This window comes from Falco rusticolus, chromosome 6 (genome assembly GCF_015220075.1).
Source record: "Falco rusticolus isolate bFalRus1 chromosome 6, bFalRus1.pri, whole genome shotgun sequence".
In the NCBI taxonomy this organism is placed as follows: domain Eukaryota; kingdom Metazoa; phylum Chordata; class Aves; order Falconiformes; family Falconidae; genus Falco; species Falco rusticolus.
Window position 1 is genome coordinate 71,438,218 of NC_051192.1, and position 241,513 is coordinate 71,679,730.

The window sequence follows — 241,513 nt, forward strand, 5'->3', positions numbered from 1 at the left end:
CTGGGGAAGTACAGGCCTGTCAGCCTGACCTTGGTGCTGGGGAAGGTTATGGAGCAGATCAGCCTGACAACCACCATGTGGCACATACAGAATAACTGGGGGATCAGGCCCAATCAGTATGAGTTTATGAAAGGCAGGTCCTGCTTGATGGGCCTGATTATGACAAGACAACCCACTTAGTGCATGAGGGAAAGGCTGTAGATGTTGTTTACCCATACCTTAGTAAAGCCTTTGACCCCATCTCCCACAGCATTTGTGCAATGCTCCAGATGTATGGAATGAATGGACTATGAAGTCCCAGTAGTACAGGATTCTAGTTTTGATCATCCTTAACTGCTTTGTTTTTTCTTCTCCTCAAACTTTAAAAATTAAAATAAGGATCTACTAACATTGTCCTTGGAAGTGTCCTCTATGGATCATATGAAAATTCTGAAATTTTCTAAAATTTTAAGATAGTTCTTATACCCACTATATCCTATGAATTTTCACAATAAATTTGAATTCCACTTTCCACACCATCAGTAGCCATTTATTCTGGGATGGTAAGCAGTCAAGTCTTTTACATAAAACATGTCAGAAGTCATAAGCAAATGGACGCCTATCCTTACCAGTTAGTCTTTATTATACCTCTTAATATGAGGGAGACTGTGAGGCAGTTCAGAAATGTTCAAAGGAACTGCAAACCTCCCTGGTTATCAGCTGAACGGAGCTCTTACTATCTGTTCCTCTTACATACTCTGCTAACAAAAAAAAAATAATCCATGCACTCCCCTCTTTGGTAAATCTTAAACGAAAACATGCCATAATGGAATTACTTCTCTATCTCAGCATCCCACTTCAGCATAACATAGTCATGTTCAATTTACTGGTTTTGATGGCTAAAATTCTAGGAAATTTGCACTCTTTTGTGAGGGGAAGAAAAGGGAAAGGAAGGGAAAAAAAGGAAAGGGAAAAAAAAAAGTAAAGGAAAAAGAAGAGAGAGAAAGAAGAAAAGAAAGGCTTAGAAGTTTCCCTAAGGAAAAAAAGACAGAAAAGTAGTGAATTACATCTCCCGCTTTTACTATGAAGTGCAGTGGGTAAGTGTATTTTGAGGGTTCAGTCTCCAGTTCCCATTTCTGTAATCTTAACTTCAAAGTACATGAAAAGTAACTTCAGTGATGCCAAATATAAAATGCATGCTCAATCACAGGAGGTAGTTCAATGCTTTTGCAGCTATTGTTGACAACTTTGCAACAAGCTATTCCACTGGCAACTGTTAGGGCTGGATCAATAATTATCTTTATACTAAATGCTTTGCTTAGATGGAAGCAGAATGAAGAGTCATTCATGCTTCTTTAGTGAAGAAAACAGCTAAACAAATTGAAGGAAAACCAGAAATTTTATTAATTGTAAATATTTCTCAAGATGGTGATCACTGTCAACTGTTATAATAGTATTAAATATTCTTACTGGTGGGTTGCTGGGGTTTTGGAGCCCTGTTGATAGGGAGGAAGGTTTCACATTCCTCACCTCGAAACAACTTGCAGCCTGGCTGATCTCACTGGGGGTGCCCTGTCTCTGACAGTAAAGGAAGCTACATGAAGGAAGTTACAGAGCGAGTTGTTTATGGATCCCAGAAACACCCCCGCTCCCTGCTGCGAGCGCCAAACCACCCGTAACCTCATTAGCGGGAAAGCTCTGCTCCACCATCTCATGCTGGTGCTTTCAGTGAGGGCAGGAAGAAGAGCTGGGAAAATGGGGGGAAGAAAGGTGAAAGCACATGGCAGCTAATAAGTATTTTGCACTAAAAGAAGGTTGCTTTGGATCTGTGCAGGTAGCTCACAAGTCCACTCTTTTTACTAAAGGGGGTGCGAGTGATTTTAAGTTAGTACTTCTGCATAATTTCTTTGTGACTGCTTTGACTTGAGCTGCAAAAAGTAAAACAGAGCTCAAATGCTCATGAGCTTGAAATGTTTTGCAGCCCCCAAAGGCAATAATGGGCCTGACTGCCCCTGCTGACCTCCCCAGGGATCTCCCCCACACTCTGCCCATGGCCCAGGACACACATCAGCCCCGCGGGGCCATCAGCCCCTGCCCCAGTGACACCACAGTAGGGCCAGTCTCCAGTCTCCATCTTCCCACAGCTCTACCCTGCCTGGCCATGGTCCCTGTCGAGCCGGGCTCATCTGCAGGCCCGTGTGCTGGTCCAGCCTCAGCCCAGCCTTATCGCCAGGGAGGTGCCCCGTGCCTGAGGCTGGGGTTACCCCGGTGCCCTCAGCTGCCCCGCTCCTGCCTGGGTGGTGGGACGGGGCCCGGCTGCTGGGCCCTGCCTGTCCTGATCAGGTCTCCACTGAGTCCAAAGGAAACTTAGACCATTAGCTTACATGTATGTAGACACCTACATTGCAGACACATAAATACAGATGTCTTAATATGAAACTAACTCCCATCCCTGGAGGTTATTCCAAGAAAATGTCTAGTATGAGGTTTCCTGGGAAAAAGGTAGCTCTGACTTTGACTAATGTGAAGTTTTCATTGCTGATAAGGAACTTGATCTTGCACAGTACTACTTCATAAAACCCTCCTGTTTTCTTCTGGGTGAAATACCCAGGCTTCTGGAATCATTCAGCAAGATGAGTAATGACCCTGTCAATCAGCTTGATATCTTTTAAAAATCCATAGAAGTTTATTAAACTTGTGAAAGGCAATAGCTGCTCTCTAATTCTAGGAGAGCCTTTGTTGCTCTGAAGTGACCAGCAAGAATACTGGAGCAGAGGTATCTTAGAGATACAGCTGAAGTAATAAATGGATAATGATGACTTTTGCATGATCTCCCACGTTTTCCAACAAGTTTCTGCAACGTTCTTCTTTAAGACTGTATGAGCTCTGTATTTCAGTTGATACTGTTTGTGTTCCTTTGCATGGAATTGTTTTATAAACTAAAGATCTTACTTGAGTACCACAGTCTGCTCTCAAAATGAATTGACTCTTGGGCAGAAATAGACCTAACATATATTCTACAGTTTGATTGACAAGGGCTTTGCTAGCATTTTATTAGGAACAGGTAAAAGACAACATTGACAATTTTCAGTCTGACATGTCACCTTTTTTCTTGTGTAGGAGAATAGTAATTGTACCACTATAATCAACTGGTGTGATCTCATATTCCCAAATGGATACAAATCACAGTTTACGCCTGTGAATAAAAGCTGCAGCACCATAATTAAGAGGAGCAAGAGGCAATGCCTTCATGGTCTGGTGAGTGGTGACTTGAGCTGATGTACAGCTTTTTGATTTCTTCAGAAGATGGTGGTGCTGCTAGCACTTCAATTTTTTCTGCTTGTGGGGTTTTTTTTTTCTCAATTGCCCTCTGTAGAAGGTTAATAGTAGGTTTACAATGCCAAAGTTTTCTAGCCAGTGAATCACAATTTCAGATTTGTCAGTTAGTGATGTGAAACCAGCTGCTATTTTAAGTGGAACACTTACACTTCCCCCCTTCAAACCCCCCGTCCCCCCCCCTGCCTCGGCCTCGCTCCACAGATGCTCTTCAGTTGTATGAAGAAATTGATCATTTTGTCTCTTCTGCAAGTCTTCAGAATGTCACTAATTTCTTATTTACCATGAATTTTTCATTTTGTGTAAGTTACACTGTAGAAGCATTACAGCTATCCTATATGCTCTGCACTGATCTCACAGCTGGATAATGAAAGAATGAATGATATCCAGCACAGAATTAAAATTCATAAGTATGGAACTTGTCATAAACATGAAACTGCATCCTGTCTGTAAATATCTTGTAATGATGCTGTGATTTAGTATACTTAAGTTATTTCCAGGTTAAAAATTCATTACTCCTGCTATGAAGAACAATTTACAGACAGATTAGTAAAACCAAGCTGATTTTACAATTATTATTTTCTTCTGACAGTCATGCTATTTACGTTTTGTGTTTCCCTCGACCTAGACAACTTTTATTACCAAATGTCAGCCCGAAGCAGCTGCACAGAGTCAGCAGCTCAGATCTGCACTGGTTTCCTTACATCTTCTGGGGTTTTTCTGCTCTCTGCTGCACATTACAAATATTAGCATAAGGGAGAAAGATGAAGTTTTAGAATTTTGATCATCCTCAGGAGGAGTCACTGTCAACAGAATTTGGCCAAAACCTTTCTATTCTCAGACCAAAGAGGGAAAAGCCTGTCACTACAGAATACTGACATTTTTAAGCCTGCTTGCTCATCTTTCTTTTTTTTTCACTCCTATCATTATGATACTACATCATACATGCTTCTCTGATCTCCAGCCTCCCTCTGCTCACAGATCATCCTACATTCAGCTTTTGACAGGTCATTGCAAGTGTGGAACATGGCCATAGTTCAGCAACTACAAAAGTGTCATTTTTATAAGTAATGGAAACACAGCTACTTTAAAATAAGATCTGACTCCACAAAAAGAGCTATGATTTAACTCATTAATTAAGGAAAATGTGAAAACGCGTTCCCAAAATTCTAATTAAAAAACTGTGGCTTTAAGTTAGCTTCTTCATGCTTCAGGAAGAACATTATAACCAGTTAATAAGCTTGAAATATGTCTCTGCACTGTGTCAGGAAAAAAACATCTCATAAGTGGTGAGATCCATGTACTCTGTTTCCAGTGTTGCTACCTCTTACCTTGTGTTCCAAACTGAGTATCAGTAGCAAGTAGTTGAAGCCCATCAGTTTAGATATTTTAAAGTATCTTTCAAAATACAGGCCAGATTTCAAGGATCCACTGCCAATGCCCTGCAAATCAATAGAAGAGCTAGGGAATATACATTTCTATCTTATATCCATCACTGTGGTACCTAATATCATAGTTAAAATTTCTAATTCAACCTGAAGACACCTTCGCTAAATTTTAAATGCTTAACACCACCATATAATAATATAAAATAACACGGAATTAAGCTTCTCCCCCTTTCAGGCAAAATTAACTCTAATAAAGACTAGTTAAAAAATAATCAAACTAGTATTAGCTACTTCCCACTGTATATTTATATATTCTGTTTATGAAGACTGACACATCTTTGAGCTCTGGATAAAATTTTATTGAGACATAATATTAGCACAGGAATACAAATTGCCCCAGTTAAAGACCATTTTCTAGAGAAAGAGTTAAGCTAGTCATTCCATGAAGCTTGAGAATTTCCCAAGAAGTCCTACATACTTTTTAAGAGTAGACAGAACCACCAGATATATCATAGTTGTCCTGGCTTCAGCTGGCATAGAGTTAATTTTCTTCTCAGTAACTGGTACAGTGCTGTCTTTGGGATTTAGTATGAGAACATTGTTGATAACGCACCGATATTTGTAGTTGTTGCTAAGTAGTGTTTATACTAAGTCAAGGACTTTTCAGTTCCTCAGGTCCTGCCAGCAGAAAGGCTGGAGGGGCATAAGAAATTGAGAGGGGACACAGCCAGGACAGCTGACCCAAACTGGCCAAATGGATATTCCATACCATACAACATGGTGTGCAGCTATGAACTGGGGGAGTTGCACAGGGCCTGCTGATCACTCCTCAGGACTGGCTGGGCATCAGTCAGCAGTGGTGAGCAGTTGTATTGTGCACCACTTGTTTGTTTTTCCCTTTCCTTTGGATTTTATTCCTCTCCTTTTCTCCTTTTCATTATTATAATTATTGCTGTGTTATAGTTAATATTATTTTATTTCAATTATTAATTATTATTAACCCTTGAGTTTACCTTGTTCCTAATTCTCCTCCCTATCCTCCTGGGGGGGGATGGGGCAGTGTCCAGGGAAAGTAAGCAAGCAGCTGCATGATACTTAGTTGCTGGTTGAGGTTAAATCAGGACATAGTATTTGAGCAAAATAAAACAGTACTGATTTCTTTTTAAACCTGGCATAGACTAACTCTGTACAGGAATCATTGTCACTGGTATGGATGAAGGATAGATATCCAAAAGCCACTGGATTGATTCTTCATTTGAGTACCAGCATTTCTAGTGCTTTTTCATCATTTCTTCAGTTTCCCAGATTGGACTGGTCAGGAAGTATTATTAAAAACAGACCTTTGGAGAAAGTCTCACCTATACATCATCTTTTTTTTTTTTTTTTTCCCTTCCGCTTCCCATCTTCATAGATCCTCAAAGTACAGAAGTAGATAAAATAGCCAAGAATAAAGTTTTCTGAACCTTAAGAATGTTTTGTCTGGATTTGATTCAAGGTTAGAATTGATTCTTGTTTCACACAAATGAGTTCATTCTTCTCAATATATCATGTCTGGCAATGTAACACGCATCCTAACAGAGACATGCACTTTAAAAAATATTGAAGTTTCAAATTAGTAATATGCTTTACGGAAATAGCTGTTTGGGGAAGAGGAGCGAATATTATGCATCACCTATCAGAAGCATCTGAGATACAGTCTGAAGAACATGTGGCTGATCTGCAATGATTTATTAATACACTATATTGCCTAGCTGTGAAACGGCATAGCTGTATTAGCTTGCTAGAATGTTTAATACATGCATATGTTGATTTACTTTTATAAGAGAGCAGCTAGAAAACTGCCAAGAAGGCAAAATAAAGATTCTCAGTACCTTGCTTGTAAACATTTCAATGGCACTGTGAAATAATACCCAAATTATTAAGCTATTCCAGGGACAGACCAGGTCATTTCTTTGCTAAGAATAAAAGCAGTAAGATTAGAACAAGAGTAACATGGTAAAATAGTCATTCTAGAAGGAGCGTTGAAGCTTAATAATGCAAGATTAAACTTCAAGCTTCTGACAGTGATAAAAAGAGGGAAAATTTCTAGACAAAAACTTTCTACTAAGCATTTTAACTCCAGTGAGGATGTAACCGACTGTAATTAGCTTTTCCATGGTTAAATTAACACTGTGGAATGTGCTGAATCCTGACCTTATTTGGTATAGACACTGAAGAAAAAATATCACTTCCAAACTGCCCTTTTACAAATCAAAGCCATTTTTAAATGAAGGTCAGACACATCAGTATATGCAGACAATGGCCTTTGGAAACCATTTTGTTCTTTGTAACTTAAGTGATCAAAGACTTATGACCAGTAAAAATAAATTGCATGGCAATACGAAAGGAGACATATTTTTTCTGGGTTTGCATTGTTACTTTTTCTCCTCCCTGCTGTTTATAGTACACTCTCCAAAGCTTAAGAAGGAAAACTGCTGTCATGGATTTAATGTCTTTCCATGCTCAGACTTCCCCCTTCATGAAGCATATTGCCAAACAACATCACTGCCCTCAAACTTTGATACAATGGAACTGAATTTTATTGAGTTAGCATTCACAAGCTTTTTTTCTCAACACACAGTTCTAACAGAAGCATGGACTATAGTTAAAATACAGGGATAGGAGCCACTCAAAATCCTTTAATTAGCAGTCACAGCATCTTTGTAAACAGATAATGTCAAAGGAATCAGAGGCAAGCAAGCATGAAATAGTAAAAACAAGTGGCTTCAGTGACAAGTAATCAGCATCACAATAGGGAATATTCAGGAAACAAACAGAATTAATTTTGAAAGCTCCAGACCTTTAACCCAACAAAATAAGGCACCACTTCTGCATACGCTTATACCTACTTGTATGAGTAGCAGCAAGTTGACTAGAAAAGTGCAGAAAGTTAAAGGAAACTTGCAGACATTTCCAGGAGCTGCACTGACATTCCAGTGGCAACAAGATCAAGCAAGCATGCAAATTCTGGGAACAAAGTCTAGCACAGTTAGATGGATACACTTCAAATCACAAGGAGTCTCTATTAATTCCACAGGAACAGAAACCAGGTTCAGTACATAGTACAGTCAAAACAAAGGAAATTAAAAGACCTAATACTCTACAGTGACTTTCCGAAGTGCTGTGTAGCTCTGTCTCAGGAGGTATGCACAACCCTGCATAAAAGAACAAAAAGGCAAAAAGAGTCCCAAACCCCAAAATATTGCTCAGTAAGTTGTTTCTGGCCACAGGGCAGAAATCAAAGCTCTATGAAGGCAACCAACAAGAAAGTAGCTGATAGGTCATGAGGTGTCAAAATACATACATTAATGAAACACTTTGTAAGCTTGAGAGAAAACTGGGTATAGCAAAGATAGACCCGAAAGTCCTTTGGGGTTTTACAGGAGACTCAGTATTCTGATCTCTGTCAACATTAGTGCTGCTGGTTTTACAAGTGAACAAATAGTAGGAAACTCACATTGATGATAACTTCATGAGAGTAGGGTCTCATCACTGAGAAAGAGAGGGACTTTGCAAAAGCAGAATTATCTGAAAGCATATAAGCAAGGCAATTTAAAACTCAAAGGGAGATACCTGACTAAGCAAAGCATATCTAAAAGGTTCAGCTGAGACTGTCATGCTGTATTTCAGCAGCTTTCTATACCGTATATTGTACTGACCTGCATTAACTTTGGTTTTTACTCTGTCCTGTATGATTTCTCCTGAGGAAGCATGACACACATACAGAATAAGCAGTTGCTTCTATATGAAAAAATTGAGCAAGGTCACCCCATACTGTGTTGGAAGAGGCATTAATGGCATCTCAGTATCTTCCAATAACAAGCCCATTTATGTATGTCATCACAGTAAAGTACTAAGCAGTCACAGCGCTACAGCGAAATTAATCAATATGCAATGTATTGGACCCTGAGCAAAATTTTAGTACTGTTTTTAAAGGTACCTTGAGGTATGCTTTGGTAAATGGTTACTTACTAAAGGTAGCCTGAAACCATAACAATGGGATAAGCACGCTTGCTTAATTTTCTTTTCAAAAGACTAAAGTATAAAATAGAAAAACATATATCATGCTTTACCTAAGCAACAATATCTTTTTGCGGCTGACAAAATACATGGAAGGTGTTTCTTAAACTCAAATTGCCTGCAGTCAAATATACATAGAAAATAAATTGTCTGTAGCTTGCGCACAAAGGGAATAATTTCCATTAGGTCAGCCTAATGTGATGCCCCTGATGACTTACAGGTTATACTTTAAGCATACCTCCTATTTCTTCAACTAATTTCAGGCTCTTGAATGCAAACACATAGGGAGGGCAAGTGTGAGGACATTGACTAGAGGACACAGCAACTTTTTGCAGGAATGCCACTTTTTAGTAATACTGCATAGGATCCAAACAGGACAAGTGTTCAGGGTAGACTGAGTACTTGATCCCAGTCTGACCGTGCATGTAGATATAGTGCACATAAATACACACTACAGTGCATATAAATATATAAATATATATATATATATAGTATATATCTAAATGTCCACTATACTGCCTTTAAACATGACACCAGTACTATTAAAACCAATGGAGTTACCAGTACACCTAATGACTGTACTGTATGGGACACAGAGCAGTCCTTTTTTCCCAATAGTTGACAACCTCCTGCAATTTTCTGAGGGTCAAATGCAACATACATAGAGGTACATAGAGTTCTTCTGCCAGACTTCTGCCAGGACTTGCTTCACATTTAGCTTTGACCTATGTTTTGTATGGGTTGCTCGTGCTACAAATTTCTTTAGCAGACATGAAAAGTGTTGCACAATTCAACTTCCTTATGTCCCATTCTCCTTTTCTCTAAACACCCAGAAGAATCCTACTGGTTCTTCAATAGGTTTAAACAAGGATGTTTCAGGACACTGTTTCTGTCACACAGCCCCATGAAGTTTTTGAATGGGCATTGATAAGCATGTGTTTTACTGAAGAAGAACAGGCCTTTGCTTCAAGTTCAGTATCATACTTAGACCCTTTGAGTAAGTATGACTTAATGATTTCTTCACTGACAATTACTGATTTATTTACTGATAATTGCTCCTCATGAGTTTCTCTGCAGTAATTTTCTATCTTCCATTCTTCTTTCCCTTTTCCCTACTCCCAGGAGTTTGGTTTTCCATTCTTTCTGTATGATATCCAAAACCCTTCTCTCAGAGTCCTAGGATATCCCTGAGCCATAGGAAACACAGATGGGCAGGTATTTCTCCCAACATTAGACTGGAGAGTCAGGGCTTCAGGAGACAACTCCATCCAGACAGAATCCATGTTCTGGGATCTTCCCTGGGATTGGGTAAAGAGGCTCTTCAGTTAGGTCTCTGGCTTTAGTAATTACTATAAATAGTATGTTAGATGACACCACTGTCATCATGTCCTGGTTTCAGCTGGGATAGAGTTAATTTTCTTCTTAGTAGTTAGTACAGTGCTGTGTTTTGGCTCTGATGTGAGAACAATGTTGATAGCACACTGATGTTTTTAGTTGTTGCTGGGTGATGTTCATACTAAATCAAGGACTTTTCAGTTCCTTGGGCCCTGCCAGTGTGAGGGCTGGAGGGGCACGGGAAATGGGGAGGGGACACAGCCAGGACAGCTGACCTGAGCCAGCCAAAGGGATATTCCATACCATATGATGTCATGCTGAGTATATAAACTGGGGGGAGAAGAAGGAAGGGGGTACATCTGGCATTATGGTGTTTGTCTTCCCAAGTAACTGTTATGCGTGATGGAGCCCTGCTTTCCCGGGGATGGCTGAACACCTGCCTGCCCATGGGAAGTGGTGAATGAATTCCTTGCTTTGTTTTGCTTTGCTTGCATGCGCGGCTTTTGCTTTACCTATTAAATTGTTCTTATCTCAATCCCTGAGTTTAACACTCCTTTCTGATTTTCCTCCTCATCCCTCTGGGTGAGGGGGAGTGAGCAAGGGGCTGCATGGTGCTTGGTTGCCAGCTGGGGTTAAACCATGACACATTGAAAAACAAGCAAATAAAAAAAATTCTCTTTGAAAGAATAATGGCAGATACCTATTGATAAGGTATTGTAGTTGACAACTGGAACAGAGAGAACAGCTTGGCTTTTCTTGAACTCTGAAAAAGGACGTCAGAAAGAACTGTGCTTTCGGGAGACACTGACACCTTTGGGCAGGATGTTGGGGTGTTTTGCCCATTGCTTAGTATTCCCTGCATACTTAATTGGACACAAGAAGCCGAAGTCTGAGGCACAGGTTCCTTTCAGGAAGCCACAATAGTCTCTGAATTCTGGTACACTTAGATCTTTCACTTGATCAACTTGCTAACCTGTAGATAATATCATGAAAATTATCCAAAATAGAAAGGCAAATAACCTCTCTTGTGTCCTTGTTTATGTGAAAAGTGTGGGGGCCTTTAAATCTTACTTAATTGTATTTTATTAATTAAAAATCTGAAACAGTAGCTTTACCCTGCCAATTCATGTCATGTACACTGGACACAGCACATTTAAACACCTTCAGGGGTTTATTGGATAAAAAGAAACAATGTCAATATAGTCATGATATTCTTACAATTTAAATTCATCTAAACTTGGGAAATAAAGGCAGGCAAGTAAGACAAAATGGGAACAATTACAACAGCAGACAAACAAGCAGCAAACTCTACTTAGGGGGAGCTGCTCGGCTGCTTTCTCTCACTTTCTGCACATTCCTTTCTTCAAGGACTTACTATCTAGGCAGCTTCCCTCAATGTGTCAGCAAGCTCACTTAGCTCTTCAGGGCTTTCCATCCTCTCTTCAGCAAAATACTTACCTTTTTTTTGTTTATTTAATTTTTATTTTGTTTTGGGGTATTTTTGCTTATTAGATTTTCAAGGACTAATAACTTAAGCAGAGTTTTTCTGTTTAAACAACAGAAACTACTTAATCTGGTATGGCAGAAACTAGGTCCCCAGCTAAATTTCAAAATCTGACTAATAAAGAGATAAAGGATTCACCTTTATCAAATAAAAGGTTTGTTTGACCGTTAGGGATTAGAGAAAAAAGTTAAGAATCTAAGCTAAACGTACATAAAAGGAAGAGAAAAGATGGAAGAAAAGAAAAGGGAGGTGAGAGAAACATAACTTTGCAAATGTTCTGGCTTCTTTCTGAAGCAAACACAGTATAAAACACTGTATGCGTTTGGGCCCCATCAATTTGAATAACCCAACTGTGATCAAAATCATTATTCACAAGAATTAAGTCAAATGCACACAGAAGTGTTTGCAGCACAAGAGCTGTTGTTGCAGCAAGATGACAGAAAGTACTAGCCAGAGTCAAGAAAAGCAGAACTTCAGCAACTGTTTGAATTCTTAAAAGGAAAATTTGTACTGAAAACTTGAAACTAGTGAGGAATCAATATTTTCCTCATTGATTCTTTCCTTTGCAATTTTGCGTGTGTTATATCACCAACATTTCCTTTTAACACAATAAATGGTGCAAACTTTCAACTGTAATTTTAATGTCATTGACTCTGTCATGAGTAGGGGGGAAAGATCAAATATTAGTTCACAAAAAAATTAATAAACTTGCAGTCAAAATCATTAAAACAAATATTGGAGCCTGACAAATTCCATGAGGAAAAGATATGATGTCCTGCTCTCCCTGACAGAATAATTGCAATGGCAGGTCAGTACATGTGTCTCTGAGTAGCTTAAGAAATGTCACCAATAACTTTTAAATTTAATATTAAATTTAAAATGAAAACACTGAGGGATCTAGAGAGAAGCAGTACTGTGGTTTAGTAATTTGGAATAAATTAATAAATTGTGAGGAAGCATTTGGACTAAGAGTGCTCCTAACATCTGCATAAGCACATTCTTTGAATACGTTAAGATTAACATTGTCAGTGACTAAAACATCATCACTCTGGCAATAGAATAAAATGGTTTCTCTCCAGCAGGATTATTTAAGTGATAAACCCATCTCTTGTCAGAATATATATATTACTTAGTTTTTAAAATAAAGACATTGATCTAAAAATAATATTGATATCTTTAAGTGCACAGAGAACACTGGACTATAAAATTACATGGTTGCAGAAGGGGTTGTTGCAAGCTTGTGCCATGAGATAATTAGTTTTACTTCCATCTTGTTCAAATTCACTTTGAAATTAAGGTGTTCAGTTCTGAATTTCTGCCAAACACTGCGACAAAACATAGGCTGCAGCTGAAGCATCAGAAAAGAGAGAGAGGGAGCTGGGAGCGATCAGGAAAGAAAAGAACATCATACTGCGATGGTGAAGAACTGAAGTAGGAGACAGCATATATAAAAAGAAGAAAATATAATAGTTGTTATGCAGAACCCTGAGATGAAGCCATTCGACATCAAGCAGAATAAAAAGGAAAAAGAGAAAGGAAGAATTTGGTTAACAATCTGATGATAGTTTCAAAGATTTTAACATACCCTGGCTAAGGCTACAAACAGTTGCCAAAGTGGCAATGAAACACAGTTCAGCAGCACAGAATATTAATTATGGCACTGACTGGAAGGTCTGGCTTAAAGTAGAGATGCATAAGCCATACAATGAGAAATACAATGGGAAAAAAGATAAGTAGGACCTCCAGGACAGTATAAACAATGTCTCAGCAATGATCTGGAAATGAAAGGAATGGTCATTTTCTCTTTCTTTATTGGCATGGAAAGGATCTGTCCCATTTACAGATACAGAATGGAAAACAAGGAAGAAAGACAGCATATAACATCAGAAAAGTTAGCCTAAGGTGGCAGTACCCATTGGTATATGAGCTACGTTGACATAAATTCCTAAGGGTCATGAGGCAACATCCCAAAGTCAACACAGGAATTGTACTTACTAGTTCTTTATGCTTGTAGTCAGGGTCAGAAAAGAATGAAGGCTAAACGGACATGGAAAATTGAGCGGCCCTTTCACTCTTGCAGGCAGTGTGTGTGAAAGAAGAATGCAGCATGTGGACAAAAGCAATATGAGGAATCCAACACTCCTGTTGACTGCAAGATTCTCACTTGTGCATAACGCAGGATGGATGGTCAGGCAAGCACCCTTCAAAATACTGCTTTTTTATTATTATTTTGCAAATACATTTTAAAGGGGTTGCAAAGCACTTGATAGTAAAATTAACAAATACCCGCTACCAACACTGAAATCATCTCATCAGCAAGCAACTGAAGGGTAAGTGTGATTCTTGCCAAATCCTACTAGGAGGCAGAGAGCTGTGAGGTCCTTGAAGGAATTTTTATTCAGATCCAGCAGAGGACTTGCAGGAAGGTCGGTTAGATATCACACACATTTGCCCTGAGAACAGTACCCTGAGCCAGTAAGTGTCATGCTGGTTCCCCTATGTAGCCCACACTGAGCAGGACTCACTCTTCTGATTGTTCACTGGGGCACTTGATGGCTGCATATTTCACTTAATATAACTGTCCAAAGGCTGGGGTGCTCAACTGGGGTAGGAAACACTAAATTTGGCATCATTTTATCCGGCTGTCCTACTCTTTTAAAAAATTACTTGTTGTGTGCACATGCTCCTCCGGATTGTGAGGGCAGTCCCATCAAAAAGAAGCTAAAGCAAAACAACTGTGTGCAGTATCACTGTAGGGAATGGTTGGAGGAGAGAGAGATACTTTGTACCCTGGGGAATGAACTGCAAGATGTGGGCTTTTTCCTTTCACTTAGCAGTTTTCTGTAGGTTTTAATTTGGGCTTTTTGGATTTGGGTTTTCTTTTCCCCAAAAACAATTGGAGAAAATCCAGTTATAAGCATCCAATGATGAAAATCCTATGATAAACACTGCTGTAGGGAAATAGGACATGTGGAGTTAGTGCCACCTTCAAAGCAAGAGAAAATTAGGGGTCAGGTTAATGGGATGGAACTCTAATCACGAAGCTATCACATGAGGTAGGGGCTGCTATTCATACGCTGATAGTGCATGACATAAAGGCTTTACAAATGCCTGTCAAACCAGGTCCTTTGACAATTTTGCAACCTGTTCAACCCATTTCTGGATCCTAATCACACTTAGTGCTAAAGCATGTGCTGATCTGCTCAGCACAGTGCAGTTGTACCCATGCTCAGATGAATCATCAGTGCCTAAAGAACTACAGGTATGAGCACAGAATGCACAGTGCATTTAAAATTTTGTAGGGACTGCATCTTACAGCAAGAACAAACATACGGCAAATGCATAGTAACACAGCCCAGGTTACTATAGAATTAAATAACTCATCAGCTAGTTTGTTTTCTTTGGTTTGTTATAAATCACCCCAAAACCTTTAACATCAGCACTTCAAAAATAGTAGGCATATAAAGCAAATTTTGAGTGTCTCTTGAAGTTAAATAAAATCATCAAGCAAATGTGTGTCTTCTCTAAAAGAACATAGAAATAAATATGTTATATAGATATATAAAAACCAAAGCTGACAGCTGCACAAAAGACTGATAACAGAGTAAGACCTGCTTTAATAAGTCGTATGTTGCAGGGCATATAAACTAGAATGGAATTTAGAGGGAATGTGTTCTCCAGTTCAGGTGAAGAAACATAATAAAAATTATTTTACCTGGGTCAAAAAATGTCTGCACTTTAACATCCAGAGCAACAAGCATGGATTAAATGGAATCAGTTGTCTCTTGAAATAATATACTTGCATGTTCCCACAGATATGGTTACTATTAACAAATGGAACGGTAGGATTTCATGAGCTGTCAAAAGTATATATATCTTGTTAGAAGATCTTGAAGGTGACCTAACCAAACTTTATTCTGTACTTTTCAGCACATATAAATTAGAACAGATTCCAGAATCATATCTTTAACTAAAGAATAAAGAAAAAAATGAAGCATTTGCCTAGTCAATGCTTGTTTTACAGCACTAATGTTCATATCTTTATATTTTCATTAACAATAATAATTATTATAATAAAAATATTATTCTCATTGGGTTTGTTATTGTTATCATTATTATCACTTATTCTGAAAATGCACTGGAAAATTTGGCCTCAGAATATCCTAAATCATTGCTTGGAGAAACAGGGCTAAGACATGCATATGCTGATACCATATGAAGCATAAGCAATGCACATTCTGCAAGTAGGGTGTCTAACCTGACTGAAAGCAATAAACTTTAAAAAGGATACATCAGAGTTACAGAAGGAGTTATCCAAATGTCAAAATTTCATTTTACTACATTTTACTACTACTGATCAAAATTAAATAGAATTTAATTTGTATTTAAAATGTCTTTTGTGAAAACAAATTCTAATAAGAAACTGGGCAGCTGACTTTTAGGGTAGAATTTATTTTCTGTAAGTTTAAATAGCTACAGTGTGGACATTTACCTCTGAGCTTCTCACTCTGGCCTTCCCATATAATCGATATAGAGCAACAGGCACACTCACGGAGTCATTCATCTGCTCTATTTCCAGTGTGTACTGTAGGATAACACACATCACACCCTGGGGAGGCCTATTTCTTTGCAATGACTATAAAGGGAGCTTCAGGTGACTAATTCATGAAGTACTATAGGTATCTACTTTTTTTCAGATGAAACCCACCTTAAATGTGTTCTTAAAGAGGAATGTGATGTATCTTAAGGCAAAGAGAATTATGCAGAAAAAGAAGAACATATTGAGGAAGTAGGTTAGAAGGAGAATGTAAATTTCCAAGATCAGTTGCTAAGAAATTACCATAATCATATCTCCCAGAAGTTCTGAACTATGTCTCGCTATATTATCAAAAACCAACTTTTAAAATGAGCTTATTAGCTTACACTGGCAGCCATGACCTGGTAAAATGTATGGAGACAACATGGAATGGTGAGACAGGATCTATAAGGAGCAGCTGGAGTAACCATTGCTCATCCAGGTATGAAAAATAGACCAGAAAGGGCAGGGATACTTGCTTCTTGATTTCTATTTGAAGACTGTGTAAAGAAGGGCTTTTACATTGCTAAAGATATCAAATGCATTCCTTTGACTTTCCCTTGCTCTGTTAGGCCAGCATAAACCAATCCTGAAACTTTCAATAACATAAATGTGAATTTTACTGAAATACTTCAGGACAATGTAAATAAATTTGTTTGCCTTATTTCTTAAATCAAATGGTTCACACATACTTAGTAAAAGGTAGGCAGTGCATGAATGCTGCTGGTTAGGATCTATTCACCTGCTGTGGGTGGGATATTCAGTTAGCTGGTATGGAAAGAGGAGCTATGATGACAGCCAAGTAGTAGAGAAAGTTGCCCAGAGGAGTTGTCCTTTCTCTGGTTTTCAAGGATTTCAGGACCTGATGGGATTAAATAAGTTTCCACAGTCCCTTCCAACCTATATGATCCTGTGCAAATGTGAGTTTCTCAAATATACACAGATATATATAAAACTATTCTGATTTACAAAATGTGCCAAAATAAATGTCTGATTTTCAAGGAACAATACAAATCTTCTAAATGAAAGAGGGACAAAAATTTAATCAACTATAGGTAAATTAATATAAAAATTCTCTTTGACACTGTACCTTTCTTTTTGTCTAACACTAAAAGTGATATTGCCAAAAAGGACTAAAAAAATCACACAAACACGCTTTTGTTGCATGTCCACACACAAAGGCGAGATATAAGACTCATCTCAACTACTTACAAGCTGTGAGTAATCGTTTTGTTCATGCAAATAGACGGTCCTCAAGTCAGCATTTAATTTATAGCTACTTTTCTTGGAACTAATAACATTTTGTAAGAATTGTCCTGATTAGGTTTATTCCTCTTCTTTTCTACTTACTTCTTTTAGGTCATTGTTCTTGCCATTCTTCCAAAAGGACAGTTCAGAAAAATGCAAAGAAAAAGCTATATCAAATTTACATTAGTATACACAAATGCTACTTATTCAAAAAGTAAAAACTTGATCTTAGGCTAATTAGTCATCTGAAGACTTTAGAAAAAGGTTATGAGCCACAAATCTTGTAAGTACACTAAAAATCTGCCAGTAAATTCATTCAAGAGGAGCAATATTTTGTATCATAAAGGTTATAGATTATACATAGACAATCTCTAACACACTTGTCTATATTTAATTTGGTAGTCTAGGATTAATGAAACAATGCTTTTCTCAATTGGTAAACTTGAATATATAGTGTAAATAATGATATGAAATGACAGCAATGAAATCAAAGTACATCTTTAAACATATTTGATCAATTAAGGTTTTTTATGAGAACAGTAATAACAGTAGTAGTTTTTTGGGGTTTCTTTTTAATGTATATAATTTCATGGACCGTTGCTCTGTACTAACAAATAGTAAGCCATAAACTTCTGTAAACTCATAGAAACAAATTTGCATTTTATCATTGGAGTTGTGAATATTTTCTGTGGGATCCGATTCTGACTTCACACAAGCCACTACCGCTGTAGTTAAACTAATTTCAGTGTTATTGTACTTGATATTTTTTAGTGTGCCAACAAAATCAGCCCCTGAACTGTTGCATTCATTATGTAATGGCGGTCCATTAGTTAAATCTGACAGCCAGATTCCACTGACCATTTATCTCAAAGGTAAGTCTTTCCGAGGCAACTGGTTTAACCCCTAAAGATAATTTTGATCATTGTGGGTAGAATTCATCCACTTCATTTTAAATCTCTCAGAAGTAATCCAGGTGTCTAAACATGGGGTGTCTAGAGCCATTTGAGATCTTCTAGGGTATCTAAGCCACCTATATGGAGTTAGCAGGAATGACACAGAACCTACTTAAGACTGATATCTTTGCTGGTAATTGGAGGTGGGGATGTCTGGCACCCTTGAAATGACATTCAACACCTAAGTTTAAGCAACAGAATTCCATTTTGAAAAATATTTATTAGCATTAGTTTCAGCATTAGTATTATTGAAGTCTGAACTAGTTTCATTAGTGTCCCTTTATAGTCAATGTGAAGAACTAAACACTTCAGGATAAATTCTTATTAATTATTTTGCATATCTACACCTAGGTCAAATCATATGCCAGAAGCAGTCATTTCTTTCCAGTGAGTAGAAAGAAAACCCCAGTAATTGCCTACCCCTCTGTGCTTTCAAGCACTTACATATATTGAATATGTAAATACTGAAAACATTATCATAACTTATGATTTCTCCTATCTGAGCTAAGTGGCCAGGCCATTAGTTACTTCAGCACTGCATGATGAACACAGAGGAAGAGAGTAGAAAGAGTTAAGAGATGTCTGTTTTACACTGATAGCACACTTGAAGAGACAGAGAGAAGATTCATAACAAGGATGAAGGATGTCTTTATACTGTTTCACCATGTGTTGTGTTACACAGAAGCCTAATCACAATGATATTACCAAATTAAATACATCAACAAACATAGAGTATCTCCAGGTGCAGAATCAACATAAGAGTGTGACACATGAGACAAATGATAGTCTCAGTTGCCCCTTTCAAAAGGGGTTATTTCAGATATTCTGCTCCTAGATGAACCGTTTGTGATCACATGCTGGTTTGCAAATGGTTTACATTGAAAGATTTGTACATTGGGATTTTAATACAATACCTATTTTCCATCAAACACCTTCATTCAAATCTTGGTTTAAATAAATTGTGTTTAGTATGTCACCCTAACCCTCTGTGGATACTGACTACATCACACGTGCTAGAAAATTGACACCACTGACAATCCGATACGGGAAGTCGAGCTCTGCTGGTGAGTCAGGGATGAGGTTCGGCAAGATAAAATGAACAGTACAGGCTCAGCTCAGGTCACTGATTCCATTCTGCCATCAGATGTAGGTTATTGATCTCAGCAGTTTAAAAGAAGAGCATGTATTTGATGTAGCTGGCAGCAGCCTTCCAGTTAAATTGCTCTTCAGCTCGCAGACTATTCTATGAGCTTTGTTACAGGGCAGATCAGTAAATGCACACATTTTTTGTATTTCTCACAGTAGCTAAGACAGTGAGTAATCTGAACAACTATTTGAACATTTTCAGTGACCGCCTTAAACAGGTGTAAATGGAGCCTGCATGCATGGATCTTGCTGCTTGTCAACAACTGCTCAGGAAGGATTGATTCCCCATGCCAAGTGTGGTCTTCCATGCAGCCCAATAACATGTGCCAGAGAACACACTATAGAGAAACTCAGTGAGTCCATCACAGATTCGGGCCTAAAGTGCTTGGGAAAAAAAAGTCTTTGGTGCTAGCATATTGTTGATATGTGATATACATTGGCCCAGATGGTTCATAAATAGATTTCCACTATTAAAGATGCAGTCTTCCTTTCTTTTTCTTGTCACTCAAGAAAATTAAGGAGAAGAAAGGGGAGGAGAGAGAAGAAAGTTTTTCCTCAAAAAGCTGAAATGTAACATATTTCCAGGAAAGGATTATGAATGAGTTAGATCTCAAAAGGAAAATTCTGTGTATCTATCTGTATCTACTTCTTACAGAACCACTCCTGTCTCACATGTTGTTAATATAATACGTGTACAGAAATTAATGTATAGGCTTGTATGAAATTATCCCATTATTCCCTGCAAGAATTTCCAGCTGAGGTCTGAAGAACGAGAACACAAACAGCTAAAATCTGAGGGAAAGCTGAGAAGAGAAATACAAGGGCTATGCAGAAAAGGTAGTTGTCCAAGGAGAGACAGGGAGTGAGAAGAGGCTCAGAAGAAAAGTGACAGTTAGGAGTAGCCTCTGAGAAGGAAAAGCCCCAAAGACAGAAATAGCTCTTAGAAAACAAAATCGGAGTCTAGGAGGAGGAACAGCACTTGTACGAGCTCTCTAATGAGGGCATTCTTCAGATGTCTGTAAGAGATTTTCTTGCAGGAAGAGCTTAATGGATAGAGAAGGAATCCATTGATGGAGACAAATACAGGTAGTGTCAGATGAATCTTGCAGGCATAACACTACTGCCCCTATGAAGAACTCCCTTTGAAGTTGTAGGTGCATTTGTTAACACAAACTACATGGTTATCTGAGCAGAGACCACGTTTTATTTTGTGTATATGTAACAGCCCACACAGGGGCTTTGATCACCCAGTATCAACTCTTGGTGTTGACATGATACCAGTGATAACTAACAGGATCAAATGCAGGCAGCAAGTGAACAGCAGGAGAAAGGGGGAGAACTAGATGGCTGTGCAGACATTCTCCACCCAAGCACACCATGACAAAGAAGGACTAAATAGGAGGAGTTTTACTGTCTCCCCTTACGGCTCTTTCCTGGTCCAGGGAAGCCACACCTGAAGAACAGCAAATGTTATTGCAATAGCAGAAGAGTCTATCCTACCTGCTTCACCTGTTGTGTAGGAATTAGCACAGTGATATGCCACGTGTTTGTAAATGCTCATAAGATGATTATAAATATAAGAAAGTAAACAGCATGATTATGTGATAAATTACTGTAGTTTGCAGAAAAGGAAGCTGAACTCAGCTAACTTAGGAGTCAATTTTCATGTATGCTTATCCCTGTAAGTACATTGTGTCGCATCTTTCAACTGTTCCTGTGCAGAAGGCTGAAACCTTCGTGAGCAGGTCTAAAAGTTTGGCCTGTTCTGATTATATCGTTCCCAAATCTATTGTGCAGCCACTGCTGCTAACTGGCTGACATGATGCATGACCCCACCAGAGGATAATAGCTCAGCATGCTGCATGAAGCCCACTTGAACTGTACTGGCAAGAACAAGTGAGTCATTAATTATCCCACAGTTGAATCTATTGAAGACTTATTAACACTAATTCACAAGAAAGGGGCTTGTTTGATTCCCAGCAGGGATGGAGAAGTTGAATTAGACTGTTATTAAAATGCACCTAATACTAAGGCAGTACCTCCCGAAGTAATACAATTTTAAAGTGATATTAGTAAAATCATCTGAAATATCCTTGACTTCTCTATAAATATTACTATTGTATTACTATGCAATTACTGCTTATTGCCAAACCAAACTTCCCTTAACTATGACATTTAGGATAACCTTTAGAGCACCAAAATTTATCTGAACTTATTCCAGTTGTTCACAGCCAAAAGCTAAATCTTCCTGTTAGGATTTCTTTAATACTTATTTTAGATATTCAAACATTACCATATAGAAATCTGTCGTGAATTTATTCAGAAGGAATTAAAGAACATTTGCAAAGTAATTCAAGGAATAATCAGCTACTCTAAAAAATTACTATCACTGGTAATTTGAAAATTGCTGCCATAGGAAACCAGAAAGCAGAACTGATATTAATTACATTGATGATAGTGAAGAATTCTTCTGGATTATGAAAACCAACAGTAAATAAAAGCTCAAGGTTGAAACTGGAAAAAGAAGCTGGAAAAAATATTTTTTATTCCTTTAGGAAGTTTGAAAACCCAACAAAACACTACAAATGTAGGTTTATTTGTATATTTGCATTACAATAGCAGCTTCCATTCAAGCTGCACCAGTTTCACCTGTGTAAATCTACATGCAGACATTATTTTGCATCATAAAAACATAAAAAGCACCTTTAAATATTTTTTTCAATCAATAAAAAGGAATCAACAAGAATGATATAGCAACTTGAAAGTCTATAATGAGCTACATTTTCAATTTTTTAAAATACATCTTTAGACCATTAATTTAAAATAAATTTCAAAATATGTAATAATAAAAATAACTTAATTTTACTTTTAAAGTTAGTCATTGCTTAAACAAACTTTGTACTTTTAACTGAAATATTCCTTACCATGATTGTTTAATACAGTTTCGTGCCTGTTGGGATGGTTTGAGAAAAGCTGAAGCATCTAAAATAGTTAGCTGAAAGCTGCAGTCCTGAAAACTGTGTGGATGATGCAGAATCATAAAATTGAAAGTCCTAAAGAAACTGTTAATGCACCTCACTTTTTACTTAAAAGTTTCCCAAATCACTTTTCTGGCCGTAGTCTTTAGTATTCCAGTCTTATGAGCAGCCTGGTACAAAGCTGACACTGCCAATGAAGCATTCCTTTGCTTATATTCATTAACAAAGTATTCTCAGGGTGTCCTTAAATGTTGTTTAGGATAACAGTATCTATCTACATGCAGTGCAGGTTGGGGGTGGGGGTGGGGGGTGTTTCTTTCTCAAAATCCCAAAGGAAAAATAAAAGCCCCCAGAAGAAGATGGGATTCAGACACTTAAACTCTTTTGGTTTCTCCTAGTTCTTGTGCTCCTTCAAACAAGCTGGAAGCATTAGAATACTAAGCACACTATTTCCTGGAATCCTGTCCTGTGATGCCTAACCCCTGCCCTGCTCTGCCTCCATGTCTGACACACGGCTCTGGGGTCCACTTCAGGGAGCAGGCTAAAAGTCCGGCTCTTCAAAACTCACTGACTCAGTTCCTTTTGTTTCTAAATGAGATCGTTTGCCTGACAAAAAGAGAAAATGTTCCTTGTAGGATGAAATGACTTTGTCATTTGAATCACGGGTTTTTTTCACATCCGGATGAAAAGATTTCATAAGGCTCTTAATCATGCCAAAAATGTGGACAAACACTGCAGTTGGCAGCTGGAATGACATAATGCTGTATTATGATATGTGGAGTCAATACTCTGTAACACTCAAAGCACTATTTATACAGTGGAAGGCTGTGGTTCTTTAAGAGAGACAGAATGATCACTTTTAAAATGTGAATATATGGTTAGAGAACAACAAAGCTTTCTCTGAGCTGTTAAAAGCACCTCATAATAAAGTGATTATGTCTGGTTGTCTATTACAAAATCTTCCTGTTACTGAACCACTTTTAACATCCCACACTGAAGCTGCACGCTCAGGCTCTGCAAGCATTTCCAAAAGTGGCCATGATTTTCAAACTGATTATAGCACCCTGACAGAAACATTTTTAAAAGCTTGACCCAGCAAAGTGCTAAGCAGTTTTCTAAGGTGTTGGGCAGCCTCAAACCCAATTGGCTTTAGGGAGAGCTGTGGATACTCACTGAATTTTAGAAATACTCAGCGTTTTGCAAGATTTAACTCTGAAGATCCTAATTGAAAGTCAATGAGAGTTAGTTTCCTAAAACTTGGTGTCTCTAAAGAATTTCAGTACTTGAAATCAATGGAGCCAGCTCCCTAAGTGCCTTTGAAGCTCAGTTTTCACCTTGCAGAGCGGCAGTGCCATGATGCCTGGCTCTAACGTAAGTGCCCATAACATCTGAAGGATACACTGATGGATTTCCATGTCTGCCACCTTCTGCAACATTTTTATAAGTGCCAAGGAAACAGTAAATTTGGGGGGGGGGGGGGCGCAGCTTAGTAATAACTCCAGACAATCTTTTATGTGTGCCACTTGTAGCAGAGATGCCACAATCTTGCAGTCTTAAAGGGAAGTAGAATGGAGAAAAGGAAAAAAAAGTTGACATTGGAAGATGACAAAGGAAACCTGGTTTAGCCATCCAAGTGTGTTCGTACTCCTTCTAAAAGCAATACAGATGCATTCCAGTTATTTCATATGGAAATAGTATGCTACTGTTAAAAATCTGAGATTTACTTTGAAAAAAAACAAGCATCGCTCCAGCACTTTTTCATAGGTAATACCAGAACTGGGCATTCAGCAGATACCGATCATTGGTCCAAAAGGAGTAAGCATATGAAATCTCTGTACCATTTGGCAGTAGTCAAAACTACCCAAAAAATACCAAAAATACACCATTATCATGTTTGAAGAGCCTGATAAAGCATTCTCTGATGGTCCCAGCTTTGAGTCCCTCATCCTCCATGACTCTCCTCTTCAGCACTTTACCAAGCTGAAGCACTTTACCACTTTACAAAAGGAGAAAAGGAAGAGGCCACCATCAACACGGTATACAATACCTGGAGAAATCTGAAGTCTCTCCAAGATACAGTCTTTAAGGGTCTACTGGGCCAAGCTTTGTCCAGAAGCTTCCTCAAGAACTTCCTCCTCTACTTACACTCCCAGCAGCATAGGCTCCCCCTCACTTCTCTCAAACAAGCGAAAAGGATTCCTTTTCCAAGCATGGGTAACTCCAGCAGTTTCGCCCCCAGGAAGATCGTTATTACTGAGAATATTTTCGAAAATCCTTGTTAGCATGTGCTAATAATCCATGTCATACATGTGCCAAGCCTTAGATAAACAGTTTGTTGTTGCCCCACACTGAGGCACCAAGAGCACTAGCCTTGCTGGAGCTCCAGCGTGGTGGGGCTGCCCTCCTCAGCTTTATCCTTCTGGAGAACCTGTTCAGGAACAAGAAGCACACAGGGAAGCCAGCTGAAGTGATGAGTTTGCAATGCGTTTTTTTTTCTCTACAAAAGCAGAGTTTAGCATTACAGATTTGGACTAATTTGGGGTAGGCGTTTTGTCATGCAATTAAAATACAATTAGACTACTGTCCTCTTGCAACATTGATTTTGTTTATAATCTGCTGCTTAAGTAAAATTGTTTTAATAGGATCTCTCTCTTGACTTTTTCTTCAGATACTACTTTTTATTACCACACGTATTTTAGGAAACATTTAATCTCATTTTAAATAAAAGGAAAAGCAACTGCAATACATATAAAAGCAGGCATTAACCATTTACACGGGAAAACCAATCAAGGTACAATCAGGATGACCTCAATAGCTATATTAGGACCATATCAAGGTTTGTCCTACATGGTTAAGTGTGGTTTATTTCTGTCCCATCAATCTTAGCATCTGGACAAAAATGAAAATAGTCTATGCTCTCAGCAGATAAACCCCAGAGCACTCAAAAACAGAAGAAATACTTGGACACCCTAAGCAAAGGAGTGAAGCTATGGTTCCACCTGCCCTACCTCATCAGCCTGCAGAGCATGGGGTTCGCTGTGAAGCGTTCTGGCAGCTGTCAGTGCTCTGTTCTTTCCTTCAAGGACATTGCATTTGATTTCAGATAATGCTTCCATCAGCTGCCACAAGAGCTTCTCTTCACACGATGCATAGCAACCTGGGAAAGTTGTAAAGCTACAATTTATTACTAAGTATTTGTGAGCTTAGGTCTCAGCTGAAGATGATGAGTCAAACGAACCCTAATGGGTGAATCACACCGTTTAATAATTCCAGCCTATATCTAGGTCTGCTGCATATGCTTGGGATTCACCACAGAAGCCTCACTAGCTCAAGCCATACCTCATCTTGCAGCCTCATGTGGTTAGAAATTAGGACAAGAAAGAACTCAAATCTTCAGCCTAATTATCTGAAGTTTAATCTCAGCTAGCTTTAGTTCCCTTTCACTTTCAAAACCAGGAACAAATCTTTTCTAACTAATTTAGAGATACTGTTGAGGATTTTCCTTCTCCAGTATAAACAAATCCTGGTGGAACAGGTAGTTTTGTACTGAAGTAATATTTTTAATATGTCCACTATCTTTTTATATGCACAGTTGAAAATATTTATGTAATATAGAGACAATTTAAAAAAATCCAGTTTACCTCTGAACAATATCATCTTTAAATAAGCATACATATTTGTGCATATGCAACTAAGAAAAGCTAAATCTGAAAAGCTTACTGTTTAGGGGGATGACACAGTAATTTTTTATTGCTTTTTCGTATTTTTTGAAATGATTTGAAAAAACAGTTCTCTTGTCAGTATTTATTTACACAGTGCCCAAAACTGTGCTATCTGCTCTTCAGTTGCTTGTCAATATGTTTATTTATTTAAAAATCAATTTTTCACCATTAAATCTACTGATGATGACAGATTTTTGTACATGTAATAGTGTAGTTTGTGTTGCTTACATATTTTTCAGGAAAAAATGGCCATCTCATATTGTTGCAACCATGTTAGTGTCATCTTCTACATAAAGTATTTTTAATAAAACACATTTTAAGTATGGTTTGAATCACATGGGATCAGCAAGTAGTTCATAGTGATGTCTGTGAAGAGATAGCTAGCACACATTGATTTTAACTTCTGCAGTAATAAACATAGTAAAGATCTCGATTGTTAAAAGCCAGGGTACTACAGAAAAAAAGCAAATAAAGTTTAAAAACTATTTACAGATTTTTCAAGGGTAGAGTTCATTGCTTCTGGCATCAAACACATTTCACCATCCAAAGAAGTTTCACTCCTACTTTACTGTTAGCAAAAATCACGTCTAATAGCCTCTACAGACTGAGGTAACAAATGTAAAACTGCATTCCTAAACAAGTACAGCACATTACAGGAAGGAGTAGTGAACGTTGATTTAGCCGTGACTGAGGCTGAGGTAGGTGCAGAGAAACAGAAAGGAAAAATTCAAGGAAATAACATGCTCATCCCTCTGAAAGTGGAGGTTGGTGTTAAATGAAAGGAGAATACCTTCAGAAATGCCCTTGATAGATGGAGGCCCATGCTTTCAATAAAGCCATAAAACATATTATACAGTGAAAAGTGTTGAGGGGGCATCTGCAAGAGCAAAATATTCCCAGTGTTGCTCATGAGAAATACATTTTCAGAATTGAACACAGAAGGCTCAAAATGTTATACATGCCTTTTTGTACTGGCAAGTGATATCTGGTGTTAGATTTACCCCTATACTATGTCAAGTAATTTCACAGATTTTTGAAGGATTACCTGATAAAATCCTAATTGATAACAAAGACAAATTTTGAAGGGAGCTAGAAGTCACATAGCACAACAGTCTGAAAACCGGTCTAACAGAATATATTTATCTCGGGCATAATATGAGCTGTGGAAGCCGACAATCAGATCACCAAATTAGATGCCAGGGTTAGAGCTGCTGTCAAAGATTGCAAATATTGGCCTTTGTCTGCAGTACCACCTAGTGTCAAAATCTCTTCTCTCTGAGCTGAAAAGAACTGGATTAAACTTCACCTATTGTCCTGTATTTCCTCAGTCCAAAACACCGTCAGACTATGTAGGAAGGGTGCCCCAAGGGCTGCTTCCATGTCGGTGACCCCCAGGAAGTGTCTTTCATACCTTGCTTTATGGAAACAGAATTTGGGGACTAAAAAGGAGTACACAGTTTTGGCACATCAGCTGAAAATTCCCCCAATTCTATGCACAATTTTAAGTATGGTTAATTTTTTCCGCAGTATAAAGCAGAAATGCTGTAGGGCTTCTCTGCACTGTACATGAGAGAAACCCTACAGCGAGCTAGGCTGGGGTGGCACAGTCCACGCACTGCTGTGCATTTCTGGGCAAGCCCCAAAGTGGAATCAGAAAACTTGCAAAGAGCGGCACTCTGCCTGCACACCGGGGGAGTCCTCATGCAGAACAAAACAGAGCCAGAAGCACACTGAAAGTTCATCCTCCTGCTGTCCGCATGGTAATTGCCCTGTGTAAACTTCCTTTCAAAACCAGAATGTTCTCCCAGAGATCCAAGTTCCCAGATTGCCTCGGGAGGTGGCCATGCAAGGAGCCTGCCCATCTGGCAGGGAAGCTTGTGCAGCACAGGAGCGGGCAAGCTGGGCCACCCCAGAGCCAAAGCACCTGCCTGCCTGCAAGAACCTGCGTGCCAAAGCTGGGCACCCAGCATTCCCTCTGGAGCAGACAGCTCCCAGGCAGCTGACAGGTTGTGGGAGCAGGGCAGCCCCATGTCCCCAGAACCCTGGGGCTGGAGAAGTGGCAAGTGGAGGGAGCTAGACTTGGTGGCCACCCACTCTGGGGGCTGCCAAGGAGTTGGGCAGCTCCTGAGCCTGGCAGCTGGGAACCAGCCAGGTGGGCAAGGTGGCAGGTTGCACATTAGCCAACCTAACCAGGGCTTTTTGGATCTGTCCCCTCAAACCCTTGCTAGTGGAAAATGGTTTTGCCCCAGAATTTCTTACCTGCTCTGTTTGGGACTTGCCAAAACATGGTATCTAGAAGAAGACAAGATCATGAAGTGACTGTAGGCACAGAAAGCTCACAACGTGAATTCAAATTAAGCTAGAACAGATACAGCAAATGTGAAAGGATACACAGGAGGCACGTTTACTGAACCAGAATGGAGTATGTCGACTGTGAATTCCCTGGAGATGCAGCCAGCCTGTGTACATGGGACTCGTGACTAATGAGTAACTGCCATAGCAGCTCCATGTATAGTTTGTAGAGTTACTTATAAATTTAATACAAGAGCAGTCCAGAGAAACAAGATAAAGATTAAATATATAACAAAAATTTGTAGCAACATCAGCTAATTGCCTAGTTGAGGCAGGAGGTGTTAATTACAATTATAGATGAGCCAGCTAGTAATTCACATTAGTGAGCATAGAGCAATTATCAACCTGCTGGTTTTCTTGCTACTCATAATATACATGTTTTCCCATTTTTGATGGAACATAATTGAACAATGTAGAAGAACAGTAATGGATATAATGCCCATTTAGGTAACTACAGCTGTGATGTGCAATATTATCACAAATATATTCTGTTTCATTTGGAATAAGTCACTACTCAGAAAGCTAAGTATTTCTACTGATAGGCTTGAGTAGAAAAAATGTCATGGGTATTTCACACATGGACAGAAACACTTTGTTTCTTGCATTAAGACTTACAAATACAAATTAACCTTGACTGGACTTGAGGCAAAAGTACAGTTTAAATTATGCACCAGAAAAAAATAAATCTAAGAGTATCAGCATCAGTACATCTGTTTCTAATTGGAAGAATTTCACTAATATTTGATTTAAGAAATACAGTCTCCAAGTCTGGCAAATGTATTATTCCTATGAGCTTCCAACTGACTTGGTTTAACATGGCTCACCCAGGAAAGACCACATCATCGTCTGAGGTTAGCAGCCTCATCATATAACACATCACTGTATGGGGCACTAGAAAGAAGGCATTAAAGACAAGGTGATCTTCTCAGGAATAGGTCACTTAGTGCTTACAAATCATACCCATATTCTTCACCATGCATCAATCCCATTGTCAAGGCACTGGACACACTGTTAGTGCAGAGCTTCCCAGGGGAAGGCAGAATGTTGGTATAGCCCAAGAGTCCTATAGATAGAGGATGGGTAAAACTATCCTTTCTCCATTTACAAAGAAACAAGGCTCTGTTTTACTCTACTGAAAGTTTGTGCTTTGTTCTATGTATACACTGCAGTGAAAATCCTTTTCAGTCCAAGGGGAGTTACGCATCTGTAACTAGACTTCTTTGGGATGAACTCTGCACATTTGTACTTACAAGATGTTCCACTGGTATGTTCCTCACAATGCCTTAGACTTGATCACACAAGCCTTAAACATATGGTAAAAAAACAGTATTTGCTTCATACTGAAGCAGAATAAGTCACAATCTGAAGATATAACACTGTAATTTCACATGCTTTTCATATATTTATGCCATTAGTTCAGTCACATTGAAATTCAATACAAGGATTTCAAGCAACTGTGCAATTTTTGTCTGAAAACTAGTATCTTTCTGGGCAGATGTTTATCAATCAACAGGTACAACTGGGATATTATAACTAAGCTACACATTTTCTGCTTGTTTAACAATAATTGAAGCTGAATTGAGTATTGTATGTGCATAGAGAACAAATGAAATCCCTCCTAGGTTCATTTACAAAACAAAACTTCACAGTATTAGCAACATTATTTTCTTACTCGTCATGATTAAGTATTTGTAAACTTCAATGGAAGGAATAATGGCTGGAACCAACAAAATATTTTGAACAAATTTCATGACTATTTGCTCAAATTTTAAAAGAAATTTGTTTTGAGTTGCATCTGTACCACTTCCGTGTTTCATTTCTGGATTATATTCAGCAAAACCACCTGCCCAACAGATTTATGTATTACATAAGTCAACATAGCTGCTATTTTGAGAGCTTAGCTGAGATATAAAGGGAGCATACCCTTAATACTTTCTATGCAGCAATAAATATACCTAGAAATATGATATATCTATGTGTGCTTCTTCCTCCAAGTATATGTAAGTTATCACCCTGTCTTAATCTGGGATTTTCTGATCAGCATGACTGAAAGGAACTGACCAAATAGTTCTGACATTATGTATTGTCCTGGACTTCCTAGATCCCTGAAGGTCTGACAGTGGAATCGGGATCACATTAGTGCCATAAACTGATAAATACTTATGGACAACAGTTAAATATCCAGCAAGACTTTGACACCAAAATTTTCTGTTAACCTGAAAAATAACTGTTCATAGACACACTGTATTTTTCTTAAGAAATTTCCAGATGAGGCACTAGCATTTTCAAACCTTTGAGTCTGAATGTGATTCAAAGCATGTTTCCATCATCCCTGTGCTGAAATTCTCAGTATCTCCGTGATGGCACAGGATTTGTGTGTTGCCAGAGCAGAGGGCAGGACTACAAATGGATTATGATTTTCATCTTTACTTCTTCCTTCTCTAACACTCAGATTTAGCAATGTTTTTACTTTCTTTGTTGTTGTTGAAAGATGTTTTTCTTGACCATAACTATAACTCATACATCTCAAGCCTTTCTGATATTACACTCTTAATCCAAGGAATAATTTCAAGTGTAACCTCACTCTATCAACCCACATAAATCAAGCCCCTCTACATTACATTGCACCTCAGATGAGTGATCTGTTAGCAAATGTTAGTGAAATTCAAGTACTGTTGTTGCTAGAAATGATAAAGGCATGGAGACCCTGAGCCACTAAAGCAAAAACTCATCATTGCCTGAGAACCACTTTCACTGGAGATGGACGAAGGCAGAGGAGTTGTCTTACTCCTAGTTAACCCCAGGTATCTCAAGCTTGCAGTAAGGACAAGTCTAAAGTTTAGAGGAACGTGAGAAGTATCCTGGCTGGCCAGAAGTAAACAAGAAATTTGCCAAATGTAACAACTGCCTCAGGATAACTAAACAGATATTCAATACTCTAAAATACTGAAGAGGACTTTACAGAGTTGAAGTGTGAAGTGCTGTCCCTACACGGGTCACTAGTAAAATCTTCATTGACTTCAGTAGAAGCAATATTTTATCTTCTCTGCTCATGCTTGATATGGACATAACTACATGTCCTATAGAGGCTCATGAACAACTAAAATATAAGGGAACAGTTTCAAATTTAAAATGTCATTGAGACAGAATGAAGTTTTAAAGTAATATTTCGGGCTAGTTACTATTGACAGTCAAGCATAAGAAATGATAAAATATAGTAGAGCTTAGAGATTAGTATTGACTATAGCTCAGATGTAAGTACCTTCCTCTGTAACTAAGCATCAACACTGCCAGTCACTGGAAATCAAACCCCCATCAATATATGTAAGAAAGCAATCATTTATCACTTTTTCCTTAGTGCCTGTTCAGATAGAAGCTACAATTTCCAAGGTATTTAATAGTGAATGAGGTTAACCTTAGCATCCTTGGATGACTCCCTTGATGAAGTTTTGATGTGTATAACTATGCTAAGCTGAGTCCACTCCAGCCATGAGTTCCTTAATGACATTCCCAACAGCTTCTTGTTCCCCTGTCTTTCAGTCCTGTGTAAAATTTTGCCTCTTGTTCCCCTGAAGCTGACAGGCACTTCATATTGCTATGTTCTGTTCCCAGTTCTATTTAGTTTTGCAGACCACCAGATGGTCCTAATTCTGCCCAGCTGAGAATGTGACCCCAAATACAGCTTTTAAGACCACTGCACTCACATACTAGCAGGTACTTGGAAGGGAATAGTCCAAAAGCCATGAGATTGATACACAATTATAAAGCTATCCTAGGACAACAACTAAGTAGATCATCTAATGAGTCCTTAGTTTTGCCACGTAGCACAAAGCCTTTGAGGAACTTATGGAGCAAAAAATCAGTAATGGAGCCACTAAAGAAAAGGCAGTTGTCCAGCAATGCATAATAAACAAATTCCTAAAAGCTATCCTGTGATTCAGTTCCAGAAATTCAAGGTGTAAATTCCAGAGCAAGCGTAGATGTCATCAGAGGGTGATGCGTGAGAGGCGAGTGGTGCAGAGTCACAGGGAACTTTTCACACAGGCTCTGAGTCATAACACATAGGTATCTTTCACTTGTGAACACACATAAAAACTAGAAAAATTATTGGTGCTTTTTTAAATCAATGCTGCTTTTTGGGAGGTAAGAAGATATCCATTGTTAAGGATAGGTCCAGTGTAATTCTCACGCTGTGAATGATGGATCACCCCAACCTATGTGAGATTATAGAAACCATCTATAGAGACCAGAGAAGACATCTTTGGCATTTTGTTTTTCTGGGCACAGTAGCATTTGGCTTGGCACTGCTAAATGTTACAAAAAGCAGTCGTCCAAGGGCAAAAGCCATACTTGAGGTGATCTGAGGTAGCTGAAACACTGAGCACAACCCACTGCCAAACAGGAATTGCCTGTGTTGAGGAAGTTTTACAGTACCCCTTGAGGCAAACTAAACACATTTGTGCTTAAATATAAAAGAGAAATCTAATGAACAATGCATTGGGCAGAGTCCTACCACAACATGAAGTTCTATGTAGAGTGCAAAGATGCAACACAAGCAGATTCCTTGTATACACTTGCACAAGCACCAACCCCAAGAGTGGTTGCATGGGGCATTTCAGCTCACGTGGGTACATCCCCAGCACAGCTCTGCTACCCAAAGGTGGCCCCTGAGTTTGGGCCCCTGAGCTTTCCTATTCCAGGATGGCAACAAGATGATGGTGAGGCTATTGCTTATCACCAAGAGAAACTTCACTCCCTTTCGAGGAGTCCTATCTCTGGCATTCCTGCCTCCAGCCAGCCTAACCCCATCTTGCAGTTAGGCCTTCTTCCCGTCCATGCCAGACCATTCCTCAGACAAATTACCACTGCTGAGCAGTTACAATTACTATTTCCCCTTCACCTGAATGTGCCAGGAAAGCACATTCTGAGACACAAAGCAAAACTCTAGGTAGGTTTTAGGTAACCCCTCCTAATTCTGACTCTCTGCTTTATTTAGTTCGTTTGTACTAGCACTCAAATTTAACTTTCCCAGGAGACATCTGTAGATTGAAATCAAGCTCCATGTAAAGATAAAGCATAAAAATATCATACAAAAATTGTCTGTAAATCATCATAGTAGCATTCACTCAAAACAGAAGACCTACTGTCTTCCAAACCTAGAAGACAGAAACAAATGACAAATTAAAGCTGCCCAGAAACCTATATAGCTACAATCAGATCATGCAGAACATGCCTCTTGTTTAAGCATAAAAAGGTTTTGACGTTTTTGAATCCATGTCTTGACAAAGGCATAGTACTGCAAGCACGTATCAGGCAGCACAGCAGTTCAGTGTTGTTTAGATGAACGGAAAAAGAGGAACACAAAATGCGTTAACAGAGAAAATTAGGGCAGACTACACCTGAAAGCTTTTAAATAAATTAGTGGAAAAACCTGATCACAAAACAACAAAAGGGGTAATTTTAAGACTTATTTATACATCCTAGTTACAAAATACATCTCAAACTCAGAGTTACTTACCAGCCTTTTGAAGCCCTTGGTGGTTGAGATTACAAGTGCATCCCTGTAGTGATCCTGCCCAGAAGACCACCGTACCTTGAGGAATTAGTGATCCCACCAACAGTTAATCCAAGTGGGCACCGGCCTGTGCTGTGCTATCATGCAGGTAGAGCCTGACCTTCAGGCCTGTGCTGTGCTGCACATACCCCTTGGCCGCAGGATAACTTCATCGTAACAGGGGAGCCTGTGGGCAGCTCCCACACAGTACCAGCCATTACATCAACTGTGTGACTCTGCCTTTAAAAAGCACAGCAAAACGTTCTCATGTTAACTTTCTTTTTTTTTTCTGACAGCAGAAATGAATAATTTTATTTTTTTTTTCTTTTAAGAAAGACCTATAAGATCTCAAATGACCAAAAAGGAATGTCCTTTCCACGGATGGCATCTGCACAGTGTGCTGTGCCCTAGCTGGAGACCTGCTTGATGACGTGCAACTAGCAGGTCCCAGCATCAGAAGGGACACTGAAATTATTTACACTATCTTCTTTTCATCTGTAGTGTTAACACCAAAAAATGAGATTTTAAGTAATACTTTACAGACTCTGAGTGCCTTTCTTTCTCAGATCATAAGAAATGAGCGCCTTCTGGTGCAAAAATACCACACTCTCTTTCTATAGCCTGCAGTAGGAAAGTAGGATTGCCTTTCATTTGTTTATGGGGCTTCATTTTGCTTTATTTTCGAACCTTGTAAGATGTATCAGAAGCTAATTCCTGGAATAAGTCAGGTATTAAGGGAGACAGTGGTCCTCAGTGTTTTCTGAGCATCCAAACTTCAGTTTTGTCAGCACTAGGAAATAGAAATCTCATTTTATTTTAGCTCCTTGGCACTTATGATCTCAGCATGTCCAACTGCTGGCAGAAAGACAAGCAACTGAAAAGCCCTGACACGTTGCAGTACAGGCATCCATCATTATGTCACCTTTCACTTTCACCTTTTATTAAAAACTAAATTAGAAGACTGACTTAAATGTTATCAAATTTTGTCAAAAGCTAACCTCTGGCCACAGATCTAGCATGCAAATTTTGAAGTAGAAAGAACAATTTCTAAGGATTTCTTAGGATAGGACATGGAAGGTAGGCTTATAATGAAAAAATACCCCTCTTCAGTAAATGACAGTGGTGTGAAGCATTATTAACAGCTCTATTTATACTATGGGGAAAAAATAGACCAAAAAAAAAAGAAGATGCAGGAAGTTTCAAATAAAAGCTAACATGAGATTTGTACCTAGGATAATTCTATTTCACTCTAAAAGTTTAAAAGTTTAAGTTAAAAGTGGCTGCTAAAATAGGCATTCTTTTGATATAAGACAGGGTGAGAGAAAAGATCTGAAGTAAAACATATTTTCAGATTTTCTGGAGCTTACCATGGTATCATTTTTGCTATTAATAACTATTCAGAGATGCACAGCACAGACACAGAAGCCCTAAGCACTTGACTGAGTGTGCAGAAGAGCATAAACACCATGTCTCAAGTTATTCTCTTTCCTTCTCTCCTAGTTCATGGGAGAAAGAAAATTAGATTTACTCTGGACCATCATTGGTAGCAGACTATTAGCCCTTTATATTCTTGCTCAGCTGTTCCAGGTAGGACTTAACAGGTAGAGATAAGACTGACTTGTAAGACAGAGCCCCTGCCCCTACCACTGTGCTTACAATACTCACATAAAACTCCGTGATCATTAGCGTAAGTCCAATAGTTTGACCAGGTAGTTTTACAAAGCAGGTCTGAAAAAGCAGCAATTTCATTTTTTTATTTTATCCATTTCCTTTTAGAAAAGTCTGAGTATGACATAAAATACTCAAGAGAGGTAAAGAAACGGTTTCCTTCTATCATTAGTGTTTGATGGGGGGTGTTTTTTTCCAGGTTTTTTTAAATTATTATTTTACATTTTTCTATTTCTATTTGTATTTATAAATATATTTAAAAATATATTTATATTTAATTTTACTGGTTTTAAAAGAATTTAAAACATTAGAAATCAAAACACTTGTGCTCTTGACTCTTTTGATGCTCTGCAAAATCAGTGAGAGAGGCAGTGACAGAATGGATGCCATCACATGTCTTTGGGGTGTGTGACATCTAACTAAGGGAAGAACAAAGGATCTGCAGTCTGGTTATTTTCCTTGTACTCACGGTGTATTTACATGCTTACCTGTGTGGTTAACTATTACCTTTGACTAACATTAGTTCATCACGCTTTTACATGCAAAGTTACCTGTGCTTTGAAGTGGATTACTGGACCACAGCCTAAGATTCTGTACCTTTAAATGAAAGCAGAGTAGGGACCACATATGCCCTGGAAATGACAGCCATTACCCAGTACCAAGAAATCACTTTGGCTTGCTAGCAATATAAGTTAATAATAAAGAACAGAAAAAATATCTTTTCACTAATATGCTCCTTCCAAATAATGAAATCCACCTTCTTGGGAAAGAAAAATAATGAAATTTTATCTACAAAAATTCAGCCAAATTTTATAGGCACTTATTAGTTTTCCTTAGTCTCTGGAAGCACACAAAGTGTAAGGACCTGTGAAACATTCAGCAACAGGAAAAGTTGAAAGACGAAATCCATAGTCTTCATTACTCCCATCTCCTCAAATATAATGCACACACTTTAGGTAATACAATTAATAGTTATCTCTTCCTCCAAAGGTCCTAATGACAGCAAGAGAAAATGTGCTATTCCCAGATCTTATGTTGCTATAAGTAACTGTTCAATCACTTAAGCAACTCTAAAATCGGTCTGCTTAAAGAAACTGCTCCTAGCATTTAGTAGTATGTATTACGCACAGGTCCTGCCCCTATCTGAAATGCTACAAATCAGGAATGAGGCTGTGTGCTTTTTTTTTCTAAATTGAGCACAGAAAGCAAAAAAAGTCACTAAAGGCAATCTATATTGTCCCAGTGCTAACACAAACAGCACTTTCAAAATAACCCATTCAGAAAGCTAATGTTCCCTCTAGTACAGGGAAGAGAAAACACAATGAATTGGAACCCTATAAAAAAATCTGATAAATATCTTATTTATTAGACTACTTCAGCAGGATCAATCTTGCCAGAAATCTGAGTGCTTTCAGAATTGGCTGGAACTGCCATTACCTGGCCACCAAGCAGTGAGAAGCAGACCATGTTCGTTTAAGCATGAAGTGTCTATCGGCTTCCCTGTAGTTCACTACAAATATGACCCGAGCTTTCCAAAAGGTCTTCAACCGTTGTTTCACTAAGAAAAACGCAAGCAGATCAGTTCTTAAATGGCTGATGACACTAGTGAAGGGCCTGTTATGTGGCTTGCACTTGACCTGTAATGGGCAATAAGCAGCTGCTTCTTACAGCAGCAATGCCTCCAGATCACGTTTTAGGATAGCTTTTTCTTGCTGAAGGCTGCCCTGTTTTACAGACTCTGTACCATCATAACCATATTGGCACAACAGCATTGGAAACAGATCCCCTTCCAGAGGAGGTGATATAAAAACTATCAGGAAGTCTTTAAGACAAATAGAGGAAGACTGTAGAGTAGAGCGGTTAGTGGTAGGGACTGGATATGTGTGACTTTTGTATTAGAATTGCCTTATACCGGTTCCATAGCCTGCATGCGCCTTTGCAGCTGGACCTCATCTTCCAGGTTTTATTTCATCTAAGCCCAATTCATGTGTACTAAGGACACCCTACAGTGTGAACTGAAGAAAGTAGCTGGGGGATGCCAGGAGGTTAACTTCAGAAGTTCACTCCTGACCTGAAATAAAACACTATGTCCGTATTGTCCATAAAAACAGGTATTTTCCTGATGGTGTAAATTTACTTCCCTTTAAATGATGTAAAGGCCATTATGTTCTTTTCTGCTCAGCTGAGATTTTTCATGCTCATATTCAAAGCCAGCTTGCTTGTATTGGCAGAAGTCTAAGTTTCATAAACCTGGTACATGAGTAGCATCAAAGGCAAATCAGCACAAAGTATTTCTAAACATGAGACAAAGATTCCTTCACGTACATCACTCTTGTAAAAATTATAGATATATTCATCATGTCACAGACAAGCAGAGCTGCTGACATGCAATGCTGTTTCTGTATTTTCTGAATTTATTAACATCATGTAAAATAGAGCATCAACAATTCAATGCATAAAATTTTTATTTGTTGGACATTCAGAAGAAAAAATAGAGAAGACAAAGCCTCTATAGGTATGTGTATGTACATAATTCTTTAAACTATGGCTTGCACAGCAACTATCATTAATTTTAAAGTGATCCTGTCATATTCTTCCACAAAGCTTTAAGAGTGTAAGGGTAAACTCACATTTACACAAGAATGATAAATGTATTCCTCTGCTTCACAGATTTTATATTCACCAGTGCAGTGCCCATTATTTTTATGTAATGCAATGCACTGTAATGACTTCTAAGTAAATAAATACTTTAAAATAAAATAAATCAGAGAACTTCAGGCAATAGCTTGTTGGGATTTTTCAGTTAAACTTTTATTATTTGGGAAAGCCCATTTATCAAAGGTTTTTGTGGGATTAGCAGGAATGATACTGAGAAAGGTTTCTGGTATCTAATATGGACATGCTAAAAATACAGAAAGAATTGTGAGCAACAGAAGCATGAGCAATTGCAGGAGGTCTTTCTATCTACCAGACTCTTAAAAGCCCTTCTTTCTCATGTCTTAAAAGCCCTTCTTTCTCATGATACTTTGTGGTACTTTTCTTACATCTGCAATTAACTATTTATTAGTCCAAAAAGAAAGAAAGGCTACCACACTGTTGTGGCTTAACCCCAGCCAGCAACTACATACCACACAGCCACCAGCTCAGTGTCCCTCCTCCTGCCTCCAGTGGCATAGGGAGGAAAATCAGAAAAAGGTAAAACCCTTGGATGGACAGTAAGAAGGGTTTAATAATTGAAATATAAAAAATAAAAGTAGTAACAGCAACAGCAATAATAATTGTAGTGAAGAGGAGAGGGAGAGGAACAAAACCCAAGGGAAAAAAATAAGTGATGCACAATACAACTGCTCACCACCTGATGACAAATGCCCAGCCAGTCTCTGGTCAGCAACAGGCAACCCCCAGTCAGCTCCCCCCAGTTTATATAAAGAGCAGGACGATCTACGATATGGAATATCCCTTTGACTAGTCCAGGTCAGTTGTCCTGGGTATGCTCCCTTCAGGCTTCTTGTGCACGTCTTCACTGGCAGAGCATGGGAAATTGAAAAGTCCTTGACTTAGAGTAAGTGTGACTTAGCAACACCTAAAATATCAGTGTTTTTAAATTTAATTTAATTAATTATTTTAATACAGCAATTAACATCATACAATTTAATTAATTGGCTGTTGTCACCCAAAATCAAATTGCATTGAGGTATACATCAGGTTTCTCAGTCCTCCCACATTACCCACCAAGTGCACTCGGGTCCCTGAGCAAAAGCAATCCCACAAATGAGTTTGCCTTTGCCTGAGACAGAAATAACCCAGACTGTTTTCGCCAGCATATCTTTGATGTGCACTACAGGAACTTTAACCCCACTACAGCAGTGGTCTCCAAATTGTCTTGATTGTGCAACCTTATCAGTAAAAAAAAAATATATATATATATATATACACACACACACACCCCCAATATGTGTTTATTTAATCATTTATAGATTATATACATTTACTCCTGTACTAGTATATTACATATATTATAAAACATACACACAAATAGAAATTAAAAAGGATGAGCTAAAGATAAAATAAACATTTTTTACAAAAATATTTTACTTTCTTTATTAATAGTACAAAGTAAGTTTTTTTCCTGCACCCCAATGGGTTGTCTTGAGCACCCCTGAGGTGTGCACACACCCTACTTTGGAGACCACTGAACTAGAGTAACCACCTCGACAACATGAGTCCAGCTCCCTCATCTGAATCTAAAAGAGTGGGGACTTGGTTTCCCACAGAAACTTTTGAGGATTCTTGACTGTGCTATGACACTGAAGATGCTAGTACCACATTCCTTCTGTCCAAATTCTTCTCTCACCACTAGAAGGAACGTGCCTTGTCCTTTCAGCTGTCATGAGTCCCGATCATTTGCAAGACAACTCACTAGATTTTCAGTATTAAATAGTAATGACATGTCTATATTCAGTAAAATGCCATTTTCCAACAGGAGGACTCTAAAAGTTATCTGTCTATACTTCTGTAAGAGCATCAGAATTACTCTCAAATTATTCTTATTACCCAGCCACCATTTACACATATTCAAATAACTCTCAGACACAGATAAAGTTGAACACAAGAGCTTGTTCAGTCTTGTTTAAGCTTAGACATAATTGCTTAATACCCATTTCTAAGCCCCAAACAGAAAGTCCCCAAAAGCATACATGTATTTCTTCACTGGATGCCTGTCTCTGCTTGCTTGATTTCCTAGACGTGCCATTCAGGTTACTAATACATGTGCAGAGTGCCTTTTTCAAAGAGATATGCACCTCTTTTTTCCTTAATGGGCCACTGCTAACCTGGTTTAGTACGTGGGAACACAACCTCTGTCCATGTTATGAGAAATCTGAAAAATCAGTTGCAGCCAACAATACAATTAATTTCGTCTGCTGTGATGGTAGGTTGTACACCATTTGTATAATGACTAGCTGTTAGATGACTCAGCTAATGGTTAGAAAATAAAGCAGTCTGAGCTCATCCCAGGAGATGTGGGATTACCATCTGGCTTTCGGTTATTGTGAAGTGGAAGATATGCCATCTGCCTTCAGAACTGATCTTCTGAGAAGAGAAAATAGTCAGAAGGTGGGGTAGGCTAGGCTTGCTCTCTAATAGCTAGACAATTCATGGAACAGAAACATTTAAAGCTTTGATTATGGTCTGGACCCATGACTCAAAAGTCTCTTTTTTTTAATAACAAGTGTTCTCACTGCTACAACCAGATTTACCCCTGCTGGGTCTTCATCTGGTTCTGTGATACTTTTCACTACGCAACAGTTCAAGATGCAAGAGAAGACATGGAAAGTTCATTTATTCATATTGGAAAAGAAAATAATGTTACTTTTAGTCACTAAATTTTAAGTCACATAATACTTGAATACAAAAAACTACTGATGAGACCATAGCTATAGCTACCTCTTCAATACATAGTTGTGAAATCCCAGATATGATGCAAAGTCATAATTTAATCACGGCAGTAATAACAATTCAACACAATGAATTTTACATTGCTGGTACAAAATCGTTAATATATCTTGTCATTCCAGTGCATCAGCAAATAGTTCATTTTGCTATAGAGTCATCCTACACACCAGCTAAGAGGAAGCTCACACCAGGACTGTATTGTGCACACTGGGTTCTTGCTCCCAACAGAGAGGCTGGTTCCAGGCAGGTATTGAGTACTCTGCCTTCCTCTTAGGTATGTAAACTGTAGAGTTTTCGCTCGAAATACAGAAAAATGGTGCTATTTAGAAATTAAATTCTGCTTCACATAAGTTCACACTGTGTTTACAATTGCCTGTGCTAAACATTTGGGTAAGCAAAGCTTCATCTATACAAAGTGTCCACAGAAAGCCATTTCTGAATCCATAATATCCAGGTATCTTAGTTTGGTGCCAAAACAATAATTGTCTTAAGTAGAAATCAAAATGGAGACTGGTTATATGCTTCAGAGTGAATCAGAAACAGTAAGATAGGGTTTGGCTGACCAGTCATTGCCTGCATATGAGATTTGTGTTCATGAATTCCTAAAAGAAGAAAACACTATTTTTAGTCCTACACAAACTGATCTGATCACATGATCTTTGACCACTCTGAAATACTAAGAATTATGTTGAAAAACACTGGTACGTATAATGGATAAATCATGAACAGGCAAACTGTGCCCTCCCAATAATAAATAATCCAGAATTCACTCTCTGCCACAGAATCTTGTTTAGAATATTATTGTGCAGAAAAACCCTGGAGATATATTTTCAAAATAAGAACTATGGATCACTTTTCTCCCATACCTGACTTCCTGAAGCACCATGAAAGTAAGAGGAGACATGGCCAAAGGCCGGTTGTATCATACAGCTCTTCCAATCCAAAAGCACTTAATAAACATAAATTAATCCCTTCAGACACCATCAGAGTGTAGCAGTGACAGGCCAAAGTCTGGGGTAAGCATTTAAGTGTTTGTGTATTGTCTACCTACAATATTGCAATTAACCACAGTATATTCTTATATATGGATACTTACACAAATTTGCATATGAAGCTATTGCTTATCCTGCTTGCATTGATTCTATGTATTTATTCAATGTAACTCATTTATCATTCACTGAACACTCAGTTTCAATAAATAAAAGCTTTCTTCCACTGACACAATATGTATATATGTTTTCTTGCCACAACTGTCTCTAACTGCTTATCCCATTCACTCCATCTCTCCCATCCACATGTCCCTTGAAGCTAGACTCTGTCTCTGATCTTCCTCACGCCTGTCTCTGATCCTTTTTAAATAATTGAAGTTCTGGTTCCTTCCTACCCAAGGGTTGTGGGGCAGGTGATGAACATGGGATTTACAAATGTTGGAGGTAGAGAAGAGCAGCAAGAAGAAAATAAAAAAAAAAATAAATGCCAAGGATTTAGAAGATCGCAGGAAGGAAGACAGTCCATCAGGTAAACTGCAAAGTATCAAGGATAATCATGAGTTTATTTTCTAAGCATTCAAATTTTCAGAAATAAAAGTTATGTATTAGTTGCTTTCAGAGTGGATCTCTCAGACTATTGTTCAAAATACATATACATTCCTTTATTCAGGGCAAGAAGCACATTTGCTTTACAGTCTGTGAAGCTCAAAGAAATCCTCAGTGCTGAAAAAAATAAAAGTACCTATTGACACAATCGTGTCTAGTTGATCTCTAGGAATTACCATGACACTTGGTCTCACTGACTGCAGCAGCAGCCTTTATTGAAGAACTAAGAATTCTAAATGTAAGACAAAACCCTGGTTTGTCAAAAATGAGCATGGAGGGAACAGGGGGAAACAGAGCAGGCACAAGCAGCAGACCATTGTTTTAAAACTCTCCTGAGCACTCAGAAATACAGCTAATGACCTTGCCAGTACACACCTCAGGCCTCGACTTGAAAACATCTGAGGCCCCTGTATTGTGTCAGTGCAGATACTGGTGATGTTTTTTTGAACCTGTTCAGGGATATGTCTTCTAATATGGTCTCATCAAACTTTCATGCTTAAAATATCTCATAATACTAAAGTCAGAATATGTTACACGTTATTTCCATTTGTAATGTCACAGTTACACAATAAACCAAAATGACATTTTTCTGTTTTAAAATATTTCTCCAGTAGCAACCCACAGATCTGCAACAGTAACTGGCACTGTGATTTATTTTTAGATCCATTTGCAGAAAATTAACTATGTTTTTTATATCCACTTTTATGCTTAACATAAAGGCAGCTACATCAAAAAGTTAGTACAGCTCTGGTCCAAGCTTTCATACATTAATCTCCAGATGACAGAACCAAGCCCCACAGAAATGTTTTTAAATAAATATAAACATTTATTTAAAGTAGTTACTCACAGGACAGGTTTTTTCCCAGAAATATTACCTGCAGTCTGTTTTTGGAAGCAACATCTTTCCTTTAAGTGGTTTCTGTAGTGTTTGCAAACTCTCCAAACATACAGTCCATTGAGAATACAACTGAAACTGCATGTTGTCTCACCCTACACCAGTTTGTAATATTGCCTACAAAAGTAAAAGTCAGACCAATTATGGCTTGAACACTACCTGTGTCACACTGATAACTGACTACCCTTCTTCATTCTTGTATTTTTCTAACACCTCAAGCATAGGAAATGCTTCCCTTTCAAGCTACAGCCCATTCCCAAGCTAACAGCTCTCATTCAGTTTGACAGTGCTCTCACTCCAATTTGTTCCATGAGTTCCACTGTCCAGTTATTCAATTTTCTAACATTTTCACCTTGTCCCATGCCAAATTCATGTAGAATTTTCACTAAGCATTTGCAAAGACTTTCTCCTCCAAGTCACTTCTTGAAACTTTGAGTTACAGCTAAGATCACTGTCAATCTTACTAATATCTCACTGTGTCTTTATGCTTATCTACTTCAAGCATCCTTCCCCCTGTCCTGTGTATAGATTGTAAACTGCTTGGGAACTAAATTTTTGTACCAGGTTTCTACACTACCTGACACACAGATTATGACTAGCATTGCTATGTGCACATATGAAGATAAAATATGATAAAAAAATAGTAAATTTTGTGAGGAACATTGAGAAGATAGGCATTCATAGAAGAGCAGTACTTCATAATGTCCTACTGAGGCTTTTTATCAGTGTCTACCCAAAAAGAAGAATGCCATCACCTAAGCTGGTAATACAGATGAGTCATTAAAAGCATCCAGGAGTTTTTTAACGGTAGTCATTTGAATTGTCAGGCAAATCTATAGAAGGAGGGGGGGGGGGGGGGGGAGTTCAAGGCAGAAGACACAAAAGGGTGGAGATTTTTGTTGAAAAAAAGAATTCTTTTGTTTATCTAACGTAGAGCTACAGCATACAAATCTGAATTCTTCGACAATAGTTATTCTACATTCATATCGAATGACCTGGAACATAAAGAGCTCATTTAATAGTCACTGTTGTTTGCAGTGTTTAAAAATCCATGAGCTCACTGTATAAGCCCACTTGCCGAGATTCATGCTCAATTTTCTTCCCTGAAAACAGTGCCACAGCTGCATGAAAGAAAACTGGGTATAAACTGGGAAAAAAAGGCAAGAAAAATGATGTGCAGAACTATTTCTGTACAATATTTATGTGTCTCAACTTGCACTGAAGAAAATAATTTAATTAAATAACTATGGAGCTTATCAGAGCAATTTATTTTATAACATTAATGTATATCAGACATATGGTGATACATAAGAAGAAGCAGGATGTGCCACAATGCTTATTTCCCATGAGTCTTGGTTAGTATGTATGTTATACAGATTGTTCTGCAGAAAAAATAAAATAGATTCACTGTTTGTTTTCTTCTAAATGGAACACTCCAGATATCAAGCATTCTTTATAGAAAGCACAAAGTTAAAATAATGTTTGAGGGCAGCTCTAGAGTATAATGGTCAATGGGAAGAATAAAAGTTTTTCTCTTTTATTTGTTATTGTAGCATTTGGGGACCCCACACTTGGACAAGAAAATCATTGTACTTGGAACTGTGCAAGAATATATAAAAAAAAAAAAAAAAGAAAGAAAGAGAAGAAAACACTGTTGATCCTGTAACCCCAACTTCATCATTACTTGTTTTTTGATTTTATTAAACATAGATATACTGAGCTTTGGGCTCCACTCAGAATGCAAAGCACAGATGCACTTTGCAGTCAAGTGCAATTTTTTTGCTTTATTCAACCTATAATAGGAAAGGTCTGCTTATATGTACAAGCACTTCCAAAAGGTTCAGATAAAAGCATCTCTCTCAGGTAATTCATAATACTTTTTACACAGCAAGATGAAGATAAAAGAAGTTTGCTTCCTAAAATTGGGACAGAATATCAAGAAAGCATGTAGATTTGGTTCTACATGCAACCCAAACAATTTTTCAGTGTTAAAAGTCACTAAAATCTTTAAAATCTCTGAAACTTTCAAAATATCAGGATACCTCAACACTATTTATTTGGGACATGATAAGAAAGTCCAGCCGTGGTAGATCTTCAACTTTGTGATGACATAGCAAAAATATTGAATAAGTAATAGTATGGCACCAACCTCAATGTATTCTTGTCTATGTACAACAAACATTTTAAATACAACTAAGCCTGGGGTTTTCATGATGGCAGAAATATTTGAGAAAAGAAGAATGTAAACAAGATAAGTTCGTCATTGTGTTAGACTGAAAAAGTCCTCCAGAACTTTCATCAGGAATGCTGTTTGCTAAAACATCTGCCAAAGTGAGAATTTTCATATCCTTGGCATCCTCTATGCCTGAATGACTCCAGGAAAACAAGATTCTCTGCTTATATCTCAGATATCTCAGAATGCAGAAATCATGCAAAAAAGTTATTTTAATTACCATTCCATAAAAATTAATATTCAATTTTGTTGAGGTTTTATTCATGCTCACAATATTCTGATTGCAAATACTGCTCTATCTTACTTACCAAATGTCTCCTTGTCTGTATAAATGCTATTTTCAGTCTGGCCACAAAGAGGAACTGACATTAACTTCAGTAAATAACTTGCCACCAATAAAATAGTTGCTTTCTGGAATTTGGCAGAGCAAAACATTGAAACTATAATCCTCTGCAGTGGTCATAACCTGAATCAGAAAAATCACCATATAGATGTAAACATCCACATGAAATTTATGGCATGTATATCATTTTATTTGCATACTCAGCATAGTAAGCCATGCACTGTTATTAAGTTCCCTTCTTGTATGTGATCAGGCAAAACTATTAACCTGAACTTGTGATATTATACGTTATTTTAATGATCATGTTAACAGAGTCATGATTAGAACATTATTTAACTGAATATAATCTGTTCTACTCACTAACTGGGGGAAATGATAAAGGTAATTGTGGTGAAAAGTATCACAGATGAAGAAGAATAGAAGGCTACCTCAAAATCATGGAAGTTCCAATAGTCAAAAGTTATTGCTTCTGAGATACTGATTTCCAAAAGCAGTGTTTGTGTCGCATGATGCTGCAATACTGTCTCCTTAAGGGTTAGGAGAGCGGTAATTATTTTTCTGGTCAAATCAACCAGTCAAGACTGCAAACCAAATATTTCTTGCTGCTGGTGTCCCTTGTCACCTTATCTTGGCACATTTCCCTTTCCTTTCCTAGCCAGCAGCTATTTGAATAGCACACTATTGCAAATGCCAATGAGGGTTGTTTTAAACTTTTCCGAAGGTGTTTCTCATTTTTATTTTGCTGGTCAGACAAGTTAATTTGCAAATTTGTAATAAACTATTTAAGTAAGATGGGAGAATAACTGAAAAAGAAATCAAGTGCTAATAGCGTAATTAGCTCTGATACACAGTAATCAAGACAAACCAACTTCTTTCTTCCCACTCTGTGGGACTGATTGGACATTGAGAAGGTTAAGATACTGTTACAGCTGTCTTGTTCGCAACTCCTCCTTTGGAGCTGGTAATGATGCTCACTGATACATTCCCAACATCAGCTGGGATGGCTCCCAAGAAATCAGGAAAAAGGTTGCAACACACTCTGTGCTGGCTTCATTCCACTAACAAATGGGAGCTTCTGTCACACACCTTTCTCTCTACTATGAAACCCAAGTGAAGCTGTGCTAGCACTGCTTCTTAGCAAGGTACTTCTCTGGGGTACTGGAAAAGGAAATTTTTGCCTTACGAATGGACTATGTCATCTTTTCCAAACTGAGTTATCTAGGTTTAGCTGAGAAACCCTCCAATGTCTCCCTTATAGATGCCGTGACCCAAGGCAGGGTGAGAAGGCAGGCACATGCACAGCAGAATCCTCTTCTTACCCAGAAAGCCATCTCCAATGGCTCCCCCTTTGCACTTGCATAAAAAGAGGCAGAATGGCTGGGTCACTTATAGTTACATACTTTGACAAAATTATCCAGGCAATGAAATGCAAAAAAATGCCTCTAAGAACTGTGTGGACAACAGTGGGTAAGTTAACATTCTGGATGAATCAAAGCTATGCTTTCTCTGTAAGCTGCTCAGTGAATGCAGGCTGAACACAAGCTGAATACTCAGTAAGAACGTCAGTTAGTTAACTGATGTTTCACTTCAAATGTGTATTCCTTAACTGGTCTATCATTATCAAAGGATTTTGTGAATACTTTTCTTAAATGTCTTGTGAAAGTATCCCTTCCTCTTCTGAATTACTTCTCATCCTTGATTTACATCTTTTGTAGCTGCTAACCAAAATAACTCTGTGATGTTTTAAATATTGCAAAGATATTTTTAAGTCAGACTTACCGGTGTCTCTCTTTCCTTTCTCCTTTGTCTGTAAGACCCTTTCACTATTATGTATCAAATATCCGTTGTGACCATTTACACAAAACTTGTATTTTAAAATATTTATTAATTTAATAAATTATTTTATTATATATTATATAAAAATATAAAAATAAATTAAATATATTTCAAAATATTTTATAATATTTAAAATTTAAGGAAAAAAACATTTACAAAAAACCCCTGTACTTTATGAATTTACAAAGAAAGATGTGTTAGGCAGCAGACAAAAGCATGTATCTGGCATATCTATTTCTCTCTAGCTCATGTTAAGAGTGAAGAGCCAGGAACTCAGTGATAAGCATTAGAAGTACTGCATCTGAAATAATTTTGAAAGCAGAAAATTAAAAACTTCAGCTGGAGTTGTGAAGCTTTTAAATTGGTGTCAGAAATCAGACCAGCAGCCCTCACTCGTACTTTGTTTTGTTCTTTTTAAAGATATGCTGCTCAATCCATCTTCCCATGCACAATCACACACACAGAAAAAAAAAATACTCTGCTCCAATGATGGAGTAAATCCCATGGCTAAAAAACCCAATATACAGCTGTGAGCAAGTGCTAAAGCTACCTGCCAGCTCAGCTGTAAAGGCATGTAGGGTGGGTTTTTTTCCCTCCCTCTGGAAAAATGTGAATAGGCTTGTGATTGCTACCTGTGGAGTTTTATCACACAAAGCAAAAAGCCCATGTTGTGTTGCAACATTTCATCAGGGTCTCATCACTCTTTATTGGACATGTAATGACAGTTCAAAACTGCATGGCAACCTTCCTTTGAAATATGATGATGTCAGGAAGCCTGAAACCATGTTGATTCCCTCCCTTTGTTTAAACTGAAAACCCAGTCTGCAGATCTTTCACGGGAAAAACTCTGAATCCAAAGCAAGGGTTTTGTCAAAAAATGTTGATTCACTGAAACAAAAATATTTTGAATGAACATCTTACATTCAGCAATGCATAGCAAAAACATAGACATGCTTTTATTCACAAAAAAGTCTGGTTCTGTTATCCAATCTCTTCCTAGGTAACTTGGAAGGCAACCTTCGATCACAAGTTTAATGACTTCAAGATGTTAGTAATATGTGTGTGAAAACTGGAGATCCTAAGGTTTCCAGGCCTGGATCTGAAGAAGGCCCCATTATGTACACAGGACTGGAGTCAGAGATTATGACAATTAATTTCTATTGCAACTGGACTCCTGAAGTCAGTGAGTTCCAATTCACAGCACATAGCTCTATTTTTGTTGCTATTTATTCCGTTTGGTGTTACCAGGCAGGTTTGGATTTACAGAAGACATGTAGGGGATTATACCTGCCCACCTTCTCAGCAGTATGCAGTAAGAGCGAGGCTGCATTGTTGTGTTGATTGTTCTGTCTCATGGGCTGGTAAAGCATCAGCTCTGTCACCAATAGCCCTGATGGATCTGCAGCTTGTCACTGGCAATTATCTTGATTCCTTTTTGTACTTCTTTCAGGGCTGCTAAGGATGCCACTAGCATTAGGACTGCTACCAAGTTTAACAAATATAAAGACTTTCTCTACCCACATTTGTTTATCCACCTGCTTTACAGAATCATAGTCACATGATGCTGGAAAAATAAAGGCAAGAGATTTTACAGCACATTTAATTTTGTATTTTACAACTGTGCAGACGGATACTTTCCATATCCTTCCAGTTGACATCGTAGTATGGGATTGACTTTTACTCTATTTTCTCTCTGTGCGATACTGTTAATTTGTACTCTAGGTGCTGATTTTTAAATTTAATGTGCATTTCTTTTTGGACTGGGAAGAACACTATCTAAGTTTTATTGCCTTCACGTCCTTTTTCTATATTGCAGCCAGAAGAAGGAAAGTCTCATTCTTGCTAACCTCCTCCCTTGTAGGTATTTCCTAACTTTTTGCCTTGTTTATTTTCAACTTTCTCAGTTTCCTTTGTGACACATTTTGTACAGTGTATTGCCCATTTGTGGACTTCGGCAATACCCACCTGAGGTGAAGGGATTGCTTGGAGAAATATTGCAAGAAAACCCTGAAGAGGGATCACAGAATGATTTAGGTTGGAAAAGACCCTTAATATCATAGAGTCCGGTCATCAACCCAGCACTGCCAAGTCCACCACTAAGCCATGGATGTCCCTAAGTGCCACATCTACATGTCTTTTAAATACCTCCAGGGATGGTGACTCAACCACTTCCATGGGCAGCCTGTTCCAATGCTTGACAGCCCTTTTGGGGAAGAAATTCTTCCTAATATCCAATCTAAACCTGCCCTGGTGCAACTTGAGGCCATTTCTTCATGCCTTATTGCTTGTTCCTTGGAAGAAGAGACTGACGCCCATTTCTGTACAACCAACCACCTTTCAGGTAGTTGTAGAGAGCAATAAGGTCTCCCCTGAACCTCCTTTTCTCCAGGCTAAACAACCCCCGTTCCCTCAGCCACTCCTCGTAAGACTTGTGCTCCAGACCCTTCACCAGCTTCATTGCCCTTCTCTGGACACACTCCAGCACATCAACGTCTTTCCTGTAGTGAGGGGCCCAAAACTGAGCACATTATTCAAAGTGCGGCCTCACCAGTGCCGAGTACAGGGGGATGATCGCTTCCCTAGTCCTGCTGGCCACACTGTTTCTGACACAAGGCAGGAAGCACTTGGCCTTCTTGGCCACCTGGGCCACTGCTGGCCATCAACCAATACCCCCAGGCCCTTTTCTGCCAGGCAGCTTCCAGCAACTCTTCCCCAAACCTGTAACACTGTCACAGGTTGTGACCCAAGTGCATGCCCCAACACTCAGCCTTGTTGAACCTCATACAGTTGGCCTCAGCCCATCAATCCAGCCTGTCCAGATCCCTCTGTAGAGCTTTCTGGCCCTCAAGCAGATGAACACTCCCACCCAACTTGGTGTCATCTGCAAACTTACTGAGGGTACACTCAATCCCCTTATCCAGATCATTGATAAAGATATTAAACTGAACTGGCCCCAATACAGAGCCCTGTGGAATACCACTTGTGATCAGCTGCCAACTGCGTTTAACCCTGTTCACCTGGACTGCTCTTTGGGCCTGGACATCCAGCCAGTTTTATACTCAGCGAACAGTATGCTCATGTAAGCCATGAGCAGCCAGTTTCTCAAGGAGAATGCTGTAGGAAAATGTGTCAAAGGCTTTACTGAAGTCTAGGTAGACAACACCCACAGCCTTTTCCTCATGCACTAAGCAGGTCACCTTGAAATAGAAGGAGCTCAGGTGAGTCAAGCAGAATCTACCTTTCATAAAGCCATGCTGACTAGGACTGATCACCCGGTTGTCCTGTACATGCTGTGTGATGGCACTAAAGATGACCTGCTCCTTAACATTCCCCAGGACCAAGGTCAGGCTGACAAGCCTGTAGTTCCCCAGGTCTTCCTTCCTGCCCTTCTTGTCAACAGGCATCACATTGGCTAACCTCCAGTCAACTGGGACCTCCCCAGTTAGCCAGAACTGCTCATAAACAATTGAAAGTGCCTCGGTAAGCACTTCTGTCCGCTCCCTCAGGACCCTTGGGTTGATCCCATCCAGTCCCATGGACTTGTGTGTGTTGAGTTGGTGTAGCAGGTCACTGACCATCTCCCCTTGGATTATGGGGGCTTCATTCTGTTCCCTGTCTTCCAGCCTGGGGGGCTGAGTACCTGGAGAACAACTGGTCTTACTATTAGAGACTGAGACAAAGAAGGCATTAAGTACCTCAGCCTTTGTCTCTATGTTTCCCCCTGTGTTGCAGCACAAACAAACTAGTAGACTGCTACAAGGCTTTACCGTCAGTCAAATTCTGCTCTGTGCTGTTTCACCTTCCTCCAGAGGTCAAGCCACACTGCTCCTCATCCATACAACCCCCTCTCCAACCATCCTCAGGGCTATTTAACTACTTAGCAGGAATGAGCTACAGCTGCACATCATCCATGTCAATCAACCCACTGCCTCTGAGGCAAGGCCACAACTGTATATTATCAATGCTAATCAACTCACTGCCTTTATTCCTCTACAACCATGCATCCAATAAAGGATGGAGATTCTCCTTGGCCCTCATTTTGTTGTTCTTTATACTCTCTAGGGATATGGTTAATAATTATCAGTCATGATTGTGCAAGGATAAAGATTTTACAGGGTGGAACCTATCTAAATATAAATAATATGCTGAATTTCATCAGCACAACTGCATATAAAAGTGTACATAGGCCCCAAAGAGAGTAAAATTCATCACACAGCAGCATACCACCTTATGATGGATACAAATAAATTAATTCTTACACTGTGAATAGGTTGCTTAGCAACAGGCAAACACAAGATAGACTGAGCTGGTATATTATATCCAGTGCTTCAGAAAGGCTGATTTTACAAAGCTCAGGAAAATCTGAACACAAATAGAACTGTTTAAAAGGATTCCAAAAGAGGGTCTCACCTGTGCAGTGAACAATGGCACTAATACTCACCTTTCTCTACTGGAAATACTTTACCAGATACATTCTTGGGTTATGTGCCCTTTTCACAGTGTTGCCCTAATATCACACCCTGGCTGACCCGAATCATTCTCCTTTGTTGTTATTATCAACTGATCAGCCCCGTTTCTGGAAGAAATTCTTGTTATTTGTCCCTAAATGCATGACCTGGCACTTTTCATTATTAAATGTAATCTTATTCTATTACTGCAGTCTTTGAGGTCATCCAATTTTGTCTTTGTATTGATAATACTTCCCAAATCTTGTCAGCAAATTTCATTACCACGCTCCTACTATTGCTGCCAAGATCATCAATTAAACTATTATATGAGATCAACCTCCAAAAACAATCCTTGAGGAACTCTACAGGCAATCTCTCTCCATCACAATTCTTTCAACGAATGTGTTGTCATATTGTCTTTAGCCAGTTCTCCTGTTCTATCCATTTTCACTGTTCTTCATTTTAACTATTTTCCCAAATGATGGTGTTGAACGCTCAGATGAAGATCAGATAGCATGTATTGAATTTTCATTACTTTTCAAGTCATCTAAGAGTGATAAAGAGCTTTACATTGGTGTGACTCATAGTCAGGAGTCTTAAACTGGTTAGTTGACAAACCTAGTATGATTTACATTTGTGTAACAAACAAACAGACAGTAGGGAAATTTCAGAAGAATGGATATGTGATCATCTCAGGTAATATCTTTAAGGAAATAAATGGTTTAGACATTTGAATATCTTGGTTGTCATCAAACCCAAGTGAAATAGTGGAGAAACACACAAATTTAAGATAGGAAAACAATTAATGTCTAGAATTTTTATTTTATGGAAAACAGATCGAATGAAACAAAAGTGATTTAATTCTTTCATAAGACTTCTGGATGGTTATATACACTTTATATATACTTGGAAAGCATTTTATGCGCACTGCATTACACTGTGATTAATAAATGAGCATTGTACAGTATCAATAAAGCACATAGCAAACAGGTTAAAAGCTACCATGGATAGTATATATACTGAATCTTAGGCTGACCTTGGAGTCACCCAAAAGGATGTACACTGCCCTCCCTGGTCTGCATTATACATTGTGCTTTTTTATATATATATCATATTCCATGGACTGGAAACAGAGAGATGAAGTAGGGTGCAAAAATGCCAGAAATCATTGTTATATGGAAACTTTTAATACTCAAAGACTGCATATGCATGTGAGCTTGAAATACCTTTTGAGAATGTATGAACTTACGAAGTACGCAAAGTCAGATTCGTCGTGGAAATTCAAGACAGTCTCTGAAATGGGGTGAACCATCTCTGTGATCAAGCTAAAAGACTGACAGACAAGGCAAAGAGCTTGGCCTCAAGGGTGATATGTTGAGAATATGGTGTAAGATGCTACCTTACTGAAATACCTTCAAGAACTGTCATCACTGAAAAGTTTTCCATTGACTGGGAGTGTTTTTCAGGCACTCCCAAAGGAAGTGGTTCAAAGCCTGATTCTATTCAGCATTTTCATTAGTGAGCTAGTTAAAAATTATTACACATGACCATACAGTTAGCAGAGTAATAAATAATGACGAGGAAAAGGAATAATGCAAAACAATCTGTCTCACTTGCTAAGTCTGGCCTCTATTTAAACAGCATGTAATTTAGCAATACAAAATGCAGAGTTATATTTGTAGAAATCAAGAATAGAGTTAAAACCTACAAGTATAACAGACTGTACCCTGAAAAGCAGTTACTAAAAAGGATCTAAGAATCACAGTAGACTAGCAACCCAACATAAACGCCTGGTGCATTATCACTGTGCTGTATACAGTACTGGTGAGAGTAATCCAAGGAGATTGCATCTAGGTCTAGGAGTTATGTCTAGAAAAAGTTGTTGAAAATTCAGGAGTATAGAAAAAATACAGAATAATTTGACGATTGTAAAAATGCCTTTCAGTGATGGACAATATAGATCCCTCCAGTTTTATCAAAAAGATGAAGCTATGAGATGATTACTGAATATAAGCGCATTTGCAGGGAGAAAACACCAGGTGCTAAGGCTATTTGATTTAGCAGGAGAAAGCAAAGCAGGAACCACTGGCTTGAAGTTCAATCCACAGAAACTCATGTGAAACCTAAGGCACAAAATTTCAGTAATAAGAATGTGTAACCATTGAATTTTCCCATTACTGACAAAAAGCTTCAATTACAGAATTGATCTATTTTCAAAATATGTGCCTTTGAAAAACAATGCAAAATGCAATGACCTGTTATGAGCAAACAGATGATCTAGCAATTTTGGCCTTATATTTATGCACGCCAAGTAAATGACAATGTAATCTCTCTATCATCTGTCAGACATTCTCTGTATTTCTTAGACTTAACCATAAAAGACTATGCAAATATTTTTTGTATTTAAGAAATAATATTAGTGTCATTTTCATCTTACTCCAGCAACAAAATAAATCCTCTAATATCAGGAGTATAACTGTGCAGACTTCTAAAGAAGAGTGAAATGATCACTAACACATTGTAGAAAAGTAATAATTAAATATAACTTGATTTTTCACAAATAATATGACAAGTGCAAGGTCTGATATTTCAGCAATGACATGATTGATAGAAAGTACTGCACACATTCCATTTCCTTTCCAATGATCTGCCCTTCCAATGGTATACAGCTCCCATTTCTACACTGATGGATCACAAAATACTAGATCTTAATCCTGTCACTGGTACATTACAGAATATTGCCTATCCTGGGCTTCAGGCCATATTGAAAGAAATTCAGCATTTGTGGTGGAAGCAGAAAGAATGAAATATTTCTCTAGCAAGATTTTTATTTCCCCTGCTTTTCAAAAGAGAAAGTGCATCTTGAAACTAATCAGTAGCTTAGAATGTTAAAAGAAAACACAGCAGAACTTTATGCATAAAGTGGAGTAACAGAAATAGGTATCAGATGAATATTACAACCACAACATCATCATCTGTGGTATGTAGCAGACTTATGAAAGCATGTGTTTAGACCTTAAAAGAAAGCCTGGGGAGACATCTGAAGTGTAAATGAAGTACAGAATTACTATTGGTTGCAACATTTAGAACAGAACAGAACAGAACAGAATAGAAAAGAATAGAGTAGAATAGAATAGTTTCAGTTGGAAGGAGCCTACAATGATCATTTAGTACCACTGTCTGATTGCCTCAGGGCTGACCAAAAGTTAAAGTATATTTTTAAGGGCATCGTCCAAATGCCTCAGACTCTGACAGGCTTGGGGCATTGACCGCCTGTCTAGGAAGCTTGTTCCAGTGTCTGACCATCCTCGGTAAAGAAATGCTTCCAAATGTCCAGTCTAAACCTCCCCTGGTGCAGCTTTGAACAATTACGTGTCCTATCACTGGATACCAGGGAGAAGAGCTCAGCACCTCGCTCTCCACTTCCCCTCAGGAAGCTGCAGAGACCCATGAGGTCGTACCTCAGCCTCCTTTTCTCCAAACTAGACAAGCCCAAAGTCCTTAGCCACTCCTCACAGGACATTCTTTCCAGCTCTGTCACGGCTTTCTTGCCTTCCTGTGGATGCATTCAGGGACCTTCACATCCTTCTTAAATTGTGGGGCCCAGAACTGCACACACTATTCAAGGTGAAGCCTCACCAGTGCTGAATACAGTGGGATAATCAATTCACCTCTTTTGACTGGCTGATTACACTGTTTAATGCACCCCATCCTACTTGTTAAATGACGCAAAAAATTACACAGATTGTGTGATTTATGCTAGATGCAGGATAAAATCATACAAGTTATTTAAAAAAAAAAAAGCAACAGATTGTGATGGGATCCACTTCTGAGTGAGATGGCAAACAAACAGTACAAAGGACTGCTTTACTAATCTCTCAAAAATACTTAGGTCTGTCCTTGACACTGTGCCTGCACGGACAGATAATGTTTGGAAGCAAATGACATTAACGGTTATTTTGCAGCCACTCTAGGAAGCTAGAACTAGTTGTAGAAAGCACTTGCCACTGGTTAGAGATCTTCAGGACTCGTGTTCAAGGAATACTTTATATCAAATATTGATAGTCCACAAAAAAGCATATCGGTCTTGAGCTTGTGTTGGAATAGATTAAAGATGTTAAGACATTGTGAAAATGTATAGGTGTACTTTTATGTTTCTCATGAAAATTCCTCTTCAGTTAAATGCTTTATAATGGGTAAATTAAAGACTAATTTGATTCTTTTTCTAAAGTTAATGTTTGGGGTTTTTTTCTGACAGGTTCACATGTGCAAAGATTAGCAGGGTCTGTATGAAAGGCATATAGCAAAATTAACATCAAAAGTTACTTTTGGGGAACAATGAAAACAAAAAGAGGCACAGGTGAGGCAAAGAGGGGGAAGGGGAAGGGGAAGGGGAAGGGGAAGGGGAAGGGGAAGGGGAAGGGGAAGGGGAAGGGGAAGGGGAAGGGGAAGGGGAAGGGGAAGGGGAAGGGGAAGGGGAAGGGGAAGGGGAAGGGGAAGGGGAAGGGGAAGGGGAAGGGGAAGGGGAAGGGGAGACTCCCTAGTGGCCAACTGAGAAGTGATGGGAGTTTCCAGGCAACTGTCCTCCCCTAAGAGATGTTCAGCAGCTTGGTTGAAAGCTTACAGAGTTGCAGGCAAAAAGCAGACTATAGAAATGGGAAGAGAAGGCCCTTAGCACTACAGAGGCTAAGGGACCTAAGGCACTGTGCAATATCACCAACACATACCAATATTAAATTATAAAAAAAAAAACTCAGTAATTGTGAGGAGCAACAGAATTTGAACTCAAAGAATGATTCTTGGTTTTATCAATTAATTCAACCATTCCAGTCATGGGGGGAAACGTCTCTTTTCATTTGGCTTCTCAAGGGCTAATCAGTTCTTTAATTGTCCTTAACTGTATTGACTTGCTCCCACTATTTGTGCCATATTAATTTTGTGCCAGATTAATGAATGGCATTCTAAAGAACACAATATCACACTTGGAGAGTGAGGGATTCATGTATTATTCACTCTATATAAATATATACTGTTACCCCTTTTTGACCTAAGCAGTTAGCCAGACTTTGGGGCTGGCAGGCAGTTTGTGTGAGGAGATGCTGATGACACAATCTTGTTAATTTACATCAACATTAAAAAATATAAAAACCTTTTATTGTGAACACAGAAAGAAATAAGTCCCTTAATGTACAGCTCTGCTCTGGAGTTCTTGGTCCCAAAAGCTGCCTTTCTCAGGACCACATTCCCAAGACTTGTTCAGGCTATGCCTTGTACTTCATGGGTACTTCCTCTCTTTTCCCCTCTGAGTTTTCTGCCTTAACAACACAGCTCAAAAAACCTCACCAGCCTTTCATCTGCTTTTCTTTCATACCCAGAAATATGTACCCGGGTTTGAGACTGAGGCTTCAGTCTAGTTCTTTGAAGAACTAGCTGGTTGGTTTTTTTCCCCAGTGGTTGTGCTCCTCTCTCTTGATGCAGAAACAATACATTTGGAGGAGGTGAGGGGCTTGAGAGGTCAAAGCACAAAACATAAGAAGGAAAATGCTGTTGTGTAGACAGTGTAGGGAAGAGGACAGAAGGAGTCACTGTAATAAAGAAAAAATATATGCCTCAGGAAAATCCAGGAAAAAAAGAACATAGACTTGAAGAGATGAAACTAAAACTGGATATTCATTTGAGCACTTACTCATGTTCACAAGCCTTTTCCTCCCATGGTGCCCACAGCCAAGTGCAACAAGCTTGCGGAACACAATTCTTTCTAATATGCTATGCTGAAAAAAAAAAATTCTTAATTTTGCTTGTAGTGCTCAGAAAATGGGGAAGGATATTCTGAATTTGTGCTTTGTTCAGCAGAAGATATAAGTGCCTTTCTGTTTTCTGCAGTCCTTTGTCTAAGCTAAACTAATTTCTCCTGATCAGAGATTGAGTGATTTATTCTGGCTTCTGCCAAATGTCATGGCAGCCAACAATCTGTCAGGGCCTAGCCTCGCTTCTTCCATGCTCTGCTATTCCTATGAGGGCAGCTGGGACAGGTGCTTGGAAAAGGATATTCTGACTCTATGGAAGGAAAAGGTTGAGGTCCTTAAGTCACATTTTTTTCTGCAGCTTTAATGGTTTCATACCAAACAGGAATCTGGCTTCAGAATTATGATGGATGAGTCCTTTGTCTAACTCGCTGATCTGGACAGGAGTGAGGTAAGTGAAAACTGGTCTAGCATTTTAAACCAAGGTCTGTAAAACAAAGAAGCAATTTTTTTTCTGTTGATGTAAATTAAAAAGGTTACATGGAGACACACCAGGTACACAGAATCTTCAGTGATACACCTATAAACGTGCACAGAACGAAAACAACCCCTGCACACAGAAACAAAAAAAAAAAACAACACCATCGTCTAACCTTTATAACTCATTTAGAGCCTGTTTTGATAGATGAGGTGGGATTTGAGTGGGTACTTAAATTCGGTGCATATCCTCTCCTGAGGTCTACTCTAAAAGCGCAGTTACTCTAGTTCTGAGAAGAGTACAAGTGCCGTAACACCTTTCAAAGGCTGCCAGGTAATAATATCGTGCCAGGAGACATGTCACAAATAAAACACTGAATTGAAAGAGCACTTGTAGCATCTTGCTGTATCAAGCATTGATCCAAGTACTTCTCACAGTTTAGAAGTTTAATCCTGAACTGTATATATTTTCAGAATGTAATACTTTCAAAGGGATAAATCCTTCATCAACTGTTGCTTTATTCAAAACCTTGGACTTTTCCAAGGGTAGAAACATATCTTTGTGTGTAGCAACATGAACAGTTTATAAATCCCTCTCCAAAGCAGATATTCTATTCCTTACTATGGATTTTCCAATGTTTTAAGTGTCTTCAGATACTCTGCACCATACAGTCAAATTCCTTACAGGAATATGTCTGCTTATGTAACTTTCTGCATCAGGGTCCATATGCTTGCTATACCTCATGGAAGCAATAATGTACTATTTTAATTCTCTCTCTACTGCTTTCATCTAAAGAACAATATTTTCACCTTCTGATCCATGGCTAAATACGTAACTAGAGTTACTAAAACCTGAACAGAAGTGAAAGCCATGGGGAAGATGAGGATGTGTCCAGCAAAAAACAAGAAGCACGAGGTTCTAACACTCTGCCACTAAGTACAGCATGAGTGGGGGCCTCTATCAAGTGCCTCTACACAAACAGACACAATGTGGGAATTAGAACTGCTTGCCTATTTGCAGAGAAGTGATAACACTGGGACAGAGAAATACGGTGGGACAGCTCCCATGACTAAGTGCTGCAACAGCTTTTTGTCCAATTTTTTTGCACCAGAGGACAGACCAACTTGGGTGACATTGTGGTAGGTATCTGTTACATATAACCTGATCAGGAATACAAGAAGATGAAAGCTTCTTTAGACACATCACTTTCATATGCCCTGGGACGCATGGTGCATTGACAACAAGTTGAGTTCTTCCTGATGAAGAGGACCAACTGACTAGGGGGATGTTCTGCTGGACCTATTACTCTCGTGTAACTAAGAAATGGCCAAGGATGTGAAGGTCAAGGGCAGCCTTAGCTGCAGTGACCTTAAGGTCATGGAGTTTAAAATTCATAGGAAAGTGAGTAAAAATCACAACCCTAGACCTAAGGACAGCAAATTTCAGCTTGGCAGGAACCTGCTTGGCAGGATCCCATAGGAAATATTTTCAAACAAAACGCAAAAACTAGGGGAAGCAGCTACTTGCTTTTTTAAATACTTAAAACATTTATGCAACTTCTACTAGGCAATGTCCCTATTTTCATTATAGTGATAAAAGTACAGAGTAGAGATAGAACCATTAATCACAATCTACTCAGCTCTTCAAAAATGTGACCTGAAATTAAAGACTATGCTTGTCTAAATATGAAGATTCAGTGGTTGTTAACATTTGCGTAAGAGATGTAATATAGGCAATATAGACAATATGGATTATATAATGCATATATTTATTATAATGAACAGATATGACATATATAAAATATATATGCCATTTTTAAAAAAATCCATCTATCATACATGGGCCCTAAATGTATATACAATTGTGTATACCAAGGCAGGAAGGCTGTTAAAATTTAACACCTGTAAATGTTCATCAAAGTGAATTTTGGGTTTTCATGATTTCTGAAAGTCTAGCCCTTGTTAAAGTATAGATTAGGAAACACAATCTCAAACAACCAAGAGGGGACAGAAGGTGTGGCAGCCTATACAGAAGTCACAAGAATGTTACTTCTCTAGGCTTGTTGTATACTGTAGAGGGACAACATTTTTCCCTAGAAGTCACCTCACAGCAAACCAAACTAGGCTGCTACTCTGAAGTATTTCATAAAGGGATCTCTACCAAACATTGAGGAAGCCTAGAGAAATTAGCCTCCTGTGTCTGAAGTTAGGCATTGTAAATACCCCCTGATGTCCTGCTTTATACTGTGTCTTTATACAAAAGTAGATCAAATAATTGGACTGTCATAAAATTATGGCAAAGGTACTTGTGCAGATAAGGAAGACTTCTTTGATGTAAATTTGAATTTTGAACTTTAGGAGATGCATGATGAAATCAAACTAAATCAGAAAGAAACCCTGTGGTTGGGAAGACAAAGATAAAAGCAGAGTATGGATTTATTCTGTCTCCATTTCACTCTCTTTGACCATTAGTTGGAATCCTAAACTAATGAGTAAAGGAAAAAAACCTAATGTTAAAATATTAATTCTTTCTTACTTTAAAAAGTGGAGTCTTTTTTTCTTACTTTTATTTACCATTTAATAATTCCATTTGTGTAGGGAACATTCAGACCCTCATTCTAGGATAATTATGAAGACAAGAAATACACATTTAAAATGTGTTTGGGTGCAAACTGCAGGATCCCATTCTTTATGAGTCAGAATTTAAAGTAGAAAAAAAAATTCTGTTGGACTGTAAGACAAGTTATCCAAATGCCTAATGAAACTTGTTTACACAGCACTATAATAAAAATATAGAAGTTATGTATGTGCATACTAAGCACGTCATATCACTAGTCTAAAATACTTTATATCACCCTGAAGGTCCTTTAAACAACGGTTTGAAGCTAAATTTTTGCTTAGTCTGGGTTTTTTCTTAGGGTTTTTTTTTCCTATTTACATGCCTTGAATATGTACAAAGTCAACTTTGAAAGAGGTAATGCATTCCCTCTGTGCTTTCCATATCGGGAAAGATATTTTGGATATGGACCTGTTTTATCTTTATTTGAAAGGATTTCACAAATAGATTGTTTTATACTTCTCTTCATGATCAAAAGAGAAAAAGACCTGGATAAGCCATGATCAAAAGAAATTTAAAAACAATCCCATAATAATTCCTTTGAGCATAAATAAATAAATAAATGCAAGTCAGATAAGACTGAACAGACAAATGGCAAATAAAAATCATAAATAAGTAACAATGAACTTATGCCTGTGCATAAGACCTTTCACGCAGTACAAAGAATCTACAAAGACAAAATCAGCAGCAAATAGTGTTTTTACTTTCTCTATGTAAAATAAAATTTTCTACTTAGAATTGAAAAGATGTTTAGTAAAGATACCTTGTTTCTGCAATTTTGCATGGACTATTGCATATCTATTATAGCTTGATATGCAGAACAATTTTTACAAAGGAAAACCATCAGAATAACCAGCAACTATGTGATAGGGATGTCCTTGGATTCAAAAAAGAAAGGCAAAAAAAGAAATGTTAAAATGTCAGTATCTTTAGTGCAATATTTGGTATAAAATCATTGAAATTAAAATATTGGTAGGTGTTTAAGTTCAGCAATTGTTTCAATATTGAATACTGCTTCAAAGGCTGTGCTTTCTTTGTAGCTTTCTCTGTAGGAAGTATGACAGTGCAGTAGTTTTCAAACCTGTGAAGATTTAGGGATACTTTTTCAGTGAGTAATTGCACAGAATTCCATGGAATTTACAGGATAGAAAAGTTTATTTTACTTACTATGCATGCTCTAAGGCAATTCAATGCTGTAAATATTCTGTAACTTACCACTGGGGCAGAACAATAATTAAGACAACTAATATGAGGTAACAAACTCATTGCCCAGTATTTACTTTCTATTTTAAATAATCTCTGATATGCCCTAGAAAACCTATGATGACATAGAAATCACTCAATATCAAATAGGGATGACTTACTCATAAGAGATTAATTTAAAAACTGTGAGAAAAATCCCTATGGATTTTTTCTAAAATCAATAGAGGAAAGAAGTTCTCAAGTGAAAAAACAGAGTAGTTTAATTTGGGTCCAACTCTGAACCATCCATAGAAGGAGGCTTTCAATTAGCTGTAACAAAAGCCTAGGGAAATTAGGGAAAGACACATGTTATGCACACCGTTGTCCTTCAGTAGAAAATTGGAACCATGGCTGCTGAATGGTTATTACAGCTTAGGGTATGAAACCTTAAATTATTATTATTAATTACTATAGGTTTGAAAAAGAGAGGGAAAAAAACCCTAAGATTATATCCAAATGGATTAAAGTAGAATGGACAATGAGTGGTTACTCCTACCTTCTAGTCCCAAACTTCAAAACCATGACTAGGGAATGCCTTTCCTGGGATATCCCAAGTGATTTACAAATCATTCTTTTCCAATATTAATATTACCAGCAAACCCTGAGGCCACTGTCAGACAACATCTTCAACGGTTTAAAGACAAGGAAGACAAGTAACATTAGAGTGGGGGTGAAGAAGACTAAAGTCATATATATGTATGCTAAATTACTTATCTACATCCGGTGATCTCTTGCATTTTTATAGATAAGATTTGTGGGACTGCCTGTTGTTTGGGTTGGTTGACTTTTCCCATTACAGTATTCTGCACTTAGCTGCATATAATCTTGCAAAATTGTATTGGTTTCAAATGAAACTTTTTAATTCAGAGGCCAAACTCTTTGGGAAAATCTTTGCTAAACTGATTTAGCTCCTCCTGAGGGTCAATATAGGGTAAGTTATATTGTAAACTCAAAGGAAAAGTACTCTGAGGACTATTTGCCCTGTAAGGATCTGGCAGTCAAATGCTCTGACTTAAAGCATATTTCTAAAACTTGCCTTATCTAACTTCATGCAAATATATCTAAAATTCTCCAGGTCAGAGAACTCGGGATGATGCCATTTACACATTCTTTGTAGAAAAGAAACTTTTGATCTTAACAGGTTTGGCTTGATGTAGATGCTTTTTTTACTGGGTGAGCCTGCTTCAGCCAGTGCACAGTAATACTTTCTATGTAGCTGCCAGTTTGGGTGGCTGCAGGCCACGAGGAGTCCAGGAGCAAATTCTGGACACAGAGGAAATTCTGGACAGAAAGCAGGAGCACTCTCCTCTGCATTCACTGACCACTGAGGAACTGTGAACATTCAAAGCTGGAAAAGAAGCAAGCTGAGCCTAAACAGGTATGAGAGAGTGAATTAGTGTTAAAAAAAGAAAATGCGAGGGAAGGTAGTAAGTAATTGGAACTAGGAGTGCTGTGGGTATCCACTATTGCACAACAGAAACTAGAAAGTGAAACCACAACTGGGTTGGCAAATACACAGCAAGACAGACAGAAAAACAAGAACCAAGGAACAGGATGCAAACAAGTACAAAGAAAGAATCAGAGGGGTTAGTGTCCAAAATTAACTGGCAAGGCATTGGGGATGAGATTGGAAAGGGCATGCGTGAGGCAGTGGCACAGATCTCAGGAAGATCTGGGGTACTGCAGGGAACCAAGGCAAGGTACATACCCTGCTGTGGCTGCAGGAATGCCGGCACGGGAAGAATAGGAAGACTAATTGACAAGCAAAGACACACAGATCTTGGACTAACAAAGAAACTCGGGAACAGATAGGGTCTGACTGCACCAGAAGATTAAGAGTGGGGTGGAGAGTATAGCAGAAGTCTCGAGTGAGGGGGATAGCTGGATAATGCCCTGCTACATCCTGTCACCATGGAAAAGGCAGAGGAAGAGTTCTGGGTAAAGCCTACCTAGTCAGTTGAATAGTATCCTAGTTATTCAATAAATTACTTAATAAAGAAGTCATTTGATCACCAGGTAATGTAGTCAAGTGGGCAGAGAAGGAATGTCTGTTCTTTATGTGCTAATTTCAAAGCTCTAAGCATAATATCTCAGATCATTAACATAAAAAAATGCTGGACCCCAGTGCCAAGATAGGGCTCTATTAAGATTGAAATTAACTTTATTCTCCACATCTGGCAGTGACAAATGACCAGTATGACTAGAAAAACTTAATGTACTACTTAATCACAAATTGCTATAAACCATTACTGTGGGGTCACTAAGGAAAAGATGATAGTTTGAGTTTGATTGGTATATGAGCATGATTACTTGACATGGTCGTCAGTAAAAACAGGAAGCGCCTTAGTAGCAGCTTGAAAAATTTGCTATTTCTATCTTCTGCTTTTAGTGAATTACACAGAGCTACACTTTTCCTTTGGAAAATAACACACTTCTCAAGCACATGCAGCAATACAGTAGCATTTTCTCATTCTCCTGTTTATACTGGGGACACATTTATCTTTTGGTATGATAAATAACAAATTCTACACAACTGTGCACATTAAATGATGCCAGAGCATAAAAGTGGCAATGCTGCTTCATATTGCAAGAATATAAATAGATAAAATGTACGATACTTCAAAGTATTTTCAGGAACTTTAAATTTTATTATTGATATGTAAATAAGTGGTAAAACATGACAAAGATAAGATAGTGTTCAGTGCTATAAAATTTATACAAACTAAATTATTTTCATGTCAGTGAGAGGAGGAAAAGGCAATGCCTCACAGATCACACGCATTACCATAATTTTCTCCATGCCCTAAGATACCTACACTGACACAGTAACTTTCATTCACTTGCTCAAAACATTTCATCTTTCTGACAAAACAGCTCAGAAATGCATTCCAAATTTCTTTGCAAGATTTCCTTTCTAACCCTGCAAAATACTTTATCTTTCTACTATGAAAAAAGTGGGGTCTGTACATAACTAAGACAATAACGTGAACCTCTGGCCCTTTCTATCAGTCTTCTGCCTTCCATCAGTCTGTCTGAGTATCTCTGGTTTTCATCCAGGTGTCCTGGGGTGCATTAGGAGAAGCGTGGCCAGCAGGTGGAGGGAGGTGATCCTGCCCCTCTGCTCTGCCCTGGTGAGGCTGCATCTGGGCTGCTGTGTCCAGTGCTGGGCTGCCCAGCTCAAGAGAGACTGGGAACTGCTGGAGAGGGCCCAGCGGAGGGCTACACAGAGGATGAGGGGACTGGAGCATCTCCCTTATGAGGGAAGGCTGAGAGAGCTGGGCCTGTTTAGCCTGGAGAAGACAAGACTGAGAGGGGACCTTACCAATGTCTACAAATACCTTAAGAACAGGTGTCAAGAGGCTGGGGCCGGGCTCTTTTCAGTGGTGCCCAGAGACAGGAAAAGGGGCAACAGGCACAAACTGCATCACAAGAAGTTCCACCTGAATATGAGGAAAAATTTCTTTACTGAGGGTGACAGAGCACTGGAACAGGCTGCCCAGAGGGGCTGTAGTCTCCTCCTTTCTCTGGAGACATTCAAAACCTGACTGGATGCGATTCTGTGCAACCTGCTCTGGGTGAACCTGCTTTAGCAGGGGGTTGGGCTAGATAATCTCCAGAGGTCCCTCCCAACCCCAACCATTCTGTAATTCTGTGATTCTGTGATCTTGCCTGTTAATGTTGCCACTAAATACCATGCCTAGCGAAATCTGAGAAAGCAAGCACAACCTCCCAAGTCATAACATATATTTCACATAACATATAACCAGGAGCACATAGTAAATGTTCAGAAAATAGGGAAAAAAAGTTCTCTCATCATACAATGGCCTAGCATTTCAGGAGATACTTGGGAATTGCATAATTTTAAATTGAAATTGTGATTGTCAAGTTAATGGCATACTTTTGCATTTGCTATTTCACTAAAAGATAGTTTAAATTTGGGGCCTTATTCAGATATTGGCACTGTTGCAGGATTTCCCCCCAATTTGTGACTGTCATTGCAACAAGGATTGCTTTATTTGCTAGAACCTGTTAAAGAAAATACTTAAAAGAATGTTTTTAATGTATTTTTAAAAGGAACACTATGAAGTATTATACCTGTGTTCCAATACATATATGTGGGGAGAATTACCCTGCTAAGCACTCAATTTACAATAAGAAAAGGCTGTAACATTTTGCAAAGCAATTATTCTATCTTTGCTAAATTACAATCTTAATTGTAACTCAGCAAATGTTTCTAGGCATCTGTAACAAACATTATAAACAGGATGATTCTTATCACACATTTTTTTTCTAGAGATTATATCTTCCTTCTCTAGTTCACCTGTCTTGCAGCTCTGACAAATTCCAAAGCAGAGGAGCACCATCTAGTTGTTTCTATACCAAAGCTGCTGCCCTTTTCTTTAAAAGAATGTAATGGTTTTGATAGCATTCTTTTCAGACGTTATTAAAAATAAGATGTTAAACAATCATAATTGATTTCAGTATATTTAAGCATGGACTCATTTGCACTGTTTAATATTTATTTCTATATGAATGCAAGAAGACAGTCAAACAAGGAAGAACTTTGCATATTTGATTTGCTTGGCTTCATTGTGTGTGTTTGCAAGTAGGATTTGGTGGATAGACAGAGGTCATCTCAGCATCACACGCTGGCAGGAACAATCTCAGGAATTCCTTTGTCCTGTTCTGAGAGATGTGAGCAAGATGTGACCTGCTAGCACAGTCAGCATCTCTCAAAGTCCTCGGCGAAGGGGAAAGTAGCAGATGTCTAACAGCTAGCTAATGTGGGATCCACCCCCATGGCTCTTCAGCCTTTCCTAAAGCAAACACCTATCACTTAGGTAGGTTTACCTTTTTTACTTTTAAATTTAACTGTAATATTTTTTTACAGTGTTTGGGGCAACACAATCAAGATTTTTAGTTCTAATTTTAGCATTATTCTCCTTATTGTACAGCATAGTTATTTTATGCGGACTGCAGAAAAGTACAGTTAAGATCTTTGTTTTAATCAGCTCACCCACAGACTAATACTGCAGACTATCCACTAAAAACTAAAATGGATAATTTTACCTATGAATTTTATAGTTTGCCAGCATGCTTGCATGAAGTATGTGTATTAATACCAGAAGAAAAGAAGGACTTGGCAAAAATGTAATACCTAAAGAGATCTATATAAGTCTGCCTATAAAAGTCCGGCAGGAGAACTAAGAAGGTCATTGTATCATTTTTACAGTTTCCCAAGCGAAAATTATCTTTGTACTGAAAAAATTCCTAAGGCTGCATATCTGAAGGCACCTGGAGACCTACACTATATTCTAGACATTAATTTAAGAAATCCAAAAAGACTGTAATACAGAGAAGAAAAACTGTCTTTTCCTAGGCATATTTCTTTGCCCTTGGTTGTTAAAAAAAAACCAAACAACAAAAACCAAACAAAAAAAAAACAAACCCACAAAACCAAACATCTCCAAGTTACAAACTAAACAGGCTCAATTGTTGGTCTGGGATGAATAAAATCAGCTATGTACTGACCTATTCTCAGAGACAACAGAATACAAGTAAACCTAAGATAGAGAACTGATCTACAGACTTAATGAGGAAGCTGGTATGGGACAGCAAGGAAAAGCACAAAGCACGTTCATGTATGTCTTCAATGTTACAGTAGAGCTTGTAAAGAATCATTGACTGAAGAAAAAAAGGACTAAAGTGCCTGAGAAACAACACTCTAAGTCATTCAAGGTAGAAGTTTGTCTTCACCTGTTACATAATTCACTTTATAAAAGTTGGTACCTTGGGAAACAGATGGATGCTACAAATTCAGTGCTTTGAATGAACTGTTAAAAGCAGCTTTCCATGACTCCTAATGAGATCAAGGCTTACTATGAAATGAGCTAAAGCATTCCAATATTGGAAAAAAACATTTAAAGTTAAAATCTCCAAAAATGTATTTTCTTGAACTAGGGCTAATGACAGGTATGTTGTCCTTCGGCTTTGTTTCTCTAGGAACCACTAAGCTAAAAAGACTGCAGAGACTGAAAGAAAAAAATCCTTTAAAAGAGCAGATGGCATCTCATTTTCTATTCAGACCCTGGAACCCTGCTGAACTTCATAATCTGGATCCTGAAAATTATCCTGACCTGTCAGATAAACATGAATTATAATAAATAAACAAACCAAATAATAATAGTAAGCAAAAATATAGAAGAGTTGGTAACTTCACATTTAGCAAAAGTTTAAACACCCAATACATTTTATAGAACACTATTAGGACCATTATGCCAACACCTACTATGCTTCTCAAATCAAAGCCTGGCAACCCTGAATTAGTTAGAAAGAGCCAGAAAAATAAACAGAGGAAATACTTCAATATCTGTATCAGTCATCTACCCCCACTGAAAGTGGAACAGTGTGTCAGAATATTAAAACAAAGTCACTGGCAAATATCCAAGATAACAGCTGTACCATACCCAGCAAAGTCATACATCATAACAAACAATCTCTGTAGGAACAGAGACCATCCAAATAAAACCTAAAATGGTTCCGATTCTCTGCTTCTTGGGAAGAACACAATGTTAGCCAACACTTTGCTAGATTGCTCTTGACGATCAGCCCAGCCATGGTGCCCCAGATCATGATGTGCTTTCTGTATCCATGCAGCAAGTCCTTTGAACATCTTAAACCCTAAGGAGTGGGGTGTCCTTGTATAAGCAAACTCTTCCACAAATATCTGTAAGATGCAGCAGGGTCTTCCTACTGCTTTGTCAATGCCTTTTTGTCTTTGCTACACAAATTAGTTGATTCACCTCACTGTCCCAGATGATGCTACCTCTCACCAATTATATCTGACCACATTGTGTCAGTATGTAAAAAGAAGAGGTCATTTGTGAGACTGGGGAAAGTTGAGAGAGTCTGAGCCCCAAGAGAGCTCTAGAGAGAAGCAAAATCCAGCATGGTAATGTCCCATTTCATCCCACTCCAAGTCTTTATTCACAGTGGAAGGTATGAATTGTCCCATGCATCTCCAGTGGGGTGTTAATTCCACATCTACTGTCAAGCTCAGGAATTAATATCAACCTTGTTGCAGGCAAGAGAAGTACCAACACCTCAAGCACTCAGAAATGCCACAGACACTAGAAAAACATTCAAGCCCTCTCTATGGGCAGCAGGTTCTTACCATGGCACAGGGTTGTATTTATTTTGAGGAGGAGAGCTGTCACTCCAGAACTGTGAGACCAGAAAGCCTACTGCTGAGCTGTGCCTATGGCTCCAATTTTTTACCTAAGCTGTGGGCACACCTACCACAAGTGTCTCACTTTTTGTTCACATGACGCAGACTGCTGCAAACTGCTGTTTACTCTTTGGTCCACAGAAGCAGCCTGGGCAAGGAGAATGAATGCTCTAGAACGGACCTCCTCCCTCCCACACCTTCCTCTGACCACCCCCAGTGTGCTGCTGGCCAAGAACCAAGGGACAGGAATCTGCAGAGGAACTGGCATTGCTCCAGCTGCTGTTCCTCATCCAAGATGATGTTTCTGGGCTTTTTTGTTTGCTGGTTTGTTTTTCAGGAGGGAAAAGGCAAGACAATGGTGAGGACAAAAGAGCAGCAAGGGAAATGTTATGAGTGTGTCAAAGGAAAGTAGACACCACATTCTGGCAGTGGGGGATAGTCAGATCTACTCTGTTAGGGAGTAACACTACATTTTTTGGTTGATTTTGGGTTTGGGTAGGGGTTTTTTTCTGGTCTGTACAAATCCTCTGTTAGCTCGGCTTACTGCTACAATGTTTGTTTACAGAAAGATTCAGTTTAGACCTACAGTAGCCGCTATAGCGAGCAGAGACTGATTTCCTTCAGGTGAGAGAGAGAGATGGTGTTGTGGTTGGCAGGAAGCATCAAGGACATCACTGGTGGTGCCAGGCAATATTAGCACGCACAGTTTAACACTTCATTTCCAGTACTGAGGAAAGTCCTTTTTTCTTTCCTTTGTGTAACAGGAATTTAGATGAGAACTCATGCAGTCAGTAAGTAGCGCTGTTGCTTTGTAAATGCAGTTGGCCAATTTGGTAAGTGTACTACACAGCTGATGATTCTAGTAACATACTTTTTTCCCTAAAGATTTTTTTTTTAATGTTTGTGAATAAGCGTGGTAGCCAACAGCCACTGCCAATGACTTGCTTCCTTACTAACAATCTCACCTGGCCTTCAGCCATGTTCCTTCCCTGCTACTCTCTCATTTCCCTGAAACCATCTTGCACTCTCTGTTTCCTTTTTCTCTGTTGCAAATACTGTTGATGAGAGAGGGAAGCATTCTCTCCTTAAAGAATATGTACAACTCCATCCTGTTTACTCCACATTCAGACTGACCTCCTGGTCAAAACAGCAGAGCTGCACCATTTTATCACAATAAATTACAGCCTCTTGAAACAACGAAACTTGAGTTGTAACACTTCTGCTGAGTTTAACAGGACATAAGGAAAACAGCAATGAACAACGATTAATTAATTCTTATAGTATTTCTATGCTACAAGGAAGTAGGAATGATTAAATCAGACTGAGAAAACAGATGTATCTCCTGACGTCTTGAAAATATATCATTGCAGATCTCTCACTAAAAAGTAAAAACGTTTACATGAACTCCCCACACACTACTTTGTTGGTACCTGTTTGTATTCAGAAATGAACCCATTTGGTCATTATCTATGAATCACTTTGGTTATCCTTGAATTTAGTAAATAATATCTTTATCTCTGTTGGTCAGATAGCCTGCTTTCAGAGCAGGAGAGCAAAAGCAATACTCCTATGATGTAAAACAAATCTACTGCAAAAATTGCTACCTATGTTTCCTTTTTAGTTTCTAGGTGACTTCCGAAACTCAACTGAAGTTGAAAAGTTATGTAAGAATAGTTTTAAAAAATGAAGAAACTGCGTTCCCTGCAGCATTTCAGATTAATGATGCTCCTGATTTTCTCTTTGCAACCAGAAGCATTGATCAGCTTTGATTCATGTAAAGATCATCTTCTGGCGTGCTTTTTTCTTGTGATGTGATGACTATAACCTAATTCTCTAAGACTCAGTATGCTTGTTTTACTAGCAGAAGGGTTTTTTTCCTTGATTCTTGCTCTTATCCCCCCCAAATTACATACATTTCCTGTCATCACCAATCAAACATAACTTTTGCAGCAATACTTTCTATATCCTGGCTTCATGATCCTGATGTTATGCTCACAGACAGGTCTGCGACAAGAACATGATTTCCCTTTTTATCTCTGGGGCCAGATATGAAAAAGTCCTCAATTTTCTTCCCATACAACCCAGGGTCACAGTCTGGTGAAAGCAAGGATCACCACTGAATAATGCAAAAAAGAGAGGCCATGTATAACGCAGCTGTCAAGAATGAGGCTTTAGTTCATAAAATGCTGTCTTTAACAATTAACACGCTTAAGAAGTTTCTCACCCTCAAGAAAAAATGAAGTAACATTGTTCAAGAAATGGGTCTTGGAGGAGAAGACACTACCTTCAACCTGAACACAGCCAACAATGCATCAGGAACATCTAACAGCTTACTGTCACTAAAAGGGGAGAGTAAACAATGGTATTACTGTGTGTGTATGGAAGGGATAATTTCTTAAGCCTGTTTCACCTTCAAAGATATTTTATCATGGATGTACTGCATGAAAATTGTGTGCCCAACTACTTAAGGTCTCTGCATTTAAAACAAGAGGATTCAAATGTTATCCTTGGTGTTGTTCAAAATCCTCCCTGACATTTATCATACTGAGAATTACGATGAGCCTAATTTGTAGTAGATTTGTTAAACTTCTGGAAAACATACATCATCACAGTAATATTTTCTTCTTGCTTCTAATAAGACATACATATACTACATCCAAAGTTCTCCCCTAACTGGGAGACAAAAAGAAGTAGACGTCACTCAAAAAGACATAGACCTCACTCATCCTATTGTTTCTCCTGAGCTTTGCTGCTCCTGAAGTTTCCCTCTGTAAGAACAATTGGCTCTTCCTCAGACTCAAGAGACATGCAAATCCTTTTTACAACCCAATATATTTCCAGTAAGAACTCCTTGTTCCTACAGGAAGGCAAAGCAGATGAATTCCACATCACTGACTATATTCCTAGAGCATGAATCCTTTTACAATCCTATTTCAGACTTTATATACTACTTTTTATTTGAGCAAGTATAGTGATACAACTTCTTTCCTAATAAATACATTCCCTTCCTTTTTGTCTGACACAATTTTGCTGCTATCTGCAAGTCCTACACAACAATGCAATGAACTATTTCTTTGCCTCAATGGTCTGCTATTTTTGAGAATGTTAGGTTTAGACCTATTTTTTCCAAACCAATTAGCAGTTTTAGATGCTGAATCCAAACGTTTCTACAAGTCTTGTTTCAGAGGAAGGCAGATGATATTTTCTAAGATATTAACAACTTATCAAGATAAAAGAAGTGAACATGCAAGAACATGCAATGAATTTGTCATTCCACTGCAACAATTCCTGTACATACTTTGCCTCTTGTAAACATTTTCTCGCTAGTCAGTGAGAAAGGGTTATCAGTTATTCACTTGCTTCTAGGTAAGAGCAGTTACTTTTTGGCAATTATTGGACACGCTGCTGTGCTGTAAATTAACAGATGAATTCCACGGTGACTTCCCTATAAGCCTGTACCTTAACAACAAGAGTGTTCTATACAGTAGCCACACTGAAATTTAGGCACCCAAAATTATCATAAAAAATCTAATCACGGGTCTGGAGCTTACCACTCATGCCCAAAGTGCTTTCACTGCTAGCCATATCCTTGTGAGCCTCAGGCCTTTTTGCTAGACAACAAAAAGTGATGTGAAATTTTCAACAATATGAACGGAAATCAACTTCAGAAAAGTTTAAGGCTGCTGGGCTACATGAAAGAATATCACAGGCATGCAGAAATGTAACATGTGTAGCAAATTAACATGATACAGCAAGAACAAGGTAATCTTTCAGTTTATATGGTGTCTAGCTTTGTGTAACACAATATATCTGAACTGCATTATGTGAAAGAATACAGAAACTAAAGTAGCTAGATAACCACCTCAACATTACCTCATTCTTGGACCTTGTCCAAAACAATCTTTGCTTTAAAACTTTGGGATGCCTTATAAAAGTCAAATTACAGTCCTGTTATCATTCTGTGGCTTTCACTATTTTCCAGTCTGTGTATCACTACAGCTCTTCCAGTAGATCTATATGTCACTTTACATTTTCACATCCATTGGATTATTGCATAACAAATACTGTTCATATTGCAAATCCCTAATAAGTAACCTATGTATCTGTAGTTCACAGGGTAGAAACACTAGCATAATAAACATAGTTCATGTAAGTGTTCTGCAAGCATTACATAATGACACTGATCACTCCTAACTGGGGAGCACGCTTTTAGCTTGTTTTGTTATGTTTTGAACAGTCTGACAAAGTTGCTTGCTCTTCTGATGGTTTTGTTGTATTCTGACGATCCAAATATATTCCACCTCTGCCTTGCTGAAACAGAAATTTGAATCCAACTTCAAAAAGCTGAAAAGCAAATGGGCTAATCTTTAGCCATCCCAAGTCTCCCATCTGCCATTTACCTTCTTCCTTGTAATTAATTTCTGAATTTTATTACATTTAATATTAGATGAGCCATATTATTTACTGGCTTCACTAGAATTGCATAAAAGATTAGTTTGATTCCTGATGACTAAAAACATACAATGAGCAACAGAAAAAACCAAAATGGGTTTGTTCTACTTGAACATAAATGGATGTTTATCTAACATTTTTCATTTGTTCTTTTTCTACTTGCCTAGAGTCTGCTTGCACATGTAACAATACTGAGAGTTATACTTAGTTCTGTTGCACTTCTTCCATCCAATTACTGTGATAACAGATTCACTAAGCAGAGTTAGAGGCATGCAAAACAATTTTGGAGCTCTTATTCTAGATACGGTTTAAACATATTTGAACAGGAGGGGGGAAATGGACAAACAGAATAATAAAATAAAAAAAGCAAACCAATAAACCTGCCAGATCAATCATTTTATTAGAATCTACATCACGGTAGATGGATTAGATAATGAGTCATATAGACTCCATCAATAATTTCTATAAATACTGCGTTAAAAAGTGTTCCATAATATCCTGGAAGACAGCATTCCCAATGGTGATCTGTTCATGGAAGCACAGAATATCTCAAGTTGGAAGGGACCCATAAGGATCACCAAGTTCAACGCCCTGCTCCTCGCAGGACTACCTGAAACCAAACCGTATGACTAAGAGTGTCATTCAGACACTCCATGAACTCTTGACAGGCTTAGTGCTGTGACCACTTCAATGGGGAGCCTGTTCCAGCGACCAACCACTCTCTCAGTGAAGAACCTTTCCAATCTGAGCTTCCCCTGATGCAGCTTCATTCCATTTCCTTGCATCCTATCACTGGTCACCCGAGAGAGGAGATCAGCACCTCCCCCACCACTGTCCCCCTTAAGGAAGCTGTAGACTGCAGTGAGGTCACCCCTCAGCCTTCCCTTCTCCAAGCTGAACAAAGCAAGTGACCTCAGCTGCTGCCTGTAAGTCTTGCCCTTGAGACCTTTCAGTATCCTGGTTGCCCTCCTCTGGACACACTGTAATAGTTTGATGTCACTCTATAGTGAGGTACCCAAAACCACGCACAGTACTCGAGGTGGAGCTGCACCAGTGCAGTGTAGAGTGGGACAACAAAGTCCCTCGACCAGCCAACTGTGCTGTGCTTGATGCACCCCAGGACACGGTTGGCCCTTTTGGCTGCCAGGGCACACTGTTGACTCATATGCAACTTGCCTTCAACCCAAACCCCCAGATGTCTTTCCACGGGGCTGTTTTCCAGCCTCTCATCCCCCAGTTTGTATGTGTAAGTAGGATCACCTCACTGCAGAATCCAGCACTTGCTCTTGTTACATTTTGTGTTTGGTGATTGCTCGGTTCTCTAGTATATCCAGATCTCTCTGTAAAGGCCTCTTTACCCTCAAGGGAGTTCACAGCTCCTCCTAGTTTAGTATTGTTGGAAAACTTACTTAATATACATGCAAATCTTGCATCCAGAGCACTTTATAAAAACATTAAAAGGCACTGGCCCTAAAATTGAGCACTGGGGAACACCACTGGTGACTGGCTGCCAGCCTGATGGTTAACCCCCTTTATAACACCTGTAACACCTTGAGCCTGACCGATCAGTCAATCGCTCACCCAACATATTAGGACTTGTCTAGCTGTTTGCTGGACATTTTATCCAGAAGGATACAGTGTGAGCCACTATGAAAAGCTTTGCTAAAGTCCAAACCACCACATCTACTGGCTTTCCTTGGTCAACTACATGGCTGACATAAAAGGAAATTAATTTGGTTAAGCAGGACTTTCCCCTCATGAACCCATGCTGGCTATGACCAGTGAAGGCATTCTCTCAAGTGTTTTTCAATAACTCCCAGAATAACCTTCTCCATAATTTTACCAGGCACTGAAGTGACACTGCCAAGCCTGTAATTACCAGGGTCTTTCTTCTTTCCCTTCCTGAAAACTGGGACAAGATTTGCCAGCTTCCAGTTGACTGGGACCTCTCCAGACTCCCAAGACCACTGGAAAATAACAGAGATACTCTGCGATAACATCGGCCAGCTCATTTAGTACCCTGGGATGAATCCCATTGGGCCCAATAGATTCATGCACATCCAGCTGGAGCAGCAGGTTTTGAGCAAGTTCAGGGTGAGCTGGGAGTTTATCATCCCCCGAGTCACAGTCTTCTAACACAGGGCTCTGGGGGTCCCAGGGCCCTTCATCAATGTTGAAGACAGAGGCAAAGAAGGCATTAAAATGCTTTGTCTACATTCCTGTTTGTGAGGTGACCAAACCCATCAAGCAACAGACCAATGTTCACCCTGATTCTCCTTTTGCTATTAACGTATCTTGAAAAAGCACTTTTTGTTGTCCTTCACAGTGCTGGCCAGCTTGAACTCTAATTAAGCTTTGGCCACAAGAATTTTCTCCCTAGAGTGGCGAACAGCATCTCTGTAGCTGTCCCATGTCACCTGTCCTTGCTTCCAGTGTCCATACACTCCCCTTTTCTACCTAAGCTCTAGAAGAAAGTCCTTGCTCAGCCAAGCCAGCCTTTTGCACCACTTGCTCTTCCAACACTTTGGAATTGCCTGCTCCTGCACTCTTAAGAGATAGCTGTTAAAAAGTGACCAGCATTCATGGACCCCAATACCTTCAAAAGCAGATTCTAAGGTGGCCTTATTAACTAGCTCCTTCAGCAGCCCCAAGTCCTTTCTCCCCATATCCAGGGTTGAAGTTTTGCTGGCAGTTTTTCTCCTATTGCCAACAATTTGAAACTCAACTACTTCATGGTCACTGTCACCAAGACAGCCACCAACTACCACTTCACCCACAGTCCCTCTCTGTTTACAAACAACAAATATAGGAGGGCACCTTTCCTAGTCAGCTGCCTTAGTACCTGCACCAAGAAGTTACCTTCAACATGCTTCAGAAATTTCCTGGTCCTGTTTGTGTCAGCTGTATATTTCAAGTTGATGTCTGGGAAGTTAAAATCACCCATAAGGACAAGGGCAGTTGATCTAGAGATATCTCTTAATTCCTTGTAGAACAATTCATTGGTGCTGTCATCCTGGCTGAGTGGTCAATAGCAGACTCCCACAACAACATCCACTTTATGTGCTTTCTACTTCACCCTTACCTCAAAGGCTGTGAGCACCATAGAGTCGAACCCCTCCCTCACAGCACCACCCACTTGCCTCGCCTGCTCTGCCCATCCATCCTGAAGAGCCTATAACTATCCATCACAGCACACCAGTCACAGGACTCATCCCACCAAGTTTTGCTTATGCCAGTGATGTCAAATCTCTGGGACTGGGCCAAGGCTTCTAGCTCCTCTTGCTTATTCCTTATGCTGTGTGAATCAGTATAAAGACATTTCAAATGTGCTCCAGTGTACTGAGTACACTATGGACCTCGCTGGCACACCATCCCTCAAACATTGGCATGCCACCCCCAAGGCTTATCTCTAGTGAGCCTGGTTTTATCCCTTTCCCCCTTCAAATCTAGTTTAAAGCCCTTTCAATGAACCCTGCTAACCTCTGTGCAAAGCTGCTTTTCTCCCTTTGAGACAGGTGTACCCCATCTGTTGCCAGCAGGTGTCATGTAAAGCACCCCATGATCAAAAAACCAAAAATTCTGCCAGTGACACCAGGCTTGGAGACAGGTATTGATCTGCTGATTAGATGTGCTTCATCCCCTCCCTCAATCATATGGCTCTGTCCCCTGCTTCGCACAGACTCTGTTGCTCAGAAATCATGTGGTGACCTAGCTCCGGGGGGGATATAGCTCAAAATTCATAGAATTAAAGAATAAATCCACTTGGAAGGGATCTTGGGGGGTTATTTAGTCAGGCGCAACACTGAACTGAGACAATGTTTACTTGGGTCTTTGTTCATTTGGCTCTTGAAAACCTCCAAGAACTGGTATTCCACAACCCCTCTGGGCAACCTGCTCCATTGCTCAGCTGCACAGCTCCCTCAGTCTCTCCTCAAAGGACACATGCTCTAGCCTTCCTAATGGCCCTTAACTGAGCATGCTCCAGTTTACCTATGTCTTTCTTCTACAGAAAGAACCCAAGCCAGCCTTATTACTGCCAGAGATTCTTCCTGTCCAGGTGTAGGACTTTGGATATACCTTGTTGAATTTAATGAGGTTCCCATCAGCCCATTCAGGTCCCTCTGAATGGCAGTCCTACGCTCCGGAATACTACCCCACTCCCCAGTTGGAATAATTCACAAACATAATGGATTCCTTCCTTAACGGCATCAAGGCTCTCACAAACTGGAACTTTAGAAACTAAGTGCTCTGTGTCAGTTTACATAACCCAGTAGCCTGTCTCAGATGGAGTCTCAGCCTATTTATGGCTTCAGGATTTCCTGAACTAGGCATATTTGTGATGCATTTAGTAGCCCCCAGCGTATTTTCCTTCTAGCCTCCATCTGAATTCTGTGACTGCTTCTGTCATTCACAACACCTGGCTGCCAGGAGTTCTACAGTTTAAGTTCTTCTTGTGTGGAAAAAAACCACTTTTGTTATGAATCTGCCTTCTGCTGATTTCTTTTGATGCCCCTACTTCTTTATTGGGGAAAAAAAAAGAGTAAACAGCCTCTCCCCAGCTGCCCTCTCCAGGCCACTCATCATTTTGCACACCCCTTTTTATAACCCACCCCCCTCAGCTGATTGTTCTCCAATCCATTACGAGGCCCACTTACTTATAAGAATCTGTTGCATACATTTGATCACACCAGTCACACTTGTCTGGACCAGAACTCTACTGTACTCTAATTAACTTGGGAGGCAAGATCTCCTGACAGGATGTGGGCAAACTATAGTCAAAAGTGTAGCAGCATTCTGTGTTTTGCTGTCTATTCCTGAAGAAATAGTAACAGAGAGCTCCTTTCCTGTGTGTACCACTTCATCCTTAATACATGTCAGAAGCTCTGGTCAGCAAGTAAAGCACTTCAGATGCCCTCAAATGAGCTTTGGTCATTCATGTCAGGGAGAGATAAGAAGTTTACACACACCTTTGTTCCCATTGCCACTTGCACTGCTTCAGGAGCTGAGTCAGCTGTAGCAAATGTGATTAGCACCTTTCTTGCCTAAGTTCACAGCCTAAACTCCAAATTAACCCTACTGTTAACTTTTCCTGAGACTCACATAAACTGCGGAGCTCACAGCAGGAGCCAGAAACTTCTTAAATTGCTCTCACATGTATCACCAAGACCTGCCTGAACACACACAACAGGACACTGTTTATAAACAGTATCTTTTGGGCTGCTTTACCAAGTGAGAATAGGATCACGAAGCAATTTGGACACTATTTCTTCCATAGTCCAGATATGCATCTCCATGAAGAGCTGTATGAAAAGCAAGCAGCCTGTATTCAGTATTCCAGTTCTGCATTGCTTGGGAAAATCACAAATTTTCAGCACAGAATTTTAGTACAGAGGTCAGATAAACTGGCTTTCCCACCCCTCCACAGCTGCAGTCATAGCCCAAACTGCAAGCACTGAAAACTATTCAGAGGGCAGATATATGAACCTTCCGCACCAGCATGAAAAACACAAGACACCTGCTTATTAGCATGTTGTCCAGTTATGCTCTCAATTACATGATGGGCTGTTATTTCTCAGCATGGTGCTGAGTTTTTCTTCCGTGATAGGCCTTTGGGGTCAGAGTATGCCAAAGTTATTGTCTTATTGGGTGAGTTAAAACTTAACAAGGGTAAGTCTCTATCCTATTATCAGTGTTTCACAAACTCAAAATAAAGCTACTTCTGTGTCAGCAGATTAGCTGTGGATCTAAACGGTGTGTTTTCTTAAATTACAGGGTAGAAAGAGAAAATAAAATTGGTGTCACTGCCTCAGCTGAAAGAAAAAAATTAACTGCTTTTTCCTTTCCTGAAGAAGGTCTCATAATTACTTCATGTTATTTTCTTGATCATGAACATCAGCATTGGAAAATGAACGGTCATCTCACTGTTGAGAACATTTAACAATTTTGTAAGACTACATGATCCATAATATTATGTTTTCCTTTTGACAAGAAAGAAATGTCCCTCATAATTTTTTCCATATTCCATCAAGCACAAATAGAGACTATCAGTAAAGATTTTTGACAATGATAAATACACATCCATCTGACAAGTTTATGCAACTTTTTTCCCAATATTGCTAACAATGGCTATTAAAAAAACTCTAATTTTTTTCTTTGCTTGTTTTACTAATATATACTAATAGTCTACGTAACATATACTAAAATAAACAGAGGAAATATGAGATAAGAATTTCCCCTTGTCTCTTTAGAGTGAATTACTCTGCAAAACAGAAAAGCTTTCATTGTTCTGTGGAACAGAAGTAGAAGGCTAAAACATGCCTTTTTAAGCATCAGTCAAAGGAGGAAAACAGAAAAACAAACAAGCCACTGCTAGTAATCTCAGGAGGCATTCTGCTTGTGGAGAAGCAATGAGACTAGAATGCCTCTGAGACTACTGAGGCGTGACTCCTATATCTTATTTACAACAGTTCAACACAAACAACTGCCAGCATGTGTGTCAGATTACTATGTGGCACAAAAAATGGCTGCTTCAGTTTCCTTTAACTAGTATGGTCCCAATTCTGGGCTATATTAGCACCACTTTCAGCTGGTTTCCTGGCCTGTTAATTCCACTGTGTGTCATCAAAATTCAGTTCTAACCAGCTGGAGGTGGCCATTCCTGGCATCAAAGATGGCTTCCTGGTGCTAACTGCTCAGAAACTATTGTGATGACTTTTATACCAACTAGGATAGAAGAAAAGGCATTTAGGGGCAATGTATGGCACAGGGAAAGGACAGTAACTCTCAGTTGCACAAATCAGGATTCCTGAGATCATGCTAGCATATATCTCTTTTTCATTAGAAAACTGTTTTCTAGACAAGGTAGCAAAGATCAAATCTATGTTGCTTTAATAAACCATTTGATATATGCTATTACTGCACATGAAGAAGAAGGGTTTTTTCTAAGAAGTCCTAAGTAGGGAAGGTATATAGGGATAATAAGAGAGGTCACAGCAGAAGGAGAAGTAAGATTCTAATGGAGATCCTGAATGAGCAGTTAAGACCCAGTTGTAGCTCCCGTTAAGTCTCATCCCATCTTACTTGCTATTTTAATTATGAGCTTGGAAATAAAGAAAGTGTGTGCTAATGAAATTTGCAGATTGCCTGAACAGAGGCTCTATTAAAACAGAGGCAGACCAGAATACAGAAACAATTGGATGAGCTCACACATTGGATGGAATGCAATGAAATTAGAAACTAATAAACAAGCAGCCACAATGTTAAGAGTGCATCACCTGGAAATACTAGTCTATAGCAGAATAATTATGTAGCTCTGAGAAAAGGCACAAACGATCCTAGGGTGGATTATATTAAAGTATATCTAGAAGTCCACTATTAATGTCATGGTACATGGCAGCTGAAACACTGTACAATTTTCTACACTAGTTAAGAAAGCAACATTCAAACCGAATCAGGCACAGACAAGAACTGTTAGGGTTACTGGGAAAATGAGAAGTCTACTTTGTCAGAGGAGACTATGATGGTTGACATGGACAATCAGAGCTGCTTTCTGGGGCTTCCTCCATGAACACCACACAAGTCTGCATCTCCTCCAAGCACTTCTTTCCATCTCTACACCTGTAATGGCCAAGTAGCATTGCAGAGAAGATAACTCCAAGTATGTTTTGGTATGTAAGTATTCAGGTGTTAAATACACAGATTGACTGACTGGGATTTACTGCTTGAGGAGAAGTAATGCACCCCAACATTTTAAGTTTAGCTGGGATTCATGGCTCACACTTGGAAATTTAAAAACGAAAAAAAAAATAATACAGAAGGTTAAAACTGTTGTTTGTCCAAACTAGAAATAGGTCCGCAAAGCCAACCAATCAATGACAAACCCAAACATCTACCAATAATCAATACACAAAATTAGACTATACTTAACAACAAACCTCCTTCATTTTTCTAGGTGTCTTCCACATGCTTAGTCAAGTTTGAGGGAGTAATTCATAGCTCACCACCTGAACTCTGTTTCTGAGAAATTAACCTTGCCTCTGTTACAGCCTTACAAAATAGCACCTCAAAGATCCCTTCCATTTTATATGAATCAGTTAAGGATTTCTCTCAGATGGCTGAGAGAAAATCTTTTGTATTGCCAAATAAATACTTGAGAATACAGCTCCTTTTTATATTTACTTAATTTTGGAAAACTACTGCATTGTACAGTTTTTCAAGATTGTTTGGATGACTAGGAAACACTTTGGTGTTCATAGGACTCTTACTTCGTTGGGACAACTACTTCTTTGGGACAATTACTTATTTGGGAGTATTACTTCTTTTTGATTAGGAGGTTAACTGAAATCTAAGTTTCACTGGTCTTCCTTTTTCAACACAATATAACCTTAAAATTCTTTCTTCCCAGTGCAGCACCTGTATTTCCTAGTAAGTACTGACTGTACAGAAACCGTGTCAATCTAACAGTTTATGCTATAGTCTTAGCTTTATAGACACCATGAAATTGCATATCATCAAGCCAAACAACAAGGCTATGAAGAAGGCATTTACATTAAGTTTGCTTCCACCCTATTTGTTGTCATTTTCAGCAGTTCATTACGTCACAAAAGTTAAAACAGTATTCAAAATGTATTCAAACTGGTAAAATAGCAGCTGTAAAAATATATTGCTGCTTTCTGCAACTACTACAGGGCAATAAATGCTACAAAGGAACTGACAGCAAGACAATGCTGGCACAAGAACAGACAGTTATTAACTACCATTGGAATGTTGAAGTTTTGTCACCATCTGAGAATTAAGTTCTTGTAAAGCTTGCAGTAACTGTGAGGTCAAAATTCAACAGTTTAAGACAAAATTGTAAATTTATGAGACACTTTTGGTATTGTGTGTATGTCTTTCAGTAATTAAAAAGGTGGGTATCCCAAGTCCAATCTTCTCACGAGCAGTCCTAGTCTGCTCCGATAATGAGCTGTACCATCTTCTTGCAGCTACTACTCGACATTGTCCCTACCAGTGTAGAATCAGAGCACACATGTATAACTGTACATTTAGCATACTTCCTTTTAGTGTCTATAAAATGTGCTACTACTTTTCAGTTAAAGGCTCAAACAGAGCCTGTGGTTTTCTTACTGAAGGTCTTCAGTCTCGTATCCTAGATTAAGTATTATGCCTGGACACGCACGTACAGATTGATGGATTTTAATTATGCTGAAATTTCCCTCTCTCTGGATTTTACTATTATTAGAACCGCTGGCTGCAGGATCCTGTTGTTTTGTGTCAGCTTGGGTGATGTGGATTGAGTTGAATTATCCCACTGACACAGCTGGAAACCATTCACAAAAACATGTAGTTTTCATGGATATGGTGAATATAGCACCACCAATTTCCTATGGTGGTACTATCTTAGCTGTCTCACGTTAGACAGTTTCCTACCCCATACCAAGCCAAAGAGATTGCGCTGAGCAGAATTTGATCTGCTTGCTAATTTCCTGAGCATCCCAGTTTCAGTATGTGTGTTTCCAAACTCCACTGAAAGCTCACAGCTACTTTTTCTACCCATAATCACTAATTTAGAAATGGGTCTGAATCTAAGGAAGCACTAACTCAGTGACAAGACTCCCATTGCAGTGGGGCCAGAGTTTCAGAGATTAAATGCTGCCTCTTCAATGTTACCATTTCTAAATCCCCATACACGACAGAACTCTCACCAAGCAGAAGGTTATCTCCAAGACAGCTGAGAACTGAATCTCTCTGGCAGTATACATTTAAATCTCCTCTTCTCCTCCACCTCTGGAATTGCCTTCAGACCAATGTTCACATGGACACTGAATTAAGGCTAGACTCCCTTTTCCTTGACCCAAGGTTGAGAACCCTTGTAAAAATATTTCCCTATTGCCTACCAATGAGCTGTGTAACACAATGACCGAAATACAAAAGATAAATACATAAAATAATATATATGTAGATTGACTGGTCGCTTTATTCACATAGCAAATACATAAATGATAGGAAGTCTGCCACAGGTTCAGAAGATGGAGGACCCAAGAGCATGTGCTCAACACACTCTAGGGTCATATTAAACTCTGGAAATTAAACAAACTGTATCATTGCTAAAATATTAAATACTATATTAAGATATCTTAAATAGCATTGGTACAGCCATCTACATGGCTATACCAATGGCTCAGTAGACTCCTAGAGGTCAAGACTTAAGTTTCAAGCCTGTACATGAAAGTCAGAATGGGCATAATGGATCACACCAAAGACTTTTAGGTCAGCACTATCTCTGCAGTGGAAGATGACTGAAGAAAGTCTGAAAGAAAATAAAAACTCCAAAGTGTTCGCTATACCTTCACAAGAGCCCAGAAATCTGCAATTCAGGGCTTTACTGAGGTAAAGGTAGATTTCTACATTTTTGACCGTCCTAAGATGAGTTTCACAAATCTGCAGAATTTGCTTCTAGAAACAATGTGGTTTGCCAGTGCTCAGAACAACTTCCACACCCTGATAAGGCACAATGTGGAAACAGAAAACCCTACCTGCTAGTTTCATTGGTACCCACTAGCTCTCACTGGGAACACACCACCCCACATTCAACTTCTCCACACTCTTGTGATTTTAGAGACCTCTAGCACATCCACTTCTACCATTCCTTTTCCAGGCTGACAAGCCTTTGTCTAAATAGCTAATTCTAATATGGAAATCATGCAGTACCCTTGGTTTGCATCTCCATTGTTTCTCCATTTCTGCTGCATTATTTTTCAGACAAACAAATGAGAATTGCATGTTAGAGATTTCAGAACAGCACTGATTTATACAACCATATAGCAATGCCTGTGTGTCTGAGCTGTGTTGCTGTACTGTATGCAGGTTCATTACCCAGTGCACAGCACCAATTCACACAGAGTCAAGGTATTTCTATTCTTTTATTCCAGTTTGTTAAAATAATAGGGAGCTAGGTGGTAACCCAGAAAAGCCCAGCTCCCCAACTGTCAAAACTTAACAATATGATACAATTTAGCAAGCAAAGACAGCAGCCTTCATTGGTTACAAGTTACATAACTCTTTCATTACTTAGTACCCAGTTTGTTAAGCTATCTGTTAAGCAATTATCTTCCTGCTTCTGTTCATTAGTCCGCATGCTCAGTCTCTGCCTCTCTTTGGGTTAGGTTTGTGTTGTGTTTCTTGAGTCGGTGGCTGTGATCTCCCCCTGCCAGAATTACCTTTCCCCTAGTTAGTGCTCAGTTTTACTGATCTCATTACTTGTGGTAAACAGCCAGTCAGCCGATCTATATTCTAGTGGTATTTCCTTTAAACAAAGGATTTTCTGGTGCTTAACAGAGTATATAAAACTACTTATAACCTGAACGAACTATTAACAGATAGTTTGTCCTGTTTTCCTAAAGATAAGCTACTAACGATCTTTTTAGATGAGTAATAAAGCTGTGCAACATCATTTTACTTTAAAGAAAGATGTGCTCTTTCTTCCTCACTATAGATCTCCTTATACTTACTAATTCCATTATTTTATTATATCTTTTATCAGTTTTTCCTGGGGAAGACACCAAGTGTATATTCTCTCGGGTATTGCATTTGCTACACCCCAGGCTTCTAGCACACAGCTATTTCACATAAAGGTGAGCTTGCTGTAGTTAATACTACAATGGCCCTCAAGTGATTTTCGATGCTTTCGTAAAAGCCACCTGGCTGTGTCCATTTCCCAAGCCCCGTTTTGTGGCTTTCTCTGTTGTCTGGTTTTTTCACTTCAGACACTGCAGTTTGAGCCATTGGAGTTCAGAACACTGGCTCTGAGATGCCTTCCTACAAATTCTTCAGAGAAACCTCCTTGAGGACTCCTCATGGCGAACACTAACCCAGAACACTGACTTATTGTTTGGCTTTTCAAGACCCTCTTCAGCAGTATTCAGCTGCCCCAAGACTCCCCAGCGCTAGGCTCGGCTAGAGCTAGCTAGACAGAGCGCGTCTACTCCTGAAAAAGGCCTCAAGGCGCCAGAACTGCTTCTACAGCCACGACACCAGCGACGCTCGAGCACCGTGCCTCACGCTTCCCGCCTCACGCCCGGCTCCGCGTGCAGGCTGCCGCCCCCCGCCCGCCACAACCGCCCAAGCGCCGCACAACCAACGCGCTCCTGCGCCACAGGCGGCGCCCGGGCACAACGCGCAGGCGCGGTGGGGGCCAGGCGCAGCGCGCAGGTCTGACGCTGGTGCGTGGAGGCGGGTTTGAACGGTGGCGGGTACCGGAGCCTCTCTGTGCTGCGCCGCGCCACGCCGCTAATGGAGCCTATCCTGAAAGGTACTGGCTCGTTTGCTGTGCGGGGGTAGGGCTCACAGCCGGGCGTCGCTTCTCCCGGCGCGGCCGAGGGGAGCCACCGAGCTGGAGCCGGCCCTGTTTACAACGCAGCCCTTGCACCCTGTCGCCTTGTGGCCCTTTCCCTGCAGCTTCCTGGCTGGTCCGCCTGCGGAGAGCGGTCGGGCCTGGCGGGTGAGGGGCCGCTGGGAGGTGGCTAGCCCCGGGGGCTGCTCGCCTCCTTCCCGTCCGGTTCTCTCTTCTGAGGGGCGGCCCACCGCCGGGTCCGGCGTGGGGCACGGCTCTCGGGGCGTGTCGGTTTCCAGCTCGATGCGGTGTCCCCGCGGGTGGGAAGCCCTCCGTGGGCGCGGGAGTGGGGCGGGACGAAGCTTGGCTGCGGGGCTGCTCTGGCTAATGGCGAATCCGCTTGAAACGGGTGGTGCGGCCCGGCGGCCCTCGGCCTGCCCTGGCGACAGCTTATGGCCGGCCTCAGGCCCGCCGGCGGCGTGTCACTGCAGCTGGGGCGGGCAGGGCTGGAGGCCTCCCTCAGGCAGGGGAGGGAGCCACGGCCCCCCGAGGTGGCTCGGTACGGCCCTGGGCGCTGCCACTGCCGCCGTGCATCGGTGCCCGCTGGGCTCCTGCTTTCCTCGTCAGTCATGGCTTGATCTTGCCTGGTTTCTTCTTAATCATTCTAAATGTCTGCCTTCCTAGGTTGCCCTCTGATGTCTCTTTTTCCCTGTTATCACTGCCTTCTCTGAGACCTGGCATAAGTTGGCCTTTACAAGAATCAAACTTTACTCAGAGCCTTTCTAGTTCAAACAAGCTCCAAACCCTTTCACACTTTCCTTTCCGTCAACTGTTTCAAAACTGCAGAGTGCCTTGTCTTTTATTAGAATATATTTGATTAGCTGAAAATGGCTAATTATTGTAAAATATACCTTAGATCCTACTGCAGGTGCATGAAGCTTTGAATGTTCCTCCGAGTTCGTAATTTGACCTTCACTGAAATCCTCCAACCCGTTTTTCTAAGATAATTATAACTATGGAAGCTCTAAAATATTTGATGTAAGAGGAAAGGTTGTTTTTTGGTGGTGTTTGGTTTTTTTTAATGCAAGTGCAGTATTTTTCACAATAGAACAATCAAGAAAAAAAGCAACTCTGGCAAAAGCTGCCCTGATCCAGTAGTAGGATGAGCACAATTAAAAGCATGTTGGAGTAGACTTATATTAGACTCTTATCTGTATCTGAAGTCATAGGACTGTTACTGAAATCTCGGAATGAAACCAACACCAATGTGATGTAGATAAGCAGACACTTCTTTATTGACGGCCGGGTGCATGAGTGAGTCCTCTCACGATCAACGCACACCAAGTTTCAAAATCGTACACCTCATATAGAACTTATTCATACATATTCATTAAATATTCATGCATAAACATAGTATTTCCCGAAAATCAAATCATTAACATACTCTCGCTTCGTATGTTAATCAGCTTATCAGTCCTTTGCGCCTGCGCAAACCCTTCCAATAATTGTGGGCAGGGGTCTTTGGGAGGAAGATCGTAGGTCTTCCTCATGGTGTGCTTTTCACCTTTTGTCTGGAATGTGATGGTCTTGCAAGTTTGCAGTGTTCTTACCGTCTGAGCTAATTTATGTCCTTGTCGACCATCTGTGTCTTCTGCTTGTTTCTTTTAGTCGCTCCCTCTAGATAACTTATAAACAGGCCCCTTGTTAGAGAAAGTTAACGAAAGAGAAACAGACTACTTCTTTCATCAGTTATTTCATTAATTATTTCTTTCAAACTATGGTTACATGACCTAATTACTATACTTGCATTCTTTGAGTAAATTTGTGTATTGTGTGTCTACAGACACCTTGTGAGGCTGTGGACATCCTGTTATCTGATGGCATCTTAACACCCAAGGAGGAAAGACAGATAGCAAAAGCTGATTGAAAACAGCCAGCTCAGCATTTTCTGGCAAAAGGTGAAAAGCACACCTTGAGGAAGACCTACGGCCTTCCTCCCAAAGACCACCACCCACGTCCCGAGGACCCCTGCCCACAGTTCTTGGAAGAATTTGGGCAGGCAAAGGACTGATAAGCTAATTAACATACGAAGCGAGAGTAGGCGGGTTTAGGTAATGACTATATATAGGCGTTAATTGAATAGTCATTGTTTTATGGTATAAATATAAGATAGTTAGTTACTTCAGACATGCACGTTAGGCGGAAGGATCCCCCGTGCATCCAGCGCTGCCAGTAAAGGATACTTAGTCACCAAGAAATTTTGACTTCGTTCTTTAAATCACAATGCAGAGTTTCATCTGTGCATTCCATTACAAGTCACTGTCATGGTAAAACACACATATTTACATGAGTAGAACTACTACAGAGTGTATTTTATTTTAGAAGCTCAACATTTTAATTAATTGATCATTTTTAACTTTTGGTTTCATTTCCCCTTCTTTAAACGTCTAGATGGTCTAATAAATCTCATCCCAACAAAGATTTTGGTGAATTTGGCATTATTATTTGTTTTGTTAGTTTGTACTTTAAAGGTTTCAGGATGTTTTCCTGGTGGCCAGCAGTCCCCACAACTGTACCAAGTTCTTTTCACTGAAGTTTTAACACCAAATAAGTTGTTTTTGTATTCACCAACTTTTCTACATCACAATTACCTAGTAACAATCAACTCGAATCTTTATCCAGTCCTATTCACAACCAGCTTTCAAACATCTAAATTTCGCCATCAAAGATTCACCTTTATTCTGCTCAGACCCACTGCCTGCCCTAAAGGGGCCGTTATCGGTCCTGTTGTACTGCAAATGCTGCAGCAATTGGGGTGACGTTGTCAGGTCCTTCTGCTCAATTGTCAGCAACAGCAACCCCCTCCTCACCATCAGAAGGATTGGAGCAGGAGGTGCTCTTCCTGCTCTGTAGGTTACAAATACCTGCCTCTGCAACAGCACTTCTGTTTTAACTCGTTCTTACCCTGAATGCAAATCTGCTACTTGTTGCTTGTTGTTTTGTTTCTTATTCCTCTATATTTCTATTAAAATGATTTTAGCAAATCTGTAACAGGACTGCTAAGATTTTTCCCTGTGGTTTGACTAAGAAGGTGTTTTATGTATCAAGTTTCTCTTTTATGTTAAGAGTATTTCTAGCAATTATGAAAATACGCTAATCTTCATAAAAGTACTACTGTTAAGAGTGTTAGGATTTTCATTTAGAAAGAAGACAGGTGATGCTACATAATAATTAAACGGAAGGACACACGTAGTAACTAAGATAATTAAGCAGTGTTTGCCAAGGATGACCCTCTTAAATTGACACTTTCAATTTTATTTATGAGTTCTGGGAGTTGTCTGGCCTGCAGAGAGTTTGTGTAAAGTTGTTTTTGGTGAAATAGCATTTCTCCAGATTTTTGGGACTTTACTGATTCATCATTCAAATTTTGAAATTGTCATAGTGGAGCTGTAGGTCTTTTTAGTGCTTGTCCTAAGTAAAATTAATGCAGGAATTGTTACGAGTTTCATTTACTTATCCCTCCTTGTCAATATTTCTGGGTTGGTTTGTTTAAAGACCTTCTCACCCATGGCTGATTTCATTCCTTGGAGAGATTATTAATCTGGTTGGTAAAGGAAGCTACTTAAATGTGATATACCTAGAGTTTCATAAACCACCTGGCATGAGATTGTATTAGCCCCTGTGATATGTATTCAGTTTGGGGTGATTCAGTGTAAATAAAGTGGAATTTGAAGTCAACTGGAAATTGTTAAGTAATATTTCTGCAGTTTTCTGGGGTTTTGGGGAAGGAATAATTCTGTTTATTTCGTTATGTTCTGTAACTTGTGTTACATCAACTTGTCTTAACATTTTTATTAGCCTGAAGATTAGCAGTGATTAAATAATGATAAAGGCAAGCAGTCATGTAAAGATGCTGCATTACTTGTAAGCTGGTAGTGTGTTTTAAACTGACAGTAGTTAAACAACTTTTCACTTTGTCTAACTTCTAAGGTTGTTCCACTACAGCAATATAAGGGATAGAAATACTCTAAAAAGAACATCTGATACTCAGTTTATTAAAAGCTGTATTTGCTACTGAATGCAGTATGTATAAAAGCAAAATTTTGCTGGAAAGTCAGTCTAACCAGTTTTACCGTACTATATACTTAATTAGCTGCTTGTTGTTTTCTGATCAAGGTATTTCTGCATTTGTAGAAGTTTGGTCATCTAACAGAACAGAAAATTATTCAAACACATTTGAACAGCAACTTCTTGATATGGGAGCAAAAGTAAGTAAGCTATTTTGAAATAAATACAATAGGAAAGCTATTAGTGCTATTAGTTACGAACTAGCTTGCTTGTTCTGCTTGTCATGCGTATTTGTTCGTAGTATGAGTTTTTAAGGTACAGGAAGGAAGATAAACACAGGCCTGAGAAAAGACAGATATGCTGTAAAATTCATGCTAGTGACAGGTGGAAGATGTATTTAAAGCCTCCTTATATCTCTAAACATCTTTGTATATTAATATGATAGCATGCACTTGTGTATGGGGCTTGCCACATAGTGTGGGCAAGCCAAATCTCAGTGTTAAAAACCTTTGGTGTACAAGTATGTACCTTATGGGTTTTATGTTTTTTTTCTTGAACTTGTAGGCAGCTTAACTTGTAGGCAGCTGCTCTGTTGTTATTACAGTATTTTCTAACCCAGGTACCATGAAATTTTATTCTTCCATTCACTCTGCCACAAATGTGGTTAAACTCCAGAAAGTGTTAGTAGAAATACATCTGTCTTTGTATAAGTATCAGTGATTTTTTTCTGTATCAAGTATAGTTGACTTGTAGGTGCAAAGTATGTTTAATTGCCAGCTGTAAAATTTCCGCCAGAGATGAAAGTCAAACTGGCATCTTCCCTTCTTGTACATTATTACTGGTTAATGGAGATTTTTACAACCCACATCATGCTCTAAACATTTGTGTGAACTCCCAGTGCTTTTTAAGTGGGCATGTGTAGGTCTCCCCAAAGCCTCTTCTTGTATGAATTTAGCTGAGATAGTGTGACAGAACAGTAAATTAACTGTTTTTACTATAAAGCAAATACAGCTCTCACTAAGTACAGCACAAAAGAACAAGAAATATTTCTTACTTGAGTTATTATCAGATCTATGTAATTCTGTTCTGTTGGTACTAGATTTTTCTCACAGAAAATAGGAAAAAGCATAAGGCTCCAAAATACTTCAAGTTGATGAAAAACTAGCTGGATATGGTAGAAGGTGCAGGCAGATGATACAGATGAGCCTATTTAGAAAATCCCTGTGACTGAAAAGGTGTGGTCCTGCCTCTTCACTATTCCAGATGCTTCCCTTTTTATTGCATTGAGCACATGATAATAAGCTGGCTTGGCTCACTGTGTCAGGAAATAAAATTCTAAGTTAGTTTTTCACTAGATTTTTGATTCAGACATCTCAAGTGAGCTGAGCAGCAGAGGACATCCAGGGTAAGGGAGGAGATGTGAGGTTAGAAAGAGGTGTAAGGTAGTGCTCCTGCATCATTTGGAGGCAAAGCTCTATCAAGCATCTGTCTCCTTAGGACATGGGCTGTGAGTGGGATACTAGCATAAGTGAGTAAGCAACTGTATCTGGAGTCATAATACCAAAAGAGATTCATTGGTCTCTATACCTAGACACTTAAATATCATGGCTTTTTGTCTTCCAAGAAGTAATAAATCAGCTCACCACCATAAATTTTTGGAAAAGCTGAATAGTTTTCTTAAAGCCAAATACAGATCCAATATGTTGGGAGCCAAGTATAGTGGTGCAATTGAGAGCACAACAGAAAGCTACAGAGCTGTTTCCATTTGCTGTGCTGAGAAGATGCTGCTGTAAAATGAGTTGTATTGATCTCACCATGTCAACAGTCAAAACAGCTGATAAGTTTTATGTGTAGGATGTTGAGTCTTCACAAAAGGAACCTTTGGTTGTGAAGAATGGGGTATCTAGAACTAAAAAAATTATTGCTTAGTTGTCAATAGAGGCTGATAACTGAAAATTTGATCAGTTGTACAACATAATGAAAACATTAGGTATGATGTTTGTTGTACTGACTTAAGTTTTCTGTATTTCTCACTTTTTAAAATGTTTCCATGGGGATTTTTTTTTAGTACCTTCAGCCTTACCTCAAAACTAGAAGTGATCATATTTATTGATGAGAATTAGTTTAAAGGATGAGGTTAATTGTACTCTTTAAGCCTGTGAGTTTTTTGCAAAATAAAAGACGTCATTTGGGCATTTCTTTGAATAGTGGCATCTACTCTTACTAGCTGTTGCATAAAAAATTAAGTTGGGCTACATAAATAAAAATGTGGTAAGATGAATGATGCAGCTAGAGTAGGGAGATGAAAATGTTAACTTAAGAGAAAAGAAGTTTGAAAACAAAAGGCTAGTCTAGCCTTCTAGCATACTTGCATTGGCTTGATCAATGATCCTTGAGTTTCTATTGCTTGAGGCTTCTTGCAAAGGTGGGAAAGGTCAAAAGAGTCCTTGACATAATGTTTAGAATGTGTTTTTATGCTAATGGTTAATACATTGTAAAAGGACTATGCTAACTAGTTTCATTAGGTTTCTTCTGATTATCAGACTTAAAGATGAGCTCTTTGTGTATTTTGCAGGTTTCAAAAACTTTGAACAAGCATGTGACCCATGTAGTCTTCAAAGATGGACATCTGGCCACATGGAGAAAAGCACAGAAGATGGGTGTAAAAACAGTTTCTGTACTCTGGGTGGAGAAGTGAGTGCTCATGGATATAATGAATGTGACCTGTTCCAGAGAGAATGGATTGTAGTAGTGTTATTTCAAAACTAAAGTACAGTACTTTTTGGGTGGTTTTTTTAATGTACTTGTGATAGTGATTAATCTAAGTAAATGATAACTTTTCTATGACTGTTCCTATTACAAAGAATGTTACTTGCATAAAAAGGTAAAATGTTAACTCTTGAAAAATGAATGTGTTGAAGTAGTTCTGTAGTATATTTGTTAACCATCCAGTGTTCCACTCCTTTGCTCTCAGATGGCATGCATAGGCAAGTGAAGACAAGATATTTATGTTGAATAGAGTTCTTCCATTTTCATATGGAAAAACACATTTCATCAGGGACATTGTACTGTTTCTGTACTTAACTCCTGTAGTCAGAATATCTCCTTTCCAGAAAGAAAAAGATCTATATGTAGTCTGGTTTTGAAGACATTTGGCAGGTTCAGAACAGCACTGCTTGAAGAGTCTCAACTACCATATGGAAAAAGTTAAATTAAAAAAAAAAAAGAAAAAGAAAAAAAACCCCACAAATTTCAGCTGTGCAGCCAGTCCATAAGAATTTGCTAGTCCATAGCTGCTTCTCTGAGTTTACAAAGTGCTTTTGAGGTCTAACTCAGATTTCAGATGAAGCGCAAAATGCAGTGTTAAGAATATGCATGTGTTATACTTGAACACTCCAACTGATAGATTGCTGTGATGATAGAAATTAGAATATAAGTCAAGTAAAGAGGTCCTTTCCTATACCAGTTGTAATATACATGGAGAGATAAAGTCTGCTAAGTGCAAAAGTAAAAAAAAAAAGGGGGGGGGGGGAAGAGGTAAAAACTGAGCTCAGCCACCGCTTCAATGTAAGCCAGTACAACTGCAAAACTTGTGATGCAAGGCTGTTAGCCAGGCAAGAAGTTCATGCAGTTCTGCAGAAGGAGGATTTTTCTTTTTTTTCTTTATTTTTAAAAAGAATGTCGTATATAGAAGTTACCGCTGCACAACCAGCCAGCTTTAATACCAAGGGAGAAATACCTTAACCTCTCAAAAATGAGGGTCATGCAAAATTTTATTCATATAAACAGATCTTTCTGGGACCTGGTGCTATCTGAGTGTCTAGTAATGATGGTCATTTCAGTAGGAATTTTTGGTTATAAAACTAAATATGCTCTTCAGGTGGCTAAGTATATTAATATGGAATTTGAAACCTTAGTCACAGGAACTATAAGCTATTTGAGGACTTGGATGTGCTGTAGTACAAAGGAACCCAGAAAATTCCAGGTGAGTAACATCTGCAATGGAAGAAGAATGAGAGCCTTACAGCGTAGGGTGTAGGACGTTATCATGCAGAAATGCATTGTGATAGCACTTCGACCACAGGAGTCTCTTCTGCAATACTAGAAGGTATTGAGTGAATGAACACAGTGGAAAGCTCAGACAGAGAAACAGCTGGATATGTGATAATGTAGGGGACATCATGGAGCTTTGAGACCCAGGTATAAAAGCCTCAAGAAACTAACGGTTGCTGGATACCAGCAGCAAAGGAAAAGAAAAGAGAAAGGTTTGGGAGGGAGAACTTAAGCTGTTTGGTAGGAAAGAGAAGGCTAGAATCTTCGTGGTATTTTTTTAAAGTGTTCCTAGTGTCATGCTCTGGACAAGGCAAGGTCTTGGTATATGGCTTAGAAGATGAGGTTTGTGGGAACTGTGGGAATCATTTGAAGTAGAGATGTATGTTTTTGCAGAGGGGGACCCAAGCTTCAAGCTTTGGAACAGGCTGCCCAGGGAGATGATGAAATCGTTATCCCTGGAAGTGTAAAAAATGCATAATGTGGTGCTTAGGGACATGGTTTAATGGTGGACTTGGCAGTCCTGGGTTAACGGTTGGACTTGATGATCTCAAAGGTCTTCTCCAACCTAAATGACTCTATGATTCAGAGCTGTGAAGTATGATTGAAGTTCTCTGTAATCTTTTTCTTCTGCCTTTCAGTTTAAAGTTAATGCCAAAAGGTGCACAAGAACATACAACTTAAATTTATGTATACTCTAGGCAGAATTCATAGGAATGTGATATCCTTGAGCAAAGGTCAGGAGCGGGGGAAGCTCTATGTAAGAGATAGTAATGAATAGTCTCACTAGTCATAGGGTTATTCAAATGAGGCACAGACAATACAAAATTAAAATGAGTCTGTGCTAGCCTACGTGCTAAAACTTTTTGTAATAAGATGAGGGAACTGGAGTGCCTGACTTTGAATTACAGTATATCAGTATCTCATAGATGTGGCAGGCAGAAGACAGGCTGTTGAACCCTGGAACAATTTAAACCTGAAGGACTGAATAGTATGTGCCATTAAAATAGTGGTTCTGTATGAGTGAAAGCTTAGTTTGAACCCAATAACTGTGGAAGCAAATAATACAGAGTTTGTATGAGTTGAAGTTTTAGAGTTACTAAAACAAGATGGCTTGAATAACCAGCTCCTCCATTCAGTTCAGTAGCAAGTGGAGCATTCTCAGAATGGTCAGAAATGCTGGGAAATGTCATTTCAGGAAATGTAATAATAAAGGGCAACTTTCTAGTGTAGACTGGGGATTGGGTGACTCTTTCTGGAGTGCAGCGCAAAGCCAAATATTTTAGTTATTTCTTGGTCTTAATTGCTTTGTTGATGGTTGTTCAAATTCATAAAAACTTCTTGTAATTATGGCTACAGTATAAAACCAGCATTCATACTGGAACTCCAGAACCCAAGAAGTTCTGTGACAGTGCTCAAATTGAAAAAGAAGTTTACTTTAAATGGAAGAAGTTCTGTTAAGAAGCTAAGACAGTGAAGGGAGTAAGATTCTTGCAGGTGTCAAGGAGACTGAAGTGTAAGTCTTCTCTAAGTGTATCAGAAAGAAAATTATCATCATACTGCGTGAGGGGAGAATTGAAGATTTGGGGACTTAAGTAACTTTTCATAGCAGTTACCTCAACAGTAGTCAAAAATCAAATTAAATAGAACATAAAGCCTCATGTAGTGGAATGACAGAATTTTATCATGGTTACTTTTGGAATGTTGCCAGAGGATGGCAATGAGCATGACTGAAGTTACTGTTTTCTCACAAGATGTGATTGAAGAGACAAGAATACTTCAGCCTGGAAAAGAAGTGGGAGTGGAGGGGGAGAGACTCTTGTGAACACAAAGTTTGATATGTAAAGGCTGAATAAGGAAGAATGAGTATTTTCCTCTCCAGTAGAAGAATTGGAAAGCATCACATGAATATATCTGAGTGCACTTTCAGAGAAAACAATAAATGATGGTTTTTAGCAAAAGATGGTTAGGCTGTAGAACTGCTTGTTGCAGAATCATAGTCAGCAAAGATTTATGTGGGTTCAAAAAAATGCTGAAGCAATGAAACATGCAGTTTTATCAAAAACCAAATACAGTATTGCACCTGACCATCTCTAAACCAGAAACCTAGGAACATAACAAAGTAAACTGGGAATGTTTGGATGTGTTTTCGTGTGTTATCATTCCCTGAGCAGTGCTTGAGCCTCTGAGGAGCATGGCCTATGATCTGAAAAATGCTGACTTTTCTCCATAAAAGGCAGCACAAATTACAAGGGTTTGTGCAGTATTTAGTGAACATTGCCTTGCTGAACTTTTACTGGATTTCCAGTGTTCTCTACAATGATCTGCCTCAAACTTTTATTGGAAGCTTCTGTTTTATACTATGAGCATCTATTTTAATGCAGTTCTACAGTTTAATAGGAAGTAATTTGATTGGGAAGAAGACTCTTTAAAAAAAATTACAGTTGAAATTCTAAAAAAGTCATTACTCCATAGTAAATGTATTTTTAATTTTTTAAAAAGTGTTCCTTTTTTTTGTTTTCCAAGAATGGCAGATATGTCTGACTTTAAAAACAGTGCACAAAATTGTGGACTTGCTATAAGATTCATGTAAACAAATTGTAAGTTTAATGCAAAATAAGTGACAACTTTGGGATCACTGAAAAAAAAAATCTTGCTTCTTCAACTCAATTACCTTAGTAAGCAACCCAAAAAAACCCCAACCCAAAACCCAACAACAGAAAGAACCCTGCATAAGACAAAATTGCTACAATCTGTGTCCAAATTACGAACACTTAATGCTTCCAAATGAAACCCAGAATTGGGAAATGCTACCCATATATTCTTGGTACAGTAACTCATGTCACAAATAAGATAGATAGATAATTTACATTCAGATTTGTCTGCAAAGTAAAAAATTCTTGTAGGATATTTAATGGTCAATTTTTTCTCTGTTTAGCTTCTCTGAATGAATGTAAATTTTAATGTCATCTATATCTATGCTGATTATTATCCAGAATTTATATATAATAACAGCCACTGAAGTCCAGTGTGCTGGATATCTCTGTATGCTACTCCAGCGAACTCTAAACTCAGCGGGTTTGGCAAATACATGTAGTAGTTTGGCTCTTTTCTTTGTTAAAACTGAGTAACTAAACAGTTTTTAATTCTCCAGATAAAAACTTTATAGCAGTTAGATCACTAGGTGTCACTAGAATCACAGTTTTGAACGGCTTCTTGGGGAATCTAGTGTAGTCTATTACAGTTCCATACTCTTTCCCAAACTTGGAATGTTTTATTTATTTTCATAGAATCATTTAGGTTGGAAAAGACCTTTAAGATAATTAAGTCCAACTGTTAACCTTAGTGTACACAAGACTGCATCATATTTCAAGATAACTTTAGCTCCACTGTTCTAACATCAGTCTTCGAAATGGAAAGACAGGAAAAACTAGGGGTAAGGTATCAGCTGGATTTTTGGTTTTGTAATTAAAAAAAGTTTGCATAAGTGTAGATTGCTTCTCAATAAGGCGCTGTTTTTAGCATTGTATATACAAAGATAAGGCAGAAAACTGAGACTGATGGGTAAGATGTAAAAGCCAGGTCAGATGAAGCCTTCTTCCTCATTTGCCTGAAGAAAGAATTCTTTGTTGCCCCAACCATGACATTCTGTAGATCGGAGTTAGGAGTTTACTGTGGTTACAGTGATGAAGCTGACCTTAAGTTCATTAGGTAGTGAACAATGAAAGCCTACAGTCCTCACAAAAATCAGGGCAAGATTTGAGATTCGTGAGAATCTGGCCAGAAGGACTTAATGCAGTGATTTTTTTTTAATGTATGAAAAATAATATATGAGTAGGAATATTTGAGTTTCTTAATGGCAATTTAGAGGGCATCATTGGGGAAAAAAAACATCCTATATTTGGTGTGTAATAGAGGTTTTGTGTATTTTTAGCATTACAGTAATTAGGCTAAAGATACATACTTAGGAAGGGTTGGTGCTTCATTATTACAGGGCTCAGGCAACTCTCTTTGCAATAAAGGTTCTTATTCTTAAAAAGAAAAGCACCAGACCTGCTCTAATTTATTATACAGGTGTCAAGAAGCTGGAGTACGTGTTGATGAATCCTTATTCCCTGCAGTAGATGCTGATGAAGCATTACCACTACTGATCAAAAAAGTGAGTATGTGATTATTTGTGTTTGTTTTAGTTTTTTTAAATAGGCCTAGAGTATTAAACTTTAAAGTTTGAACTTGACTTCCTGACCTCAGGCATTTGAACTATTTGTTTTCAGAACATTCTGTAAATTCTACCTATCCATCTCAGTAGATTTTTAAAGGTAGGCTGTGTCTGTGCTTATGTGACATTTTGTCTGAAGAAAGGATAATAAAAATGGTTTATATATATTGGTGAATAAAGAAATGAAGATTTTAATTAAAATGACCTAATGACTAACTAATCAAAAAAGCTTGACTGTCATGTGGCTTATGTTTCGTGGAGTTATGACAAGCCCTCAAATCCTGATATTAAAAAAAAAATAAATCCTTCAAATCTTAGCTTTGCTGCAAGCAAAAAAGACAAGATAGGAAGTTAATCTCCTTTTTACTAAAATGTAACCTAAAAAAAAAATCTGCTACATTCTTTATTATTTCGTGTTAAAGTTCACTTGTAAACTTCTGCAATTACATGTTATTCTCAAGGAGGTGATAAGTAGCATAGAGTTAAACACTGATAATAAATGCTGTCATAAAGTGGTAGGTAAACAGAAAGCGTAGTTACTTCTTGCATTTTTATACCATATAATTAATAGTTTTGTGTGTCTTGTAGCACAAATGTATGCAGCCAAAAGGCTTTGTTGAAAAAAGTCCAGAAAATGATAGAAAGCTGCAGAGAAGACTGGACCAGATGGCTAAAGAATTAGATTTACAAAAGATAGCTGTTAATGCTGGTAAGAACTACTTTGGACTAAGATTCAAATATCTTAAGTTATTTCTTTAAAGCACTTCATGAGGTTTTTCTGGGGTTTTTTTACTTGTATGCATGTCAGCGTGAAAAATAGCTGACTTTTTATTGCAAGTTTGTGGTATTAAGGCATCTGTAGTGATGTCAGGTATAAGGAACCTATTTTTTACTAGGGTTTTTTTTTGAAAAAGAAACCCAAAACTTCAACTGAAGCTGTTATAGCATGTAAATATTAATGTATGAATGTAATTTCTTTGTGTAGAAACTGATGTGCCAGTTTTACTATTTGAAGACAATGGCTCGCTTGTATACAGCTCTCTTAAGATAAAAGATCAATATAGTGCAATGGAAAGAAGAATAAAGAAGGAAAACGGAGAAAATGTTTCTCCTACGGGTAAGAAGTTAAATTGTGCTTATCCATGAACATGCACAAATGGCTACTATTTTGGAGTGCTTCTCTTGCTCAGGCCTTCAGAATTTATTTCATCACTTACTTGATTGCATGTCCTCTCTTCTCAGGTTTCAAGTAGGTGTGAATGCTTTAGCTTTTAGTTGCTTTGTATTGAAGGTGACCAGAAGTCACAGAAGACAATGATTCTTAAATCACTAGACTGCTCAAGAGGACTAATGTTTAAGCTAGACTTCTGAAGCTTGTAAATTGGTTAAACTTCACAGGAAGACTTTAGATCTTATTTCCTGTTAACTTTTCATATGAACGCTGTACTTGACAGAGTTTGTAATGTTATTGCTCTGAAGCCAACAGTTTAAAAAAAAAAAAAAAAAAAAAAAGAGTCCAAAATTGATGAGGCATGTGTCCAGGTACTGAAGAACAGGATTAAAAAAAAATAACATTAGAATGACCAAATTGAATAAATCAGTTGATTTCAAAATGCAGATCCTGGTGAACCTGGTGAATTAAATCTAGATTGCAGTTTTCAAATAATTTTTTACTGGTTGATTTACCTTACTATGAAAATACTGAGATCTAAGTCATTACGTTTTGCGAGTGGTTATAAAAACTGTTGAAATGTGGAACATCTTTTGAGGGGAGAGGAATCTGTAGTATTTGCTACATTGACTGCATTGTCAGTTTATAATTTCAAAAATTATTGTGGGGGGGAAGTAAAGAACCAGTGACACATTGATGAAAAATTAAATCTTAATTTATTTTTATATGGCTTGTATTTGTTTTCTCTTTGAGTTTTAAAGTAATACCTTGAACCATTTTGAAAAGCAATGCTGCCATGTCAAGGCTTTGCTGCTAATTGCAGAATTTGACAGATACTTTAGTAAAATGCCTCAACTGCCTTAGAAAGGTCTATAATATTGCCATCATTCTTTAGGTTCAGAAAAAATGTGGTGCTGAGTTATCTAGAAAAAATTGCTTAAAATTGTAGAATATCTAATAGCTTTCTTGTTACTATGTAAATTTGAGATGCTGCTGGGCAGTCTATAATAATTTATATGGTTATAGTTAATTGGCAGAGTAATGCGTTTTCTCTTGCAATAGAGCTGTTCTGAAGTATGTATAGATGGTGTGGAAATCTGTATGTTTGCATAGGGCTAACTAGTTTATTATTTACAAATTCCTAGCTTCACAAGCATCTCAAATACCTCCAAGCAGTTCACCAGGAGACTGTCCGCTGTCTACTTGTGTGTTAACTAATTCAGAAGATATATCATTACCAGGTAACTAACACAACTTTTTTTATACATATGCGTGTGTGTGTGTGTGTATACACACACATACTCTAAAACATGGCCTGCTAACTTACTTTGTGAAGTACTGCATACTGAAATGGTAACTGTACATCATCGTTCATATTTAAAGCTGAATTATTTTAGTTTTTCTTAACTGGCAAAGTATGTAGAAGATTTCAAGGAAAACGGAGCATGAGGAATCACATTGGGCGAGTGCTCTGCCTTACTGCTGTGTTGCTTGCCTCACTTCCTCCTCTTTCCTCACACCACTGATGGTTTCTTGTCCTGTCATGGTGTCAGGCTTCTCTGCTCTTACAGTGGTCATGTAAAGAATACAGAGTGAGTGCTAAACAGTGTGATGTGGGAAGCAAAAAAAAACAACTGAGAGAGACAGCTCAGAGAACTGAAATGTCTTCCAAATTTTCAATTGAAAAACTTGCATTTAAAAGGAAACCTAATGTATTTTCCAGCTCAAGTATTCAGGTTTCAAAGAAATTAAGAGTAAAAATAAATCAGCTTTAAAATGTTGTACGGGTGCAGATGAATTCAAGTAGTTTATTATCAAGATTCTTATTCTCATAAAGTTAGGGGTTTGTTCCTGTGTTTTGGCATAGTAGCAGGATATAAGGGAAAAAATTGTGACAGCTGTTGAGCTGTGTCAGTGGGCATCTAAAGAGCATTGATCATGTATGCAATGGGTACGTACTTCAGACCTCATGTCTTCTGTCAGTCACATGAGCAAAAAGCTGAAGTGAGACGCTGGTGTTTGATCTCGGTAGAAAAATAAGGAGAAGATAGTCTTTAGAATTCATAATGAGGGCCACCTGAGCAGTTCTCTGAGTACTCTCTGTTCTACCTCAACAGTAAGCTATACCTCATGCTGTTTACAGGTGTTGTATTTTGTTGACATCCTACAGGAATTCTGTCATGCTGGCTTACTTGAGAACAGGGCCGGTATCTTGTAGGCTGAGACAGCTTAGTATATCTTCATGCAGTGTTAGGGAAAAGTAACAGCTTAATACTGGAATTAGCATAGCTATGCCAATAAACTTTATTTTGGTAAATTACTTCTGTGCCGATGAGATTGAACATCATGATTTGAGAGCTTTGCAACTGCACAGTGTAATCATGTTGAGAATAGACTTCCACATCTCATGACAATATTAGCTTCCATCTGATGCTCTGTGACAGTGGCCCTTATATTTGTGTTTGCAAGATAGTGAATAGAGTATATGGTGTGTATATATGAATATATATATGATAGAATATGTTGGTTAATAATGGTTAATGCTCAAGAATCCAGTTTAATTTGAGGATTTAAGTTAAGACTTTTTCAACTGTCAGTATGGGAGTCTGATTGCATCATGTCATTGTCTTAATTTAGGTAGCTACACCATGTGTTTAAAAATATTTATGTTTACTAAGGAAATAACGTCAAGATTTCCCCTAAAACCTACAGGAGCACTTACAGGAATATTCCTGAAACATTGCACTCAATGTGTATTTAAACAAAAGCATCTATTGCAATAATCAGATTAGAACAGGATTTTTAAAAGTGTATTCTGAATAATTAGAGATACTAGCCTGTTTCAGAGCGATTTATTGGGAAGAGTTAAGAATAAATTCTGTGTATCACCTCCCCCAAAATAATTTCATAAGAATAGCTACAAGAAATGACATATTTTTCCACATTCTAACTATTTTTAATACATTGTGTAATGTATGTGGTATGATACTGTGATGTTGTATTTAATTTCATCTTAACTGCAGAAACTACAAGGTGGTGATAATGCTGTGGTAGTAAAAATTTTCACTGCATTTCCAGTATTACTACAGCTTGCTTTACCAGTGTAAAATCTTGCTGATTTTCTCCACAAGTGCAAGAGTGAGAGGGAGTTTCTCTGCTGTTTTGTTTCCAGAAAGCAGAACAGGACTTATGGGTACTTACTACCATGTAAGAAGACATGATAGCTAAAGCTTTTGTAGCTTCTTGTCAACACAGAATGTGCTTTGTTTCTAATCTATTTTCAGTTTAGTTTTTGATGACTTGCCACGTAATATCCAGAGAAGTGGCTAAATCCTTGTTTTCTTCTTTCAGTAATTTCATTCATATTTTTCTAAGAAATTGGTACTCTCTGTTCTGTTAAATACATTAATATTGCCACTCTTTCTATTTTGCAGGAGAGCAAATGGAAGACTGCTTGAACACAAGTTATGATTTTCTTCGGGTAACTGATAAATTAGAGAGACTGCAAGCAGAAGTAGTAAAACACGCCTGTGATACGTGGACTAATATTCATGTATCCATGAGTACATCAGTAAATTCTCCCTCATGTAGCTATGAGCAGAAGAGCTTAACACCAAAAATACGTAGCAGAAGATGCTTAAGAAAGAAAGAGATGTTGCAGCACACTTTGATTGATAAATTGTCTTTAGAAAAGAAAGATCTACAAAACTTTCCAAAGAAAAATCAGAAGGATGAAAATAGCATGACTACTTCAGTTGCAAATGGAAGTTCTCTTCTCCAAATCAAAGGCTTGGGTCATGTTACTTCTTCCAAAAAAAAAGTCAAGTTAAATACTCTTCCTGCTTTGATTGATGATCTCTCTAATTCATCTATGAATAGTGAAGACTTAAATACATGTTCATTGGATAGAAGCTTCCCTGTTCACAGAAATGATTGTATTCTTAAAAACAGGAGGAGGAAGAAACTACAAGCACTACCTAGTCTGAAACTGGCTACCTCAGAACTGTGTTCATCAGGGTCTAAAGAGTTCTTGCAAGCAGTTACTACATATAGCAAGTCTTATTTCACTGAAGAGGCTTCTTATGAAGACTTCTTTTCATCAAATTACTTGAATGAAAATAAAGTACAGGTACGAGTACCAAAGGAATCACAGAATTCTCCTGAGTTTTGTTGCAAAGACTCTCTTACATGCATGGACTCACTTTATTTGAATTTCTGTATGCCACATGCTACTTCCAAAAAAAGGAGGAAAAAGTCTATTTCAGCAAGTGATGTTTCAGTAAAGAAAAACTTCACACCAGCTGAACATCCTGGAAGTGTACCATTAAATTATGTGTCAGATGGTGAACATGCTGACACTGCAGAAGCTCTAGATTCTGATGATGTAAATAAGCTGCCTCAGCATGCTCATGGAAAACCTACAGAAAAAATGTGAATTATTGTACTCATACTACCGGTAAGTTGCTACACAGAGCTGGAAAATGAAAAGATGTCATACTGTATTGGATATACATACTCACGCAACTAAATTGCAAAATGAACTGCAAAAATGAAAAGTATTTCAGAATTACACTAAAAGAAAATGCTGCAGTACTGACTTGATTTCTGAGTAAAATTAATCATAGAATAATAGAATCATTTAATTTTTTACCTTTGAGATCATCAAGGCCAACCATTAACCTGGGACTGCCAAGTACATCACTAGGCCATGTCCCTAAGCACCAGATCTACTCATTTTTTAAACACCTTCAGGGATGGTGATTCCACCACATCCCTGAGCAGCCTGTTCCAACATGTGACCACACTGTCAGTGAAGAAATTTTCCTAATACCTAATCTAAACTTCCCCTGCCATAACTTAAGGCTATTTCCTTTTGTCTCGTTTCTAATTATCTGGGAAGAGAGACCTACCCCCACCTGCCTACAGCCTCCTTTCAGGTAGTTGTAGAGAGCAATAAGATGCCCCTCTGAGTCTCCTTTTCTCCAGACTAAACAACCCCAGTTTCCTCAGCTGCTTCTCATAAGGCTTGCTCTCCAGACCCTTCAACGGCTTAATTGCCCTTCTCTGGACACTCTGCAGCACCTCTGGTAGGGAGTTGCCCAAAATGAACAAAGTATTTGAGGTGCAGCCTCACCACTGCTGAGTATAAGGGGACAATCACTTACCTTGTCCTGCTGGCCACACTGTTTTGGAAACAAGCCAATATGCACTTGGCCTTCTTGGCCACCTGGGCACGCTGCTGGCTCATGTTCAGCTGCTGTCAACCAGCACCCCCAGGCCCTTTCCCACCAGGCAGCTTCCCAGCCACTCTTCCCCAAGCCTGTAGCGTTGCATGGGCTTGTTGTGACCCAAGGGCAGGACCCGGCACTTCTTGTTGGACCTCATACAATTGGCCTCAGACCATTGACCCAGCGTGTCTGGATCCTTCTGTAAAGCCTTCGTCTCCTCAAGCAGGTTAACAGTCCTGCCCAACTTGGTGTCATCTGCAAACTCACTGAGGGAACACTCAATCCCCTCATCCAGATCGTTGATAAAGATATTAACCGGAACTGGCCCTGATACTGAGCCCTGAGGAACATCACTTGTGACTGGCTGTCAGCTGGATGTGACTCCATTTACAACCACTCTTTGGGCTTGGCTGTACAGCCAGCTTGTAACCCAGTGTAGAGTACACCCATCCAAGCTAAAAGCTGCCAGTTTCTCCTAGAGAATGCTGTGGAAGACAGTGTCAAAGGCTTCATCAAAGTCCAAGTAGATGACATCCAGAGCCTTTTCCTCATCCACTTATCAGGTCATCTTGCCATAGGAAGAGATCAGGTTAGTCAACCAGGACCTGCCTTTCATAAAGCCATGCTGGCTTGGCCTGATCCCCCAGCTGTCCTGTATGTGCCACGTGATGGTGCTCAGGTTAATCTGTTCCATAACCTTCCCTGGTACTGAGGTCAGACACAGGCCTGTAGCTTTCCAGATCCTCCTTCCTGCCCTTCTTGTAGATGGGCATCAAGTGCTTAGGATCCAAAATAATACCCATTTGTTTTCCCCATACGTTACAAACACGAAGTCACCAAGAGATACGGAAAGTGCTCATAAAATGCAACAAAAGTAACGTGAGCCTGCTTTTTCCCTAGTGCTTGGTATTCGTAAACTTTCTGCTGCTATTCAAAATCTGTTAAGAAACCAGGCTTTTTCTGTTTTAAATATTATGGTGCTATTGTAAATTGTTTTATCAGTAACTCATCATCACAGGGTCACTTGTTCAAATACTTTTATTTCACAAGTTAAAATTGCTACTTTAGATTAATTGCAGTTAAGGGCATAAAATCTCTAGTGAAAAAAAATTCAATTAGCAATTTCCAACTTGTGCTATGATGAAGATTGAGTAAGACATTTCACAGCACATGCAAGAGTTGCAATGTAATCATCTTTTTCAATCATTTCTTTTTTGTATGGTACTGATCTTATTTTTTACTAATAATTTTCAGAGTATATTTTGTATTTGAATGTTGGGTTAGCCCAAGTTATTTTGAGGTAAATGCAATAACATATATTATGTACATGTATATTACATTTGCTACAATATAAAATCTCAGGAACTTCCCTGAACAGTTCTCCTAACTTGCATTGCCGTAGTCATTTTCAGATGTTGATATTTTGAGCTCAGTTTGTCAAGCTTTACATAGGATGAAATATTTGTAATTATAATTGTATATTTTAGTCACTTGTTTTCCCTAGAAAATTCTGTAGTAGTCCATCAATGAATTATACAAAATTAATTATTAATTTAAAGGGCTCAACAGACTTAGTATCGTGCTTATGAAATCGTCCAGTGGAAAGAACAGTGACTATGCCTGTATCTGTGGGTAGTCTTGCTGAACTGTGTGCTGTTATCTTGGGTTCACTACATCTGTATTTTAATACCTGGAGTGCCATTAGGATAGCACAATTAAGGAAAAAAAAAGTTGATGCAGGTGAACGTGCTCCAAGTATAAATGTATACCCATAGATGTGTGAACCCTCTCTATGTTTTTTTGCCGTGTTGCAGGGCACCAAAAGATGGTCCTTAAATTATGTGGGTTTTAATGTCAAAGAACAGTATGCTTTTCACTAAATAATAACAAAAACAAATGGGGAAGGAGGAAATGCTTACTACTTTTAAACTTAGGTATGCCAGTTAATTTTAGGGTTAATTCTAACTTAAATTCTAGTGATTAAATTATGATCAGTGTTCTAGCATGTTACGCTTTTATTTTCTTGCTGGAAAACTTAACCAATTTTGAAGCAGGGGAAAAAGGAACAGTATTCAGCAAACAAGTTCTGATGTTTATACTTTTTTACCCTTTTTGTTAGGAACTTCTGTAAGTTTTAGTTTTTGTTTCCAGTGATTTTAATAGTATTTGCAGTTTATCAGTGATGGCCATTTCCCCCCCAAGTTAATGTATTCAGCTTTGTTCATCTATCATATAGTCAAGTAGAACCTCAAGTCTGACAGCTCAAATAAGCTGACTTAGAAATGGAAGGAATCAATAATGAAAGATGCGGTATATTTTCCCTAATGCAAGTTCTGTGGAAGAAAATGAAAATGGAGTTTTAAACTTACTACTGTGACACTGTGTGATGTAATGATTTATTTTTATTAGGTACAGGTTTAACATGTCCTTTTTTTTTTTTTTTTTTTTTTGCTTGATTGTAAGTTATTTCTTATCCCTGTTAATTATTAAATAAATATGAATGGCTTTGTTTTTCTGTGTGGTGTACATGATTTGAAACCTGGTAAATACAATATATTATTTTTTAAAAGCTAAACAATTTTTTTCACTCATTATATATATAGTTAGGAGTAATAATATCCACATGAAATTTAATTCTAGCTGTATATTTTTTAATATCGAGCATTTTTCTTGCCCATTTTTTTTCCTTGTGATTTTTAGGTCAATGGTGCTCTTACCCAGTGTCTTTAATGACAAGTGTTAAGATTTGGTAAGATTTCTTTCCACAGACTACTTGGAACATTTGATTTTAAAGTGGAAGTGTAATATGCAGGCTAATCCAAAACTAACTTTTCAAGTTCTAATGCTTGTATTGTAGCAAATGTCAGGTTCATTTCTAGGGTATGATCAAGGCAGCCCAGTTGTTCTGCTGAACAGCAGTCATAAACATGGGTACTTATTTTTCATATTACTCCAAGTCAAAAATAGAGAACTGTCACAAGTAACACAGCTGAAATTAATTAGGTGTTACAGGAACATTAAAAGATGCTTTCCTATTCAAATTCACTTTTTTCTTTCTCAGCTTTGTTTCTGGAGATTAAGTAAGTTTTCTGTCCTTCTGATTAAACCAGCCATACCTGATAAATTTCATTGGTCTTGTAATCAGTAAGTGCTGTATAACTGAGTTTTGTGTGTCAGTGCCTAAATTTTTAGCAGTTACAAAGTGAGGAAAATGGTGGCTTTTATCTATCATGAATATAAATTTATGGAAATGCAGTAATACTGTCTTTTATGAAAGTTAATGATCCATGTTACTAGGAGAGTCTTAAGAGCTTTGTCATTCATGTTGTAAATTATTTTACTTTGAAATCTTGTCCATCTGCTTACCCTACCATCAGCCCTACTAAAAAAGTTGGCACTTGAACCATATGGTTTAGATAGCCGGTATTTGCTCAGATTTGATGAATACCTATGACTTTTCATCTGAAAGTTTCAATAAATAATACTGGGCAAGGAATGCAAGAGTAAGCTCTTCCAAGCTTTTATCATCCTAAAGTCATTTAGAAATTTCAACTCAGATTTAGCATTATTTCCAGTCTTAAAAATAAATTTAAAGCTTAGCTGAGTGAATTTTAGATATTTATGCTGAATGTGGGAGGCAAATATTATCTTAGTTGGCCAAAACCCCATGATAATGTAATTAATGTAGTCCAATATTAATACAAGGAATCTGAAATACAGTTATTTGGTGCAAAAACGATTAAGTTTAATTTAGATTAATGTCTCTTACCTAGGTGCTAGGTGCTTAATGCTGCTAAAATAGATCATAGAATTATTTAGGTTGGAAAAGACCTTTGAGATCATCAAGTCTAACCATTAAATAAATACTTTTTATGTCTTCAAAAGCACACGTGAAAACTTCCTTTGATGTGCTACCCCCACCCCTTCAGTTTTCAAAAAAGACAAGCTCACTAAAAATAATGTATGATGCCCTGTATTGATATTTTATATTGTCCTTTTAAAAAACAATTGAGGAATGAAAGAGACCTATTTTTTCCTTGATTCCTTGTTTATGTATTCAAAAAGTTTAATTGTAACTAATTATTAAAACAAAAAAAGGAGAAGTATTTCTGAATAGAAGAAAAGGTTAAGGATAATTTTGATGTAATCAAATTTATGAAGCCTGATGACACTTGTCCTGGAGTGCATAACAAACTAGGTAAAATTGTTCTAAGCCATTAATAGGTCCTTTGAGAACCTGGTGGGCACATAAGCTTTCAGAAGACTTGAAAAAACTGTTGTCAATAGCAAAAACTTAGTATTTGCCCATGGTAAAATAATAACTACAATAATAACACAAGTTATTAAATATTCAGTGCATATGCACCTAAAGGATTACTAATGATGAGAAATTCAGACTGACTTCATAGCTGGGATAAATAACTCTGTGGGTAAGTACAAAATAGTAGATACAGTACAGCTTAATTTCAGTGACACTTCATTATAGTACTACAGATAAAATCTTTATTAGATAGACATGACTGATTTGTTCAATCAAAACTAGCTCATTGTGCCTAATCATTACTTTGTTTTTAACTCAAAGGAAAAATCAAATGGGATTTTGAAGATAATACTCTGTTTCAAAACTACTTACTGGTGATTAATGATCATGAATGAGTAGAAGCTTAAATTCCAAATTAAGATCACTCTAATTTGTTCTAGTACTTCAGAGGGCTATCAGAGTTGTTGATTTTTATACCAGTCATTGAGCAATGTTTTAGAAGAGAATTTAGGGGATCTAATGGACCACAGTGACATGAGTTATTTGCGTATTTGAACTAAATTTAGGGGTGGAATTGCTTCAGAAAATTCTGTTGACTTATCTGAAATAGCCTAGAAAAAACTACTAAAGATGAAAACTTTTTACTTGTGACTGAGCAACTGCTATAAAAAGAAGCAGTTGGGAAAAACAGACAATAGGCAGTGAAGCTTGAGACCTACAGGATGGAAAAGCTGGAAAGTGCTTGAGAAGTCCTGATAGAGAAGCAGCAGGAACTGGATTGCAAAGAGTAGTCCTTATTTATGTAATACATAAGATCCCCAAGCTGATAGAGATGATGGACATCGTCCCCTGCTTCTGCTTTCCTATAAATATGAAGAACCAATGGGGGTGAACCCAAACTTGAAAGAAGTCCAAGAATACAGGTCTTGAGACTAATTCCAAGTGGAACAAGAGCTGTGGAGCTTGACCACTCAAGCCAAGACTGGCAAAAGGAGTATTACACCACTTCTCACTGCCCTCCACAAGCCACCCCTCCAAAAAAACCTAAAACAGTGGATCATCCTTTTATAGTGACTGAAACAACTTACTGGAAATTAACACAGACATACCTTGCTTTACCCTCATCTGCTTGGGTTAAAGCAATAGAGTAGATGATCTCCTGACATCTTTTGCAGTCCTCTGGTGGTTGGGTTTTTTTGAGATTGAAAATACATGTTTAAAAATCCTGTTTTCTATGTGAAGGGAGTTAAATTTAATAGCTTTATCGTGTGGCAAGATCTTTCCTCCTACTTGCTATCAGTCTTGCTCAGCGATTGAAGATGAGGGGCCTCAGTTACTTAACATAAGTAACTAGTTCTCCCTTTGTTAAATGACACTTTGTATTTAAATATTGAGTTTATATTAACAATTATACCTGAAAGCTGAGTCTTCTTGTATTACACAAAAATTACTGTAATACTGTGTAAATTCACATGAAACTTGAAACTTTAGCGTGAAGTGATCAAGTTTAAGGGTTATAATTTTAAAGTAAGTAATCAGTAATGGTAAATGGTTGTCACTTTTTTGTGTTGTAATTTGAGTTGTTCTGTCACCTCAGAGATTAATAGTCTAAGTAACTGATGGAGGAAGAAAAAATGCTTCTTAGTTATATGTGTAGTTGGATTAGTAAATACGGATAGTACCCTATAAGTATTTTCCAAAAGTAATCAGAAAAAGCTTATTTGGGAGGAGCTGAATTTAGGCCACTTCAATTACTAATCATTAAACTTTCTTTAACTGGTCTCATGTATTTCTTTAAAATGCAGAATTAATGAATGTCCTAAAGTAGACTTCATTGAATTAAATGTGGGGGGAAATGATCTAACTAAATCTTCAGTATGAAAACTTCATTGATAAAAAGATAGATCAAAGCTTTTCATCTTATGAAAGCAAGCTAATTCCTCAAATTATTCAAAAGTTTATTATTCAGTGCTTAGAAAAATCATCCTGACCGTGTTGAAGAATAAAATACATGTTAATTCACAAAATACACGATGAAAAATCCTGCTTTTTGGCAGGCCACATTAAGAGTACATTCTGACGGATGGTGCTTTCTTATAAATAATAGGACTGATATTCCTGCATGCATATGCAATTCCTGGCTTCTAACAGCTTGCTAGATTTGCTTGCAAAGTGTTTGAAGACATTTCAGACCTTCAGGTCATTTCAGATAAAACACAGTGTGTACTAAGAGTATCGACATTTCATTAAGAAAGGAAAAATCTAGCCAGCACTGCTTGAAACTCTCAAATATCTCTGTATTCAGAGAAACTGCAAATTTTGTAACAAATAGAAAGCAATGTAGCTGATTCTCTTCTTGTAGTTAATATATGGTTTTCAAAATGTTGGGAGTTTTACAACTAGGTCATTTACAAGATCAGATGCTGAACAATGAAGTCAGATGCTTGAGTGTCATTCTTTATTTCATAACTGAAATACAATGGAAAAACAACTGGTACAAATGTTTATCTTTGGTATCTTAATACATACACACAATGTACTGCGTGCTATAATAAAACAATAGCAGTTTCACTTCACAAGATTGAATTTTTCATTTCAAGTTTCTAAATTTGGTTTCTAGGTGATGAAGTTTCAGAGTGTCATGTTACTGATGTCTCTTGCAAAGTTTTTAATGAACAAAAGAATAAGCACAATGGGGGGTTAAGAAAAACTAGAAGACTCCAAAAGGTCAGGTTAACTGGACATACTGGTTTTTAATCTCTTTTTCTTGGAGAATCACAAAATGCCTTTGTATGTACCAAAAAGAAATGTATTCTCTTGCACTATCAATTTAAAAACTTTCCTGAATCTCACTTTCCTTGAAATGTCGTGCAAATGATGTTCAAAAACAACACGAATAACCATGGAACTCAGCTTTCTGATAACCTGTGGTGGCAGAATCTGAGCCAAGTTGACATCATAAAGGAGGTTGGCAAGCCAGCTCAAGTTGAAAAGCTGCTGAAGTAAGCTGAAAAGATGCCTATCCTTTTTGGAGGTGTTACTAAAAAGAGTAGGGGGGGTTGTTTGTTTTATAGTGGATCATCCCCAGTATATGTTTCTGGAGGATAAAGATTTATGCAGTATTTTCTTCTAGGTTCAGGTAAAGAAAAATTTCTAAAGTTGAGCTCAGTTTGGATGTAAGAAAAGAAGATTGGGTCAGCACTGAATCTTTATTCAACGTTTTTTCCTTGTAAAAGCTTTTTCTAAGTAAATCTAAAATTGATCAGGAAAATAAGTAGTACTTTTTATGAGTAACTAGCACTTCATACAATTTAAATGAGCACTGAATTGTTTTCAGAATGGGAGGTCCTAAAGCATTAAAAGATGTCTGAGTTAATTACATGAAATAAAATGGGTGTTTTACTGGTAGCTATTGGTGGAGTTTCAAAGAGATTGTTCACAGATTTTGATCTTGTTTTATGTAAGAGCTCTTAGCAGGTGCAATTACTAGGCTGTTTAACCTTTTAAATGTGCTGAAGATGAGATCATAATCTCCATGGACCAGTGATCTCTGGGTTAAAATTATTATTTGATGTCTTGCCTGTATCTTGCTGGATGTTACTTTTTTAAAGTACTTGTTTGCTTTCTGTTCATATATATATGTATATAATTTGTATAACTAATCAGTGTTATGTAGAATGTATAAATCAACTTCACTCTAGATCCATGTCCTATAGAAACATTATAAGATAGTTTACTTTTTAGGCTAAAGTATCTATCCAGAACAGTTTCATTTTCTGCCACAGAAATCTGACTAAAGCTGCTAAATATTTATCCACAAACAACAGTCCGTGGCTCTTCCTAAAGCCATCTGCTGAAATGGTGCTTGGAAATCTATCAGATTTGTTGGCACTGATTCCTTCTGTATGATTACACTGCAAGAACATTATACAGTAGTGAGAGTTATGATTCATTCCTCTTAAGAAAAGATTCTAACTTAACTATTATGTTATGTTTTATATATATATATACTGAAGAGGAAAAAAAAAAACCAATATGAAGTTCTTTTTTATTGTTCCCCTTTTTCAGACCTGGCCTTGCAGTCTTTGATGCAAAGATGGTGTCTTTGAATGGTTCTGCTTGGTATCTGCTTGCTGAGCATGCTCTGTAGGGTGTTTAACAGTAGCAAAAGCTAAGCAGTAGCTGGGGATAATTCCTAGTCAGTGGTTAGAGATGGCTTCTTTCATCCATCCTTTTCAGCCAGGTGATACTACAGTTTGACTCAACTATCAGTACAATAGCAGCACGTGCCTGCTTTCATGTCATGAATGCTTTTTTTAATAATTGAAAATGTTTCCAGTTGCAGATTCACTGTGCAAATTCATATAGAGACAATGTTGTGGGGTTTTTTTGACTGAACAGTAAAAAGAACTTAACCAAATATTTTAGGTGGTTTAACCAGACATAATTAACAACCATACTGTTGCACTGAAAAGTATTACTCCATATTTTTGTCAAGCAATTGTCTGTTAATACATCATATAAGTTTATGAATATGTCTATTTAAGATTGATTTTCCATTGTTTGTATGCATACATACATGCAAAATTTATAAAGCCAATGTTGGAGATCCCTAGGAAATTCTTAGTGAAGCAATTTTAAGAGAATATTGTTTTGAACAAATTAGACTGTCTAAATTTTTGTAAAGAATTAAGTTGCAATGCTTCTCTAGTGCCAGTCACAATATGTTCTTGAAGCTTTGTAAATCAACCAAACTTTATACATATTTTTATTATTTTTTTTCTTTTTTCTAATGGCTGCAGCTTAAGCATTGTAACATTTTGCTGTTTGACAACATGAAAGTGAAGCTAAGTTATAAAATTTACATTTGTTTCCTCCGTCCAAAGCAAAAAGTGTATGAGAGGAAATGGCACAAATCATTTGTCAAAAATATTATTTTATTGAATCATACCATTATGAATAATATTCTAATGTTTACTTAAATCTTAAAGGAAAGTTTGTTAAAAATACAAGTACAAAAGAAATGTCATTTCCTAGGTATTTTAATGGACTAATGTTTCCAGAAACATGGCTATGTGAATCTCCAGACCTTTTATATCTCATTTAAAAATAATAATTAATTAAAAAAAAAGCACCTTTAAATTATAGTCACTGTAGAACATGCGTGGGTTTGTCCTGAATAGCTCCAATATGAGGCTTCAGATGGTATTGCTGGTGTTCTGGGAATCTGTTGTAAGTGTAAGCTGTTAATTTCATTACTTAGCAGGAAGTCTCTTAGTTTGGGAAGCGATGTAAATTGCAGTTAGTTTTCCTCATAGAAAAAGAGTTTGAAGTCTAATACCTCTCTAAAAAAGATTTTTATGTGTTCACTGAATATAATTCCTACACAATGCCCGAACTGAATCTTTTTAGAGTACTTCAGTTATAACTCATTCACTACAGTGAATATGTGTCAGTAAGCATTTCAGGTTCGTTATGTGATGGTAAATATTTAAAAAGCCATACAAAAATTTCTTCATGAAACATGACCAGGCATAAGTGTTAACATTATTTACTTCTGTGGTTTTTTCAATTTGTCATTTGTAGTTCCTTTAATATAAATCAAACTGTAGATCTGTACTTCTCTGCTGTGTTATTGTGTTACCGATTTGCTTTCTTCAAAACCTAATGCAGGTTGAGTTTTTTGTATTTTGTTTTAGCTGAATAAGAATGACTTTGTTCAGGAACTTTTATATCACAATTTTCGAGTACAAGTACTCGTATTATCTTTATCTTTATATAAGCATGCTTACCGTACTCTTAACAGGAAAGACTTCTAATCAAAGTTATCTAAAATGATACTGTCAACTAACAAAAGCCATGAAGACAGAGCACTTTATAATGGCAGCTGCAGGCACGTAGTGGGAAGATAAGTAAGATTTTTCAGGAATCTTTACTGGCTTCAGGAACAAGCTTTTTGATTGAAAACGCTACCACCACACCAGAAACCCCAGCAGTTTTTGTGTGTTGCACATATTTAAGTGTAGCGCATAAAGATAGATTTATAAAACCATCCTATAGGTTTGAACTTCTTGGTTTTGAGACATGACAACTCATAACTGAGGATAGTTCCAGATTCTTCTCATACAGAGTTGGTAAGGATAAGCACTGTGGATTAATGCCTATGAATGTCAGCAGGTGGCTTCCCTGGTCTAGAAATCTAAAGTTCATGATACTGGATTGCAGGGATAAAATAAAGCTTTCATGTATTATGATGCATTCTTCAATTATTTCATGGAATTCAATACATAATTCTTCGTTGCTTTGCATAAGGAGGATAAATTAAATAACTAAAAATCATGAAGCCAAAAATGTATTCAAACAACTTGATTACAGTGGTGTTAGTCTGTTGGTATGAGGGTTGATAGCTCATTCAATTGCTTAATGTCACAAAAATGTTTACATTTATCACAACACCTGTTCTGTGTCACAAGTGTAAACATTTTGTACTTTAGAGAAGGACTCATTGTGAGTAACCAGTTAACTGCCACTGTTATTCAAAGAACAAGTTTTTTCATATTTTTAGAGGCATATGAGAGGTGATACATTTTTTTAAAGGATCTAATAGTATCCCATCACTAAAAATGCAATTGGAATGAACTTTGCACTCAAAAAAAACTTAAAATACAGTCTTCTGACTAAATAGAAGAAACTGTTCAATGATGTGAAAAAAAAACAGTTAAGCATCATGAGGCATGATTAAAACCATATTTTCACAGGGAAGACAATATGGATGTAATTGAAATTTCTTCAGTTTTTGTTTTTAAACAAATTCATCTTGGCTTGTATTTCTGTAGCTTTTGGATTTGGATGAAGGTAAAGTTATCAACACTGAATTTAAGAGATTTTTGAGAGAACAGAAATTTTTTACAAAGAATCTAAGGTCATGCTGTGGAATGATTAGTGTGAAGCAGGTCATCATTAGATCCCGTTACCAAAATCCTTCTCTGAGAAGATTTTATTCATGACAAAACAAATTTTAACATCCTGAAAAATCTGTAACTATAAAACATGAAGCATCTTGCCAGATACTCAGGAAAGTAACTTTATGTCTATATTTGATATGTGCATTTGTAGAGTGTCTTAAACAGATTGTATCTGTTTAGGAGACAATATCTTTTTATGTTTTCCTTCCAATTTTGATTTTGCAGTTTCTATGAATAGGTACATATTTTAAACACTTACTTGAAATGTTACTGACTTCAAGCCAAAAAATAATATTAAACTAGTGTGAATTAGACAAGGTGGAAGCATGCAAGCTCATTGACAGTTAACACTGAAGAAACTGCAACTACCTACATGTTTATGGTCTGGGGAAAATACTTGGTGTAATTAGGGTGGTGGACAAATGGTCACTGAAAATTATTCAGATTGCTTCTGGGTGTACTAATGAGACGAGTGACTGAAGCTACAAATTCTTAAGAGTGCTTGCATGGTACCATTGAGAAACGTTTATGGTATTGACCAAATGTCTGGTGGTGTGATTTTATGCATATCTGATTTGTAAACAAGAAACATTGTAGGATCAAGATGTTTCATCATACATGAAGTAATCCTGAAAGTGTCTGACCAGCTCTAGCCAATGACAGCTGAATAGTTGATTACAGTTAAACTGTAGCGATCTAGCTGACTCAACATTAAGTTGAAGAAACAAGTTGTTGGGAAACAAGATTTTGAGCAGACTGCATTGTAGGACAAGTAACTTTGAAAGTGTCAGTGATAAAAGGATCTAATGTTACACATCACTGCAGAAAATTTGCTTCATTGGAGTTTCTGAAATATGCCACTGAATGGGACATTGAAACCTAACATGAAAGTTTATTTTTACTGGCAACACACAGTTTACGCTCTTGCTATATCCCAAATATAGCTGTGGTCATTTGTTCCAAGTGTCCAGGTTTTGTAATAATATTAGTATTTGAGAACAAAATGTTCTATCAATAAGTAGTATTAGTATTTGTTTCATATAAGTGGAATATGTAGATACTCATTTGCTAAAATACTACTTTTTCTTTTGGTAAAATTAAGTAATGAAAAAATCTAAGCACTACATATTGGCCTAATGGATTTTTAAAATATTGAGTAAGTGTGATGTATAGCAAAAGCCGAATGAGTATCAGCAAGGTTAGTATGAGATAGCAAAAATCACTGAAACATGTTCTCAGTCAATATTTAAAAAGCAGAGTCTCAAAATACTGCCTGTGACTTAGTACTTTCTGGTTGTGCTCAAGGTCTTCAGAGGATAGCACTGGAAAGGATGCCTGTGTATCACATGGTTTGAGAGTTTTGTAAGTCCTCTTGTCTATGTTTAATCCCATGAGTATTTTCACTCAACCTTTGCAAGGCAGTTCTGGTTCTGGACTTGGTCCAGCTAGTGAATTTGTCCCTCACACTTTTCCCACATCTAATTAAGGGCTTCCAGAACAGAAGCCATGTTCTTGGCATTTGCTGCTGTGCCTTACAGTGCATGCTTTGGGCCATGTCCTAGTGGCAGCAGCTTTGTTATCACCGCTTCAGGATGCTGCTGTTCCTGCCAGTAAAATCTCTTAAGTGGACCTCGTGGGCTGATTCATGGTCTTCAGGCCCTAGAAATCACTCTCTTTATGGTAGGTTTCATGCTTGCTATTCTGGACTACCTACTGAAGTTCTGTGGTCTGTTTCTTAACTTTAAAAGTTGTCTTTTCAAGTCAGTACTTTTCTATGTCAAAAGGCACAGCCTTCTCTCAACTCAAGCTTAGGGTGTTTCCTGTTGTTAACATTTAACACTAAGGTCATAACTGCCATGCTAGAAAACTAAACAATCTGGACTGCAGTCGGTTTGGCAAAGAAATCGGTGTAAAACTGAAACTATTTTCCCTCTTGGCATCAGAAACTACCAAGAGGAAAAGCAGCTCCTGGTTAGGTCCTTTTTGGGGGTGGAAATTTAACTCTTGGAAAAATGAATGCCCTATGTAAACCTACTGGTATCTGGCACGACTCTACAGGCCAGAAATCCTTTAGTTGATGGAACTGCTTTCTAAATGATAGCCACACAGCTCCTGAAAATTGTTGAAATTCAATCGTAACAAGACTGCCTAAACTCCATTTCATCAGCATTTGACATGTCTTCATTAACAATTTTTTTTAACTAAACCCACCGTTCTTTTCTACACTGAAATTAAGCATTTTAATTTCATTTAAAATTAGTGGTGTGATCTTTGTAGAATTGAATTATGAGCTCAAAACAAGTCTGCATGAAACGGGAATATAAATATACAATCAGTTAAATAGGAAAAAATCTTGCACTGCATTACTTCTTAATAGATGTACTACATCCTACTAGTATAAAGAATCAGAAATGCTGAAAACAGTGGCTGTTGATCATAGGTACCACTACAGAAAATCTTTTTTGAAAAATTTGTGTGCATGTATGTTTAATTCATTATCCTTCAAGATCCTAAAAATAAAAAAAATCTGGGTTTATTTGGGTTTTTATTATTATTCTACCCATCATAATATTGCTGTTGCACTTCAAAACCTGAAATAAGTATTGTTTGGCTGTCTACCATATTGTCTAGAGGGCCGTAAAGCTTTAACTCAGGTAGTTAACTGTCATCAACAAATGGGTTACAATCTTGTCAGCAGGGCATTTACTGAATTTTACAGTTTTGCATCTTAACACAAACTTAACATAAATCTAGGCTTGACTTTTTTGGACTGCAGACATGTTCAGGAGTATCTTCACCTGAAATTACACCCATTGCTTCATAGTTGACAATCTCCAGAAGATTTCAATTATCAAAATTAACATCAAGATGCTAATAATTGTCCAAACCCAGTATTTAACAGTTGGGGTGATGGAAAATGGTTCTTTCCCTCTTAATATGGTTCCATGCCAACAGCCTGTGCAATGGAAGTGTGTCTCTGCCTCAGTTGCTTCTGCCCAATGTGTGACCCATTGTGAGCAGTGTTAACTGAGGCACTGACATCTGCAATGAAGTAGTTGAGACATTATTTCTAACGAACCTTCCATGATGGGTAGCAACCACCTTTACCAAAAATTGAATGTATGACTGATGAGGGCTTAAAAATCAAATCATTAATTTCACTGAAGCTACTCTACTGTTGCCCACTACTTTTGTGGCTTGATTTTTATTTTACAGTTAGGGCTTAGGCGCAGGGGTCCTCAAACTACGGCCCACAGGCCAGATACGGCCCCCCAGGGTCCTTAGTGTGGCCCCTGGTATTTACAGAACCCCCCACCGGGGGTTGGGGGGGAAACCAAGCAGCCGCAGATGACTGCCTGCCACTTCATCCACGCGCCGGCCCCCTGGTTAGAAAGTTTGAGGACCCCTGGCTTAGGATATCTCAGCTGAAGGTTTATAAAGTGCTTTTAGTTGGTCATAAGTCAGCTGTCCAAATAAATTGTTCACTTCATTGGATAATTATGAAAGCATAAACAGTTCTTAATGTCTGAACAGATGAAACAGATTCACTTCTACATCATGCTTAAGTTTTGCTTAAATTATTCACAGGAAAGTACAAACTTTTTGTTAACCTTGGTTAAGCTGGGAGGTAGGGGGAGAAGTTCATGTTACTTAAAATTTCAGCAGAAGAAAAGTTAACTGTGCCTTTCTCACAGATCATTTGGGAAGGTGAGTATACCCTGGTATACATTATTTGGTGCTAATGACAGAATTAACTGATGCCTTAGTGTGGTCTTTAAAGATTTTCTGCTTGCATGTATGAGTTTTCTCTGTAATGTAGTGTTGCCCCACAATAGTCCTTGTTCCTCTTTCTCCTGTCTTGTGACTTTTTTGAGGTGAGGGAGTGTCCTTCCTTCACCTGAGCTTTCATTTTCTGTTAGAATCTGAACTATAAAGAAGCTTTGTCCTCCCCTTAGCATCCCACTTCTTGAGATTTGCTTCTGTCACATTGGCAGTCTCTCCCTGTCTCCCTAGGTTTCACATCATAGGGTCTAGAGGTGAAACTCTCCTAGTAAAAGACAGTTGAGAACTGGGTTGCTTCTTTTCCTGAGTGATACTGACCTGGAAGTCAACCCCTAATTTGTACCTGTTGGAAAGGCTTGAGCTTTCCATCAGAATGGGAATTGCTGCTGCCTGTGCTTGCAGAAATGATAATCTTGCTTCTTGGCTGTTTTTTTCACATTATGTTGATTGACTTGGAAATTTCTGGTTGTATTCAAAGGCGTGGGAAGGAGCATCTGCTCTCCCCTTAATCTTTGTCCTATCAGAAAAAGTCTGTCTCTAGTTTTGGTAATAGTCACAGGTAGATAAGCCTGTCTTTTAAAGTTGCAGAATGCCATGAAAGCTGTCCCTTGCTATAGAGTTCTGTATCCCTCATGGTTGATATTATTACTTTAATTTAGTTGTTAGCTATAATGGTCTATAATGGTTGCATGTGGAAAACTGAAAATTTTAAACTGACACTGCTAGTCAGAAAAGTCTGAAGCTATTCATCATTCTTAACCTTGCCAACAAGTTCTAGGGGTTCCTATGTCTGTAATTACAGGATTTCTCATTTTTTCTCATCTTTGGCGGTAAAGGAAAGCTGATGTCCAGGCACCTGTCATGTCATCTTATTTTTCTGTCTTATAGCCTACTTTGTTTTTTCACCTTTCCCCATGGTTGTATTGATTTAGTTAGGATGGGTGCACTTTTTACATCTTTCTAGGACCAAAGCAGAGGTACTAATTTGGGCAGGAAATCACAGTCAAAATTGAGTTTGCAGCCAGAGGAAACTGGAAAAATATCAGTATCAAAGGACTGATAAGAGGAGAAAGGCCAGCCAGAATGTAAATTATAGTTTTAAATAATTGCTGTTTAAAACTACTGAATAGTAATCATTCATTACAATTACCAATTATTTTCAGCTATAAGCTACAATTACTTGAATAGAATAAATTAATGTAGCACAATATATAGATTGTTTCTAAAAACAGCCTTGAAGTTTTGGATCCTCATTACAACCTTCCTAGATAAAAGCAGAGAAATTAACCTGATTCTTGAATATTCCCATGCTATATAAGGCTCTGGTTTTTGGCTCGTGTACTAGTAGGACTGAAGATTGTTACTTGTGAAATACAGCTGTAAAGATCAAAAGTGAGTCTATGAGTTGGAAGCAACTTCAGAACCATCTGATGGCCCTACAATAGCCTGAGAAAAAAGGGACCGGAATAGTACAAAACAGATAGCATAATAATATTGTACTCTCCCTTACACTTCATTTGCACATGCATGCACTGCTTTCCCCTGCCTCCCTCCCACCCCCCAAAAAACATCCTATATCCCTTCTATATTGGCCAGGCCACAAAGGGTAAGTATCTTGTTGAGTCCTAAGTGAAGGTCTTTTTTTACTCTATCACAGCATACATACAGGTTTGAAAGTACACTGAAGCTTATTCCTTTCAGAACTTCTGTCAACTCTTAAGGCATAGGAGCATTCGGACTAAGTAACATACAACTCAAAAGCGGTATTTATTGGTTGAAATCCTTTCTTGAAAAGTATCTAAGGCCTGGATTCTAGACCCAAAGACAAAATGAGAGCTAATATACTTAGGCTGGAATTTAACCAGTTGCAAATGTAAAACTGTTCCTATCGAGTCAATTCTTAGCATGAATGCACTTTATTCTTGAAAACTAGCCTGGAAAAACATATTTTATCGTCACATTTTAAATAATGTGTCACAACATTCTTAAGAAAACAAAGTCTGAGTTCACTTACTTGAAAAGCAGCTCATACAAAACAGGACTTTGCTCTTACTGTCCTTCAGCTCCAAGAAGCACCTGCTCAAACTTAGAAGAAAGAATATGTTTTGAGGTTGGATGCCTCTTTTACGGTGTAGTTCAGTTAATGTACAGGAAGTATCATGTCTTTAAAGTACCGGGAATATTTACAAATACTATTTCCTTTGAGTTACCGAAATACATGTTTTATATTTCAGATGACTTAGAAAAATCTTATTGGCAGACTATAAAGAAATACTTAATGCAACTGGGCTCCTAAAAATATATGTATAGGAACACTGAAGCATGTCATTTATAACACAGCCTGTATTCCAGACCTAAAAAAAGTTCAGAAAGTGTGTTCTATTTTAGAGCACAGCTATGCAACTCTTCAGGATTCAGAGATTAATGATAAATAAAAGGACCAGTTAACTTAATACCACCTTTCCCAGTGTTTTATTAATAATAATGCTGCTGCAAATGTGTATTAGAACTCACACTGATGCTCACCAGATGTCTTTTTGCTGGTCAGAAAAGAAAACGCTAACTCAAAAAGATTTTTTGCAATAAAAGCAACCTGTAAAATAAAACAGGCACAAAAAGCATAGAAGAAAAATTGCACAGCAAGGAGGGGAGGCAATTAACTTGAAAAATGTACAACTGAAAATTAAAACATAGTTTGGCTGTTTTCTGCTTGGTAACGGTAATTAAAGAGGACTGCTTGTCTTACTGAAGCAATAAAACAAAATATTGTCTGCTTAGCAAATGATCTCTAACTTGCAAAACTATGCAGTTCTGAATGCAAATGAAATACATTTAATTTCTCCCAAACTATTTTTTTCAGTTTCTACATTTTGTACGCATCCTTCTGCATTCTTGAGTCTTTGAATCTCTTTGAAGTGCATGGACAGAACATTTGCCCAGAATACTCACTGGACCATCTTGTATGCTATGTGTTGCACCATAAAAGCTACAATTCAAAAGCTGGCTTTGCAGGGTAATATCAGGACAAGCTGCAGGTTTCCCAGTTTGTGTGGATCCAGTATTTTCACTTCTTTATAGATAAGGTATTAAGGAACTGTTAACAACATTTCTGATCTGAAGCTGAAGAAGCAGTAGGATCTTGGGTTTCTTTGGCCTTGGTTTACAGTAAGTTTTTTTTCTTAACCCAACTTTGGCAAAAGTAGTGGTCTGATTAGTTTTTGTATTAAAAATTATAATTTTTTTAATAAAAAATCGTGAGGAAGGGTAATTTTCTGCACATTCTGAACAGGAAAATCAGGATCTGGCTTTGGATCTAGTACGATACAAGGACCCAAAAAATATAGTGCAATTCTTTTGTGTGGATTTGACTCCAGACTTTTAGCCAAAGAGCTTAATTCTGATGGCAGTGAGGCTTGGCTTCAGATACTGGAGAACATCATGACCATGCTGAAGCATACATATTTGACATAGACGAGGTTTTCTGCCCAGGGAGATTGGACTGAAAAGAGTACAACCTTGCTTTTAAAGGATGTTTTGTGCCTTCCCAGGGTGTCACATCCCAGGGTCTTTAATGTTCAGAAATTTATGCAAATCCAGCAAACTGTATCAAAACAGTACGAGGTATGTCCTCACTGTTGTGAGGCCACATACAATGTGGGCCCATGTCTGATTTCAATCATCCAACATAACCTGCGCAGTAGAGTGCCTAATAGTGGTGTCCTTCCACCATGAGAACCCTTACTGAATGTCTTACTAAATGTTTTTTTGAGTCAATGTATTCAACTTTTGAGTTTATATTACTTTAATAATAAATCTATTCATGTTATGGTAGTTATATTTAATAAATCTTGTGTTGTTACTATTTTTGCTCAAACTCTGTGTATAAAACTCAAATGTAGAATTGAAGCTGTGAAGTTCTTGGAACTTCCAAGAGCAATTAAGTGTGACTGCTTATTTGGAGTTGAAAATAATGCAGTAGAAAGTCTTTTGGCTAAGAATACAACAAATTTTGATTACAGATAAGGGCATGTTATCTTCTTTTCAACTGTAAGGCTAGCAGTAGGCTTAGGCATAGAATTTCTCTCGGATAAATGTTTCAATATAAAAATTTCATCCTTTCCTCATTTGAAGTAATGCAATTCTATTATTGATTGGTTATGTATTCACATTGTGTATATCTTCTATTCCAAAGTATTACATAGCTTATATAATGTTGTCTGAGTGTATCTTCATCATGAATTTTAAAAATTATTGAATATGCTACATTACGTTGCTTCTGAAGACTAAAATAGTAGCTGGGTTTTAAGTTTTTCAAATTTACCCAGATACAGACTGCTTCTTGTTATCTTTGATATCTAGCTTGTCAATGGTATCTAAATTGTGTTTTATTTATACAAAGATTGTTCATATAATGAACAGGCATGGGTCTTTTAGTCTAATAGTCTACACTCTACAGAGACAATTCCAAGGAACTCCATTCTTAAATGTGATTAATTGCTTGAACACTTAATGGAGAACAGTTCTGTACTGATAAGAGAGGACAGATGGAGTTGCATCAGAGTATGTTCTCTCTTCTGTTCTATGATTCATTACTGAATCATTACTGAATGAGTTACTCTTGGGTCTTCTTTGGCCAGTGCTACCAGCTGTAATCCAATTCAAAATGTTTTTGTGGCCTTAGCTCAGCACATTACTCAAAGGAAACTGAATTTTAGCAGACTTTGTGAGCTTACCACTTGTGGTTATGGTAATATATTGGAGGGGCAGAAATGGGAATGATTATTTCTTAGGAGCTGTAGGTGTCTAGAGAAATAATTAGAAATTCATATGCTGATTTTGAAAATCAGGAGGAGTTAAAAATAATGTATAAAAGTCATTCAGTCTACTTTTTCTACAAAATTGAATTCCTTATGTATACATACTTGTCCATGTTTGTGTAGCTACAAGTAATTCTCAGCTAAGATTTTTCCAACCCTCTTTTTACATGTATTTTTTTATGACCATGTTATGTTACGTATTTGTCTGATATTGCTAAAATTCATGTTCAGTCCTACCTTTGTGCATGCTGGAGGCTTTCACAGTCATTGCTGATAAGCAAAGGATACTTCTTCCTCTTCTAACTTCTGTCATACTAATTCTCAAAAAGCTTGTTTAAATTCTGTATGGGGCAGACACTCATACTTTGCACATAAGCTGTGGAGGGTATTGCAGGGGAATGGAGGGGTGCTTTTTTAAGGTATCTCAAAATTGCTGGTTTGAGGACTGCTGTACTTTTTGAGTATACCTTGTGTGTTACGTTACTCGGACAACTTCTTTTCACTAGACAAGATTTAAGAGTAAAAGAATGTTTAATTAAAAACCTGGACTTAAAATACTGAAATTGTTCCCAAAAAAAAAGCTACACTATCAAAATAAAATTATTAAAGTTATACTTTACAATAAATATACCCTTATTTCGTCAGCATTTCAGCTAGTTTCTGCCTTTCTTTTGGAAGAAACTGGAATAATTTTAAATTACAGTTTTTCTTTGCTGCAGGTAAGCTGCCATTTCCTTTCTACCTGATCAGAAGGAAAAGGCAAAAGACAAGTACTATCCTTTTTTCTGTGGCGTCCTCGATTGCAAATCCTTTCCTTTTCATTTTTAAAATGAAAACTTACATTCCTGTCTTCTGTTATATTGGATGCTTTGATATCAGACATGATGAAGGCATTTCCTTGCTTCCTTGTCCTCAAAGTTTAATATTTCTAGTATATGTGTTAATTAGTACAGCCTTTTCCCTGGTGATACTGTAATTATGAAGTTGTTTAGTCCTTTTAATGGAACAGTTTCTAATTTAAGGGTATTTTCAAAGGGAAAAAACTTTTCTAATCTTTGATGTTTTCTTCTCTCTTCCAGATTTCTAGCCCACAAGGACACTAGTTATGACGAGCATGTCTTCTGGGTAAGTATTAAATATTTTGATTCTGTAGTCAGCACACCATTGAAACCTGAATGTTAATAATCATTTTATGCCTATACAAAATGAAATTTATCTTGGGGTCATGTGTTAAAATATTTTATTACGTTCTGTATCCTAGGTAGGAACACACGCATACATATGTATGTCATGGCTATTTACACTGTATGTGTATATTTGTGTTGTTCCATAGGTGAGCTTAACCTGGATTCAGAGCAATAAAACTAAAATCTTAAGCAAGTTTTGAATTTTTTTGAAAGAAGCGTAAAAAGTAGTTTTATTTAGTGAATTGTTCAGACTTTCAGCACAAGACAGCTTTTTTTCCCCATACACTTTAATAATTTCTGTTTAAAAAGTCATAATCTGAAACATCAGTTTAAAATGTTTTCTTTCATACAAATAGTTGCTGAATAAATATCAGTTGTAGGTCTTTTTAGCCACTTAGTTTCAAAGCATTAGAAGCAGCTGCCACTGCATATTTTGGGAGAGAGTTTATAAATTTTTGGCATGCTTTTATCATTCTCTTTAAAGTCTTACAGCATAAAGAACATCCAACAAAAACACAATTCCATATTTTATGCTACACTCGCTTACAGTTTTTTAATTCTTTTGCAAAACTCAAGATATTTTTACTACCTACAAATCTGTTTCAGGTTTAAAGGAATTAAATCTTGACAGTTACATAGATAAAAGTAGTCAGAAACAGCACTTAGTGGCTATCCCTTTAGAAGTTCTTTGTAAATGGTTGTCAATAGCTATTAAGTATGCTAATACATGTCAGAGACATAAAATAGAATTAATACTTTTCTTGTATTTAATATGACTGGATGCTAGTAACACCAAGACTACAAAATGTACTTCGCAAATCATATAATACAGGATCACTGTGGGGGAGGTAAAGATAATAGCTAAAGTGTAGATAGCAGTAGCAGAAAACAGAGGCTGTGATCTGCCTAAAAGAGAACAAATCCTGGCAGAGCTGGGGAATAAGTTATTTTACTGAAAGAGGTAATTCATATATTATTTCTTTTATGTTGCTTGTATGTTGATTTTTTCCCACTAGCCAATTACTAATTCGTTAGATAAACAATATATTGTGACAACAATTGCTTTTCATCAGAACTTCATCAAGATTGTGCTTTTGTCTCTCTACAATTGTAAAAGGATGAAGGGAAAGGGACTGCTTCTGAAAGAACCAAAGCACTGAAAACAGTCCTCCTAAATACAACCCAATGGCCAAAAAGCCAATTCTACTACCCAGTAGCTACAGCCTCAAAAAGCGGTTCATTAGAATTTAAATTTTAAGATATATGATTTCAGTGGGTTTATGGCATCGGGATTTGAGATTGTATTAAATGCTGCTCACAGATTCACAGCCAGCAACTACCTTTTTTTCTGAATCACAAATTCAGTGAAATTTTGCTGTAAATTTGCATTTGTCACTTTTTACAGCTGACTGGAGTATAAATTAGCGAGTTTTCACTGCAATTTATAATATATCTTAGAATCAGTTTTTTCTTGTACAACAGGACTTTTTTTTTTTTTTACGGAATTTTGTGTAGACACAAGAAAGAACTAAGAAAAGGTTCAGGTAGAGCATGGAAATGCATCCCCTGAGCATGCAGTCTAGGCAGGGCCAGCCCATATGGGTTGCAATGTTACAAAAACATTCACTTGTAGGCTATATATAAAGCTTATAAAATACAAAGGGAATACTAAATATTCTAGTAACATTCAAAGCCATATAGCCAAGGCCATGATTCATACTGAAGTGAGGGTCAGTGGTTTGGGGTTTTTTAAGTGTCTCCACACACAATATCACCTTTTGAGTTAAGTGTGAAGTTAACTTGCTATATATACTTGTTTTATATATATATATATATATATATAAAATATATATATATAACTTGTTATATATGCATAATGATCTGTTTTTATTATTCATTTATTTGTTAGAAAATTATTAAAAATAGATTGCTGCATTCTCTGTGAAGAATTTTTTGCAATTTTGTTAGAGTTCCTGTGACTAGTATTTGTTTTAGATGGGATATTTTGGGAGTTTTAATTCAGTTACTTTCTGCGGAGTGAAAGATACTGAGAACGAAGTAGCCCCAGAGACTTCTGAGGATGCTTTGAGTGTGCTCACATTATGTCAGTGATTAACTTAAATGTTTTACCCAAGAGAATCCAGGGAGACCTTATAGCAGCCTTCCAGTACCTAAAGAGGGCCTACAGGAAAGCTAAAGAGGGACTTTCTACAAGGGCATGGAGTGATAAAACAAGGGGCAATGGCTTTAAACTGAAAGAGGGTAGAATGAGATTAGATATTAGGAAGAAATTCTTTACTATGAGGGTGGTAAGACACTGGAACAGGTTGCCCAGAGAAGCTGTAGATGCCCCATCCCTGGGAGTGTTCAAGGCCAGGTTGGATGGGGCTTTGAGCAACTGGTCTAGTGGAAGGTGTCCCTGCCCATGGCAGGGGGGTTGGAACTAGATGATCTTTGAAGGTCCCTTCCAACCCAAACCATTTTACGATATTCTATGTGACTGTGTTCAACATTCTGCTTCTTTTATCTTGTGTAGCATGTCATGGACATTTCCAAGTCAGCCAGGGGAGCAGAGAAGGCACTGGAACTGAGCTTTCATTTACAGATCTTTAATGATCATTTATAATAATGATATATAAAAATAATCATTAATAAGAACAGTAAATTGTTCTCATGCAATAGCTTTTCTCTAGAGATACCAAGATCTCACTGTTTTCACAATGATGTATTTATGTACTTCAGCGTAGCCATGTTGAGAACTCAAGTTAGAATTCCAGTTATAGGTGGCCATTCTGGATTTTATATTTAATTTCATATATTCAACTATAATTATATTTAAGGGTAAGTGAATTTTTAATTGAAACATTGGCTCAGATATATAGGTAGCAAGCCACAACTTTAGGACTTCTCTCAAATTTAGACACAGCATTTTATTCAGATGCCAAAAAAATGGTTCTTCCTAGTGAAAACCTCTTAAGGGTGTTGTGTCTAAATGTTTACGTTTCCTGGTAATACTTTTTTGATAGTACTACAAAAACAACAAAGAATGAGGCTCTACTGTACTAGGCATTGTACACAAACAGTATGATAGATAATTCCTGACTCCAAAGCTTCTATTTAAAAATATAACATAGATGTTGGGGGACAAAAGAGGTTTGATGCGCAAGTAGATATGATCATGTGCTGTTTGGACTCTGTGGGAAGGCTGAGTTTAGCGCTAGCAAGTGGGTAGAGGTTCAGTGAGGGAAAGATAAATTATAGTGAGGAAAGAAATGAGATGAATTTGTGTTGTGCATATATGCTTTTATAATTCTGCATAGTCATTCAACATTGTATGGTGGGGGGTTTTTTCCTTTTCTTCTTGTTAGGGAGCAAAATACGGTAATTCAGGTGGTGAATAAACTTGGAAACTTTTTATTCTCAGATGACGTATGTGAAACAACAAGTCAAGTAGTTACAGGGAGTCCTTGTCGTACCTTGAATGTTATGCTGGGAATTGCTTGTGGGTGTTGGATTGTTTCTTATGAATGGGTAAGAAATATTTTTTTAATTTCACTACCCGGTAAATTAAACTTTTTTTGTATAGCTGAAATATCAACCATATAACCATGTCTGTGTCCATGGTATATACAATTGTACAATGTGCAGATATTCAGGCTTACCTAGAGTTAGTTCAATTAGAGGAAGTTTGTCTGTGTGAAGCTGTTACCATGACTTTGTCTTTTAGTATTTAATCTAACCAAAGTATTCCTATATTTTACCTTCGTATGTACTTCAGAAGTGTCTGAAGTCTCATCTCGTGGATGAGAAATTCATGTCACATGCATTGGGTTTGGACAGATTGAAAGCTAAACAAACCATTTCTGCTCAATGTTAGCCAAGCTGCATTAATCGGTTTGAATTTTTTAATATATGATTCTGTTCTGAAACATGTATTGTGTTCAGCATTGGTAAAAATGAAGGGGAGTTGTTACGTATTTTGCTACATAGTGCGAAAACTGTAAAATAGAAAAAAAAATACGTAAAGCTATTTGTAACATTTGGAGACTTTGTAATTTACAGAAATGGTTCCCAAACATCCAAATCAAATAATCACTGTATATCCTCAAAATTTCTTGTGGACTAGCATATAGAGTTAAAAGGCTGTTACCATAAAGATAAGATTATCATGAACTGCTGTACTGAACCCAGATGGGATGGAGTTAATTTTCTTCATCATAGCCTGGATGGTGCTTAGACTGGTGACCAAAAGAGTGGTGGTAAGCCACTCGTGTTTTAGCTGTTGTTCAACATTGCTTACACAGTATCGTTATTCTCTTTTTTTGTCAGCCCCCTGCAGCAAGTAGGCTGGGGATGCACAAGAAGTTGGGAGGGGACTCAGCTGGGACAGTTGACCCCAACTGATCCAAGATTTTCCATACCGTATGATATCACATTCAGCTATAAAACTGGGAGGGTTTTTTTCCAAAGCAGCCATTGCTTGTAGACTGGCTGAGCATTAGTCTGCTGGTGGGAATGATTACTTTTACATTACTTGGGGGTGTTAGAACTTTTTTCTTCCCCCTTCACTTATTAGTGGCCTTTATCTTAACCCACAAGGTGGGGCGGGGAGTGGGGGAGGGGGGAGTTGTTCTTGCTTTTGCCTATCCAGTTCTCTCCCCAATCCTGCTGGGGTAGGGAGTGAGTAGTGACCAGGTAAAGATTTTACCTGTCAGCCCAGGATTAAACACCTCAGTTGTTCACTGTGATAATACAGATTAACTACTTGATCTGACAGTGCAAATGACAGTTTTTCAGCTTTCCTCATGTTTCCAGAGCTCTAAAACATAGCTGGAATTTATATGGAAATAGCTCTTCATTTTATACTGAAAAGGGTTGTAGAATAACTTTAAATTTCATGGTTTCCTTTTTCTTATAAATACTTCAGAATTTAGTTATTGGGCTGAAAACAAACTCTTTTTGCTTGTTTGTTTTCAAGCTGTCTGGCACTTAACCAGTGTGAAGCTTGTCCTACATGATGTACATGTTGTTATCTGAAGATGCTATTATGGTACACCTTGGGGGTTTCAGAAGTTCATGGGGATTAATTTCCCTTGGAATAAAGGGCTTTGCATCTTTAGTCACATTAACGGTCCAGTAATGTGTCTTTGTGGCAAAAAAAAAAAAAACAACCGAAAAACAATAGCACCCTTGGCTGCATTAAGAGGAACATATTTGAGGAGGGGCTTTGGACAAGACAAACTGCACAGATCTATTCCAGCCTCGACTATTACATGATTCTTTGTGTCTGTGAATGAAATACATTGAAATATCTGTCTCACACTTAGTTTTGTATGCAGTTTTAAACAAGTAATAACATATTTGGTGTAAGTTCCTTTCTCCTAATATTGTAGGTAAACACAAAAGCTGTATAATTCCTTGAGAAGAAGCTTCAAATAACTACTAAAATAGCTAAAGATGTAGACAGCTAGTACAAAAGTCCAGTAAAATAGTTTCCTATCTTTGTTCATAAGGCAGTATTTGGATAATCAGTATTCTGACAATTGCTGTCCTGAAATTTCATTGCCCATGTTACGCGCTGCACTTTTATGAACCAATCCATGGTGAAAACATCAACACATACTCTTTATAGACCAGTACTGACTAGTAGCAATGCCAGATTTTCTTGCTGCCTTACAGTCTACCTTTTAGACTTATCACAGGATCATATCTATCCCTCTTATAATACCAGTAAGTTAAATGGAATTGTTCCAAGGATTAGTTAGTTCTTGTAAATATTATTGGATCAAATGCTGAAGTTGTCTTCACTCGTTTTATTGAGCCGCTGCTTAGACAAAGTTCTGAAGTTACTAGGAGAGCTGCATGAGAAGGAACTAGAGAAAAATTTCAGAATTCAGTTCTCCAAATCAAAGTTTGTTCAGTGTTATAATATCTGTTTATCTGTGAATATTGCTATTTTTAATTTTTTTTAGAACTGTGCCTAAACCTTTCATGAGGCTGGATATAGCTTTGTCCATAAATGTCTAATTCCTCAAGTAATTAAGTAATCTGTTGCACTGAAATAAAATAGTGCTTTGACCTTCTTACAAAAATATTTCTTGATCTGGTTAAATGTATGTATTTTATCACATAGGCGCATTATTGTCTTACTTCTAATTGTGCCACTGGCATAATTTTGCCATCTTTTTACTCAGTTTTTTTAACTGAATAATTTAACTAGAGAAGAGAAAGCTGAAGCCTTACTTAACCATCATGAGGAATTTCATAGAAGATTAGTCTGGAGAATTTCATTTAAGCAAAATAATCTTTTCCTTTTATTAATGCTACAATACTGAGTCTTTTAAATGCCTTTCTATATGGTAGTCAATCCTGCCATAGTACTTTCATTGGTAAAATACCAATGGTATTGATTTTGAGCAGTGATAATTGTCTTTTGGAAGATATTTCTTAATGTTTTAAAAAGCTAAAATATCACTTACCTCTACCTTTTTGCTTGTAACTTGGAGAGATAATTTAGGCTGCAATGGTTTTTTTTCTTCTGACAAAAGGGTAAAACTTACAAAGATAGATGTTGGAGAAATATCAAACTTACTGTTTAAGGTTTAATCTTCATAGCACTCTGTTTATATATTTCAGGATGAGTTAGTCAAGCATAAATCCCGTATGATCAGTATGCTAGCTGGATGGGTAAGAGGCCTTAAATTATGTCTAGTCAAGGAGTGTGTTTTCAGACCCTTGAGAACTTGATGTGTGACATAAATTTTCCTATATGGTGTGAATAAAAGAACACAACTAATATGGATATGCAAAGGAAAACTTTGCACACAGGCTAACCTTATATAGCTGTATAATCTGCAGGACACTTGTTGGAGCTCCATGCCATACAGGTTGCCTGCTGCTGAATTAGATAAAATAGTCCATACTTTGGAACTATTATATAGTAACATAAGATCGATCAACTTGAATCTTGAGTTCAAACCCAAAGGAAAACATTCTTTAAGGCTGTAAGAATGCCACAGAAAAACTATGCATTTCTCTCTTCTCTTCCCTCTTCCTATTTCCTCCTTTCTTGGTCCTCCATGACCAGCAAGACTGCATCCTACTAGAACTGGATACATTCTTAATATCTCAGTGTTATCAGTTGTATTTTGCCAACTTCTGATACTCCTATACTCAGTATTCATGCTTGATCCATACTGTACTGCTTTATCACAACATTTTAAGCTAGATCTTTTGTAACTGCACATTTGAAAACTTCTAGATAGCTCTTCTCAATATGAACACATATTCTGAAGTATTTCAGCTTTTCGTAGCCCTTTTTCACATTCTAAGGAACTGTTGAATATGAAGATATTACTGACAACAATAAAACACAGTTTACTCAAGGATAATATTGCAAATCATAACTTGTTTTCGTCCTAGATTAATTTGAACCATTTTGTTAGTGTTGCTATGAAAATATACTGGTTGAAAATTTGTCTCTGCCAAAGTCAGAAGCAAAATTTCAGTTACTTAGAATGGAGAGCTTTTGCCTTTCTGTTCATGAAAACTGAATGTTTTGGTGACTGGTAACCTAATTATTTACTGCAGGACCTGTTCATGAACTCTGTATCTAATTTTCTTTTTATGTAGGAAAGTAGATATGATGCCTTTGTACTCAATTCCAGAACCATGATGGACAAGCATTAATCCATCTTTTGTGAAGATAAACAAAATTAAATTCTAAACAAAATTCTGTAAATACTACAAGGATTAACAGAGGCTGTTACCATATAATTGGCCTGGAAAATGCAATGGGATTGCTTAAACCCAAGAGATTAGTTATGATTATGTCTTAATAATTTGCATTGTTTGCCTGCTACTCTTGGTACAAACATCATTTTGGTACTATAAGGACATGATGTACACATTTTACAGCATGGTACATCTGTTCCTCCTCAAAGTTATTTACAAAGAAGTTATTTTCATGCAGCTTGTGTCTAAGAATTGTATTAGGCATTACAGTTTTCTTGGTTCAGTTAAAGTCAGTTCATACTGTCATTAAAAGAAAAATGGCTTGGATTTACACGTTTCTTTTATTTGCAATAAATATATACGACTATAAGTATAAAGCTAACAGATTTCAGTATTCTTGTAAAAAGTAACTATTTTAAGGTACTACCTTAAAATCCTAAGCTGCAGTCTTAACTATGTTTTTAAGAAGTTACTATGCTTTTCTTCACTAAACACAGCAATGCATTACTGTGTTTTGAATAGTTTTTAAAGGTCATTGACTTATTAATGTGCTTATCTCTTATTTTTAGATTTAATATGATAGAATTATTTTCTCCTTTTTGTACAGCTGTTGCATTTTCAAATATTTGGTTGTGTGTTTTCTGAAAGTAAACATAATATTCTTTGGATTTTAGTCAAAGTTCAACAGTAAGTTTGAAGATGTGCTGGTTTTCATTATTAACAAATAAAAATGATCACTGTTCACTTCCAATAGCCTGCAAAACTGGACGCCTCCCCTCCCACGTAAAACACCACTTGCCACATCATGCAAAGCACCACCTTTTGTATCAGTTGATACTACAGGTTGCTAGCTCCTCTGAAAGTCATCAAGCATAAACTACTTTGCACTAAAGACTATAGAACTTGTTTTTAATAACAAAATTACTTTCTAAATTCAGTTTGCATTTGCTTCTTGCAGCAACAGGTTCAGCGCAAAACAGCCCTTTGCAGAAAGTTTTTTTTTTTCCTAAATACAATTAGGCCATTTTATAAGATTTACTTTACTAGTTTATCATCAGACTGTTCAGTTTAGAACCTTGTTTAGTTAGTGAGCTGTAACAGTGTAAAGGATAACTTTATCATGCTTGATACCTATTATGCCAGTTTTTGCCTAAGGGGAACATTTCATAGCACTGGTTCCCAAATTTCATGAGGTAAAGTTTTATAATGTACATTAAAACTAGGCATATATGGATTTGTACGGCATCTTCCAAAAGAATAAAAAAATACAGAATATTTCAGTTAATTGTGAGTCAAGCATGGTAATAATTTCATGCACTGATGAAATTCAGCTTGTTCCAAGGTGAGTAATGACAACAATTTAATGGTGCATGGCTGTGCTAACAGTAAGAAACAGACATCATCTATTTGAAATGGCTAGAGAACTATGTAGGGAAAATGTGACTGCCAGGGGTAGAAGAATTATCCTGAACACAGGGATTTATGTTCTAATAAATTCCATATATCTCATTTTGGGGGTATAGGTACACTCCTCGTTCACTTACTACCTGTTGCTGTAGGAGCAGCCAAGGTATTGAGGGTTGCTGTGCTTTTTAAGGTTGCATGTATGAATCGTGCTGTCTCTCACTAGTGGGTAACAATGCTTTTTGGAACTCATGTTTAAGGTGTGCCAGATGGCACCTACAGAAAGGATGCTGTGAAGCTCAGTTATCTGTAAAAGGGGAAAGTTGTTGAACTGTGTGACAGTGGACAAACATGGTAAAGAACTTGCCAGCCAATGTGAGAGGCTTTATTGCTCCAATCACATTGATGAAGCCAATGAGAAGAATAAACCCCTCTTCCACCAGTGTGCTTCAGAATTTAGACTGTGTGGAAATTAGTAGCAAAATGTCCTTTGTACAACTCAAGGGCAGAGCCATGGTAGGAGCTTCAGTCTTTTTCCATTTTCCCATAAAGATGATGCTTTTACCACTTGAGGCATAGTCTCTGAACACTGTGAGGCTTTTAGTATTGGAGTCTTAACAGTTGCAACTTATAATGATAAATTGTTTTGAAGAATGGTTTAGAAAATCAGCCCAGGAAAAATACTGGATAGAGTAGTTTGGGGAAAGTTTTATATATAAAAAAAAAAAAAATAAAACCAGCATATTTAGAAATTGAAAATACAACCATTTCAAGTAGTTTTATTTCTGTTAACCGTTTTGTGGTGGCCCTGATGGGAACAGAAGTCTGGAAGTAATCTGAAGTGTTAGGATTGCTAGTCTCCAAGAATCATATTGATCCAATGTTTCAGAGCTCAGTTGAACACAACGGATTATGTATTTTCCAGACAGTTGGTACTCTGCACTGTTAGCATCCTTTTTTTGTACTCTACCACATGTCATTGACAAAGGAGGATAATAAAGAGAATGAATTGAACTTTTCTTCTTTGCAAGCTATTTATATATGTAATTTGGATTATATACAATAGTTGCATAATCCCAGTCAGTAGAAGGGATTGATACTGGTCCATTATTTTTTAACATCTTCATATGTGATTTGGATGATGGGGAGGAGTGCAACCTCAGCAAGTTTGTGGATGTTACAAAACTGTGAGGAGCGTTTGATACACCAGATAGGTGTTCCCATTCAGAGGGACCTTGACAGGCTGGAGAAATGGGTCAACAGAAACTTCATGAAGTTCAATGATTAACTGAACCAAGAGAACAGAACTTATACAGTGTGACTTCCCTTTTCAAATCTTTAATTTTATGTATCATGATGCAGAAAGTTGAATTTTCTAACATTCTCACAAGGTTTTCAAATTTAATGTAGCCATGCATAGAAACAGGACTTCGGTATTTTAATGATTTCTTTCACTTGTAAAATTTTTATCTTTCTGATTGCTTGATTTTTCAGTGAATCATTTGATTTGGGTAAATGAAATATCAAACCAACTATTACAACTGCACTGTTACTTCTAATTACACATTCAAAGAGTTTGCTATTTTAGAAATTGGAAGACTTCTAGTTACCTCTTAATTTATTTTAGGTTCTGTCGTCTTTGGAATTGGGCCATTGGATCTCAGAGGAACCGTATGAGCTTTCATCCAGCTTCCCTGCAGCTCCTGTAAGTTTAATGGCCCTTTAAGCCTGTGACCTTTCTATTGTTTATCTGGGAAATGACTGGCCCTTTAAATAGGCTTTGTCAACAAGGCAGCGTACTAGAAAAAATATTTTTCTAAAGCAAATACTGTAAGGTGTTATTTTCTCCTTTCTCCACTACTTTTTTAAATGCATGCAAAAACTTTTGGTTTGCATGGAAAATGCAAAAAATTGATTCACCAGTTAGCTTCTGAATAAACTAGCTTTTTTTTAAAGTATAAACATCCTTTTATTTCTTTTGGTGTATTTTATATTTGTGTTTGTATATAAGCTGGAGAGACACATTATCACCTAACAGAAAGAATATTCAGATCATGGATTCAGTATTTTCAGTCCAGAAATTACTTTGGCAAAGGAAAGTTTATGTGGGCTTCTAAAACTACTATGTGGATAAAATGAAGCATTTTTCTTGCCTTTAGTGATCATTCCCAAGTACTGAATTGTGCATTTGTGCGAAAGTGTGTATGTAGGGGCATGGTGTGTCTGTGCCCTAGTGTATCTGCACTCCATGTGTTGTAATTGATTAAACAGTAATTTTATTTTGGTTTTAAAACAAGTAGAACTCCAGCAGGTTACTAGTCAATAATAGTTTTAATAGTTTTTCCAAAAAAGGTTTCACAATTTCTCTTACACATTGTAGCAGCTAGTTAAATATATTATCATCTGCTACTCGGTTCTCAAAGTTTCATATAAGCTTTGAGGAAAGAACATTTAAAGGGGTTTGAACTTTACTATAATATTAACTGTTAATTTTAACATTCTTTCTAAATCTGTATGTAAGTTTATGTGTTCAAGGTGAAGATTTTATTTCATGAGTATATGCTGTATGTTCTCAAAGTGTAGGAAAACTGTAGTAGTTATTCTGAAATAAGCCCAAAGAACCAAATCATCCATTGTAATGTAGTATTTTTTCTAAAAGGAGAAACTCATTTTTTTATATATAGCAAATACATTAAGAATGGTAAAAATGCGAAAAATAAGCAGCATGCTCTTTTTTCCCCTCTTTTCTGTTATTTGTACGAAAAAAGAACACAGTACTTCAGATTAAGCTGGTTTGAATTTTGTTTCTTCTTAGACTACTTTGTTTAATAACCAAGTGTACCATCAGTAACAACATACATAACATTCTTTGAAAGTCGTTCCTGCTGGGGTTGTAGATTCCGTTTACAGTCTTTATTCCTAAAGCAGAAATATGGAGGAGGAGGATGAGATTGAGAGATGGTGACAAGATAAAATTAAGGGACGTTATGGTTGTGCTGAGAACCTAAATCACTTGTTTTGCCATGTGCTCCTCTTGCAGAGGAACGTAGTGTCCAAGGTGGTATTTCCATCACTTTTCCAATCATTCCCTGAGTCATTCTGGTTTCTTACTGTAACAGATACCATATTTTTAAAGATATAATAATTATTTGAGCATGAATTATGTTCATATTCCTTTCCTTGTGTATTTAGAGAAAATGGAAGTGCATTCCACTTTTAAATACTGTTTATTTGATTACAGGAGGGAATTAAAAGAAGGGACTATCTTGCTGTTACATTTTAATTGTTTGTGTCAGGTCCAAAGCAGTTGTTGCAGCCTTCTTTTTCCAGTAATGGCATTCCTTCTGAAAGGTCCTCTCACTTCACTTTGATGGTTGCAGTTTAAGCCATGCAATCTCATTTAAAACGTCATTTATAAGCATTCACTTTGAAATTCTACATTCTTGTTGATGAGTTACTCCATTTTCCCAAAAAATGAAAAAGTGTCATTAAACAATTGATCCATTCAATGTCTACACCACTATCTTTGATCACTTTCCCAGAATAGTCATCAAAAGGCCTTAAGCCTCATAAAGACTTTTTTTCAGCAAATCAAAACTAACCATGCAATATGTAACTATTCCTGTCATATAGTGTTTTCTTACTAAAATAATGAAAGGTAAAGTCAACCAAAACTTAGCACTATTTTCCTTTGCCAGGTTGAGCACTCATACTGTCCCAGATTCAATCATGGTTTTTAAGAAGCTTTTCTTGGTTTTGGTTTTGGGTTTTTTTAGACTATTGGGCTGGATATGCATACAATCTCAAATATTGGGGGTATTTTCTTTAGTTGCCTAATTAAATGCAATGAAACACTACAGTAATCTAGACTCAGAATTTCTATTAAATTTCATAGAATCACAAAGTATTTTAGATCAGAAGGGACCTCTGAAGGTTGTCTGGTTCAGTGCTGTGCTCCAAGGGATTCTCCAGTCCACCCTCATGGTCATAAATGAATAAATTAAAAAGAAAATGCATTTCCCCAATTCCAACTTGTGTTTGCTGCCTCTTGTTCCATTGCAGCGCACCGCCAAGAAGGTCTGTCTCCATCTTCCCTGTGTCCTCAGTCAGGTAGTTGTAGACAGCAGTAAGGTCTCCCCTTCCCCTTCCCTTCTCCAGGCCGAGAAAAGCCAGCTCTCTAGGCCTCTCTTGGTATGTCATGTGCTTCTTGGTTTGTCTAGCTTGTTTACTAGCTTGCTGGCCACCTGCTAGACTTGCTCTTTAAGACATTTCTTAGAAATTCATGAAAGCAATTTTTGAACTAATTTTTTTAGTTTGGGATAAGTATATCCTTACAAGTTTTTGAGGAGAAAGAATAAAATATTAAATAGTAATCTTTAAATACATTATTTTATGCTCTTCAGATGATGACTGTTAATTTACATTTGTTAGGTTTATTTAACATCAGATCATGAAGTAATATAAGAAGTATTTCTTGTCTCTGCTACCCTTTAGTAATGCTGACACATTTTCAGTGAAAAAGAGTGGTGGTGGGGTACTCTGACCAGCTTTAATGACTGTCTGTATAAAATGAAGAGTTTCTTCCATCTTTCTCAAAATCTTTTACTGTTTTTAAGATGGAATACCTTTAGTTAAGTAAGCCTCCAGAAACATTGTGTCTGGGGTTTTCGTTCTGATATGAGAGATGCTCTTGCCTTGTAACTAATTCAGTCATCCACTGAAATTAAAAGTTTACAAAAATATTACTTCAAGGCAAAGACTAAGCATGAGAATTAAAACCTAAAGTTAATTTGGGGAAAAATCTCCACAAAACTATTTTGTGTGATTTATGAAGAAATATCTTCTTAATGTGAACTTTAGTGTACAGTACACAATTTTAAAGCATACAGTACTTAAATTTTAAAAAAAGTAAACATCACCTAGTAGAGTAATTTACTCACATTGTTGCATACGTTAAGGGCCCACCTAGGGAGAAGTCCTAACCTTACTGAAAAAAGCCAACAGAATTAATTTAGATAAATTTCAGATTTCTTTTTTTACTGTTTTTAACATGTAGTAATTTGCATCTTAAGTCATAAGCATGAATTTAATGGTATCAAAGAACCTGCATATGTTTTTCAGTTAGGTCATTTTTACAAAACTTATAGATGTACTACAGCACCAGGTGATAACAGATTGTCATAGACAACCGGACACCTGGTGGTAATGCCGTTGTCTCAGTTTATAAAATACAGATCAGTTATTTTACAGGTAAATAACAAGGAAAGAAAAAAAGTGCAATCTTCACAAAAATACAAAGAAATACACACTATATTGTAATTTGCAGGGATTTTTGTAACTTAAAGATCGTGACAGCAGTACGTACAAACTGAAAGAAATGGTGATTTTCGTACATGGTATTTCCCAAGAATAAATGCAAAGTACTTAAATGTTATTTGTCATCTGTTAAATAAAGTAATACAGGCTATTGGAAAAAAATCCCTGAATAAGTGTAAGAACTTGTTTAGGACACTATGAGGGGAAAGAACATATTCATTAACTACAGTATTGAGCTAATTACAGGACAGTAGTTTTTTATGTACACAGAAGGCAAACATGACACAGAGAGATAAATAGTTACTGGTTAAGTGTTTTATATTAGAGTAATGTTTAATGTTCAGTGATGAGGCAAAATGCGTATTTCTAAAACTATTTTAGGTATTTTTCACAGTTCCAGTTATTTACTAACACATACGTAACATAAATGATCAGTAAAACAGTCCTTAATGTGTCTTGACAGTTTCTTGGATGTTCTTTTTATTCAGTCATTTCACCAAATCACTATTATATCAATCAGGTTGATGCTTTAGACTTTGTGTCTGGTTGAACAATATGAGCTTTAGCTGATCAAGGCTACTGCAATTCAGGAATTGTACTGAACTGATCCCTTCAGAACACTAGCGTATTTTTCTGGACTTGAAAATGAGACAAGTTGCAGATGTGTGTTTATAAGCTCAGCAAATGAAGTCTTTGAAGACTATACAAATACATAATTCACATAATGCAAAAGCATTTAGAAATCTGCTGGTCGAATCATCATAGTCGTGGCTTTGAGAGAGTATCCGGAGCCTTTCCAATAGTACCACTTGATACCGTTGAACTTGTTGTTGTTTTGTCGTAATGGGTAATACATTCCGTTGAGGTTAGAAGGGCCACATGCATCAAACCACCATCCTGCAAGACAGAAAACAAAGAAAAACATCAGCAGAGGTGATTTTCAAAATAGTGTATAAGCACACTTTGTTGTCCTGAAATGAGAAAGAAATCTAAACCCAGTTTTTCATTCTTATAATTTGGAAGTGTCAGTATAAAATACTTCCCTCATACTCAGAAAAGAAACATATTTATGTATTAACTACATATTTTTGAAGCTTATTTAATACATTGTAGTTTGAGAAGGGAAGGTCTTCAATCAAGCTTAACTTATTGATATAAAATGTTATTGTTGACAGTCTGAGGGCAGAACTTGACTTGAGCTATAATGATACTGAGTTGTCTTTGGTTTTCATCTGCTCTTTGGTAAATTATTGTTCTTCACAGATCTGAGTTCCTTTCTTAATTCTTCTTAGAGTATTAATTCAGTTATCTGTTTCAGTTCTCTGTGCAGATCAGTTTGAAACCTCCGTGCTGAAACTTGGTAAGAAAGAAAAGGAGAAGAAAAGCAGCCCAAACTTATTTTGTATCCTTGTGGTCCTGACCTGTTAGTGGGTCATAAGGAAAATTTATTTTTATTAAGAAGATAATATTTTTCTACTTTTGTTACGGTGGTGATAATGTGTGTGTTCTGTTTTGCAGGGCAGTAATCCAATTATCCTTTTGGATAAACTGAAGCTGTTTGTCTTGCAACTTGTGCTATAGGGAAACAAACCATTGCTTAAGAGGTAACAGGAACAGAAGTCAAATTTACAAAGCAGTTGCCCACATTTCAGAATGTGGAATTCTAGACTAACAAATTACAGAATGGCTTGTGTGGTTCAAGGTAAAAATACCACCTAAAACTCCACTACTGAACAATCATGAGAAAACTACAGCTATCTCATATATGTGGTGTATTTTTGCCATTTCATAATAATATCGAAATATGGAATTAAATACTCATACCTTTCTGTGACATGTATGGTATACAACAGTTTTGGGGGGCTTTCTTCTCCTCAATAGTTGGGGAAAGAATTTGTGCCTAAAGAATCAGGAGCCATTTCACTAACTAACTGAATCTCTACAAGGGTAGAGGGTTTTTTGGGGGGGAGTTAAGTGTTTTGACCTCTGAATGTTATTTCTTTCCTTGGAAGAAGACTCTGCTCTCTCTGATTAGATCCACAATTACAGGCTTATTGTACCCCAACTTCAGAGACTTTTTTCCTCCAGTTTTAACTTCTCATGTTTTACTTTAACTAACTTCTGTCAAATGTTAAAATATTTCATTTGGAGTCACTGTACTAGTGTTTCTATCTGTGAGTTTTGGACTTCTTCAATAGTCAAAATTTACCAAGTTGAAATTATAATTTATCTCCTAGACAATTTCAGTGCCAATAAAAATAGGAAGACGGAGAAACAAAAAAACATTCCTACCTCCTGTTAGCATTTGTGAACATTTGCAAATACATTTGTCATTGTCTGCATCCTTTGTGCTAAAATCATTTCCTGGTTGGCTTATACTACTTATTTTGCCCGCTGTCCCAGTAAGTCCTTTAAGGTAGATCCTGTAGAAAGTGAGGAATGGAAAAACAATTATTACATGGAAGTTAGTGGTAGCTGATCTGCAAAATAATAATGGAATCATTTGCAATAAATATCCTGTTCAAACAGTTAAGTTCTCTTCTGGCCAATGTACTGTTGTGAGCTGTTTTGCAGCATGGTGTTTTCATATGAGCAGAAATGGTGAGCGTAATATTCTAATGAATAGCCTCTACATTTGTAGAAATGACTGTTTTGTTCATGTCATATTAGAAGAAAAAAATTTCAAATACATCATGCATTTCTTAGTACTGTAAGTATATTGTGTGCAGTTATTTTTTTAATCAAGTTCAAAAGTTTAAACCAGAACTTTTTTGATTCCTATTTTGTTGTTAGCACAACACGGCAAGGTAGTGTTACAACTTTGCATCTACAAGACATAATAGCATGACCTGGATTACTAATTACCTACTAGTATCTGGTACTTTAGGAGTTGCTCAGTATTTCCCTTTCCACTTTCCTAATTACTTCTCCTTTTCACACCCTCATAGATTTATTTTTGTTAAATCGTCACAGGTATTTAAGTGTACTTCAATTTCCTGGCAAGATAAGCTTTCAGCGAGGCTGGTGTTGTTTGGATGGGCTTACACAGGTGCAGATGCAGTCTCAGTGGGGAGACGCACAGGGCACCAAACTGGAGAGGCAATTACACAGCTATTACTGTGTTACCCTGAATTGGAAGGACTTGAGCCCTCTGCTCCCACAGTCTCTCTTTGGTGATTTCATTTCTGTATCAAATAGTTCATCCTTCTCAGAAGCGTTCTGTTTGTTTAAGGAAGAGATCTGACTCTGTGTGGAGAAGTAATTTGTCCCCAGATCAGTCTTCATCTTTCACGTAATCCTCTGCTTATGATAGATGCTGTCTTTGGTAGTTTAACAGATAATTTTAACCCATTTTATATGTTCTATTTGAAAATATTATTAATAAATGAATTTTTATTCATTTAGGTTTTAAAAGATCTGTTCGTTACAGATTTTCTCAAAAATCTCTTTCACAAAGTTAAATATTCTGTCTTTTCTTCAGATGATTTCAAAATTCTGTCAGCCAGTTTCTAACAAAAATGGTATTAAAGGTTCCAAATATAATGTGTGAGCCTAGGTTTGATTTTCAATTATCATTTGAAGTCTAATGTAAGCAGACTTTTGGTCTATTATTATTATTATTATTATTGTTATTGTTGTTGTTGCTATTATTATTATTATTAAATTTTTTGAAGTATGGCTTAGTATATCAGTTGGTGTGAGGCAGTGGATGTAAATTGTTCTGACTGGGTAACAGGAAAACCTTCTTCACCATGAGGACAGATAAGCAGTGGAACAGGTTGCACAGTCTCCACCTTTGGAAGGTTATCAAGACCCAGCCAGATAAAGCCTTGAGCATCCCGGTCTGACCTCAGACCTTTGAAATCAGGAATTTTGACTCAAAGTCCATTCTTATCTCAATTTTTCTATGAATCTATGAAATTTGAGTTTTATGGCCCAACTCGTAATCCTTCCAGCATTAAGAATATATTGTCATTTTTAATGCAATGGAAGACGCTCTTAATTGATACTTTGCAAGGTTTTTTCTTTTTTATAATATAATTATTAATGTAAATATATTTAAACCACTGCATTTTATGATGCATTCCATGTTTGGTTGCATATTAAAGTATGTATTTGCAGTCAATCATCTTAGTTTTCAGTAATTAATTTTTAATACTTTAAATGAACAAAGGTAATGAGCCGTTTTGCAAAGGTTGCCTTATAAGTATTTTAAAGCATTACTTACAAAATTCTCTGCTGTAGATTCTAACTGTTTCCAGATGAAAAAATATTTGCTTTGGAGTTCAGACAACTGTATACTGCTAAGGCAGTAAGATCTAATGGGAGAGATGCTGATAGTTTTGGATTGCTTTGCATGTAAGACCTGAGTTGAAATAACAGCATCAGTTCTCTCAGGTGTCAGACTGACTTGTTTACAACAAATAGTTGCTAGAAAACTTGGAAAAATTCATCTAAATTTAGACAATTTTTCTGTCCAGTCACCTGAAGCTCCGTGAATCTTTAAGACTCTTAGATAAAAATTTCATGGGCCATGTAGTAGGAAAGTATCTGTTATACACTGCAGAGTCTCTAGTTTCTTCTATAATCAACAATACCTATCTACTGCATTTACAGAGAGCCTGGAGACTATAGTATGAACTGCCTGTATATTTCACGCAGCTGATACTATTTCAAAATGTGTGATACTATACTATTTAAAATGTATAATACTATGATATTTATTTATATATAAAGTACTTATTTAAAATATATATTATTTCCTATTTAAACCACATATGTAAGAAGAAATTGAGAAGCTTTACATTTTACAGAATGATGGGAGCGTAAGTAATAGGTTCATTAAAATCTTGTGTTTAAATTTACAAGTTTGACAGTGTGTGAGACTGGACATCTGCTCTTAACTTCATTTTCACAGGTAGTGGGTCACAAGCCAGTGGGTCACAGAAAGTGGCAGCATTACCTCAGTGTGCTCTTCATGACATCAGACCAGCTCATACTAGCCACTGACTTAAGGGGAATCTCCTTGTAGTATTATTCTTAGTCATCTACCTTCCGGAAATCTATTTCTTGCATGGAATCAAGATGTGGTAGCAACTGCAGACAGGTTGATGTTGTCTGAAGACTGTGCACTGCCAGCTGCTGTACTGGCACCTATCCTATACCATACCATCTCTTCATCTTTGCACATCTTGTGTGTTACATTCACCATATGCACTAGTAAACTACACGTTTTCTCCCTTGCAAAAAAAAATTGTTTCAGGCAATAGGTGAAAAATGGAGCAACTGTTATGAGTGAACTGAAAAACCATCATCATTTTATGAAATGAGATCATGCATGTACACAATCTAGAATGCTTATTATCAGATTTTTTTATTCAGATCTGATTTTTCTGCTTACCTGTATTTTAGTTCTTCACTTGCTAGAGAGAAGTGATCATACAATGAATATGCCTCACTTCCTTCCCAGTCTTTCAGGTGTATTTTAAGAACGTAACGCTTCTGATTAGTCAGTTGAGAAACGAACTCATTTCCCAGCCAGTACTCCCCAGCAGGATCACCAAATCCCTGTAATTCAAGTTGTTTATTTAAATAGCTTTGCTTTGTTTTTTGAAGTGATCACTTTATCAGTTTTTAAGTTTAAAAGTTTTCAGTCTGTCAACTAAAATTTTACTGTGTCTGTTAGGGTTATTGATCTGTGATATTTCAAGAAGTTAATTTCAGCAAAGGCAAACTCGGGAATCTGAAATGTGAATCAACATTACTCAGTAGATTTGGAGCAGCTTCTACTGTTGCCACTAGAAACACAAATATAAATAACTGAAAAAATGTGGACGTATCACAGAACAGTTGATTAAAGAGATATGAAGCTTCTCTTTAAAAGCAAACATCACACTTTGCAAGTCTGCTTAGGCAAACAATTATACTACTCTGACGCTTTCTAAATGAACATCTAAGGACAAAGCCAACTTTTAAAACCTGCTTACATTCTAAGTATGATATTAATGTTACTTTACTATATTAGATTTCAGACAATAATGACTAATAATAAGACTTCAAAACAAAAGACATTGTTTACCATCTTGTACTCTTTCCATGTCCGGTGAAAGTCCACACTGCCATCTTCACGTCTCTGAATGACTGTCCAACCTCCCCCACCAGTTTCCATGTCACAGTAGGCCTACCAGAGTAAGCACGTTAACAGTGTAAGTGCATGTAGTCATGCCAAAAAAAAAAAAAGACATATCATGTATTCTGCATAGTTCTACATAGTGGCAAGTTTTAAAGTGTACAAATGCAAAATGTGTATTAACCTAAAACCGCTTTTTTCATAGCTTTCATACAAAGCAGCTGTGACTGTCCACACATAAATGTGATTCCTCAGTATATATCATGCTTAACAGAATACAAATGATGCCTTAAAAACAGCTGATTGCTGGTGTTAAAGGAAGAAAAAAGAAATCATTGTAGCTTGTGATTCTGTACTTCCCTCTTGCACTGATATTTTTGTGACTTTCCTGATGACAAATTTCTCCTTAAAGATGTTTTCACTTCTCCATCTTTTTTGTGAGAGATTAATTCAAATTGCCCATGGCTTGTCAGAGTATACATACTGTTAAATTCAGGCAGTGAGCAAAGTGAAACGTTTTTATTTCCACTGTCATTGTTCAATGTCTTTGCAGATGGTCTGACCCCAAAACTAAATCTAAGTGTAGAAAAATTATTATCTGAAAGTTAAATCTTGAAGCCATGTTATTATACAGACCACAATGAATAAATATCTTACATTCTAGAACAAAAAAGTAAGAACTGTAAGACATTTCCAAATATTCACACACCATCTTTAATTTTACCATGTTATTGCTTAACATTTGAAAGGATTGACACATAACAGGCAGTTCACTGAACTGTTTTAGAATGCCAATAAATGCACAGTAAAATTCAAGTTTATAGGTGACTTGTTCAGTCAGTCTCCTTCTAGATTAAAATAGAAAGTGACTGAGTTACACAGAATTCTGGCGCATGTGCACTGCAGTGTCAGAGACAAAAGGTATTACTGAAGGTGCCAATATACTGGGGAGATACTGATGCAAAAAAATCTTTTGAAAATTTAGAGGTAATTTTGGATTCATGTTTGGGAGAAATAGGGGATACATTAAGAAGAAAATCTGGTGAATATATGAATATTTAGGACCATTTCTCTTGAGAAAGAATTTTAAATTGTTGCATCTAATTCTGGTTTTCTGAAACTAGCAGAACTTAAAAGTAGATGTGTGAAGTCAGTGGAGTTAAGCTGGTGTAGAACAGCATAATGAAAGTCAAACTGAAATCAGTATCTATTTAAATCACATGTTATTACCAGTATTTAAGGAAAATCTTAAATTTCTTGTACAAGTATTTCTGTTAGGAGAGTTCACAGTTAGTGCTCTAGGCAGTCTCATTTGGAAGTTTAGTATTTTTGTTTGCCACTTTCTGCCAAGATACTGAAACTCGTAAGTCTTCTTCATAATTGTTTCACATCTTTGAAAAGTTTTGAAATTATAGTTTCAGTACTAAACTACTTCATTTCTAGTCTATATTCGAGAGCTTTCATCAATTAAGTGAAGTTGTACCTTCCCATTTATAGTAGTGGAGCCAAGATTTGGCTTCTTACACTTTGATAGGATATTAATTACAAAGAAATAAAAATCCCACCACCTAGACCCGAGCATTTCATTATGAATCTGCATGTTTCCTTCTTTGTTTAAAAAAGTCTCTCAGTGGTCTTCCTTCTCACCTAACTTATTACTGCTGCTTGTCACGGTGTGCCTATAAATGCCCCAAATCATGACTGAATGACACTGAAGCTGTGTATCTGTTTCATCCTCTTCTATGGAAGGCTGTCTAATCAGTGTTAGCAGTTAGCAGATTTGAGTTCTTTGAACTGTTAAACATCCTGGAAATTCACTGAAAAAGCATTACTTCAGAGAAGCCAGATTTTCCTTCTGTCTTGTGGCAGTGTTTTGTCTGTCATCTTAGGAAGTAAAAGTGTGTTCCTTACCAAGTTGTCAATATAGCTGGCTCTTTTAGGGTATTATGTATTACATGTATGTTCTACACACACGTTTATATAAAGCAAAGAGTATTTACAGTGCAAGCAGTAGCATACATACTGTTCAAAGGCATCAGACCTCAAGGGAACAAAAGCCTTTAGAGCTGCAAATAGTAGTGTTTCAATAGGCTGTAACACATTGGAAATCCAAAGCAGATACTGTATTTTAAGTTTCTATCTAGACTCTTTGTTCAACATCTGAGGTTCACGAGATGCTGGATTTTTAGGAAAACTGGAGATTTTTAGGAAAGATAAGAGAAATAAGGGAAAAGAGTTGGATTAGGGATTACTTGTTAAAAGTATGTCAACGTGAATGGAATTTAACTGAAAGCAGCAACTTTAATTTGTACTGATGTATGCAATTCCTTGTATCTCAAAGCCTGTTTTTTGTTTGTTTTTACTAGCCTGGGTATTTAATGACTGCAAAAATTCAGTAATATTATATAAATTAAATCTAGTAAAACTTAAAATTGCCTTGAAAAGGAAAGGCTGAAGATAAGGTATTATAAAATATGATAATCTCTTTTAGAAAGCTAACTCATGTAACATGTAATGCCTGTGTGAAAACTTATTTCCACAGGAGGCTATGAAGAGGGACACTGGGCATCGGCTAAAGCAGACACAGATACTTTTATTGAGCTTCGATATGACTCAAAATGCTGATTTAACAGCAGTCAAAAAATCATTGGTTGTAGAGAAGGTTGTTGACTCTGTAGTTTCACCCCACTGAAAGGACAGTATAAGCAGCCAGACTGAGAACAGAACTCTTTCACTCTTCCCTGAAACATGTAGTTTTTAACTACTTACAGAAGGAGGCTGGGTATGAATTTACATGGGCCATTGGTCCAGTCTGATACTGCTATTGTAAATGTCAACTGATGGTTTTGAATGCTACATGCAATTTCCTTGATGCCTGCCACCTAAACTTCTATTCACCTGGAATTAGTACTCTGAAGACATAAATGCCTTAAAATAACACTTCATTCAGTTCTAGTGAGATTAAAATATTCTCAAACAGTAATGACTGAATGTTTTACATAAAATATTCCTGTTACAGACAGTATCCATTAAGACAACTAGCTTTACAGACACTGTTAGACTCTTCAGGATAAATACTGGTGTACTTCAAATTTCTTCCAAAAGCCAGAAGCAGTTTCAGCAGAACTGAAACACATAATGAAAAATTAAAGAAGTAAGTCCATAAAAACTGCATGTAGATTTTTCTTACCAGTAACAATTTTATTAACTTTATGTAAATTTGGGGTCATAATTTTTCCATACCAAAAAATCTCATGTCAGTCATCTGTAAGTGCTTCTAAAAGATGCCAGTTTTATGGCCTTGAATAAAGGGAAAATCCTTTTCTTTCTTGAGTAGGAAGCGTCACACAGGCAAAGGGAATGTACTGGTTACATCACCTCCTTCTAGTATTACAGTAACTATTAAAAGCTGAGAAGATGATTGCTGTTTTAGATTTCAGTTTGTGGTTTCTTAACTGCTGTATAACATGGTTGCACACTTGCTCCCTTGAACTAGCTATAAAGTGAAAATTCTTTGTACCATCTATTAAGTAAGCATCATACAGGGAAATGTTTTGCTTTCAGCCTTGACTGGCAACCCAGAGCCCTGTCTTTCAAGCCCTCACATAGGCAGCTTTGCTTACAAAACCATTGCTTTGTTTTCCTGATCATATCCCTAGAAATCAAATCCCTGACTAAAGATGAAAATACTTACTGTAAAACTTGGAACTTCAAATTTACATACACACTTGTTTGGCAAAAAATGAAGCCAATGAAGAGAAATGGTAGTAAAGATTGCAGAAAGAAAATTAATGAAATAAGTTGGATCTATTTTTATTACTTTTTACTATGAATACCTAAGTGAATGATGTATATTCATAAGTAATTTTAAGGATGGAGATAGGCTATCCAGTAAAAGGAAGACTGAGGAAAGGATTTGCCTAGTTTAAAGTAAACACAATAAATTGCTGTATCAGTCTGCAGAGGGAACAATTTCTTCATGATGTATGTGAAAGATGAAGGGAAAGGAAGCATTTATTTGGATTATAACTTCTTTTTTAAAAAAAATCTTCATTCTCCAGTAAAATGATATGTGTATGAGGCTTTCTCTAACACTCGTTACTAGAAGAGAACTCTTCTGACCTTTCAGCCTAGCCTAGGTTTTATATTCAAAAGGAAGAAATGTAACCTTTCGTAAAACTAGTAAAAACAGATACCAAGATTAGGCAGGCAGCAGGAGTCTTCAAGCAGATGCCAAAAAGAATAAAGAGTTTAGCCTCTCAAATTACAACAAATTGGCAGGGGGAATATTAGATTTATCTTATTAACTGTTTCAGTACTTAAAAGTTCTAGCAGCTGTAGCGCTGGGAGAGGTAAGATCAGCTGTTTGTGCTTTTCACCTTCAGCTAAAGAGCAGTGCTGTATTTTTGAAAATGCTGTAATATATGTGTAACCAGAAGTAGTCCCCTTTCCAAAGATGATAAGCATGTAAACTGTGAGAAGTCAACTGGATGCCTTCACTGTCTAGGAAGCTGACTTTCAGAGAAAGTAGGTTTTCTTCCTTTTTAATTGTACATTAGGAGATTTTGGGTGTAAGTGTTTTCAGACCTACTTTCTGAGGTAAGGCTCTGGCTGGGTCATCAGGATGAAGATCCACTACAGTTTTTATGCTTATAAAGCAAGTGCAGTTGCCACATCTGCGCAGTGTCCCTTTGCATCACTTTTGGCTGTTGTCTGAACACTTTTGAGTCATGATGCTCAATGATGTTCTATTCTGCTTTCTCTAACTCCTAGAGATGTGACTAGGTAAGAGCTGCAGTCTTAGTTTCCTTGTTCTGGAAAAAATAACTGCATGCATAGTTTATAATGTAATTTAACTTAGTAACAGTTCCCTGTGAAAAAGATGGATGATGACACTTCTAAAATTATGAAAAAACAATCCCATGTGACCTCTTACTGTATCAGAGAAGCTACACATACGTCTTTTTTAATGCTTGTGGTTGGAAACAATTTGTGTATGTGTATTTCAGATGTAAGGTCCATGGCATGGGCTCCTTTTGAAAAGGCTAGTTAGTTGTCTGGATGATCATTTTTTAGGAGTTACGCAAAACCATTTTGTTGGTAAATTCATACTTGCCCAAATCACCTTCTGCTAGGAAGTTCTGGTTAAAAAGGCCTTGGCTTGGAATATGTGTCAGTTCTAGGATGAAAATTCAGCTCAACAGAGGTCAAAATGGGGAACATCTTAGCCACTGCTTCAATAGGTGTGGTAAACCATTGAGCTAATACATAAGGGTCATCCAGACTCAACTATTCTGCCTGGTTAAGACCAGGAGGTTAACTGGTTCAGGTGACTGCTGTAAACATGAAGCTACTAGCTTTCCATGACCTTGCCTCTCCCATTTTTCCTTGTGTCAGCAGACTTCTGCTGTTTTTCCTCCGTGTTTTTAAAAGAACTTAGCTTTTGTCCTGGTGCAGAACAGGAAAGCTTGAAAGCTTGAAAATATTAATGGAATGAAATAATTGTTTTCCTCTCAGCTCTTGTATGCAGTTCTATAGTTTTGGATTATAACAGGAGACAAATTAGTAAAGTGGGATCAGTTACAGATTACACAGAAGTTGTTTATAAGCCTGTTGGGAGGTCAGAAGGTGTTACAAGAGGAAAAGATGAAAACATAAACAGCAGTGCAGCACTTTTGGCAAATAAAAAAGGTCATTCTGTTTCCTGGTCTGAGTGGCCATCCACATCATAAACAGTTGAAAATGGTGTAACGTGTTGATTATCCCTAAACGTTCACTTCCCTTGACAACTCTTCTTCTGCATTTGTATTTATATAAAGAAAATACGCTTCAGAATAAAATTTTTTAGTCTCTTATTCTTCATGTCATATAGTAAGTAAAACTTTGGCTGTCTCTTTCAGTGTCTTTTTCACTCTCTCTGAAGTGGGCAGATTAAGATTAAAACATAATATTATTATATTCATTACTAATTTAATTGTATTATTACATTTTAACTACTTTTTTTAACCTAGTCAATTACCACAATGGGTATTTTTGTTAAGTGTTTTAAGCCTCCATGTTCAGACCTGAAGCATTTAATAATTTATAGTCTAGGAAATTTGTGATTGTACTTTTATTTCAAGGACAGAATATTTTAGTGGGTTTTAATTTTGTAGAAATGTGCATTACTCTGGCTCTTCAGATCATATAAATTGCCTAAACATTTGTAGCTTTGAAAATGCAGTGTTAAAAGCTTATGACAGAAATTTTCATTCCATAATATGGCATGGACTTGTGTCTGCTTTTAGGAAATATGCATGCTCTGTATATTTGATAGTAAAATTATAACCAAAGGTAAAACTCGAGACAAGTAATACTAAGAGACTTAAGGAATGTAACCCTTCCTGAGATATCTAACAAAGACTGATGCAATCTATGACTTTAGTGATGCAGTAGCTTGCATCTCCTTTAGCATTAAAAATTGTGATTGCAGATATCTATGCTATTTAAACACTCTTCTGCTTCATGTGTAATAAAACACTTTATTGTACCTTATGTAACTAATTTTCCTGTGAAACAGATGTATTGACTATAGACTAGACTATTTCAAAGGAAAAACAGTCTTTTTCTTCCTTTTTTATCTTTTTACTCTCCAAGACAAGCAGACCACAGATAAAATTTCACTAGATGATCTCTGCAAAAATTGCAGGTTTGATGTGTTGTATTTTATAGGTTTTACCCAAACAAATTGGATATTTCCTTTAGTTGAGAGCTTTTTAAGTGTAAAGATCACAAAGTCTGGCTTGGGCTAGATGAAGTTCTAGCATTTCAAAGACTAGTCACTCGTGAACTTAACTTCTAAATCTTTTCTATGAAAACTTTGGGGAAAAAAAATGCTTTCTCTGGCAGAGTTTTACTCGTTGCTTTTCCACATGTGCCCTCATTTTCCTCTGTTTTTGTACATTTTCTGTTAGGGTTTTTTTTCCCCAAGTATTTCTGATATTATTAGTAGAGCTTTAGGAATTCCATAAAATACTTCCTTCTTGTAAGGAAATGTCTACAATATGAAATTATAGAATTTGTACTTATATTTATAAGATTAGAAAATTATTTAGTGTTTGTCTAAGAAATATATTAAGCATTTTTATTTATATTCAGATGTCCCTTAGCTGCCTCAGACTGCTGTGTCTGAAAATTTGGAAACAAACGTTCATCATTTGAGCCCCTCTCCTCAGAATGCTCACTGGAATTTTTTATTCGTTATCCTCACAATCCACCTGGGACTTTTCTCCCTTTCAGAGTCTATTGATTGTTTCAACTGAATTACAATATCTGAAGCTTTATCATTTTATTTACTTCAGTAGATGGAGCATCTCCATCAGACATCGTGTTTCATCCACTGAGGGCCATTTTTAGCTCAAGGTCTCTTCTACTGAGGTATGGTGTATTACGGTAATTTAAATTGACATTGAAGTTCATTTCAGTTGGACACACAGGGGAAAAAGATATCCATAAAGAATTCAAACTGATCTAGTGAAACCACTGCAAACTCTCAACTTTTATTTAAATCTGGGCAGTATTTTCCAGGAAAGTCCTCTGTTACCCAGTGTCAGCTGTGCTGATGTAAGTGCTAATCTAATTGTTACATAAATGCCCTTAAAACTCTGCGTAACAAAGCACTGGCACCCACACATGAGTCCAGTACTAGCAGACTGCTTACGTGAGTACACATCCATGAGTACTCTTCTATGGCCCTGATTATACATCCTTGCACCACCTGAAGGGACTTGGGTATATGGAGGAACTATGAACTTAGAGGAGACAGGAGACTGCTGATCATGCAGAGCAACTGTGTTGGAGTTACGAGATTTTATAAAGAAATTGCAGTACTATATTGCTTTAATTGAGTTAATTATGTGGAAATAAAGAATGCATGCTGAAATGAACAATAAATGCTCATTCATTTCAACTGAGTCAAGATTTCACCTTTAGGACTTTCTTCTTCTTGTGAGATACTCAGGTCTGTAAGTGATGAAATGCTTATAAAAAAACATGGTAAGTAATAAACTTCACTATTAACTAGCTTTTAAAATAGCCTATTTACCAGATCAAATAACTGTTTAACACACGCTATGCCTAGGTAGCACTTTATAGCTATCCTACCTTCTTTTCTTGTACAGTGTTGGGAACTGTTAAAGTATAGATTCCACTCGTCGTCAGTCCAGATTTGTAAGCTTCAGCACAGTCTTTGAAGCTGATTTGCTCCTCTTTAGCTATGAAGTTGTTCTTAGCTGTTAAAAATGTAACAGAAATTGAAGGCATTAATAGTGTAATCAGCTTAAAGCTTTGCGGTTCTGAAAAATATGCCTGGGTCTGAAAAAAATGACAAATCAAGGTATTAATTATGTGTGTTGTTACTTTATATTATTTAGAGACATTATTCTGATACGACTGTGGTTGCTTGACAGGTTGAAAAGTGCTGACACTTATTAATATGTTGAATAAGAAAACTTAGGCTATAGCACTTCATCCAGTTGAACAGTTTCTGCTTTCATTCATTTCATGGCCTTTGGTATGCTCCTACGTGCATCACAACCTCTGCATGCATTAACTACTATTACAAACATCTAACTAGCAACTGATTATATTAATAATGACCTTTTGCCAGAATTATGGAATCTTTTACAATACAGCTGACTGGAATAACTACTCTTACGAAGTTCTGGGTAGGTTTTTTTTTCCCCTGTGTTGAGCAGGAACAGTTTTGTATATATCAGCCCGAAGCCTGGTATCTCAGCCCGACCCACTAAGGATATATCCCTTCTGGAATTCATTTGTGTAAAAAGTGTATTTTAATATGGCTAAGCCTTCTTATTTTACAGAACAATCTGAGGCTCATCTTTTTGTTCAGTTCTTTATTAACTATGGAGATTGGAATTTCCTGGCATTTTGCCTGCTGACTGATATTTCATATTTGACCCTTTTGGGGTTGGTCCTGTGTATTTTCCCTTTTAATTTAATCTAACAAGCACAGCCAGTTAGTACAAAGTTCTAGGTGCCATATAAATACATGCTTATATTACAGTTGCTTATTATGTTCTTTTTAGCTTGCTTATTCATGATTTACCTGTTTACGTGCTTTGCCTTAAATATAAAAATAACACATTCAGTGTTTTAATTGCTTTTCCACACTCTATTGTTTGTATACTGTCTTAGAAGCTTTCCCTGCTAATTTTGTCTTTTTGGCAAACACTCATTATTTTTTCCACTCTGGGTTTAACAGTGTTGTAGCCAACATTACTTTGACTTGTTTACTTATTTGTGCACTAGCATAGCAGATAACATCAGCAGGAACATGTACAGCCTTGGTAATGGTATTTAAGGGGGTAGTGTCAGTTACTAAGACAAAAAACTTGGGATTTGCTTTGTTTAGAAAAACCTACACTGTATTATTTAGGACACTCCTGAAAGTGAGGACTTCCAAACACCCTTTTCCTTTTCTGTGATCCAACACATTATAGTGATGTAGCATAGTCCGTCTATACTGTCTTTTCAGTTGTAATGACAACTATTTTTAAATTCTCCTAGTATTTAATTTTAAAACCTTTATTAGATGTTCCATATGCTTGTGCATTTCCAGCCCTGAGAATTTTATAGGCAAACATGGCAGATTCTTTACTCTTTTATAAAGAGTAGCCATACCTTCTTACTTTGTCAGAGTTCTGTATCAGACATGAAATTCAAGATAAGGAATTTGTTCATTTGTTGAAATCCTGTTTAGCCATAACTTTCAGTTTATGGTTTGTGTGGATTTTTTTATGGAGCATGTGAATCTGCATAAATTTGGAAGCTATGCTCCGTGGCTATGATTTGTTGCAGGGCTGTCAGGCATTTAGGGGTGAGATTATTGCCTATAAAATTTGCTAGGCTGAAGGATATTTAAGATGAACAGGGAAGCTTCAGTGAAAGACTGGAGGACTTTGGGGACTACCTGCTGCCCTGCGCTGGTGCTTTGTGTTGTTTAGGGCTGCTGAAAACTGGGCTGGTACTGATTCCTTTGCCTTTAATAGCCACTATGATTTGTCCTTTCTTTGATCAACTCTGTGTGCATAGAGCAATTAAGAGGCAGCAGAAGCAACCTCTGCAAGCCAGGAAGAAAAGCTACAGGCCTACATCATGCAGTCTAACCTAGACATATGGTCAAGGGAATGTGTACTGCCAGATGAATGAATGCCACGTGAGACGAATGATTCTTGGCATCTCTGTGTTTTGTTGAACCACTGGACAAGTGGGCAGGCAAGCCAATACAAACCACAGAATATGAATAAAATGTGGAAAAGAAATGACATAAATGTTGCGGTTGTTCTCCCCCACCCCTGAAAACCAGGTTAATTAACTCATATGCAGAATTTAAGGCAAAAAAAATATATTTATACAGTTTTGGAAAAGCAGAAGTGTGGCGAAACTGGTTCTAAGACTTTATAGGTAATAATGTACACAAGTTAGGGAATGTCACTTAAATGATATAAGCACGTCTGCTTTTACTTACAGTTTGGTGTAGATATCATAGTAAGCAAGTTATGAACAGTCTCCATCAGATCATGTTGCTGTTTTTGCAGAACTGAGTTGTTTACTGTAGCTGTAACTAACTGTTTTTCTAGTTCTTCTATTATAGAATTCTGTCTGGCTACCAGGACTTGAAGCTGATCTTTTTCATCTTTTATTGACTTCAGCTGAAGTGTGTGCTTGTCTTCCATCTCAAGAACTCTTTTCTCTAGAAAGCTAAATAAAAGATTACCATTAGGCTCCCCATAAACAATTTTGAGCTGATGTAAAGACAGTCATGACTGTTACAGAAGTTTCTTTCTTGATAAGTACTCAACTGCATTCTCTGATGCCGTGCATGCAGTAGAAAGCTAAACAAAAGATGAGTTTAGTTTGATACATATGCTTTAATTTATGTTATTAATACATTAATTAACTTTATTTACTATAGTCTGTATTGCAGGCTTTTAAAGCATAACAGTTGGGTGGTTTAAAATTCAGCATTATGAAAGGAAACATATTGTGGAAGATTTCATGGTTTTATCCTATTAAAAAATGAAACTTATTTAAAGATGAGCCTATGAACTTTTCAAATGTCTTGTAATTATAGTAAAATACACACTTAAATAAATGTTATGGCCGTAAGACAGGGAAACATGCAAATAGTTCCTTGAAGATGTGTTACCCATCTCCAGTTCTGGAGCTGGAGTAAGTAGGTGGCTGCCTGGAGCACTGTTTCATTGGTAATTATTCTGATGTAGACTCTGAGAAAGCTGATTAAAAGGTGCATGGCCAGAAGGGAGAAGTTCACCTCAAATCCACTGCTGTTATTGAAAAAAAAATCTTGAACTTTATAATTAAGTCTCAAGCAGATTAGCTCGATTTCAGATTGTCTTTTGTTAGGTGAAGAAACAATGCTTTGTATTTATGTTGGTTTTACAAGGGTAGTCTAATGTTTGCTGAGTTCAACACAAAAAATAGTGGTATTTTAAAATTCAGTATTTGCTTTTTGATAAGGATGCTTGTTCTTATTAAGCTGGCAGATAAAACCTTTAGGGAGCATGTATAAACGTAGTAGAGTAGTGAACAAAAATGTCAAAACATGTCTCCTGGGTTTAAGATAATTCTTTCAAAATAAAAAGCACTTTGCACATATGGTTCTCATTGGAAAACACGGCTTTGAAGGAGAAAACTTACTGTTATTGTTGCTTTTAGATTTCTCTGTAAATTATTTATTGCCAGAAGTAAAATAAGACCCCTGTGATACAAAAATGAAACTAGCTGAAAAAAAGGTATGAGCCTTTGGACAACAGCTGAGTACAGAAACAGACAGGAGTAATAGCTGAATATTGGTCTGAATTTCAAAAGATTGACTAGTAAGGAACATTGAGTATTGAGTAGATTTGACTTTTCTCACCAGAAAAAACTGTGGCAATGACCTGATTATGTATTAGGATAGCTATGTACTACGTGGAAATAAAAGTTTTACAGATGTGGTCGCACTGGATTAGTTTGAGTCAGATTACATAATCCGTAACTTCATCTGGATAAACCTGAAGAAGACTATAAATGGGCTACAATTGAAGTATTTCAGGTTTAAGCTGAAGTTCATCATATAAAGGAGAACTTTCAGTAGCGAAGAATGTATATGAATAGAACACAAGAAGAATAAGCCTGCATGATTCTAGGCCTTAAATAATACATGACCTTCGTAATGAGCACAGCTGGGTGTGTGGAGCTTCTGTACAAGGCCTTTTTTTCCTACTCGAGTACATTTGTTTCTAAAACCTTTAGAAGACTCCTTCAGGGAATAGCATTTTATCAGGTTGATTGGCAAACTTACCTGTTTTTTTCTTGTAATTTAGTTATCTCATTGGTCTGATCTGAAATCTGTCTTTCTAGTTTGTTTGTTGAAAGAGAGTGTTCCAAAAGCTGAAGTTCAAGTCTGGTTGTCTGGTTTAATACCTAAATAAAATTGATAAAAATATTTTAAAATTGTGATACTTCTTTTAAATAGATTGTAATTTATGTTATGACATCATGCAAATCTCTACTCAAGCCTATAACGAAGAAAATATCTTTGCTTAATTTGGGCACAAATGCTCATAGAGTTAGAATGGAGAAGAATACACAGAGTTGTAATGACTGTTGTTACACCACCATATATCATTGGGAAAATTTCAGTAGTATGTTATCTTTCTGATCAATGTCTGAGAGTTACTGTGTACTTTAGTTTTTCTGTCATACATTCCCCTCTGTTATGACATGCTTATTTCATTACTGGAAATCTTATGGTGGTTATTCAAAGAATAATTTGAGTTGTTTTCTCAGTCTGGTGTAGAAACAACCATATCTCTCAGTGGTTGAAATCTTGGCCCAGTCCTGGAATTATTAGATAGTTCTGTCTTTGGCCCAGTCCTGGAATTATTAGATAGTTCTGTTTTAGCTATTTTCCTTAATCCCAAATTGTATTTTAAAGCGTTTATCATGTGAACCACACTTTTATTGATTCATTCCTTACATTTTAATGTTACCTCTTCTATATGTACTGTTTACAGTCTAAATTTATTTGCATCCTTAAATGAAGAAATGCAGGTATTAGGAAGCATGAAAGATATTTTTTTTTGTTTGTATCGGATTACATTACTTTGAGGCATGTTTTCTAGAAATATTTTCTCATTGTTTTAGAACAGGTTTTTTTAATTCAGCAGAATTTGGCTTTTCTTGGCAGGAAGAATTGATTACTCATGTCCTTCACGTTAAACAGTCATTCAGGACATGATTTCACACTTAAGTGTAATTGAAAACTATTGCCAAAAGTAAGTGTCCTTGAGAGAGCAATTGTTTGGTTAATTTCCTTATGTTGTTAATTAAGCCCTTAACCCAGTCACCAGTAATTTCAAGCAGAGAAAGAAAGTTACAGTGATGATTTTCCTTTAAGCGGAAAATAATTGAATAATTTCCATAAAGACATTACTGTGAATGAATAAATACATTTTCTCAGCATGTGCAAAATACTGGGCTCCTGAATAATGCAGTCAGAGAGCTGAATTCAGTACATCTGTGAGCTATGAACTATCACTTTATTAAAGAGTTCACAAAGGCTTGGTTTAGATTAAAAAATGTAATTTAATTCATTGGATGAATTCTACAGCTAGTAAAACGTTTACCAAAGATTTTAGGGTTTGCATGCTATTTACATTATATAAAATGTTATGTGCTGCATGCTATGTTCATTATTTGTTTTGGCAATTATATATCTGAATTTTCCTACCAAGTCAGCAAAACTACAAATACATACCATTCTACATTGATTGGGCTTGCCCTTATAACATACTAAAATCTGCATTCTGTTTTCACAGAATGTCTTGTAGTTAACGCTTTTTAATTCAAGCAGTAATAAAAGGTAAACACATTAAATTTTTTGTTTGAAATAATTTAGAGAATAATAGCAATGGTAGACAAGTTTACATCTGTATGGATATACTTTTCTAGCCTCTTCCTAATTCCTTTTTTCTCAATTCACCTCTGATGTGTTTACTTATACCTCTGTTAAATAACAGTAATACAGTGCATTGCACTGGAACTTAATTGTTATCCCACTTACAGTATATGTGAAAACATTCATTAAAAAGACACATTTTTCTTGATAAGTTATAAAAAATACAAAAGAAAATGTAAATGTAAAAAAGCAATTAGACTGGTAAATGGAACAAAGGTAGTCTGAAGGAACTCTCTTTTAGCAAAGATCTGGTGGTGACATGTGAATAATCAACAGAGATACACAACCAGGGTTGTATAAAAGCACACTAGTACCCAACTGATGCTTGGATATAGTATAGTAGTTTTAAGTACATTATCTTTAAAGATTAATGTAACAATTGCCCTGCTAGACATACTTCAAATCCTGCTGTAATGGAAATCTTTCAAGTGACAACAGTGGGCTTGACATGGAACTATGTATTACCAAATAGTAGTGTTTCCTTAAGCTGGGTAGAGCTGTTGATTGTAATGATTGATTTCTAATTGTTGAACTGAATAATGTAACACTAAACTGTGTTAAACGTATAGTCGCAAATGTTTAGGAAGCAGAAGCATTTTTAGGTTGAAATTCATTACTTACTTGTGCTTCAACATCTGTTAATTTGCGGGTCTGTTCAGCTGTTTGATTTAGTAAGTTTGTGCCTATTTCAATCATTACTGCAGTCTGGTTCTGCACTGCAGTTTGCTGGATCTCTACCATTTCTTTCTTCATACTGTCTTGGATGTAATTCTCAAGCTACATGGGAAAGGAAAGAGAAGATAGTTGCATTCTTTAAATGGGGGGGTGGGGGGTGGTAGTACAGCAAGCCTGCTGGCTGCCTTGCTAAACAAATTTGTTCCTTGTCTGTTATGCATTTAAGTGAGGTTTCCCAACGTTAAGCTCTGTGAAAGGAAGGACAAATACGATAAGGAATGTGTGGCCATGCATTTTCTGAGGCACAAACACAGATTTGCAGGAGGTAGGTAGAAGGCACGGTGGCAAGAATGCTTGCAAGGGCTTGGAAGCTTTCCTGCCTTAGTGCTCTCAGTACTGTAACCATCAGAGGAGCTTCACCAGCTTTGGCAGTGATGGGAATTTTTTAGAAGACAAAACTTTAGGATTTTAGTCATCTAGAAGTCAGAGATGAGGTCAGATACCATTTTACACTGTCATATGTGCATTTTTATCAGAGAGAATTTCAAATAAAGACATGAAACAGTAAGAAAACTTATAAATACTTCAAATGCTTAATATTTAGGAATGCAAAAACTTTTAAATACTTGATTCTGAAGTAATTTCTGTGTTTAATAAGGCTTTTTTTGTTAGTCATTTTATAAGAGTACACTGCTTTCAAGGAAAGCAAGGGGAAGATAAGTAGCATGGAGAAAATTCAAGTAACCTTCCATGAAGTCTGTCTTTCCATGTGTCTGGATTATCCAAAAGTAGTCTGACTCTTCTCCATGCTCCTTTAATATCATTTTCTCAATAAGTCTGCAAATATTTCATATTTCTTTCATGAGTCACTGCTCATGTTTGAACTCTTAAAAATCCAGGCCACTTGGATTTCTTGTTTTTTCATTGACTGGAGAAATTTCTAGAATCAAACTTCTACTTCACTCCAACACTGCTGTAGCAAAAGAACAATTATCATTTCTGATCTTCATGCTGTACCTACAAGAAGGATACTAGCTAGTAACAAATAGCTAGTGTCATTGGGCACAAATTATAAAACGTCACAAATTCCTGATCTATGGAAAATGGTCAAACAGGTTGCTATCTTTTTTCTTTTTTAAAAAAAAAGTATTATTTTGCTAATGCTATCTTGATATGAATAATGGCTTGGAGTGAGGAGGAGCTTTGAACATTATTGTATGGCTCCTTTCTGTATCAGTGAGGAAAAAGCAGCTTATTATTTAATACTCTCATCAAACCACTGTTCAGATGGAGCCATTCCACTTCTGACCAGCTAAAGATCAAGCAGCAGATCCACCAGCTTGGAATGTCTCCCCCTTAAATATTACTTAGGCAAGGACTGGATTTTTTTTTTCTTTCTGCTTTCACAGTTGTTTTTTTACAGTGGTAAGTGAAGAAAACAGGATGTATTAGGAAGTTAGAACCTTTAAAACTGGAAGTATATCCTTAGTTTGAGGCAAGCATCACTTCTTTTTGTCCAGCGTGACCAAACTTTCAAAGCAGTATTTGTTTGTTCATTCCATTCTCCCCATGCAGCTGGTGAACTGCAATGCACAACAGAGATCGCAGCCTGGCACGAGCTTTGACTATCTACTATACCGCTGCATAAGTGTACTTACTTCTCAGATGTACCACAAGGATTTAACAGTAGCCTTTAGACAGCCTTGCCATGCTCTTTGCCTAATAACCTTTTTGAATACTAAAAGTAAACATACAATCATCTGGGTTTTGGCATGATAATTTAACATGGGTATCTTTGATCGCCATCACACCGTGGCAGATTTGTTCCCTATTCACAGGATCAGTTCTCAAGTGATACCTTTTGCTTCTGGATTTTTCTCACTTTCAAAAGCTTCCTCACACATAGATAAATCTACTTCGACCAAACATGTTGGAATTTTTTTAAAACTTTGGTGACATCTTTTAGGTCAGCTGCTTCTTTTCTGCTGACCTAAGATCAGTGGCTTTTAATTGTGTCCTTGATGATTAGGATATGAGATGTTGGAGTATAGTGATAATTAATTTAAAAAGCAGTGCAAGATGGTATTTAGTACACCATGGTCCAAGGAGATGTGCAAAATTCTGAAGGCTTGTATATAGACAAAAATAAGTAATTTTTCACTAAAGTTAGATGCTGCTCCATGAAGGCTGAGAACAGCAATTAAAATGTGTCCCTCTGAAAACATCTGCATCTGGGGATTAAACAATTTGAGTCCAAATTAACTTTAGCTACTGAAACTGGAGAACTGAACATCATTATAGACAACCTGGAAAAGACCTTTGCTGAAATGCACCTCTGTTAAAAGAAAACGGAGATCTTCAGAAAGCATTTTGCCTCAGTATCACAGTCAAGCATGGTAATATCTTTATAAAGATCAAGGATATGGCCTCGCCTGGTGGACTCAGTGTGTATCTGCATTTCGAAGGGACATTGCGGGGGGGAAGGACATATACAAAAAGAAAAATAAGTGTGACATCTCAGGTATCAGACAGGTACCATGTAAGAAAGCATGGAAAATATTGCGTCTTCTTGAATTCAGAAAAAAAGGCCCACAAATGAAAGAAAGAAGGCAATAAATAGATGAACAAAGAAAGATTCGTCAAGAACTTTGATCTTTCATAAAATAACTGTGGATATAAAACCCTCATTCTTCAAGGTTGGTTCCTTGTTCGCTAGAGAGAGATCAGAATGAGAATCTCAGCAAGGTCATCTCTGCAAGTAAGATCAAAGAACTGCATGATTTCTTTGAGAATGTTATCACTGGGTTATTCCAAAACACACTACTAGAAAATTAGTTAATTCTGGGCTTAAAGGTAAGGTAAACATTTTACAGTAGGCTTAGGCAATTGCTCAGTTAAAACACAGAGCTGTTAAGGTTGCTCTGATTACGGTACGCAAAACCTGTGATTACAGCTTCAGGCATCTGGTGGTTCTGGTTGCCAGATTTTTATACCCCTTGTCACTGTGCTTGCAACCTTAGAAAGCAGTTTTGTTTGGACACACAGACCTGCAGTTTCATAATTTTTCTTATTTGAATAGCTGTAAATGTAAGCCTATCTCCAAGTATCTAACCTCTTTCCAATAATCTCATTTATGTGATGTATTCTAAATTATTGAAATATTCTCTTGACTCTGGTTTAACAGTTTGTCTTCACATCTGTTTTTCAACTTAAAAATATTAAATAAGTAACTTAGGGAATATGGTATTTGTTCTTCCTTGAAAGCATGATATGAACATGAAAAAGGATTTATTTTAGAGATCAAAAGCCAGTTTCATAACCTGGCTCATTTATTCTAATTTAGAGCAACACGAAGCATCAAAATGATACTGACCTATTAAGTGGCTTTGGAGCTTCTTGTGGGTTTTTTTGTTCCCTAAAAATCCTACAAAGCATGATTACATAAACCCCTTCTGTTCCTTCCGTAGTATTCACTAATCCTCTCCCACTTTTGTGCATTCTCTGCGTGTACACATCATGAAATCCTTTTTCCTGACCTGAACCAAGATACACACGCATCCCGCTTTGCTTATATATCGTACAATGCAAAACCATAGAAAGTAGGCCTTTTTACAACTACTTTTTTTCCTCCCCCCACCCCCACCCCCCACCCCGCCCTAGTGGCAGGTGCTTACTCTCTTAAAAAAAAATAATTACTTTCAATCCAAAACGCCTATTGTCTCCCACTAAGCTTAGCAAGAGCAGAACGTATTCCCATTACATACTTTGAGAAAGCAAGGCCCGTGGGTCTCCCTGAGGGGGAGGTGGAAGAACTTGATTTCAATACAGGCTCCAGTTAAGGCAGCCAAGGCTGAGCTTCATCGACAACACTGAGGATTAGCAGCCATTTCGCAGGACTGCCGTTCTTTGTGGCACGCTTTGTAGCGTACTATTCATCAGTTCCTGCCAAGGAGCCTCCTTCCTTTATAAGCAGTAGCACACTCAGAATTTCTGAAGAGGGGAGAATAGCTTGCATCATTTACAAGAGGGAAGGGCACAGGAATGAAATACTTCGGTCCCCGTCCATGAGTTCAGAAGCTTGGCAGTTTAAGCAATATGTCTATCTTCTCCAGTACTTTGCTCAAAAGCGGAAGGTCCAGCAGGGATTATTTGCCACCATTTCTCCTTTGCACATGCCTAGTTATGGGAAGATAATTTTTAATCTCTTTTTTGAAAATCAATTAATAGCTGGCATAGAAGACTTGTGTTGATAAATGTTAACCTTGATTACATGATGGTTATTTTGGACAAAGTAATTGTCAAAACCTGATAGCTGACTATTAGTGATGCATTTTCTTTCAGAAATTCTGCTTTTGAGGAGTCAGCCAATCAATCTGAAGAAAATTGCAGGGAGAGGGAAAGAGGTATTAATACGTTCAGATTTGAAAAAAGAAATAATTGATAGCATTTCAGTGATTCTTCGTGGGATGTTATCATGACACGTTCTATTTTTTGTGTAAGACTTTGCCTGGCATATATTCCTGAAGAAAGTAAATATAAAAATGAAAGCAGAGATGGGAAGAAGCATGTCTCTTAAAGTACGCTTAAACTGCAAAAACAGCTGGGAAAATTAAAAAAATTACAATTAAGGTTTGTAATATGGTGATGCGTTTTTAGAGACAAAATTCTCTAAGGTCATCAGTTTAGGGCTGTCATGCTTTATTACTTAAAATCATGTAAAATAATAAAATCTGATGAAAATGCTTTAAGTTGCCAAAAGAATGAGGACAGATCAATCATATTGGAGCACATTCTAAAATATTGCTTTTATAGCCAAGATTGTCTTTTTTTAAGCAAGCTTAAAACTGGCAAGAAATAAAAGTCAACATGTAAAGCATTTGTTAAAAGAAATTTGTTTTCTAACCATTGGCAGATAATAGTATTAATCCTTTTTGAAGGGTTGCCAATACTTATTTAAACGAAGAGCCTTCCTGATTGCTATTGTATAGTTCTGTAATATGGCCACAACAATTTTCCAAAGTATCAGTAACTTATTTGTGCATTTTGTAGACACTTCAACTTAACACCTTAACCATTTTTTCATTTAAAGTTATAAATGAGGTCTTGCTTTTATTCTTTGCTGCCAAATGGTTAGTCTATACAAATTGAACGGTCATGTTCCTGGCAGCACTTATAGCTATATGAATACATACATCCCTTCTTTGCCAAATGCTACCCCATATAAATACTACAAATAGTACTGGCTGCTAGTTTCATTTTACAGAATTTGTCAGTTATTGGAGCAGTCCTTCCAAGTAAAGTTTGGTGATTTTCTTTATGTTTATAATCTGATTCTGTCAACTGTAAAACTGGAATGTTAATTTTCAGAGAGAGCTAATGTTAATTGTTGAGTTTCTATGTAGTGCTGTGTCCCCTAGAAGAAGTAGGTAGATGGCTGGAGTACGCACGATCCTTTGTATTCACCCCTAAGATCATCAAACTCTATCAGGACCTTTTTCCTTGAATCAAATACGGATTCCTAGACTAAGCAATTTACCAGTTTCAGGGAATTCATCTATAAGTTTGAGAAAATCCCAAAATCACTCTCTTTAGGCTTTCTTACAACTTGTCTACTGAAATCTGAAGATAATCTTTATTCTTACAATAAAGCATCCATTCTAAAACTGTACCTGCTAGGAGAAATAGCAAAGAGGTCAAAGTTTATCTGCAGTCGTATCTCTATAGCCCTGTATTTAGATCAGCAGATTCATTGCATGAAAAATGTCACTAGCTCCATGGACTCAGCAACTGCTATGTGATATACTGTATGAAGCTCAGCTGCATTTGGGTTGGTCATTCCATCTAACAGCTGACCGCTAGCCAAATGGAGAGGTCATACGCCTCCATGCCCCAGCCACATCTTCCTGCTGCTGTCCTTGCACCAGCTCTCTGTTGTTGGATTATTGACCAAACCTGAAGGCACTAACCTAAAAGAAAACAAGGGGCAATTTCTTGTTAAGTTTGAGGATTGTGGATCTCTTCTAGATGTCAAAACTTACTAAGATAACTGGTGGCTGCTGATAGCATAGAAAAGTTATTTTAAGAAGTAACATGACTTAAAATTATATGCTAAAGTTTTAAATACAGACTTTGCCTAATGTTCTCCTAAAGATCTGTGCTATGAGGGTCATTAGCTTCCTGATTGCAGTGACAAGTGATTGTTTTCCTGCCGTTAATTTGAAGTTACAGATCCTTCATATTCTTGGCAGCAGCAGGCTGATAAATAAGGAATGATTTAACTAAAACTATTTTCAAGGGGGAAAACCAAAGAATATGCATAAGGTCCCCATGAGAAACAGCTATTTCTATTCAGACCTTGACTGTGCTTAGGAGTTAATTTACAAAATAGTTCAAAAGAACTTGCAGAAATATTGAACAGGTGGTATTACAACACATATTGCATGCTCAGTCATCTAATATAGATACGGTGAAATTGCAGGGATAATGACATGCCGTAGTGCTCTTCCACTATTTTTTGTTTTGAATTCTGAAGTGGAGTAGATACAGTAGAAAACCTAGCAACAGAAAATACAACATTTACAGCTAGGCATTTTTTAAATATGCATTGAAGCTACAGCGTTTGACATATTGAGCTGTCAAAAGCTTTCTGAATTACTGTTCTTGCATCCCTACTAAAAATGTCTTGTGCTTTATTCAAAACCTATCTTTGTGAATTTTAAATTAATTTAATCAGCCCTTTCAGCACTTGTGACCATCACCCTGACATTTTGTTCCCCAAGATGTTTATTTTATACAGAAAAGTGAGCAAGATGGAAAATGAACTTAAGCATCCGTAATCCATTTTGCTTTGTTCTAGTGACAGGGCAAAGTAAGAAATTCGCTGATGAGTCTCATCAGTTCTTTTTCTGAATGCTTTTCCAGAGTACAGATGAGACCTTCCTACTTCGCATACTCCCTGAGTTATCTTTAAGCCAGTAGTGCTTGGTCTTGGCTGCCTTTACCCTTGTTTCAGACGTGGCAGTGTTCTTTGGATTGTGGCCATGTCTGTTTTCTTCATGAGTTGTCTGAAGTAGAATTTAGCCCATAATTTGAAACATTTTTTTCAAAATCCATCCCAATGTGCAACTGTCTCACTGTAGGAAGTCATAGATATATGCCACATAATCCTTAAATTTCTGATTCACAGATGTATTTTTGGACAGAAAGACAGAAAGTACAGTTTTATCAGAGTATTTTAAAAGACTTCACTTTCAATTAAAATACTAAATATGTAAATTGTTTATTTGAAGTGTAAATTGTCTGAACACTAGGGTTTATTGGGAACTTTTTTTGGATCCTACTGAACATGGATAACAGTGAAATGTAATGTAAGCTTTATAAAAAGAAGAAAACACTGTCATGATTTCATCACAGCACTTCATATAGGCAATATAAACTATTTTACCTATCTATCTATATACGCCACACATGCTGCTTAATGTGCATATATGTAATGAAAGGAGTACCGTATTGCTAGGTGCTCCAGGTATGCTTGTATTTGTATTTCCACATCACTGCAACATACTGGTGTTATGAAGACAAAATACTAAAAATTTGAATTTTGCAGACAGTTTTATTCTCTTTAAAATATTTTTCTTACTTGTTTTCACAGTCTATCAGTGTTGCTACTGCATAAGGTTAGAATAAAAATGGAAAAATGACTATCCCTTCCAAGATCCATTTATCTTGACAGACCTAAAGGAACACATTTTTAAGGGCACTGCATCAATCTCTATCAATCAGACGTTAAGCTATTTTAAATCGGCTTTTAATAAAATATTTCTCTATGTTTTCTGAAGGTCAGTTATCAATTTCAGTAGCTTGCAACTTCTGGAAAAAAAAATTACTACACTGCAGAAGAAAAAAGTGATCATGTCTGGAGAGACATATTGCTGATGCCTTTTATTTTTTTTCCCCCTTTTCGTGGGGCAGGAAGTCCCGATGGACTATGTGTTGTTTCTCAAGGGAGAGGAAAAAATCTTTGGGGAATGTACATGGGAATGCTTGAGATGTCTCTATGCTATTAGGTTCTTACATGCTCCATCGAGCATGTCTGCCTGTCCAGACCTCCAGCTAAGATTTTTCTCTTATCTCATTTTCCTGTCAGCAAACACAAGGTGAAAGTAACATAAATGAATACTAGCTGAAAGTGAGCTGTGATTTATTGGAAAATATTCAAGCTAAAATTGTGTAATAAGTTGCTGAATGTTTAAATGCTAACTCTTAAAATAGTAAATACAGACTTTAAAGTAAATTATATGCGGGAGATGATTCAGTTAATGGCACCTGTGCACTAAATGAAAGCTTACCAACTTATTTTCATGTCTGATTACACCTCATTTAGAGGAAGCTGTTTGTTATAGCTTTATAATTTATACTTTCTAATAGAAGGAAAAAACTCCCCCCCTTCCTTCACTGAAAGTAATCTACTTGAATAAAAAACAAATACTTCATTAATATAACATGAAATTAAATGCATGAAATGCCCTCATTGTCTGGGCAAGTATTTATGAAGAATTACTTTCACTCTTTCTTCTTGACTGGAAGTATTTTGTACCTAATACTAAAAGGTATTACAGCATGATAATACTTTCTACCATATGTTTTGAACCAATTACAAAAGTTACCATCAAAATGTGATGACCTAGAAAAAGCAGAAAAGTGCATAGGAAAATGGAAGAGACTTACAGCTGAAACTGTCTTGAAGGAAATCTTAGAGCTGAGCTCCCACTGTTCCAGACACTGAGCTTGTTTTGTACACGTGACATTGCTTTCCTAACTGTGTGCATTTTCACGTAGTTTGTTACTTGGAGGACGACATACGTTCATTATACTATATATGATACATATATGTTTTATGGTGCATTTTTTTAGGAGATGTAAATAAAATTGCGAATGAAAAATATTCTTGAAATTTAAAAAAAACCTGTTAAATAGAAACTAGTCAACTTGACAAACCTTTTAACAGTGTGAATTTTTGTATGGGTGAAGAAATAATTTACAATCAGAATTTAACAACAGTATCTTCAGAACTAAAATCAACTATTTGGTGATTAACTGTTCTCATTAAGAGTTAAGGATATTCATTAAGGCAGTAATCTAAGATTCTGAATCACTGTTTTTCAGGATCACAGCTAAGTGGTATTTGTCTTAGAAATCAGGGAAGGAATTCATAAAGTTCCCATTAGTCTAAAAATAAAGAATAAATAAATAAATAGTGTGAGTCATGAATGGCATTTTGCCGAAGTTCAGTAGCACTGAAGCCAGGAAGACAAGAAGCCAACGATGCTTCTACCATTCACTGAAATGACTATACATATTCCTTGTTTTGTGCAACCAGCCACCAATATTCAAAATTAGGATTCCTTATTTATTAACGGTATAAGAAATACTGCCAATCAATATTTAGTGTTTAAATTCCAGGTTGTAGCAGTGGGCTATAATTTCACAAATTGAATATTCAAACTTTTTGGAGACAAGCCTACATGTTTTCAGTTGTACTTTGTACTTCCATGCCACCATCAGGAAACTGGGACTTCACCGCACTGCTGTAAAAATGAGATTCTGCACTAAAAAGCCCACATCTGAATAAACACTTCCTATCCCAGATCTAAAGTGATCCTTTCCCATTTGCCTATTTTTTTCCATTCCACTAAGCAATAGGCAGCTGAAATAAACTTACTATTAGGTATGCTGGTGGGTGTACTTACGATGTTTTTCATGAAAGACATTGGCTATGTAGCCTTACAAACGTTATGACATTTTTAGCGAATTTTTATGTCACGGATTTTTCACAATATAAAACCATTTATTATTACCTCAACTTACAATATCAAGTGAACTTTTTTATGAATTTCTCTATCAACACAAAAGCCTATTTTAGCGAACAGCTCACGATTTAGTGGAGCAAATCATACTGCAATTTTTTGAGGAGATATGAAGCAAATTCCTCTTTTCAAAATACGTCATTGGGAAAGTGAAAAAGAGCTAGGCATTCACAGTTCATTCTCTGCATTGCTTTCTAGGGAAGCAGTCATCTTGCATTCCACTTCCAACCAGAAGGAAGAATGATTCGGAGTTCAAGGATCAAACTAGTTAGGAAGCTGTGGAATACAATTAGTCCCTTTTGTAAGCTATAAAACTGGGTGTCTCCTGTTTCAAAGCTGTGTTCACAGAGCATCTTTCAGCATGAAAAATCATTAGATTTTTTTTAAAAAAACTTCACAGATAAAGGAGACTGAAAGCATTTTGAGTAGTTCTTAAACTTTGCAACATAGTGGTTTCTAAATATAGTTTATGGAACTTTTATAAGATTTCTTTTCTTGAAGAAGAAGCCTCAATGATGATGCTACCAAGACAGACCCAGTCATTTGAGCTGAAGGCCTGCCAATTTCTGAATGCTCAAGACTTTGAGACAGTACACGTCAGCTGCTGATTTCAGTTTTGAAGGACTATGTTTCTCTACTAAGAACTTGCACTGATTTTCCTGTACATTTGCAGGGGGAGGGAGGTGATTTCCCCTCTGAAGTGCTGTAGTTCTTTTTTTTTTTTAAGACACACTGCATCTTTCTGTCCTCTGTTTCTGTTGCTAATATGCTGGATGGACAGTGGAGGTGGTGTGTCTGAAGAGCTGCTACATCTTCACCGGACTGAAAATTCCTCCCTTGCCAGACCAGACCTGTCAGAGAGCTTCCCTGAGGTTTCCGAAACACTGGGCAGGGGAAACAGGACCCCAACACCAAAATGGACTTGACTGATTACAGAAAGCACTAAGGGCTACCCTGAGTAAGGGAAGCTCAGGTGGTCACCTCTGCTTAGTTTAAAAAAAATCGAGCATCTTTGTATGTTCTTGTCAAATGCCATCTATTTATTTCCTTTTGCTGTTCCGTTAGCAGTTAAGAGTGTTTAAAGCAAAAGCTTCTGAGGAATTCCATGCTTGAAAGATAACAGGAAGCTACTGTGTTAAGAGTGGACAAACACAAATATTTGGAAGTAAGATCAGCACGTATAGACAGCATACTGCAGAAACAACATGTAGCATGTGATGCAGACAAAAAAAAGTATTTAAAATCAGGTAATCCTGATTAGAAAAAATACATTTTTTGCCTCAATAGCCAGGATTATCCCTTCAAAAGCAGGCAGTTTAGTCTGTTGGCACAGAATGAAGAAGCAAAGTCTATCTATCCATTGCTTCCAAAAGTTCCTCTTCGTCTCTGGTGCCCCACTGAGCACTCAGGCAGTGATGGAAAGTCACCTCTTGAGCTGAGCTCGTCAGTGCTCCTGGAAGCCTCTGAAGCCTTGCAGCTGCTAGTTGGTGCCCTTCTATGAAGACCAGAAACTGGAGCCAGATCCTCTGGAAACAAATGATGCTGTTGGCATTGATTATAATAGAAGAGGAGGAACTCTCAGCAAAAACGGCTAAGAACCAAAGCTATGCACTACAGGATAGACATTTTATGAGGAAACTGTCCCTGTCTGTCAAGATCTGATGGGATGGGCCACTGAAGAGGGAGACTTAAATGCACTTTCCAGAGACTCCCTTGGATTCAAAACTCTGCTCTGAAGATGACTAACCAAAGTACCGTGACACTGATACTGCATGCAGCTAGCCAGACACAGAAGCTATCTGTCTTAATACCCAGGAAAGTATGCATGCAGGTGAGGGTTAAGAAATTTAACGAGGACTGAGCTGAGAATCCAGAGCTGAGAATCCTGAATGACAAGGGATGCACAGAAAAGGGATTTCAGACTGGACAGCTGGGAAGCTGAATGGTCTTAGCAAAGGGAAAGAAGGAGAAAAAAAGAAAAAAGGAATTGAATCTGTGTGAGCAGAATTTTAAAAATTGATATGGCAGGGATAGGAATTCATAAAGGTAATGGAAAAAAAGGGCCTGGAAATATGATCTTAAAAGCAGCTGAGGGAAGGAATTGACTAGTTGGCTTGAAGGTTAAAAAACATTGTGAAATTGAAAGGAAACTTCACTGAGGAAAATGGTGAGTGTGATAGACTTGACTGGATGAGACTCTTGGGAAATGTTACTCCCACATGAACTTGAGAGGGACAAGCAAAGGAAAATGTCTATCTCCATGTCACTAAAATTATCACTCTCTTTTTCTAGTCCAGTAACATCCCAACTGGTCAGAGGTGGTCCACAGGAAGTAAGCCTTAAAGCACATGTATGATTTACTGGTTTACACCATTATCAACTTCAAATAATTAAAAAAAAAAAAGTTTCACCTTTTGAGTCAAATGAGTTTTTAGATACATCAGATGAAATCTCAGTTTCACTAAGAAGTCAGTAGGAATTTTTCTATTAGCTTAAGAGCAGAACTAGGTTTTTGTATACTGTCCTCTGAGCCTTTTTAAACTAATAAAAGTTTACCATAACAAAGAAGCTGAACTCAAGACATGGATAAGTTTTCTCTAGATTCAAGTCAAATAAACTTATGTGTCAGGGGAAAAAAATCAGGGTATTGTTAACTATATTTAAACTTTCTTCCATAGCTGGTAAACTGTAGTTGTCAGAATCCTTGCTTGCATGTGGTAAGATTTCAGCAGATTATTTATATTTGTTGCAGTTTATATTCTTTCTAAGGGTTAGGTTATTAGTCTTGGGGTTTACCTTCTAGTTATTTGAACTTTCATCATGTCAAGAGTAGTTTTCAGAAAACATTCCCAGTAAGGCTCCAGTAGCAGTTACGACAGGATTTTTTAATTTACTATTACTTTATAGGCAATCATTGTATCTAACAGAAAACCTGGCATCAGCATAAAAATTTAACATAAGTGAAAACACAGGGATAGTTAATATATTCAAAGTTCAGACCTCATGCAAGGAAGCTTAGTTTTATTTAAGTTGATTCCTTAGAAGCAGAAAAATACAAGATTTTGTCTGGGTTTACTCATTCACTTAAGCAGTCTTTTGCCTATGTTATCCATTCTTTTAAAGTTGTATTAAGCAACTGGAAGCTGGTGTTCCCTTTGAATAGCTGAATTAACCTGTTTATAGAAAAGCTTTCTGGAAAGAAAAGCAGAAACATGGAAATTGTTTCATTAAGTCTTCACTAGGGAATTTTCTTGAGTATTGAACTGTCTGAATGGACAGGATATTTGTTAATGCGATAGGAAATTATGGCAAGCGTGTTTTCCATTGCTACATATATTTCAGTCCTGATCTGCAGCTTTTTTGATGTTTGGATGTTGACTTTTTGCACATCTGAGATTGTCAGCTGACAGACGATACTCTGGAAAAATGAGGCGACTGCTTCTTGACTGATTGGCACCTTCTCCTTAAGGGGCTGGTTTATATTTTGACTTTGAAACTGGGGGTTTGAACTGGTATCTCGCAGTTGCTTACACCTAGCAAATGGAAAACAGAGAAGAAAATTGTTGCACAGAACATAATGTTGTAGTCCAAAGGAAGGGACCTAAAGGAAGTATATGAAGCAACATAGTAGGATGTCTACAATTCTGTGGAGGAAGACAAAACTAACATGATTTTTAGGTACCAGCTATCAAAATTTGATCTCTCAGCTTACTCAAATACCTCTAGTGTAAGACATCAGGTCATATGATGACCAGCATGCCTCCAGCACGCTGATGTCACATCACATGCAGGGGAGCTGCTGGTGGGGCAGGGGCTATAGCTACTGCCCAGGAAATGTCCTTTCCACTGAGCTGGGTGTCTCCTCATTCCCACACCCTGACAGAATGGAACAAAAAGGCTTTTTCCTTCCAGGATCAGACACGTCAGGTGCAGGCCCAAACTAAAAAGCAAGCATAGCGATGAAGCCGATACCGTGGGTGCATGAGGTGAATGACTCTTAATGCTCGCGGTGTGAGAATGAACAGGTCTGCCGGGCTGTTGTTTGGATGGGGTTTAATACACTGCTCAGTCAATTTTATACTAGAGATTTGAGGAAGATCCTACCATTTCTAAACAGATACCATTCTTTCTCCAAAGATGAGAAGTTTTAGATTTTCTCCCTGTCAGAAAGTTCTGTTATGCAGAGCAATAACTAAAGATCAAACATTTGCCTACTGTGTTTTCATGTGCTTTTGACAAACACTTTATTCAAAAAGCATACTAAAGCATTGCTTCTGAAGTATCTCAAATGATGACAGTTGTGCGACTGATTATGCTGCAGCACACCAGAATGCTCTAATTATGCTAGTTTTGACTTTATACTGAGTTACTCTGGTCCTCATGTATGCTTTAGCACAGCTTTTGCAATGCACGTAGCTATTTTCAACTTCTTGGTAATTACATTATTAAAAGGTACTACAGAGTCTAAAAATTGAATATGTTTTAAAGAATTTCAGTTCCTAACATTGAGAAACATGATGTCATGTATCAAGCAAGGGTTTTTTTTTCCCCAGAAACTTAAAACGATAAGATGTCATAGCTAGCTATTCAATAACATAGTCTGTTAAACAATCAGCTGTTACCACAACATGATTTTAATCCCTGACCAAAATCAGTGATAGAAAGTTGGTATGTTGCTCCTCAGAGGGTGAAGGAACCCTATATAGTTTCCTTTTTTCTTAAGCTCTATCATGATGCTTGAGACCTGAATACCAATACAAAACTGAAAAGGTGGGGGTTTTTTTCCCTACAGCATTAAAGGGAGTTTGAGCAAAGTTAGGACACCTATATGCCACCTTGGGTTTAAACAGGAATTCTCCAGAGACAGCCTGAATTGGAAGAAAGTTGCTGCCATCTAAGAATTCTGAAGTATTTGCTCATCTGGAGACGGAAATGTTTCACTCCTTACAGCTTCTGTGAAGAATACCAGATTTCCATCCATACTTTTAGTAAGAGAAAAAGGCTAATAGAGAGAAGGTTGCATATTCTAGCAGCCTTCTCTTTTTAGCAGTAAAATCTTGTTACAACCTTAGTAAGCTCCTGGAAGATTATTAAATAAACTGATAAAGCTTCATATGGGCAGTATAAAGACAGCAGAAAAGTTCCTGCAGCTTCCCTCTTTCTGTCCAGGCTAAGACATAATGTGCTGCAATTTGGAATGAGAACAGACAGGTATCTCCATATCATACAAACTGCAGGATACATTTGCTGAGCTTTGTAAACAACATCTTAATTTTAGGGTTAACCTTTTCCACAAACAGATAAAAATGAAAAGGATTTTCAGTACTTATTTGGAACATAAGCAGCTTTTTTTTTTTCTTTTTTTAAGGAATTTAAGGAGTAGTAATGTATTTTTCTAGGCAGCTTGAAAACTGACACAGTGAGTGTTTGCAGAACTATTTAGGTGTGGGATTTTTTTTATACAAAACATGGATCTGGCTTTTGTAACTTAAAGAATTCTTTAACATTTCCTCTGAGCTTGGTTTACTTGGAATACACTTCAGGTTCACCAAACAGTATTTCACTTATTCTCAGTAAAGAATAACTACAATTCTTTTTTCCTCTGTACCATTTCCTAGAGATATGTCTGTTAAAGGAAATTAAATTATCACATATTTCCAGTTGTAGAGCACTTTTTAACCTTTTGTTTGTGTGTGAGGTTATTTGGCTCAACACTGTGGAATGTGCCATATCTCTAAGGCATTTCTAAGTATTAAATTACTGTGCCATCCCTTTTTTTTTTCCCCCAGATGCTTTGCCCTATGAAATTACCTGATGCTCCTATTATTTTTTTCACCTGTAATTTGTATGTGGCTAGTCTGAAAAATTCAAAGAATAAAACAGCAAATAGAATTGTGTGTGCTTATTTCTGAAACTTCTTATTCAGTGCCATAGAAACTCTCCTTTTCTTGAAGGTTATATTGGTCTTATGGACTTATGTCAGCAGACTTGTGGTCCACTCACAAATTGTTTTCTCAGTGGTTTAGCTGTTATTACCAGTAAGAGATTTCCTAGGATGCATTTGGACCACCAAAATGTTTTCTCTGTGTGACATCCTTGTTTCATATACCAGTAAATACATGAAATACTATTTTATTCAAGAGCCATCTTATCCCATCTTCCCTTCTGTAGTCTGTACGGGCATCCTTAAGGTTCCCATCAGTATTTTATTGCTAACTAGATGCCAGAACCCTTTTCTTCTGAAGTAAAACTTGCCTCTTCTGTTCCAGGAATATTTTATTTTTTTTTTTATTGTAAGAGTGAGACACTGGAACAGACTGCCTAGAGAAGTTGTGGATGCCCAGTTACTGGAAGTTTTCAAGGCCAGGTTAGATGGGGCTTTGACCTTGTCTAGTGGATCCCAGTGGCAGGGAGGTTGGACATGATGATCTTTGAAGGTCCCTTCCAACCCAAACCATTCTGTATTTCAGTGATTCTGTCAGAATATGGGAATGGGGACACAAACTCCATGGAAAGGCCATCAGTCCTCATTTGACTTTTGTACCTAAGCTGTTTTAACAAGTGGGAAGTGGGAAATAGGCTTATGTATATATATATGTATCTTATTTGCAGCCTAGTCCACATTTCTACTTTCTACCTATTGTCTCTTGATTCTGAGGCTTACAAAGTTCAGTGCCAAAGTAGCATGCCAGGATGAGGACCGTGTAGCATGCTACCTTCTGCACCTTCTTCAGCAATGCTGACACATCTGCCAATTCAAGGAGGATTTCTCCCAAGCTTTCCATTCCTCTATTTCTCTCTTCCAGGCTGAAGAGACAGGCTGAACTTAATCTAGGGAGATAATTAAGATGGACAGAGTCATCTGATGAAACTTTGGGTTTGCTAAGCTCCAGAGAAGGATCCAAGAGTGGCACCTCTCTTCTGTAGACCCTAATCTAAGATATCACACTGTTTTCTTACTCAGTCGGCATCATTTTGCATGTCTAGCCCTATAATACTGGTAATGGTGGGCTGCCCTCTATAGTAATGGCAATAGTGGAGGGAGACAGTCTTACTTTGCCCACATCCTGGCTTTCAGCTGAAGCTATGTAAAATCCCATGAAGCAACATATGCAACAGCAGGTTCTTGCATTAAAGTATGTAAAAAGTTGTTAAATAAATAGTGGTTTACTAAGCTGCCTTAGTTTACTGTAAGAAGTATTATGAATCAATTAATTTTATATTTTTAATATAAATATTGTATATTTTTAGAAACACAAATACTGCAGTATAAAAAAAAGACAGTATAATACAGTCACTGAACATACTAGATGTCATATCTTGAAGATTAGAAATGGGTATCTTTGTCTTCTAGCCAAAATTCTGTCTAGGCAAAACATGCATGATTGCTTGGTTCCCAATCACAAGAAACAAGCTCACTATGTCAGCTGTTTCCCTTGGTAAATTATGGGGAGATGCTCATTATTGAATTTATTCATAATTAACAACAGAAAAGGAGCAATAACAAGATAATTGTCTGTAAAAGAAAGATCACTCTGAACCTCAGTCTCTTTCTGTAAAAGTTTCAAAGAAATTCTAAAGGTTATGCTGTTAATTGGGTATGTAAAACAAAAAGGACTGGCAACTGTTAATTCAGGCAAGAAAGAGAAAAAAAGAAGAAAAATAACGTACTTGATGGTAATAATTAGTGGATTAAGTCTCCCAATTTGCTGTTTGGACCAGTCAAAGATGATAAGTTTATGATCATACTAGTAACAAACAAAGCACATGAAAATATATCTTGAATGCTAGCAAGAGACTGGTTCAGTAAAACAAGCCTCTGTTTATCACAGTTTTTACTGATAACATCTTGGACATGGTGAGCCCTCAACTTTGTTTTTTTCTTGTAGTTCTGTACAAGAAAATCTCTAATTGTCTTTGTCGACTTGGTACGATTTCATACCTGTATCACCAATTCGCTATTTGTGGAATGATGCAGAAAATAGTCTTTACAACATAGTTTTTAAACACGTGCAAAAATTTCATTTCAAATGCTTTCACAGAAATTTACCTACAGGAGATATAACAATAAACAGCATAGTCATATCATTTAAGTAGCACGGAAACTTTATCTGGTGACACATACTAATCTGAAAGTAAAAAAAGTATTTTCTTCTGGGTCCTGCCACTACTTTTTTGCTTAGCAAATACATAGCTGATAGACAGAAACAAGCACTTTCCACAATAAGTAAAAACAGATGCATTACTTAAGAAAGGAATGTAGCTCTTGATTCAGAGTCAGAATCATCGCTTGCGTACTTCTACTTCAAAATCTAACACTACACAAGGTATTTGTCCTTGTCCATTGTGTGCAGATGTTTTTGGATGATGGCATGTCAGAGTATCTTTTCATATTTGAGATAGGAAGTTCAGTATGACAACAATTATAACATTTCATTGGTAATTACTTATCAAAAGTTGCAAGCATTCATCTGATTTTGTGGTGCTTAAGGAAGAAGAAATGACAAAGTTACAAGTGACAAGGGGTTTTTAACTTCCAGGATATCACAACAAGGAAAAAGAAATCTCAGTTCAGAGTACCCAAAGATACTGCATCTCTGTCAGCAAAGTGTCCCCCGCCTAGTCTGCTGGGTGGTTCAGCATGAAGTTCTCGTCTTAAGTTTAAATGTTGATTCCTGCCACAGGTTTTTATTTTCTAGTCTTCTGATCTGCTGACAGACTACAAATAAATTATCTGTGTTCCATATGCTACAATCAATTTGGTCATACGTGGTTTTCAGCTGTTTATAACAGGGAAGACTAAGAAAATATGACCTGTTTCTTTTACAGTATTGCTTTGGAGAGAGTCATACCTCCTATGTCATAGGATCTAGTTTCTGTACAAAGAAGTAAATTCAAGTCAGCATTCAGTTATTTCAATGTCTTAATACCTGAAAAAATTCCGTTCCATCAGTAGAAGTGCCATGACCCAAATGGTAACATTGCCATTTATTCAGATAGAGATTTAATTGTGGGACTTAAGGGAACTGCCTGTCTTCTAAGACTATCTGAAAATGTTATGTTGGTTTTATATTTTAAAAAATCCAAAGTATAATGGGCAACATGTATGTCTACATTTAAAATTTCCAGTCTTGTATCTCAGCTGTATACCAATCTGCTATCCTCTCAAATTAATTTAGGATCTTGTTATTGAGAGGTTTCTCCCTGCAGGCTCTCCCTGCCCACACACCTATTAGAAAAAATCCTACATTTCAATATACAAACTGATCCCAAGGTAGGGAAAGTCAAGGAAGAAAGTCCATTTCAGGTATATTGCTGCACAGCTGATCTAGAGTTTTGGCCTTTGCTCTACAGCATTGCTTACCGGCTTACTGCTAAACACTGGATTAGGTGGAATAGCTGTTTGTTCTAGTATGTCATCTGGACACCTAATCTACTTTTGAAAAGATGCTCTCCAGTTTTATGTATGGTACGTACAGTGGTGGCATAAGGCACTAATACAGTGCAGACCACAAAGAAATGTGTTTTCATGAAGCACCAATTTGTAGCAATTGTAGGAATAAAGTCTTCTGCTCTCCACGTAGGAGCAGATCAGAAAAGAACATGGACCTACGTAACTCATTTTCTTCCCATTGTGTTTGTCCATCAGCCAGATGAAGCGCGCACTTCCCATGCTGTTCCATTCATACAGCCTCGTGTTCATTCAGAAACGGAATGTTTCCTTTAGTTGATGGATTAAAGGCAGGAGGGGGGAGGAGTGTAAAAATGTTTTGGGATGTGCAGTACTTCAGGAACAACGTTTCACACCAAAAATTTGTGATTTTTTTTTTTTTTTTTTACACAACTTCAAAACAAAACAGGTACTGCCTCTTAAATGAGCAAAAATAACTTTTTACAAAAAGCAAGACCTAAAGCAGTTTTTTGTGCAGTTGCTGAGATGTTAATGTCAGGTTATTTTTAAAATCAATCTTCTATTACACCTTCAATATGGTATAAAAACTAAGTGAACAATTTTTTTTTTCCCCCTGCCTTGACTAATCTAGCATTATATTTTGGTAGGCTGAAATATGAACCTAGAAATGGGTATGTGACCTTAAAAAAAACCAGCAAGTAAACTCTGTAAGCAACTTTACAGGTTATTGTTTGTTTTCATCTTCACTTGCAGACCAGGTGTCTCTAGCAAAGCAAATCTGAGGAAAAGCTACTTTTGTTGGAATCTCTTTGTGAACACAACAGATGACATAAAGAGCAGGTGTTAAAAAAGTGAAAAAGACAAACAGCAGTTATTTTACAGGATGTTTAGCTGCGGAACAGCTTGGGGGCGAGGGGAAATCAGGCTATTCTAAAGCATCTTATCTGGAAATATTTGCTCAAATAAAAGAAACATTTCTGTGTCTTGTAAAACATGATCTGCCTTTTCTTCCCCAAAGAATGGCTTAGATATACTTATCCCATTCCTCTTGTAACTGATTTCCCAGGGACTGACAGGAAAAAGCACAGTTTTTACTAAATAAGGATGCTGGAATTCTGTTTACTGGTTTCTGTTTACCTGATGCCACTTCTGTTACTGTGTTTGCCTACTTAAGTGGCATTTAGCACTGGAGTCTTGTGTGTTATTTTACTATTTGTGTTAGGAAATTACTTAGCAGCTGGGTAGATTAGACTGGTTTACTTTGTGTGTTTTTCATCCTGCACTGCACATCTGTTCATGTTGGTCTTAACATTACAATAGTGAGCACTGTAAATTAGTAAGTAGAAAGGTAAGTATGTAGAGGCAAGTATGTTTGCCTATGAGATTAAAAACCCAAAAGCTACTGACATTTCTTGGGTGTCTAAACTGAGCACCCTAAACACCAGAAAGAGAGATTTAGAGGCCCATGCTGCACCCTTCAAGTGCATGCATTTTGGATTTAAGCTTCAAGGTCCATTTTCAGGTAGATGAAAACACTGCTTTCTGCTTTGAAGTGTGACTTCTGTTTCTTACACACACAAACCTGCCAGCAGATACCTTTAGGTGTATCATGCTAGTTCTGTAACTTTGTGACTGATGAGAGAAGTGAACCCTAATGCAAATTTTTTTTATAGTCATGTAAGAAGCAGCTATTCATTGTAGCGAACTGCAAATTCTCTCCATTTGCAACAAGTACTTCTTTAAACCCATATGACACCACTGGAATACTAACTTGAAGATGTAATGTCAACTGCTCAGTTAAGTCCTCAAAATACTGCTTAGAAGACAGGCATCTCGGTATGAAACATAAACACTCATAAATTTACTAAGCAACTATCACACTTTTTCAGGTACCAGTCAAATAAAGGTTTGTTCAAAATCTATTGAACTGTATAGCATTTAGAATCAAATGAGTTTCTATGAAAATGTGGAACAATGATCAGGTTTATTCTCCGGTAATACTAAGAATGTACACAGTTTGCATTTTTTTCTTCTGCTTCAGGTATAATTTTACAAATGTTGCCACTTTGGCAATAAACATGTCATTTTCCTTTTATTGCAATGGAGTTGCATTAAAGGAAGCTATGTGGCATCTGCAGCACCTTTTCCAGAACAGTTTTCCCTTTGAATATTGTATATTTGAGTGGAAATGTTACAGGATGCAAAGGACATCCGCTAATGAACTTTCTTGAAATTCTATCACCTCACTAGGCTAATTTTGCTGCAAGTGAGACTCCCAGTCTTTGTTCAGAATTACAGTTCTTGATCAGCAGAGCTTAATATGATAAATTTTGCACGGAAGTTTTGAAATCATGTTTCAAATAACATTTTTCAAACATGCCTTGGGTAAGGTACATTCTATATTCTTTGAACAGAGATAAAATAGCCCTTGTCAGTGAATTCTGAATTAGTAGCTGAGTCTTTCATGTCAAAAATGTCAGGCACGCTGGCAGTCTGCCTGCACATGGAATTATTGTTTGTCCAAGCAACTCAGATGTGGTGACAAACTTTAAAGCACGAGCCCTGCAGGACAGTGCAGTTGTCTGTTCTAGTCAGTAGAGTTACGGTTAGACTTCAAAACAACTCTGTGATTGAAAGGTAACGCAGAAATTTGGTTCAGCTAATGCATTTTGTGAATTTAGAAGGAGAAAATAAACCCAAACAAACAAAACAACCACAATGAAACAGATAACAGGATGTTGTAAACAAGACTTTTAGAATAGAAATGGTATTAGCCTACCTTCATTAGCCACTGAGTGTTGTTTTCCATGATGTTTTCAAGCAGTTGCAGTCTCTGAACAGAATCATCGTAGTCTAGAGGTGCATCCCTTTGCACCGCGTTGGACACGTAGGACGCCGAGGAGCGGCAGTTGTCCGCCTCGGGCAGGAGGAAGGTGTAGCTGCAGGACCCGTGCTGGACCTGGTACTGCTTCTTGCCTATCGTCTCCATGCTCTTGCTAAAGGAGTCGTATCCTGAAGCTAAGAAGATACTGCAGCCCAAAAAGAAGCCAACAGTCAGCTGCATTTTTAATTCCTGCGGTAAGGCGGCAAGCCTGGAGTGCCGGACTGCGCTAGGAGAGCCCAGACCTAGTTAACCTGCGGCGAACCCCGGCGCTCTGCTGCCATGTGCCGTCAGGACGAGGGCTGGGCTCTCTCACTGTCCCAGCCGCAAACTGGAAACGTGCCGTGCTCTCCCCCGCGCCGTGCCCTGAGCTGTCAGCCGCGGAAAGCACCAGCAGTCCCCTCGCAGCCGGGGGATCCGGCCCCGCCGGGCCCACCAGCCGCCAGGCTTCCTCCCCCGCCTCGCCCCTGCCAAGAGACGCGGCCCGGCCGCCCGAATCGATCGCTTCCCCCCCCTTATAGCGAAGGCGACCAGCGCCGGCAGCATGTGGAGCGGGGCCGGCCCGCCCTCCGGCTCGGCCAGCGCCTTCCTGCGGGGCGGGGGGGGAACCCCAGGGAGGAGCCAGCGGCGGCGGGACCCCCGCGAGGGCCTGCAGCACGGTTCTCCTTACGACTTTCCTAGACAGAGCAGTCGGTTCCGATGGCCTCCAACCATGCTTGGAAATTGCTGGCGGTGGTAGTCATTTTTACACGCTGTCCAAAAAGAAAGAAAGAAAAAAAAAAAAGGGGGGGGGGAGGGGGAGTTCCAGGGCTTGTTTGTTCGTCTTAAAGGATTTATTTATTTAAAATGTACCGCACCAAGATGTCATTCCGTTTGTGCCTAACGCATTGTGCGGCCCCAGAGAAGGGCACTGGCCGGAGCACACAAAAGCAGGCTTGGGCACGTCCCCGGCAGAGAACGAGGGGGTGGTAATTAAACGTTTCACTTGAGCACAGACTTTGTATTTCACTTCATCTACCAGACAAATACCCATTTTCAAGCGTGTCTTTCAAGCGTTAAACGTTTTCGAGCTGCTTTTTTTTTTTTTTCTTTCCTTTGCCCCCCAGGCTTTTTTGCCTGTATGAAGGGTTAGCTGCGGGAGCGGCGGGGCGCACGGGCGCTGCAGACCCCGACCCGCTGGGCGGGCAGAGGGCAGCCCAGTCCTGTGCCCTTGGAGGTGGGAAATACTCGGGAACGGTGAGGGCAAGTCTAGTATAAAGTATTGGAAACGTATATGTAAGAGTAAAAAGGAGCATCCCCCTACTTCCCACGCCCGTGTTCTCTGCAATGGTCACTGGTCTTGAAAAAGCGGAGAATCACAAACCAACTTAACGAACCCTGGGAAAGAGTTGATTCCACTGAAATTTTGAAAAAGTTTACTTCTGCTTTAGAAAATGTCTTCTTGAAACCAGCAGGCTAGCATACTGACTCCTGCAGACAAAACTGTGTGAGAGTTTTGCTGGGTCTGGATCTGGAAGCTATAGATTTTTCTTCATTAAAATAAACAAAGGTAATGCCATGCTAGTCAAACTAACATGAATTACAGATCAAAGTTTCTCTTCTATGAGAAAAATCCTGGCGTGCCTCAGGATCTCTTAGGACAGACTTTCTTACACAACTTGCTGTATTTCATGTAGCGTGTTAATGTGGCTTTTACTTTTTAAATCATGGAAGCTGTGTTCAGGGGTTGTCAAAAATAGTCGTAGCAGCTGAAATGCATGCCTTACATTGTTGGAGGCTGTTGGGATTTCTTCATAGACTACATAGTTACCTCTGGAAGGGAAAATCTCTAGAATTAAATTCTGGAGACTTCCAGAAAGGTTCTAGTTATACTTGGACTGTGACCTGCAGAACCATTTGTCAGATATTTTTTTTCCTGTGGAATACTCATCTGCTGTTGCTCATCCTTCCAGCCAGAGGAAATGGAGCAATGTGTTTGGAACTTGGGATACAGTCAAGATTACTTTCTACAAAATTTCTACAAATTTGGGGGGGTTGGCATATAAATTATGCGTTCTCCATCCCTTCAACTTTGTATTGCAACAGCAAGGCAAGTTAATGTGACAGCTACCTGCATTGTTAATGAAGTTTCAAAAAGCTTTTTGTATACTGATTTCTACTTTTCAATGCATTGAAGTCTTTGAAAGAATGTTTCATTCCATGTGAATAACAATCTTTTGCAATGTAGTTGAGAAGCCTACTGTTATCTAATGAAGACAGCGTGTAGGATTAGATTTATACACTAGACTGTGTGAAGCATTTCTAGGTATCGAACCAGACATTCATATTCAGTATTTTCTGTTATTTGAGGTTTTTTGATTAATTTGCTAAGTGAGAATTTCCTAGTGTGACTTGTACTTGTCCTTAAATTGGTCTGTTCTCTGCTTTCTTTTCCTCTCACAGCTAGCCCAAAGAAAATATAGGGCCCTCAGTAGAGCAGTGCTGACAGTAAGATTGCTCCAGCCCTTAAAGTATCTGTTTCCTAATGAGGAACAACTAGAGGGTAATGATTAATTTTCTGATTACATTTTTATGTATTTTTTATTGCTTTAGTTGGACAAGAAAGGTAAAGATGACACTGACCAGTGTAGTCTTTTAGAAGATTTCTTTTTAATTATTAGACCTATCTCAAGGAACTGTACATATATAAAAGATTTAAGGGATGCTGAGGATTCATTACACGGGATCTCCATGAGAGGCTTGATTAAATCAATAGTTTCTGAGTTGTTATAAAGCCTGCCATCTGTATGCCACACTAGTGAGTCAGATCACCAACATAATCTGGCAGCTCAGTTTAGCTGGGTTTTTGAGGAGAGACTGGAGTGTCTCTAAAGGTTTGAACCGTAGTCTGTTTTCCTTTAGGAAAGGCTGATGCATGACCCCAGGAGGCCCTGGAACAGAACTGAACTTGGGAGTCTGCCTAGCAAGGCTTGCTGTATCTTGGACCTCCACTAGGGAGAACTGTGGTTGTAGGAATACTGGAGATAGAAACTGGTTCATCTTTTACTGTTTTTTTGGCTGGGTTTGGGTTTTTGTGGGGGTTTTTGTTTTGGTTTTGGGGTTTGGGGGTTTTTTTTGGAATGAATGAGTGAATGGCCAGTTGCTGTGGCAGCTGTCAGCAGTTCAGGGAAAAGGTATGGAAAGTGGAGGTGTTAGTCTGAGAAGTGACGATGACTTACTAATGGCATACCCTTACCAGCACAGCAGGCACCACCAGTTAGCTGCTTCATTGTGCTTCTCATCTAGCTCTTGGAGCAACACCCTGAGGTTCACCATGGGAATGTTTTCCTCAACGTTTCCTTGATACTTCCAGGCTGTAGGGTTGATAACTGGAATACAACTCCCAACGCAAACACGCATTTGAGGGAGGATTTTGCTATTTCCCCATCTGGGTCCAATGGACTCATACTGCTTTAACGAAGCACTCTTTCCCACTGCCCGGGAAAGTCAGCGAGTGTTCACCTTGCCAACAAAATAAATATACATCCCTTTAACCCTTCACTACAGGATAGCGCTGTATTTGGTGCATCTTTTGGAGCACTTGATTGTGATCCTTCACCCTTTCTGTTCCTTTGGGAGCAGCTTTCCCAGCTGTGGAGGAGGAAGTGGTCTTCTCTGCCTCCCCAGGGAGTCAAGCCAGTCAGAGTTCAGGGGGGAAGAAAGTAGTAACAGCTAAATTTAGAAAACTGGTGTGAAAAGTAAAGGCAAGTTAAATACCTTTTTGTCCTTGAAAACTGAGCAGGAGGAAGGAAGATGCCTGAATACAGCCTTTTTACTGAGCCTCAGAAGCTGCTTGCAGGGCAGGGCTGGGCTTAGTACCGAAAAGCTGAATGACGGAGATCTGTCTCCCATCAGTTATGAGAAGGAACATCTCACTGTTAGATATGTCCAAGTAGGAAAGAATTTAAATAATTTGGCATGGAATCTTACATATGACAGTATGAAATTGAATAAAAAGTTGTAATTCAGAGCAGTTGCTTCCTCTGTGTTTTGGTTTGGTTTTTTTTCATGTTCAGTATTCTCTTCATCTTTTATTTCTGCTGTCGATATGGAGTGGCATGTTTGCATTCGTAGTACATTTATTCTGCAGACTGAAATATAGCTGCTTAGCCTGTGATTTCCTGCTTGGGTTATAGCTGGAGTGTACATAGTATTTGACATAAAATAGCAAATAGTGGCTTAGTATGTTTAAAGTACAAATTAGATCTTTCCCTTTTTAGAAAGAAGATACCCACTTGACAGAAGTCACCTTATAAGAGCTGAAATGTATATTTTGTTAAAACTAAACGTTTAGAACATTTTGCCAGATGTGTTGCAGGCAATTTCCTTCCCTGGGAAACAGTAAATTCCCTTACTCAGCCAAACCTGGTTTTATTCCATACAGCATATGACTAAGCTGCTTTGAGAAAGATGCCTGAATACTACTAACATTATCTTTCCAACTATCATTTTACTTACAGCTGCACAGCTTCTGTTTGACAGGCAAATACAGAGATTGTGTGAGATCTGTGATAGAAAAGAAAGCATAAAAGTTTTTGGGGTAATGAAAGAAAATGTTGACTTGGCTTTAGTCTGCTATATGCAGACTTTGCCACCTAAAACTTTCAAGATGTTGATTTAGTAGATAAGTGAGCTCTCATTTCAGCAGTTTTCTTGTTTTAGCAAGGGAAAAATACGTAATAAGATATGTGCAAAACAAAGGCAGAACAATGTAAGCAAGTAGGTTTTGGTGCTGCATTCTTCCAGGGATATTTGATCTACATACATAAATGAAAATGCTGTAGTGTGAGAATATGTAACTTCGAAATCAAATGCGATGAAAAATTATCTGAAACTTGGAATAAATTAATGAAGTATTTTATATATTTCTGGTATTTACATTCCTCACATTTTGACACTCAGTGTTAAGTCCCCACCTTTGGTTCCTGGTCCTTTAATATTAGTTTATGGTAGTTCTATTTGCTGGCTTCAAAATATTTTCTTTCACTGGGAGTATTTTAGCATGTTTCTCAGGAACAAATGTCAACAAGGACAAGACTCATGAACTTGTAACTTTAAAAACAGGGAACAGGATCTTGGACCTTACTAGATTTTTAGTCTGCTGAAAATCTTATCTGTTTTGAGATCTTACTCTCTTTGAAAGAGAGGAGTGCCAGGTTATTATGTTTTCCGATAAGCAAAAACAAGTTGTTTTCAACAAGACCCATAGTTCAGTTCTTTAGCGCTTCTAAAATTATCTTACCAATAGTTCCTCCTTCCCTCACCATTTGCCTATTATCCTTTTTATTCAATCTGAACTTCTCCACCAGTCTCCCACAACTTCTTTAACAAAATCTCTGAATTACGCTCACTTTCTCAGCTGCTGCTTATTTCTAGTCAGTCAGAACATCTGGTGTAACATCTTGTGAATTCCTGGTCATCTTTATGTTCCTTCTCTGACATTCCCTGGCGTCTCCTTTGAGTGTTCTTCCTTTCAAGGGAAGGCATTTACCCAGTAATTCTCATATTGTATTTTTGCTGAAGGGACACGAGGTCAATAATCGGATCCCCTGAAAATTTCAGTTACCACTCTGTCTTGGTGACTCAGTCTGTCTGTTCCCATCTTGCCTTGTAGCATCCAATCCATCATTTCAGTACATGGTATTTTTCTGAGATGTCATGCCATTAGCAGAAGCATAATGCGGCCAAAAACAGACTTGGTGTCTTCCCTCGGAAATGCTTGCGTGCTAGCCCCTTTTTCTCTTTCACAGTTGATACTGCCTCCATCCTTCAATGCATTTGAATCTATAATCTATGAGCTATGTTTATATCCCTTTGTTTCTTTGGTATTTTATTCTCTCCCTTTTTTGATGCTATGCATTCATTAATGTCTCAAACTCCTGTGTTGATCCTCATGAGCAGCACATTGAATTTTGTTTCATATTCTGACTCCTCCATAACATTTGAAATGTGATTTGCTTATGAATCTTATGTTAGTTCTGCCTCTTTTAGTAAATTACATTCAACTTTATTTTCATAAGAATTGTTAGACAGCTGTGAGAGCTTCATGCAAGTAGACTATCCACTTCATTCCATCTAATTTGTTTTCATTTCTGGAAGCTCTAAATTCAGCACCTCTTCTACCAAATGTGTCAGCTTCATTGCTTACTTCGTAGGCACTGACAGAAGTGGCTTTCTTGGACCATCTTGATTAAATTTGGGATCTTTTTCTCAGTTAACATGACCATATTTTCCACTTCTAGACTCATTTTTATATCCCACTGATGTTATACAACATCTGCTTAGGGCTTTTTGCCTGAGATTATATTAACATTAAAAAATATATCTTTTTATATATACATAGTTATATCTGTAGATATGTACGTGCTTAGTATGTTGTAGATGCCACTGTACCTAAAATAACATGACCAATGATATTTTAGTTTGGGACATTATGATATCCCATATTGAGCAGTAAAAGTAATATGCATGTTTGTTGAAATTCCTGTCATTATGACTTCCACAATCCAAAAACCTTCTTAAATGCAAAATTCTTCTTGGTTTTTACTGTTTCCTTACTTTTGTAGTGATTTCCTTTATCAATCCAAATTTTCAAGGGATATATAAAGTAGAATAGTAGAATACACTAATATCTATAAAACTGTAATCTATACAAATAAAGTATGTGGATATCTAAGAAGATTCTCAGTACATTAATGAAGTTCCTATTTGTAGGACAGGTGGTAGTTTCTTTCACTGTGAGCATTTTTTAATAATGACTATTATTTTAATCTTTGAAGGATGAGTCATCCACATACAGAAGTAGGAAGTGAGTCCCAGGATTAGGAAGATTACTTGCTACATGTCCTTCCTCCTTAGTTTTTTTATATTGTTTGGCTATAGGGCCCAAAGGCTATGCTCATTCTCATCAGTTACGTGATGACAGCAAACTTTAGCTGGTAACAAGTGTAATGGCATCTTAAACTCAAATAGCACGACTTCAAAATTTACATGGAAATTACAGCTAACGTTAAGGATCTTACAACTGGACTGCTGAATATCTTTGACAGCATGAAGTGCCATGCCCCATCTATCTCCTGCACTGGGCAAAACATACTACAGCACTTGTTTAAACAGCTTACCCTTGGTTTGAAACTGAATGAAGTAAGTTGTGTGCTAATGCATAGGAACTAGCTCTAGTAAGGCCTTTAAAACTTACTTTCAAAAATTTTTGTAGCACATGCATATTTACTCTTCATTATTGAACTAAATGTGAAAAAACTAACAGGTATTCTTACTCTATATGCTCATATACTGTTTATATGCTCTTTGAAAAATGTCTTTTTAATTACAGTTTTGTGCATTTGGGCCATTTAAACCAAAAATCTTTATGTAAGGTTTTGACTTTTATTGCGTTATGTGAATGTCATATTATGTTGATGTGAAAAGGCAGCAGACTGTGAAAGAATCCAGAAGGCTTTTGGAAAATGAGAAACCTGCCTTACTGACATCTTAAAGAAAAATGTATATGCTGTTTGTTTAAAGGAATGTATTTTTAAAACGTCTAAGCAGTTGACAGTAATCTAGCCTTACAAATCACCCCACTCCCTTTGATTTAAGCCCTTCCTCTTGTAAGCAGTCATTCAGGTTAGCGGAAGGTTCTCTCATCTGGTAACAGGACACTTACTTGATAATAACAGCGTGCCACACTTCCGAAGAGCATGTTCAAGTTAAGAATCTGAATTCAAAGATAAACTGATGTCAAAGAGAGAATGAAAAGGAAGTGAGAAACTGTGTAAGAGGAATAAACAACGCTTTCAGAGAGAGAGAGGACATTTATGGCAACAGTAAGGTACCTAGTTCCTGACATCTGTTTCCCTCAAGAAAAAAAAATACAGCGCATATGCTAACCTTTTTGTGGAGAGCGCAAGAAAAATATTTGCAGCGTATTTTCATATATTCATATTTGTTGAACTGTTATGGATATGTAATTTGAAGAGGACAGAACAACTGCAAACTATTTTTGCAATCTGTAAAGATAAATCTTGGTTTTTTCAGTACTAATAAACATAGTTCAGTAATTGTTCTCAAAAACAGTGCCCACCCTCTTGCTGATTCTGCCATAAAAACTGGGCATTCTCTTTATCCTTGGCTATACTGCTGTACAAGCAAAGGAAGGAACTGACATTTTTTTTTCCCTGGTTAGTGAGGCATCAGGACTTGTGATGGGACAGGAGAAAGATTACCTGCATACTGATACTAAGATTAGGGCTCCTTTGAGCTCAGACTCCTTGCCTCCATCCAACCATCTAATGAAACTCCTATTGCTGTGTAAATATTAACATAAGCACCTCACGGGCCGAGTAACAGTCCGTTCTTCATCTCTCCAAATAAATAAATTGCTGAGAAGATAATCCTCCATCTCCAGTGGAATGTGTACAAAAGATCAAATCTCTTATGAGTATCCTATCATCAAAAAGTTATATTTTCTTTCCAACACAAACCAATTAGAAAGTCCTTTTACCAGCCTGAATTATTACCCGAGTAGTTTCACTACACAGAGGAAATTCAAATCTTTGAAAATCTTTAATTTGTCCCACTATAAATACATGTATAAGAAATTTGGAGACTGTCATTGGTGATGTCCATAGTGTTTGAAAGTGAACCCCCATTCAGGCTAGCCACAGCCAAACTGACTTATATTTACAAAACCCCATCAAATAGTTCCATCTTAGCTTACTAGCTTTGGTTTAAACTTGACTATAGAAGGTCTTGCTTGTAGTTGTATGTTCTGACTTGATTTTTAAGTCAATATCTTCAGTCAAATCTGTGATCAAAATCTATTTTAAATAATAAGGCTTCACCTTTAGTGTTAGTTGATATGTTATCAGTTGGTACTGCTTCAGCCATAGCCTGTGGGATGTTACTAAGAGCAACATCCAGTGAATAGCATTTTCTTGAACATAAATAATTATTTATCTAATTCACCAAACTAACAATCAGTTGATGGTATTCTGCTAATTTCTGCCTGCCTTTACCTTTTTGCCTATCACAGCACTCTCCAAACTAGCCAGTTGCAACAAGTTCTTTACCATCACATACCACCATGCTCTTCAGGCCAGTCCCTCTGCCACCTTCTCCTCGTCCTGCCTCATCCAGGGCACACACCCACCGTCCCCCTTTTTCCTCCTCTCTCTCCCTCGGCTGCTCTCTCTTCATTGGCTCTCAACCCCTTACCAGAACCAGCCACACCTGCACCTTGTCTACACCAGCCAACCCGCCGCACCTGAAGCCAGCCCACAACTGTATGTTATCAACAATAATTAACCCAGCTTCATTTCTCTATATTTGCCCACTCAAGTATCATTTTTAAGAACAAAAATGCATACATTAAAGTTAAAATATTTACTAGATGATGCCATGACAATTAGAAGAATATCTCCTAACTTGGCCAGCTTAGAATATTTTCCTTTTCTATTAGTGAAGAGTGTATCCTTGCATAGGGTGTGAAGGTGGCTGCCTTTGGTTAAACACAAAGATCAGGTCACCCAAGACTTCTTTGTAGAGCCAGAGAGATTGCTTTCTGTTGAGCAGAAGGGGACTTTTGAGTAACAGGCTCAGATGGATGCACTTGAAGTCAGGGAAAGTGAAAATCATGACGTTCACTAGACAGTACAAATGATGGCTTCATTATTCTTCTAAAAACCTCCTTTTCTGTAAACTGTATGGGAAGGCCAGGAGCCTTTTCAAAACCACTTTTCTGCAGAAGGTGGTGAGAACTGAGGATAAAACCACCTGATTTCTTGTCTTTTGCTGAAAGTTCTCATTTGACTTACTGAAAGAAGTGATGGTTATTTCAGATTTCAGATGTGTTTCATTGTCTCAACTTAAAGTGTTGTTGTTAGTATATTATCAGTATATTTTTCATTTTATTACAATTTTCAGACTATTATATCCAAACTTTATTGCTTCCACTCTCCTCTCTTTTAGTAACGCATTCAACTGGACTATGAATTAATTAAAAAGCAGTCCACAAAGAAATTTGGTCTAAATACATTATTCACCCTAGAAAGATAATTCTTTTACACTGTAGGTACATTTTTCAAGTTTAAGAGCCCTATACCTTTGGTAAATGTCAGCTGAAATGTTTAAGCAGTGCCTGTTCTGGCCCCCACTGCAGCCCATGGCAAGGAAGGGTGGTCTAGCAAGGGACTGAGTTTTGGAAGGGTGAGCTAGCAAGGAACTAAGTTTTGGAAGGGTGGGCTAGGAAGACACTGAGTTTTGGAAGGGTGGGCTAGCAAGGGACTGGGTTTTGGAAGGGTGGGCTAGGAAGGGATAGAGTTTTCAGCCAGCTGTGAAGTGTTCCAGGCAGCGTGACAGTAGGCAGGGAAACAGTTAGGAGTCACGGCCTAAACTTTGCTTTAATTTCATACCAAGTATAAAGAAATATTTTCTGAGGTGAAGATCTATGAGGCTGTAGAAAAGCCTCTCATGAGAAGCGGTGGAATCCCTGTTGCATGAGTAATTTAATATAGATGGGCAAAACACTGAAATATGTAAAGGAAAATCCTGTACTGGCAGCAGTAAGAATTCAGTGACCTAATAAGCTTTTTCATCTTTTAATTTCTCTCATTAAACCTCATCACTTTGCTGAAAGAAAGAAAAATGTTTATGTTGGACTTCCATGTGAAAAGTGCTTATAGAAAAAAGTACCCCTCTTCAGATGATAAAAATATAATTAATATATATGAAATAATTCTTACGTTTTCTCACAGCCATAAAATTAAACCTGTCAGCCACAGGCTAATATTAATGCCTGCAAACTGCTAAACACAATTATTGCAATGTAATGCAGCAGTGGTTTTAATTTTGGAAATGATTATGTTTTTAGATTTCATTGCAATATTAGAGCAACTTCATTTCATATTATTCATTCTACCTGTGACATGTGAAAGTATATAGTTACTCCTGTTACTAAAAGCATCAGAGTGGTGCTCCATAGGCTATTATTGCCCACATGCGAACCTGCTTGGCTAACTGAGAAGTTTACAACCAGCTAAATTATTCTCAGCTATCAATAGCTTAATTGCTACTTTTGTTTTCAGACTTTTTTTAAAATACTTCTTTAAACATGTTTACAATGAATAATTTAAAAAATGCACTTCATAGACATCATGAACATAACAAGCCAGAAATTTTCCATCAAAATCAGACTGCTCTTCATTTTTATTAACTTGAGACAGATTTGTTTCTGACTTAAAACCTCTAATTTGGAACATTTTTTCTATGTGAAGCAGGCTCCTTTGTATTCGTGTTTTTTACCTTGCTGGTTCTGCAATGGAGTGGAGAACATCTGCACTCACCTACCTCTTACCTCACTCTGCTGGCCCACAATTTTAGACTGCAGTACACCCAATAAAGAAAAATAACACATACTTTCAAAATAACAATTTCAGTAAACTGATAGCCTGGAGGAGTAAGAAAAAAGTGATGCTTTAAGGGCAAACTGTGGGCCTCTCGTTTAGAAGGCTTTTCTAGTATCAGTCAGAGCCTTTCTCTGACATGTCTAGCATGCACAGTGGTCAGAAGCTGCTGAAGTAAACAAAATGTGGGTCTGTTCTCCATTATTATAATTTGCAGATACCCTGTGTCTGCTCACAGAGGATGGCCCAAGGCTTTTAAAGCTGTTAATGACATGAACAGTGGCCAAGAACTGTCTTTATTTGAAATACAAGTGTATTTTAAAAGTAAACCAGAACATGTGAATCCTCCAGCAGTTGCCATTTGCATTAACTTTAAACAGTGAGGATTTTTTTTTTAAGATACAGACTTCTCACCAAATATTCACTGGACTAGTTAAAACAATTAGAAGTATTTTCAAGAGGTGTCGTTACTTACTAGTTAAAATATTGGCTTTCATGGCTGAATGAGAATCAGGCTTTACAGTAAGTGATACTTGGTTCCCTCTCATTGTTTTTTCAATGTTCATAAATTCATTAAATGCTCATTCATCAAATTCCATCTCTTTGCTGGCTCCTCCATGTCAGAATAAGGCATCTTCTTCCAAAAACTGAAGTGGCAGATGGTTTAATAAGTATTGCCTCATATTACAGCTGGGGGAATGAAGTAATTTCAATGAACAGAAGACGAACAGAAATGTAAGTGTTCAGTTTTAGAAATAAGGGAGAGATGGTTTCTTATCTTGTCGTTGTGTCCCCGTCCTATGTCACCATTCCCTGTCCCCCATTCCCATTAATCCTTTCTTATAAAAGTAGAGTTGCGGCTCCTAGATACTAAATGTTGAAATTCAGCACGGTTTGGGACTGTGTAACAGCTCTGCAGATGGACATCAGATACACTGTAGTTGGTACTGCATCTGTGGTACATGCAGGTATTACCCATGTATGCACCGTGTCATTTTTCCAGTCTACAGAGCAGCTGAAAAACAGCCCGGTTTCTATAAAAATATGTGGAAAGCCATGTCCCATATGCTTTTCATATGAGACACGAGACTTGACTGTGTACTACAGGACATCCCCTGCTATGTGGGACATCTGCCAAGCCCAGCAGGAAAAAAAAAAAAAGATAGAGGCAAGAGAACAAATCAGAGGAATAAATTATTACTAAATCCTTGTTCTGTTTTTAATGTTTATATTCTGCTCTGGTCTCAGCTGTTATAATCCACTTTTAACAACATCTCTGAGCTGGAATAGTCATGTATTCTGTACTTTCTCGTCTGTTTAATGCTTTATGGTTACAACTCTAAAATGTTCAGTTTTCTTAAGTGAATGACAGATTTTCAATGGTAATAATATAGGCTTTGAGTCTTCAAAAAAATCCTAGTATGCCCCTCTTTTCATCTTCAGGTAACAAAGCATCTTTGATCCATAAGCAGGGAAAAGCATAAAAGCCTTTTAATATGTTACGGGCATGAGTACTTTAGGTTATATTTGAAAGCTGAACTGCAGCCGTTACAAATTTTATCAACAGTTTTGGGGCAAAAACAAATGTTAGCTTGATTTGGGGCATACCAGTCGTGACAGTGATTATGTTACTCAGCTATTTTGGTCTGTTACATCTTGGATTGTGAACTATTTAGATTAAGAAAAAACAGTAATTTAACTTTAGGGTAAATAATGCTTTTATTATTACAGAAGCATCAAAATGTTACTCTGCAAAATGGCAATAGAGGGCAACAAATAAAGAAACATAATTTTGGTTTTAGCATGATTTTGAAAGCCAGTATCCTGATTTCTGGGTAGTTCAGTTAGCAGTCCTGGACATGTAAATTCTGCCGAAAGTCTCACTGTAAGCCTTTTCTTTCACATTTCCAAAATGTGAAAGTAAAACCTGATAATATTCTACAGATTTGACGTTGCTTTTGAGACTTCTTTTCTTATATCTGTTTATACATCTACTGTTGACATCTACTGTTGTTCAGCCCCTCTTTTATTGGCACGTGTGTGTTTATTATACCTAACGAGAAGCAAGTCCTCTCAGTACCTTTGAAACTGTTGAAAACTTTGAATTAAACTGGAATTGGGTGTCCTGCCTACAGGAGCACAATACAATCCACAGCTGAATGCAGGTTCCACTGACTAAAACTTACTCTTGTGGCTGCAGGTAGAAATGTTATGATGTGCAACCTAAGGCATATGGAGGTTTTTCTAAGTATATCAACTGCCAGTCTAACAGAAGGAATCCTGAGAATATTTACCTTCATTTATCACGTTTGCAGCAGAGGTGGCAGAAACCACCTGCCTGGCATCGTCTTGCTTTGAATACTAGGTCAAAGAAGGCGCTACCAGGCCATTGCTTTCTGCAATTCATATACTGCTTCTCTGTCTTATATTCTACTGCTATTAGTTTGTCTGTTACATCTGTGAAAGCTGGAATAATCCCTATATTCATTTGATACATTGCTACAGACAAGAAAGGAACTTCTATATATTCAGGATGAGAATGCAAATGACTATTTTTATTTAATAAAGACAGATTGTTGAGCCTGGCACTAATTTTATCCTTTATTACCAGTGAAGACATGAGAACTTGAAGTACATCCTGCTTCCATACCAGGGAAATTGGCTCAAACTGAAGGAGGAAGACAGCGCGTAGTTTTTTGTGGACTGTGTCCTTTAAATGTTAGTTTACAAAGGCATTCTGAGTCAAAAGGCCAATTTTATCCAAAAGATGTTTTTTAAGACATACATAGCATACTCAGACATACATAGCATTTTCAGACAAAACAGCCAAGATGAGACAGTTTCAGAAACCTGTTGGACTTTATGGATCCATGTGATTATTGCTCAGGAACACATTCTGGGAAGGATGCCCACCTGCCTGTGTGGCTTCTCTGGCTGATGGACTTGATTTATGCACTTGCGACATGATTATGTCCTGTAATGATTTACAAGTAGCTTGTGACACCCCAACTAGCTGCTAAAAAGAGCTGTTTTAGCTACATAGCTAATTCTCCAGGATAAAGCCCAGTGTCTGTAATTCCTTTTTACCACTTTGTAGTCCTTGCTTACAGCACAATGGACTCATATGTCTCACTAATAGGATCCCAATGCCTTGCTACACTATGTTCACAAAAACTTTTCATCGGTTACTTTGCTTCTAATTTTAATGTATCTGCATTCAACTGGTGTGGACTAACATGGAAATGAAAAATGAGAAAATGTAAATTTTTTGCTAAATGAAGGCGCTAAGTGTTGACAGGATGGCCCATTCCAGCCCAGAATTTTCTCTGCATATAAACATAGAATACATTTTGTAAATGAAAACTGCATTTTATGTTTGATTGCCTTTGGGTTTTGTTCCAAGTTTCTTGAGAGGAGATGATCCTTAAATGAGAAGAAACACTAGCATGTGTTTCCATAAACTTAGATGGGAAATACTGTGATAACAAGGCATCAGAAGAGCAAGCAAAACCTGGAATGAGGAAGCTGACATTAACATATAGATATTAAGAAGAACAGAGCCAGGCCTAGTCATCTTTGCAGCCAGTATTGCTAGGCAGAAATAGAGGTTTATATCATTCTATTTATACAATGTTGGTATATTTCTGGCTTGCTGCAATTTTAACACTTTCTACTTTCACATTATTGTCTGAACTGTAACCTCGCACTTCCAGAAAATCAGCATCTGGGGAAGCTGTGTTGCCATATAAAAAGGCAATCAAAGTTTTATTCTGTTTTTTCTTCCACAGTAGCAGAAGCCTGGTTAATTTTATGTGCCTTTGTCTGTTTTTTTCTTCTCTGTGGTGTTGCACTGTGATTGTGTTTGCCTGTATGAATCATTACAAGCTAGCTGGCAGATGGTCACGTACACTTTGCCAGAGTGCTTGATGCTAATAACAGGCAGCTTTTAGCTTTTATATAATTTTTCCTAGAGTAAGTAATGTGTGTTATCCTAATGACTAGAAAATCATGCTTGTTTTCAGTCACTGCCATCTAAATACTTTTATCCTTCAGTAAAAAAGGTTTCTCTGTGCATGTTCAGCATTTCATGAGTGAAAGTTAAGTTGCATGGATGGATGGTAGTGACAGAAGAATTAGTGTTCCGTCTTCTTTATATGAACAAAGTGGAAGTATAAGGGTTTCATGAGACCACTATGTGCTAGAAAATCTCCTGGCTCCAGCATATGAATGATTTTTTGTTGGTTAAGCCATTGGAACCCCACAGGGGCTATATAGCTAAAGCTTCAGAAATCCTGCTTTGTCTCGCTTGATCCCCACACTTGTTACGGTACAAGGAAATTGTCCATGTATATTTTATTGCATAACAGTAAATCACACTTATATGCCAGCGTTTATCTGTAATGGTTAAAATGCTATCGGTCCAAAATACATTCCATTTATTTAAATGGTGAAATTGTAAAGAACTACTTCTGTGTAGAGCAGTAAAATGTGTATATCAAGTAACATTGTTTTATAAGAGGAAAAATGTGTTGAATTATGTGCTCTTATCATTATAATATGCCATAGACACATTTCATCATTTCATGTTTTTTTTAATACCAAGACTAACGTTTATTTAACAGTAGGTCTAGATGAAATAGCTGAAGAAGCCAAAATATGGTGGAAGAACTTTGTGGGGACGTTTATAGCTATCTTTATGTTGGAATAGGAAAATTTCTAGTCTAACGGTTTTAGTGGAGACAGCTGTTGAGATGCTCTTGTTGGCTTTTCCTTATCATAATTGCAGTACACTATATCCAGGCAATAAAATTAGTTATAAATCTGACTCCTTCAAAATTCAATGTCATGCAATGGTTCCAGCAGTAGTGAATCTTAGTAATTTAATTAAAGTTTCCTTATTTTTAACTAATTCCTTGCTCTGCTTCTCTATTTAGTCATAATCAAAAGATTATATTGCAACTCCACTTATGTTTTTGCAGGAGCATATGACACTAAAGTCCATGACAAGGTCTCTAGAGTGTAGGATCATGGCCTACAGACCTGATAAGATATTTTTTCTGAATGTATTTCTGAGTTACAAAGTCTTACTCATCTCCTGAGAATATTAGAATGTACATTTTAGCTGATACAGCTCCTCTTCTCAGACTCTTTCATAAGCATGTCTTAGGTTCTTAGGTACAGTCTTAACTGCTGCATTCTGTCCTCCAAAATCAAGGCTGAATTTACAGCTAATATGAAGAAAATACTCCATGAGCCTGTGCCAAATTCTGTCATGCTAGTCTTAGTTGCACTGATATAGAAGTTGTAACAGACTGCTTTGATTCCTAACCCCTATACCTTTTGCTCCAACCACATGGGGAAAAAAAAATCACTTTTAAAATTTATTTGTAAGATAGTTGCAGAACCAAATTCCAGCTTCAGCTGATTTATTTTGCATTGTTTTTGATTTATTGGGCTTATGATTGTATGCATTTATATAGACATACTTCTGTTCTTGTTCTTACTAGTTTGTGATTTATTATGTGTTGATGAGATTCTGTTGTAGACCTTGGAGGCTTTTTCAAAGACAAGAAGTTCCATTGTCATGCTTTTCTTACAATGATTTATGTCTTATGTATTGAAGTTATTTATCAGAATTATTTAAAATATTGCCTAAATTCATAATTTTTAAAAACATTGTTATTTGATATTTGCCTAAAGTTGGTCCCAGAGGCTGAAATCAAAAAAGGGCCTCACTTTGATAGTCAGTATATTATTATTATAAAGGTAGTTTTTCTTTGTTATTTTCCTCTGAACAGAAAACTGGACTTTGGATCTTAATGAATTGTACAAATCCAAAACAAAAGATGGAGTCTGCCCCAGGGACCTTTTGATCTACAGAAGAATATTTCCATCCTTTATTTTCCCCAATCTGGCTGAAAGGTCACACTTTACACATATTCTATTTTACCAGATTTATTTGTGGCCCGGAGGCTTTATCAGCTTCATCTCAAGTGGAAGGCTGGAAATAGTTGACATGAGGGACTTTTACCTGTGGAGCTGATTCCAGGCATCCTGATTCGGCTGACTTTCAATAGTCTTTGCTGCATGGCATGACTATTTTTAAAGCTATTGTAGAGAGAGAAGTTTAATGGGAGTATGTTTGCCCGAGGGAGGGGAGTTTTATGGGTAGTCTGAACATGGTAGAATTTTGTTGGCTGTTTTAACAGTAACTGTTAATTAGTATCTTTTAAACTAATGCATTTTGGACAATCTGGGGAAAAAGTGTAAAAATTCTGTTTAATACTAACTTCCTAAAATCAAAGGAAATAAACATTGAAGAATCAGCTTAAAAGGGTCCTCACTAGCATGTTAAAACTGAAAAACTTGTCCTTAATCTTCAGTGGTCTACCAAAAGTTTTGCCTCGCCTCAGAGTTTCCTGCCTGAATCAAGGTAAGTTTTAAGGGCCTGAAAGAGCTGCAGCTTCCATGCAAGGAAGGTCAGACTCTCCATGTTTGTTATTATTGTGTTATTATTGACATTCTGGGTTTAGTCTAACATGAAGGAAATAAACACCGATGATGCTGATTAAGAAGTTTTGCACAAAACTTTGTCATATGAAATTATATAGCTGAATTGAAGGTGGCTTAGAAGAAAAACTATATAATAGGAATGGCATAAATAATTGAAAGCTCTGTTTGTCCCATCCCGCTGAGTTTTCAGTGTGCCTTACACACACAGCTTAAAAAACAAAAGGTGTGCCTTCTTGAAGCTGTAGCACAGTGTGATCACGTTGTCATCTCTATGCTGTGTGGATCAGGCTGGTTGCTGCTTACTTATGTAGAAGATGCCTGAAGGAAATACATTTGTTCATCTGACTTGCAATTAAATTATGTTTTTTCTTGATTTTTTGGGTTGCTTTTTTCTGGAGGTTAGTGAAATCACTTCTCAAATTTTGGATTTTTTCAGGATTAACTGGACCATTTCTATTTTAATGCTGTCTTTGGAGGATGTTGCAGACATGGTAGTGGCCATTTCTGTTATCAGAAATCTTCAACACCCTCTACTAGCTTCAACCATTTACAGTGCATGTTTCTTCCACTGCATTCTGGATTTGTCTAGAACACAGCCCGGAGTAGCTGACTGGGGTTGTAACTAAATTTGCCTGAGAAATTACCTTTGGTTTATAAGTGAAAGAAGCAACACTCTCCACAAAGATACAGTGTGCATATGGACACCTTTTAGCAATATTTACTTTACTTATCCAAAATGGCATTTGTCTGAGTAATTATCCTGTTGTAATGTCATTTTAAGTTGGAATTTCTGCCTTGGTGAATCAGCACTTCCAATTCCGCAGTTAAATAAATTTAGAAATAAATAAATTTAGAAAAGAAACCACATATGTTGTAAAATATAGACTGTATTGTACTTAACCAGACAATTACGTTATGTTATGTTTGCAGGTCTGGTGTTTAACTTCTCATGGGAAGTTGTCTTTCTCATGGTAACTGCAAATGAAATAAAGGTCTTTCATCTGGAATCTAAACATTTTTAAAAGTGTGGAAATTAAGAAAAGAGGGCATTGTAAATGATTCTTATTACTCTGATCTCATAGATCATGCTGAGGAAAACACGGAATCATTTCCAATTAAAAAAGATATTTTCCAATGATATGTTAAAGGAGCTAGCAAGTTATAATAGTAGGTGAATTTTGCTGTACAGAATAGTGTACTTCGAGTATTCTGGTGTTCTTCACAGCGATGGTATTATGTTTGTGCAGCAGCAGGGGATTTGATTACTACTTTTAATAGCTTTCATGAGGCACTATTAGTGAAAACCCTGTAACCTGTGTTTCATCTCAGAGAACTGCATGCCATAAGTAAGTGCACTTCAAAAGCCAAATTGAACTGAATGAACAAAGTAACCAGTAAGGATGTTCTCTTGAGCATTCATTCTTACCATGATGAATGATGCTTGTTTTTCTCTTCTCTTTAATTAGAATGTTTCTACATTTGCCAAAGAAAATGTTGGAATGCGGACAAAAACTGGAATTATAGGAACAGGGCTTGATGTAATAGCTTATTTGTAAAGGAAACACAACTTGTTTGGTATTTTATTGAAACAGGAAGTTCAGAACCTCAGTACACACAAGCACAACAAATTCTCAGGTGCTAGTTGAGTCATCTGTTGTTGGAAGTAGTCTCATAGAAGGCTTCCCCTTTATTTAGTTTTAATCTTCAATTAACAAAGGGAAGGAAATTACATACAGATTTAGTTTTAGATTATGTGCAAAGCTCTCTGTTGCTTTTTGGCTGTCACCCTGATGTGCATGCTTTGTGAGTATACCATGTTGACTCAACAGGAGTGTGTCTCAGTGAATGTATTCAGCTTATAACAAGCATAAGAAACCTGATGTATTGATTTCATTTATGAAATAATGTAAAGCTTGCTTAATCAAAATATTCTGATTTTTCCTTCTTCTAATACCTGATTTCAGCTTTACTGCAAACTGTAGAAGTAATCATCTGTGACAAGGTGATAATTGATGAAACTACTGTTTTAAGTTTAGCATGGGATTATTTATCTTTTAATTGTCATGTTTATTGGTAATGAGAGGTCTGTTAGAAAGCAGAGAAGAGCATGACAGTACCGTGTAGTTTTGTTTAGCAGTGAAGTCTTTAAAAGGCACTTGGAAACGTATATGTGTTTCTTCTCTGTGGAAGACTGCTTTTCCCTTCCTTCGAGGTCTGTATGACACTTGCCTGCTTTGAATGAGAAGGATTTTATTGAATTCCCTCCAAATCCCATCATTACTGTTCCTCTGTTTAACCCCAGGAGTACTCCAGTGTTGTGCAGTGAGTTCTCCTTTCCTCCATCAACAGTCTGAGCAGTGATGGCTTTGTAGCTCTCCCAGTACCAGTCCATAGCGTAAGGATAAATGCATTAGCACTGTAATTGGTAATGTCATTTAAAAAAAAAAATAGCATTAGAGCTATGACATCAGCTCCTAAATTCTAAAATTAATATAATTTTAAAACAAATGTAGACTTTTTTTTTCCTGCAGCATTTGATAAGGTTACTGACAGTGTCCACTTCACCTCCTGTAGACTCAGGAGAAGAAAGCAGTGAGGTGATAGGCTGCAAATGTGTTCAGTGTGTTAGTTCACATGCTGGTAAGTGTCACCTCCTCAAAACAGACACTGGAATCAGTTATTTTTAGAATGGTTTAATTTGGTACCACACACAAATTGTCATTGTGGTTTGTAAATTATTTTTTCACCTTATTAAAATAAGTCTGTTTCAAGTGCTTATCATTAACCTGAAAAATGCTGTTTTGTTTTGGGTTTTTTTTTAAGAAAGAAGTAGAGCAAAAAAGAATAAATTTAGCCTTTGCCCTACCAACTTTCATATCTTTAAAATTACTCTGTATTCACAACATAAATTGTTCTCCCTCAGCTACAGAGAAGACCATCCCAGCTTGCTGTCACAATATAGTCAAAGTTCTTTCTTCTATAATCTTATATTATTGTCATGCTAAAAGGTACAAGAGGTCATGAGAAGAGCCTTCAAATAGAACATGTTAATCATGTCCTTTGTTTAGCACCTATGAAGAAAATGGTGCTCCCAAAGAAAATTTTTGAGTAATTGTAATTCAAAAATATGATTGATGAAAAGCACCTGCTCAAATATTTAAACACCTGGAGGTTTGTTTTTTTTTTTACTGTGTGTGTTGGCAGCTCCCCTGGCTACTCTTGGTGCTGGAGGATTAAATGTCTTTGCTCTCCATACTTCACATAGTGTCTTTTCTTCTAATTTGTGACATAGATGAAGTGAAGAAGCGATGTTGTTACACATAAAGTACAGCTGCCAAGGAGTACTAATGAGGGAAATTGTAGACCAGAGGTGATTGTAATAGTAGTTCTGTCAGGAGTTTCTGAAAGCAATATGGTCTACTTTTGCAGCTGGCAGTGTCCAACAGCAGTGGCGTCCAGTTGTGTGATACCAGCTAATCTCTTTGAGTGGGCTTATTTCAGTAGTTCTCAGACAGTTTTAAAGACTTTTCTCTGTTGAACATTGATGTAGTTTCAACGGACCCTTTAGTTCATATATTTAAGAACCAAGTGTTCCCTGCTAATTCTCGTTGTGATGCACATTTCACAGTTTGCATGTAAGTACAGAGGTTTGCATGTAACTTCTGAATGCAGCTCTCTGGGTTTCTGCTGTGCTCAGTCATTAGCATGCATCTTTTTTAAAAAAAAATTTAAGAAAAAAACAGCTTTTAATTATAAATCACTTTTTCATTAATATGTGGTCTGTTACGTTGTAATAGACTGGGTGCTGAACAGAAGCTTTTTATATTTTTATTGACAAGGGAATACTTTAGGCTGCCCTACTTAGAGGGTGCATTTTTCCTCTGTTGATTAAAAAAAATAAATTAAAAGAACAAAGAAACTTTTTTTAAGTAATTTGCTGATGCCTGTTATTTTAAAGCCAAGTCAAGTTTTATTTGTCTCGCTGAAGCATATAAAAAAAAAGATTGAGAAAAGTCAATCCTAAGAAATTTGAAGGAAAACAAACTCACTGTGTTCAAGCTTTGACATATTTCATAAAGCTGTTGAAAACCAAGCCATGAAAGCCAGATTTATGAGCTTTTTTAAAGTTATTTGTAGATTCCCAAGACGATTGTGTTCCCATCACTTACTGTAGCCTTTAAAACTCAAATGACGCTTAAAAATATTCATGTTTGGCACACACTGAGTTACTGCTGGGCGTTGCAATGGCATTCAGCTAAAACTGAAGCATAGAGAGAAGAGTAGAAGAAGCCTTCACTTAATTAATTTCAGTTTGTTGAAATAGAGCAAAAGGCCTCACATATTCACATTTTAAGATAAAATTAGGAAGTATTTCTAATGTTAAGATTACTTTTAATGTGGATTAATACAACTGTTTGGGGAACGAGCCTTTTGGGAGCATCTGTGTAACCCTTCACATTTGCCAGGCTTTTCCTTTCAACAAGACCACTCACTTTGTTATTACTGGAATAGAAAACTCTTTTATTTATCAAAGCATTATACAACTGCACTTTGCCAGGTATAGCAAATCTGTTGACAGCACTGGATTTATCATTTACTGTTAAAGGAGAATGGAAGGATTCCCCACGTCCCTAATCCAGCAAAACAAATATCATTCTTTAAGCTTGCTGCACAATATCCTGTGTTGATTAAAAATGTAAGTTGGACTATCCAAAATGATTCAGTATCTAAAAAGTCCAAGGTAGTTGAAATGAGCTTATAACTTTTTATGTATTTTATGCAAATGCTAGGCTTCCATGCCATGTATCTTCATTATGTGTAGTATTTAACCAGGGGGGATATCAAGTATTTTTCCATGAACTGCAGCACGTTATTAGCTCATGGAATTTTTGTTTCAGTGTGTCCTTTCATCGGTGAAATATACTTAGCTGGAAATTTATTCAGTCTGAGTAAATGCAGATGTGTTTTCTCCCATATGATTAAACATTGCTATTTACTTCATTAATACTTCATTCCTTAAGCCACTCTGCTGACATTAATGACCTATTTCATACTACTTCTGCAATAGGTATTAGTCTGCTCAAAAAAACCCAACAAACAATTGGCCTTATGTGAGTTCAGTAAGCCTAGAGGATACTATATATAAAATATGGGTAAATGGTTGCAATATGAGGGGATAAACGCCAAGATGCAACTAATGTTCCTCCTTCTTTTTGCCATGTGAGAATGCACTATGAGATAACAATAAGGGCAAGCTGCAACTGTTATAAAAATCATAGGCTAGATTTAGTTAAGGTCATTATTTTTGTGCAGGTAATAATTAGGTTTGAAAGAAGCACCCCATACCTATATCACTACCCCACTACAACCGCCAGAAGTCACTCCATGTTCCCTTGTGCCTACTGATCTGAAGAGTGTGTGAGCTAGTGCCGAGAGGTCTGGGCTCGGCCCAACCCAGCTCCCTGAACTGAGCACATCTTCCAACGCTATTTCATCCAAATGGAGTACAGTCTGTGCCCTTGATGGCTGCTCCACAGTGGGAACCAAAAGTACACTCAGTAGGAATGGCCAAGAGATTAGCTTCAAAAGTGTACTAAACTAAATTAGTAAGGATGTAAGTGACTTTTTTGCCACAGGTCTTGTGAGGATATATCCAGAAAGACTAGATCTTTGTCAGCTGTGAGGAGAAACATGTCCATGTATATATATTACATACCTTTTGAAGTCATGGCTGGTTGTCTGAAGCAAATTATTTGGAATCTGAGATGTTCTTGGTGTGTACATTGGCTCAGTTGCATTTATTCAAGTCAGCAGAGGTAAGGGAAAATACTTTCTGAATTTACTTCCCTTCCCTTATGTTTTTGAGACATCAACTTGCATGCATTTAAAAACTGAGTTAGATGGAGAGTCCTACCGATAATGCCAGATACAAAATGGTGGATTCAACATGACTCGCTTAGTTCTGCTCCACAGAGGACCCATATATAGTCAGATCAGCTCTTTGTCATACACATAACGAGGCCACCACACCAGCACACATAGGGATTGTTGACATAAAATGTACAGCTATCCCATCCATACATTGCACTTGTGCTAAGCTACCAGGCTGGAAAACCTGATCAATCATGACCTAAAGGAGTAGAACTATAGGCTGACTGTCAGTTTTTTAATTACTAAACTGTCTTCATCTCAACCCATGATTTTTCTTGCTTTCACCCTTCTGAATTTTCCCTCCATCCTGCTGAGGAGGGTGCAGGCGGCTGTGTGGTGCTTAGCTGCCTACCAGGACTAAATCACAGTAGACTGGAATTGAAATAACCTCGAGACATATAAGGAATGATCAGAAATAAGTATGATGGAGTTCAGTAAGGACAAGTGCAAAGGAGAGAGAAATAATCACCTGCAGATTAACAATGCAATATTTCTGCCAAAAGAGCAGTTCAATATTTTAGAGAATCCAAACCAATATACGTCACCTATGTCATACTCTGATAACAGAAGCAGGCGTACTAGGATGTGTTAACAGGCATGTTGTGCATAAAATGCATTAATTGTCTGCAGTGTGCAGAGCAGTGGTGGGGCCTGAGCTGGAACACTCTGTCTGGCTTTGGGCACTGCACTTCAGGAAAGATGTGGATCCATTGGAGAGAATCCAGGGAAGAATAACAAAATGATCAGAGGTCTAAAAAATATGACCCATGAGCAAAGAAAGACTGAAAGAACTGTGTTTGTTTAGTCTAGAGAAGAGAAGACTGAGGGGAGACATGATAACTGTCTTCAAGTATTTAAAAGGTTGCTGCAAATAGGAAGAGAAGTGGCACTAGGACAAGAAGTAATGGGCTGAAAATGCAGCAGAGGCAGTTTAGGTTATATTATTAAGAAAAGCTTTCTAACTGCAAGAGAAGATAAGCATTGGACTAGCTTGTGTACAGGGATGGAGAATGTCTGTCTTTGAATTTTACTGGGATTCTTGGGGGCTTGTCACATGTAGCATATGTACCCCTCACGGTATACCAGTGATGCAGGGCTCAGAGTCCTATGTGCCACAGTTGCATACTGCTTTGAAGCGATGCATGGCACAGTGCTGCTTTATTGGTATTCAGGTAAGGAAGACACTTCCCAATTGTAATTGGTAATTATTTGCAGAATTTTGACATGAATTTGCAATTGCAGTTTGCAGTCTTATCACTGCTTCATAGTCACTTGAGTTTAACTCTCCTGAAATAAGACAAGAACAAGGATGGACAGGTTCTTGAGGTATTTCTGAAGCAAGGTTTAAGTTTCTAATCCTGAAAAACCCTTCCTTTGCTAGCAAATTTTTAATGGAAGGATTTTTTTAAATTTCAAAAATAATTAGTTTGTGTTGAAACCAAATATGTTTAATTCAGAATCTTTTTGAAGTTATTAATAAATAGTTACAGTAAAGTGACCACATCTTACAATCTTAGCAGAGTGGTTTTAAGTGATGTATATTAGAAAAACAGCTCCTTGATTTAGAAATCATACTTACTCTCAAAAAGTGAAAAGACTTATTGTTTTACCCTAATTTCAGTTTTATTAATCTATAGTTGATAATGTTGATATTAAATAGTATTTAAAAATAGTCCTACCTCTGGAAAATAAGGAAATTAAACTAAAAATAAGTGAATTTGTTATCTTTTTTCCTGCAAAAATTTGCTATGCCGGAAAAAATGGTTCAAACGTCTTCCAGCATAATTTTGAATATCCGCCAAACAGTAGATTTATTTGCCAAACATTTTAATACAATATTCCCATTGGGACTCAGTCTTTCAGAGAATAAATTGGTGAAATTAACTTTTCTTATCAGTCTACGGGATTTGAGAGAAGCAAGGTTGTCTGCCAACACGCAGTGGAAAGAAACAATATCAGCTAAATTGTCTGGATTCAAGTGTTCTTCCCTTCGCCCTCATCTTGGCCAGGAAACACATGAAGGACTATAAAGAGGAGGGGAAGAAACTGTGTTTTGAAGAATTTTCCAGATAATATAATCTTGACTGTATGCCATTTCTGCTTCTTTTACTTTCTTTTTCATTTTTCAAGACCAGACACTGAAGGTTTCTTTTTTTCTAAACCAAATTTTCCACTCTACCTTCCTCCACTTCTGGCTCCTGGCTTTGTGCACCAGTTGTCTTCTGTCACACAAACATATACAAAGTGTGCTTGTATGTAATCTCCATTTGTGTGCGTGTGCTTGGGTGCTAATGTAGCCTTATCAAGCATTCAAAAAGTATGTTCTCACTCCTGTCTGTCTGAAGGCCTATGCTTCTGTAATTTGGCAGAAAGAGAGCTTCTGTTTTAGCCAAATTATATTGATTGCCAATGAGAAAGTGCTGTTTCAATAAATATTCAAAAATAAGGATGCAATATTTGTAAATAAATCGCATGAATGTAGCAATCTGAGTTTTGCTCTGAGAATGAAAAACATCGCTAGCAATAACAAATGCATCTCATGCCAAAGGGTGGAATAAGGTTCTGGGTGCTGTTAAAATAATAGTATGATGGTACAGCTGGAACCACCGGGGGTCTTGCATCTACGTGATGTTCCATTCACTTAGGTAAGATTCTTCAAAGCTGAGGATCTATTTCTTTGTGAAACACACTGCTGAAGGAAGTTGTTTCCAGCTTTTAACGTGCTCTTTTATAAAGGAGAGCACCAATTTATTTCTGTAGTACAGCATTCCAATGTGATTTTTAAGTGTTTAGTGAATACTATTTCAATTCCAGTATTCTCAAGGTATTAAAAAAATCAGAAAACTACTAAAATAAATCATAAGGAATCAAACTAAAACTATGAGCTTTTAATTGAAGTAGAAAATACATGTCACACATTGTTCCTACAAAAATAGAATTGCTGTTTGGTTGGTTTCTTCTGTTCTCCTATTAAACCTGGTATTTAGAAAGATGAAAAAGAAAGAATTTCTTCTTTGTCCTGCAGGAATACTGCATTGTTAACACAAACTTCCTTGATCCCTGTAAACTTTTGCAGATTCTGCAGATTCCTCACCGCAGGATAACTGTACTGTCAGAAGCCTGCACACTGCAACACTCTCCTCTTTATCAGAAGCAGGCTGATGTTCCACTTGTGTGGATGTGTGTGAGCCCTTGATCTTTACGTGTACATGGGGTTCCACATATGTATTTTTCTTTTAAATTGTTACTAAATGATGGACTGTCAGAAAATGCATATAACCATGCAAGTGTAGTATTTCCTTACAGTGTTGTAGTTTTGAGTGTGTTCTTCACAAAGTCTTTGTACAGAATTACAGTAACTGAAAATGTAAACATTGCTTGGCCATTTATCCATACTGAAATCATATGAATATTAAAATCTTAGAGCTTAATGTTTCCCCAGCAACATCACCCAACTATATTAAATGAATGTGCTATTTTATGTGTCTCTTTTTGTTAAACTTGTACATTATCGAACCATAAAGTCGGAGTTGGGGTGGGGTGAGGTGTGTTTTATCAGTTTTATGGTTTTCTGTCGTTTAATAGTTGCAGAGTGATGAACTAATTCATAGGACTTCAACAATCAGATCCTTTTCTTTTTAGTGAAAATGAGCAATTTCTCATCAACTGCAAATAAAACAATACTTGGGTTTTGGATGGATATAAACTATAAAATATACAATCTTCTCTCTTCAAAATGTTATGTTCAGTTTTTCCTTCTGCTGTTTGCATTTAATAAAATGTATTTATTATTTTTGCAAGTAACAATAACCAAGATATTATTACAGCTTTCCGTAAGTTCAGTAAATACTTCATTAAATATAGCCTTTTCATATATGTGTTGGTAAGTTTTCCAATCCTATATTAAATGTTCAAATAGTAATGATAAAATAAATAGTAAGTTTATTTTTTTAGATTTATTTATCTCTGGTGAATGAATGAAATTAAGATTAAAGATTTACCGTAATGCATACGCTGATTGTGTAATGCAAGCACAAATATTCAAACATGTATGATTATTACAGATGGCTACATTTTATATATTTTTGAAGCTAGTACTTCACATTTTCAATTCTAGCCTAGAAATACATCAATTGTAATAAATCATAACCATATTCTGCATTTAGTTTTTGTGAAGTATTATTATTCTAATAGCATTTTAGACTGGAAATTTCTTCATGTCATTATCTGGAAGTACACTGAAAATTGTGTGCTGTATAAAGGACATTAGTAGTTTCAATGCTGAAAAATTTCCAAGTACATCCAGAAAAATTATTTTCTTACATTTTCTATTGCATGAATTCAGGTATCCATTCAGAGATTATACTTTTGTGGGACTTGATGGCTCTCTCCTAAGCCTCATGAAAAGATCACATTTTTGCACTTTTATGGGGTTTTGTGTTTGTTCCCGCACCCCACCCAGCATGAGCTATTTTAATAATGTTCTAGGCAAAGATACAAAGTTTTGGATTTTTTTATAATATATGTTTTTTTGGATTGTGGGGCTTGAAAATCAGTCACAGGAGGGACAATAGTTGGTGAAATGTTTTTTTTTTGGGGGGGGGGAAATGTGTGCGTATAATGAAGAAAGGCTCTATTTCTTTATCATACATTCTCCCTAAGTTTTACTTCTGTCAAGACTGATTTTTCTTTCCCTTTCAAAACTTAGGTTTAAACAAATGGTCCATTTATGAGAAATGCATACGTATAAGAGGCATCTTCCTGCCGTCCATTCAGCTAGTGAAAGAATGGAGTACTTAGGTTCTCACCAAGAAGGGTACATAGATGCTTTTACAACATTCTGTTCTTCTGTCCATCTGCTAATGAATATAATTTGAAAGGAAAACTGGTGCTGTCTGTTATAATAGAGACTGACACAATTGTAACCGTAACTACTGATACATACACAATTTGTGGAAACAGTCACTTTTGGGGTCTGATATTTTCCCAGGCTTGGTCTCTGCTGAGGAATTATTTATTTATTTGTAAAAGCTTACACGAAATGTGTATGGTTTCAAAGGGCTGGGAGCACCCCTGGAGTGCCGTGAAGGCTTTGATGTTGCAAAGGCAGCTGAGTCAATTCAGGGCTAATAGCTAGATTGTGCCCTCTCATCCCACCGCCAAAGCCTCCGTGGTCAGCGAGCTGCCTTTTCAGCAGCTGGCTAGTGGTGGTTCTTTCAGGTTAGTGGGCTGGAAAGCAATGTTAGCCTTTCAGACTACTCCCTGAGCTCTGAGCATAAATGCTGTGGTTTTTCGCTGTCTCTAAGACCTGTGCATGGACCCAGTGTGCTTGAGCAAATCCAAGCACAGCCTGTCGGGAAAGCTGCGGTGGTGGTGGTGGTGATCCAGACAACAGCTCGTACATAAATGTGGCATTCCATGCTGAAGCATTCCTTTGATGATACCACCGAGACGTACTGTGTTCTTACCCTGTCCTCCTCTCAAATGCACCGAGCTGGAATTCTAAAGGCAGTTTAAGGAAATCCTTTCTATAGCATGTCAGCTTTTCACTTGCCTGGGTTCTCTTAATATGTACTAAATGTATAGAATGAACCATGCTGTTTATGGACATCAGCTGAATTGAGTGCTGTTGGGTCCTTAAAATTTCCATTTCCTGATCTAACGATTAGCTGTGTACACATTTGCTTTTGATATTAATTTAATCCAACAATTATTTCTATAGGCGGATATATCATATAAATGAGTTTCCATTACAGTGGCAGCAAATCCTTTCAAGGGAAACATTTGAAGAAGGGGGTATACAATAAGCCCTTTTAAATCATATTCCCTAAAATGTGTGAAATAGCAGATTGCAACAATTTATATTTGGTGTTTTCTATCTAACACAAGTCCTATTGCATTTTTTAAATAAAATCTTCTCAATCCTAGTAATTTTCATTTTTAAAATCTTAGAGTTCCGGGTTTACAAAAACAGTATAAATTCTGTCTTTTCTAGTTAAATCTTATTTATTTTAGATAAACTAGCATTAAAGTCTCATGATAATTCTCTCTCTTCTGTCAGTTGCAACTTATTTGTGCTAATAAACAATTAGAGAGCACTCTGTGTCAGATCATCTAAGATGGCATTGCATCTGTCATGAGGCTGTTCTGAGGCTGATTGTTATTTTTCACTGTAGTGCATTCTTTAATTTGCTGACCTTGCTTACTACAAGCACTTCTGTAGTTTCACAATTGCAGTTTTTTAATTCATTAAAATGAATGATTGCCATCCAAGTAATACCAAAATCACAACACTGCTCTGTACATCGGAGATTGCAAAGTACTCGGTTTACATTCTTGAGCTAGTCCCATTTTAAGACACCGATCATGGCCTCTAAGCCTCACAAGATCCATCAGCAAGTGGGACTCTTAGAAAATTCCAAATCTGATACCATATATTAAAACTGTGCAATGATTAGTTTTCTGGTTTTCATGACATCAAGATGCCCAGCAGACAGATATTCATAGAAGAGAATTCTGCTCAGGTGGAGGTAGGGAGTATTCTGCTGAGTCCAAAACCAGATCTTCTGCATGTGTAAAGTATCAGGTGCCAACTTAAGTACAAGAAGGGACATAAAATATATTTAATGAGTTTGGGTCCTCCAAAACCTGCAATATAGCTCTGCTTTGATACTGTGATCAACAAAATTATTTAGCAGCTCTTTTGACTTCCGTGAGACAGGATTAGGTACTCTGTCATTCATAAACCTAAATTCACAGAAGAATAGAAAATAAAGGGTATTTCTTAGATTGTGCTTGAGTCTTTTTGGCCTGCTTCATCCATAACAGTCACTGTCTTTATAACTTGCCAAATTCAGAACACAAAGAGTCAACTTCATTTTATTCTCAGGAGAGCAGCCATGGAATTAACTGTCAGAGAAAGGTGAATTATTTATTGATGGAGGAGATATCAAAATTCAGATTGGGATTGACTTGTCCAATAATAGCAGAGGGCAGGGGCACAGAATCAGAGCTATGAAGTGTCATGTCAGCGTGGGCTTCACACTTTTCAGGTGCTTCATTTAGCTAATTGATCAGAAGTGCTAAGGCAGTTCACTTTATCTAGGGATCTGTGAACATGCTGTGGAACTGTTTGGTTTTAGAAAGCCCTGTAAACCAGGGGAAGACTCTTACTTTGGCTGCACATCTGCCAAGCACATATATTATTGTATTAAATTCTTAAGTGCCTATGGTTTCACAGCAGGTTTGTGGCAGGACTGGAGGAAAGAATCCACTCAGCAAGTGATTTCTTCCCCTGTTCCTCCTCACTGACTACAGTTTCACATTCAGATGTCTCATATAAACCAGATATATACCGAGCGACCTTTCCTTTATGGAATGTGCTCATGTTGATCATCTGTAATATGAAACATTTATTCTTGTTCTCATCTTACTGTTAACTCCGGTCTCATTATAAATTTTCCAAACTTTTACAAGAGATACGGAATCAGACTTGTTACATACATGAATTTGGCAGGTCAATAGCAACCTCGCTCTAAGAAACAGAAGATCAGTTGGGGTTTTTTATTATTTTAGTGTTAAAACTTTGTATTGCATATTTTGATGCGTACACTTGTATGCACTACTTTTATGCACATTATAGCTAAAGGACGTGGCTTTAAGTGCTGAACCACTGTCCTGCCTGTTATATACGGAGAAGAAAATTTGCCTCATATAGATCACACAGGTTTTTATTATAGTGATGCAGTGCTACAGGCTGCACAGCCTTCACACAGGATTTATTTTTATGTTTTTGTGGAGACAAAAGGGTTTCTATGAAATGCTTTGCTCTGACTTCTGATGTATTTGTGTCACTTCATACATCTGCGAGAAAATGCAGTTTGTGTCTGTGAAGCACAGGAGGGAAAGAAGAGGTTCTAAAGCAGTTTAAACTCTGAATTAGATACATTTGTAAAGCTCCCCAATACAAACTGATGAACACTATTTATTGTGAAGGCTTTCACAGTTTGTATTTGTGCTGCAAGACTATAATTATTTATAATACCCTTTAATATATCGGTGTGATGGCCAGTGTTATAAATGTAATAGAGGTGAAAAATAATATTGTCACGTGCTTTGAGAAGTTTTGTAGATAAACCATCTGAGCTATAACAAAATAGTCTCAGTTCTGGTTTGGGAATTATATTGGTCAAGTACAGCAAACTGTTTTTATAGTTTACCCAAGAGTTTCTGATACACCTGAAAAAGTCAAGTTCATACTCATATACTATAATTCTTCTTTTCTGAATTAAAGAATACAAGGATTTGTTTTACTTTGGGTAGAAATGCAACATATTGGTTAATTAATTTCCTTGTTTCCTCAAACACAGATCTGCAGACTTCAGCGTCACTTATCAAGAGGAAAATACCAACAGAATGTCTTTTCCAATCAGCCTGTCATGTTTGTGTCTCCTACCAGTCAGCCACCCTGCAAAAAGCTAATTGAACTTATACAGCTGTCAGGAGGGAAAACATGCAAAGCCTTACATCGGGCAAAAATCTGTATAGGACAAAATACAGGAAAGAAGTACCGGGAAATAAAATGTTTATCAGAAAAATGGGTATTAGGTAAGACACTGAATTTCAAGTCATATAAAATATTGTGTAATATGTATTAAAAATTGACTGTAAATAGTTCACTAAACTGAGGTTATGGAGAGAAGAAAATGGAACAGACTGCTACGGTTAGGTTTTCAGGAAGGTTATCTCCATGGTGAAGACTTTCTCTTACAACTGAGAGTGCTTCATGGTGGTCCTGGTACTCACCATTGTAATTTTACCAAGGACAAATTTCATGCAAAGATTTTCAAATTTATCTTTTTTATGATTGTTTCATTTAAGAGCAAACTAAATTGTGGGGAAATCCCCATAGAATAATTTCTTTTCTAAATAGCGTTTCAATTTTAGATGTAGTGAGGAAGATTTTTAACTGGTATAAACTGGCACACCAGTACTGAAATATGGTACTTGGCGCCCTCTGATAATCTGTCCTGAATTATATTATTTATCTTATGTCTGAAAGTCAGTTTTCTGCAGTCACTATTTCACTTGTGAAAAGTTTCTTTTTAAAATCTGCTGTTAATTTTCTAAGGGTTGTTAGTCCATTGCCTTTCCATTATGGACACCACCGTGCTAACAGTTACCTGTCTGCAGGGAATCAGACGTAAAACTGCAATGTCCACACCCTCAGAGAAAAGCTTTTGATAATCCATGTAGGATTCACAGCTTCCAGGCTGACACTCAGTCTCTCTTTCAGACAAGATAAGGATGTTTTTCAAAAAGGGACCTTTTACATGCTGGAAGTAAAAAGATTACATTTTCAGCACACGCTATGTCAAACTCCTCTCGATAGTGTCTCACCCAAACTCCAGCAATAAATGTACTACATGAATTGATATTACATGGGACTAGCCAAGCAAGTCCTAATCTCTTGACCATTAATGCTATCAGATCATAACAACTTAAAACCTGAAAGAAAATACTACTAAAGAAAGGAAAAGTGAGCCATAAAGGAGAAATACTCATCTAAATGCAACGGCTGTTTGATACTTTCTTAAAGTATAAGATAAAATGTGAGGATTTGAGAGAGGGGCGTAAGAAGGCAGCACTGTTATTGTGCCTTTCTGTGGCTTCAAAGAAGACTGAAAGAGCAAGTGTGGCCCAAAAAATGTAACCAGATGAGGAAAAGAGAGGTTTGTGCAAGACGTAAAATATGAGGTAGTAAATGAAACACAAAAGGCTCACATAGTAGTACTCCAGTCATAAATTCCAGATGGACAAAGGTAATGATCTAAAGTGGTATGCAACTTATGTGGCACGTCCCACTCTTTTACTGGTCTCACCGAGTTCTGCCTCAACCCAGCTCCAGCATCTCATGAGGTACCTGCAGCTGGACAGGCCACGCACAGCCTGTATCTTGTGTATCTGGCTGCTAATCAAAAAGGACTTTGAATTCTTGGTGCCCTTTACAAATTTCTCAGTTCTCTTTTGCAGTCTGATGGTGCCTTTTCTGATTGTTATGTCCTGCTCATGAGGCACAGTTAAGCAAGCTCCAGGTAATTTTACTGATTAATATTAAAATGAAGGATTTTATCATCAAAACTCAGAGAAAAAGAAGTATTTCTATATGGTACTTTAAAGGAAGGATACAGGCCTTTGAAGCTCAGCCCCTTTCTCAGCAACTCTTTATGTAATAGTATGAACAGTGTCACCTATAAATTGCCATCATAATCAAATAAATCAAACCAGATCTGAAATTTTGTCTGTTCTTTGACAATTCACTGTTGCAACCCAGTTGGTTTGTGGCTGCTTTCTGCTGCTAATACCAGCTGCCAATTAATTTTCTCAAAGCTGACCACAATAAAAAGCATATAGGCAGACACTACAGCACCTTTGTTAAACCTATGTAAACGGTAAGTGCTTGCGGTAATATCATTTGACTGCATGTATTGTCTCTTTCTCTGGGTTCTCAGCTTCACCAATTCTGTTTTATACCAGAAAATGCTCTGAAGTATATTGTTGCTTTATAATCTGTTTCTTTTACATTTTATCTTAAATAATCCTGGTTTTCTATTTCTTGTAGATTCAATCACTCAGCATACAATATGTCCCACAGAAAACTACATTTTTCAGCTGTGAGGTAACTCAGGAGCTTCCATATGGTTGTAAGGCAACAAGCCTAGTTTGGAGTCAACAAAAAAAAATAAGCTGCGAACAAAATTTTGAAGAAAATGCAAGTTAGATATTTATAAATACAGGGAAATGTTTTCTACATTTTTATTATTTGTACAAGTGTTCACCTTGTGAAATCTTAAAGCTTTTTTAATAATGCATTTCCCTAATAAAAGTCATCTTGGTTTTATTTATTTGGTGAAGACCTTTGGACCTAAAAGTTGATTGAATTATTCACTGGGAAGAGATGGAAAAATATTTTCTAGTCTCTAAGCAAAGTTGATTGTGTTGCAGTGCAATTAAAAGATGTGGATTCAGTGTGGCTGAGGGTGCCTGAGCTAGATCTGGTGTAGCCAGCAGGAGCTGTGATACCAGTGCAGATGCAGGGATCCTGTCTTGGAGGGCAGCTGAAGGCCCATGTTGCCACATCTTCATGACCATTGCTAATTACGTTTCTTTGGTAAAAGGATAAGGTTGTCCATCATGCTCAACTCATCTCCTGGTGTAAACTTGCACTTCTAAATTGGGTTTTCAAAGGTAATTGAAGCTCAGTAATTATGCTCAGATGCATAGTTAAGGTATTTATTTCAATGCCTTTAATTGAATTTCAGTCCGTGTCTACCTTACATCTAGGCTGATATCATAAACAGTTACTGATTCTGACTCAAATGAATTAAGACAGCACATCACTTAAGTGGTAAAATCTGTTGAAAATGAAACATCTAATTAAATCCTTTAGGTATGCTTGAAAAATGTATGCAAATGTCTTCAATGTTAAATTCCTCTTCAACCTCTGGTTTTGTTTTTAGCAGGTACCAAGTAAGATTTGTATGTAAAGTATGTTGTGTAACACTTGTTCATCTATAAATGTACAACCTACTTTAAATATCTGCAAGGTCCATCAAAATGATGTGTCATCCTCATAGAGATTAACATATTATCATGTAACTTAGTGGCAGCACGTAACTCACACCTTTCAAACTCAGCGCTCCCCTCAGAGTACTGTCAGTGTAAGGCAATGGAAACTCTACTAAAAATAATGACTTCAAGTTAATATTATGGAACAATCAAGGTACAATGGTTTATAAATATTGCCGTTCTGTTGCATTGTTCTAACTCTTGGGCTTTTAGGGATTTGGATGTACTATTTCTGTAAACTTGAGGTTTATACAAATCTTTTCCTCAAAACAAGTTCAGCAATATCTGGGTGGCAGGCTTGTTTCAGGCATGCATTGCATTTGTATAGTTGCTCTGTAAAATGTTAAACGTACTTAATGGAAAAGCTCCAAGTTATGGTTATTTTATGGAAAATTAACTGAGCTTATTTTCAGAAATATGAGCACCTGTGACTCAAAAGCTTAAGATCTCATTCTCAATATCTAAGTGCTATATACCTGGTTTTAGTATATTAATTAGAAAATATAATTTACTGAGGTCTTTTCCTTGCTTAGTTTTCTGACATGCACATTTTTAACAGCTTCTTGGCTAGAAAAAGTATGTTTGATACAAAAATTTTTATGTTTGTAGAAAAGTTGGTAATCAGGTCTATCTACAAATTGTACAGTTTATAATTGAAATTATTTACCTATTTACTGCAGAGCACTGGTAACATGGTATCACTCTTCATCCTTAACCTCATGAGCCCTTTTATTAAGAAACTGGTTTCCAAGTAGTATGGACTAAAATATAAATACTTAAATAGGTTGTGACATGTGAACATATGCTTCTCAGTAGATAACAGAGTAATTTATTTGCCTTATATTTCTTAACTTTGAATATTACAGCCTCCTAGTTTCTTTTGTAGTCATTTCCTAAGCGTACTACCCATAAAAATCTGTCATTATTGATTTATATAATATAAGACTCCAAATCAGCTTTCTCATAAAGCTTCTTAAAATTAATCTCAGCTATTAAAATTGCAAAATCTTGGATCAACTTGTTGGTCTTTATTAGTCACACGTGTAACAGACTTGAAAATGAAAAGTCTAATATACGTTTTTCTAAATTAAAATGTTTCAGACAAAACAATCTGTCAGTTTAGGTAATTTCATCTGAAATTATATGGTTTGATAGAAATCCCTGTCTATCGGCTGTTCTTGCAAAATTTATAATACACAGGTAGATACAGCCAGCAGGAAATTAAATGCCTAATTTTGGTCTGAGATTAAGGGCAATAGGAGCGCTGTCCATCCGTACTGACTGTTGCTTTGTAATAGTACATAGTGAATACAGGAGAGGTTAAAACGAAATCCAAAGCCTAGCATGTTGTACAGGCAGCAAAAAAGAAATACTATTTCAGGTTTATAGCCTGGAGTCTTTCACATGAACAGCTTCTGACCTACGTACCCTAGTGCAGGTTCTCAGCCCCCTCGGCTCGGAAGTTGGAAGGCACCTTTCTACCCAAGACCTCAACAGGAAAAGGCGCCAGCTCTGGTCATCCCCTCAGTAAACCAGCACCAGGGGGAGAAGGATGAAAAGTCATCAAATGATTCATTTGTCGGAAGAAATGTGCCAACCAAAAAAACACTTGTACTTGATACGAAGGTCCTAAGGACAGGAACACTCAGAAGAAAATGCAGAACACTCAGCAACATGAAGCATCAGTGATTCGTGGGTAGTTTCAAGTCAATCAGCGCTAAGATCTTTGCAACATACAGCGCTTCACAGGTGTTCTGCCACAGAACAGCAGAGCCGCGTGCTCTCTCCTCTGCAAAACAGTACTTTGCTCACCTTATCAGGAATCTACGTTTTTTATTAATTCCTTTTTTTCTCTTAATCTTTTTTTTGTGGAGGAGAGATTGTCTTAACCTTACCTTTTTTATCCTGCGTAAATATTTTTGCCACTCATTTGTAAAAATTACTTACCTTAGCTGCTGTCTCTCCTTTTCAGACTGCTCCTGCACCCCTGCTAAAGGCTACCTCTAACAAAATCACATTAGCATGATCTTTCTAAATTAGCTTCATTTGATTAGGGATCTGTTTAAACCAAAATAAATTGAGATCCCCAAATAAGTATCATTCCTTCCTTAGATTCACATTAGCTGAGTTACTTTTAAAAAGCCATTTAACTCCCAGTGCACATCCTATTTTAACTCATTTTACTTGCATCAGCAGTATAGGTGATATCGCTCGGATGCCCAGACCACCAATATCCTTCCCCTCTTTCCTCTCCCAGAGATAAGAAGAGGTTTTACCACCCTCTGCATAATTTACTGGGGATTCACATTAGCAAATGCAGAAATACTGAGGACAAATGCAAGCATGACCTTGGAGAATATGTTGCTTAAGCTGTGTCAGAATGGTGGCAGAATTGGTGTCCTCTTCAAGGGGTATATCCTTAAAAATAAAATGGGATCCCAAATAATTTCTGTATAGTGACTAATAATGTGAGATTGGCTAAGGATGTGTTGGAAAGCAAGACTGCCAGAAACTTGTAAGTGCGTGAATCTCTTTTTTGCCCTTTCTCTGCTTTTGTAATCACTTTTGGATTGCAGCTGCATTTGGGGTGTGTACACCTAGTGAGTAAAAAGCCTCTAAAACTTTACAGTGATTCTAGTATATCAGCCACCTGGTATTGAATTTTTAAACTATAGATTTCTTGAGCTGGTTTTATATTTCTGGATATTCTCCTGACTCAACAATAGGCAACTTTTTGGAGATTGTTACTTTTTAAATAAAAATAACTGGTAAAAAGTATTGCATCACTTGATTTTTTGTGTTTATAGTTCCACTATAATAAACTTGTGTTATCTTAATTGATCTGTATAGAATGTAGTTTAGGCATGACTGCATTATGTGGTAAAGTGTTATCAGCACACACAGCACTGGGAAGCTGCTAGCACACATGCATTTTTTTTGGTGAAAACTATAATCAGCTGAGGGATGGTAAGGCAAAGGTGCTTTAAATTAGTATTTCTGAGCAGGAACTGTAGCTATGTGGAGCTATGTTTCTAATACCTCTAGAGCAAAAAATGGAGGTATCCCAGAAACAATGTCTAGAAAGCTGATTAAACTAATTTTGTGCTCAAGAATGCCATACAACCCTGGGAAAAAAAGTGAGTATTTGCTCAGACTGAAAACTGAAAAGCATAAAGAAGCCTGTGTTTGTGCCAGCAGTCTGAACTTCTTTAATGACACATCTAATAACAGAAAACCAAATAGATGTAGTCCTACTGCATTAAGCAGCTTTACCTCCCATCTCCTTTTATTTCTGATCTCCTTTTATTGCTGTATTTCAGAATGAGCTCTTTGCTTGATACAACCAAATAGTGGGCTCTGGAACAGCATCACCTTTACTACAGCATCATACAGCAGCTGACAATAAGGTAGTTTAAAACTGCCAGTAGTAAATAAATAACAGCTGGTGTTGAGGTTATCAGCACAAGTGCTTGCTATGAGCTTTTGCTGGGAGCTAGCAAAGCAGTTTTTCTTCTGTTGATACAGATGTTAAGCAACCCTTTAAGCACCCAGGAGTGGCTCAAACTCCTGTGCAGGGCTGAGGTGTTGATAGGTAGCAGCCAGGTATGGTGCAGGACTGCAACTTTCTTTGAACCGCCTGAGTCAGCATCCTTCAGAGGGTGATTTGTGGCATAGTGCTGAATGCAAACCTCTCCCAGCCTGCCGACATGCCCACCCCTTCCTCGCCCCTGGGAATCACGAGGTCATGCTAGCTGAACCTTCCTACGACTTTTCCGTGCCAGCTTGTCTTGTTTGCCTAGTTGCTTCTGTTGTCTGGAAAGCACCAACTATCACTACAGACAGAACCACCCTGGCAGGTTTATTTCCCAAGGGGATTTATCAATGCCCACAATGTCTTTCATGTTGTTCTTCGATACTAAAAAAAAAAGTGCAGCTACATGTGAGGCGGGGAAAGGATTGATACTACCAGTCCAGGCAGGTTTGGGGTTTGCTTGGGGTTTGCTTTTTCCTTCTTCATGACCGATTTTATGGAACTATGTAAGGCTTTTAAGAAAAAGAAAACTAGGTCTTTAGGGAGGAGTGTGCAAAGGAAGGTGGTTTCACAATATTATTGCTGTGACACAATCTTTTGGTAACAGGCAAAGCAGCTGAAGCTGAAACCTGGAAAGTCTTTTGTAAGTGGTTACTTTCTGCAGTACATAGGTCTCTCTTAAGACCCTAATAGTTCAAAACATTGGATAATTAAATAAATATACTTTAAAAATTGCAGGAGGAGATAGCTTTACAATTGAAAACTGTTACAGAGATTATCTCATGTCTAAATTACAATGCAGGATGTTTACACACAAAAATCAAAAGCATGCAGCCTGGAGCGTGGTGTAAGTAAGGATGAAATAGCCTTGTCAAAGATGGAAAAAATTTCCTTGATAAGGACCTTGCTACTAGGCAGTAAAGTACTGTCTTCTGATGAACAGAAACAAGAAAAATCCCTTCATTCAAATCAAGAAGCAGCACACCTTTCATAATACACAGTGACTGGGCATCATCTTTTCCTCTTTCCTAGTCTTCAGAAATAACTATTTCTTATATAGTGCCTACAGATTCCTTAGTCTTATGTCAATCAAGTTCATAAAACATTGTCTGTCTAACAGAAACTTCAAGATGTATCCTTCCCTCTCTGCCAGAACTGCTGCCCAAGCCCAGAATTAGTTTTCATCTTGACTGCTGTTAACCTTCCCTCAGTCAACACTTGCAATATCAGTTCCTCTTATCCACCAAACTACTTTCCGAAGATTATTTGTGCAGTTCTTTGTCATCTTTCCTATTTCATTCCCCTCGTTTCCTGCTCCTTGTTTCATTCTTCCAGTTCATCAACCAAAACCTTCCTTTCTCTTCTGAGCAATCATCACTGTAATCCCAGCTTCCCTATCAGATCTGACATGTACCTGCTTTTTTATTCTAACTCTTTTTTAATTAAAGGATACCAGCCTTAAACATTAAATCTTGGGAGAAGACAATGGGATGGGATGGGTAATAACCATTTCATGTTTCTTTTTTTCAGACATCCCTTTTACAAGTTACTGTAGGTATCCATTGTGCAGTCCTTCATCCTCTGCTTGTCCTACTTCAAAGCTCTCCTCTTCTTTACCACATGTAGTACACTGCAACTACCTGGCTAGGGCTAGGCAGGTAGAAAGCTATACTATGAGCTTCTGATGGGTCAAGAACTGTATATTTGCTGTTGTATTTAGATGATATTACATCTATTCCAGCCCTCTGGTTCATCTGCCTCCTTCACATCTTCCCAGAGGAAGCTCTCCAGCACACTGATGTATTTGTGACTGGACAAGTGCCTGGGACCACCAGGCTCTGCCTTGCCATCAAAATGGAAGAAGAGTCATAACAGAAGTGATTCCCATCATATTAAGGTAAGACACAGGATACGTACTTTGCACAGCCCTGTGCCTCTTTTCAACAAACAGCAAACACTACGTGTTATGCCAGAAAGACTATGTAGACTCAAGCTGTATGCAACATACGTTACATGCTTGAGCCTTAAGTTACTTTTCAGGCTTTCTTTCAATTCAGGTAAGGCTGTTTTTTTCTTTAGATCATTTTTAGTTGTTAACTTGGCTACAAGTATGGGGAGAAGTAAAGAAAAAACACTTTCCAGATTTTCTGATCTGGGGTAAAGCATTCCAGCTCATTCACTCACAAACCAGAAGTTCAGTCAGGGAAAGTTTTGCTAAGTAAGTAGTCCCTGAGATCTGGAGGTAAGCCTAAAGCCAAGGTGGCAGTATGGAAGGTGGCATGAACTTAAATGTTCTGTGCAACACGTGGGTAAAAATAAACCAGCATCCGAAGTGCTGCATTATACCCTTTAAATGTTAATTGAGCAAACCCAGGGTTTTTCATTTTAACAGCTGCAGGGAGGATAAAGGTTTTAGTTCAATAAATGAGAAAATATGGACCTGCTCTGATTATAGCCTAATTTGTCAATTCATATGAAAATTCAGGCACTTGGAAACAGTACTACAAGCTCGCAGATACTTGACCTCTGTGAAGAGTCTGACTGGTCCCTCTGCCACTTTTAATGTGCACTTGAAATCTGGTGCTCCTCTTCCCCCCCCCCCCCCCCCCCCCCCCCACTGATGACTGGATATTTCTGAATAACTTGAAATTCACACCCACTTGAAATGCTGACTTGGGAATACACTTTTTTGGACACATGCTTCATCATATTTCAGCTGTACACAAAGATAAGCATTTTAGAAGTTTGGAGGCAGAGCATTTCCTCCTACAGAAGAGAATTTATATTTTCCCTGACATTGCCCAGGCAACACAGGCTTGAATAAAAAATTGACGCTAAAAGCAGAGTTCTCTAGTCTGGGAATCAACACTGTTGTTTTATTCCCAGCTACATTCAGTATCCTACTTGACGAAGAGAAGAATGTCCTTCATAACTGCAGGGATGTTGATTATATTTTGATGACCCATACAAATGCTAGTAGAGGGCATGAAGATGCAAATTAAAGAATCTGGAGTTACAGAGCGATCCAACTTGAGATTCACTTTTCCCTGACTTTATCCAGCCTTTTCTCCTTCTGTGCATTCTTGTCCTCCCCACCTCACACCCACCCCGACACACACCCACACCCCCTGCTCTGTTATGAGTAGTGGCATTTCATGTCTATTATATTAAAAAATTGTATGAGAGACTGGAACTCACAGTCTCTAAACAGTACTGTCCTGAACAGTATCATGGTCACTTAGCTACAGAATCAGATCTCCTCTTCTGCCTTCCCATTTGAAATCTTTTGTATACATAGAACAGCAGTGATGAGCCACACACAAACTACAAAGCTATAGAAATCTCATGGGAGATATAAGCTTGAATCTGCCCAGGCTAACAAGGGCTTGGTACCCCAGCCTTCAGTTCTTAGATGCCTTTATGAGAGTTACTCATACCATCTACTTTGCTATCTGACGTGCAATTTAGAGCACCTAAATTAAAAGCCTAGGTGAGCATGAAGACAGAAGAAGCAGGAAGACTCCTAATAAAGGTTGTCTGAATATCCAACTGAAGTTTTCCAGGAGATTATACCAATGAAGAGAAGTGTGTATCTCTGAAAGCTTCCCCATAGTGTGTATCTCTGAAAGCTTCCCCATGTGCCTAAGTTAGAGAGCTAAAGGTACAAGTAACCCAAAAGGTATCTGCCCATAGAATTCAAGAAAAGTTCTTTACTTCCTGTCGGACCAGCAGCAGCTTCCTTTGCATTTCCAAGCATGCAGATATGCAGTTCTGATCTCCCTGTATCTTAAATGGGTACAATACATGTTGAAAAGGCTTAGAGAGGGGCAGCAAAGTCAAACACACAAAGTGGTCTCTGTATGAGAAGCGATTGCATAGACTGGGATTCTCCTGCCTTGAAAAGAGATGGCTGAGAGGGTGATGTTGCTCTTCACACAAAATATAATCAAGCTACGGAACATACTGGCTGTTAAAGGTTTATACAGATTTAAAAACAACTGGTCACATTTAAATCAAAATATTCTAGCTCAGGAAGTTCCTGAGTTAGGATTTGTTGGAGGGTGAACAACTCTGATGAATGGCATGGTGACTCCCTTGATCTTGATGGGACCAGTTCCAGGTGCAGCAGCTATACAAGATATTATGCACCTTCCAAAACTAGTTGGAAGCGATGCATATGATGAGCTACAATGGTTTGCAATACTGCAGAAAGACAATATCCTTCCTGATTATGAAGCATTACATCTGGTCAGGGCAGCGATGTATTGTGCATCTGTGACTATGACACAGTTCAAGGAAGCTAATGATTGCTAGGTCTGCTATGGCTTTGTTTGTGACTGTCACCCTGAAATAGCACGGGTAGAATCTTATGAATGTCATACTACCAACCCTGGATGTGGAAGTCAGCATCCAAATAATCTTTGCAAGCTATATTTGTGGTCTTATCATTACTGCATGAAGTAAGGGGTGCCTTCCCTTTCTTGCAGTTCTTCCCACACTGCTGAAAGACCATGCCTTCTCATATCCCGGGCACAAACCTGTCACCCTTCATGGACCAGAGACTAATGCAATGGGTGTATAACCATAGGAAATGACTAGCAAAGTAGTCACCTCTGCCTCCTCTAACTCTCCCGGCACAGATGCCATGAGCTGTTCTTTGTGGCATACAATGAGTAGGAAAGCTTGCTCACTTACAAGGACTCCCAATACAGTTGCCAACCATCTCCATGTCTTTAGTCAGAAAGGGGTATGTGCTGCTGCTGCAACTACAGCTGTCCCAGGGAAAGCGGAAAATGGCATATTGCTCTCACTGTGCTCAGAGGCAAACAGCAGCCTGGCACATTCTGCAATGCTGTTCCTTGCAGTGGCTGATTTTAGCCCAGACTTACCTGTAGTGTAAGCCATTCCACAGCACACGGGCTCAGGCTGAGCACATGTGCAGTCCTGCAACACGAGCAAGAAGCATCTGGCTGAGAAATCACTATCAGGTGCTTTTTTGATTTGCTGCTGTTCACTGGTAGTGTTTCCCTTATAGCTGAGCCTCTGCTATGAAGTGCTCAGATTCAGTGCTACAGCTTGAGGAATTGCACCCACAATGAATCAGCTTTGGAAAGAACAGTTTTCCTGTCTACATGGCTTCTTAGTTATTTACACATTCCTAGTAATGGCTAGGAACCATTCAGTGCTTGAATTACAGTTCTTCACCACACCACCCACCACCCCCAGAGCCATTTTCTCAGTAGTTAATGGTAGCTACTGATTAATACTGCTCCTTATATCTAAAATAGTATCAGAATTCTTTCCAATTAATCGAAGAATATTGTTCTAGGTACCTTTAGGCAGCAGAAATGCTTGAACTTATCAATAAATAACTGAAGCCAGGTTTATCAACTTGATAACTTTTTGCTTTTGTATTTTTGGCAGAATTAGCTTCAGTTACTGAGGTAAGAAAATCCTTTCTTTTTGCAAATCAGGATCAAGTGCTCAGTGGCCTTAATTGTTTTTCCAATTCTATCTTAGTAGCTGGGCTCTGTAAAACCAGCAATTCACTAAGGTGGTTACTACTTTACTCCCTAGTAAGACAGGATAGATATTCTTAAGCTACACTCCGAATGCAGACTTTCAACTTCCAATGCAGAGAAAAAATTGTGTACAAATTATGATCCCAAGTTATACAAGGAAAGTACAAATACAGGGGTCTCTCTGGAAGTCTGGATCGTGCAAATCAAGTGTGGGAAAATGCTAAGAGCTTCAGGTCATGGCTGACATTTAAACTCAACACCTCTGCTTCTGTGCTGCTATTACTGGTAGTCAGTGACGTAAAACACTGCTTTGCTGTGGGCTTGATATTGAGATAATTTGTAAAATGAGCTATGAATACAGCTATATTTACAGACTTAATAAACTCTGCAGAATATCAATATGAGTACCTAGAAGCAATGTTTCTTTCAAACTAGCAGAGCTGTGCTTTTTTGTATGACTTGCGCAAGGGAAGTTCTAATACCTGCCTCTTCACAGGTATGTTCTATCCCATTGTTACTGCTCATGGTTCAGGTAACTGAACATAGCTACATTTTTCAAGTCAGAAAGTTCCAAAATAAATTCGTGAGGTGACTTCCCTCCATACTTTATTTTGTTGCACCAGAGAGGGTCAGACATGCTTCATCCTTGGCCATTGCCTATGGTCTCCTTACTAAGGGGAAAGACCAACATCTGAACTGGATCAGCACAGGCTCTGTCAGTCCACAGCTCCTGCAAAACAGGCTGGTGGTCGGCTTATGGACAAATGATGCTATTTATTGTCCATTCTGTTTTTTAAACATGTTGCTGTAAAACATTTTCCTGTCTTTTCAGGGGGAAAAAAATGATCTCAACTCTTGATGAATTTAAAGTTTCAAAAAAAGGAGGCACACTGCAATAGGAGAAATGAGTTTGAAAATACCCTTTAAAAACACCTAGCGTTGTCTTAGAGAATGCTTGGAGTAATATACATATGGCTGCTAATAAGACTGTAAATGGCTGCATTACTGCCAATAAAAGATGCCATCTGGTAGGTCTGCTTATTAAAACAGGTTTGTCTGCAACCTTTTAAGTCTGTTTTTTCTTGCTGTGGGAGGTTGCTGAATCATTTAAAGAATCATGGCAGTGTTAATAAAATTATTTATGAAGTTATCAAAAGGCCAGTTGTGATAGATTAGATCCTAAACTCAAGCCACTCCTAAACTGGGCTTTGACTTTGTCAAACTTTCACCCCAGCTTTGGTCACCAGCCCTTCATACCATGAAGGGTAGTAGAAGCATGAATGCATCAAGTCAGGCTCTGATGGCTTTCTTCTTCCAACAATGAAGGCTGGGGTCTGACCTGGGGGAGTTATTCTGTGCATACATCAGCATGTGATTGCAATTGCATCTGTGAAGCCTGTTATACCTGAAGAAGGGGAAGGTGGGGGGGAAAAAGGATACCTTACTTCAAAGAGTACTTTTTACCCCAGGAAACCTCTTTGTCCACTCCAGTGTGGGTTGCTACAGAAATATAGCCAAGTTGTGGGAAGTAAGGTAAGATAACAGAGAAAGAGGCAGGTAGTTTGTACATGCACATACCCACCCCATGTTGCTATTCAAAAAGATTGCAAGCACAAGGTAAGACAATCTTGACACCCAGTGCAAACATGCTTCTACCAAAGGCTGGAAGGACCCACAAAAGCACCAGCAAGCAAAAATCCATTTTAAGTAAGAGATTATCACTTACCTGAGTAGTGGCATCACCATGCAGCAGCTCTTTGCTGACGCTAAAACCATGGCAAACTGCAAATCATACAACATTTAAAGACACTTGCACAAATTTCAGTATTAGGCAGGACCAAGGAGAAGCTTGGCCTACAGCAAAAATAATAGACAACTCTCATTTGAAACAAGACATTTAAATCCACTATTCAAAGGACAAAAAGTGAGTATTTCTGAAGATTTAACTAAAAGATAGCTCTTTCAATACTTGAAATAATCCATTTTTCAGTGATATTAATTGGAAGATATTCTAGTCAGGCAGAGTAGTAAGTGTTGGAAGATAGCAAAGGGGGTTTTAATAATAATAGTAATACTTTATGAGGTTTGGGTTTGGGGATTTTTAAAGAGACAGAGTTGATTTTGCACACTGACTTCATCAATGAAGCACAGCAGTGGGAAAGCATGCATCACAGTGATTTCATGTTTGACATTTTGCAGGTTACAGTAGGAAAAGCTTCCCCTTAAATGTTTACTTACATTGTGTTCTTTGATATGATGTTTTTGTAGTAATGAGCTGCATTTCATTGACTTTCTCAGGTTGTACAGGACCTTTATGTTTAGATGTCAGCTTGCATCTGCTGGTTGTGTTCAACTGTCAGTAGATTGGTAAAGAGACGTAGCAGTGAACTTTAATTACTATGGCAAATCCAGGCTTGTTCCAGACAATTTTGACAAAAGCATGAAAAGCTTTAGACATGATTTATTTCTGAAATGTTAGTCACACAGGTGCTGTGAGGATAGGGGGTGCCAGCCCATCCAAGGAACCACCACTGCAACCCAGCCCACTGCTATCCACGTGCAGTCAATCCCAGCTGCTGGAGCTTCAGGGGAATCCCTGCCACAAAGCACAGCTGGGAATGTACAAAATAACACTCCTGGTGATACCCGGCTCCTGCTGATGCCTAGGGGAGCTCACTGAAGAAAAGGCTCATGCACAGACTTCCAAGGAGTGAAAGTGTAAAAAGGCTCGATACACCAAAACAGGTAAAGATATGGCTCTAACACAGTGGCAGCTGGTGTGGGTTTCCTCTAACAGCCAGTATGGATAAGCCTCTGTGGAAGACACTAACTCGCTGTCAACATCCACAGCTGAAGAGCAAGCGTGCGGGGCCTGACCACCCTCTGGCATCAGGAGAAGTCGGCAGGTGCTAAGGGGCAGCCTCGGCTGCCACAGGGCCCCGCACGGGAGGCCTTTCCTGCTCGCACAACATGGCACGTGAATTTTGCCCAGTAAGTGTCTTTACCTCGTCTTTGACTTCACCAATCTCAGCTAGCTCCATCCCACACCCAAAAGTCACGTTTAATGTAACCAAAGGATAAAAAGCGTATGTAACTTTTTCAATAAGATTTCTGACTTCACCCTTTTAACCCAAAGAATAACTATAAATAGTTTATAATGTCTGGGATTTCCACAGCCTAAGTGCAGCTATAAATAGTTCTAAACATTTTCCCACTTCATGCTTTTGAAAAGAACATTCTCCACTTCCTTTCTTGGAGAACCCCTGGGAATAAGGCTAGATCACAGCTCAGAAAATATGTATATTAGGAGAGTTTAGCAAAACAGAGCTAACAAAGTTGCTAACGGCAGCTCTCAAACTAATTTCGCATAAGGAAAGGGTCAGGCGTCCTTTGCAGCAAGTTCATATTCATAATTCACCCCAGGGCGCTCAAGCCAGCCATTTGTGGTATGTCTCTATTCACTCAGCCCATCAGGGTATTTTGAGGGGTTGTTTGTTTTTGCAAGGAATTCGTTGTTCTCCAAGCCTCGCAAGCAATGGCAGGATTTATTTGTATTTACTTGAAGTACGTGTGTGTTCAGCGTTTGGTATTTCAGACGCTAAAAGCAGGACACGTCCCTTCGGCTTATTTTTACGCACGACTTCAGCAGCCCCCCGCAGACGCCTGCCTGCTCGGCGCGGCGCGGCCCGAGCCCCACGGCCCGGCAAGGGCCGGTACCAGCCGATCGCGGCTCCGCGGAGCCTTTCCCAGGGCGGCCGCGGGCGGGCGGCGGTGGCAGGGCCGGCTGCCCGCGCTGCGCCCCCCGCCCGCGCTGCCCGCGCTGCGCCCCCCGCCCGCGCTGCGCCCCCTGCCCGCGCTGCCCGCGCTGCGCCCCCCGCCCGCGCTGCGCCCCCCGCCCGCGCTGCCCGCGCTGCGCCCCCCGCCCGCGCTGCGCCCCCTGCCCGCGCTGCCCGCGCTGAGCCCCCCGCCCGCGCTGCGCCCCCCGCCCGCGCTGCGCCCCCCGCCCGCGCTGCCCGCGCTGAGCCCCCCGCCCGCGCCGCGCCCCCCGCCCGCGCTGCGCCCCCAGCCCGCTCTGCGCCCCCTGCCCGCGCTGCCCGCGCTGCGCCCCCCGCCCGCGCTGCGCCCCCTGCTGGCGCGCCGCGGCGGCCCCCGGCCTGCAAGGCTGCCGATCCGGGGCCGCTGCACCCGGCCAAGCCGCTGCACCGAGGGGCGGCGAGAACGAATAGGAATCCCCTTTTTGCGAAGAGTAAGGCAGTTCTGGAACGAGCTAGGAGCGGGAAAGCCGGTCAGCCTGCAGCTCGGGAGCGGAGGTTTCCGAAGGAGAAGGAAAAAAGGAGAAAAAAAAGGGCCTGACCTAGTGGCAAATTATGTCCTTCTGCCAGTCTGTCCTTCGTTTCTGCCATGTTGCCTTTTTTATCTTGCCTTAAGTCCCCACAGTCCTTTCCCTTAGAAAGCTCTAAAACCTCAGATATCTATTTTACCCTTGATGTGAGGATCGTTGAAGTTGATGATCAGAAAAGACTGGAAGTTGTCACTACCAAGGATAACAAGTTACTTGCTCAGTGGCAGCAGATCATGTGTCTCCTAATGAGCAGGTATTTGCAAGATGCAGCTACAGGGAATGGCTTCACACAAGAAATTTAGGAAGCACAGACCAGTAGAACACTCAGTTCAGAGACCCAGACCATTCATTCTGAGTAGCACAGAAAAATGTTTGTGTAAAACCAGAAAAATCCCATTACAGCATTGTATCTTTCCAAAATACAGAGCGGTTTGTTGAGACCATTTTATGCATGGCTTACACATATACCAAAATCTAGATGAGCAGTAATGAAAGACCTGATTCAAAACAAACATTTTTAAATCGGGCCTAGGAACTGGCAGGGATGCTGAGTTCCTAATATTAGATGGCAATGACTTCTGTAAACAAGGAGCATGAGAAGAGAAAGTCCTAACCCCATAGGACTCCAGCAACTCAGAGAACCTTGTAGTGTAAGGTGTAAAGCGTGGGATGGCTAATACTAAGAGCAGGTTTAGCATAGATAAAATCAAGCTGAGATGCCTCCAGGAATTCAAACTTGCTTTATTTTGATGCTTTAAATCAAAATAGTTTTGAATGTCTATCAATGCAGTGGAAAAGTTGTATACAAAATAAATGCAAATTGTCTGTGATGTAAGCAAAACCAAGATGCTGATTCCTTAAAAAGAGCCAAAGCTTCCACAAGTGTTACTACCGCAGCCTATTCACTGGTTTGTTACATGGTATGCATGTATGCAAAATGGTGTGCAAACTCTGCACCCACTTACATGCTCAAGCACTGAACAAAGTAAGGCTCACTTCAAAAATACCTCCTTTTTTCATTGACTCACTTTTAGTTGGCCCAGATAAAAAAAAATGTTGAGATAATGAAAAATTCCTCATAATGGAGGAGATCTGACTGCACGCAGGAGCAGAGAGCTCTCCGCATGGCCACCTTTCACAACATTGTTGAAGACTTTGGCCATTGCACATTGTGGAGGGGACTGGATATTTCTTTCTTTAATCCATTGCTGATAGAACATAGGAACATAACAAACCTTTCTGTCACAGCTGATCAACCAAAAAGAAATCATCCAGTCACTGAGTGCTCTGTAGTGCACTTAGAAACACTCTGCTCATCACAGATTACCTCTATATTAAGCTAATTGTGAGAAAAAAGAAGCAACAGCTCCATGGCTAATGATGAAAGACAAGCCTGATCTCTTGATCAGGGAGAGTAGGTGATGGCCAGGATATACACTCATTCAGGGTATTTTTGAATCAGAAATGAGATGCCTATACCAGCAGACCAGTAAAATTATTCTACTGTTATGACAGCAGAACCGTAAGCCCCAAACAAAGCTAGAGAAATAGCCACAACTTTGATACACAACACTCGTTTCTTCTCGGAAAGAGCACTGAGAATGCACCAAGCAGCATGTTGCACTTGCAGTTACATGGAATAATCCCAGTAATTTCTTTAAATATTTTTTAAAAAAAAAAAAGAAATGTTATAGCTCTGTCTTATTGTCACAAAGTACTCTGTAAACACTCATGTTCCTTAGCCCAGTTTCTTTTCCTTCCAATCCTGTTTTTCAAGTGGAACTCCTTTACTAGTAAGCATTCATTTAAATAGTCATAGTATGAGCCATGGCCTCTGAACTAGCAATTTCATTCATCTCCCTTCTGTGCAGTGTTTTTCTTTTGCATGTCCCTATCTCTGTAGGGTACAATGCAATTCGCTTTAATGGATTCAATCCAAAATACTGCTCCCGTTTGGCATGGAATAAGTTCTTACAGAACCCGAAAGCCAAACACATGTTTTTGGAAGAGAAGTAATATGCTGGAAGGGCTTGGTTCGAGGTTTAAGCCTTAACACTATTCTAGGTAAGCTCTGCTATGCAACTGAATGAGCTAGGAAAGTGTTAAATGATCAAGCTGAAATGTTATTTAAATATCATGAATTAAAAGTTCCAGCCTAGCTGCAAAGAATAAAAAAGGGCACAAGCTTGGCAATGTTCCTAAGGCAGTAAAAGCAATGTTTAGAGAGAAAGAAATCTTTGTCTGAATGCAAAAAGGAAACTCAAATTGGCAAAATGGGGCAAGGAAAATGAATCTGGGTGATAGCAAACTGACGGAATACAAATTTCCCTTAATACAAGGAGAATCTCCATGAATTTCAGCATGGGCACTGTCAAAGATCTCATCTTACAATACAGTCAAGGTGAAACCCCAGCAATTTCATAGTATTTTTTTTAAAATTGCTGTAATTTGTATTCATTTTTTATTTAATTTGTAATGCTTTCTGTCACGTCTCACTCTCCTGTTTCGCACTCCAAGGGAGGAAGTCAGTCACTTCTTCCTCACTCATCTGTGTTATAAGAAATGCTGTCTGAGAACTCAAATCCTTTCCTATCGTCACCAGTGGGGATTTTGTTGATGCTTTCATTAAAATGGGAACATGGACACCAGCCTCCCTGGAAAATCTGCAGCAAGTGGGAAGGAACCTAAACCTCTTGCCTCTTCAAAGGAAACCATGAACCAGAGGAATGAGACTACACCGAGCTGCTGTGATTGCTGACTGTTGCCAAAAAGGGCGACTCCACCACCTCCTCCGCAGGGGACCCAAACCAGCATGGGCACACTGAGATGGATCAGTTTGCTGATTTGGGAGAATGATTACCCTGTGTTTCTTGCTTCGATGGGTTAGTTTGCAGTAGAGTCATCTGCTTGATCAAGTTCAACTTCTTGTCACACAACATCTAAATCCCACCTCAAGGGAAGCAGTGTGTGAGCATAGGGCTGTGAGGAGTGGGCGCGCTCCACGCCCCAGTGAGCTATGCTGTGAATTTGTCCTGTAAGTAAAGTATGATCAGAAGCCTCAGCACTAGACTGTGAAGGACTAGGGTGGGAGTTTCTATGGGGTGCAATTAATGACACCACTGAACATCCTTTCTCCTAAGTGGCAAGCCTGCTATTGAAAACTGGATGGGGAAAATTAATTCAATTTCTTGGAGGTTTGTATTGCTTCAGAGTGCATTTGTCCTCCCACCTCACCTTGGCAGTGAGAAAGTCTCCATGAAAGACTCTGGAGGAGGGATGTGTGCTGGCTGCCCTGGAGCTGCAAAGTTCTTGAAACCTGCCAGACTGGGTAGACCAGGCAGGGAGGCAAGGTAAGCCTTCTCAGTCAGCATGGTGGCTGACATGATGATCCATCTGACTCCACAAAACCCACGGAAAGGTTGCTCTGTCTGCATTTTTTCAATGAGTTTACTCGACCTGCCACATCCTTGCCACCCAGCTCACATGGAGGACTAATAAGTGAACTACAGCAAATGCCACCACTTCCCACTGCCACTTCCCCTCTGAGCCAGGCATTCAGAGCTTCAACCCACCAGGGGGAAAAGGGGCATTCCTCACCCAGTGTGAACACAATCAAAACATGTCACAGTACTTCTAACCAAATCCTTCTTACAATGATTGCCTCCGTAGAATTGCTTGCAAGGAAACCCCCCAGAATAACTCAGTCAACATCTAGTTCAATTCATCATCGGTGTCTGTGACAGCGCCAAACACATCCGAGAAAAGGCCATCACTGACATAAATTCCTGCAATCATATGAACAAGTAGAAGTGTCTTCCTGACTGTACATGGGATTTGGCCAAAAATACGTTAATAGCCTTTGTCATTTTCTCGTAGCTAGTGTAACCACAGAGGCTCTCTACACTGAAATAATTAGGACTTTGGAGATTCCCTAAACAAGTTCCCCACGAGAAAAGGGTTTCTGGGTAAGGTTTCAGGACTCGTAAATTGTTCAGGCTGGAATATGATGACAATATTCCTTGCAGTGACAGAAAGTAAGAAATCACAAGATAATACTGGAAATGGATCCTTCCAGCTGGAAACGTGATATTACGTTATCTGCAAATATTTGTTTCTTTCTTTATATTTTCAAAGCAAAGTTGGATGAATTGTACCTATCTGCTGTGCTAGCACTGACGAAACATTTTGGAAATTATCTGCTCGTATACCTATATGCTTACTGCAAGAGAAGGATGGAAATTTAACTGTGTTCAGACTTATATAGCCATTCTGTTTCTTATGATTCTAACTTTAGTTTTACAGGACTGTGTTCTGTGAAACTAAGGAGTACACTTGTGCTGCTGCATGGGAAATGTCTTGTTTTTAATGAGTTGCCAACTTAATGACCTGTGGGATTTCAAAGTTCCTTTTTGGTTTTAAAGGAAATGATTAATATATATTCTGTCTTTAATTACGGTGCTATAATTGTGTGAAAGGAATTCCATTCATTCTTTTCTTCATTTAAATGTTTTACATTTGTGAATGTTAGGCAATGTATTCTCCTAAAAGGTCTGTCTGTAAAAGAGATATATAATACTATTCGCTTTCAAATGGGAGAGTGAGAGTTATAGTATTCCTCAGTTTTGAGGCAGAGTATTTTGATTCTTACTTTAAAAGGATACCCAAGTTGTTTAAATGATTGCTTGACTAAAATAAGGTGGATTTATATGGAAATAAATGCCTGGCTTCAGATATCTATTAATGTAATACTGTCCTTTATTTTTTACATCAAAAAATATTTTATAAAACAGGAAATCTCATGTGTATATTTTTGTTGATACTGTAGTTGGCTATGACAGCCCACTAGCAAATGTCCTAGGATAAATTTGGATAAATGGTGGTTATACTTCAGAAAGCAGATCTTTATCCTACTGTTCTGTCTGCATGTTAGGATTTTCTAGTTCTGAATGTGATTCCTGACTTCCTTCTCCTGTTTTTGCCCCAAGTAATTAGGAGATTGAGTTTCTGGGTTTTTAAGAGCTTATATATGTGCCACATACAACTCCCATCCCTGTGACCCAGACATTTTGATCCCTTGGTTGTCACTCAGACATTTTTTAACTACCTGTGTATCTCTGGAAATAGACTCTTTGATCTCACTATCCCTTTTACCTAAGGAGAGCCTGATTTTGCAAAAACTTGATTTAGAAAAACCTTTAAGTGTGCACAACACCACAGAGATGCAGAACACGGTTCTCCCACTACCCACTCAGCTTTCCTGTAGCAAGCACCACACCAGGTGCTCATCACCAAGGATCGCTAATTTGCTTTCCCAGATAGTTTGGCCTAAGGACCAAGACCCACTCCTTAACATGGGTCACAAGCACAACATAGACCTAATTTATAAGACTGGAAAGCTTTTCTTTCGCATGTCTGAAAACTTTGTTTCTTTGAGGTTTTGAGTAGTCCCCAGTCCTTTAGAAAAACATGTGAAACCTGTATTTGCTAGTGTAATTTGCAGCTTCCCATATGCACCTCTCCATCTTACTGGAGCCAACTGGCTCTTCCCTCAGCAGCAGCAGCACCAAAAAAGGAGCACAGACTAGGACAGGACTACCTGGGTCATCAAATCCCAGTCATCTGCTATCTCAGAACCATGTCATGTAATCCATTTATAAAGTTATCAAGCTCCATCTTAAAATGACTTGGGCTTTGTTGCCTCTGTACACCTGTTGGGAAGCTCTCATTTCCAAGAGATAAACTTCTGTCATCTAACAGAATTACCTAGTATTAATCCTTCAGCACATTGACTTGCATTTTGCACAATCACATTTAATCCCACTTCAGTTTCTTCTTTTCTTACCTGCTCTATTAACCTTCCGTGTTTTGCCTTTACAGACTACATTGGGAATTATGTAAGTTTATTTGATACGCAAGAACTGCATTATTCTGCTGATAAACAGAAAATGCGCTACTATCCTAGCAAGATTACAGTGATCTTGCTTTTTAGTTCAAAAAGGAAAATATGCACATTCATTCCATTAAGTGAGTGTGTCGGCATCTTCTGCTAGAAGTGAAGTGGAAAGTTAAACTGCAATAATACATCACTACAGAATTACAAAAGGAGTGTTAAGATAATTTTCACAAATGTAATTGCATAGCCAAAGAGAATTGCACTATATTAAGTGATATAATTATAACCTATATATTAATGTAAGAATCAGTATGTTTATGAAATACTTAGAAGAAGAACTGGCAAGGCAGATAACAGATAAAAACATAAGTAAGGCTAATTTTCTGCAGCCTTCCCTCTGCCATGTTTCTGGAACATCTGCCTCTAGCTTAACTGTCAGCCATGTGAAAATGAACAAGGTAAGCAACTTAGAAAAACAGGAGTAGTAACTTTATTTCCTTTTAAGTAGGCCTGTAGCGTTGATAATAATTTCATCATGTCCACACGTGAACCAGCACACCCCAGGCACTAGTCCCATGGGCCGTTGCCATCACTGGCAGATGTTCCTACCTCCTGTCCTCACCCAGATACTCATCATAGTGTCGTTAAGAAATGACAATACCACAGACCTACTTTTTGTGGCAGTCATTACAGAAAACATTTAACAGTATCAGACTCAAGACCAGTCCTTGGGGAACTCCAGTTTCATGCTAGTTCTCTTTTCTTTTTAGCCAGTTCCTCACCTTGCCTACTGTTTTAATGCTAATCTTCAGGTTCTCCACCTTAATTAATAATTTTCCATTTGGCGCTGTATCAGGCCTCTACAGCAACTGACAACACTATTGCATTTTTTCAGTTACCTTATTAAAGAAAGAACCCAAGTTTGTCTGGCATGAGCTAGTGCTGCCAAATACAATTTACATTTTGTCCTCTTTTACAGCAACTTTAGTCTCTTTAATATTTTTTCAATCAAAAATAGATTTTAAAGTCCTGTGAAGTCAGACTGAAGGACTATCTAGAATACCTTTCCTAAATATAGCACCATGTATTGATATACTTGAAACCTTGCAAGCTGCAGAATCACTGTTATCTGTTTTCTTCATGCAAGCAGCACATTTTGCCTAACCCCAGTAGACCATGAAAGCACTGCTTGTAGATGAGCAGTAATTTAAAAAGTCAATAAATTCCTCCATCAGGCATTTCAAGTAGGTTAATGAGAAATTAATAAATTTTATATTGCCCAAAGTAGATTTGGATGACTTATTTGCATTTACTCTGGGTTATACTAGCCATCCCTGTCGCAACAGTGTGGCAGATCCCCACAGGCCCCTGTGGAGTAAGAATGTAATTTCTGCAGTCTGTGATGTTGATTCCCAGCTACATTTCTAATGTCTCTTCTCCCGAACTTTGAACAGATACTTGAAATTATTACGTCTGAGAAGAGGAGCTATGTGTATCTCACAAAGAGCAGCTCTATGGCATATTATGTCCCCAGTTTTACAGTCCCCAGTACATATGGGAGATTATGATTATACTGCCGTCACCTTTAAGAGAACATCACTGCTACTTTTTTTTTTTTTTTTTTTTTTTTTTTTTTTTTTACATGCTGTTCCTTTGAGAATGTCTTCTCAGGTAGAATACCAGTGGTCCTTGGTGCTCACACATGGTTTATAATTTTGATTCTCCCTTTCTGGTTGCTTGGTTCTTACCTCTGCAAGCAAAAGCATTTGTAAAACATGAAATAATTATTCTGTTCTGTTCTGCTCTGCTCTGCTCTGCTCTGTTCTGTTCTGTTCTGTTCTGTTCTGTTCTGTTCTGTTCTGTTCTGTTCTGTTCTGTTCTGTTCTGTTCTGTTCTGTTCTGTTCTGTTCTGTTTAGGGGAGGTTTTCAAACCTGAGCTTTAAGAAGAACTTTACAAAACACAGAGAGTCAAGAAAAAAACTAGTAATAGGAGAAGAAATTTAGAAATTGTGGCATAGAAACAAAAGATTGAAGAAAGTAGATTCGTTTGCTCCATGGTAAAGACTGAGGAGACTTCAGGGAAGAAGTCTGGTAATAACCTTTGATGTAAAAGACTAACTAGGTATGTTTGAGCTTTTCTTAATGCAAGGGGACTGAAGTTGATAATCTCTTGAGATGTGTCAGTTTTGCATTTCTATACTTTTGTCTCAAGACACAAGGTCTAATGTCACCAACAGACATTTTGGGCCTGACAGTTTCACCATCAGTGCCTTTGAGCATTGAGATTGTTGTTTTCATGCATATATGTGTATATAAACTGTTTTGTTTTTCTTTTCTTGAGTAATTCTTTTCAGGATACAGAGATAAAGATGGCCTGTAGCCAAAGAGAAGGCAAACCTCTACCCTGTTACATCTATTCATTCACAAATTACAGGTGAACATACATAGAATTGTGATTGCATGTGTGCATCTCCTGTGAAGTCTTTGACTACTGTACGTCTAAGATTATTCCTTTGCTGATGAACAGAGGTTAACAGATGCTGGATATAATATTAAAACATTATGTATACTATCTTTTTTCTTTGGTGTTAAAATTTCAGGTAAGGATATCACTTGCCCTTTACATGAAGAGGGAGTAGGTAGAGTGAAGATCAGCCAACTACTTCCAGCTCTGTTCTTACACCAGGGTCCCATCCGTAGGTGAATGGCTTCAACAATGTGTCTAGTGTTCTGAGATGGGAAACTGTGATGAAAGCTTTGTGGGAGGCAGTGAAAGGACTAACTGTAACTGCTGTGTTGGGCTTCTTTCTACATGGTTTATTGCT

At 37.7% G+C, this 241,513-nt stretch overlaps 2 protein-coding genes across 5 annotated transcripts; one reads left to right on the forward strand and one right to left on the reverse strand.

Annotated features, from left to right (window-relative positions):
* The first annotated feature begins 86,579 nt into the window (after positions 1-86,579).
* Positions 86,580-137,279, forward strand: MCPH1 (microcephalin 1). Of its 3 annotated transcripts, XR_005104898.1 has the most exons (12): positions 86,580-86,672; positions 90,870-90,961; positions 93,337-93,455; positions 98,886-98,970; positions 99,619-99,739; positions 100,016-100,147; positions 101,347-101,442; positions 103,636-104,657; positions 112,311-112,417; positions 126,343-126,380; positions 129,867-129,973; positions 137,208-137,279. XR_005104898.1 is itself a non-coding variant. In XM_037391904.1 (8 exons), exons 1-8 carry the CDS (start codon positions 86,654-86,656, stop codon positions 104,634-104,636), a joined length of 1,665 nt encoding a protein of 554 aa, XP_037247801.1. In that variant the 5' UTR covers positions 86,580-86,653; the 3' UTR covers positions 104,637-105,433. The 3 variants fall into 3 exon arrangements, 2 of the variants coding, with proteins under 2 accessions (XP_037247801.1, XP_037247802.1); XM_037391904.1 differs by lacking the exons at positions 112,311-112,417; positions 126,343-126,380; positions 129,867-129,973; positions 137,208-137,279 and having other exon boundaries at positions 103,636-105,433; XM_037391905.1 differs by lacking the exons at positions 86,580-86,672; positions 90,870-90,961; positions 93,337-93,455; ... (2 more) ...; positions 129,867-129,973; positions 137,208-137,279 and having other exon boundaries at positions 98,886-98,974; positions 103,636-105,433.
* A 3,317-nt stretch (positions 137,280-140,596) lies between these two features.
* Positions 140,597-184,409, reverse strand: ANGPT2 (angiopoietin 2). Of its 2 annotated transcripts, XM_037391906.1 has the most exons (9): positions 183,785-184,409; positions 161,674-161,829; positions 159,394-159,515; positions 157,555-157,787; positions 155,169-155,296; positions 146,976-147,077; positions 146,298-146,464; positions 143,189-143,319; positions 140,597-141,793 (listed from the first exon to the last, which is right to left on the reverse strand). In XM_037391906.1, exons 1-9 carry the CDS (start codon positions 184,067-184,069, stop codon positions 141,633-141,635), a joined length of 1,485 nt encoding a protein of 494 aa, XP_037247803.1. In that variant the 5' UTR covers positions 184,070-184,409; the 3' UTR covers positions 140,597-141,632. The 2 variants fall into 2 exon arrangements, with proteins under 2 accessions (XP_037247803.1, XP_037247804.1); XM_037391907.1 differs by lacking the exon at positions 161,674-161,829.
* Positions 184,410-241,513: the final 57,104 nt, after the last annotated feature.

Excerpts from the sequence above, each read along its gene's own strand:
- MCPH1 (XM_037391904.1), top strand. Across the intron at positions 93,456-98,885 it reads TCTGTACTCTGGGTGGAGAA|GTGTCAAGAAGCTGGAGTAC; the intron begins GTGAGTGCTCAT and ends TTTATTATACAG. Across the intron at positions 100,148-101,346 it reads AGAAAATGTTTCTCCTACGG|CTTCACAAGCATCTCAAATA; the intron begins GTAAGAAGTTAA and ends ACAAATTCCTAG.
- ANGPT2 (XM_037391906.1), bottom strand. The coding sequence starts at position 184,069 with ATGCAGCTGACTGTTGGCTTCTTTTTGGGCTGCAGTATCTTCTTAGCT. Across the intron at positions 147,078-155,168 it reads ACACTGTACAAGAAAAGAAG|GCCTACTGTGACATGGAAAC; the intron begins GTAGGATAGCTA and ends TTACTCTGGTAG. Across the intron at positions 143,320-146,297 it reads AGTGAAGAACTAAAATACAG|GATCTACCTTAAAGGACTTA; the intron begins GTAAGCAGAAAA and ends CACTTTCTACAG.